Raw genomic sequence first — 288,358 nt, 5'->3', positions numbered from 1 at the left:
CAGAGTAACACATAGATGAATAGTGATACAAAACTCATATGAATCTCAATCATGTAAGGCAGCTCATGAGATCATTGTATTGAAGTACATAGGAGAGAGATTAACCACATAGATACCGGTACAACCCTTAGCCTCGATGGAGAACTACTCCCTCCTCATGGGAGACAACAGTGGTGATGAAGATGGCGGTGGTGTCGATGGAGAAGCCTTTCGGGGGCACTTCCCCGTCCCGGCGGCGTGCCGGAACAGAGACTCCTGTCCCCCGGATCTTGGTTTCGCGATGGCGGCGGCTCTGGAAGGTTTCTCGTACCGTGGCTTTTCCGTATCGAAGATTTAGGTCAGGGGGCTTCTTATAGGCGAAGAGGCGGAGTCGGAGGGGTTACGGGGGACCCACACAATAGGGGGGCGTGCCTGGCTCCTTGGCCGCACCGCCCACACGTGTGGGGCCACCAGGGCTCCCCTCTGGCGCCTCTCCGGTGTTCTGGAAGCTTCGTGGAATTATAAGATGCTGGGCGTTGATTTCGTCCAATTCTGAGAATATTTCCTTACTAGGATTTCTGAAACCAAAAACAGCAGAAAACAGGAACTGGCACTTCGGCATCTCGTCAATAGGTTAGTTCCGGAAAATGCATAAATATGACATAAAGTGTATATAAAACATGTGTGTATCATCATAAAAGTAGCATGGAACATAAGAAATTATAGATACGTTTGGGATGTATCAAGCATCCCCAAGCTTAGTTCATACTCGCCCTCGAGTAGGTAAACGATAACAATGATAATTTCTTAAGTGACATGCTACCAACATAGTCTTGATCAACATTATTGTAAAGCATATGAAGTGAATGAAGTGATAGTAAAGATAATGACTAAACAACTGAATCATATAGCAAAGACTTTTCATGAATAGTACTTTCAAGACAAGCATCAATAAGTCTTGCATAAGAGTTAACTCATAAAGCAATAGATTCTAAGTAGAAGGCATTGAAGCAACACAAAGGATGATTAAGTTTCAGCAATTGCTTTCAACTTGTAACATGTATATCTCATGGATAGTTGTCAACATAAAGCAATATAACAAGTGCAATAGGTAAACATGTAAGAATCAATGCACACAGTTGACACAAGTGTTTGCTTCTAAGATAGAAAGAAGTAGGTAAACTGACTCAACATAAAGTAAAAGAAAGGCCCTTCGCAGAGGGAAGCAGAGATTAAATCATGTGCTAGAGCTTTTTAAGTTTTGAAATCATATAGAGAGCATAAAAGTAAAGTTTTGAGAGGTATTTGTTGTTGTCAACGAATGGTAATGGGTACTCTAACTACCTTATCAACCAAACTTTCAAGAGCGGCTCCCATGAAGGACGTTATCTCTACCAGCAAGGTAGATCATCCCTCTTCTCTTTTGTTTACACATGTATTTTAGTTTCATTATTTATAGATGACACTCCTCCCAACCTTTTGCTTACACAAGCCATGGCTAACCGAATCCTCGGGTGCCTTCCAACATTCACATACCATGGAGGAGTGTCTTATTTGCAAAATTAAGTTGCTTACTGATAGATCAGGGCAAAGCATGTGAAGATAATTATTAATGCAAGTTAATTAATTGGGGCTGGGCACCCCATTGCCAGCTCTTTTTGCAAAATTATTGGATAAGCGGATATGCCACTAGTCCATTGGTGAAAGTCTATCAAAAGTAAATGACAAGATCGAAAGATAAAACACCACATACTTCCTCGTGAGTTATAAAACATTGACACAAATAAGAGATAATAGCTTTTGAATTGTTTAAAGGTAGCACATGAAGTATTTGCTTGGAATGGCGGAGAAATACCATGTAGTAGGTAGGTATGGTGGACACAAATGGCATAGTTTTTGGCTCAAGGATTTGGATGCACGAGAAGAATTCCCTCTCAATACAAGGCTAGGCTAGCAAGGTTGTTTGAAGCAAACTCAAGTATAAAACGGTGCAGCAAGACTCACATATGAACATATTGTAAGCATTATAAGACTTTACATCGTCTCCTTGTTGTTCAAAAACCTTAACCAGAAAATATCTAGACTCTAGAGACCAATCATGCAAACCAAATTTTAACAAGCTCTATGTAGTTCTTCATTAATAGGTGCAAAGTACATGATGCAAGAGCTTAAACATGATCTATATGAGCACAACAATTGCCAAGTATCAAATTATTCAAGACATTATACCAATTACCACATGCAGCATTTTCTGTTTCCAACCATATAACAATGAACGAAGCAGTTTCAACCTTCGCCATGAACATTAATAGTAAAGCTAAGAACACATGTGTTCATACGCAACAGCGGAGCGTGTCTCTCTCCCACACAAGCATGAATTTATTCAAACAAAACAAAAACAAACAGACGCTCCAAGTAAAGCACATAAGATGTGACCGAATAAATATATAGTTTCAAGAGAAGAAACCTGATAAATTGTCGATGAAAAAGGGGATGCCTTGGGCATCCCCAAGCTTAGACGCTTGAGTCTTCTTGAAATATGCAGGGATGAACCACGGGGGCATCCCCAAGCTTAGACTTTTCACTCTTCTTGATCATAGTATATCATCCTCCTCTCTTAACCCTTGAAAACTTCCTCCACACCAAACTTGAAACAAACTCATTAGAGGGTTAGTGCATAATCAAAAATTCACATGTTCAGAGGTAACACAATCATTCTTAACACTTCTGGACATTGCCCAAAGCTACTGGAAGTCAATGGAACAAAGAAATCCATCCAACACAGCAAAAGATGCAATGCGAAATAAAAGGCAGAATCTGTCAAAACGGAACAGTCCGTAAATACGAATTTTTATGGGGCACTTAACTTGCTCAGATGAAAAAGCTCAAATTTAATTAAAGTTGCGTACATATCTGAGGATCACGCACGTAAATTGGCATATTTTTCTGAGTTACCTACAGAGAACCCTGCCCAAATTCGTGACAGACAGAAATCTGTTTCTGCGCAGTAATCCAAATCTAGTATCAACCCTACTATCAAAGAGTTTACTTGGCACAACAATGCAATAAAATAAAGATAAGGAGAGGTTGCTACAGTAGTAACAACTTCCAAGACTCAAATATAAAACAAAAGTACTGTAGTAAAATAAACACATGGGTTATCTCCCAAGAAGTGCTTTCTTTATAGCCATTAAGATGGGCTCAGCAGTTTTAATGATGCACTCCCAAGAAATAAGAGTTGAAGCAAAAGAGAGCATCAAGAAGCAAATTCAAAAAAAATTTAAGCCCAACCCACTTCTGATGAAAAGGAATCTTGTACACAAATAAATTCATGAAGCATAATGTAACAAGCATAGAAAGATAAAACAAGTGTAACTTCAAGATTTTCAGCAAAAAGAGAGGTGTTTTAGTAACATGAAAATTTCTACAACCATATTTTCCTCTCTCATAATAACTTTTAGTAGCATCATGAACAAATTCAACAATATAACTATCACATGAAACATTCTTATCATGATCTATATACATAAAATTATTACTCTCCACATAAGCATAATCAATTTTACTAGTTGTAGTGGGAGCAAATTCAACAAAGTAGCTATCATTATTATTCTCATCAAGTGTAGGAGGCATAGTATAATCATAATAAAATTTACTCTCCATAGTAGGCGGCACCAAAAGACCACTATCATTATAATCATCATATATGGGAGGCATATCATAATCAACATAAACTTTCTCCTCAATACCCGAAGGGCTAAAGAGATCATTTTCATCAAAACCGACCTCCCCAAGCTTAGAATTTTCTATATCATTATCAACAGTGGTGTTCAAAGCGTTCATACTAATATTACTACTAGCATGCAAAAAAGGTTCCATAGGTTTTTTAATTTTCGCATTAAACCATTCATGTCTTGACTCAGGAAATAGTTTAAAAAGCTCACAGATGTTTTCCATTATGCCTTACTAGTGTTTAACAAGAAACAAAAAGATGCAATTGCAGGATCTAAAGGAAATATCTTCGAACACTCACACAATGGCGCCAGAAGAGTACTTAGTTACCTGGGACCGGAGTATGAGTGCTTTTTACCTTTCCTCCCCGGCAACGGCGCCAGAAAAGTACTTGCTGTCCACAACTGGCGCGTGGTTGACGTGGGAGGTTTGATGGCGGTTGACGGGCTTGATGGAGTGTCTTGATTCGTCCCCGGCAACGGCGCCAGAAAAGTGCTTGATGTCTACGCACGCTTCTATTCCTGTAGACAGTGTTGGGCCTCCAAGAGCAGAGGTTTGTAGAACAGCAGCAAGTTTCCCTTAAGTGGATCACCCAAGGTTTATCAAACTCAGGGAGGAAGAGGTCAAAGATATCCCTCTCAAGCAACCCTGCAATCACGATACAAGAAGTCTCTTGTGTCCCCAACACACCTAATACACTTGTCAGATGTATAGGTGCACTAGTAAGGCGAAGAGATAGTGAAATACAAGTAGTATGGATGTATATGAGTGGTAATAGCAATCTGAATAAAATATGGCAGCGAGTAAACATGCAACAAAACAGTAAATAAACGGAGATTCGATGTTTGGAAACAAGGCCTAGGGATCATACTTTCACTAGTGGACACTCTCAACATTGATCACATAATAAAACCACTCTACACTCTCTTGTTGGATGACAAACACCATTAATTGTGTAGGGCTACAAGAGCACCTCAATGCCGGAGTTAACAAGCTCCACAACATTCGATGTTCATATTTAAATAACCTTAGAGTGCATAATAGATCATTGCAATTATACCAAGTACTAACATAGCATGCACACTGTCACCATCACACTATGAAGGAGGAATAGATCACATCAATACTATCATAGTAATAGTTAACTCCATAATCTACAAGAGATTACAATCATAACCTACGCCAAGTACTACATGATGCACACACTGTCACCATTACATCATGAAGGAGGAATAGAGTACTTTAATAACATCACCAGAGTAACACATAGATGAATAGTGATACAAAACTCATATGAATCTCAATCATGTAAGGCAGCTCATGAGATCATTGTATTGAAGTACATAGGAGAGAGATTAACCACATAGCTACCGGTACAGCCCTTAGCCTCGATGGAGAACTACTCCCTCCTCATGGGAGACAGCAGCGGTGATGAAGATGGCGGTGGTGTCGATGGAGATGCCTTCCGGGGGCACTTCCCCATCCCGGCGGCGTGCCGGAACAGAGACTCCTGTCCCCCAGATCTTGGCTTCGCGATGGCGGCGGCTCTGGAAGGTTTCTCGTACCGTGGCTTTTCCGTATCGAAGATTTAGGTCAGGGAGCTTTAAATAGGCGAAGAGGCGGAGTCGGAAGGGTTACGGAGCTGCCACACAATAGGGGGGACGCACCCCCCCTTGGGCCGCGCCGCCCACACGTGTGGGCCCTCCAGGGCTCCCCTCTGGTGCCTCTCCGGTGTTCTAGAAGCTTCGTGGAATTATAAGATGCTGGGCGTTGATTTCGTCCAATTTCGAGGATATTTCCTTACTAGGATTTCTGAAACCAAAAACAGCAGAAAACAGGAACTGACACTTCGGCATCTTGTCAATAGGTTAGTTCCGGAAAACGCATCAAAACGATATAAAGTGTAAACAAAACATGTAGGTAATGTCATAAAACTAGCATGGAACATAAGAAATTATAGATACGTTTGAGACGTATCAAGCATCCCCAAGCTTAGTTCCTACTCGCCCTCGAATAGGTAAATGATAACAATGATAATTTCTTAAGTGACATGCTACCAACATAGTCTTGATCAACATTATTGTAAAGCATATGAAGTGAATGAAGTGATAGTAAAGATAATGACTAAACAACTGAATCATATAGCAAAGTCTTTTCATGAATAGTACTTTCAAGACAAGCATCGATAAGTCTTGCATAAGAGTTAACTCATAAAGCAATAGATTCAAAGTAGAAGGCATTGAAGCAACACAAAGGATAATTAAGTTTCAGCAATTGCTCTCAACTTGTAACATGTATATCTCATGGATAGTTGTCAACATAAAGCAATATAACAAGTGAAATAGGTAAACATGTAAGAATCAATGCACACAGTTGACACAAGTGTTTGCTTCTAAGATAGAAAGAAGTAGGTAAACTGACTCAACAATAAAGTAGAAGATAGGCCCTTCGCAGAGGGAAGCAGGGATTAAATCATGTGCTAGAGCTTTTTAAGTTTTGAAATCATATAGAGAGCATAAAAGTAAAGTTTTGAGAGGTGTTTGTTGTTGTCAACGAATGGTAATGGGTACTCTAACTACTTTATCAACCAGACTTTCAAGAGCGGTTCCATGAAGGACGTTATCTCTACCAGCAAGGTAGATCATCCCTCTTCTCTTTTGTTTACACATGTATTTTAGTTTCATTATTTATAGATGACACTCCTCCCAACCTTTTGCTTACACAAGCCCTGGCTAACCGAATCCTCGGGTGCCTTCCAACATTCACATACCATGGAGGAGTGTCTTATTTGCAAAATTAAGTTGCTTACTGATAGATCAGGGCAAAGCATGTGAAGAGAATTATTAATGCAAGTTAATTAATTGGGGCTGGGCACCCCATTGCCAGCTCTTTTTGCAAAATTATTGGATAAGCGGATGAAGCCACTAGTCCATTGTGAAAGTCTGTCAGAAGTAAATGACAAGATCGAAAGATAAAACACCACATACTTCCTCATGAGCTATAAAACATTGACACAAATAAGAGATAATAGATTTTGAATTGTTTAAAGGTAGCACATGAAGTATTTGCTTGGATTGGCAGAGAAATACCATGTAGTAGGTAGGTATGGTGGACACAAACGGCATATGTTTTGGCTCAAGGATTTGGATGCACGAGAAGTATTCGCTCTCAGTACAAGGCTAGGCTAGAAAGGTTGTTTGAAGCAAACTCAAGTATAAAACGGTGCAGCAAGACTCACATATGAACATATTGTAAGCATTATAAGACATTACATCGTCTCCTTGTTGTTCAAACACCTTAACCAGAAAATATCTAGACTTAGAGAGACCAATCATGCAAACCAAATTTTAACAAGCTCTATGTAGTTCTTCATTAATAGGTGCAAAGTACATGATGCAAGAGCTTAAACATGATCTATATGAGCACAACAATTGCCAAGTATCAAATTATTCAAGACCATATACCAATTACCACATGAAGCATTTTCGGTTTCCAACCATATATCAATGAACGAAGCAGTTTCAACCTTCGCCATGAACATTAAGAGTAAAGCTAAGAACACATGTGTTCATACGCAACAACGGAGCGTGTCTCTCTCCCACACAAGCATGAATTTATTCAAACAAAACAAAAACAAATAGACGCTCCAAGTAAAGCACATAAGATGTGACCGAATAAATATATAGTTTCAAGAGAAGAAACCTGATAAATTGTCGATGAAAAAGGGGAAGCCTTGGGCATCCCCAAGCTTAGACGCTTGAGTCTTCTTGAAATATGGAGGGATGAACCACGGGGGCATCCCCAAGCTTAGACTTTTCACTCTTCTTGATCATAGTATATCATCCTCCTCTCTTGACCCTTGAAAACTTCCTCCACACCAAACTCGAAACAAACTCATTAGAGGGTTAGTGCATAATCAAAAATTCACATGTTCAGAGGTAACACAATCATTCTTAACACTTCTGGACATTGCCCAAAGCTACTGGAAGTCAATGGAAACAAAGAAATCCATCAAACATAGCAAAACAGGCAATGCGAAATAAAAGGCAGAATCTGTCAAAACAGAATAGTCCGTAAAGACAAATTTTTATGGGGCACTTAACTTGCTCAGATGAAAATTCTCAAATTGAATGAAAGTTGCATACATATCTGGGGATCACGCACGTAAATTGGCAGATTTTTCTGAGTTACCTACAGAGAACCCTGCCCAAATTCGTGACAGACAGAAATTTTTTTCTACGCAGTAATCCAAATCTAGTATCAACCCTACTATCAAAGACTTTACTTGGCACAACAATGCAATAAAATAAAGATAAGGAGAGGTTGCTACAGTAGTAACAACTTCCAAGACTCAAATATAAAACAAAAGTACTGTAGTAAAATAAACACATGGGTTATCTCCCAAGAAGTGCTTTCTTTATAGCCATTAAGATGGGCTCAGCAGTTTTAATGATGCACTCCCAAGAAATAAGAGTTGAAGCAAAAGAGAGCATCAAGAAGCAAATTCAAAACAAATTTAAGCCTAACCCACTTCCTATGAAAAGGAATCTTGTACACAAATAAATTCATGAAGCATAATGCAACAAGCATAGAAAGATAAAACAAGTGTAACTTCAAGATTTTCAGCAAAAAGAGAGGTGTTTTAGTAACATGAAAATTTCTACAACCATATTTTCCTCTCTCATAATAACTTTCAGTAGCATCATGAACAAATTCAACAATATAACTATCACATGAAACATTCTTATCATGAGCTATATGCATAAAATTATTACTCTCCACATAAGCATAATCAATTCTACTAGTTGTAGTGGGAGCAAATTCAACAAAGTAGCTATCATTATTATTCTCATCAAGTGTAGGAGGCATAGTATAATCATAATAAAATTTACTCTCCATAGTAGGCGGCACCAAAAGACCACTATCATTATAATCATAATATATGGGAGGGATATCATAATCAACATAAACTTTCTCCTCAATACCCGGAGGGCTAAAGAGATTATTTTCATCAAAACCGACCTCCCCAAGCTTAGAATTTTCTATATCATTAGCAACAATGGTGTTCAAAGCGTTCATACTAATATCCTTGCTACTAGCATGCAAATAAGATTCCATAGGTTTTTTAATTTTCGCATTAAACCATTCATGTCTTGACTCAGGAAATAGTTTAAAAAGCTCACAGATGTTTTCCATTATGTCTTACTAGTGTTTAACACGAAACAAAAAGATGCAATTGCAGGATCTAAAGGAAATAGCTTCGAGCACTCACAACGGCACCAGAAAATAACTTAGTTACCTGGGACCGGAGTGTGAGTGCCTTTTACCTTTCCTCCCCGGCAATGGCGCCAGAAAAGTGCTTGATGTCTACGCACGCTTCTATTCCTGTAGACAGTGTTGGGCCTCCAAGAGCAGAGGTTTGTAGAACAGCAGCAAGTTTCCCTTAAGTGGATCACCCAAGGTTTATCGAACTCAGGGAGGAAGATGTCAAAGATATCCCTCTCAAGCAACCCTGCAATCACGATACAAGAAGTCTCTTGTGTCCCCAACACACCTAATACACTTGTCAGATGTATAGGTGCACTAGTTCGGCGAAGAGATAATGAAATACAAGTAGTATGGATGTATATGAGTGGTAATAGCAATCTGAATAAAATATGGCAGCGAGTAAACATGCAACAGAACAGTAAATAAATGGAGATTCGATGTTTGGAAACAAGGCCTAGGGATCATACTTTCACTAGTGGACACTCTCAACATTGATCACATAATAAAACCACTCTACACTCTCTTGTTGGATGACAAACACCATTAATTGTGTAGGGCTACAAGAGCACCTCAATGCCGGAGTTAACAAGCTCCACAACATTCGATGTTCATATTTAAATAACCTTAGAGTGCATAATAGATCATTGCAATTATACCAAGTACTAACATAGCATGCACACTGTCACCATCACACTATGAAGGAGGAATAGATCACATCAATACTATCATAGTAATAGTTAACTCCATAATCTACAAGAGATTACAATCATAACCTGCACCAAGAACTACATGATGCACACACTGTCACCATTACATCATGAAGGAGGAATAGAGTACTTTAATAACATCACCAGAGTAACACATAGATGAATAGTGATACAAAACTCATATGAATCTCAATCATGTAAGGCAGCTCATGAGATCATTGTATTGAAGTACATAGGAGAGAGATTAACCACATAGCTACCGGTACAGCCCTTAGCCTCGATGGAGAACTACTCCCTCCTCATGGGAGACAGCAGCGGTGATGAAGATGGCGGTGGTGTCGATGGAGATGCCTTCCGGGGGCACTTCCCCGTCCCGGCGGCGTGCCGGAACAGAGACTCCTGTCCCCCAGATCTTGGCTTCGCGATGGCGGCGGCTCTGGAAGGTTTCTCGTACCGTGGCTTTTCCGTATCGAAGATTTAGGTCAGGGAGCTTTAAATAGGTGAAGAGGCGGAGTCGGAAGGGTTACGGAGACGCCACACAATAGGGGGGCGCCCCCCCCCCTTGGGCCGCGCCGCCCACACGTGTGGGCCCTCCAGGGCTCCCCTCTGGTGCCTCTCCGGTGTTCTGGAAGCTTCGTGGAATTATAAGATGCTGGGCGTTGATTTCGTACAATTCCGAGAATATTTCCTTACTAGGATTTCTGAAACCAAAAACAGCAGAAAATAGGAACTGGCACTTCGGCATCTTGTCAATAGGTTAGTTCCGGAAAACGCATCAAAACGATATAAAGTGTGAACAAAACATGTAGGTAATGTCATAAAACTAGCATGGAACATAAGAAATTATAGATACGTTTGAGACGTATCAACGCCCAACGCGCAAAACATCGACCCGGCAGAGGCACAGGCGGAGCTGGAGGCGACGCGAAAGAAGCTGCTCTTCGGAGGCGCGGACATCATCAGGGCGCAGCGCAAGCTGAACCTAACCCTACGTGAGTATAACGCTGCCCATGGCTTTGCTTCTGTTAGCGCTTAGGCTGCTAGAGTGCCGGAAAACCGGCTTAGAGCTCGCAATCTAGATCAGGATTTGTGCTGGGAAGTTCTTGCCGGAAAAAGTACATCAGCATCCTTGAGCATCGTAGAGAATCCTAAGTACAGTAGCCCGGATAAAACAATAAAAGCTGCTAAGGCTGCAGTAGAAATGTGTGATTCGCTTACCGGTGATGCTCTAGCTAAGCAACAAGATCGAGTTAGAGAATTGCTAGAAATGATACAAGAGAAAAATGCTGAGCTTGCTAAGGCAAACCAAGCAGCTGCGGCATCGAAGTCAGTACGTTCGGCAAGAAATGCCGGAAGCAAGTCCCATGGGCAGGCATCGTCCCCCATCCGGACAGAAGAAGAGAAAAAGAGGCAAATGCGCAGTAGATGACTGTGTACGATCTGGTACTTGCCGGAAAACAACAGGCCGGGAAACACGATGCCGGTAGAAAAAGCCAAGGGGCAGGTCGTGGCTACGCCGGAAAAGGCTATGCCAGAAACAATTATGCCGGTAAAGGTGAATGAGGTGGTCGACGAAGCTAACCCGATATTCCATAGGGGGCGACGGGTAGCTCTCCTCGCTAGGGAAGCGCAGCGCGTCCTTCTTCTTCATCAGGCCGAGCTTCTTCATCAGATTGACGTCTTGATTTGAGATCTTGGATCTCTCCCACTCCGAAGCTCCCAGATCTTGATCCGCCATATTCGCTTCAGGAGTGATGTGCCTGGTGAGTCTTGACCGCGGTGGCATCAACAATGGAGCTAAAGGAAGTAGGGCAGTGCGTGAGCGCTGGAGTTTTTGTGGTTGCAGTGGAGATTTGGACAGAGAAGATATGAGCGCGACGCGGTGAAGGGGATTGAAGGAAGAAGAAGACGAGTACTTATAGCAAGCTAGCCGAAGCGCCGCACCGTTGGATAGTATGAGAATGGACTTGATGCTTTACACGTGGCTCAAGGGGTAAAAACGTATGTTCACTGCGAAGGAACTGGACAGGCGCTACAGCGCGCGTGCCAGAAAAAGCGGAGGACGTGTGTCCCCCACTTGCGTAACGTGTCAAAGTGCCACAGACTTTGGGTCCACAGGTCAGTGACAGGACAGGATTCGCGTTTCCCCGATACAGTGGTCGTGGCTATCGTCAGCACTGATGTCACTTTACAAAGGAAAAATCTCGGTTGCGGTGTTATGAAGATTGGCGACAACAAGGAAAAATGATAATCTCGAGAGCTTTTGACCAAATAAAAGTTTTTGTTCAAATGCTCGGGGGCTACTTTTTAAAGAGGTCCGTAAAAAAATATCGACAAGGAAACTTCGGGCAGCACAATAAAGAAAAAGATGAGAGCCTATGATCAAATACAAGCATTTGTTCATATGCTCGGGGGCTACTCTTATCAGAAGTATTGTTTATACTTCTGATAAGAGGTCAACGCGGACGATAAAATATAGAGTTCTTCATCAGTAATGCAAGTTGAGCCTACAGCCAAGTATAAATACTCGACTGTAGCCTCGGGGGCTACTCCCATCGGGAGCGCTGGTCGCGCACCCGATATAGATGGAAGAATTCGAGAAGGGGACAATATAGCGACAAAGATGTTAAAACGGTGAGCCTACAACCAAGTACAAGCACTTGGTTGTAGCCTCGGGGGCTACTCCCATCGGGGACGCTGTTTGCGTGCCCGATGAATTTAGAAAAGGTATGGTGAGCATATTCCGAGTTATACAAATAACTCTTCATATACTCCCATCGGGAGGACAAGATAAAAATATACAAGTCATCCAATGACTTGAATAAATGCGTTATTCCAGTAGCCGAAAAAGGCACTCGACAATATATTCTCAGAGTGCCTCAGTTGCAAATTAATCTCTGAATGCCGCAAAACTTTGCGAAGGTAAGTCCCCAGGATCCGTCCTGTGCGGCGTGTGGTACGTCCAAAACGTATCTATAATTTCTTATGTTCCATGCTACTTTTATGATGATACACACATGTTTTATACACACTTTATGTCATATTTATGCATTTTCCAGAACTAACCTATTGACGAGATGCCGAAGTGCCAGTTCCTGTTTTCTGCTGTTTTTGGTTTCAGACATCCTAGTAAGGAAATATTCTCAGAATTGGACGAAATCAACGCCCAACATCTTATAATTCCACGAAGCTTCCAGAACACCGGAGAGGCACCAGAGGGGAGCCCTGGTGGCCCCACACGTGTGGGCGGCGCGGCCAAGGAGCCAGGCGCGCCCCCCTATTGTGTGGGTCCCCCGTAACCCCTCCGACTCCGCCTCTTCGCCTATAAGAAGCCCCCTGACCTAAATCTTCGATACGGAAAAGCCACGGTATGAGAAACCTTCCAGAGCCGCCGCCATCGCGAAGCCAAGATCTGGGGGACAGGAGTCTCTGTTCCGGCACGCCGCCGGGACGGGGAAGTGCCCCCGGAAGGCTTCTCCATCGACACCACCACCATCTTCATCACCGCTGCTGTCTCCCATGAGGAGGGAGTAGTTCTCCATCGAGGCTAAGGGCTGTACCGGTAGCTATGTGGTTAATCTCTCTCCTATGTACTTCAATACAATGATCTCATGAGCTGCCTTACATGATTGAGATTCATATGAGTTTTGTATCACTATTCATCTATGTGTTACTCTGGTGATGTTATTAAAGTACTCTATTCCTCCTTCATGATGTAATGGTGACAGTGTGTGCATCATGTAGTTCTTGGCGTAGGTTATGATTGTAATCTCTTGTAGATTATGGAGTTAACTATTACTATGATAGTATTGATGCGATCTATTCCTCCTTCATAGTGTGATGGTGTCAGTGTGCATGCTATAGTACTTGGTATAATTGCAATGATCTATTATGCACTCTAAGGTTATTTAAATATGAACATCGAATGTTGTGGAGCTTGTTAACTCCGGCATTGAGGTGCTCTTGTAGCCCTACACAATTAATGGTGTTTGTCATCCAACAAGAGAGTGTAGAGTGGTTTTATTATGTGATCAATGTTGAGAGTGTCCACTAGTGAAAGTATGATCCCTAGGCCTTGTTTCCAAACATCGAATCTCCGTTTATTTACTGTTCTGTTGCATGTTTACTCGCTGCCATATTTTATTCAGATTGCTATTACCACTCATATACATCCATACTACTTGTATTTCACTATCTCTTCGCCGAACTAGTGCACCTATACATCTGACAAGTGTATTAGGTGTGTTGGGGACACAAGAGACTTCTTGTATCGTGATTGCAGGGTTGCTTGAGAGGGATATCTTTGACCTCTTCCTCCCTGAGTTCGATAAACCTTGGGTGATCCACTTAAGGGAAACTTGCTGCTGTTCTACAAACCTCTGCTCTTGGAGGCCCAACACTGTCTACAGGAATAGAAGCGTGCGTAGACATCAAGCACTTTTCTGGCGCCGTTGCCGGGGACGAATCAAGACACTCCATCAAGCCCGTCAACCGCCATCAAACCTCCCACGTCAACCACGCGCCAGTTGTGGACAGCAAGTACTTTTCTGGCGCCGTTGCCGGGGAGGAAATGTAAAAAGCACTCATACTCCGGCCCCAGGTAACTAAGTACTTTTCTGGCGCCATGTGTTCGAAGATATTTCCTTTAGATCCTGCAATTGCATCTTTTTGTTTCTTGTTAAACACTAGTAAGGCATAATGGAAAACATCTGTGAGCTTTTTAAACTATTTCCTGAGTTAAGACATGAATGGTTTAATGCGAAAATTAAAAAACCTATGGAACCTTATTTGCATGCTAGTAGTAATATTAGTATGAACGCTTTGAACACCATTGTTGATAATGATATAGAAAATTCTAAGCTTGGGGAGGTCGGTTTTGATGAAAATGATCTCTTTAGCCCTCCGGGTATTGAGGAGAAAGTTTATGTTGATTATGATATGCCTCCCATATATGATGATTATAATGATAGTGGTCTTTTGGTGCCGCCTACTATGGAGAGTAAATTTTATTATGATTATACTATGCCTCCTACACTTGATGAGAATAATAATGATAGCTACTTTGTTGAATTTGCTCCCACTACAACTAGTAAAATTGGTTATGCTTATGTGGAGAGTAATAATTTTATGCATATATGTCGTTGCCTAATCGATGGTACCTCGGAGGAGGGATCCTCACGAGGGGGAGAAGAAGTAGGGGCCATAGGGCGGAGTACACACGGGACGGTGGTACGCGATTTACCCAGCTTCGGAACACCTGCACGATGACAGGGCCTACTGCTGCTTGTCTGGAATTATCTGGGCGCTTTCGCGTTGTTACAATGAGTTGTGGTCGTGCCTCTAGGGCTCCCGGGATCCGGCTTATATAGGCGCACGGATCTAGGGTTTACATGGAGAGTCCTAGCCGGAATACAAGTTGCCTAACTACGGTACAATGTCTTGCCGTGTACGTCAAGGATCTGCCTTCCTTCTTGGCCGTGCTGGATCCGGATACTTTATGGGCCTCCACGGATCCGGCCTCCTTCGTAGGTCGGTTAGGATACGGCTCCTCGTTCCTGGGCTGGACTTCATCCTTCATGATCTACAGCAACTGGGCCGCCCGATGGGCCACATGCCTCACCACCAACTATGGGCCACCCGGGCTTGCCGGATCTAGGCCATGCCGTTGATATACCCATAAAGTATACCCACAACAGTAGCCCCCGAAGTTCTCCGAGATTCATCATTCCTCCGACTTCATTTAGCTCGGAAACGAAGAGAATCTTGAAGAGCTTCAAAACTTCTTACTTGATTCCGAGTTCATTCATTCGGAAATCCTTCGTCTTCAAATGAGGTATTGCAACGGAGATTCCATTTTTCCCGCGTACAACCTCCTTATTTCCCGCGCTAAATTTTCGCAGATGCAAATCTTTAGCCGGAACTTTCGGGAGTGCATGGTTAAGTTACCTCCACGTCGTTTTACCGCACTTGACCTAAGACACATGTCATCCATCCAACGGTGCGACCGTTCCGTTTCCACCATCGGATCCGAATCCCGAATCTCCGCGAGTGGCCTATAAATACCCCACGGCTCGGTAATTCTTCATTCTTTCACCGCTCCTCACCACTGCGTCTTCCTCCTCGCGCCGCGCCGCCCGACGGATCTAAACTCCGGCGAACCTTGCCATGGTGAACTCCGCGCGCCGCCAGTCCAAGCCTCTCCTCGCGCCAAGACCCCTTCGGTTGAACGGGAAATCCTTCCCGCCGCCGATTCGTGGTCACGCGAGGTGATTTCCTGCAAGTCCGGCGACCTCGACTTCACCGGAGCTCCGTGGAGCCACCACGCCATTAACGGTACGTGCGCCGGCCTTGTAGAAGACAAACGTAGTGTAGATCCGGGTACTCAAATAATTTGCATGGGTGCAGCCAGAAGCATGCCACTTGATTCATCGCACTGTACTGGTAGCTCTCCGAGTAGCCCGGATCCCAATCCATTAGAACCAATATGTCCGGATCCCATAGCATACCTGCCACCATATGTTTCCGACATTAGGTTAGCTCAACCGTTTTCCGCATCTTCCAGCGCCGCTCCAGGCCGGATCCCCTCCCTCAAAGAGCTTCAAGAAGAACTCGAGGGACAAGCTAGGATGGCAGCCAAAGTACAGGAGGCGGAAAACAAGAGGGCGTCCAAGGCCCGGATCCGTGAAGGAGAGCGGGGTCAGTGGTGGCCCTGCGCAACTACTGATGTGGAGCTTAGAGAGCTCCAGAACGAGGGTATGATCTCCACTCACTGGAGCTTCACACGCGATTCCGACGTCCCCAAACCCGAAGCCGGAGAAATCGTCATGACTAAGGCTTGGGTGGAATGCGGATTATCACTCCCTTGCTCGGAGTTTTTCCTCTCCATCCTCAACACATACGGGCTCCAGCCCCACAACATCTGCCCAAACTCATACCTCCTTCTCTCCAACTTTGTAACTCTTTGCGAAGGGCACCTTGGGATCCGACCAGATGTCAAATTATGGCAGTTCTTCTTCCGGGTGAAGAAGGAAACAAAAAACAAAGCAATGGTGAACTGTGGGAGTATGACGTTCATGCTCCGACCTAGCCGCATGTATCCTCCCCACGATTCGCACGAATCCGTCCGGTACTGGAACGCCGGATGGTTCTATGAAAAGAACGCCTCAGTTCCGGACATCCATGATGGCTTGCCCAAGTTCATCAACGAGCCTCCGGAAGAGCTCGCAAGCTGGAGCTTTGTTCCTTCGCTCGCCCAAACCCCTATTTTGGAGAAGGCAGCGCGGAGAATCTCCTGGCTAGTCCATGACGGACTGACCGGAGCCCAGCTCACCCTCAGCTGGTTTTCCCGGAGAATCCAGCCCCTGCGCTACAACGCACGCCTGATGTGCGCTTATACTGGGGCGGACGATCTCCTCCGAGTCACTCGCCACGATCTTCCGGCCGACTCCCTCAAGAGAAGGTTCAAGACGTTGGTGAAGATTCCTAGGGGCCAACAGGTCCCGGAACTGATCAAGGATATCTACACAAACGACCAGTGTCCTCCGGTAAGCTCTGTTCTTTTCGTTGCTTCAAACTTCACAAGTTTTTGGATGTTAACTTTGACTTTTATTCATATTCCTCCCAGATCAACACTTTGGCGGAGGAAACCTTCCGCACCATTCTTCGTGTCCCTGTCAGCGGCGACGCGGCGGAGGAGGTTCCGGAAGATGAAGAGGAGGAAGAGGAACAGGCACCCCGCAAGGCGGCCCCTCGACCTTCGAAGCGTCCCCGCGCCAAAGCTTCCGGCTCAGAAGCCGGAGCTAGCGGCGAGGGCTCCGCCAAGAAGTCCAAGACCGTAAGGCCACCTCCGCTAGACTCGAGGAAAGCGGAACATGCACGCCTGAAGATGCTTTCAACAGCTGGCAAACGCTCGCGCCCCATCATCCCCGGCGCCCCGTAAGTTTCCGAATATGGTGCACCTCTATTTTGGCGAAATTATTTCTTATTCGATCCCTTTCACTTATTTGCAGGAATCCGAGTACCACTGCCACGCGGACCATCAGCCAAGAGCCTATTACTAAATACATGAAAAAGTCTCCGGCAGTTGGTCCCACTACTCCAGCTCCGCCAAGTACCTCCCACCCTACTCCTCGGCCGTCTCCCCCTCAGGCTAATCAATCTCCCCCTCCTGCCGCAAACACTCCACCGGAAATAATTCCGGTTAGTAGCGAGAAAGTGGGCGGAGAAGATCCTAAGGACAAAGGCCCTGCCCAAGAAGACGCAGAAGAACAAGGCCAAGGAGAGGTTGAAGTCACTTCTTCTGAGAAGGCCGGAAACGGCGCTGGCGACGTCGTCGTTTTTCCGAAAAACTTTGGAGATCCGGCTGACATCACTTCCACCCCCAAGGCATATGCTACCAAGTTTTTCAACAAGTTAACCGAGGCGGAGAAATGGGAGCTTGAACAAGACTTGCTCAACACCATGCTGAACAACGCATGGGGGAAGCCTGACGTCGCGACATCGGAAATCCAGGACTTTAAGAAGGATGTCGGCCAGTTCTTCGACAAACTCATCTGCAAGCAAAAGGTACTCCCCAGTAGCCCCCAAGCATGTAGGCGGAAACTCAAATAATAGTTAGCGCTTAGATGCTTAGAGAAAGATTACTTCCGGGAAAGTTTTTAAATTGGATCAGTAGCCCCCAAGCATTATGGCGGAAAGGTTCCGGCAATAATGCTTTGGAGGAAACCACTGTTACAGGCCGAATTTTTACTCATGCCCTGTCTATGTTTTACAGGAACAGCAGGCGCTGCATTACGAGCTGCACAAGAACATTGCCCTTCAGCGCCGCGTTACTCTGAATCAGGCGGAAAATATCCGGACTCTGAAGGATGCGAATGCGGAACTGAACAAACAACTGGCGGACGCCCAAGGTTGGTTTCCGTCTTTTTCGTCATTAGTTCAAATTCCGACTTTGAACTTGCTTTTGACTTATGTTATTATAGGCGCATCATCTTCCCTTGCTACAGCCTCGTCGGAACTTGAGAACCTGCGCTCCTCGTACCAAGAATTGGAAACGAAACTAAAGGAGGCGGAACTAAAGAGGGAGCAGGCCGAGAAACAGCTGGCGGAGAAGAACTCAGAGCACATCAGGGAAAAGGGCGAATTTATATTGAAAAGGAATGCTGACAGCGAGACCATCAAGAGGCAGCAGAAAGAGCTCTATGGGTTCCAGAAATATATGGAGACCGCGGAACATCACTGGGACTTGCTCAACGAGAACATCTTGGGTACTATGCTAAAACCTTGTCCAGATGTTTGCTCCGACCTTTTTCTTTGTGCTCAAATTGCATGCTGATATCCTGATTATCTTATGCAGAGCCGCTTGGGTATCCGGAAAAGCATCGGAATTTGTTCCCACGAGACGACCTTCTTCAACTTGCAGGCGATGATTGCAAAGATCTCATCTCCGCCTCCCGCAAGATATGCTACAACTTATCCATCAAGAGGAGTCGCACTTGCAACGTTCGCAAACTTGTTAGAAAAGTGGACGTTCTTCCGGAGCTGGCGACGGATCTACAAGCATCATCAGCCCGAGACGCAGCTGCAATGACCTTAACTATGTGCTTATCACATAACCCGGAGCTTGATCTTGAGCAGGTAACCACGGGCGTTCCTCCGGATGCGGATGTTAACGCGCTCCTGGATGCAGTGAGCGGCTACGACACCCGTATCGCGCGCAGGATCCGGCATGATGAATTCTACGACAAGGTCGTTCTTCCTGCGGACGAGCCCTTGGAAGCCGAACTTCAAAAGGAGCGCGACGCGGAGGCGCGACCTGCGGAATCCGGAACCCAATTTACCTGGACCAGCTCCAAGGACGCTCCCCAAGAGGAACCCGAGACCAGCGCTGCAGCTTCTGAAGAAGAGGAAGAAAGTGATGAAGACGTGTCATCTCCGGCCGAAGACACCAAGGACAAAGATCCAGAGGGCAAGACTTCTCCGGCTAAGGGGGAGTGAAAACTTTTATTCCTGCGGGAGAAACAAAGCATCATTTTGGCCCCAGCGAGGGTTTGTAATATAACTTTAATTCTTAAGTATCTAGGGACGAAATAATTATGCGTGGGCGGAAAACTTATCCTGCTATCCGTTAGAATTATTTGCATGTTTCGTTTGTTAAAAGCAAGTGCTGGTTTGTTAATTTTCCGGCTTACTCGTTTGACCTTTCACGAGCCGGAAAACCTTTGGCCGGAAACGCTCGCCTGCGGTGACGAAGCCCAATGGCGTCCGTCCATAACCGCGGAAACAAGCCCCCAGCCTAGGTGCTGGAAGTCGCTACCAGGAATCCACGAGTTCGCAACGAAAAAATTTTCCACCAGAAAACTTAGGCTTACGTCCTAAGGGACGATTTTGAAAATCACAACTTTCATACACGCCTAGGCGGAAACATCCAGCTCTGCGGTTTTAGTCGGAAAAAACATACATGATTGAAAATGAACAAGTAAAGGAGGTAAAAGACTCAAAGAGTGAACCATAAGCTTTATTTCATTGATCATGTATAATTATTACAGAGTTTGTAACTCAGAAAAAATATGCTAAGTGTAGAAAGGACGTAGCTGTGCAATGTTCCAAGGGCGATCTGTCTCGTCGTAGATGTCATCCGGATCCTCACGCTTGCGTTTCCGGTGCCAATTAGCAGGTCTATCCTTCAGCTCACGGAAATCAACAAGGTAGTATGACCCGTTATGAAGCACTTTGCTAACGACGAAGGGTCCTTCCCAGGGAGATTGCAGCTTATGGTCTTTCACCTGTCGAAGGCGGAGGACCAGATCTCCTGCCATGAAGGAGCGATTCCGAACTCGACGACTGTGATAGCGTCGGAGCTTCTGCTGGTAGATGGCGGAGCGCTGGTCAGCTAAGTTCCGAGCTTCCTCGATCAGGTCCACAGATAGCTGTCTGGCCTCATCAGCTGTTTCTTCATTGTAGGCGGAAACTCGCGGTGAATCATGGATGATATCGGAGGGAAGCACGGCTTCGGATCCGTATACCAGGAAAAATGGGGTAAACCCTGTTGATCTGTTAGGGGTAGTTCGTAGACTCCACAAAACAGCTTCCAACTCGTCAGCCCAAGCTCCAGCTGCTCGACGCAGCGGTTCTTCAAGGCGCGGTTTAATTCCTGATAATATTAGGCCGTTAGCCCTTTCAACCTGACCATTTGACTGTGGATGAGCCACAGATGCAAGGTCTAGTCGAATCCCTACTGTCTCATAGTAATCCTTCAATTCCCCTTGAGCGAAGTTTGTGCCATTATCTGTGATTATGCTGTGTGGGATGCCGAATCTCATCACGAGGCTGCAGACAAATTTTCGTGCCGTAGCACCATCGGCTTTCCTTACTGGCTTTGCCTCGATCCACTTGCTGAATTTGTCAACAGCGACCAGAAGGTATTCAAAACCGCCAGGAGATGATCTTTTTAACTTACCAACCATATCGAGCCCCCAGACCGCAAATGGCCAGGTGATAGGTATGGTCTTCAGCTCTTGGGCTGGAGCGTTTGGTTGAGTAGCGTAGTACTGACAACCTCGGCAGGTCTTGACTATTTTGTCAGCATCTTCTTTAGCTGTGAGCCAGTAAAAACCTAGCCCAAAAGCTTTTGCAACGAGTGACCTGGAGGCGGCATGATGCCCGCAGTCCCCTGCGTGGATCTCTCTGAGGATTTCAATGCCATCTTGATTGGAGACGCATTTGAGAAATACCCCTGTTGCACTTCGTTTGTAGAGCTGTCCATCAACAATTGTGTAGGATCTTGCTCGTCTGACGATCTGTCGCGCGAGGACCTCGTCCTCTGGCAACTTCTGATCGATGAGGTAGTCCAGGAAAGGCTGTGTCCAAGCCGGAATGATAGCCATAACTTCCCTAGCCGGAGACACTGCCACTTCTGGGTTTTCCGGGTTAGCGCCCTTCACCGAGGGTATCCGGAGATGCTCCAGGAAAATGCCAGGTGGGATTTGCTTCCCGCCGGATCCGAGCTTGGATACCATGTCTGCCGCTGTGTTATCGTCTCTCCTGACGTACTTGACTTCGTATCCGAGGAAGCACTTGGCGATCTCGTAAACTTCGTCTCTGTAGGCCGCCATGACGGAGTTTCTGGCGTTCCAGGTTCCGGCTACTTGTTGTGCCACCAGGTCGGAATCTCGATAGCATATGATGTGCTTGATCCCAATTTCCTTAGCGATGCGCAGACCGTGTAGTAGAGCCTCGTATTCCGCCATGTTGTTTGTAGCTTCGAAGTGGATCTGCAGAACATACTGCAGCTCTTCTCCGGTAGGGGACTTCAGGGTGACTCCAGCTCCTGAGCCTTGATGCTGCTTGGATCCATCGAAGTGCATGACCCATGTTTCTGGTTCCGGCTCCAGACTTGCATCCGGAGCTTCTGTCCAATCTGCGACGAAATCTGCCAAGACTTGGGATTTAACCGCAGTCCTAGGCTTGTAAGCGATGTCGAAGGCGGATAATTCGATGCCCCATTTAGCCATACGCCCTGTTGCGTCAGCGTTGTTGAGAATTGTTGACAGCGGAGCCTTGCTCACAGCTGTTACTGGGTGCTCTTGGAAGTAATGTCTCAGCTTCCGGCTGCCTAGGAACACTCCATAAGATAGCTTCTGAAAGTGAGGGTATCTTTGCTTTGACTCCGTCAGTACCTCGCTAATGTAGTAGACAGGTCTTTGGACGTCATATTCATGACCTTCTTCCTTTCGCTCCACCACGATGACGATGCTGATGACTTTGTTGGTAGCTGCCAGATAAAGGAGCATCGGCTCTGACTCTGCTGGGGCTGCCAAGATAGGTGGGGAGGTGAGTATTTCCTTCAAACCCCGAAGAGCTGCGTCGGCTGCGTCGTCCCAGACGAATTTGTCTGTTTTCTTCAGCAGCTTGTACAAAGGTAGCGCCTTCTCGCCAAGACGGCTAACAAACCTACTGATTGCTGCGACGCAACCAGTTAGTTGTTGCACATCTTTGAGACAAGTTGGCCGTTTGATACACAGGATTGCCTTGATCTTCTCCGGGTTAACCTCAATGCCTCTGTGAGAGACTATGAAGCCAAGGAGTTTTCCGGCTGGCACGCCAAAGACGCACTTCAGCGGATTCAACATCATCTTGTACATGCGAAGGTTGTCGAAGGTTTCTGTGAGGTCGCTGATCAGGTCGGATCCTTTCCGGGTCATGACCGCGATGTCGTCGACGTAAGCGTGCACGTTCCGGCCGATTTGGTCCTTCAGGCACCGCTGCATCGTACGTTGGTAGGTGGCACCTGCGTTTTTCAAACCAAAAGGCATGGTAACATAGCAGTAAGTACCAAACGGGGTAATGAATGAAGTCGCCTTTTGGTCGGATTCCTTCATCCGGATCTGATCATACCCGGAATACGCATCAAGAAAACACAGAAGTTCCGCCCCCGCCGTCGAATCAATGACTTGGTCAATGCGCGGCAAGGGGAACGGATCCTTCGGGCAATGCTTGTTCAAGCCGGAGTAATCGATGCACATTCTTAGTATTTCAGTGTTCTTTTTGGGTACAAGGACGGGGTTTGCGACCCAATCGGTGTGGATAACTTCTATTACAAAACCTGCCTCTAGTAACTTAGCTAGTTCCATTCCTATGGCGCGGCGCTTCTTATCTCCAAACCGTCCCGTGTGTACTCCGCCCCACGGTGGGCGCCAACTGTCGTTGCCTAATCGACGGTACCTCAGAGGAGGGATCCTCACGAGGTGGAGAAGAAGTAGGGGCTATAGGGCGGAGTACACACGGGACGGTGGTACGCGATTTACCCAGCTTCGGAACACCTGCACGATGACAGGGCCTATTTCGCGTTGTTACAATGAGTTGTGGTCGTGCCTCTAGGGCTCCCGGGATCCGGCTTATATAGGCGCACGGATCTAGGGTTTACATGGAGAGTCCTAGCCGGAATAAAAGTTGCCTAACTACGGTACAATGTCTTGCCGTGTACGTCAAGGATCCGCCTTCCTTCTTGGCCGTGCTGGATCCGGATACTTTATGGGCCTCCATGGATCCGGCCTCCTTCGTAGGTCGGTTAGGATACGGCTCCTCGTTCCTGGGCTGGACTTCATCCTTCATGATCTACAGCAACTGGGCCGCCCGATGGGCCACATGCCTCACCACCAACTATGGGCCACCCGGGCTTGCCGGATCTAGGCCATGCCGTTGATATACCCATAAAGTATACCCACAACAATATAGCTCATGATAAGAATGTTTCATGTGATAGTTATATTGTTGAATTTGTTCATGATGCTACTGAAAGTTATTATGAGAGAGGAAAATATGGTTGTAGAAATTTTCATGTTACTAAAACACCTCTCTTTTTGCTGAAAATCTTGAAGTTACACTTGTTTTATCTTTCTATGCTTGTTGCATTATGCTTCATGAATTTATTTGTGTACAAGATTCCTTTTCATCAGAAGTGGGTTAGGCTTAAATTTGTTTTGAATTTGCTTCTTGATGCTCTCTTTTGCTTCAACTCTTATTTCTTGGGAGTGCATCATTAAAACTGCTGAGCCCATCTTAATGGCTATAAAGAAAGCACTTCTTGGGAGATAACCCATGTGTTTATTTTACTACAGTACTTTTGTTTTATATTTGAGTCTTGGAAGTTGTTACTACTGTAGCAACCTCTCCTTATCTTTATTTTATTGCATTGTTGTGCCAAGTAAAGTCTTTGATAGTAGGGTTGATACTAGATTTGGATTACTGCGCAGAAACAGATTTCTGTCTGTCACGAATTTGGGCAGGGTTCTCTGTAGGTAACTCAGAAAAATATGCCAATTTACGTGCGTGATCCTCAGATATGTACGCAACTTTAATTCAATTTGATCTTTTTCATCTGAGCAAGTTAAGTGCCCCATAAAAATTCGTATTTACGGACTGTTCTGTTTTGACAAATTCTGCCTTTTATTTCGCATTGCCTCTTTTGCTGTGTTGGATGGATTTCTTTGTTCCATTGACTTCCAGTAGCTTTGGGCAATGTCCAGAAGTGTTAAGAATGATTGTGTTACCTCTGAACATGTGAATTTCTGATTATGCACTAACCCTCTAATGAGTTTGTTTCGAGTTTGGTGTGGAGGAAGTTTTAAAGGGTTAAGAGAGGAGGATGATATACTATGATCAAGAAGAGTGAAAAGTCTAAGCTTGGGGATGCCCCCGTGGTTCATCCCTGCATATTTCAAGAAGTCTCAAGCGTCTAAGCTTGGGGATGCCCAAGGCATCCCCTTTTTCATCGACAATTTATCAGGTTTCTTCTCTTGAAACTATACTTTTATTCGGTCACATCTTATGTGCTTTACTTGGAGCGTCTATTTGTTTTTGTTTTGTTTGAATAAATTCATGCTTGTGTGGGAGAGAGACACGCTCCGCTGTTGCGTATGAACACATGTGTTCTTAGCTTTACTCTTAATGTTCATGGCGAAGGTTGAAACTGCTTCGTTCATTGTTATATGGTTGGAAACAGAAAATGCTGCATGTGGTAATTGGTATAATGTCTTGAATAATTTGATACTTGGCAATTGTTGTGCTCATATAGATCATGTTTAAGCTCTTGCATCATGTACTTTGCACCTATTAATGAAGAACTACATAGAGCTTGTTAAAATTTGGTTTGCATGATTGGTCTCTAGAGTCTAGATATTTTCTGGTTAAGGTGTTTGAACAACAAGGAGACGATGTAAAGTCTTATAATGCTTACAATATGTTCATATGTGAGTCTTGCTGCACCGTTTTATACTTGAGTTTGCTTCAAACAACCTTGCTAGCCTAGCCTTGTATTGAGAGGGAATTCTTCTCGTGCATCCAAATCCTTGAGCCAAAAACTATGCCATTTGTGTCCACCATACCTACCTACTACATGGTATTTCTCTGCCATTCCAAGCAAATACTTCATGTGCTACCTTTAAACAATTCAAAAGCTATTATCTCTTATTTGTGTCAATGTTTTATAGCTCATGAGGAAGTATGTGGTGTTTTATCTTTCGATCTTGTCATTTACTTTTGATAGACTTTCACCAATGGACTAGTGGCATATCCGCTTATCCAATAATTTTGCAAAAAGAGCTGGCAATGGGGTGCCCAGCCCCAATTAATTAACTTGCATTAATAATTCTCTTCACATGCTTTGCCCTGATCTATCAGTAAGCAACTTAATTTTGCAAATAAGACACTCCTCCATGGTATGTGAATGTTGGAAGGCACCCGAGGATTCGGTTAGCCATGGCTTATGTAAGCAAAAGGTTGGGAGGAGTGTCATCTATAAATAATGATGTCGAGGGTGCTCCTCGGCAATGCCCTCCGATAGGGGCTTAGGGTTGATGGAATCCTGCAAGCTGACACGAGACATCGGTACACAGACAAGCGGGGAGAGCGATTTACCCAGGTTCGGGGCCCTCGATGAGGTAAAACCCTTACGTCCTACCTGTCTGTTCTTTGATTATGATGAAAACATGTTACAATGGGGTGCCGAATACTTCGGCTGAGATCTAGTCGAGGTTGGTGTTGCTAGGGTTACCTAGCTCTAAGCTTTTCCTGGCTAAGGTTGCTAAGATTGTTCGTGTCCTTTGGCAGCCCCTCTCCTGGCCTTTATATAGGAGGCCAGGTCTCAAGAGGTCTAACCGAATACGACTAGATTTACAATAGCTCAGATCCAATCTTTCCTTGTTTGCTCGCTTCCTTGTCTTGCCTGTCAAGGAATCTTCTGATGCGCCGACCTAGTGGCCCATCTTGCCTTCAGGTATCTTCATGGGCCTCCAATTTGTCAATACCAGATAGGGCAATACTGGTTACCCGAAGGGTAATGCCCACGTCAGTAGCCCCCGAGTGTCTAGCCGAAGATAATTCGGGTAGAGACTAATGCATGTTTTCTCCTTCATTGCTTTTGTTCATCTTGATTATGCTTCATCTTCTTTTTATCGGGTGTGCGTCAGCGCTCCCGATGGGAGTAGCCCCCGAGTCTAGGTACGAATGCTTGCAATCCGTGCATAGACTCAAGTTGTACTACTCGAATACTTTCCTCTGCCGAGATCTTCATAAATCATCCGATATATTTTCTTTATGCAAATGATAATGAGTAACGTGCCCAACTGCTGTTTGGTTAACTGCCGATGGCAAAACATCGTTACCCTACACAAAATCAAGTCCCTGGGCATGATCCTGGAGTGCAAAAAACTTCTATCAGGTATGCATTACGAGCTCCCGATGGGAGTTGTAGCCCCCGAGTGTCTGGGTGCGAGCGCTTTGCAACCGAGTGCTGACTCTAACCTTCTTCCTTCGACTGCTCATTCTGTCGGGTCTTTATTTTATCGGGTGCGCGTCAGCGCTCCCGATGGGAGTAGCCCCCGAGTCTAGGTACGGATGTCTGCAGTCGGGCGTAGACTCAAATCCCTCATCCGATAACTCTTCTTTTTTCCTTCGAATGCTTCAAGTTTTTTTTTTTATATATGACGTCACTGTTGACGTGTAACTTCTGTTGCCTGATTGACAAGACTTGACCTGACGGGCCCACCCTAGCTCTGCGCAGGCAGTTTTTAGGGCTTGACCAATGCACGCGTGGCGATCGAGGTGCCTCCTCGATTTTTGCACGACGTGGGAATAATGGTCCGCCGGTTCCACTCCTTCTTCAACCGCCACATGTACAGTCAGATCTACTTCTCTCCCCACGATGCTTTGTGGAGTTATGGCCACGTCTGGACTCAAATTCTTACGGGATAAATAGGGAGCCTCTTTTTCTTTTTACCTTTTACCCCGTTCACTGCTCATCTTCTCCCTCAAGCCTCCTGTCCTTCTGCCTCTCCATCAGAAGCTTCGTCCACCATGGGCAAGAAGAAGAGTGGTAGCACATCGGAGGCGGCCAAGGTTAGCCGTGACTGGAACGCTTCTGCCATTACCAACCGCGACATCAACAAACTTTGCGCCCTCGGCTTCATCTTCGCATCTGAGGATGACGTTCGTCTCCCAGGTCAGGTTTCTCGCCCGAGTCCCCCAAAGGGCTTCACCGTCATGTTCGTTGCTTTCCTGTTCCGTGGCCTCTCTCTTCCGGCGCACGAGTTCCTTCGCTCCCTTCTTTTCTTCTATGGGATTCAGCTCTGGCAGCTCACCCCAAATTCCATCCTCCACCTTTCCATTTTTGTCACCGTTTGTGAAGCCTTCCTCGGCATTGAGCCTCACTGGGGCCTTTGGAGGAAGATCTTTTATGTGAAGCGTCACAATGACAGCAATGGCCCCCCTGTCGTCGGTGGCGTCGGCTTTGTCGTCAGGAAGGAGGTCGACTACTTCGACTATCCGATGAAGGAATCCGTCCAAGGCTGGCGCAACAAGTGGTTCTACCTGCGAGATCCCGCTGTTTCTGGGCGGCGTTCAAATCTCCCTCCTTTTGACGATGTCTTGGTGGCTCACAAGAAGAAGTCTTGGAACAACGCCCTTTCTCCCGAAGAAAAGGCGACAGCCGACGAGCTTTTCAAGCAAATTGTCACTTTGAAGAATTCAGGAGGCATGACGATGCGTGGTACTGAAGTAGTTTCAGTTTTCCTACAACGTCGAGTGCAGCTGCTGATGTCTCGCCCTCACCAGCTGTGGCTTTTTACTGGCAAAAATGACAAGTCGAGGGTCAACCCTGCCGACCTGTCGACAGAAGAACTCCAGAACGAAGTTCGTCGCCTGACATGCCTCAGCAGCAAGGACACCATTATCTTGACATCGGCGCGCCCTCCTTATGATTTCAAGCATCTTCCGTCTGAGGTAACCTTATCGTTCTTCGTTTACTGTCATTACTTCTTTTCTCTTGTTTGTGCCTTATGTGTTTTCCATCCTTCCGCAGGTCCCCGCTGTCGCCCAATGTTATCCTCCTTCACCCGAGAGCGGAGTGGTATTAGAGGACGACGATGACAATTCTGAGGGAACCAAAGATGCTCAGCACGCCCTTGAGGACAGCGATGTCCAAGAAGAGGAAACTGCTGAAGATGACGCCTTCCTCAAGAGCAAACATCGCAAGCAGGTACATGATGATCTTATCTCTTCGGCTGAATCAAGTCCTAAAAGAGGAGATAATGATGCCGACGAAGCTGCTTCGCCTCCTCCTGCTAAGAAGGGTTCAACCAGTTTCTTCGTGGACGAAGATGACCTGGACTTGTGAGCATTTATACTCTTGTTATTTTCATTTCTTGTCACCTTGTATGCTAACTGCTCGCTGCACTTAAACAGCTCTGCCGATGATGATGACGATGTTCCTCTCGCAAAGAGGGCTAAACTAGCTTCTGAGAAAGCAGCATCGGCTAAAGAATCAAACCCTTCTCCTGCCAAGTCGACACCTCCATCCCGAACGGGTGTAGAGAAGGTCCCAGTGTCGAGAGTTATTCTTTCCGATAATGCTCCCACCCCGTCGGTTGGCCGTGATCACGTAAGTATTTTAATCTGTCAAGCTTTGCTGAATTTCCAACACCTGACTTCTCTTGACTTTTCCTGGCTGCAGCCAATTTATGCTACAGTCGATGCTGTAGCAGACTTCGCGGAACAATTTACTCGCCTCGAAGCCGAAAACTCCCAACTTTGGAAGGTCGTCAAATCTTCGGCTGATCAAGTGGTCGAAGCCAACAGGCTTGCTGCCGATGCCAAAAGTGAGAATGCCTTGTTGAAGGAAGAAGTAAGTCGGCTGAAGCGTCAAATGAAGGATGACGAAGATGCCAGGCGTGCAGCGGCGGCTGCGATTGATAAGAAGGAGGGAGTCCTCCGTGAATCTATCAAGGATTTATTGGGTAAAAATCCTTAAGGTGCTCCGCCCCTTTCTTGATGTTTTCTCCATCGATTACTAATACTCTCTTTTTCAGAGGCCGCCAATTTAACTGTCAGCCGACGCCATCAACTTCGGGAGGATTCTACGGCCGATGCCTTGTCACTTGCTGCTGAGTCAAATGTCCAGATCCTCAGATTACTGCAGAAGTCCAAGGGAGCGCTGTCGAAGTTATACTCGATGATCTTCCCTAAGGCGAAGCTGGACAAGACTCTTGACGAGATGGCAGAAGCTTTCCTTGTCGATCCCTCCGAACCTGTCGAGGTACTGAAACGTCGCAGCCGCTTGATTGGTGCGGTTCTTACTTTCCAGTTGCTTATGGGCCACGGGATGGGGTCGGAATTGGAAGAGTTCTCTAAGGCGCTGCCTGTTGATGACGGAAATCATCTAGTCAACCTTGAGCCTTTCAAGAGATCGGCAATAACTTGCGCCAACCGGCTTCTGAAGTTGGTGGATGAAGCTCAAGCCGAGCCTGCTCCTGTGTCGTGGTATCGTCACGGCATATGCCATAGGGTGGCTAATCGAAGTGGTTCCTGAGGGATCTCACGGCGGTATCCGGATGCGGGTATGGGCACGAGCGACACGGCGACGTACCCTGGTTCGAGGCCCTCCGGTGGAGGTAAAACCTCTACTCCTGCTATGAGTGTATATGATGATCACACAGTACAGTGGTGCTCCTAGAGCTGTGTCCGGCTGGCCCTGAGAGGCTAAGGGAGACGATGGTCTCTCTCACAGGGCAGCTCTGTAGGTAGGTGAAAGCGATAAAATGATCGATCCCCCCTGCACTAGAGGGGTAGTGCGGTTTATATAGGCACCGGCACTTTACACATAAGACCCTATAGTCTACTGGCCGGCTTGGCCGGCTTCGGCTTCCGCTCCTTCCCGAGGCGGTGACGTCAGGAGTGGTTGGGCATCGTGGCCTGTCCCATCCGGCTGCCACGGTCAGCGGTATGGAGGAGGTGTCCCTGTCGCCGTCAGCCACTGTAGCCAGTACGGATCGTCGTAAGCCCTGACGGCCTGTCCGGCGCGTGGCACTATTGCTCCACAAAGGTGCCGCGCTTTACGGAAGATGGAGTCAGCGTGGACTTTGGGAACCCGGATCACCAACCCGGTTCCTTCCAGTGCAAGACTCGCCAGCCTCGAGTCGGTCTGAGGTACAAACCCCAGTCGGATATGGCTTGTAGAAGCCGGCCCAGCTACAGCATTGGTGGCCGTAGCCAAGCCGACTAGGACCTAGAGCCTGCCGGCTTCCGGACCAGCCGGCCACGGCGCCAGCCGGCTGCTCCTCAGCCGGCCTTGCCGCGAGCCGGCCAGTGGCCAGCCGGCAGCTCCGCGTCCATTGCCCTATCCGGGGTCTTCCCCCCGACATTAGCCCCCGAAGCTGGCAAGGTCCTGCGTTTAGAAGGACCTAGGCAGGTTTTCCTGGCTTCTCGAATATATTAGACGGCACTTGGAGGGGCCGACTGAGAATTTCCATTCAGCCGGCTGCGCCCTCATCCGGCTCGTTCCTGCCGGCTGCTTCCCAGCCGGCCGCTTTTTACACTTGTACAGTTTTTGCTTTCTCGCAAGATCTGATGGCGCCTCCGCCTTGCTGATGAATTTTGGCTCGAGTGGAACTTTTGGTCCGGCTCCGGCTTGCGGCGCGCCGGAGTCTCCGCCGCCTCGGGCCCTGCGCCCGACTTGACGGGTCTGACGCCTGGCCCGGCGGTCGGTTCGTCTGGTCAAATCACTGTCCCTCCGGATCCGGTGCGGTAGTGGGCGACGTGGTGTGGCCGTTTTCGGTAACCGTCGTGGACGTGGGAGGAGTTACGGCGCAGTTACGGCGCAGTAAATCCGGCGACGTGGGAGGAGTTACGGCCCACGACCGCCACTTGGAGGCCAACCGCCCGCGTCGGGTGGCTATAAATGCCGCGGGGGAGCGCCTCGAGGCGGCCACTTGCCATTTCTTCCTCCTCGCGCTCCTGCTTCCCTCCTCTGCGCGCTCGAGCTTGCTGTTGCTCCGGCAAACTCCTTCCGCTGGCGAACTCCGGCGGGCAAATCTTTACCGATCCACCGCCGCCACTCCGTCAATCCGGCGCCACGGGGCCGCGCATCTCGACGGAGCGTCCTCAGCCGCCGTTGTCGCCGCCGCGGTCGCAAGGTTCTTCCTCGCCGTTTAGTCTCTCCTGGTCATCTTCTTCCTCGTCCTCGTCAATGGCGTCCCCCAGCGGATCGTGGAGGGGCTCCTACATGCGGGAGGACGACATCGAACGCCTGGTGCGCCTCCGGCGGATCCCGCAGTCGGTCATCACGCGGGTGCCCGACGAGGAGACGGAGCCCGAGCCGAGGGACGGCGAGCGCGTCGTCTTCGGCGCGCACCTCGACCGCGGGCTGGGCCTGCCGGCTTCAACGTTCTTCCGGCGATTCCTCGACCACTTCGGCCTCCAGCCGCACCACCTGCCGGCCAACGCGTGCGTCCTCCTGAGCTGTTTCGTAGCGTTCATGGAGGCTTACGCCGGCTTGTGGCCCGACATCGATTTCTGGAGCCGGCTCTTCTTCTTGAAGGCGCAGACCAACGACGGCCGCCTGCGAGCCTGCGGCGCCGCCTCGATCTACACCCGGCCAGGTACGCCTTTCCCCAAGATCCCCACCGTCGACTCGGTGAAGAACTGGCAAATGTCATTCTTCTACGTGCGCAACGAGGGGGAGCTCGTCGACCGGATCAACCTGCCGGAGTTCAATCCGGCTCCTCCAGTCGGCCGGATCAACTGGAGCCACAACGCCCGCTCGACGGATCCGGACGCGGAGGTGAACCTTCTCTGGGACTTCCTGGCGACAGCCACCGACGGCGGGCTGACTGCCGAAGATCTCCTCTGCACCATCGCCGAGCGCCGGGTGCTGCCGCTCCAGATGCGCACCCACAAGATCGGGCACATGTCCGGCCGGTTCGATCCGAACCGGACGTCCAAGGTGCCGCTCACCAAGGCCCAGGTGGCCAGCCGGGTGAACCACATCACCAAGGCGAACCTGGCGGAGGACTGGAGCTACGGGCTGGTGCCCTGCGACAGGAACCATCCACCGGCGCGGGTAAGCTTCGTGTCTTTGCCATTTTCCGGCTTGCGGCTGCGAGGCCGACTTCCTTTTTCTTCTGCCGACTTCCGGCTTGTCATGTGCTCATGTTTTTTCTGTCTTTCTAGCTTTTTGAGCGCCAGAACGCCGAGGACGGCGACCTGGCGACGAGGAGGTGGACGCCGGATCACGTCGATCCGGCTGACCAAGCCGGCGACCATGCCGGCGACGACGACCTGCCGCAGGCGCCCGATCTAGGCGGCCAGGGGGAGCACAATCCGCCCCCTTCACCAGAGCACCAGGAGGAGGAAGAGCCGGCGACGTCCGGCACGGGGCCAATCCCCGCCGTGCCTCTGCGTTCGAGGCCGCCAAGCACCACGGCGACTTCGGCGCCCAAGCGCACGAAGCGAGCCGGCTCCACCGCCGCCGCGGAGGCAAAGGCGAAGAGACAGCGCCGGCAGCCGCCGAAGAAGGTCCAAGAGCAAGCCGGGTGAGTTCTCTCTCTCTTTTTCTTGTTTGATTCCTTTTCTTTCCTTACTTTTGTGCTTATTATCTTTCTGTTTATCCGGCTAGGGCCCCTATCAAGTTTGCCCAGGGCGGCGGCTCCCGGCAAGCTCCGCGCGTTGTGTCGCCGCTTCCGCGCCAGAGGAGGGAGCAGACGCCGCAGCCTTCCTCGCGCGCACCCACGCCGCCGCCGCCTGCGACAGGGGCTTCTTCCTCTGCCGTGCCGCTGGCCTCAGCGCCAGATCGCGGCACGCGAGTCGAGCCAACGCGGCAGCCGACGCTGGACGACATGTTCCCGCGCCGGACACCTCTTCTGGACCCAGCCGCTGGGGCCGGGCGGGGCATGCCGCCTTCAGCCGGGGCCGGAGCCTGCGGGGCTGCGCCTAGGACTGGCGCTGGCAGCCGCGCCGCCTGCGGCCGGAGCCGGCAGCAGGCCCACCGTGGTGGAGCTGGACGAGAGCCCGGAGGGGGCGCCCCAGGGGCCGGAGACAACTGGGCCGGCTGGGCCATCCGCTGCGCCCGGAGCGACGTCGCCGCCGCAGCCGATGACAGAGGAGCCGGCCAGGAAGGAGCCGGCGAGAGACGAGCCGGCGCGCATGGAGGGCGCCGACTCGCGCGCGCTGGTGAGGACGGGGACCCCATCGGCGTCACCGCAAGGCCTGCACGTGGCCAAGGGCGCACTTCTTCTTCAGGTGCCGTCCGCCTCCGACTCCAGCCTCGGCTCGGCTGCCACCATGGAGCAGGCGTGGCTCCGCGCCGACTCCTACGAGGTGACCAGCCGGGAGGGGAACCCCGGCCAGGCATCGGTGGAGATGTTCTTCTCCAGCCTGCAGGCCAATCTCAAGGCCAGGGTAGCCGAGGCCGCGGCTAACATTGCCAAGGTGGAGGAAGCCGGCAAGGTAAGCTTTATCTGTTTTTGATCTGATTGTTATCCTGGTAGCCCTCCGAGGCATGGGCCGGCTGCTTGGAGCCGGCACGGGTTTCGCCTGATTGACTAACTTTCTCTTTTCCTTAGGCTGTGATGGACCGGCGCACCGTTTTGTATAATCGCGCCGTCACCCATTACCACAAGGCCAAGCTGGACCGGGCCGACTTGGCCCGCGAGCTGGAAGCCGTCAAGGGTAAGCTCTATGCTTCTTTCGACTTGATGTCTTATTTTCTTTTTAATCTTGGTTGGCTGACATTTCTTTCCGGCCGCCTCGCAGCTGAAGCCGCCAAGGTCCCTCAGCTGGAGTCGGATCTCCGAGCCGCTCGCGCGCAGTGCGCCGAGAGCGAGGAGGCGGGCCGATCCGCCGCCGGCAAGCTCAAGCTGGCTGAGCAGGAGCTGACGCGGCTGCGCCTGCTGGAGAAGAACTATCTCGCCGAGCTCGACTCCCTCAGGACGGCGGAGAAGGAGAAGGTGGATGATCTGAGCCGGCGGCTAACGGAGGTGGAGAAGCAGCGGCTTGCGCTGCAGGAGGAGGTCACTGCCAAGTCCACGGAGCTGACGGCCACCGCCAAGCGTTGGACCGACGATTTTAGCGCGCTTGATCGCGGCTTGGCGGGTGAGTGCATCTTTATGTTCCTTCCCTTTGCCGGCTTTCGGCTGTCGACTGCCGGCTTTTTGTCGGCAGCCGGCAGCAGAAACTTCTGATTTCTTTGTTATCCTCATCTTTGGGCTGGTGGCAGTCGGTTCTTGCCGGCTGCCGCCAGGCTTTTCCTTTTGGCTTAGGACTTCGAAAGTTTGCATTTTTCAGCTTATTTCGGCTTTGATGGTTTCTGACTTGCTTCTTCCTCTTGCAGCGGCCTTCCCGGAGACGCAGGAGGCGGCTTTGGCAGCTGTTGGCGTCGCGCGCGACTCCAGGAGGCGGGAGACCGGCGAGGGCAGCTCGGAGTACTTCTCCATGGAGGACCACCTGGCGTCCATGGCTGCCCGCATCGAGCCCGTCACCAAGCTCGGCTGGGAGCTTCGGAAGGCGGCTGAAGAGCTGGTGCCCATGCTGTGGCCTGGGGAGGCGGTGTCGCAAGATATATCTGGCCTCATCTCCTCGATGGAGCAGGCGCCGGACCGCTTCCTCGACTGGAAGGAGTCGGCCACGCGCGCCGGTGCCGACATGGCGCTGTCCTTCGTCCTCTCCTGGTACAACGAGGTGGACCTGGGACAGCTTGAGTTCCGGCGAGCCGGCGTGGAGGACAAGCTCCCAGCCGACTTCAAGGCCGCCCGCCTTGCTCGAGCCAGCACCATCGCCGACTTCGTCGACAAGACGCTCTTCGTCGCGGACCCGAACCCTCCTCCATCCGATGGAGAATACATGGATGATGAGGAGGCGGAAGACGTGCCTGAGGACGACCCGACCGCCGGCTCCACTGATGCCCCTCCGGCTTAGATTTCCTGCTTTTCAGTTGTTCTTTTGCAAGACAATTTATTAAATCCCCGGGATGCCGGGTGCAGATGTAAGACAATATCATTATCCTTTTATTAAGTCACACTTTAGTGTGTTTGTTAATCATTTGTGTGCCGAGTTGCTTTCTTTCGACTCGTTCGCTTTTTCCCATCCGCCCCACTCTTTGGCTGTGCCCTTGCCGGTCGTACGTCCGACTTGCGATCCGTCGCCGGATCAAGAGCGGGCCGCTGGGTGAGGCCGACAGTATTTCAGTCGAACGAGCTGAATTCGGCAATCCGGCACTTATAGGAAAAGTTGCAAGTCAACTCGCTTTTACTCTTTCCCTTAGTCGTTTTTCGCGTGCCGGCTCCCTAGGCCTTACTCCCGCCAGCCGGACAGCCGGGTTGCGGTCTGTAGCTGGTCGGAAGCCGGCTGTCGGAAACCGGATCACGTTACTGAGCCGACCGCGTGAGAGGGTTCAAGCCAATTGGCGAAACAAGGTAAAGTATGCGAAAAACTTGTCGGAAACGGCGCTCTTGGCGCAAGCTTCTTCATAACTCACAAAAGGGATACAAGGGATACATACGTTCCTGCTCTCATGCGTAAAATGGGCGGAGTAACCTGACATTCCAGGGACGTTTAGTCTCCTCGTCAGCCTTGTCCAGCTTGTTTTTCTTAGCCTCTTGGGCATCTATGAGATAGTAGGAATCATTGCCTACTGCCTTGCTCACGATGAAGGGACCCTCCCATGGGGATGACAGTTTATGCTGTCCGGCTGTCCTCTGGATCAGCCGGAGCACTAGGTCCCCTTCTCGGAATGCTAAGGGCTGGACCTTCCGGCTGTGATAGCGTCGGAGGCTTTGCTGGTAGATGGTAGATCTAGACTCAGCCAGCAGCCGGGCCTCTTCGACCAGGTCGACTCCATCTTCGCGAGCTTCTTTGGCTTCGGCTTCTGTGTAGAGCTTGATCCTTGGCGCGTCATGCTCGATATCAGTCGGCAAGACGGCTTCGGCCCCGTATACGAGGAAAAATGGTGTGAAGCCGACTGAGCGATTTGTCGTTGTGCGCAGGCTCCACAGCACATTGGGCAATTCTTCAATCCAGCAGCCGGCTGCTCGCTCGAGCGGCTCCCCCAGCCGGGGCCGGATGCCGGCTAGGACTAAGCCGTTAGCCTTTTCCACTTGTCCGTTGGACTCTGGGTGTACCACAGAAGATAGGGCCATCCGGATCCCCATTTCCCCGCAATAGCGAGAGAAGATGCCTTGGGAGAAGTTGGTGCCGTTGTCGGTGATGATGGTGTGGGGGTAGCCGAATCTCACAATGATTTCCTTGAGGAATGTGACGGCTGTGGACCCGTCCAGTTTCTTGATTGGCTTGGCTTCGATCCACTTGGTGAATTTGTCAATCATCACCAAGAGATGTGTCATGCCGCCTCGCGCTGTTCTGAATGGGCCCACCATATCCAAGCCCCATACGGCAAATGGCCATGTGATGGGGATGGTTTTCAAGGCGGAAGCCGGCTGGTGTCTTTGCTTTGCAAAGCGCTGACAGCCGTTGCACTTCTTCACCAAATCTTCTGCGTCTCTGAGCGCAGTCGGCCAGTAAAAACCGTGCCGGAAGGCTTTGGCCACTATGGCTCTGGATGAGGCGTGATGTCCGCACTCTCCTTGATGGATTTCCCGTAGGAGTTCAATCCCTTCAGCCGGCTCGACGCACCGCTGGAACACCCCACTTACGCTGCGTTTGTACAGCTGGTGGTTGATGATGGTATAGGCCTTGGCCCTTCTCTCAATCTGCCTGGCCTGGACTCTATCATCAGGCAGCACACCGTCGGTGAGGTAGGAGAGGAATTCTTGTGCCCATGAAGGTACGCATCTTATCTCGAATACGCTGACCAACAGGGCCTCCTGCGTGGGAGCTTCCGGATTCGACTGCATGGTCGCCGGGTCCGGCTTGCTAGCCGGCGGGTTCGGCTTGCTAGCCCCCGAGTTTGGCGATGAAGCCCCCGGGTTGGACTGAGAAGTCCCCGGGTTCGGCATGCTAGCCGGCGGGTTCGGCTTGTTAGCCCCCGACTTGGGCGATGAAGCCCCCGGGTTCGGCTGAGCAGCCCCCGGGTCAGCCAGCACGAATATTGAATCCGAGTCCGGTGACGGTATGATGGACGGCTTCTTGAGAACCGCCAAGGCGACACCCGGCGGGATGGCTTGCCGGGTTGAGCCAATCTTGGATAAGGTATCAGCCGCTTCGTTGTTTGCTCGTGGCACATGGTGGAATTCGCAGCCGTCGAAGAAGCCGGATAGCTGCTGGACATGGAAGCGGTATGAGGCCATGTTGGCGTCCTTCGCGTCCCAGTCGCCAGATGCTTGCTGTATGACTAAGTCGGAGTCGCCGAAGCAGAGTATGCGACGCACGCCAATCTCCTTGGCCAGCTTCAGCCCATGAATGAGCGCTTCATACTCCGCCACATTGTTGGATGCGGCGAAGTGGATCTGCAGGACGTAGTCCAGCCGGTCTCCCTTGGGAGAGGTGATGACGATGCCGGCTCCCAAGCCATTGCGCATCTTCGAGCCGTCGAAGTGCATCTTCCAGTGTGTGGAATCCGGCACAGGCGGCAGGTACTGCATCTCAGCCCAGTCGACGAAGAAGTCCGCGAGGATCTGCGACTTGATGGCTGTGCGTGGCTCGTAGAGGATAGTGTGGGCGGCTAGCTCCAGGGCCCACTTGGCAACCCGGCCGTTGGCATCCTTGCTGCCTATGATTTCCGCCAAGGGCGCTGTGGCAACCACCCTGATGGGGTGCTCTTGGAAGTAGTGCTTGAGCTTCTTGGCCGCCATGTACACGCCGTAGGTGACCTTCTGGTAGTGGGGGTAGTTTTGCTTCGACTGGGAGAGCACTTCGCTGAGGTAATAGACTGGGCGCTGGACCAGCTTCTCTCTGTTTTCGGCTTCTTTGCGCTCCACCACCAGGACAACGCTAACCACTCGGTTGGTGGCTGCGATGTACAACAGCATCGGCTCCATTGAAGCCGGCGTTGCAAGGATTGGCGCGGTTGAGAGCACGCGCTTCAAGTCACGGAAGGCTTCATCCGCCTGCGGTGACCAGACGAATTTGTCCGCCTTCTTCATTAGTTGATACAGGGGCAGTGCCTTCTCCCCCAGCCGGCTGACGAAGCGGCTCAAGGAGGCCAGGCAGCCAGCAAACTTCTGGACGTCCTTGAGGCACTGCGGCAGTTCCATCTTCTCCAGGGCACTGATCTTGTCCGGGTTGGCTTCAATCCCTCGCTGAGAGACGAGGTAGCCGAGGAGCTGGCCAGACGGCACGCCGAATATGCACTTGGCCGGGTTGAGCTTCATCCGGAATCTTCTCAGATTGGTGAAGGTTTCTCTCAGGTCATCAAGGAGGGTAGGCGTCTCCTTGGTCTTTACAACGACATCATCCACATATGCGTGAACGTTTCTGCCGATTTGATCCTGCAAGCATTTTTGCATGCACCTTTGGTAGGTGGCGCCTGCATTTTTCAAGCCGAACGGCATAGTCGTGTAGCAGTAAGCCCCGTACGGGGTAATGAACGAAGTCTTTATTTGATCAGCCGGATTCAAAGGAATCTGGTGGTAGCCTGAGTAGGCATCTAGAAAAGACAACAATTCACAGCCGGCAGTCGAGTCTATAACTTGATCTATGCGCGGCAGGGGAAAGGGATCCTTCGGGCATGCCTTGTTCAGGCTGGTGTAGTCGATACACATGCGCCAGGAGCCGTTCTTCTTCAAAACCAGGACCGGGTTCGCCAACCAGTCCGGGTGCAGCACTTCCATGATGAAGCCGGCAGCTAGGAGCCGGGCGATTTCTTCACCGATGGCCTTCCTTCGTTCTTCGGCGAAGCGCCTGAGAGGCTGCTTCACCAGCTTGGCCTCAGGCCGGACGTGGAGGTGGTGCTCAGCCAACTCCCTCGGCACACCCGGCATGTCTCTTGGAGTCCATGCGAAGATGTCCCGATTCTCACGGAGGAAGCTGGTGAGCTCGCTTTCCTATTTCTTGTTCAAGCCGGCACCGATGGTGACGAACTTGTCCAGCTGCGCCGGGTCCAGCAGGATCTTCTTGGTGTGGTCGGCCGGCTGGAAGTGAGTCGTCCCAGCCGGGTTGCCTGCAGCCGGCATGTCTGTCTGCGCGGCTTTGGCGAGGGCAACGGCGTCGTGGATGAGCTGCTTCTCGGTGGCGATGACCAGCGTCTGGGCCATCTTGGAGCTCTGCGTGGCGCAGTCCATGGAGCGGCGATAGTCGCCGGCTACGGTGATGACCCCCTTGGGGCCAGGCAGCTTCATCTTCAGGTACCCATAGTGGGGCACCGCCATGAACTTGGTCAGGGTCGGCCTGCCCAGGAGCGCGTGGTAGGGACTCACGAGGTCCACCACCTCGAACTCGATTCTCTCTGTGCGGAAGTGGTCCGGCTGCCCGAACATCACCTCCAGCGTGATCCGGTCGATCGGCTGGCAGCAATGGCCTGGCACGATGCCATGGAAGACGGTGGGGGTGGGGCGCAACTCGGCCTCCTGGATGCCCAGCTTGCGGGCGGTGTCGCGGTAGAGGATGTTGATGCTGCTGCCGCCGTCGATGAGGACGCGCGAAAAACGCACGCTGCGCCGGGTTGTGCCGATGGTGGGGTCGAGGACCATGGCGTAGCTGCCCGGCTTCGGCAGGACAGCCGGTGTGTCGCGGCGATCAAAAGTGATGGCCTGCTCTGACCAGTTTAGGTACTGGGGGACCGGCGGTATGACCGCGTTGACCTCGAGGGAACGGCGCTCTTGGCTCGTCCTGTCCTCGGGCTCGGAGGTGAAGACGATGTAGGTGGCGTCTTCGGCCAGATATCGGCCGCCATGGTGCACTTGGTTAGCCTCGTGGTGCTCGAGGTTGGCGTTCTCTGCGCCGGCTTGGCCACCCGGCCCGCCGGCTGGTGGGGGCGGAGGGGGAGGCGGTAGAGGTTCACCGCTTGTCAGCCGCTTCATGAAGTGGCAGTCGCGGGTGGTGTGGTTGGAGGGGTTCTTGCCGCTGTGGTACTTGCACGGCGAGTCGAGCATCTGCTCGAAGGTGTACTTCGGCTTCCACTGCCGGTCTTGCTTCTGGCGGCGGCTGCCGCCTGCCGCGTTGTCTGCCACGGCGGCTACGTGGGCGGAGCCGCACCGCGGTCCGGCTGGTCGCTGTGACGCTTGCCGCGGTAGTTGTCCCGCCGGCTGCCATGCGAGCCGCCCTCGGCCGGCTTGTGCTCAGCCGGCCTGTTGTTGTCCCGCCTTGCTGGAGCCGGTGAAATATCAGCCGGCGCCTTGCCGGCTTCCTCTGCCAGCGCGTACTTGTCTGCGATGACCATCAAGGCGGCCATCGTCTTGGGCTCGCTGCGGCGTAGCTTGTGCCACAGCATGGTGTTGGGCCGGCAGCCGCCCATGAAGAAGCTGATGGCTTGCATCTCGTGCACGCCCTCGCAAGAGTTGCGCATCTCGCACCAGCGCGTCAGGTACGCGCGATCCGTCTCGTCGGGGCCCTGCTTGCACATCTCGAGCTGCTGGGGGCGACCCGGCCGCCGATAGGTGCCGGTGAAGTTGCTGATGAAGGCGGCTTCGAAGTCCAGCCAGCCGTTTATGCTGCCGGCTGGCAGGTTGTTGAGCCACGTGCGGGCGGAGCCGAGTAGCATCAGGGGGGAGTAGCGCACAGCCCAGCGCTTGTTGCCTTTGGCGATGCCGACTGCGGTGGAGTAGTCCTGCAGCCAGTCCTCCAGCTTGGCGGTGCCATCGTACTTGGGGGTGTCGCGCGGGAGCTGGAAGCCGTCGACCATGGGCTCGTTGAGGATCCGCGGCCCGAAGCACTTTGGGCCGGCTGGCCCCTCTTCTTCCGCGATGCGGGATTGAACCAGCCGGTCGAGGCGATCTCGGGCGTCGGCGGGCTCGATGCGCGGGCCCAGCCGGGAGTGTGCCGGCTGGCGCGCGCCGCTTGCTTCTGGAGCCGGCCGGTGATGACGGCGGGGCCCGGAGTCTTGCTCCTGGTTCCGGCTCGGAGGGGCCCGGCTGCGGCTACTGCCGCTCGGCTGGTGGCTTGGCCGGCCCGAGCTGTGCGTGGCCCGGGAGTCACGATGCCGGCTTGGTGTTGGGGAGGCGGACTCGGCTGTGTCCCTGGCGCCTTCCCTGTCGTTGCCTGCAGCTCCACGAGCGTGAGAAGCTCTGGGGGCATTGACATACCTGGGGTCGGCGATCTGCCTGTTGGCTGCGTTGAGCAGCTCAGTCACCCGCTTGGTCTGGCGGCGTAACTCTTCGCCTTCGAGGCGGTTCAGCTCTTCCGCGGCGGCTTCTGCCGCGCGCACGTTCTTGTCGGGGGTGTTGTAGACGGGGAGCTCCGCGGACGGAGCCGGCGAAGGAGCGCCGTCGCGGGCGATCTCAGCGCCAAGGTCGCGGCCCCTGCGGCGGATATGGCCGGCTCGGCTTGGCTCGTCGCCGCCTGGAGTGAGGCCGTGGGCGCGGTTGTATTCGCGCTGGGTGATCTCCATCTGGCGCTTAGCAGCAGCCAGTTCTTCGGTTTGCTTGAGGAGGAGCTGGCGGTGCGCCTCCAAGTCCGCCTCGATGGCGGTGGGGTCGGCACCAGGCGTGAGCGGGGTGCTCAGTTTTGCCCGGACTGCATCCAGCCGGGACGGTGGTGGTGGCGCTTTCGGGCCCGAGCCGGAGGCGTTGGGGTCGAAGTTGCGCTCCAGGTCGGGGCCGCGCATGCGCGGGTTCTTGGTGGGGAGCTCGTCGCCAGCCATCATGACTTGCACGACGGCGGGGCTGGCGGAAGCGCTGCTGCCGGCTCGCGGAGGAGGGCTAGCGCAGCGCAGCACCTGCCGCGGGTAGCGCGGCGGTGCGACGGTGGCGACGTAGACGTCGAAGCCGCCGAAGGAGATGACGCTGCCGCCGGCTGGGAAGGGGCGGTCAGCGAAGCAGCCAGCGTTGTCGCTGACGCAGTTGAGGGAGCCGAATCTCCAGATCAAGCCTGAAGCGACTCGCTCGCCGGTGGTGATGGTGAGGCCCGTCCGGATGAAGACACCGGCCGAGGATGCTGAAGGCCCCACGGTGGGCGCCAAATGTCGTGGTATCGTCACGGCATATGCCATAGGGTGGCTAATCGAAGTGGTTCCTGAGGCATCTCACGGCGGTATCCGGATGCGGGTATGGGCACGAGCGACACGGCGACGTACCCAGGTTCGAGGCCCTCCGGTGGAGGTAAAACCTCTACTCCTGCTATGAGTGTATATGATGATCACACAGTACAGTGGTGCTCCTAGAGCTGTGTCCGGCTGGCCCTGAGAGGCTAAGGGAGACGATGGTCTCTCTCACAGGGCAGCTCTGTAGGTAGGTGAAAGCGATAAAATGATCGATCCCCCCTGCACTAGAGGGGTAGTGCGGTTTATATAGGCACCGGCACTTTACACATAAGACCCTATAGTCTACTGGCCGGCTTGGCCGGCTTCGGCTTCCGCTCCTTCCCGAGGCGGTGACGTCAGGAGTGGTTGGGCATCGTGGCCTGTCCCATCCGGCTGCCACGGTCAGCGGTATGGAGGAGGTGTCCCTGTCGCCGTCAGCCACTGTAGCCAGTACGGATCGTCGTAAGCCCTGACGGCCTGTCCGGCGCGTGGCACTATTGCTCCACAGTGCCCCGCGCTTTACGGAAGATGGAGTCAGCGTGGACTTTGGGAACCCGGATCACCAACCCGGTTCCTTCCAGTGCAAGACTCGCCAGCCTCGAGTCGGTCCGAGGTACAAACCCCAGTCGGATATGGCTTGTAGAAGCCGGCCCAGCTACAGCATTGGTGGCCGTAGCCAAGCCGACTAGGACCTAGAGCCTGCCGGCTTCCGGACCAGCCGGCCACGGCGCCAGCCGGCTGCTCCTCAGCCGGCCTTGCCGCGAGCCGGCCAGTGGCCAGCCGGCAGCTCCGCGTCCATTGCCCTATCCGGGATCTTCCCCCCGACATCCTGAGTCAGCCCCCGGTTCAACGTCGGCTAATCCTTGAACCGTTATTTGATTTGTTGTACATAATATTTTCGTAACACTTTGAAATTCGGCTCTGTTTCCAAACATCCTTTTGCCTGTATGATGTGCACTCAATGCTCTCGATGGGAGTTTTTATATTAATGCTTGGTCTGAAGTGAGGACGTGCTGCAGATTCCTTCATCTTCTTCCCGTGGCGAGCTTTTTCCGAATTCTTCGGGTAACGATGAATCAGGCCTTGTTCGTCAGTTACGTGATCAGGTGTCTAGTCTAAATAAAGACATTACTTCCCTTCGTGCGACGGCTGCCTTGGTGAAGAAGAAGGGAGAAATAGCGACTGCCATTGAACAATACGCTCTTGACGGTCTTCACGTTGCTACCGAAAGTTTAAACTGTGAGTAATAGCCCGCCTTCCAGGTATAGCTTGAATGTTCTGACATTCGTTCCTTTTCCAGTCGTGGCTTCGGATGCAGTTGAAGAGGGCAGGAAGATTCGTGAAGAGGTTGAGGCGATGACTGACGTTGCGCACCCAACTCATGGGTTATGGCTGCACCGCCCGAAGACCGTAATCATGGCGAAGTTCAAGTACCGGGTGATGAAGGCACATTACTATTTTGACAAATACTATGCCCTTCTCACGATGGTTTGGCACACCTTGTTTCCTCTGGATCAGGCACCCGAAACTTTGTCTGGCTTGTTCACCCGATTCAAGTCTCCAGAAAGGATTCAGCTGCTGGTGCGGAAAGAGCTTCTAGCTGGTGCTGAACTTGCTTTTGCTTCCATATTGGCATGCCATCCATCTTTGGATTTAAGAGCCGTGGCGAATACTGAAAGGGATTTAGGCCAGTACTATGACGTTGCTAGAGGTCCTGCTCACACCATCGTTTCTCGGATGGAATCATGCCTCGAAAAGGAACTGAAGGCCCACTGGGACCGGGGATCCCGAGTATGAATGTAATAGCCTTTGTATTTCGTATAAGACTTGTTTGCTGCGTACGTTGTACGCTTATGGTAATGTAATTGATATTTTATTGTCGAGTGCGGCTGAGTGATCAGTTCAACCTGCTTACTCGACGACTTCGTTGTACTTTGTGCAATGTTATTGCGAAGTCGATATGTAATTTGTGCGGAAGTTCGGCTTCGTCACACGGTGCACCTGTTTGAGCCTTATCTTAATGTAACTATCGACTGCAGCGCTCGCGTATTTTTCGAGGCTTGGATTGGTTGTTTTTGTATGTCATTAATCTTAGCTCTCGCTAAGAGTATTTAATTAATGTCATCGTGTACACACGTTTTTTCTGGGCCAATGCTCCCGATGGGAGTTAGAGCCGATGGTTCCGAACGTTTCGTTCAGGTGCCAGAGCCTGAAGCAAGAAAAAAGGGTAACAGAAATCTGATTAGATCTTTATTCATAATGCAAAGCAACCTTGTAGGCCGTTGAATGAAAAACAACTGTATCCTATGTATAAAACTGTCGCAATTGCGCGATGTTCCATGGATTCTCGACATCTTTTCCTGAAGCTGGATTTTTGAGCCGATAGGCTCCTCCTGGTATCACTTCGGTGATGATGTATGGTCCTTCCCATGGGGATTCCAGCTTCAAGGGTCTTTTTTGCTTCAGCCGAAGTACCATATCTCCAACACTGAAATTTCGACTGCGTATTCGTCGACTGTGATAATTTCTCAGTGCTTGTTGGTAGACCGTTGTTCTTGCCAAGGCAATATCTCGTGCTTCATCAAGGAGGTCGACAGTGTCCTGTAGCACGATATTAGAGGAGGACGCTGTGTACGCTGTTACTCGAGGTGCTTCGAATCGAACGTCGGCTGGCAGGACTGCTTCAGCTCCGTACACCAAGAAGAATGGAGTGTATTGAGTCGACCTGTTGGGGGTGGTACGCAAACTCCATAGCACAGATGGTAATTCTTCAACCCAGGCTCCGGCTGCGCCTTTGAGGCGTTTCTTTAAACCATCCCCTATTAAACCATTGATCCTTTCCACCTGGCCGTTGGTCTGGGGATGAGAGACTGATGCGAATTTTAATTTGATCCATCCATCATCGCAAAATTTCCTGAACTCCTCAGAATCAAAGTTGGAGCCATTGTCTGTGACGATGCTGTGGGGCATACCGAATCGACAGGTTATTCCTTTAAAGAATTGGACCGCCGTTTCAGCCTTTTGGTTTCGCACTGGTACTGCCTCGATCCACTTAGTGAATTTGTCGACTGCAACCAGTAAGTACGTGTGTCCTCCGGGTGACGATCTTGGCAACGGTCCAACTTGATCGAGTCCCCATTGAGCGAACGGCCATGCTAAGGGTATTGTCATTAAATCCGTTGCAGGAGCGTGTGGTTTCGACGAGAAACGTTGGCACGCATCGCACTTCATGACTAGATCCCTAGCATCCGAAGCTGCCGTTGGCCAATAAAATCCTGCCCTAAAGGCTTTTGCCACAAGGGCTCTGCTCCCTGCATGATGCCCACAGGTTCCTTCGTGTATTTCACGTAACAGTGCTTTTCCATCGTCAATGGCGATGCACCTTTGGAAGATCCCTGAGATGCTGCGCTTGTAAAGCTCACCATTTATTACTGTGAAGGCCTTTGATCGTCTGACGATTCGTTTAGCTTCCACAGAGTCTTCTGGCAGCTCTTGTTTCGACAGGTATGCTAGGAATGGTTCGGTCCATAGAGGCTCGAGGAGGAGAACTTGTTCGGAAGAAAGGACTGGAGATTCTTCAGCCGAAGGTTTTTGCAGTGAACTTTTTTCCAATTCTTCACCCGATGATTTTGCAGATGGTTTTTCTTTAATTGATCTTTGAGCGACCACTTCGTAAAAAACTCCATCTGGGTTGGGGGAGCATGTGGATCCGATGTTTGCCAAAGCGTCGGCTTCCTCGTTACTGGCTCTGCCGATATGCTTAAGCTCGCATCCTTCGAATTTAGCCTCCATGTTCTGATACAGCTGCCGATAAGCAACCATGTTATCACTGACTGTATCGCACAGGTTCATTGACTGTTGGTCCACCAAGTTCGAATCTCCGTAGATCTCTAGGCGCGTAGCGCCACACGCCTTCGCCATTTTCATTCCGTGCAGCAGTGCTTCGTATTCTGCTTCGTTGTTTGTCGGCAAGGAGAAATTCATACGTAGTATATACTTCATTTTATCTCCCTGTGGTGATATCAGCACTACTCCTGCCCCTGCTCCTGTACTCCGTTTTGACCCATCAAAGTACATCACCCATGACCCTGACATGTCGGGTGTCGCTGGTGTCTGTGATTGGATCCAATCTGCCACAAAATCTGGGAGGATTTGGGATTTTACCCCCGTTCGGTTGACGTAAGTTATGTCGTGTGGTGCTAACTCGATAGCCCATTGAGACACTCGACCTGTGGCTTCCGGATTGGTCATTATGCTCTTCAGGGGTGCTTCGCTCACAACTTTGATCGGGTGCTCTGTGAAGTAGTGCCTCAGCTTACGAGCCGACCTCCATACTGCATATGCCAACTTCTGGTGATGAGGATACCTCTGTCTTGCGGGGGTGTGTACTTCGCTGAGGTAGTAAACGGGCCTCTGCACACCATGAACTCTCCCTGCTTCTTCTCGCTCGACAACCAAAACGCTACTGAAGACTTGAGTTGTAGCGGCTATGTACATCAGCAATGTCTCCTTTTCGCGCGGAGTTACGAGCACCGGGGAGGTCGATAGGATTTTCTTCAAGTTGTCGAAGGAGTCTTGTGCTTCCTTTGTCCACTCGAACTTCTCTGACTTTTTCATCAAATTGTAGAAGGGCAAAGCTTTCTCCCCTAGCTTTGCGATGAACCTGCTGAGCGCTGCTAATCGGCCTGCCAACTGCTGCACTTGGTGCAGATTCTTTGGCGGCTCCATGTCGAGAATAGCTTTGATCTTCAAGAGATTAGCCTCGATTCCTCTGGCTGATATGAAGTACCCGAGTACTTGCCCTCCTGGCACTCCGAAGAAACATTTCTTGGGGTTCAGCTTGATTTTGTATTTGTCCAGATTGTCAAAGGTTTCCCGCAAGTCATCGATGAGTGTGGCTGCGTGCTTTGTTTTCACCACGATATCGTCGATGTAGACTTCAATGTTCCTTCCGATCTGTTCCGTGAGGCAGGCTTGCATGCAGCGCTGATAAGTAGCTCCCGCATTTTTCAACCCAAAAGTCATGACGTTGTAACAAAAAAACGCCGTGTGGAGTGATGAACGCGGTTAATTCCTGATCCTCCTTCTTCAATTTGATCTGGTTGTATCCGGAGTACGCATCAAGGAAAGAGAGACGATCGCACCCGGCCGTGGAATCGACTATTTGATCTATTCTGGGCAATGGGAAATGATCTTTCGGGCAATGTTTATTAAGGTTAGTGTAATCGATGCACATGCGGAGGGCGGTGGTGTCCTTCTTCGGTACCATGACTGGATTAGCCACCCATTCAGATTCCTTAAGCTCTCGGATGAACCCCGCCTTGCGGAGTCGATTAACTTCTTCACCGATTGCTCTTCTTTTTGGTTCGGAGAATCGCCGCATTGACTGCTGTACTGGCTTGGCCGTCGGGTCAACATTTAGGGTGTGCTCAGCGAGTTCCCTGGGGATACCTGGCATGTCGGATGGCTCCCATGCAAATATCTCCCAGCGCTCACGGAGGAACTCGATGAGCGCGCTTTCCTATGCGACAGCTAGGTCAGCCGAGGTGTTGACCGTTTTCTTCGGATCAGTAGGGTGCACCTGCAGCTTCTTGGTTTCCTTTGCAGTATCGAACTCATCGGATCTTGTGTTTCGATTATCGGCTGGTGGCTGTGTGTGATCTGTAATGGCATCAATCGCGTTGAGTTCTTCTTTGGCTCCAAACTTCGAGGCGATCTTCTGAAATTCCCTGTCGCAGTTGTCTGACCGGGCGAAACTGCCATGAACGGTTATTGGGGTCCCGTTGTTGCCTGGCATCTTTAGTTTCAGGTATGCATAATGAGGCACGGCCATGAATTTGGCAAACGCCGGTCTGCCGAGGATGGCGTGGTACTGAGATTCCCAGTCGACTACCTCGAATTCGACCCTCTCTTTCCTGAAATTACCGGGCGTGCCGAAGACTACGTCCAACGATGTTTTGCCCAGCGAGTAGGCGGGTCGAGTCGGTATGATGCCGTGGAACCCTGTGTCGGATTCTTTTAGCATGTCGACTGTTAAACCCATTGCCCTCATCGTGCTGGCGAATAACAGGTTCAGGCCGCTTCCTCCATCCATAAATACTTTGCCCATATTGTATCCCCCAATCTGTGCTTCCAGGACAAGGGCTGCGTGACCGGGCCTTGGGACGGCCTTCGGGTGGTCCGCCCTGCTAAAGGTGATGCTCTGCTCTGACCAGTTGATAAAATCTGGCGTATCCACCATGGCCACTTCTGCGTATTTTACTTCTCGAGAGAACTTTTTGATTTCTCTTTTCGAAAAGCTGGTTTTGTGGATCATGTTGATTTGACCGCGCAGTGCTGGGAATGCCTCGACTGGTACATATTCATCTTTTTCCATTGGCTCGTATGGTTCTGGCACATATGGCTCTGGCTGATGACCATAGGACCTTGCTTTCTCTTCCATTATGCGGACTCTTGATGCAGCTTCGGTTCTGAGGTCGTCGCAGAACTGCCGAATCTCTAGGAAGTGTCGGCAGTTCCTTAATAGATGGCTGGACTTCTCCCGGCCATCCTTAGGATCGAAGTAAGAATGAAGATAGCATGGCTCCTCAAGTTGCTCTGTAGCTGAGAGGTGTGGAGAACGGGTGCGTCCTCTGATTGACGACATGTCATAGCATCGGGAGTGGAATACTGTTCTGCCCTCCTCTTCACGATGTGAGCTCCTCCGTCTTTTTCTTTGTCCAGCCGCGGTGCCGAGACTTTCACGGATGCTTTCTCGCATGCCTCTGGGCGAGGTTTCTAAGGTTGCTGCCGAAGGGATACCCTCCTGAGGCACGACCTTTGAGGGTGACGCACCGGCGGTGGGGAGGCGAAGAAAACCTCCGGAGTCGACGATGAAGTGGACGCCATTGAAAACAGCTTCCGCGCTGCGAGACGATGCCATAGGGTTCGGGTGAAGCTCTTCGCGGTACGGTACGAATTCAAAGGATCCGCAGCGGACCGGATCTCTTGGCTTTGCTGGCGTCGGCGACTCAAGTAGGAACGCCGCAGACGTAACTGGTGCTGCCGATGACCTGCCTTGTGCCGACAGGTTTCCCACAGACGGCGCCAATTGTCAAGGGTGCTCCTCGGCAATGCCCTCCGATAGGGGCTTAGGGTTGATGGAATCCTGCAAGCTGACACGAGACATCGGTACACAGACAAGCGGGGAGAGCGATTTACCCAGGTTCGGGGCCCTCGATGAGGTAAAACCCTTACGTCCTGCCTGTCTGTTCTTTGATTATGATGAAAACAGGCTACAATGGGGTGCCGAATACTTCAGCTGAGATCTAGTCGAGGTTGGTGTTGCTAGGGTTACCTAGCTCTAAGCTTTTCCTGGCTAAGGTTGCTAAGATTGTTCGTGTCCTTCGGCAGCCCCTCTCCTGGCCTTTATATAGGAGGCCAGGTCTCAAGAGGTCTAACCGAATACGACTAGATTTACAATAGCTCAGATCCAATCTTTCCTTGTTTGCTCGCTTCCTTGTCTTGCCTGTCAAGGAATCTTCTGATGCGCCGACCTAGTGGCCCATCTTGCCTTCAGGTATCTTCATGGGCCTCCAATTTGTCAATACCAGATAGGGCAATACTGGTTACCCGAAGGGTAATGCCCACGTCAAATGAATCTAAAATACATGTGTAAACAAAAGAGAAGAGGGATGATCTACCTTGCTGGTAGAGATAACGTCCTTCATGGGAGCCGCTCTTGAAAGTTTGGTTGATAAGGTAGTTAGAGTACCCATTACCATTCGTTGACAACAACAAATACCTCTCAAAACTTTACTTTTATGCTCTCTATATGATTTCAAAACTTAAAAAGCTCTAGCACATGATTTAATCCCTGCTTCCCTCTGCGAAGGGCCTTTCTTTTACTTTATGTTGAGTCAGTTTACCTACTTCTTTCTATCTTAGAAGCAAACACTTGTGTCAACTGTGTGCATTGATTCTTACATGTTTACCTATTGCACTTGTTATATTGCTTTATGTTGACAACTATCCATGAGATATACATGTTACAAGTTGAAAGCAATTGCTGAAACTTAATCATCCTTTGTGTTGCTTCAATGCCTTCTACTTAGAATCTATTGCTTTATGAGTTAACTCTTATGCAAGACTTATTGATGCTTGTCTTGAAAGTACTATTCATGAAAAGTCTTTGCTATATGATTCAGTTGTTTAGTCATTATCTTTACTATCACTTCATTCACTTCATATGCTTTACAATAATGTTGATCAAGACTATGTTGGTAGCATGTCACTTAAGAAATTATCATTGTTATCGTTTACCTACTCGAGGGCGAGTAGGAACTAAGCTTGGGGATGCTTGATACATCCCAAACGTATCTATAATTTCTTATGTTCCATGCTACTTTTATGATGATACACACATGTTTTATATACACTTTATGTCATATTTATGCATTTTCCGGAACTAACCTATTGACGAGATGCCGAAGTGTCAGTTCCTGTTTTCTGCTGTTTTTGGTTTCAGAAATCCTAGTAAGGAAATATTCTCGGAATTGGACGAAATCAACGCTCAGCATCTTATAATTCCACGAAGCTTCCAGAACACCGGAGAGGCACCAGAGGGGAGCCCTGGTGGCCCCACACGTGTGGGCGGCGCGGCCAAGGAGCTAGGCGCGCCCCCTATTGTGTGGGTCCCCCGTTGTTGGGGGGATAACCCCCGGTATGCCAAAGGCATGCCAAACCGGATGGTTTGAGCCATCGAGATACCGGTTTAGTGTTCTTACCGGAAGGTAAGGTAAGAGTTTGGACCAAGTGAAGCCAAGCCGGCATCCCCAAGGGGGTATGCCGGAACCCGGTAATGAAGATACCGGACTGAGGGACCTGTCGGCAGAATTGGTCAAAGATTCTCTTCAGAGCAAGAAGACGAGGATGAGCTAAGCAAAGTGGCTTTAATCGGAGCCCTGGCGCCAAAGAGAGGGATGACGTTAAAAGAAGCCGGAGGACATCAGCAGCCCTGATTAAAGAGGACTCCGGCGTCATCCGTGGTTAAAGTAACTTTGTAAAGTAGTTTGTCTGGTCAAAGATGCCATTAGGGTTTCTTGAACTGTAAGCCACCCTCTCCCCTATATAAGGAGAGGGGGCAGCCCTCCTTACGGGCAGGTATGTATGCACGAGCGGAACATGAGAGTAGCACAAACCTGTAACTTGTGAGAATCAATGAACATGGTGATCTAGAGCGAGTTCTTCCTTGTGTCTTTCTTCTTCAACCTCTGGCCCTGGCCAAGTTCTTGAGGAAACCATCCGGAAGTTCATCCTACCTGATCACAAACCCTCCCCCGAATCCTCTAGCGTCCATTCGGCCCCAATCTAAGCCATCCTATGGCATCTGCTCGTTCACCACGACGACACCCGTAACCCCTCCGACTCCGCCTCTTCGCCTATAAGAAGCCCCCTGACCTAAATCTTCGATACGGAAAAGCCACGGTACGAGAAACCTTCCAGAGCCGCCGCCATCGTGAAACCAAGATCCGGGGGACAGGAGTCTCTGTTCCGGCACGCCGCCGGGACGGGGAAGTGCCCCCGGAAGGCTTCTCCATCGACACCACCGCCATCTTCATCACCACTGTTGTCTCCCATGAGGAGGGAGTAGTTATCCATCGAGGCTAAGGGCTGTACCGGTAGCTATGTGGTTAATCTCTCTCCTATGTACTTCAATACAATGATCTCATGAGCTGCCTTACATGATTGAGATTCATATGAGTTTTGTATCACTATTCATCTATGTGCTACTCTGGTGATGTTATTAAAGTACTCTATTCCTCCTTCATGATGTAATGGTGACAGTGTGTGCATCATGTAGTACTTGCCGTAGGTTATGATTGTAATCTCTTGTAGATTATGGAGTTAACTATTACTATGATAGTATTGATGTGATCTATTCCTCCTTCATAGTGTGATGGTGACAGTGTGCATGCTATGTTAGTACTTGGTATAATTGCAATGATCTATTATGCACTCTAAGGTTATTTAAATATGAACATCGAATGTTGTGGAGCTTGTTAACTCCGGCATTGAGGTGCTCTTGTAGCCCTACACAATTAATGGTGTTTGTCATCCAGCAAGAGAGTGTAGAGTGGTTTTATTATGTGATCAATGTTGAGAGTGTCCACTAGTGAAAGTATGATCCCTAGGCCTTGTTTCCAAACATCGAATCTCCGTTTATTTACTGTTCTGTTGCATGTTTACTCGCTGCCATATTTTATTCAGATTGCTATTACCACTCATATACATCCATACAAGTTGTATTTCACTATCTCTTCGCCGAACTAGTGCACCTATACATCTGACAAGTGTATTAGGTGTGTTGGGGACACAAGAGACTTCTTGTATCGTGATTGCAGGGTTGCTTGAGAGGGATATCTTTGACCTCTTCCTCCCTGAGTTCGATAAACCTTGGGTGATCCACTTAAGGGAAACTTGCTGCTGTTCTACAAACCTCTGCTCTTGGAGGCCCAACACTGTCTACAGGAATAGAAGCGTGCGTAGACATCAGGCTTCGCCAGCACGCTCATGCCCGCTTGGAGAGGAGTCTCCGGTGGCGCTGCAGATGTTCCCGCAGCCACCTGGTCGCGCTCAGTCGGTGGTTTTGCCGTGCGCGTGGACTTGGTCTGTCTCGTGCCTTCCGCCGCTGCCTCCTTGCCGGCGTCAGCTGTGCCAACCACCAGTACCTCCACGCTACTGGCGGTGCAGCCGTTGCACAGCCCACGAGCTGATCTTGGCGGGTCCGGCGCTACCAGCACCGGCGAGAGGTACTGGCGCGTAGGGACGGTGCCGAGGTAGACGCGGTGGCTGCCGAACTCGATGATGCGGCCGTTCTTGGGGAACTTACCGCCGTTGGAGAAGCAGCCAGCGTTGTCGTTGATGAAATCCAGCGAGCCGAGGCAGTAGACGAGGCCACTAACCCCACGCTCGCCGGAGATGGTGAGGAGGCCCGCCCGAAAATGAACTCCAGCAAGCGCAACTGCTGACCCCACGGTGGGTGCCAACTGTCGTCGTGGTGAACAGACAGATGACATAGGATGGCTTGAGTTGGGGACGAATGTGCGCTAGAGGATTCGGGGGAGGGTTTTGTTTATATGTTGATGAACTCCGGATGGATTACCAGAAGTTCTCTTTATGAACTAGGACTTGGCCAGAGGTTGAAGAAGAAGAACACTAGAACTAGCTCAACTCTGGATCTCTCTATTCCATGATCAGATGAGATTACAGGCTATCAGGTACAAGGTTGGACGTACCGGTGATAGGGTGTGCTCCCTCTCCTTATATAGGGGAGAGGGTGGCTTACAGGGGAAGAAACCCTAGGAAACCCTAATGGCATCTTTGACTAGACAAACTACTTTACAAAGCCTCTTTGGCAGCCGGTGACGCCGGTATGTCTTTAATCAGGGGCGCTGATGTCCTCCGGTACCTTTTACGTCATCTTCTGCTTCGGCCTGAGAGCTTCGATTAAAGCTGAAGTGCTTCGCTCATCTTCGTCCTCTAGCTCTTGAGAGAATCTTTGACCAGCTTGCCGACGTGCTACAGCGTAGCCCTTGCCGGTACTTCCGGTATCTTCTTAGCCTATTCCGGTATACCCCTCTTGGGATACCGGTATAGTTTCACTTAGCCACACAACTGTCTTTGTCATCCGGAATAATCTCTAAACCGATACATGTCCAGGGACGTGATTTTGAAGTAGGTTTTTGCGGATTGCCACAAGAGCAGTTAACTAGTACCTGATCCGTCAGATGAACTAGCCCCAATTACCGTTATCCCTGTACATTATACGACTGTTTTACTAGAGTTATGTGTTAACTCGAAGAAGTTATATGGTAATTGTAAAGTTGGAGATTTTCCCTGATTCTCTGATTCAAGCAAAATCTCGGGGGCTACTAACATAGGCATCCCCGATGGGCCTGCCGAAGATGGTCCCTGGGGTTTACTGAAGGCCCACGAGTCGAAGAATACGAAGCTCGGAAGCCCAATTAGTTGCTGATAAGGAAAGATAGAATTGTATTAGGAATAAAGAGATTTGTAACTTTACGGGTTGAACTCAAAGAGTCTCCCGGAATCTGTAAACTTGTGTAATATGAAACCCTCGGCTCCGCCTCCTGTATAAGGTGGAGTCGAGGGACAAAGAGAGGATCGATTTCATTGTCAACACAACCCTAGTTTTCATAGCAGTCGAGTACTTTTCCGGCAGAACCTTCGATATCTACTTGCCCTTTACTTCCCTAAAAACCCTAGTCTACAATATGTAGGCATTGACTAGTTAATCCCTTGTCACCGACGCCTCTCCATCAACCATCCATGATTCCCCCATCCATGTGTGAGTAATTCCCCGCTGTAGGCTGTAGGGGGTGGTAGGGATTGGATGAGATTGGTCATGTAATAGCTATTAGATTGTTATGGGCATAGTGCCTAGTATCTGTTGTTAGTATTTTTGACATTGTTGCAGCTTGCTATGCTTAATGCTTGTCACTTTGGGCCCGAGTGCCACGATCTGAGATTTGAACATGTTATTGATTCATGATGATAATTATTGTTTTTGATCATATCTGCAAGTTGTATACACATATTGTTGTCCGGAACCCGAGGCCCCAAAGTGACATAAATTGGGATAACCGGAGGGGATGGCTATGATGTGAGGATCACTTGTGCTCACGGAGTGTTAATGGTTTTCTTTTTCCCGTTACTCTATGATACGTCCATTTTGCATCACTATTTTATATCATAATTTACTGTTATTCATTGATATATTTCATATTTGGAGATGATACTTATGTTATTTCATCTATTTTGCATGTTTCATGATTATTGGAGAATCGCGCACCGGAGTCAGGATTCTGCTGGAAAAAGCACCGTCAGAATGCAATATTTCGGGAGATCAGCAATTGACGGGAATTATACGGAAAATCCTATTTTTCCGGAAGACAGAGGTAGCCAAAAGGAGGAGCCGGGGAGGGCCGCCATGGGCCCCCTCATAGGCTGGCGTGGGCCCTGCCCTGGCCACGCCGCCATGTGGGGAGGGGGCCCACGACCCCCTGATACGTCTCCGACGTATCGATAATTTCTTATGTTCCATGCCACATTATTGATGTTATCTACATGTTTTATGCACACTTTATGTCATATTCGTGCATTTTCTGGAACTAACCTATTAACAAGATGCCGAAGTGCCGATTCTTTGTTTCTGCTGTTTTTGGTTTCAGAAATCCTAGTAAGGAAATATTCTCGGAATTGGACGAAATCAAAGCCCAGGGGCCTATTTTTCCACGAAGCTTCCAGAAGTCCGAAGGAGAGACGAAGAGGGGCCACGTGGGGGCCACACCCTAGGGCGGCGCGGCCCCCCCCTTGGCCACGCGGCCCTGTGGTGTGGGGCCCCCGTGCCGCCTCTTGACCTGCCCTTCCGCCTACAAATAGCCTCCGTGACGAAACCCCCAGTACCGAGAGCCACGATACGGAAAACCTTCCAGAGACGCCGCCAACGCCGATCCCATCTCGGGGGATCCAGGAGATCGCCTCCGGCACCCTGCCGGAGAGGGGAATCATCTCCCGGAGGACTCTACGCCGCCATGGTCGCCTCCGGTGTGATGTGTGAGTAGTCTACTGATACGTCTCCGACGTATCGATAATTTCTTATGTTCCATGCCACATTATTGATGTTATCTACATGTTTTATGCACACTTTATGTCATATTCGTGCATTTTCTGGAACTAACCTATTAACAAGATGCCGAAGTGCCGATTCTTTGTTTTCTGCTGTTTTTGGTTTCAGAAATCCTAGTAAGGAAATATTCTCGGAATTGGACGAAATCAAAGCCCAGGGGCCTATTTTCTCACGAAGCTTCCAGAAGTCCGAAGGAGAGACGAAGAGGGGCCACGGAGGGGCCACACCCTAGGGCGGCGCGGCCCCCCCCTTGGCCGCGCGGCCCTGTGGTGTGGGGCCCCCGTGCCGCCTCTTGACCTGCCCTTCCGCCTATAAAAAGCCTCCGTGACGAAACCCCCAGTACCGAGAGCCACGATACGGAAAACCTTCCAGAGACGCCGCCAACGCCGATCCCATCTCGGGGGATCCAGGAGATCGCCTCCGGCACCCTGCCGGAGAGGGGAATCATCTCCCGGAGGACTCTACGCCGCCATGGTCGCCTCCGGTGTGATGTGTGAGTAGTCTACCCCTGGACTATGGGTCCATAGCAGTAGCTAGATGGTTGTCTTCTCCCCATTGTGCTATCATTGTCGGATCTTGTGAGCTGCCTAACATGATCAAGATCATCTATCTGTAATTCTATATGTTGCGTTTGTTGGGATCCGATGAATAGAGAATACTTGTTATGTTGATTATCAAAGTTATGTCTATGTGTTGTTTTTGATCTTGCATGCTCTCCGTTATTAGTAGATGCTCTGGCCAAGTTGATGCTAGTAACTCCAAGAGGGAGTATTTATGCTCGATAGTGGGTTCATGTCTCCGTGAATCTGGAGGGGTGACAAGAACCTCTAAGGTTATGGATGTGCTGTTGCCACTAGGGATAAAACATTAGTGCTATGTTCAAGGATGTAGTCACTAGTTACATTACGCGCAATACTTAATGCAATTGTCTGTTGTTAGCAACTTAATACTTGAGGGGGTTCGGATGATAACCTGAAGGTGGACTTTTTAGGCATAGATGCAGCTGGATGGCGGTCTATGTACTTTGTCGTAATGCCCAATTAAATCTCACTATACTCATCATGATATGTATGTGCATGGTCATGCTCTCTTTATTTGTCAATTGCCCAACTGTAATTTGTTCACCCAACATGCTGTTCGTCTTATGGGAGAGACACCTCTAGTGAACTGTGGACCCCGGTCCAATTCTCTTTACTGAAATACAATCTACTGCAATACTTGTTCTACTGTTTCTGCAAACAATCATCTTCCACACAATACGGTTAACTCTTTGTTACAGCAAGCCGGTGAGATTGACAACCTCACTGTTTCGTTGGGGCAAAGTACTTTGGTTGTGTTGTGCAGGTTCCACGTTGGCGCCGGAATCCCTGGTGTTGCGCCGCACTACATCTCGCCGCCATCAACCTTCAACGTGCTTCTTGACTCCTATTGGTCCACTTAAACCTTGGTTTCTTACTGAGGGAAACTTGCCGCTGTGCGCATCACACCTTCCTCTTGGGGTTCCCAACGGACGCGTGTCGAACGAAAAGACAATACGTCAACCACGCGCATCAAGCAAATTTCTGGCGCCGTTGCCGGGGAGATCAAGACACGCTGCAAGGGGAGTCTCCACTTCTCAATCTCTTTACTTTGTTTTTGTCTTGCTTAGTTTTATTTACTACTTTGTTTGCTGCACTAAATCAAAATACAAAAAAAAATTAGTTGCTAGTTTTACTTTATTTGCTACCTTGTTTACTATATCAAAAACACAAAAAAATTAGTTTACTTGCATTTACTTTATCTAGTTTGCTTTATTTACTGTTGCTAAAATGGCCAACCCTGAAAATACTAAGTTGTGTGACTTCACAACCACAAATAATAATGATTTCTTATGCACACCTATTGCTCCACCTGCTACTACAGCAGAATTCTTTGAAATTAAACCTGCTTTACTGAATCTTGTTATGCGAGAGCAATTTTCTGGTGTTAGTTCTGATGATGCTGCTGGCCATCTTAATAATTTTGTTGAATTATGTGAAATGCAAAAATATAAAGATGTAGATGGTGATATTATTAAACTAAAATTGTTCCCTTTCTCATTAAGAGGAAGAGCTAAAGATTGGTTGCTATCTCTGCCTAAGAATAGTATTGATTCATGGACTAAATGCAAGGATGCTTTTATTGGTAGATATTATCCCCCTGCTAAAATTATATCATTGAGGAGTAGCATAATGAATTTTAAACAATTAGATACTGAACATGTTGCTCAAGCTTGGGAAAGAATGAAATCTTTGGTTAAAAATTGCCCAACCCATGGACTGACTACTTGGATGATCATCCAAACCTTCTATGCAGGACTAAATTTTTCTTCGCGGAATTTATTGGATTCAGCTGCTGGAGGTACCATTATGTCCATCACTCTTGGTGAAGCAACAAAGCTTCTTGATAATATGATGATCAACTACTCTGAATGGCACACGGAAAGAGCTCCACAAGGTAAGAAGGTAAATTCTGTCGAAGAAACCTCTTCCTTGAGTGATAAGATTGATGCTATTATGTCTATGCTTGTGAATGATAGGACTAATATTGATCCTAATAATGTTCCGTTAGCTTCATTGGTTGCACAAGAAGAACATGTTGATGTAAACTTCATTAAAAATAATAATTTCAACAACAATGCTTACCGGAACAATTCTAGTAACAACTATAGGCCATATCCTTATAATAATGGCAACGGTTATGGTAATTCTTATGGGAATTCTTACAACAATAATAGGAGTTCACCCCCTGGACTTGAAGCCATGCTTAAAGAATTTATTAGTACACAAACTGCTTTTAACAAATCTGTTGAAGAAAAGCTTGGGAAAATTGATATACTTGCTTCTAAAGTCGATAGTCTTGCTGCTGATGTTGATCTTTTGAAATCAAAAGTTTTGCCTAATGAGAATCATCATAATAAAATTACTACTACAGCAAATGCCATTCAAGTTAGAATTAATGAGAATATAAGATTAATGGCTGAACTGCGTGCTAGGTGGGATAGAGAAGAAAATGAAAAACTAGCTAAAGAGAAGAATATAGCTAAAGTTTGGACTATTACCACCACTAGTAATGCTAATGCTACACATGTTGCTACACCTCCTACTAATACTAATAAAAGAATTGGTGTTAGCAATGTTTCCACTTCTAATGCAAAGCGCGAAAAACTGCCTGAAACTGCTAAAGCTTTGAAACTCCACGTGATAACGATGCTGAAATTTTTTCCAACATTGGGGATGATGATTCCATTGCTTTAGATTATAATGGTTTGAATTTTGATGATTGCCACATCTCTGAAGTTATAAAGTTCTTGCAAAAACTTGCTAAAAGTCCTAATGCTAGTGCTAAAAATTTGGCTTTCACGCATCATATTACAAATGCTCTCATAAAAGCTAGAGAAGAGAAATTAGAGCGCGAAGCCTCTATTCCTAAAAAGCTAGAGGATGGTTGGGAGCCCATCATTAAGATGAAGGTTAAAGATTTTGATTGTAATGCTTTATGTGATCTTGGTGCAAGTATTTCTGTTATGCCTAAGAAAATCTATAATATGCTTGACTTGCCACCACTGAAAAATTGTTATTTGGATGTTAATCTTGCTGATCATTCTACAAAGAAACCTTTGGGTAAGGTTGATAATGTTCGCATTACCGTTAACAATAACCTTGTCCCCGTTGATTTTGTTGTCTTGGATATTGAATGCAATGCATCTTGTCCCATTATATTGGGAAGACCTTTTCTTCGAACTGTTGGTGCTATTATTGATATGAAGGAAGGTAATATAAAATATCAATTTCCTCTCAAGAAAGGTATGGAACACTTCCCTAGAAAGAGAATGAAGGTACCTTTTGATTCTATTATGAGAACAAATTATGATGTTGACACTTCATCTCTTGATAATACTTGATACACACTTTCTGCGCCTAGCTGAAAGGCGTTAAAGAAAGCGCTTATGGGAGACAACCCATGTTTTTACCTACAGTACTTTGTTTTTATTTTGTGTCTTGGAAGTTGTTTACTACTGTAGCAACCTCTCCTTATCTTAGTTTTGTGTTTTGTTGTGCCAAGTTAAGCCGTTGATAGAAAAGTAAGTACTAGATTTGGATTACTGCACAGTTCCAGATTTCTTTGCTGTCACGAATCTGGGTCCACCTCCCTGTAGGTAGCTCAGAAAATTAAGCCAATTTATGTGCATGATCCTCAGATATGTACGCAACTTTCATTAAATTTGAGCATTTTCATTTGAGCAAGTCTGGTGCCATTTTAAAATTCGTCAATACGAACTGTTCTGTTTTGACAGATTCTGCCTTTTATTTCGCATTGCCTCTTTTGCTATGTTGGATGAATTTCTTTGATCCACTAATGTCCAGTAGCATTATGCAATGTCCAGAAGTGTTAAGAATGATTGTGTCACCTCTGAATATGTTAATTTATATTGTGCACTAACCCTCTAATGAGTTGTTTGAGTTTGGTGTGGAGGAAGTTTTCAAGGATCAAGAGAGGAGTATGATGCAACATGATCAAGGAGAGTGAAAGCTCTAAGCTTGGGGATGCCCCGGTGGTTCACCCCTGCATATATCAAGAAGACTCAAGCGTCTAAGCTTGGGGATGCCCAAGGCATCCCCTTCTTCATCGACAACATTATCAGGTTCCTCCCCTGAAACTATATTTTTATTCCATCACATCTTATGTGCCTTTTCTTGGAGCGTCGGTTTGTTTTTGTTTTTTGTTTTGTTTGAATAAAATGGATCCTAGCATTCACTTTATGGGAGAGAGACATGCTCCGCTGTAGCATATGGACAAGTATGTCCTTGGTTTCTACTCATAGTATTCATGGCGAAGTTTCTTCTTCGTTAAATTGTTATATGGTTGGAATTGGAAAATGATACATGTAGTAATTGCTATAAATGTCTTGGGTAATGTGATACTTGGCAATTGTTGTGCTCATGATTAAGCTCTTGCATCATATGCTTTGCACCCATTAATGAAGAAATACATAGAGCATGCTAAAATTTGGTTTGCATATTTGGTTTCTCTAAGGTCTAGATAATTTCTAGTATTGAGTTTGAACAACAAGGAAGACGGTGTAGAGTCTTATAATGTTTTCAATATGTCTTTTATGTGAGTTTTGCTGCACCGGTTCATCCTTGTGTTTGTTTCAAATAAGCCTTGCTAGCCTAAACCTTGTATCGAGAGGGAATACTTCTCATGCATCCAAAATACTTGAGCCAACCACTATGCCATTTGTGTCCACCATACCTACCTATACTACATGGTATTTTCCGCCATTCCAAAGTAAATTGCTTGAGTGCTACCTTTAAAATTCCATCATTCACCTTTGCAATATATAGCTCATGGGACAAATAGCTTAAAAACTATTGTGGTATTGAATATGTAATTATGCACTTTATCTCTTATTAAGTTGCTTGTTGTGCGATAACCATGTTCACTGGGGACGCCATCAACTATTCATTGTTGAATTTCATGTGAGTTGCTATGCATGTCCGTCTTGTCTGAAGTAAGAGAGATCTACCACCTTATGGTTAAGCATGCATATGTTAGAGAAGAACATTGGGCCGCTAACTAAAGCCATGCTCCATGGTGGAAGTTTCAGTTTTGGACAACAATCCTCAAATCTCAAATGAGAAAATTATTAATTGTTGTTATATGCTTATGCATAAAAGAGGAGTCCATTATCTGTTGTCTATGTTGTCCCGGTATGGATGTCTAAGTTGAAGAATAATCAATAGCGAGAAATCCAATGCGAGCTTTCTCCTTAGACCTTTGTACAGGCGGCATAGAGGTACCCCTTTGTGACACTTGGTAAAAACAGTGCATTGTGATGATCCGATAGTCCAAGCTAATTAGGACAAGGTGCGGGCACTATTAGTACACTATGCATGAGGCTTGCAACTTATAAGATATAATTTACATGATGCATATGCTTTATTACTACCGTTGACAAAATTGTTTCATGTTTTCAAAATCAAAGCTCTAGCACAAATATAGCAATCGATGCTTTTCCTCTATGGAGGACCATTCTTTTACTTTCAATGTTGAGTCAGTTCACCTATTTCTCTCCACCTCAGGAAGCAGACACTTGTGTGAACTGCGCATTGATTCCTACATACTTGCTTATTGCACTTATTATATTACTCTATGTTGACAATATCCATGAGATATACATGTTACAAGTTGAAAGCAACCGCTGAAACTTAATCTTCTTTTGTGTTGCTTCAATGCCTTTACTTTGAATTATTGCTTTATGAGTTAACTCTTATGCAAGACTAATTGATTCTTGTCTTGAAGTGCTATTCATGAAAAGTCTTTGCTCTATGATTCACTTGTTTACTCATGTCATATACATTGTTTTGATCGCTGCATTCACTACATATGCTTTACAAATAGTATGATCAAGGTTATGATGGCATGTCACTCCAGAAATTATCTGTGTTATCATTTTACCTGCTCGGGACGACCAGAACTAAGCTTGGGGATGCTGATACGTCTCCGACGTATCGATAATTTCTTATGTTCCATGCCACATTATTGATGTTATCTACATGTTTTATGCACACTTTATGTCATATTGGTGCATTTTCTGGAACTAACCTATTAACAAGATGCCGAAGTGCCAGATTCTTGTTTTTCTGCTGTTTTTGGTTTCAGAAATCCTAGTAAGGAAATATTCTCGGAATTGGACGAAATCAAAGCCCAGGGGCCTATTTTCTCACGAAGCTTCCAGAAGTCCGAAGGAGAGACGAAGAGGGGCCACGGAGGGGCCACACCCTAGGGCGGCGCGGCCCCCCCCTTGGCCGCGCGGCCCTGTGGTGTGGGGCCCCCGTGCCGCCTCTTGACCTGCCCTTCCGCCTATAAAAAGCCTCCGTGACGAAACCCCCAGTACCGAGAGCCACGATACGGAAAACCTTCCAGAGACGCCGCCAACGCCGATCCCATCTCGGGGGATCCAGGAGATCGCCTCCGGCACCCTGCCGGAGAGGGGAATCATCTCGCGGAGGACTCTACGCCGCCATGGTCGCCTCCGGTGTGATGTGTGAGTAGTCTACCCCTGGACTATGGGTCCATAGCAGTAGCTAGATGGTTGTCTTCTCCCCATTGTGCTATCATTGTCGGATCTTGTGAGCTGCCTAACATGATCAAGATCATCTATCTGTAATTCTATATGTTGCGTTTGTTGGGATCCGATGAATAGAGAATACTTGTTATGTTGATTATCAAAGTTATGTCTATATGTTGTTTATGATCTTGCATGCTCTCCGTTATTAGTAGATGCTCTGGCCAAGTTGATGCTAGTAACTCCAAGAGGGAGTATTTATGCTCGATAGTGGGTTCATGTCTCCGTGAATCTGGAGGGGTGACAAGAACCTCTAAGGTTATGGATGTGCTGTTGCCACTAGGGATAAAACATTAGTGCTATGTTCAAGGATGTAGTCACTAGTTACATTACGCGCAATACTTAATGCAATTGTCTGTTGTTAGCAACTTAATACTGGAGGGGGTTCGGATGATAACCTGAAGGTGGACTTTTTAGGCATAGATGCAGCTGGATGGCGGTCTATGTACTTTGTCGTAATGCCCAATTAAATCTCACTATACTCATCATGATATGTATGTGCATGGTCATGCTCTCTTTATTTGTCAATTGCCCAACTGTAATTTGTTCACCCAACATGCTGTTCGTCTTATGGGAGAGACACCTCTAGTGAACTGTGGACCCCAGTCCAATTCTCTTTACTGAAATACAATCTACTGCAATACTTGTTCTACTGTTTTCTGCAAACAATCGTCTTCCACACAATACGGTTAACTCTTTGTTACAGCAAGCCGGTGAGATTGACAACCTCACTGTTTCGTTGGGGCAAAGTACTTTGGTTGTGTTGTGCAGGTTCCACGTTGGCGCCGGAATCCCTGGTGTTGCGCCGCACTACATCTCGCCGCCATCAACCTTCAACGTGCTTCTTGACTCCTACTGGTCCGATTAAACCTTGGTTTCTTACTGAGGGAAACTTGCCGCTGTGCGCATCACACCTTCCTCTTGGGGTTCCCAACGGACGCGTGTCGAACGAAAAGACAATACGTCAACCACGCGCATCATCTACCCCTGGACTATGGGTCCATAGCAGTAGCTAGATGGTTGTCTTCTCCCCATTGTGCTATCATTGTCGGATCTTGTGAGCTGCCTAACATGATCAAGATCATCTATCTGTAATTCTATATGTTGCGTTTGTTGGGATCCGATGAATAGAGAATACTTGTTATGTTGATTATCAAAGTTATACTTATGTGTTGTTTATGATCTTGCATGCTTTCCGTTAGTAGTAGATGCTCTGGCCAAGTAGATGCTTGTAACTCCAAGAGGGAGTACTTATGCTCGATAGTGGGTTCATGCCTGCATTGACACCTGGGACAGTGACAGAAAGTTCTAAGGTTGTGTTGTGCTGTTGCCACTAGGGATAAAACATTGATGCTATGTCTAAGGATGTAGTTGTTGATTACATTACGCACCATACTTAATGCAATTGTCTGTTGCTTTGCAACTTAATACTGGAGGGGGTTCGGATGATAACCTGAAGGTGGACTTTTTAGGCATAGATGCAGTTGGATGGCAGTCTATGTACTTTGTCGTAATGCCCAATTAAATCTCACTATACTCATCATGATATGTATGTGCATGGTCATGCTCTCTTTATTTGTCAATTGCCCAACTGTAATTTGTTCACCCAACATGCTGTTTGTCTTATGGGAGAGACACCTCTAGTGAACTGTGGACCCCGGTCCAATTCTATTTACTGAAATACAATCTACTGCAATACTTGTTCTACTGTTTTCTGCAAACAATCATCTTCCACACAATACGGTTAATCCTTTGTTACAGCAAGCCGGTGAGATTGACAACCTCACTGTTTCGTTGGGGCAAAGTACTTTGGTTGTGTTGTGCAGGTTCCACGTTGGCGCCGGAATCCCTGGTGTTGCGCCGCACTACATCCCGCCGCCATCAACCTTCAACGTGCTTCTTGGCTCCTCCTGGTTCGATAAACCTTGGTTTCTTTCTGAGGGAAAACTTGCTGCTGTGCGCATCATACCTTCCTCTTGGGGTTCCCAACGAACATGTGAGTTACACGCCATCAAGCATATTTTCTGGCGCCGTTGCCGGGGAGATCAAGACACGCTGCAAGGGGAGTCTCCACTTCTCAATCTCTTTACTTTGTTTTTGTCTTGCTTAGTTTTATTTACTACTTTGTTTGCTGCACTAAATCAAATTACAAAAAAAAATTAGTTGCTAGTTTTACTTTATTTGCTATCTTGTTTGCTATATCAAAAACACACAAAAATTAGTTTACTTGCATTTACTTTATCTAGTTTGCTTTATTGTCTTGCACTCTATATTAAAAATACAAAAAAAATTAGTTACTTTTGTTACCATGTCTAGCTCTGAACCTGTTACTTCATCGCCTGAAGAATTAGTCTTCACTTTTAAACAAGGGGATGAGGAGAGTTTTAAGGATGCTTGGTCTAGAATTTTTACTTCTTATCGTAAAACTGAACCTCAAATGACTCTAAGTTTGCTCCTTAGTAATTTTTATTTTGGTCTTATGGTTCGCTATAGATATGCTTTGGATACTTTAGTGGGAGGAGATTTCCTTCATTGCAATGGGGATCAAGCTTTTAATGCCATAAAGAAGTTGGTTGCATCACATGATTCAGCTAACAACTTTGATTCAGTCCTCACTAGCATATATAGTAGATTAAATAATCTCGAGATAAGTACATCTCGCTTGAATGATAACTATTGCCACGTTCGTAATCGTCTTGAACAAGTTTTAGTGAACTCTAAACTCTCATTGTGGGATCCTGCTGTTAAAATTGTTATCGGTGATCGAACTCTCCATGCCTATTGTGATATTATGTATGAATTTTGCCTTATGCCTGAAAGTATTTATAAATCTTTGAAACTTTGGGGAGTTGATGAAGGAGGAGAAGAAATAACTCTCATTGATAACTCTACTATAGTTCCTAAAGGAATAGCCGCAGGTGTGCATACAACCATTCTTGGAAGGACAATATCCATTGATTATCTTGTTATTGAAACAGGAAAACTCACACTCGGAAGATCCCTGCTGAAACTATTGGGAGCAGTCATTGATGTTGGAGAAGGCACTCTGAAATTCACCTCTATACCGGGGGGAAATCATATATTTCCTAAACCAAAGGGAAAGAAAAACAATAAGAAAGGTAAGGGTAAAGCCCAAGGTAAGGTTGACACGCCGTCTCTTGATAATACTTGATACACACTTTCTGCGCCTAGCTGAAAGGCGTTAAAGAAAAGCGCTTATGGGAGACAACCCATGTTTTTACCTACAGTACTTTGTTTTTATTTTGTGTCTTGGAAGTTGTTTACTACTGTAGCAACCTCTCCTTATCTTAGTTTTGTGTTTTGTTGTGCCAAGTTAAGCCGTTGATAGAAAAGTAAGTACTAGATTTGGATTACTGCACAGTTCCAGATTTCTTTGCTGTCACGAATCTGGGTCCACCTCCCTGTAGGTAGCTCAGAAAATTAAGCCAATTTACGTGCATGATCCTCAGATATGTACGCAACTTTCATTCAATTTGAGCATTTTCATCTGAGCAAGTCTGGTGCCATTTTAAAATTCGTCAATACGAACTGTTCTGTTTTGACAGATTCTGCCTTTTATTTCGCATTGCCTCTTTTGCTATGTTGGATGAATTTCTTTGATCCACTAATGTCCAGTAGCATTATGCAATGTCCAGAAGTGTTAAGAATGATTGTGTCACCTCTGAATATGTTAATTTATATTGTGCACTAACCCTCTAATGAGTTGTTTCGAGTTTGGTGTGGAGGAAGTTTTCAAGGATCAAGAGAGGAGTATGATGCAACATGATCAAGGAGAGTGAAAGCTCTAAACTTGGGGATGCCCCGGTGGTTCACCCCTGCATATTCTAAGAAGACTCAAGCGTCTAAGCTTGGGGATGCCCAAGGCATCCCCTTCTTCATCGACAACATTATCAGGTTCCTCCCCTGAAACTATATTTTTATTCCATCACATCTTATGTGCTTTTTCTTGGAGCGTCGGTTTGTTTTTGTTTTTTGTTTTGTTTGAATAAAATGGATCCTAGCATTCACTTTATGGGAGAGAGACACGCTCCGCTGTAGCATATGGACAAGTATGTCCTTGGTTTCTACTCATAGTATTCATGGCGAAGTTTCTCCTTCGTTAAATTGTTATATGGTTGGAATTGGAAAATGATACATGTAGTAATTGCTATTAATGTCTTGGGTAATGTGATACTTGGCAATTGTTGTGCTCATGTTTAAGCTCTTGCATCATATGCTTTGTACCCATTAATGAAGAAATACATAGAGCATGCTAAATTTGGTTTGCATATTTGGTTTCTCTAAGGTCTAGATAATTTCTAGTATTGAGTTTGAACAACAAGGAAGACGGTGTAGAGTCTTATAATGTTTTCAATATGTCTTTTATGTGAGTTTTGCTGCACCGGTTCATCCTTGTGTTTGTTTCAAATAAGCCTTGCTAGCCTAAACCTTGTATCGAGAGGGAATACTTCTCATGCATCCAAAATACTTGAGCCAACCACTATGCCATTTGTGTCCACCATACCTACCTATACTACATGGTATTTTCCGCCATTCCAAAGTAAATTGCTTGAGTGCTACCTTTAAAATTCCATCATTCACCTTTGCAATATATAGCTCATGGGACAAATAGCTTAAAAACTATTGTGGTATTGAATATGTAATTATGCACTTTATCTCTTATTAAGTTGCTTGTTGTGCGATAACCATGTTCACTGGGGACGCCATCAACTATTCATTGTTGAATTTCATGTGAGTTGCTATGCATGTCCGTCTTGTCTGAAGTAAGAGAGATCTACCACCTTATGGTTAAGCATGCATATGTTAGAGAAGAACATTGGGCCGCTAACTAAAGCCATGATCCATGGTGGAAGTTTCAGTTTTGGACATATATCCTCAATCTCAAATGAGAAAATTATTAATTGTTGTTATATGCTTATGCATAAAAGAGGAGTCCATTATCTGTTGTCTATGTTGTCCCGGTATGGATGTCTAAGTTGAAGAATAATCAATAGCGAGAAATCCAATGCGAGCTTTCTCCTTAGACCTTTGTACAGGCGGCATAGAGGTACCCCTTTGTGACACTTGGTTAAAACAATGCATTGTGATGATCCGGTAGTCCAAGCTAATTAGGACAAGGTGCAGGCACTATTAGTACACTATGCATGAGGCTTGCAACTTATAAGATATAATTTGCATGATGCATATGCTTTATTACTACCGTTGACAAAATTGTTTCATGTTTTCAAAATCAAAGCTCTAGCACAAATATAGCAATCGATGCTTTTCCTCTATGGAGGACCATTCTTTTACTTTCAATGTTGAGTCAGTTCACCTATTTCTCCCCACCTCAAGAAGCAAACACTTGTGTGAACTGTGCATTGATTCCTACATACTTGCTTATTGCACTTATTATATTACTCTATGTTGACAATATCCATGAGATATACATGTTACAAGTTGAAAGCAACCGCTGAAACTTAATCTTCTTTTGTGTTGCTTCAATGCTTTTACTATGAATTATTGCTTTATGAGTTAACTCTTATGCAAGACTTATTGATGCTTGTCTTGAAGTGCTATTCATGAAAAGTCTTTGCTTTATGATTCACTTGTTTACTCATGTCATATACATTGTTTTGATCGCTGCATTCACTACATATGCTTTACAAATAGTATGATCAAGGTTATGATGGCATGTCACTCCAGAAATTATCTGTGTTATCGTTTTACCTGCTCGGGACGAGCAGAACTAAGCTTGGGGATGCTGATACGTTTCCGACGTATCGATAATTTCTTATGTTCCATGCCACATTATTGATGTTATCTACATGTTTTATGCACACTTTATGTCATATTCGTGCATTTTCTGGAACTAACCTATTAACAAGATGCCAAAGTGCCGATTCTTTGTTTCTGCTGTTTTTGGTTTCAGAAATCCTAGTAAGGAAATATTCTCGGAATTGGACGAAATCAAAGCCCAGGGGACCTATTTTTCCACGAAGCTTCCCGAAGTCCGAAGGAGAGACGAAGAGGGGCCACGGAGGGGCCACACCCTAGGGCGGCGCGGCCCCCCCCTCGGCCGCGCGGCCCTGTGGAGCGGGGCCCCCGTCCCGCCTCGTGACCTGCCCTTCCGCCTACCAACAGCCTCCGTGACGAAACCCCCAGGACCGAGAGCCACGATACGGAATACCTACCAGAGACGCCGCCAACGCCGATCCCATCTCGGGGGATCCAGGAGATCGCCTCCGGCACTGCCGGGAGAGGGGAATCATCTCCCGGAGGACTCTACGCCGCCATGGTCGCCTCCGAGTGTGATGTGTGAGTAGTCTACCCCTGGACTATGGGTCCATAGCAGTAGCTAGATGGTTGTCTTCTCCCCATTGTGCTATCATTGTCGGATCTTGTGAGCTGCCTAACATGATCAAGATCATCTATCCGTAATTCTATATGTTGCGTTTGTTGGGATCCGATGAATAGAGAATACTTGTTATGTTGATTATCAAAGTTATACTTATGTGTTGTTTATGATCTTGCATGCTTTCCGTTACTAGTAGATGCTCTGGCCAAGTAGATGCTTGTAACTCCAAGAGGGAGTACTTATGCTCGATAGTGGGTTCATGCCTGCATTGACACCTGGGACAGTGACAGAAAGTTCTAAGGTTGTGTTGTGCTGTTGCCACTAGGGATAAAACATTGATGCTATGTCTAAGGATGTAGTTGTTGATTACATTACGCACCATACTTAATGCAATTGTCTGTTGCTTTGCAACTTAATACTGGAGGGGGTTCGGATGATAACCTGAAGGTGGACTTTTTAGGCATAGATGCAGTTGGATGGCGGTCTATGTACTTTGTCGTAATGCCCAATTAAATCTCACTATACTCATCATGATATGTATGTGCATGGTCATGCTCTCTTTATTTGTCAATTGCCCAACTGTAATTTGTTCACCCAACATGCTGTTTGTCTTATGGGAGAGACACCTCTAGTGAACTGTGGACCCCGGTCCAATTCTCTTTACTGAAATACAATCTACTGCAATACTTGTTCTACTGTTTTCTGCAAACAATCATCTTCCACACAATACGGTTAATCCTTTGTTACAGCAAGCCGGTGAGATTGACAACCTCACTGTTTCGTTGGGGCAAAGTACTTTGGTTGTGTTGTGCAGGTTCCACGTTGGCGCCGGAATCCCTGGTGTTGCGCCGCACTACATCCCGCCGCCATCAACCTTCAACGTGCTTCTTGGCTCCTCCTGGTTCGATAAACCTTGGTTTCTTTCTGAGAGAAAACTTGCTGCTGTGCGCATCATACCTTCCTCTTGGGGTTCCCAACGAACGTGTGAGTTACACGCCATCACCCCCTCTGGCCTCCTCTCCTTCGCGTACTTCTTCGCCTCGAAAACCTAAGCTCCAGGGGATAGTCGCGAATAGTCACAGCCGCCTCTGCGGGGCGGAAAACACCTGAGAGAAAAGAGCTCTCCGGCAGGCTGAAATCCGCCAGGGAAATTCCCTCCCGGAGGGGGAAATCGACGCCATCGTCACCGTCATCGAGCTGGACATCATTTCCATCATCATCACCATCATCTTCATCATCATCACTGCCATCTCCACCGATGCACCTCGTCACCGCTGTAACAATTAGGGTTGGATCTTGATTGTTTGATAGGGGAAACTCTCCTGGTATTGATTTCTACTTGTTATTGATGCTATTGAGTGAAACCATTGAACCAAGGTTTATGTTCAGATTGTTATTCATCATCATATCACCTCTGATCATGTTCCATATGATGTCTCGTGAGTAGTTCGTTTAGTTCTTAAGGACATGGGTGAAGTCTAAATGTTAGTAGTGAATTATGTTGGGTAATATTCAATGTTATGATATTTCAGTTGTGGTGTTATTCTTCTAGTGGTGTCATGTGAACGTCGACTACATGATACTTCACCTTTATGGGCCTAGGGGAATACATCTTGTATTCGTTTGCTAATTGCGGGGTTGCCGGAGTGACAGAATGTCGTGGTATTGTCACGGCATATGCCATAGGGTGGCTAATCGAAGTGGTTCCTGAGGGATCTCACGGCGGTATCCGGATGCGGGTATGGGCACGAGCGACACGGCGACGTACCCAGGTTCGAGGCCCTCCGATGGAGGTAAAACCTCTACTCCTGCTATGAGTGTATATGATGATCACACAATACAATGGTGCTCCTAGAGCTGTGTCCGCACTACAAGAAATGTGCCATAATATGACGTTTTTTTTATGACTGGAAATCAAAATGTCATAGGTTTATGACGTTCCTAGCTTTGACCGTCCTTGGCCACTCCGGGGGGGCAAAACCCTAGAAAATCGTGACGTTATTGGGCAAAAACGTCATTGGCAATTTAGGTCAAAACGTCATTAGCAAAATTAAGTGGCCTACGACGTTTTTCCAATGCCGATTGCGACAAATCAATAGCGTCATTGGCATTTGGCTCAATACAGTGGTATGTGTTTGGCTGCCATGTCATCCATTTTGCCTATGTGTCCCTTTTCGGGTCCCACGCGCCTCACACGTGTCACTGGAAGCAACTGGCTTGAACTAACTGACATGTAGGACCAACTGATACTTGTGGGACAAAGGCGTCTTGTTATTTTTTTTCTCTGTGCCGTCCACCATTTTAATGGGCTGCTGGTGATATCCTCCTCTTTTGGGCTGTCCTCTACTAGGCTGCTGGCTGCTGGCCTACCCCACGGCGGCCCATCCGGGGGTTGAATTGCTGGCCCGACGGCCCATCCGGGGGTTGAATTGCTGGCCCGACGGCCCATCCGGGGGTTGAATTGCTGGCCCGACGGCCCATCCGGGGTTGGAGTGGCTCCCGATGGAAATAACTGGCAAAAATTGCGCTTGCGGGGACTCGAACCCTCGACCTGGCGCTGCCGCACTACCACTCCCTACCGCTTTGCTACAATAGTGTTGTTGACACAAGTATGGTTATCCATGTATATAGACATGATAGACTAATCAGTTGTCTTAAAAATCCCTCCACCTCGACCAAAATCCCTCCGACCAGGTGCATCTAGCTAGGGTTCCTCCTCCGACCAAAATCCCTCCGACCAGGTGCATCTGTTGCATGGCGGCGCAGTTCCCAGCCTGCTCGGGCAGTTCTTCTAGGGCAGGAGCGTCGTCGCGTCGCCGCCGGCGGCCGGGCACGCCCATCCCGTATCGGCAGCGGCCATTCGATTATGAGCCCGCCGACGTATGTGACTGTGGCGAGAAGATGCCGCAATGGATTTCTTGGAGTGATCCGAATCCTGGGAGAAGATACCGGAACTGCAAAATTCGCTCGGTTAGTCTTCGAGCACGCCCCCCCGCCCCCATTCTGAATTTCGCCCGCCGTCTTCTGAAGTTTCTTTTCTACTATGGCTTACTTATCCTCTTTTGTTCTTCATCTGTCAGATTGCTGGTGGAATAGGGTGTAAAGTGTTTAAGTGGATTGATGATCCGCTGGATGCACGTCACAAAGAGTTAGTTCGTGATCTGCGTGATGCTGTTTGGGATCGAGATGAAGAAATTGAGAGGCTCCAGGTAGAAATTGAGAGGCTCCAGGAAGAAAAGTTTCTGCTTGCTGCAAGGAAACAGAGCAACCCTGAACCAAAGAAAATGGGAGGCTTCATGGTTTGGGTGCTATCTGTAGCTTTTGTCATCTGTTGTACCTGGGTGATGTGTAGGAACTGAAATTAGGGTGAATTCAGTGATCTGTTGGTCAGGAGGAGAAGAAGCTAGAGTATATGCTAGAGTTATTGTGTTGTAATTCCAACCATTTGTCTGTTCGTGCCACAATGTTTAGTTCCTGAATTTGAACCATGTCTATGTATGTGTGCAATTCTGTTCAGTTGAAAATGTGTTCTGTTGAAAATGAGTTCTGTTGAAAATGTGTAGCAGCTACTTTTGCACGGCGGCGCCGCCCATATATGGTCGCCGGCGTCAGCCATGCACGGCGGCGCCGCCCATATATGGTCGCCGGCGTCAGCCATGTATTGAAAAAATTGGGCATGGATTCCCCTAAAAATTGGGCATGGAGTCCCCAAAAAATTGGGCACAAATTCTGGGAACAAATAGCTGACATATTCAACATAAATTCTGGGAATATTGAACATAAAAATTGGGCACAAATTCTGGGAACAAATAGCTGACATATTCTGGGAACAAATAGCTGACATATTCAACATAAATTCTGGGAACAAATAGCTGACATATTCAACACAAATTCTGGGAACAAATAGCTGACAAATTCTGGGAACAAATAGCTGACATATTCAACACAAACTGCTACTCATCTTCTTCGAAAACTTGACGCTTCCTAGTCCTATTTCCTCCATCATCATCATCATCATCCTCATCGCTGCAATATTGGTACATTGTCTGATCAACCTCCTCGATTTCTTCGGGCACAACCTCTTTGCTATGTTTCTTCAGTTTGTCCACAATGACTTTTTCAAGTAGCACACGTTCCTGGTCACTTCTCGTCCTACTCCGTGCAGTGCCTTCTTTTTCTTGCACAGGAACTTGACTGGAATCTTCATCTTGATATGATAGTACAAAGCAACACCAGGTCCCCTGTTCATTTTCTTTTACACTCCATTGCTGTATATGGTTAAATTTCTGCACACCTTGCCATTTTCGTTTCAACTTGGTGTCTGGCACATAGAAGACCTTGGTTGCTTGTGATGTCAGTAGGAAAGGAGCAGTCTTGTACCAAAACTTTTTTCGGTTAACACTCTTGAAGTGTCCATCATCGTCGATCCCGGGTTTCCTACCACCAAGGTCAAACCAGTCACACCGGAAGAGGACAACTGACCGATGGACGCCACCGCTGGAGTTGTATTGCAATCTGATGATGGATTTGAGCTGACCAAAGAAGTCAATGCTGTTGCCATCATGATCTCCTCGTAAACGATTCCACTATTTTGTGTCTTCCTGTTCTTCTCGCGGTCAACGGTATGGTACCGAACACCGGTCAACAACACATGCCGAATATAGTCTCACTCTAAAATCTGGTTTGCACGCCAAAGCATAGAGATCAGGACAGACATCATTTCGCATTTTTCCAATCTGCATAAAATCAACCGGGGGTGAGTAACACACACAGCAAAATTATATCATGAACTTTTCCAATCTTCAGAAATAAACCAGCTAAAGATCTCACATGAGTATGAAACCATCTAGCAAAGTTCTTGGCAAGCCATCTATCAACATTGATCTGACCACCTTGTTGGTTCAACTCTTGTTTGCACAGGCTGGAATGGCAACAGAAAATAGATCCTAATTATTATTTGGAGAGGCTGCAATAACCTATCTATATAAGGGGATGAAGAGAAACGTACTCGATGTATGGATCAACCTCAGGGCAACTTCGGAGCACATACCACACCATGTTGTCATAGTCCTCACCAGCAAACACATATTGAGAGGCTCCAATAAATTTCACACCGTGTTTGAAAACAGACACATCACCAATATGTGAATCATCCCGCTCCGGATTTCTGCTTGGACGGTTGAATCTTGTTTCAACATCGTCGAAGTATCTCGAGCAAAATGTCGTGCACTCATCAACAATATATGCTTCGGCAATCGATCCCTCCGGCCTGGCATTGTTCCGGACATAACGCTTCAATGTTAGCAACCTTCTTTCGACTGGGTACATCCAACCGTAATGCACCTTTGGGCCTCTAAGCCTTGCCTCTTTTGGTAAATGGATGGCCAAATGCACCATCACGTCGAAGAAAGATGGGGAAGATCTTCTCAAGTTTGCAAAGAATAACTACGATTTCCTTTTCAAGTCTGTCCGAACGTCTCTCTTCGGTGTTTTGCAGACACGACTCTCTGAAGAAATTTCCAAGTTCAAGAACCGCTTCATATATGTCTTCATGGATTGTTCCTCGAAGGCCAGCCGGTAAGATCCTTTGAAGCAATATATGACAGTCATGGGTCTTCAGCCCTTGAAGCTTGCACTTATCAGCAGCAACACACTTGGATATGTTAGACGCGTACCCATCTGGAAACCTCACAGCTTTTATGAATTCACAAAAAGCAATTTTTTCTTGTTTACTCATTGTATACCACGCCTGTGGCATCTCAAAAGAGTCAGCTGAAACAAAGCTGCAAATGCAAGTCACCTCTTATGCCCATGTCTTCCAAATCAAGCCTTGAATTCACAGTGTCTTTGGTCTTGCCTTGTATGTTCATGAAAGTACCAAGCAAATTGTCACAGATGTTTTTCTCGATGTGCATTACATCGAGATTATGCCTCAGCTTCAGATCTTCCCAGTATGGCAAGTCCCACAAACATGATCTACGGCTCCAACACTGACCGTCCTCACGTTTCCTTTTCTTCTGAAGCTTGCACAGTATCACATCTCTAACCCTATCAAGCTGTTGCTTCAGCTCTCTTCTGAGTGAATTCCGCGGCTTCTCACGGCTTTCGAAGCACCATCGAATTCTTTGCTATTTCTCCAAGGATGGTGCCGAGGTAGCCAACGGCGGTGCCCAATAAAGCAGATTTTGTTCCTTAATTTCTTGGAGCAATTCTCTTTGTCACAACGCACACATGCCTGGTAACCAGCTGTGGCCCTCCACGACAATGTGTGCAGTGCTGGATAATCATGAATACACCATAAGATTGCAGCACGGAGATCAAACTTGTCTGGACTATTGGCATCATACGATTTTACACCTTTCCAGAGCTCCTGCAGCTCTTCCATCAAAGGCTCCATGAAGACATCAAAATCTTTTCCCGGAGAGGATGGACCAGGGATTAGCAATGCAAGCATGAAGTTGGACTGATCCATACATGCCCACGGCGGAAGGTTGTATGGCACCACGAATACGGGCCACATGTCGTAGGAGTTGCTCATATTCCGTAGGGATTAAAACCATCCGTGGCAAGTCCAAGCCTTATGTTCCTGGCATCAGCGGCAAAGTCTTTATGAATATTGTCAAAATCCTTCCATGCATCCCCGTCTGCTGGATGACTGAGATCATTCTCCACGTCTTGCCGCTTCAGTTTGTGCCACTGTACTTCCTTTGATTGCTCCTTTGAAAGAAACATTCTTTGCAGCCTTGGAATCAATGGGAAGTGCCTTAGCACCTTCTCTGGGATCTTTCTCCTACCATCGGCATCTTTCCATCCGGAGGCTTTGCACTTGGGGCAATTATTCTCCTTGGCATAATCCTTCCGGAACAATACCACGTTATTCGGGCACACATGGATACTCTCATAACCAAGTCCCAACCTGCCGACTATGCTAAGTGCCTCCTCGTATGACTTTGGTATTGAGCTATTAGGGTATTGCAAGGCCAAAATCAGGAGTATCGCGTTGAATGCAACGTTGCTAATCCGGTAGTACGACTTGGCCTGAAGTAACTTGACTGTGAGTGAAAACCTTGACATTGTACCCCCATCGCTGGCTGCGCGCTTGGCTTCCTCTATCAACTCAGCAAATATAGTGTCCTTTCCAGCACCTTGCGGTTCTGAGTTGTACAAATCAGCAAGCAGATCAGGAATTCTATCATCTTCGTAACCATCTTCCTCTTGCAAACCATAATAGTGTGCCTCTGCATCACCTCCACCAACATGGTGTGCCCCTGCATCACCTCCATGTCCAGCCTCGGAGTTCACCTCCATGTCCAGCCTCGGGTTCACCTCCATGTCCATGTCCGGCTTCAGTGCACCTCCTTGTCCTCCATGTCCAGCTTCAGTACGGGATGTAATGGTTCTCCATGGAAGACCCATCGGTCATAAGTGCTTGCCATCCCAAAAAGAAGCAAATGAGACTCTACTACATCTAGAGGTTTTGTGCACCGGTTGAGACAGCTACGACATGGGCACAGCACCTGATCAACATTGGCAGCATTCAAGCGAACAAACTGCATAAACTCTGCCACTCCCTTTGTGTGTTCAGGGGAAAGCCTTCTAATTCTTGTTGTAATCCAGCGTCTGTCCATCTGCGGAAGAACAAAATGATGCAATTAGCACACACCTAACTGCACAGCAGTTCCAATTTCAAGCAATGCACAGCAGTTCAATTCGATTTTGTGAGCGATGAAGAAGAACAGATCGAGAGGGGAGAGATGAGAGGGGTGCAGACCGGGAGATGCGGAGGGGCTCGTCCTGGAGAGGGCGAGGGGCTCGTCCTGGAGAGGGCGAGGGGCTCGTCGTCGGCGAGGCAGATGGACAGCAGATCCCTTGCTCGGACGCAGCGCCTCACCGCCGTCACCTCGGACTCGGTACTTTAGTCCTAGTAACAGCACATATTGGATCACAGAGATTCGATATTGTGAACTGACGAAGAAGAACAGATCGAGAGGGGAGAGGTGAGAGGGGTGCAGACCGGGAGTTGCTGAGGGTGTCGGGGTCGGTGAGGGCCGGGGCACGTCGTCGCTGAGGGACGGGGCTCGTCGTCGTCGTCGGAGAGGGACGGGGCCGCCACCGCCGCCACCGCCGCCGCCGCCGCCGCCGCTCGTCGTCGGAGATTCGAATTTCTGCTAGGTTATCGGAGGGAGTTGGATTCGGAAGGGATATTTGGGCTTCTCCTGGGCGCCAAAAAAAAAACAAAAAGAGTGAGGGCTGGGACTCGAACCCAGCACCTCTAGATGTGTCAACGTGCCAGTTAACCAGTGGAGCTATTGGAGAGATCTTGTCAGCTTACCATCCTTTATCCTTTACATAGTGGAACTAAGGCACCTTTTTTTATAGTTATGGATATGATCTTGTTACATAATCTATCGGAGGATACTGATTTAGGACAACAGTTAATTTGTACAGGAGCATTAGCTAAGCAACAGGCTAATATATGACTAATAATTAATTACGGCTAGCAAACTATATATATCTATATATACTCCAGCATATATAGACCACCAAAAGCACATTATATTACACATATATAGTGCCAGCCTTGAGCTCAATAACATAGTACCAAAAGGACACGTTAATTATAGATACTACCGAGGAGGTTCAACGCTCATTTACTTGAGCACATTACATAGACCAACAGGCCATTAGATAGTACCAGATCGATCGATAAGAGGTTCAACGCTCATATTAGTTGAGCTCATACTACACACATATATATAGTACTACTAGCTTAATTAGAGAGGTTCAGCCTGCTAGCTCATTTCTCGAGCTTCCTGACATACAACTTGAGACCGCCCGGCGCGAATGCGGAACCAAAACACAAAGATATCATTTGCCTTCATCTTGCTCTTCCGCACCACAGCACTCCAGGTTTGTTGTGATCAACACTGCACCGTCAAACTTCCCTTTGCCCTGGAAAATCCTCACTTTCACACCATGTCTCTCACTGTAAGAGACAAGAAAGTCATTATCTGGAAGCTGCATATTCTTCGAGATGTACTTCTTGGTAAACTTCCGGTTGAAGTACTGCAGATTATAAGATGCAAAACTTCGTTCAGATGAAGTAATTGTCAACATATAAAGATGCAAAAACATCCTTGATCGAGATGGAGTAATTATATTTACCATTCTGGAACAGCCTTCCACGGTACTTGCACTCTTTATAGTGCACACATAAAAAGGAATTGCGGGGCGCTTTTCGTCAACAAGATATCTCAGGGTATCAACTTGTGTAGGATTCATTTCCACTAGATTGGGATACATGCAAAAGTCATCCCATTCCTCACCTGCCTCTATCCTGGGACCTACATATATAAGGAAACCAGGGAATAAGGCCTAGTTTAAAGTTTTCCTAAAACTGAAGTATATCAAACCAACGATATTTATAGAAACTGAAGTATTCCTTGAATGCTACAAATTGACTAGCTATTATGCCAAACCGAGACTAATTAAGCATTTGACCTATATCCTGCATCTATAACTACTATATATATATTTTACCTCGACGAGTCGATGGACATCGAGCGGGAGGAGGAGGAGCAACTTCCTCATGCTCAGCTGCACAATCCATTGCTGCAGCATCATCAGCTTTCTCTTGCTTGACGTGAACCCTATCTAGAGCACCATCCTCACCTTCGGAGGATGAGCTGATGTCGATGGTCTCAACGGCCTTCTTGGATGGGACCAAAATGGCAACTTCATAGTCATAGGGGTCCATGGTGTCGACCTAATAACAAGCAGTGAACAATTTGAGAACTATGAAACTATTAATTACACATTAATTAAAACTAAGTTGGGATGTTTAGGTTCAGATTGACATTCGCACTAGCAGCACTAGCACATGTTTTGAATCAATCTAAACCAGGAAAATCTACTCTAGCACTAGAATCTACTTTGAATCGATCAAACCCTAGGAAAATCGCCGCTCGGACAAAAAAACCCCAATTAAAATCCCCCGAGATTAAGTACGGCAAACCCTAGAAAATCCCCCGCTCATCCCCCAAATTAACCTGAGCTTCGGCCGACGGAGGCAGTACGTGGAGCTTCGGCCGACGGAGCTTGACGGAGCTGCTTGACGGAGCTTCGGCCGACGGAGTTGGGAGAGGAAGAGGCGGCAGTGGCGGCTGGGTGAGAGAGAGTGAGACAGGGGAGAAAGGTGCTTTTGGGTTGGGCCATTTTGGGGTGGGTGGGGCAAAATGGCACCCACTGACGTGTGGGGCCATCTGACGGGTGGGTTGGGCCATTTCCGGTAATTTTATGTGGATTAGGGGCCAGCAGGTAAAATGGACCCCTCCTCCTCTGTTTTTACTAATTATAATAAATCAGAAATTCCCTCCTCCGCCTCTCCGCTTGACGGTTCCACTCCGCTTCTTGCCGGTTCCACTCCCACTAGACGGAAAAAACCCTCCTCCGCGCCAAGACGCTTCTGCCTCGCCGCTTCTGCCTCCTCCGCCGCTTCCTCCTCCGCCGCTTCTGCCTCCTCCGCGCCATGGATGCTGCTTCTTCTTCCTCTTCCTCTGTTCCGCAACCGCTTCTGCCTCCTCCGCCGTCAGCAATGCAGGCCATTACTCAGATCAGGACCTTCACCGTCCATGGCGGCAAGGAGATCGAAGTTGTCTACACAAACGAGGAGGAGACGATGAGCAAGTACCTGAAGATGTACGCGCAGTGGTATGCGGAAGAAGAAGAGAACAAGTTTGTAGGATTGGATCTCGAGTACACTCCGGAGGACCCCAACCACGAAGAAGACAACTACCTCGCCGTCGCTCAACTGTGCATGAGGAACCACGTCCTCGTCTGCCACTTTTCCTGGTTTGTAGACCTTAATCTTGCTCTGATTTACTTAATCTTGCTCTGATTTTGTTAATCTTGCTCAGATTTTAGTTAATCGCTAGTGCATGATGAACCAAGTCACCTCGAGTGCTCTGTTTTAGTTAATCTTGATCTGTTTTAGTTAATCTCGAGTGCAACAAATTAAACTACAAACCGTGCTAGCTGCAAAACTAGTTTTGTTTCTGTGTTTTGTGTAACAAAAGCCACAAAGCATGGTGTGCTGATCTTGCAGATTGAATCTATCCATATGCTCATCTAGCATGTACTGGATTTCATTATACCAAATTAATTATATGATGCAAAATGATATTTCAATGACTAAAAAATTTGCACTTACACTTGATCATTCTTTTAGTACCAAATGGATTATGACTAGATAATTTTCAGACTCTTGATCATGCACTTACTAAACTTATGTCAATTTTATTCAAGTTATGAGATTGCATAGACTAAACATTCGTATTCCCAAATTTTATTCAAGTGTTGATATATATAGTTCTTATTTTTTGCATCAAATTGAATCTATCCATATGCTCATCTAGCATGTACTGGATTTCATTATACCAAATTAATTATGACAAGCAAATTTCCGGAGTCTTGATCTTGCATTTAATAGAATTTTGTTAGTTTCAAAATTATATGATGCAAAATGAAATTTCAATGACTAAACAATTGCACTTACACATTTCATAAAAGTGTTGTTCATGCATTCTATTAGTACCAAATGAATTATGACTAGATAATTTTCAGATCGTTGATCATGAACTTACTAAACTTATGTAGTTTCAAATTTTATATTCAAGCTATGAGATTGCATATAGACTAGCTTCGTAGTCCCAAATTTTATTCAAGTGTTGATCTCGCAAGTACTAAATTTTTGCTTTCAGGACCAACGGGGAATGTCCGGCGCTGCGCTCATTCCTTCAAGATCAAGGAATTGTGTTCTGCAGCGTTGACAAGAGAGCAGATTTTATAAAGTTATATTACGAGAAGATTATAATTCCAAGGCAGAACTGGATCGATATCCAGGAAATTGTCATCGTCAAAGGTCTCAACGAGAGAGGAAACTTAATGAGGGATGGAATGGCTAGTCTTGCAACTAGCATCATCGACGAGTCGTACAGCCAGATGAAGAGCAAATTCCTCGAGAGAGGCACAATTATCGGGAAGAGCAGCCGTTGTCCGATTTAAACCTGGAGTATGCAGCTAAAGATGCTTACGTGAGCTACCAGCTCTACGTTAAGATATGGTTCTTCCTGCGTTACCTTGTGTTTTGCCCCGGTTGCAAGAAGGAAGACGAGCTGAGGGGACGTCTGTGTTGCAAATGCAGGGTAGCAGAGATCGAAGCTGAACAGGCACAGAGAAATGCTGCAGCTGAAATAGCAAGGTTAAATGGTGAACTTGCAAGCGCCTGGCTGAACTAGCAATCTTGAAGGCACCAGCTTCTGCGGCGACAACACCCAGCAGACAAGTCCCCCTCATGGCAAACGGACGAAGATGAATGATGAGCAGTGGCTGGAGCGTAGTGATGCGCCGAAGAGTAGTGATTATTGGCAGAACCTGAGGATGCAGTCGTGGACTGGTGCTGATCAGAAGAGTGATGATCCGTGGACGACGGAGATGAGTGATCAGCAGAGCCCGAAGAGTGATAATCCGTGGCGGACGAAGCCAGGCAATTACTGACGACTTCTCCAAGATCCATGCCTAGTTAATTATTTGTATTTGCTTGTCAAGAAACTTTGCTTCTATCGTCTCAGATTATCAGAGAAATCATACTTTTCCTGATGTGAATAGTACTGTCAGATCTGGTTGAATATTCACACCCAGATTTATCTTTTTTGTTTCTCTAAGTGTACAAAGTGTGTTTTCTGTGGGGAACAGGAGACCATTCAACACCTTTTTATTGAATGCCCTTTAGCTAAACTCTTATGGCGTACTGTGAATTTTACTTATGCTCTCCCACCTCCCACCAATATTACCAATATGTTTGGTAATTGGTTGAATGGAGTCGATAGACAATCAAAAGCTTTTATCCGGATTGGGGTTTCTGCTTTATGTTGGTCTATTTGGAAGAGTAGGAATGACATAATTTTTAATAAAAAACCTTCCTTTCATTTTTTCCAGGTTATTCATATGGTTTCCCATTGGGTCCAACTTTGGGCCCTACTCTCTCCGGAGGGGCAGCGGGATGCCATGGCTTCTGGATGCACACGGCTCCTGATGGTCGCTCAGGATATCTTGTGCCAGGCTGGTTGGCGTCATACTAGAAGACTATGTTGATGTGTAGTCTTACTATGTGTTTCTTTCGATGGTTGATTCTTGTATCAATCCTCGATGATGAGTGATTTGTAAACATTTATACTTTAAATTTTTTTTTAATAAAAGGATGTGTGCATCATCATGATGCAGAAGCCGGGGATGACCCCCATTTCGAAAAAAAAATGTCGAATTTGAATTTGAAGTTACATGTACATCTCCATAATATATGTGTATGCCTCAAGTTTCACGAGAAATCTAGGGGGGTAGACCCACGGGGCACACGTTCCGCTGTTTTGGGGGAAGGAGGGGGAGAACGACCGCCGGAGCACCGGAACCCCACCAAATCTTGCATGTGGACCTATGATATGTGTTAAAGTGTGGTGCAAGGTCTAATGGTGCAAAAGTAGCTCCCCTAAACCCTAAACCCTAAACTGGGAGGCTTGAGCCCTAATCCCCTCTAAATCCCTAAACCACGACGCCGGAGCTACGGAACCATGCATCATAAACCCTAACCCTAACCCTAAACCCTAATCCTATACCTAACCATAAATACTTACCTTTAAACTAAACCCTAGCCCTAGCCCCTAAACCCTAGCCCTAACCCCACACCTAACCCTAACCAGTAGATCAGGCACACCCTCGATCGTGTGATAATGGCTCTAGCTGCGGGTATATGTGCCAAAGGGTCCCAATCTTGGTTCTACATGTGTATATGTACTAAACAAACCTAAAAGAATGAAAAGTTACATTGGTGCACCCTCGCGCGGAGAAATCTAGGGGGAGACCCGCCGGGCACGCGTTCCGCTGTTTTGGGGGAGGAGGGGGATAACGACCGCCGGAGCACCGGAACCCCACCAAACCTTGCATGTGGACCTATGATATGTGTCAAAGTGTGGTGCAAGGTCTAATGGTGCAAAAGTAGCTCCCCTAAACCCTAAACCCTAAACTGGGGAGGCTTCGAGCACTAAAACCCCTCTAAAACCCTAAACCACGACACCGGAGCTGCAGAACCATGCATCATAAACCCTAACCCTAACCCTATACCCTAAACATATACCTAACCATAAATACTTACCTTTAACCTAAACCCTAGCCCTACCCCCTAAACCCTAGCCCTAACCCTACACCTAACCCTAACCAGTAGATCAGGCACACCCTCGATCGTGTGATAATGGCTCTAGCTGCGGGTATATGTGCCAAAGGGTCCCAATCTTGGTTCTACATGTGTATATGTACTAAACAAACCTAAAAGAATGAAAAGTTACATTGGTGCACCCTCGCGCGGAGAAATCTAGGGGGGTAGACCCGCCGGGGCACGCGTTCACTGCTTTGGGGGAGGAGGGGGATAACGACCGCCGAGCAATCGAACCCCACCAAACCTTGCATGTGGACCTATGATATGTGTCAAAGTGTGGTGCAAGGTCTAATGGTGCAAAAGTAGCTCCCCTAAACCCTAAACCCTAAACTGGGGAGGCTTTTTTTTGTGAAGCAGCTACATGGCGCGCATTTCAGTATCGCGCGGGACCTCCGCGCGGCGGTAGGATACCTCCTACGCACCACCTATCACATGCCGTATGCGCGCGGAAGCCATCTGGGAATCCCACCCGCTTCCTGCGGTGCCCCGCCGAATCCGCTGGAAACTGTCCGGATCTGAACTGGGGCGACACTTTCCTTCGCTCAATAAATGGAGGGAAAAATGTTTTTAGGTCTAGGACGCATCATTTTATGTGCTAAATGTTTTCCGTTTCGCGCGTTGGCGGACGGGTGCACGCGCGCGCCCGGTACGGCCATACCGCATGTCCCGGCGGCCCCGTTTTGCGCAGTTGGCAAAGCAAACGGAGCCAAAAAATCGAGCGGAGCCGCGTGGCGTCATTTTATGTGTCCTGGTAACCACTGCAAAAGACGGAACTGGGATACGGCAATTATCTTGGAGAACCCTTCACGAACAGGGCTATCTCGTCCGGAGTTCTATGGCTTTTAGGGGAAATGAGTAGGAAACGGCCCGTTTCACCACATAGTTTGTCGGAACGAGGCCATATTTGGCACGTGCGTGGCCCTTAGGATGGGAAGCAAGGCCCCGGTCGCGGATTTCCAATCCGAACCACGGGCGATGGTTTTTCCATTTTCGGGGTGCCGGAAGGGCTTTTTTTTGTGAAGCAGCTACATGGCGCGCATTTCAGTATCGCGCGGGACCTCCGCGTGGCGGTAGGATACCTCCTACGCACCACCTATCACATGCCGTATGCGCGCGGAAGCCATCTGGGAATCCCACCCGCTTCCTGCGGTGCCCCGCCGAATCCGCCGGCAACGGACCGGAAATGAACCGGGGCGACACTTTCCGTCGCTCAATACATGGAGTCAAAAATCTTTTTCGCTCTAGGACGCGTCATTTTATGTGCTAAATGTTTTCCGTTTCGCGCGTTGGCGGACGGTTGCACGCGCGCGCCGTGCGGCCATACCGCATGTCCCGCGGCCCCGTTTTGCGATTGGCAAAGCAAACGGAGCCAAAAATCGAGCGGAGCCGCGTGGCGTCATTTTATGTGTCCTGGTAACCACCGCAAAAGACGGAACTGGATACGGCAATTATCTTGGAGAACCCTTCACGAACAGGGCTATCTCGTCCGGAGTTCTATGGCTTTTAGGGGAAATGAGTAGGAAACGGCCCGTTTCACCACATAGTTTGTCGGAACGAGGCCATATTTGGCACGTGCGTGGGCCTTAGGATGGGAAGCAAGGCCCCGGTCGCGGATTTCCAATCCGAACCACGGGCGACGGTTTTTCCATTTTCGGGTTGCCGGAAGGGCTTTTTTTTGTGAAGCAGCTACATGGCGCGCATTTCAGTATCGCGCGGGACCTCCGCGCGGCGGTAGGATACCTCCTACGCACCACCTATCACATGCCGTATGCGCGCGGAAGCCATCTGGGAATCCCACCCGCTTCCTGCGGTGCCCCGCCGAATCCGCTCGGAAACCGTCCGGATTCGAATCGGGCGACACTTTCCTTCGCTCAATAAATGGAGGGAAAAATGTTTTTAGGTCTAGGACGCGTCATTTTATGTGCTAAATGTTTTCCGTTTCGCGCGTTGGCGGACGGGTGCACGCGCGCCCGGTACGGCCATACCGCATGTCCCGGCGGCCCCGTTTTGCGCAGTTGGCAAAGCAAACGGAGCCAAAAAAATCGACCGGAGCCGCGTGGCATCATTTTATGTGTCCTGGTAACCACCGCAAAAGACGGAATCGGGATACGGCAATTATCTTGGAGAACCCTTCACGAACAGGGCTATCTCGTCCGGAGTTCTATGGCTTTTAGGGAAATGAGTAGGAAACGGCCCGTTTCACCACATAGTTTGTCGGAACGAGGCCATATTTGCACGTGCGTGGGCCTTAGGATGGGAAGCAAGGCCCCGGTCGCGGATTTCTAATCCGAACCACGGCGACGGTTTTTCCATTTTCGGGGTGCCGGAAGGGCTTTTTTTGTGAAGCAGCTACATGGCGCGCATTTCAGCATCGCGCGGGACCTCCGCGCGGCGGTAGGATACCTCCTACACACCACCTATCACATGCCGTATGCGCGCGGAAGCCATCCGGGAATCCCACCCGCTTCTGCGGTGCCCGCCGAATCCGCCGGAAACCGTCCGGATCTGAACTGGGCGACACTTTCCTTCGCTCAATAAATGGAGGGAAAAATGTTTTTAGGTCTAGGACGCGTCATTTTATGTGCTAAATGTTTTCCGTTTCGCGCGTTGGCGGACGGGTGCACGCGCGCGCCCGGTACGGCCATACCGCATGTCCCGGCGGCCCCGTTTTGCACAGCTGGCAAAGCAATCGGAGCCAAAAAATCGAGCGGAGCCGCGTGGCGTCATTTTATGTGTCCTGGTTACCACGGCACTAGACGGAACTGGGATACGGCAATTATCTTGGAGAACCCTTCACGAACAGGGCTATCTCGTCCGGAGTTCTATGGCTTTTAGGGGAAATGAGTAGGAAACGGCCCGTTTCACCACATAGTTTGTCGGAACGAGGCCATATTTGGCACGTGCGTGGGCCTTAGGATGGGAAGCAAGGCCCATGTCGCGGATTTCCAATCCGAACCACGGGCGACGGTTTTTCCATTTTCGGGGTGCCGGAAGGGCTTTTTTTGTGAAGCAGCTACATGGCGCGCATTTCAGTATCGCGCGGGACCTCCGCGCGGCGGTAGGATACCTCCTACGCACCACCTATCACATGCCGTATGCGCGCGGAAGCCATCTGGGAATCCCACCCGCTTCCTGCGGTGCCCGCCGAATCCGTTGAAACCGTCCGATCTGAATCGGGGCGACACTTTCCTTCGCTCAATAAATGGAGGGAGAAATGTTTTTAGGTCTAGGACGCGTCATTTTATGTGCTAAATGTTTTCCGTTTCGCGCGTTGGCGGACGGGTGCACGCGCGCGCCCGGTACGGCCATACCGCATGTCCCGGCGGCCCCGTTTTGCGCAGTTGGCAAAGCAAACGGAGCCAAAAAATCGAGCGGAGCCGCGTGGCGTCATTTTATGTGTCCTGGTAACCACTGCAAAAGACGGAACTGGGATACGGCAATTATCTTGGAGAACCCTTCACGAACAGGGCTATCTCGTCCGGAGTTCTATGGCTTTTAGGGGAAATGAGTAGGAAACGCCCGTTTCACCACATAGTTTGTCGGAACGAGGCCATATTTGGCACGTGCGTGGGCCTTAGGATGGGAAGCAAGGCCCCGGTCGCGGATTTCCAATCCGAACCACGGGCGACGGTTTTTCCATTTTCGGGGTGCCGGAAGGGCTTTTTTTTGTGAAGCAGCTACATGGCGCGCATTTCAGTATCGCGCGGGACCTCCGCGCGGCGGTAGGATACCTCCTACGCACCACCTATCACATGCCGTATGCGCGCGGAAGCCATCTGGGAATCCCACCCGCTTCCTGCGGTGCCCCGCTTGAATCCGCCGGAAACCGTCCGGATCTGAACCGGCGACACTTTCCTTCGCTCAATAAATGGAGGGATAAATGTTTTTAGGTCTAGGACGCGTCATTTTATGTGCTAAATGTTTTCCGTTTCGCAGCGTTGGCGGACGGGTGCACGCGCGCGCCCGGTACGGCCATACCGCATGTCCCGGCGGCCCCGTTTTACGCAGTTGGCAAAGCAAACGGAGCCAAAAAATCGAGCGGAGCCGCGTGGCGTCATTTTATGTGTCCTGGTAACCACTGCAAAAGACGGAACTGGGATACGGCAATTATCTTGAAAAACCCTTCACGAACAGGGCTATCTCGTCTGGAGTTCTATGGCTTTTAGGGGAAATGAGTAGGAAACGGCCCGTTTCACCACATAGTTTGTCGGAACGAGGCCATATTTGGCACGTGCGTGGACCTTAGGATGGGAAGCAAGGCCCGTGTCGCGGATTTCCAATCCGAACCACGGGCGACGGTTTTCCCATTTTCGGGGTGCCGGAAGGGCTTTTTTTTGTGAAGGGCTACATGGCGCGCATTTGAGGATCGCGCGGGACCTCCGCGCGGCGGTATGATACCTCCTACGCACCACCTATCACATGCCGTATGCGCGCGGAAGACATCTGGGAATCCCACCCGCTTCCTGCGGTGCCCCGCCGAATCCGCTGCAAACTGTCCGGATTTGAACTGGGGCCACACTTTCCTTCGCTCAATAAATGGAGGGAAAAATGTTTTTAGGTCTAGGACGCGTCATTTTATGTGCTAAATGTTTTCCGTTTCGCGCGTTGGCGGACGGGTGCACGCGCGCTCCCGGTACGGCCATACCGCATGTCCCGACGGCCCCGTTTTGCGCGATTGGCAAAGCAAACGGAGCCAAAAAAATCGAGCGGAGCCGCGTGGCGTCATTTTATGTGTCCTGGTAACCACTGCAAAAGACGGAATTGGGATACGGCAATTATCTTGAAAAACCCTTCACGAATAGGGCTATCACGCCCGGAGTTCTATGGCTTTTAGGGGAAATGAGTAGGAAACGGCCCGTTTCACCACATAGTTTGTCGGAACGAGGCCATATTTGGCACGTGCGTGGACCTTAGGATGGGAAGCAAGGCCCGTGTCGCGGATTTCCAATCCGAACCACGGGCGACGGTTTTCCCATTTTCGGGGTGCCGGAAGGGCTTTTTTTTGTGAAGGGCTACATGGTGCGCATTTCAGTATTGCGCGAGACCTCCGCGCGGCGGTAGGATACCTCCTACGCACCACCTATCACATGCCGTATGCGCGCGGTAGCCATCTGGGAATCCCTCCCGCTTCCTGCGGTGTCCCGCCGAATCCGCTAGAAACTGACCGGGAGGATTTAAACTGGGGCCACACTTTCCTTGGCTCAATAAATGGAGGGAAACATGTTTTTAGGTCTAGGACGCGTCATTTTATGTGCTAAATGTTTTCCGTTTCGCGCGTTGGCGGACGGGTGCATGCGCGCGCCCGGTACGGCCATACCGCATGTCCCGGCGGCCCCGTTTTGCGCAGTTGGCAAATTAAACGGAGCCAAAAAATCGAGCGGAGACGACATTCTAGCTAGGAGAATCCTTCACGATCGAACTGCCACGTTCGGAATCTTGATGTATATAGAATGGGATAAAGCTTGCATATGCCTTATGATAAGCATATAATTAGTGTGTGCAAGAGACATATATTATTTGACCTAATTAACCAAACATTTTTTGATTTTTTTATATAATTTAATTATTAAGGATTCTAGGAGTTTCATATATCCCTATATTATTATCATTAAAGGAATGAAGGTGACACACGTTTAATTACATGATATTCTGTTTTTATAAATATTTTAACCTACACCAAATTATATGCATTATTGCGCATTTAATTATTATTGTTTTGCACAAAAAAGCCCCAAAAATTCCCTCCAAAACCCCAAAACCCCAAAACCCTCCAAAACCCCAAAAAAACCCCGCCCCCGTTTGCCCGCCAACAATAAAAAAAAAAAAAAAAAAAAGCTTCTCCCGCCAGCTCCAGCGAAATGTTTTGAATCCGCCCGCCACTAACCTAAGCTGGAAAGGAGGGCAAATGTCCGAAACGCCACTAACCTAAGCTGGAAAGGAGGGACATTTCAGTCAAATCCCGTACGAGCTCCCTCAATTCCCCAATTCCCCTCCCACTCCGGTGCGATGCGAACCCCAATTCCCCTCCCACTCCGCTCATCCCCACCCGCCGACGGCCACCGACGAGCGGCGCTCCGACGAGCGGACGAGCGGAGAGCTACCCGCCGACGACGGCCGCGCGTGCGTAGACGCTCGCCACAAGATCTTCAGGCGAGTTCCCTCCTCAACCCGACCCCTCGCCCCCACTTCTATGGCCTTTTCTTGGCCTGCTTAGGGTTTCGTCGGCCATGGCTAGGGTTACGGTTTGCTTGGCATGGCATGGTTAGGGTTAGGGATTTCGTGGCATGGCTTCTTTCCTTGGCTTGTCCAGGGTTAGGGTTGCTCGGCTTTGTCATGGTTCTTCTTTACCCAGCAGTCCATGGTTGCTTCGGATCTTGCTTGGCATGTTCTTGCAGCAACCAGTCGATGATTGCTGCGGATCTTGCCTCTCGGCTCGTGCTCTGTAGATTTTAGATTTGGTTTTCTGCAGTACCTATATGATTACCTGTTGCCGATCTTGCGTGCTATATGCAAGCAGACCATCTTTGCTTCGGATCTAGATTGGCATGTGTCTTGCTGCAACTTGATCGATGATTGCTGCGGATCTTGCTTGGCTCAGCTCTGTAGAATTTAGATGCAGTTTCTGCGGTCCCTATATGATTACCTGCTGCCGATCTTGCTTCTTTGTATCCAACCAATCAATTAGTGATGCGGATCTTGCCTCGCGTGGGTCTCGCTGCAACCAGTCCATGATTGTTGGGGATTTTACTTGGCTTGGGCTCTGTAGATTGTACATCTAGTTTACTGCAGTCCATATATGATTAGCTGCTATAGATCTTTCTTGCTGCAACTAGTACATAATATGATTACCTGCTGCGGATCTTGCTTGGTACAGATCTTTACCAAGGCATGCCCTTTTATATTTCGTCGATGAACATTTATATTGCCCTTTTATCCTGTGTTGATGAAACTTCTCCCAAACAAAGTTTGGGAGCCCTGTTTATCTGTACATGCCTACAGCTTTTTCTGTGTACATGTCTATTGTTGTATTAAGGGATATGTCTAATGATTATAACCTGTTATCTTCTTAGGTAATACTATCAAGGTCTGACCTACTTCAAGGAGCAAGGTGAACCAGGTGATTGTTGATCCACATGAACCTATGTTGCTTGGTTCTTTAATTGCATCCATATGTTGTATCTGCTGTCACTAATTGTTATTCTTTTCGTGCCAGCACATATCCAACCCATCAACATCAGGCATGGCAAAGACTGGGAAGAAGCAGCTGGCTGGTATGCTGCTTCATCCTAACATCATTGTTTCTAATTGATGCTTTTAATCGGGTCTTTGGGGTTTTTTGGCTCATCTGAATATTTCCGTACCCTAGGATTAAATGAAACTAAAAGTTGAAAATTGCTATGATTAAACAATTTACCTTAGTTGTTCGAGTTGGCTTGCTTCTATGCATTTCAACCATCAATCTAATGGTTACATATTTTTCTCATACATGTAAAGAAGCGCCCCTCACCGAGATAGAGAAGGACAGGGCTAGGACAATGATGCGGAACAACCGTGTCTTACAATCCCTGGGTCTCCCCGCTGTAGTGTCAATTTTTAGGAAGTCACATGGTGGTCGAGGTGGAGGTCGTTCCACACTTTCAAATGATGAGTCATCTGCCATAACACAAGGCGAGAGCTCAGATTATCATCCGAGCAATGACCAATTGGTTGACCAGGAGGATGGGGAGGTTGAAGGGAGTATAGGGGAACACATTGAGAAGGTGCATTCTGCTTATCATCTTTGGAGCGCTGGCATTATTTGTATCTGTTTTCTTATTTCTGTTTTGCTATAACCTGTGATGTAATGCCATTTTGTTTTGCTATTTTTGCGAGGCATTGAAGGATCCCAAGAGTAGAAAGAAAAAGGCTTCTGTTAGAAAGACAAGCCCAGGGAGGAGGAGTAAGAGGTTGCAAAAGGAACAAAGTTCAATGCCTCCTGTTAGAGTGTTTGCTGATGCTCCAGGGAGGGGGAAAGAGGCATCGGAACCTGTTGCTGAAGTTCCTTCCAAAAGAGTCACCAGGAGGACATCAAGTGAAGCGTACGCAACCAACAATGAAGATACTCCGCCCTGCAACAATCGCAAGCTCACCGCAGATTGATGAAAGGATCGATGAAGCAAGCACTGTTCGCAGGGACACAGGTCCTACTGCATCTGATGTCATGGTCCATCAGCACTTTGATTCTGATGGTTTTCTTGATCCTGAGGATGATGAAGGCAAGTTTTTGTTGGACAGCTGTCCACACTATCTACTGCCTTTTTTTTATCTTTATAAACTCTTTTGGTTGTGGGTGCTGCTTTCTGACATGATCTTTGTATGTATGCTATTCAGGTGGAACCACCGCCGCAGTGGCCGTAAAAGGAAGGGCACCGGGCTGGAGCGGATTTGCAAGGGGATGGGAGTCAAGCTTACCATTGAGATTCCTCCAGGGCTGAAACGTCCTGAGAAGCCTTTGCCTGCTGCCAAGTTTGCATCGGAGGGTGGAATGCTTGCAAGAGGCCAGATGCCACTCCTTCCGCATTTCAAGTTGTACAAGAGGGATGAGAATTTGTTGGCCGACTTCGTTGGAAAGATGGGGGTAATCTTCTTCATCACCAGTTCATTTGTTAGATGATAGGAGTGCTTGCTTGATTGTTCATAGTTCATGATAACTAACCTCGTCCTTGCCCTTGTTTGCTTTGTAGGCAAATTTCAACATGGACACGTAGTCGGAAGACATCCGAAGGCTTGCTATGACGTCTTTGCGGAAAGTGTCGAAGAACAGGCGCTACATCCCGAAAAGGGACTACTTCGACAAAGTACCAAAGAATGAAGTCAGCATCAAGTCCCCTGTTAAGGATGTCTCAGAATGAAGAATGGGAAGCTCTAACTGCTCTGTGGGTAACCCCAAGACACAGGGTATGTTCTTTGCTTCAGTTGCAGTCATTAGTGCTTGCATGGTAGACATGATGCTCATCGTTATAGTGTGCACATTGCTGAATATCATGATTGTGCCCTTCTGCAGAACACATGTACCAAGAACAAGGACAGTCGTGCTGCGGTCAAATTTGGCCAAAAGACTGGCTCTCGTAGCTATGCTGCTCATCTGTATGCAACTGTAAGAACACTCTTACAGAATTTCCTTTTGCATCTTTCTCTTGTCTCCACAAGCTTATGTTCTGATTCTTGGTGAACATCATTTCCAGAGGGAGGAGCGCAGAGGTGAAGAGCTAGATGCAGTCGACATCTTTAAGGCGACCCATCACAGCAAGAAGGATGGTTTCTCTGAGGAAGCTCTAGCTGCAATAGTAAGTGACTTGTTCATTTCACTTTTGTGAACCATTCTTGGACCTGCGCGTTTCCTGAATTGATGAATCTTTTGGAAATGGATCTCCAGGCTGATATGGAAGCTGAGATGGCTATTCCTGTGCCAGAAGGTGCACCGCCAAGGTCTGCAGTCGCTGTTGTTGCAAAGGTTCTTAGCAAGGAAGCCAAGCACAGCACTTTCCTGAAGAATGCTGGACTTCAGCCCAGTTCCACTGTCAAGCTCAACAAGCCCACCGCAGCTGCTGTATCGGCGCATGTTCATGACCTGGAAGCACAGCTGAAGAGGTCCCAGGAGGAAGCTGAACAGATGAAGCAGCAGTTTGCTGCCATCATGGAAGAAGCTGCTGCCCAGAAGGAGAAGCAAGCGGCAAATGAAGCCGCACAAGCTCAGCGTGACAAGGACTACATGGAGCTCCTCAAGCGGACTGAGGAAAGTGATAGGAGGCTTGCTCACATGATGTCCATCTTCGGAGCATCTGCGAATTAGCTCCTGCTGCTGGTCGTATCCCTTTTTTGTGTCCCGCCATGGAACTTGGTCATATCCTGGCAGCGTGACAATAACTTCTTACTGTGAATCTGTGAACTTCTTACTGTGAATCTGTGAACTTCTTACTGTGAATCTGTGAACTTTCTTGGCATGTTGGTGAATCTGTGAACCTGGTCATTTTGCTGCTGTCACTCTGCTGTGAAATTTGCAGATTTGAAATGTTGTCTTTTATATTTTGCTGTTGAATTTCCTAATTTAATATATGCACTGTTGGGCTATTGTGGGCTCTTAAAAGGCCAAGGCCCAAAGTAGCCTAGAAATATATGGGCTCTTAAAAGGCTAGAGCCCAACAAATAATTAATTGCATTTTCGAAAAATGGGAGTTGAAAAGGCCAAAAAAGGCCGAAGCCCAAAAAACTTGCAGGACCGTAAAAAGGCCAAAGCCCATAACTTTTATGGACCCAAAAAGGCCAAGGCCCAATATCTTTATGGACCCCAAAAAGGCTGTTGCCCAAAACCTCTGTGGACCCTATAAAGGCCTAGGCCCAAAATCTTAATGGACCCTAAAAGGCCAAGGCCCAAACCTGTAATGGGTCCTAAAAAGGCCACGGCCCAAAACTGTAATGGGTCCTAAAAAGGCCACGGCCCAAAACTGTAATGGGTCCTAAAAAGGCCACGGCCCAAAACTGTAATGGGTCCTAAAAAGGCCACGGCCCAATGGAAATTGGCCCAGGCCCAGTAAGTAAAGCAGCTAAAAAGGCCGTTGAAAAAAAAAAAGCTAAAAAGGCCGAGGTAATTGGGCTGACACGGCCAAGGCCCAACAAAGCCGAAAAAAATAATCAGAACTAATGGGCTCAGCCCATATAAGGAGCTGAATGGACCGGGCTGAATTCAAATAACGACGTTTCTAATTCGTCACAATTTTGCCACGTCGGATTGCCACGCTGGACTCGGGGGCAGGTGCCCATGACGTTTTGGGAACGTCATGCAGTCAGTGACATTTTAAAACGTCACAAAGCTCTACGACGTTTTCAAGTGGAACGTCTTAAGCACTCACTGCTGACTCCCAGCTTTCGACGTTTTGAAAGTTGTCACAATAACGTCACAAGTAGCCATTAGTGACGTTTTAGTGACACCTTTATTTCGTCAACTTATGGCAGATTTCTTGTAGTGCCGGCTGCTCCTGGGAGGCTTAGGGAGACGATGGTCTCTCTCACAGGGCAGCGCTAAGGGTGGAACGAAGTAAGAAATGATCGATCCCCTGCACGAGAGGGGGTAGTGCGGCTTATATAGGCGCCGGCACTTTACATATAAGACCCTATAGTTTACTGGCCGGCTCGGCCGGCTCCGGCTTCCGCTCCTTCCCGAGGCGGTGACGTCAGGAGCCGTTGAGGCGTCGTGGCCTGTCCCATCCGGCTGCCAAGGTCAGCGGTATGGAGAGGAGGTGTCTCTGTCGCCGTCAGCCACTGTAGCCAGTACGGATCGTCGTAAGCCATGATGGCCTGTCCGGCGCGTGGCACTATTGCTCCACAGTGCCCCGCGCTTTACGGAAGATGAAGTCAGCGTGGACTTTGGGAACCCGGATCACCAACCCGGTTCCTTCCAGTGTAAGACTCGCCAGCCTCGAGTCGGTCTGAGGTACAAACCCCCAGTCGGATATGGCTTGTAGAAGCCGGCCCAGCTACAGCATTGGTGGCCGTAGCCAGGCCTACTAGGACCTAGAGCCAGCCGGCTGCACCTCAGCCGGCCTTTGCCGCGAGCCGGCCAGTGGCCAGCCGGCTGCTCCGCGTCCATTGCCCTACCCGGGGTCTTCCCCCCGACATTAGCCCCCGAAGCTGGCAAGGTCCTGCGTTTAGAAGGACCTAGGCAGGTTTTCCTGGCTTCTCGAATATATTTGACGGCACTTGGAGGGGCCGACTGAGAATTTCCATTCAGCCGGCTGCGCCCTCATCCGGCTCGTTCCTGCCGGCTGCTTCTAGCCGGCTGCTTTTTACACTTATGCAGCTTTTGTTTTCTCGCAAGTTTCGGTGGTGTCTCCGCCTTGCTGATGAATTTTGGTCCGAGTTGAACTTATTATCCGGCTCCGGCTTGCGGCGCGCCGGAGTCTCCGCCGCCTCGGGTCCTGCACCCGACTTGACCGGTCTGACGCCTGGCGCTGCGGTCGGTTCGTCTGGTCACATCAATGTTCCTCCGGATCCGGTGCGGTAGTGGGGAGCGTGGTGTGGCCGTTTTCGGTAACCGTTGCGGTCGTGGGAGGAGTTACGGCGCAGTAAATCCCGATCGTGGCCCACGATTGCCACGTGGCCGCGCAACTGGCGCGTCAGGCGGCTATAAATGCCCCAGGTAGCGGTACCGAGGCGCCCTTCTTCTTCCTCGCGCTCTTCGTCCTCTCGCTCAAGCTCTCTTCTTTCTTCGCTCGAGCGCTCCGTCACACGCCAACACTTCTTCTCCAGTGACCTCCTGGCGAACTCCGGCGAGCAGCTGCCCCGATGTTCTCCCGCCGGGCCGCCGCCGCCACTCCACCAATCTGGCGCCACGGGGCCGCGCGTTTCCACGGAGCGTCCTCAGCCGCCGCCGTCGCCGCCGCCGTCGCAAGGCTCTTCGTCGCCCTTTCGCCTCTCGTGGTCAACTTCTTCCTCTTCCTCGACAATGGCCTCCCCCAGCGGATCGTGGAGGGGCTCATACATGCGGGAGGACGACATCGAACGGCTGGTGCGCCTCCGGCGGATCCCGCGGTCGGTGGTCACGCGGGTGCCCGGCGAGGAGACGGAGCCCGAGCCGAGGGACGGCGAGCGCGTCGTCTTCGGCGCGCACCTCGACCGCGGGCTGGGCCTGCCGGCTTCCACCTTCTTCCGGCAGTTCCTCGACAACTTCGGCCTGCAGCCGCACCACCTGCCGGCCAACGCGTGCGTCCTCCTCAGCTGCTTTGTGGCGTTCATGGAGGCCTACGCCGGCTTGTGGCCAGACATCGACTTCTGGAGCCGGCTGTTCTACCTGAAGGCGCAAACCACCGAGGGCCGCCTGCGGGCCTGCGGCGCCGCCTCGATCTACACTCGCCCCGGTACGCCTTTCCCCAAAATCCCCACCGTTGACTTGGTGAAGAACTGGCAGATGTCGTTCTTCTATGTGCGCAACGAGGGGCAGCTCGTCGACCGGATCAACTTGCCGGAGTTCAACCCGGCTCCTCCAGTCGGCCGGATCAACTGGAGCTACAACGCCCGCACGACGGATCTGGACGCTGAGGTGAATCAGCTCTGGGACTTCCTGGGGGCGGCCGTTGAGAACGGGCTGACCGCCGAGGACCTCCTCTGCACCATCGCCGAGAGCCGGGTGCTGCCGCTCCAAATGCGCACCCACAAAATCGGGCACATGTCCGGCCGGTTCGATCCGAACCGGACGTCCAAGGCACTGCTCTCCAAGGCCCAGGTGGCCAGCCGGGTGAATAACATCACCAAGGCAAATGTGCCGGACGACTGGAACTACGGGCTGGTGCCCCGCGACAGGGACCACCTACCCGAGCAGGTAAGCTTTGTGTTTTCACCGGCTTCCGGCTTGCGGCTGCGAGGCCGACTTCCTTTTGCTTTTGCCGACTTCCGGCTTGTTGTTTGCTCATGTTTTCTATCTTCTTAGCTCTTTGAGCGCCAGAACGTCGAGGACGGCGACCTGGCGACGAGGAGGTGGACGCCGGATCACGTCGATCCGGCTGACCAAGCCGGCGACCAGGCCAGCGACGACGACCTGCTGCAGGCGCCTGATCTAGGCGGCCAGGGGGAGCACAATCCGCCCCCTTCACTGGAGCAGCAGGAGGACGAGGAGCCGGCGACGTCCGCCACGGGGCCAATCCCCGCCGTGCCTCTGCGCACGAGGCCGCCAAGCACCACGGCGACTTCGGCGCCCAAGGGCACGAAGCGAGCCAGCGACCTCCGCTCTACTGCTGCCTTGGAGGCGAAGGCGAAGAAGCAGCGCCGGCTGCAGCCGAAGAAGGTTCCGGAGCAGGCCGGGTGAGTTCTCTTTCCTCTTTCTTGTTTGATTCCTTTTCTTTCCTTACTCTATATGCTTATCTTTTCTTTGTTTGTCCGGCTAGGGCCCCCATCAAGTTTGCCCAGGGCGGCGGCTCTCGGCAGACTCCGCGCATTGCGTCGCCGCCTCTGCGCTAGAGGAGGGAGCCGACGCCGCAGCCTTCCTCACGCGCACCTACGCCGCTGCCGCCTGCGGGCGCTCCGCCTCCCGCAGGGGCGCCTTCCTTTGCCGTGCCGCTAGCCTCAGCGCCTGACCGCGGCGCGCGGGCCGAGCCGACGCGGCAGCCGACGCCGGATGATATGTTCCCGCGCCGGACACGTCTTCTCGGACCCCGCCGCCGCTGGGGCCGGGCGGGGCATGCCGCCTTCAACCGGAGCCGGAGCCGGTAGAGCTGCACCGTCCGCGATCGGAGCCGGAGCCGGCAGGGCTGCGCCGCCACGACCGGAGCCGGCACCAGGCCAAGCGTGGTGGTGCTAGATGAGAGCCCGGAGGGGGCACCTCGAGCACCGGAGACGGCTGCGCCGGCTGGGCCATCTGCTGCGCCCGGAGCGACGCCACCGCCGGAGCCGACGACAGAGGAGCCGGCCAGGCGGGAGCCGGCAAGGGATGAGCCGGCGCGCACGGAGGGCGCCGACTCGCGCGCGCTGGTGAGGACGGAAGCCCCATCGGCGCCGCAGCAGGGCCTGCACGTGGCCAAGGGCGCCCTTCTTCTTCAGGTGCCGTCCGCCTCCGACTCCAGCCTTGGCTCGGCTGCCACCATGGAGCAGGCGTGGCTCCGCGCCGACTCCTACGAGGTGACCAGCCGGGAGGGGAATCCCGGCCAAGCGTCGGTGGAGATGTTCTTCTCCAGCCTGCAAGCCAACCTCAAGGCTAGGGCTGCCGAGACCGCGGCGAACCTCGCCAAGGTGGAGGAAGCCAGCAAGGTAAGCTTCATCTGTTTTTCGATTTGGTTGTCATCCTGGTAGCCCTCCGAGGCATGGGCCGGCTGCTTGGAGCCGGCACGGGTTTCGCCTATCTGACTGACTTTCTTTTTTCCTTAGGCTGTGATGGATCGGCGCACCACTCTGTACAACCGCGCCGTTACCCATTACCACAAGGCCAAGCTGGACCGGGCCGACTTGGCCCGCGAGCTGGAAACCGTCAAGGGTAAGATTTTGCTTCTTTCGACTCGATGTCTTCTTTCTTTTTAGTCTTGGTTGGCTGACGTTTCTTTCCGGCCGCCTCGCAGTTGAAGCCGCCAAGGTCCCGCGGCTGGAGTCGGATCTCCGGGCTACTCGCGCCCAGTGCGCCGAGAGCGAGGAGGCGGGCCGATCTGCCACCGCCAAGCTCAAGCTGGCTGAGCAGGAGCTGACGCGGCTGCGCCTGCTGGAGCAGAACCACCTCACTGAGCTCAACTCCCTTAGGACGGCGGAGAAGGAGAAGGTGGAGGATCTGAGCCGGCGGCTGACGGAGGTGGAGAAGCAGCGGCTTGCGCTGCAGGAGGAGGTCACCGCCAAGTCCACGGAGCTGACGGCTACCGCCAAGCGCTGGACGGACGAGTTTGGCGCGCTTGATCGTGGCTTGGCGGGTGAGTGCATCTCTATGTTCCTTTCCCTTTGCCGGCTTTCGGCTGTCGGCTGCCGGCTTTCGTTGGCAGCCGGCAGCAGAAACTTCTGATTTCTTCGCTATCCCCATCTTCGGGCTGGTGGCAGTCGGTTCTTGCCGGCTACCGCCAGGCTTTTCCTTTTGGCTTAGGACTTCGAAAATTTGCATTTTTCAGCTTATTTCGGCTTCGATGATTTCTGACTTGCTTCTTCTTGCAGCGGCCTTCCCGGAGACGCAGGACGTGGCTTTAGCAGCCGTTGGCGTTGCGCGCGAGTCCAGGAGGCGGGAGACCGGCGAGGGCAGCTCAGAGTACTTCTCCATGGAGGACTACATGGCGTCCATGGCTGCCCGTGTTGAGCCCATCACCAAGCTTGGCTGCGAGCTCCGGAAGGCGGTTGAAGAGCTGGCGCCGATGCTGTGGCCTGAGGAGGCGGTGCCGCAAGATATCTCCAGTCTCACCTCCCTGATGGAGCGGGCGCCAGATCGCTTCCTCGACTGGAAGGAATCGGCCACGCGCGCTGGTGCCGACATGGCGCTGTCCTTCGTCCTCTCTTGGTACAACGAGGTGGACCTGGGGCAGCTCGAGTTCCGGCGAGCCGGCGTGGAGGACAAGCTTCCAGCCGAACTCAAGGCCGCCCGTCTTGCCCGAGCCAGCGCCATCGCCGACTTCGTCGATAAGGGCGCCTTCGTCGCGGACCCGAACCCTCCTCCATCCGATGAGGACTACATGGAAGATGAGGAGGCGGAAGACGCGCCCGAAGACGAGCCGGCAGCCGGCTCCGCTGACGCCCCTCCGGCTTAGTTTACCTGCTTTTCAGTTGTTCTTTTGCCAAGACAGTTTATTAAATCCCCGGGATGCCGGGTGTAGATGTATGAATATTATCGCCCTTTAATTATGTCACACTTTAATGTGTTTGTTAATCATTTGTGTGCCGAGTTGCTTTCTTTCGACTCGTTCGCTTTTTCCCATCTGCCCCACTCTTTGGCTGTGCTCTTGCCGGTCGTACGTCCGACTTGCGATCCGTCGCCGGATCAAGAGCGGGCCGCTGGGTGAGGCCGACAGTATTTCGGTCGAACGAGCTGAATTCGGCAATCCGGCACTTATATGAAAAGTTGCAAGTCAACTCGCTTTTACTCTTTCCCTTAGTCGTTTTTCGCGTGCCAGCTCCCTAGGCCTTACTCCCGCCAGCCGGACAGCCGGGTTGCGGTCTGTAGCTGGATCGGAAGCCGGCTGTCGGAAACCGGATCACGTTACTGAGCCGACCGCGTGAGAGGGTTCAAGCCAATTGGCGAAACAAGTAGAGTACGCGAAAAACTTGTCGGAAACGGCGCTCTGGGCGCGTGCTTTTTCATAGCTTACAAGAGGGATACAAGGGATACATACATTCCTGCTCTCATGTGTAAAATGGGCGGAGTAAGTTGACATTCCACGGACGTTTAGTCTCCTCGTCAGCCTTGTCCGGCTTGTTTTTCTTAGCCTCTTGGGCATCTATGAGATAGTAGGAATCATTGCCTACTGCCTTGCTCACGATGAAGGGACCCTCCCATGGGGATGACAGTTTATGCTGTCCGGCTGTCCGCTGGATCAGCCGGAGCACTAGGTCTCCTTCTCGGAATGCTAAGGGCTGGACCTTCCGGCTGTGATAGCGTCGGAGGCTCTGCTGGTAGATAGTAGATCTAGACGCAGCCAGCAGCCGGGCCTCTTCGACCAGGTCAACTCCATCTTCGCGAGCTTCTTTGGCTTTGGCTTCTGTGTAGAGCTTGATCCTTGGCGCGTCGTGCTCGATATCAGTCGGCAGGACGGCTTCGGCCCCGTATAGGAGGAAAAATGGTGTGAAGCCAACTGAGCGGTTTGTCGTTGTGCGCAGGCTCCACAGCACATTGGGCAACTCTTCAATCCAGCAGCCGGCTGCTCGCTCAAGCGGCTCCACCAGCCGGGGCCGGATGCCGGCTAGGACTAAGCCGTTAGCCTTTTCCACTTGTCCGTTGGATTCTGGGTGTGCCACAGAAGATAGGGCCATCCGGATCCCCATTTCCCCGCAATAGCGAGAGAAGATGCCTTGGGAGAAATTGCTGCCGTTGTCAGTGATAATGCTGTGGGGGTAGCCGAATCTCACAATGATTTCCTTGAGGAATGTGACGGCTGTGGAGCCGTCCAGCTTCTTGATTGGCTTGGCTTCGATCCACTTGGTGAATTTGTCAATCATCACCAAGAGGTGTGTCATGCCGCCTCGCGCCGTTCTGAATGGGCCTACCATATCCAAGCCCCATACGGCAAATGGCCACGTGATGGGGATGGTTTTCAAGGCGGAAGCCGGCTGGTGTCTCTTCTTTGCGAAGCGCTGACAGCCATTGCACTTCTTCACCAACTCTTCTGCGTCTCTAAACGCAGTCGGCCAGTAAAAACCGTGTCGGAAGGCTTTGGCCACTATGGCCCTGGATGAGGCGTGATGTCCGCACTCTCCTTGATGGATTTCCCGTAGGAGTTCAATCCCTTCAGCCGGCTCGACGCACCGCTGGAACACCCCACTTACGCTGCGTTTGTACAGCTGGTGGTTGATGATTGTGTAGGCCTTGGCCCTTCTCTCAATCTGCCTGGCCTGGACTCTATCATCAGGCAGCACACCGTCGGTGAGGTAGGAGAGGAATTCTTGTGCCCATGAAGGTACGCATCTTATCTCGAATACGCTAACCAACAGGGCCTCCTGCGTGGGAGCTTCCGGATTCGACTGCTTGGTCGCCGGGTTCGGCTTGCTAGCCGGCGGGTTCGGCTTGCTAGCCCCCGAGTTTGGCGATGAAGCCTCCGGGTTGGACTGAGAAGTCCCCGGGTTCGGCATGGTAGCCGGCGGGTTTGGCTTGTTAGCCCCCGACTTGGGCGATGAAGCCCCCGGGTTCGGCTGAGCAGCCCCCGGGTCAGCCGGCACGAATATTGAATCCGAATCCGGTGACGGTATGATGGACGGCTTCTTGAGAACCGCCAACGCGATGCCCGGCGGAATGGCTTGTCGGGTTGAGCCAATCTTGGACAAGGCGTCAGCCGCCTCGTTGCTTGCTCGTGGCACATGGTGGAATTCGCAGCCGTCGAAGAAGCCGGATAGCTGCTGGACATGGAAGCGGTATGAAGCCATGTTGGCGTCCTTCGCGTCCCGCCGCGGATGCTTGCTGTATGACCAAGTCGGAGTCGCCGAAGCAGAGTATGCGACGCACGCCAATCTCCTTGGCCAGCTTCAGCCCATGAATGAGCGCTTCATACTCCGCCACATTGTTGGATGCGGCGAAGTGGATCTGCAGGACGTAGTCCAGCCGGTCTCCCTTGGGAGAGGTGATGACGATGCCGGCTCCCAAGCCGTTGCGCATCTTCGAGCCGTCGAAGTGCATCTTCCAGTGTGGAATCTGGCACAGTGCGGTGTACTGCATCTCAGCCCAGTCGACGAAGAAGTCCGCGAGGATCTACGACTTGATGGCTGTGCGTGGCTCGTAGAGGATGGTGTGGGCGGCTAGCTCCAGGGCCCACTTGGCAACCCGGCCGTTGGCATCCTTGCTGCCGATGATTTCCGCCAAGGGCGCTGTGGCCACCACCTTGATGGGGTGTTCTTGGAAGTAGTGCTTGAGCTTCTTGGCCGCCATGTAGACGCCGTAGGTGACCTTCTGGTAGTGGGGGTAGTTTTGCTTCGACTGGGAGAGCACTTCGCTAAGGTAATAGACTGGGCGCTGAACCAGCTACTCTCTGTCGGCTTCTTTGCGCTCCACCACCAGGACAACGCTAACCACTCGGTTGGTGGCTGCGATGTACAACAGCATCGGCTCCATTGAAGCCGGCGTTGCAAGGATTGGCGCAGTTGAGAGCACGCGCTTCAAGTCACGGAAGGCTTCATCCGCCTGCGGTGACCAGACGAACTTGTCCGCCTTCTTCATCAATTGATACAGGGGCAGTGCCTTCTCCCCCAGCCGGCTGACGAAGTGGCTCAAGGAAGCCAGGCAGCCAGCGAACTTCTGGACGTCCTTGAGGCACTGCGGCAGTTCCATCTTCTCCAGGGCACTGATCTTGTCCGGGTTGGCTTCGATCCCTTGCTGAGAGACGAGGTAGCCAAGGAGCTAGCCAGACGGCACGCCGAATGTGCACTTGGCCGGGTTGAGCTTCATCCGAAATCTTCTCAGATTGGTGAAGGTTTCTCTCAGGTCATCAAGGAGGGTAGTCGTCTCCTTGGTCTTTACAACGACATCATCCACATATGCGTGAACGTTTCTGCCGATTTGATCCTGCAAGCATTTCTGCATGCACCTTTGGTAGGTGGCGCCTGCATTTTTCAAGCCGAATGGCATAGTCGTGTAGCAGTAAGCCCCGTACGGGGTAATGAACGAAGTCTTTATTTGATCAGCTGGATTCAAAGGAATCTGGTGGTAGCCTGAATAGGCATCTAGGAAAGACAACAGTTCACAGCCGGCAGTCGAGTCTATAACTTGATTTATGCGCGGCAGGGGGAAGGGGTCCTTCGGGCACGCCTTGTTCAGGCTGGTGTAGTCGATACACATGCGCCAGGAGCCGTTCTTCTTCAAAACCAGGACCGGGTTTGCCAACCAGTCCGGGTGCAGCACTTCCATGATGAAGCCGGCAGCTAGGAGCCGGGCGATTTCTTCACCGATGGCCTTCCTTCGTTCTTCGGCGAAGCGCCTGAGAGGCTGCTTCACCGGCTTGGCTTCAGGCCGGACGTGGAGGTGGTGCTCAGCCAACTCCCTCGGCACACCCGGCATGTCTCTTGGAGTCCATGCGAAGATGTCCCGATTCTCACGGAGGAAGCTGGTGAGCTCGCTTTCCTATTTCTTGCTCAAGCCGGCACAGATGGTGACGTACTTGTCCGGCTGCGCCGGGTCCAGCAGGATCTTCTTGGTGTTGTCGGCCGGCTGGAAGTGAGTCGTCCCAGCCGGGTTGCCTGCAGCCGGCATGTCTGTCTGCGCGGCCTTGACGAGGGCGACGGCGTCGTGGATGAGCTGCTTCTCGGTGGCGATGACCAGCGTCTGGGCCATCTTGGAGCTCTGCGTGGCGCAGTCCATGGAGCGGCGATAGTCGCCGGCTATGGTGATGACCCCCTTGGGGCCAGGCAGCTTCATCTTCAGGTACCCGTAGTGGGGCACCGCCATGAACTTGGTCAGGGCCGGCCTGCCCAGGAGCGCGTGGTAGGGACTCACGAGGTCCACCACCTCGAACTCGATTCTCTCGGTGCGGAAGTGGTCCGGCTTCCCGAACATCACCTCCAGCGTGATCCGGCCAATCGGCTGGCAGCAGCGGCCTGGCACGATGCCATGGAAGACGGTGGGGGTGGGGCGCAACTCGGCCTCCTGGATGCCCAGCTTGCGGGCGGTGTCGCGGTAGAGGATGTTGATGCTGCTGCCGCCATCGATGAGGACGCGCGAAAAACGCACGCTGCGCCGGGTTGTGCCGATGGTGGGGTCGAGGACCATGGCGTAGCTGCCCGGCTTCGGCAGGACAGCCGGTGTGTCGCGGCGATCAAAAGTGATGGCCTGCTCTGACCAGTTTAGGTACTGGGGGACCGGCGGTATGACCGCGTTGACCTCGAGGGAACGGCTCTGCTGGCTCGTCTTGTCCTCGGGCTCGGAGGTGAATATGATGTAGGTAGCATCTTCGGCCAGATATCGGCCGCCATGGTGCACTTGGTTAGCCTCGTGGTGCTCGAGGTTGGCGTTCTCTGCGCCGGCTTGGCCACCCGGCCCGCCGGCTGGTGGAGGCGGGGGTGGAGGCGGGAGAGGTTCACCGCTTGTCAGCCGCTTCATGAAGTGGCAATCGCGGGTAGTGTGGTTGGAGGGGTTCTTGCCGCTGTGGTACTTGCACGGCGAGTCGAGCATCTGCTCGAAGGTGTACTTCGGCTTCCACTGCCGGTCTTGCTTCTGGCGGCGGCTGCCGCCTGCCGCGTTGTCTGCCACGGCGGCTACGTGGGCGGAGCCGTACCGGCGGTCCGGCTGGTCGCTGTGACGCTTGCCGCGGTAGTTGTCCCGCCGGCTGCCATGCGAGGCGCCCTCGGCTGGCTTGTTGTTGTCCCTTCTGGCGGGGGCTGGCGAAATTTCAGCCGGCGCCTTGCCGGCTTCCTCAGCCAGCGCATACTTGTCGGCGATGGCCATCAAGGCAGCCATCGACTTGGGGTCGCTGCGGCGCAGCTTGTGCCACAACATGGTGTTGGGCCGACAGCCTCCCATGAAGAAGCTGATGGCCTGGATCTCGTGCACGCCCTCGCAGGAGTTGCGCATCTCGCACCAGCGTGTCAGGTACGCGCGATCCGTCTCGTCGGGGCCCTGCTTGCACATTTCAAGCTGTTGGGGCCGACCCGGCCGGCGGTAAGTGCCGGTGAAGTTGCTGATGAAGGCCGCTTCGAAGTCCAGCCAGCCGTTTATGCTGCCGGCTGGCAGGTTGTTGAGTCATGTGCGGGCGGAGCCGACTAGCATCAGGGGGGAGTAGCGCACAGCCCAGCGCTTGTTGCCTTTGGCGATGCCGACTGCGGTGGAGTAGTCCTGCAGCCAGTCCTCCGGCTTGGCGATGCCGTCGTACTTGGGGGTGTCGCGGGGGAGCGTGAAGCCTTCGAGCGTGGGCTCGTTGGCGATGCGGGGCCCGAAGCACTTTGGGCCGGCTGGAGCTTCTTCTTCCGCAATGCGGGATTCGACCAGCCGGTCGAGGCGATCTCGGGCATCGGCGGGCTCAATGCGCGGGCCCAGCCGGGAGTGTGCCGGCTGGCGTGCGCCGCTTGCTTCTGGAGCCGGCCGGTGATGACGGCGGGGCTCGGAGTCTTGCTCCTGGTTCCGGCTTGGAGGAGGCCGGCTGCGGCTGCTGCCGCTCGGCTGGTGGCTTGGCCGGCCCGAGCTTGCGTGCGTGGCCCGGGAGTCATGGTGCCGGCTTGGTGCTGGGGAGGCGGACTCGGCCGTGTCCCTGGCGCCTTCCCTGTCGTTGCCTGCAGCTCCACGAGCGTGAGAAGCTCTGGGGCATTGACATACCCGGGGTCGGCCGCCTGCCCGGTGGCTGCGTTGAGCAGCCTCGCCACCACCCGCTTGGTCTGGCGGCGTAACTCTTCGCCTTCGAGGCGGTTCAGCTCTTCCGCGGCGGCTTGTGCTGCACGCATGTTCTTGTCGGGGGTGTTGTAGACGGGGAGCTCCGCGGACGGAGCCGGCGAAGGAGCGCCGTCACGGGCGATCTCGGCGCCAAGGTCGCGGCCCCTGCGGCGGATATGGCCGGCTCGGCTTGGCTCGTCGCCGCCTGGAGTGAGGCCGTGGGCGCGGTTGTACTCGCGCTGGGTGATCTCCATCTGGCGCTTAGCAGCAGCCAGTTCTTCGGTTTGCTTGAGGAGGAGCTGGCGGTGCGCCTCCAAGTCCGCCTCGATGGCGGTGGGGTCTCCGCCAGGCGTGAGCGGCGTGCTCAGCTTTGCCCGGACTTCGTCCAGCCGGGACGGTGGCGGTGGCGCCTTCGCGCCCGAGCCGGAGGCGTTGGGGTCGATGTTGCGCTCCAGGTTGGGGCCGCGCATGCGCGGGTTCTTGGTGGGGAGCTCGTCGCCAGCCATCATGACTTGCACGACGGCGGGGCTGGCGTGAGCGCTGCTGCCGGCTCGCGGAGGAGGGCTTGCGCAGCGCAGCACCTGCCGCGGGTAGCGCGGCGGTGCGACGGTAGCGACGTAGACGTCGTGGCCGCCGAAGGAGATGACGCTGCCGCCGGCTGGGAAGGCCCGGTCGGCGAAGCAGCCAGCGTTGTCGCTGACGCAGTCGAGGGAGCCGAATCTCCAGATCAAGCCTGAAGCGACTCGCTCGCCGGTGGTGTTGGTGAGGCCCGTCCGGATGAAGACACCGGCCGAGGATGCTGAAGGCCCCACGGTGGGCGCCAAATGTCGTGGTATTGTCACGGCATATGCCATAGGGTGGCTAATCGAAGTGGTTCCTGAGGGATCTCACGGCGGTATCCGGATGCGGGTATGGGCACGAGCGACACGGCGACGTACCCAGGTTCGAGGCCCTCCGATGGAGGTAAAACCTCTACTCCTGCTATGAGTGTATATGATGATCACACAATACAATGGTGCTCCTAGAGCTGTGTCCGGCTGCTCCTGGGAGGCTTAGGGAGACGATGGTCTCTCTCACAGGGCAGCGCTAAGGGTGGAACGAAGTAAGAAATGATCGATCCCCTGCACGAGAGGGGGTAGTGCGGCTTATATAGGCGCCGGCACTTTACATATAAGACCCTATAGTTTACTGGCCGGCTTGGCCGGCTCCGGCTTCCGCTCCTTCCCGAGGCGGTGACGTCAGGAGCCGTTGAGGCGTCGTGGCCTGTCCCATCCGGCTGCCAAGGTCAGCGGTATGGAGAGGAGGTGTCTCTGTCGCCGTCAGCCACTGTAGCCAGTACGGATCGTCGTAAGCCATGATGGCCTGTCCGGCGCGTGGCACTATTGCTCCACAGTGCCCCGCGCTTTACGGAAGATGAAGTCAGCGTGGACTTTGGGAACCCGGATCACCAACCCGGTTCCTTCCAGTGCAAGACTCGCTAGCCTCGAGTCGGTCTGAGGTACAAACCCCCAGTCGGATATGGCTTGTAGAAGCCGGCCCAGCTACAGCATTGGTGGCCGTAGCCAGGCCGACTAGGACCTAGAGCCAGCCGGCTTCCAGACCAGCCGGCCACGGCGCCAGCCGGCTGCACCTCAGCCGGCCTTTGCCGCGAGCCGGCCAGTGGCCAGCCGGCTGCTCCGCGTCCATTGCCCTACCCGGGGTCTTCCCCCCGACACAGAAACCTAAACCCCTGTTGGTATATCGATGCAGGAGGGATAGCAGGATCTCAGAGTTTAAGGCTGTGGTTAGATTTATCTTAATTACTTTCTTGTATTTGCGGATGCTTGCAAGGGGTATAATCACAAGTATGTATTAGTCCTAGGAAGGGCGGTGCATTAGCATAGGTTCACCCACACAACACTTATCAAAACAATGAAGATTAATCAGCTATATGAAGCGAAAGCACTAGACTAAATTCCCGTGTGTCCTTGATACGTCCCAAACGTATCTATAATTTCGTATGTTCCATGCTACTTTTATGATGATACTCACATGTTTTATACACATTATATGTCATTATTATGCATTTTCCGGCACTAACCTATTGACGAGATGCCGAAGAGCCAGTTGCTGTTTTCTGCTGTTTTTGGTTTTAGAAATCCTAGTAAGGAAATATTCTCGGAATTGGACGAAATCAACGCCCAGGGTCCTATTTTCACACGAAGCTTCCAGAAGACCGGAGGGGAGACGAAGTGGGGCCACGGGGCGCCGCCACACTAGGGCGGCGCGGCCTAGAGGGGGCTCGCGCGGCCCCAGTGTGTGGGGCCCCCGTGACTCTCCCGACTCTGCCCTTCCGCCTACTTAAAGCCTCCGTCGCGAAACCCCCAGTACGGAGAGCCACGATACGGAAAACCTTCCAGAGACGCAGCCGCCGCCAATCCCATCTCGGGGGATTCAGGAGATCGCCTCCGGCACCCTGCCAGAGAGGGGAATCATCTCCCGGAGGACTCTTCATCGCCATGATCGCCTCCGGATTGATGTGTGAGTAGTTCACTGTTACGTCTCCGACGTATCGATAATTTCTTATGTTCCATGCCACATTATTGATGATATCTACATGTTTTATGCATACTTTATGTCATTATTATGTGTTTTCCGGAACTAACCTATTGACGAGATGCCGAAGTGCCAGTTCCTGTTTTCTGCTGTTTTTGGATTCAGAAATCATAGTAAGGAAATATTCTCGGAATCGGACGAAATCAACGCCCAGGGTCCTATTTTCACACGAAGCTTCCAGAAGACCGGAGGAGATACGAAGTGGGGCCACGAGGTGGCGCCACACTAAGGCGGTGCGGCCAGGCTAGGGCCCGCGCCGCCCTGTTGTGTGGGTCCCTCGTGACTCCACCGACCTTGCCCTTCCGCCTACTTAAGGTCTCCGTCGCGAAAACCCTATGACGTTCGACGAAACCAGAGAAAACCTTCCAGAGCCGCCGCCATCGCGAAGCCAAGATCTGGGGGACAGGAGTCTCTGTTCCGGCACGCCGCCGGGACGGGGAAGTGCCCCCGGAAGGCTTCTCCATCGACACCACCGCCATCTTCATCAACGCTGCTGTCTCCCATGAGGAGGGAGTAGTTCTCCATCGAGGCTCGGGGCTGTACCGGTAGCTATGTGGTTCATCTCTCTCCTATGTACTTCAATACAATAATCTCATGAGCTGCCTTACATGATTGAGATTCATATGATGATGCTTGTAATCTAGATGTCATTATGCTAGTCAAGTGGATTTTACTTATGTGATCTCCGGAGACTCCTTGTCCCACGTGTGTAAAGGTGACAGTGTGTGCACCCTGTGGGTGTCTTAGGCTATATTTCACAGAATACTTATTCACTGTTATGAATGGCATAGTAAAGTTCTTATTTATATCTCTTTATGATTGCAATGTGTTTTGTATCACAATTTATCTGTGTGCTACTCTAGTGATGTTATTAAAGTAGTTTATTCCTCCTGCACGGCTGATACGTCCCCGACGTATCCATAATTTCTGTCGTTCCATGCTTGTTTTATGACAATACTTACATGTTTTGCTTGCACTTTATGATGATTTCATGCATTTTCCGGAACTAACCTATTAACAAGATGCCACAGTGCCAGTTCCTGTTTTCTGCTGTTTTTGGTTCCAGAAAGGCTGTTCGGGCAATATTCTCGGAATTGGACGAAATCAACGCCAAACCTCCTATTTTTCCCGGAAGGCTCCAGAACACCGAAGAAGAGTCGGAGGAGAGCCAGGGGGCCCCACACCATAGGGCTGCGCGGGCCAGACCCTGGCCGCGCCGGCCTAGGGTGAGGCCACCCTGTCGACCCTCCTGCGCCGCCTCTTCGCCTATATAACCCCTTTCGACCTAAAAACACAGTACCAATTGACGAAACTCCAGAAAGACTCCAGGGGCGCCGCCGCCATCGCGAAACTCCAATTCGGGGGACAGAACTCTCTGTTCCGGCACCCTGCCGGGACGGGGAAGTGCCCCCGGAAGCCATCTCCATCAACGCCACCGCCTCCATCATGCTCCGTGAGTAGTTCCCCCATGGACTACGGGTTCTAGCAGTAGCTATGTCGGTATACTCTCCCCCATGTACTTCAATACAATGGTCTCATGAGCTGCCTTACATGATTGAGATTCATCTGATGTAATCGGTGTTGTGTTTGTTGGGATCCGATGGATGATACATTATGATTAGTCTATCTATAAAGTTTGTGAAGTTATTGTTGCTGCAATCTTGTTATTCTTAATGCTTGTCACTAGGGCCCGAGTGGCATGATCTTAGATTTAAGCTCTATAATTATTGCTTAGATTGTATCTACAAGTTGTATGCACATGTCACTGTCCGGAACCAAAGGCCCCGAAGTGACAGAAATCGGGACAACCGGAGGGGTTGGCGGTGATGTGAGGATCACATGTTTTCACCAAGTGTTAATGCTTTGCTCCGGTGCTCTATTAAAAGGAGTGCCTTAATTTCCAGTAGATTCCCTAGAGGCCCGGCTGCCACCGGCTGGTAGGACAAAAGATGTTGTGCAAGTTTCTCATTGCGAGCACGTACGACTATATACGGAAAACATGCCTACATAATTAATAAGCCTGATGTTCTATCTTAATGCTTTGAATCCTATCAATTGCCCAACTGTAATTTGTTCACCCAACACTTGTCACTTATTGGAGAGTTACCACTAGTGTAGATCGCTGGGAACCCCGGTCCATCTCTCATCATAATATACTTGTTCTACATGTCATTGGAAGTAGTATCAACTATTTTCCGGTGCCATTGCTCCATATTGCTATTACTGCTGCTGTGTTACTGTTACTATTGCTCTCATATTACTGCTACTTTCACATCACCCCTGTTGCTAGTGCTTTTCCAGTGCAATGAATTGACAACTCAGTTGTTAAGGCTTATAAGTATTCTTTACCTCCCCTTGTGTCGAATCAATAAATTTGGGTTATACTACCCTCGAAGACTATCGCGATCCCCTATACTTGTGGGTCATCAAGACTGTTTTCTGGCGCCGTTGCCGGGGAGGCATAGCTCTACTCATAAGTTCACCTGGGGAGTACACTCTACCTCTCTCTCTGTTTTATTTTATTTTGTTTTGCTTAGTTTACTTTTGTCTAGTTTATTTGTGCTTAGTTCATTTCTGTCTAGTATTAGTTTGCGTAGTTTACTTTTGCTTAGTTATTTTTGTCTTGTTTTACTTTTCCTATATACCCAAAAATCCATAAAAATTTGAAAAACCGAAAAATTAAAAACTGCTGTTATGGGGGAACCAACAACCTACTTGGAGCTTATGGAATGTTATAATTGTTATAGAGAATCAAGAACTGGTAAAATAATGAGTGCTATGATAGAAAAATTGAATACAATTGCTAGAATCTTGCTTAGACGCCATGATATAAACTGTTGCTCTCAACAGGATACTAAACATCTTAAATTTCAATGTGGCTTTAGTGAGGAATTTTTTATTAAGAGCTATAATCGGAATTGCTATATTCATTATGGGTTCGAAGAGGTAGAACAATTTGTCTTATTTATGGGAGCCTCCGAGATAGAATCCTTCATGGTTGAGAATTATGAAACTTGTGCTATTTGTAAGGACCTTAAAGATTATGTCTCTACTATCCTTAATTCTTGCATAGAATGCTACAGTAGGAATCCTTATATCCTTGATTATAAAGAGAGACACATTAATGCACAAGAATGCACTCACAATTTGCAGGAACCGGTGGAAGAAGAAATTGATGAACCCGAAAGCTCATTGGATGAAAAAGAGGAGGAAATTGATGAACCTGAAAGCTCATTGGATGAAAAAGAAGAGGAGAGCGACGAACAAAAGGGGGAAGAATGGATTAGCTACCCATGCCAACCTTCTAATGAGAGTAACTCTTTATCTCTTACACTATTTGATTGTCCTCCATGCTTACCGAAAGAGGTTGAATGTTATGTTCCTGTGGATTCTCTTGAAATATTCCCTATGAGTAAAACTTGTGAGAATAATTATGCTACTGTTATTTATGATAATCCATGCTACTTTGATAAATCTTATGATAATGCTTTGTTTGTGCCTGATGTCGAAATGCATGGTACTAAAGAATTTTGCTTAGCAAATGTTTATGATAAAGCTCTAGATGATGGTCCTATGTTACTTGATACTATTAATTGTACTACTAATGAAAATGGGATTGGAGAGTCCTTGACTTATTCTATGAGTCCCATATCTCTTGAGATTGATCAACTACCTTGTTATATTATTAATAAAAGTAAGTTTGAAAGTTTTTATTCCACTATTCTTGAACTTGATAAAAATTATGTGTTTGGAAATCATGAGAAGCATGCTGCATGTGATAGTTATATTGTTGAGTTTGTTCATGAAGCTACTGAAAATTATTATGAGAGAGGAAAATATGGTAGTAGAAATTTTCATGGTACTAATACACCTCTCTATATGCTGAAATTGTTGAAGTTACACTTGTTCTATCTTCTTATGCTTGTCACTTTGTTCTTCATGAATTTATTTGTGTACAAGATTCCTTTGCATAGGAAGCATGTTAGACTTAAATGTGTTTTGGATTTGCCTCTTGATGCTCTCTTTTGCTTCAAATACTATTTCTTGCGAGTGCATCATTAAAACTGCTGAGCCCATCTTAATGGCTATAAAGAAAGCAAGTTCTTGGGAGATAACCCTTGTGTTATTTTGCTACAGTACTTTATTTTATATTTGTGTCTTGGAAGTTGTTTACTACTGTAGCAACCTCTCCTTATCTTAGTTTTGTGTTTTGTTGTGCCAAGTGAAGCCTCTAATCGAAGGTTGATACTAGATTTGGATTTCTGCGCAGAAACAGATTTTTATCTGTCACGAATCTGGGCTGTTTTCTCTGTAGGAAAATCATAAAAATATGCCAATTTACGTACGTGTTCCTCAGATATGTACGCAACTTTCATTAGTTTTGAGTTTTCTGATTTGAGCAACGGAAGTATTTTATTAAAATTCGTCTTTACTGGCTGTTCTGTTTTGGCAGATTCTGTCTCTGTTTTTTGCATTGTCTCTTGTGGACTTTAAGCGAGCTTTTCTAGACATAGAGAGCTGTAGCTAATATTTTATTGAGTTCTTGCAATGTGCCACTACAGGACCAAGGTGGATTCAAATTTTTTGAGTACTAACCCCTCTAATGAAGTTTATGAGAAGTTTGTTGTGAAGGAAGTTTTCAAGGGTCAAGAGAGAAGGATGATATATGATCAAGAAGAGTGAAAAGTCTAAGCTTGGGGATGCCCCCGTGGTTCATCCCTGCATATTTTAAGAAGATTCAAGCGTCTAAGCTTGGGAATGCCTTGGGCATCCCCTTCTTCATCAACTTATCAGGTTCCTCCCCTGAAACTATATTTTTATTCGGTCACATCATATGTGCTTTACTTGGAGCGTCTGTGTGCTTTTATTTTTGTTTGTGTTTGAATAAATTCGGATCCTAGCATTCCTTGTTTGGGAGAGAGACACGCTCCGCTTTTTCATATGAACACTTGTTCTTCGTTTTACTTTTAATGTTCAATGATAAAAGTTGGAAGCTATAGCACTTATTATTATTTGGTTGGAAACAGAAAATGCCTCATAATGTCTTGGATAATTTGACACTTGGCAATTGTTTTGAGCTCTCAAATAGATTAAGTTTTTTTCATGTGGTTTAAACCTATTAGTGGAGAACTACCGTAAAGCTTGTTGAAATTGGTTTGCATAATTGATCTCTCTTAAGGTCTAGATATTTTCTGGTAAAGTGTTTGAGCAACAAGGAAGACAGTGTAGAGTATTATAATGCTTGCGATATGTTCTTATGTAAGTTTTGCTGTACCGGTTCATACTTGTGTTTGCTTCAAACAACCTTGCTAGCCTAAGCCTTGTATCGAGAGGGAATACTTCTCATGCATCCAAAATCCTTGAGCCAACCACTATGCCAATTGTGTCCACCATACCTACCTACTATGTGGTATTTCCTGCCATTCCAAAGTAAATTGCTTGAGTGCTACCTTTAAACAATTCAAAATGCTTCTCAATTTGTGTTAATGTTTTATAGCTCATGAGGAAGTATGTGGTGTTTATCTTTCATTCTTGTTGGGCAACTTTCACCAATGGACTAGTGGCTTCATCCGCTTATCCAATAATTTTGCAAAAAGAGCTGGCAATGGGATTCCCAGTCCCAAATTAATTAAACTAAATAGACACTCCTCCATGGTATGTGATTGTTGGACGGCACCCGAAGGATTCGGTTAGCCATGGCTTGTGTAAGCAAAGGTTGGGAGGAGTGTCATCATAATAAAACTAAAATAAAAAGGCACTCCTTCATGGTATGAGATTGTTGGCAGGCACCCGAGGATTCGGTTAGCCATGGTTTGTGAAAGAAAGGTTGGAAGGAGTGCCACCCAAAAATAAAAATAAAATGGGAGCCGCTCTTTGAAGGTTTGTCTGGCAAGGGGGTTAGAGTGCCCACTACCATTCGTTGACAACAACAAACACCTCTCAAAACTTTACTTTTGTGCTCTCTTTATGTTTTCAAAACCAAAGCTCTAGCACAAATATAGCAATCAATGCTTCAATCTGCGAAGGGCCATTCTTTTACTTTATGTTGAGTCAGTATACCTACTTCCTTCCATCTTAGAAGCAAACACTTGTGTTAACTGTGCATTGATTCTTACATACTTGCATATTTGCATTCATCATACTACTTTGTGTTGACAATTATCCATGAGATATGCATGTTGAAAGTTGAAAGCAACCGCTGAAACTTATATCTTCCTTTGTGTTGCTTCGATGCCTTTACTTTGAATCTATTGCTTTATGAGTTAACTCTTGTGCAATCTTTTGATGCTTGTCTTGAAAGTACTATTCATGAAAAGTTTTGCTATATGTTATCTATTTGTTAGCAACTATAGATCATTGCCTTGAGTCACTTAATTCATTTCATATGCTTTGTAATAGTGTGATCAAGGTTATGTAAGTAGCATGTCACTACAGAAATTATTCTTTTTATTGTTTACCTGCTCGGGACGAGCAGGAACTAAGCTTGGGGATGCTGATACGTCCTCGACGTATCCATAATTTCTGTCGTTCCATGCTTGTTTTATGACAATACTTACATGTTTTGCTTGCACTTTATGATGATTTCATGCATTTTCCGGAACTAACCTATTAACAAGATGCCACAGTGCCAGTTCCTGTTTTCTGCTGTTTTTGGTTCCAGAAAGGCTGTTCGGGCAATATTCTCGGAATTGGACGAAATCAACGCCAAACCTCCTATTTTTCCCGGAAGGCTCCAGAACACCGAAGAAGAGTCGGAGGAGAGCCAGGGGGGCCCCACACCATAGGGCCGCGCGGGCCAGACCCTGGCCGCGCCGGCCTAGGGTGAGGCCACCCTGTCGACCCTCCTGCGCCGCCTCTTCGCCTATATAACCCGTTTCGACCTAAAAACACAGTACCAATTGATGAAACTCCAGAAAGACTCCAGGGGCGCCGCCGCCATCGCGAAACTCCAATTCGGGGGACAGAACTCTCTGTTCCGGCACCCTGCCGGGACGGGGAAGTGCCCCCGGAAGCCATCTCCATCAACGCCACCGCCTCCATCATGCTCCGTGAGTAGTTCCCCCATGGACTACGGGTTCTAGCAGTAGCTATGTCGGTATACTCTCCCCCATGTACTTCAATACAATGGTCTCATGAGCTGCCTTACATGATTGAGATTCATCTGATGTAATCGGTGTTGTGTTTGTTGGGATCCGATGGATGATACATTATGATTAGTCTATCTATAAAGTTTGTGAAGTTATTGTTGTTGCAATCTTGTTATTCTTAATGCTTGTCACTAGGGCCCGAGTGGCATGATCTTAGATTTAAGCTCTATAATTATTGCTTAGATTGTATCTACAAGTTGTATGCACATGTCACCGTCCGGAACCAAAGGCCCCGAAGTGACAGAAATCGAGACAACCGGAGGGGATGGCGGTGATGTGAGGATCACATGTTTTCACCAAGTGTTAATGCTTTGCTCCGGTGCTCTATTAAAAGGAGTGCCTTAATTTCCAGTAGATTCCCTAGAGGCCCGGCTGCCACCGGCTGGTAGGACAAAAGATGTTGTGCAAGTTTCTCATTGCGAGCACGTACGACTATATACGGAAAACATGCCTACATAATTAATAAGCCTGATGTTCTATCTTAATGCTTTGAATCCTATCAATTGCCCAACTGTAATTTGTTCACCCAACACTTGTCACTTATTGGAGAGTTACCACTAGTGTAGATCGCTGGGAACCCTGGTCCATCTCTCATCATAATATACTTGTTCTACATGTCATTGGAAGTAGTATCAACTATTTTCCGGTGCCATTGCTCCATATTGCTATTACTGCTGCTGTGTTACTGTTACTATTGCTCTCATATTACTGCTACTTTCACATCACCCCTGTTGCTAGTGCTTTTCCAGGTGCAGCTGAATTGACAACTCAGTTGTTAAGGCTTATAAGTATTCTTTACCTCCCCTTGTGTCGAATCAATAAATTTGGGTTATACTACCCTCGAATACTATCGCGATCCCCTATACTTGTGGGTCATCAACGGCGTAATGGTGACAGTGTGTGCATCGTGCAGTACTTGGCATAGGCTATGATTGTGATCTCTTGTAGATTATGAAGTTAACTATTGGTATGATGGTATTGATGTGATCTATGCCTCCTTTCGTAGTGTGAAGGTGACAGTGTGCATGCTATGTTAGTACTTGGTTTGGTTATGTTGATCTGTTATGCACTCTAAGGTTATTTAAATATGAACATTGAATATTGTGGAGCTTGTTAACTCCGGCATTGAGGGTTCGTGTAATCCTACACAGTTAGTGGTGTTCATCATCCAACAAGAGGGTGTAGAGTCTAGCATCTATCTATTTATTCTGTTATGTGATCAATGTTGAGAGTGTCCACTAGTGAAAGTATGATCCCTAGGCCTTGTTCCTAAATACTGCTATCGCTGCTTGTTTACTGTTTTACTGCATTTATACTGCCTGTAATATTACTACCATCAACTGCACGCCAGCAAGCACTTTTCTGGCGCCGTTACTACTGCTCATATTCATTCATACCACTTGTATTTCACTATCTCTTCGCCGAACTTGTGCACCTATTAGGTGTGTTGGGGACACAAGAGACTTCTTGCTTTGTGGTTGCAGAGTTGCATGAGAGGGATATCTTTGACCTCTTCCTCCCTGAGTTCGATAAACCTTGGGTGATCCACTTAAGGGAAACTTGCTGCTGTTCTACAAACCTCTGCTCTTGGAGGCCCAACACTGTCTACAAGAATAGAAGCACCCGTAGACATCAAGCTATTTTCTGGCGCCGTTGCCGGGGAGGAAAGGTAAAAGGCACTCATACTCCGGTCCCAGGTAAAGTACTTTTCTGTTACCGTTGTGTGTGTGCTCGAAGCTATTTCCTTTAGATCCTGCAATTGCATCTTTTTGTTTCTTGTTTACACTAGTTAGGCATAATGGACAACAATGAGCTTCTTATTCTATTTCCTGATTTGAGACATGGATGGTTTGATGCGAAAATTAAAAAACCTATGGAACATATTAGTATGAACGCTTTGAACACCATTGTTGCTAATGATATGGAAAATTCTAAGCTTGGGGAAGCTGGCTTTGATGAGCATGATATTTTTAGTCCCCCAAGCATTGAGGAGAAAATTTACTTTGATGATACTTTGCCTCCTATTTTTGTTGATTATAATGATATTGGTCTTTTAGTACCGCCTGTTATGGAGGATAAATTTGATTATGATTACAATATGCCTCCTATATTTGATGATGAGAATAATAATGATAGCTACTTTGTTGAATTTGCTCCCACTACAACTAATAAAATTGATTATGCCTATGTGGAGAGTAATAATTTTATGCATGAGACTCATGATAAGAATGCTTTATGTGATACTTATATTGTTGAGTTTGTTCATGATGCCTCTGAAAGTTATTATGAGAGAGGAAAATATGGTTGTAGAAATTTTCATGTTACTAAAACACCTCTCTATATGCTGAAATTTTTGAAGTTACACTGGTTTTATCTTCCTATGCTTGTTACTTTGCTCTTCATGAACTTGTTTATTTACAAGATTCCTTTTCATAGGAAGCATGTTAGACTTAAATTTGTTTTGAATTTGCCTCTTGATGCTCTCTTTTGCTTCAACTACTATTTCTTGTGAGTGCATCATTGAAATTACTGAGCCCATCTTAATGGCTATAAAGAAAGAACTTCTTGGAAGATAATCCATGTGTTTTTTTACTACAGTACTTTGTTTTATATTTGAGTCTTGGAAGTTATTACTACTGTAGCAACCTCTTCTTATCTTTATTTTATTGCATTGTTGTGCCAACTAAAGTCTTTGATAGCAAGGTTGATACTAGATTTGGATTACTGCGCAGAAACAGATTTCTGTCTGTCACGAATCTGGGCAGAATTCTCTGTAGGTAACTCAAAAATATTTGCCAATTTACGTGCGTGATCCTCAGATATGTACGCAACTTTCATTCAATTTGGGCATTTTCATCTGAGCAAGTCTGATGCCAGTTTAAAATTCGTCTTTACGGACTGTTCTGTTTTGACAGATTCTGCCTTTTATTTCGCATTGCCTCTTTTGCTGTGTTGGATGGATTTCTTTGTTCCATTGACTTTCAGTAGCTTTGGGCAATGTCCAGAAGTGTTAAGAATGATTGTGTCACCTCTGAACATGTGAATTTTTAATTATGCACTAACCCTCTAATGAGTTTGTTTCGAGTTTGGTGTGGAGGAAGTTTTCAAGGGTCAAGAGAGGAGGATGATATACTATGATCAAGAAGAGTGAAGAGTTTAAGCTTGGGGATGCCCCGGTGGTTCACCCCTGCATATTTTAAGAAGACTCAAGCATCTAAGCTTGGGGATGCCCAAGGCATCCCCTTCTTCATCGACAACTTATCAGGTTTCTTTTCTTGAAACTATATTTTTATTCCATCACATCTTATGTGCTTTGCTTGGAGCGTCGGTTTGTTTTTGTTTTTGTTGGAATAAAATGGATCCTAGCATTCATTGTGTGGGAGAGAGACACGCTCCGCTGTTGCATGTGGACAAATATGTCCTTAGGCTTTACTCATAGTATTCATGGCGAAGGTTGAATCTTCTTCGTTAAATTGTTATATGGTTGGAATCGTGAAATGCTACATGTAGTCTCTACTATATTAAATGGCTAGAGGTGGTGAGATAGTTGGTACGTCCGTCACCCTCCCGCACCACATCCTTTCACCACCGGAGCGATCCGCCAGAAAACGTACACCAGCGCAAAGAAAAAACACGTTCAGGGGTAAATAGCTCTAGGAACCGCTATGAGAATGAAAAGATCAGCGGTTTTGTTTCAACCCACGTATGCACGACTCTATCCACGCCCCGAGAATATTCTCCACGCCCGCAGATTTCCTTTCCATTTGCCAGGATCCAAATCATCTCCCCTGAGGCCTGGTGCCCCATGCTCTCATGGATAGCGATGGAGGAAATTTGGGCGCTGCCACATCAGTGATTCAGTGTGGCCACCAATCCACCATCGAAGATCGGGGCTGCCTTCTGATCTCTGCCCGCGCGCCGCCGGAAGCATTTCTGACGGGCGACATCCCGCGCGCGGCCATTCCGAGAGGGAGCCGTGGGGAGCGACTCGAGCGAGGAGGGTCTGCACTGCCATCTCCCTCCATCGCCAGGCGCCCCGCAGCTAATTCCTCCTTTCCTCTCCTTAACTCGCAGCTGATCCCCTCCGTGCTCTGTGTTGACGTCGATGCAGGCGAAACCCATGTTCAGGTATGAAGCCACGAAATTGTGATTCTGGTATTGAGTTTTTCTCTGCTCTAGATTGTACTTTTTCTGCAAGGAGAGATGAACTCTTCTTTTACTCAACCTTCTGGGCTAGAATGTAGAACGATGTTTGCTCGATAGTGATGCCTACTGCATAGTGCATACCTGTTACGTGAATGACATTATCTCTGGAAAAATTAGATGTGCAATTTTACTTGTGATATTGGGTTAGCTAATAACTATAACGATGAATAAGAATAAAAAACGTGGATGTTCGAATCTCAATAACAACCCCATTATCTACTTGAATCCAGCATCCGCCTCTCCACATTCAGCTGAATCTTTATCTTCTCCTTGCATTAGATAATCCAAAACTAGCAGATGCAATGGTAGACATCACCCTCCTCCTATGTGGTACAGGTATGTAGTGGATTGGAATCTCAATGATCATATCCATGTTGCAACATTGTATGCTACCGAGCAGAGCAGTCGGCTCCCTGAATCGGCCATGCGTGCCGAACCCAGCAGTAGCAGCAGCTTGCAGACGCATCGATGATGTCAGGAGCTGCAATGAAAAGAGATGATATCTACGATTCTGGGTACACCCGAGATCTCAAAACTTCTTTTCCTTTCTAGACAAATGCTACTGAATATCGATGGATCTAATTTGCTCTAACCGTCCATGCTATCTTCTACGGGAGGTAACTTAAGTTCCTCCATTTTGTTTGTTGGATTCCATTCACTCTGCATGGATCTTATTTACTAATTTAGTATCCTATATTTGGAAAAATTACTTTGCAAAACCGAACAGATTTCTTTTGACTGTATCTCGCAAATAGATATGTCCTGGATCTTGGAATATTTGCAAATTGTTTCTGTTTTACTGATTGGGTTCTTATGCACCAGTTTTTTCAGGTTAGCTATCTTCCACCTGTTAACCCAGCGTCACCAAGACATTTGTGTTCCATGAAATTGTACGAAGATTTGAATACTGCCTTGGTTACTTTTAGAAAGCTATGTTTATTGGTACCTAGCTCCAGGGTTGAAACTGTGTTTGTCACGATCACAGCCGAGAGAGTAGCTGTTTGATCTCTAACTTCAGTTTGTATCTTCATGCAAGATGTTCCTTAGTAATATTCTCCTACTCAATGGCCATTTTTTGGTCATCAACCTGTAAGCTACAAGATCCCTAAAAAAACCTGTGAGCTACAAGGCCACCTCCAAATCTCCAATACTCTTTCATTTAGTTGATAGGGAATTTAACCCTTTACAGCCATTCTGGATCCGTTAACTAATACTCCATTTTGTATTCCAGGAATACAATACCCTTCAACAGGACTGTAAGTTTCTTATCTGTATACTCTTCAATGTGATTTTCTTTAGTTTTAGTCCTGTACCAAAACATGTTCTTTTCTAAAAATGCAGATGGCTGGCGTGTTGGACAGATCATTGAACCACACAAACACAATATGTAGTAAGTCTTGATATTTTTCTTTCTTTGATTGGTGTTAAGATATTTGGATTGGGTCTTTAGCTAATTATACGCTGGTCCAGATTCACTTTTGTGTTGGGTAAGGATTATTGAGGTGTTGGATGACACACAGGACAAGATGTAGTGTATTTTAAATAACAGCATGAATTTTAGCTGCAATATGATGTTTTCTTCAAAATCTGCAGGGCTACTGTTTACAAGTATTGTATTTTGATATCGGTGACTGATGACATCTCTTCATTTACATCACTATATTATGATGTATAAAAAGGTAACTGTTAGAGTTGTATATGGCATTGTATAGATATATGTGTGTGTTCCGGTATGATCTACCGTGTGTATACTTGTTGTACAAGTCTTTACCCATATATAATGATGCCAGCCGGTTTGGGGCAAACCACGGCAAACAATTGTTTCTGTTTTGGTATCAGAGCGACCGATCCACCTAGGGTTTTCTCGGTCCTCCTTCGAGACGCTGCCGCCGCGCCTTCGTAGCGCCGCCGCCGCCTCTCCTCCGTGCAGGCTTTCGCCGCACCGTGCTGCTGTCCTCGCGCGAGATGTCGTCCGCGCTGCAGCTCTCCACCTCCGCCGGCGCGTTGGCTTCCGCTTCCGCTCCATCTATCCCCGCCGGCGCCATCATCTCTGCCCCAACCGGTTCCACCCTCAACACCATCACGGTCCGCCTCGACCGCTCGAACTTCCTGCTTTGGAAGATGCAAGTCGTCCCCAACATCGCCGGCCAAGGATGGTACGGCTTCCTGGACGGCTCGGCTACAATGCCGTCGGCTACGGTCACCGAAGGATCAGGTGCCGATGCCGTGACCAAGCCCAACCCGGAGTACGCAAACTGGTTCTACACCGATCAGCGGGTTCTTAGCATCCTCGTCGGCTCTATGACGGAGGAGATTCTCGGCCACCTTGTCGGCCGCAGCACATCGGCGTCCGTGTGGGGATGCCTTATGACCATGTTCTCGGCTCAGAACAGGGCCGGAGCGCGCCAGATGCGGCGCCAACTGACATCGGAGAAGAAGAATGATCTCACCGCCGACGCCTACTTTCACAAGATGAAGGGATATGCCGATGCCATGGCCATGGCCGGCCACCCTATAACCGACGACGAGCTGGTGGACTACATCATCGTCGGTCTCGGGCCGCAGTACGCGTCCCTTCAGCACTCGCTCACGGTGCTTGCTGCCGCCGGCGCCGATAACCTCAGTTTGTCGGCGTTCTACTCCATGCTGCTCAACTGCGAGAAGATCAACGAGCAAAACTTCGCAGCCCCCGAGTTCTCCACCTCCGCCAATGCTGTGTCTAGGCAAGGCGATGCAAACCGTGGGGGAGGGCGTCCGTTCGTTGACAACAATGGGGGTCGCTTCGGCAGCCGCCCAACCGGCCAGCCTTCCGGGGGTGGTCAGCAGCAGCAGCCACAGGGTCAGCACGGCACCCGTCCCAATCAAGGGGGCGGTGGTGGTGGCGGCAATGGTGGTGGCGGGAACAGCGGTGGTGGCAAGGGCGGCCGCCGTCGCAATAGGCCACAATGCCAAATTTGCACGTACTGGGGACACGACGCGCTCCAATGCAAACAGCGTTTCAACCAGGCGTTCCAGTACGAGGACAACCGTGCTGGTAATTCTGCCGCCTACCAGGCAGGCACCGGTCAGTCTTGGCTCTTCGACACCGGCGCTACTGATCACCTCACCAACGACATGGGCCGGATGACTGTCCAGGAACGTTACACCGGCACGGACCAAGTGCAAGTCGCAAACGGTTCAGGTTTGTCTATTACGCATGTTGGTCACTCTCGTTTACCTGGTTCATCATCACCTATTGAACTCAAAAATATTCTTCATGTCCCTGGACTTAGCACTAATCTGCTTTCTGTCTATCGCCTTGTGTCTGACAATGATATCTTTGTTGAGTTTCATAAATATTTTTTCTTTGTCAAGGACAAGGTCACGAAGAGAATACTTCTTCGCGGTAGGAGTCGTGGCGGTCTCTACCCTCTTCCTTTCAATCGTGTCTCGGCCTCTGGACGTCAAGCATCTTCTGGCATTCGGCTGTCTTCCGAGCAGTGGCATCGGCGTCTTGGTCATCCTTCAAATAAAGTAGTTCATCAAATTGTTAGCTCCAATAATTTACCTTGTTCCTCAAACATTGAGTCTTCCGTGTGTGATGCTTGTCAGCGTGCTAAGAGTCATCAATTACCTTATAATTACTCTACTCGTGTGTCTACATCTCCACTTGAGCTTATTCATTCTGATGTTTGGGGTCCTGCTTTGCCTTCTTCTGGGGGTTTTAAGTATTATGTGAGCTTCATCGATGATTATAGTCGCTACTGCTGGATTTATTTGATCAAACATAAATCTGATGTTGAGAGTATTTTCTATACCTTTCAGAATCACGTTGAGCGCCTCCTTAATGCCAAGATCCGCTCAGTTCAGTCGGACTGGGGCGGTGAGTATCATCGTCTCCACGCTTATTTTGAGCGCACCGGCATTGCTCATCGTGTGTCATGTCCTCATACTTCTCAACAGAACGGTATCGCCGAACGCAAGCATCGTCATCTTGTCGAGACGGGCCTCGCTCTTCTCGCCCACTCTTCCCTACCCCTTCGGTTTTGGGATGAGGCGTTTCTTACTGCTTGTTTTCTTATCAATCGGATGCCTACACCGGTGATCAATAATGCCACACCTATTTTTCGCCTTCTGAACATGCTTCCCGAGTACTCGTTTCTTCGCACCTTTGGTTGTGCGTGTTGGCCTAGTCTGCGTAAATATAATTCTCGCAAACTGGAGTTTCGGTCTCGGATGTGCGTGTTTCTTGGATATAGTCCCATGCATAAAGGCTACAAGTGTCTAGATCGGTCCACTGGTCGTGTCTATATTTCTCGCGACGTTGTGTTCGACGAGACAGTTTTTCCCTATGCTACTCCCGGTGCCACAGTTGATGTATCTAAACTGCTTCCAGTGTCGTTTCCTCCTGATGAACCAGTTACACAGAGTACTGACACGCGCAATTATGACATCACCTTGTTACCGGCTAATGCACCTGGTTGTGTTGTTAGTTCTCCTGTGCAGGTTTCAGCGCCTTCGGTCTCACCAGTTGACGCCTCTGCCTTGGATCATGCGCCGGTTTCCTCGGCGCCTCCACCTGCAGCTTCGTCGGCGGCCTCTCCTGTTGCCTCGCCACAGCCGATCGACGTCCCACTGTTGCACCTGCATGCCTCGGCTGGCGTGCCCGGGCCCGGCTCCCATGCAGCCTCGTCGCCTCGATCGACGTCCCGCTCGGCGCCTGACTGTGTCTTGCCAGACACGTCTTCGTCGCCGCCTCCAGCGCCGTCCCCGCCTCGCGCTGCCTCGCCTCCATCGAGCTCCTCCCCGCCGGCCTCCCCAGCTCCCTCGACCTCGGCGCCACCACCTCCTGCTCGAGTTATTGTCACTCGACAGCGTAATGCCATCTATCGTCCCAAGGAGTATAAGGATGGCACGGTTCGGTATAATCCATACCGACGTCGCGCTTTTTTGGTGGAGCCAGCGTCTCATCGTGCCGCTCTTTCTGAGCCAGCGTGGCGTACTGCTATGGAAGCTGAGTTCGCTGCTCTTCAGGCAAATCAGACATGGACGTTGGTTCCGCGTCCTCCTGGTACTAATATTGTCGGCAGCAAGTGGATTTTCAAAACCAAGTTCCGTCCTGATGGTTCTGTTGACAAATATAAGGCGCGCTTGGTGGCCCGTGGCTTCACACAACAGTACGGTATTGACTATCATGATACCTTCAGTCCGGTGGTTAAACCAGTCACTGTTCGCCTGGTTCTTTCTCTTGCTGTCTCTCGAGGATGGTGTCTTCGTCAGATTGATGTGAGTAATGCCTTTCTCCATGGTTTTCTCAATGAGGAGGTCTACATGCAGCAGCCCCCTGGCTTTGAAGATTCGCAGCACCCTCAGTATGTTTGCAAATTGCAGCGTGCCCTTTATGGCCTCAAGCAGTCGCCTCGCGCCTGGTACGCCCGGTTAAGTGACCGGCTTCATCAGCTTGGTTTCATTGCTAGCAAGGCAGATACCTCTTTGTTTATCTTTGCTCATCAGGGAGTTGTGATCTATATGCTTGTTTATGTCGATGACATTGTTTTGGCTGGATCCTCTTCCTCGGCTATTGAGCGGCTTGTTGCTACATTGTCTCGGTCTTTTCCCATTAAAGACCTTGGGCGCCTGGAGTACTTTCTTGGTATTGAGGCTACTTATTCCTCTGAGGGACTGATATTGTCACAGCATAAGTATGCGCTTGATCTCTTGCATCGCGCCAACATGGAACAATGTCGGCCGGTTACTACCCCCATGTCGGTGTCTGCTAAGTTGACCAAAGATCAAGGGGATTTGCTCAGTTCGGAGGATGCTTTCAAGTACAGGAGTCTTGTTGGGGGTTTGCAGTACCTTACCCTGACGCGTCCTGACTTGTCCTTTGCTGTCAACAAGGTGTGTCAATACCTTTCGCAGCCCACTACTACTCATTACGATGCAGTCAAACGCATTCTCCGGTATATCAGAGGCACTGTTTCTACTGGTTTACGTTTTCGGCGTTCTTCCTCCACTGGTCTGAGTATTTTTACTGATGCTGATTGGGCGGGGTGTTCTGATGATCGTCGTTCTACAGGTGGTTTTGCGGTTTTTCTTGGCTCTAACCTTGTGTCTTGGAGCTCTCGCAAACAACCTACGGTATCTCGCTCTAGTACTGAAGCAGAGTATAAGGCCTTGGCGGATGGTACTGCTGAAACTATGTGGATTCAGTCTGTGTTAAAGGAGCTGGGTGTGTTTCTATCCAGTCCTCCTGTTTTGTGGTGTGACAATCTTGGTGCCACCTATTTGACTGCCAATCCGGTGTTCCATGCCCGCACGAAGCATAACGAGATCGATTTTCACTTCGTGCGTGAGAAGGTTGCTTTGGGTGCGTTGGATGTTCGTTTCATCTCCACTGGCGACCAACTGGCTGATGTCTTCACCAAGCCAGCCACTCAGCTCACACTTCGCCGTTTTAGTTCCAATCTCAACCTTGTTCACGACGGTTTAGATTGAGGGGGGGTGTTAGAGTTGTATATGGCATTGTATAGATATATGTGTGTGTTCCGGTATGATCTACCGTGTGTATACTTGTTGTACAAGTCTTTACCCATATATAATGATGCCAGCCGGTTTGGGGCAAACCACGGCAAACAATTGTTTCTGTTTGTAACTACCATCTGATTCCTCTTATATGCACATTGTCCTCTATTATGTGTAATGTAGATTTCTAATTGTTAAAATACAATTGAGCTGATCTTAAAAAATATACAATTGAGCAATGCACTCCCTCCCTTCCATACTTTCTGCCACAGATTCGGATGTATATATTCACAAAATATGTCTAGATACATCCTAATTTGTGACATGAATTATGAAACGGAGGGAGTATCTAATATTAAGTGAAATCACGACATGAGATTTTTTTGGACCAGTTATCTGGGAGAAAGGCCTTTTCATCATTCTATGGTACGGAAGTACTGGCCTCTTTCTTTTTGCTCTATGTTTTCCATTTTGTGTGCCAACAATTAGACCATGGATACCTCCTACATGCCAACATGCAACCGGCGAAGCTCATTCTCTCGCTATGTCTCTCTCATTAGTTTTGACTAATTTGTTTGAAGGATTGCATCAAGTTTTCTATATTTGTTGTGCAAGAACTTCAAACATTCTCATATCTGAAACTCAATGTTATACTTCATTGAAATTTTTACAAGTGTTTTTCATGTAGACAATGACGTTGTTTTTGTTGTGTCAATTGTGTATACTCTTTGGACTGGTTGTATTCGGTATTGACACTCCACCATTTACCTTAACACTTATTCAACCCTCTAGATCAACTTCCTTTTGATACTATAAATTAATTGCAGCAATTTCGTATGGTCAGAACTAGAGAGTCCTAGAGTTCATATATAACACGTGTTATATATCACTTCATTGATCTCAGTATGTTCAAGTGCAACAGATCCTGATATTCGACCCAGGTTTAACAGTGTCATATCCTAATTAACATATTCACAAAGTGCATCCAACATGCGATTATTGACCAACCCCAACATTCGAAGACTAAGTCCTGAGAATTCGGAACATTGGTCCAAAATTGCTAACTTTGTACTTTCAGTTTTTTGTAATATTCATGCTATTTAGATGATCCAGTTGACCGATCTGTCACACTAGGTGAACCTATTGCGTAAAATAACTTATGATTTGTATGGTTTATACATTCCTATTTGTAGGAACATCCTTTATTCTCGGTACGATTTGCCCTTTAAATTCAGCTGATGCAAGTGTTGATAATATGGCTCAGTTCATCTTATGTTATGTGCACCTCTTTCACGAATTATCCATCAGTTCTTCCTTCTTTGTTTCCTCTAATTCAACAAAATTTAGGTCAATGCTTTCAGACAATGACCATGTGGGAGTATGGAGCTGTTCGGGGAATGAATGAAAATGATATATGTGTATCTCTTCCAGTTTATCAGGTGGACCCTTATATAGAAGCTGAGAAGAAAATATAGAAGTATTCACCCGTTAGCTACTTGAATAATGTGGCAAGTCACATATAGTATATTCTGATTCGTGATGGTACCGAGCCTTAGTTCATCTGAGTTTTAAATGCAGTGAAGCATTTGTGTCTTGATTTCAACTTTCAGGAGAGGAATATATGTGGAACTCCTCATGAATTGGGTTATGAACCAATTATTTTGTTGGAGAAAGATGTTGCATTTGTAGCTAGGAAAGCTGCAGTGTTTGTCCATCCTTGTTGGAGTATTGAGGTCTATCCAAAGATCAATAATGTGTTGCATATCTGCAGATGGCTTAGTGGTAATATGTTAGGCAAAATTTGACCAAGAATCTTCTGAAGTAATCATACCATATCCATATACAATATTTGATAGTCTGATGATCTCTTCACGAAGGACCTATATCCTGGAAAAATCGTCTAGGATTTAGTGTTCATTACCGCACACATACCCCATTTGCTGGATCGAACAAATCATTTCTGGCTGTTTAAAAAAAATGTTAGTATATATTTTTCTACTCAAAAAACATGATGGGAGCTACTAACCAAATATATATGTTTAGTTTTCCTATGTAGTTGTAATCATTTGATTCATTTCTACTGATTAGTGTCTGTGAAACTTCTTAGGAAGGGCTGCTTCGCTTAAGGAAGCATTTACCTTTTCTTAGAAATAGTCACAAAGGGAAACCGAAGTAAAAAAATATCTTTGGCATTGGTTTGTCACCAACTGAGAATGCCAATCATAGCTATTTTCTTTAGCATTCTATGTTCATGTAATCTAATTTCTCCATGCACACATGTTGGTTTAGACCCACACAATTTAGCTAATTATGTATACCATATTTTCTTGATGTAGATTCGTTGCAGAAAAAACAGAAAAGATTGTATTTTGCTATTCTTGGACTATGTTGTTAAATTCTCCTGGTTCAAGCAAGCCTTAAATTGTAAGTCATGTATTACCCATCTGAAACATGTAAAGAAACACTACATGAAGGAAAAATAGGTCAGGAATATGTCTATCCATCTTCCCTATTGTTTTCATTGTGTATTTCTACCTTTTTTTGACAAATGTATTTCCACTTATTTGAGATATCATATGACCGGTATTATTTAAAAGTAAAGACCGATGCAGGGGTGCTTCTAAATCTCAATCTCAAGTTTCCACTTGAATATTATCATGTCGGGGTGATGGATTTCTGGAAAAAAAAAAAAGAGAAGCTCGATATATCTTTGCTTCCTCATCCACCATAGCGGTGGATGCACCGTACCCTCCACCGTGGCAGCGCCCCTGGTTCCTCCCACGCCCACAGCCTGCTCGTGCTCGCCGTCTTAGGGAGGCTACTCTTCACGGCAGGCTGCCTGCAGGAGGATCCGCCGCTACCGAATTGCGGAGAAGCAGCCAGGATTGAAGGCAGAGGGGCACGGCCCGTGATGTAAATGGTGGAACACACCTGCGTTCTCTGCTTCGCTAGGGGATTCTAGAGAAGCTGCTCTCGAATCTGGTCTACAGTTTGTCCTTAGATACTCTTCCTCTTATCCATTATAATGCTTCTCGTAAATTTTGTCGGGTCATGTTTTTTTGCTTGATTCAGCATTCACTTCTGATTGGATGCACGTGGTGCCTTGAATTAAATTAATTGGTGCCTTTTGTCCAGGAATCCATTGTCTCTATTTCCCTAATTCCTATATCTGTAAATTTGTATATAGAAGAAAATGGTTTAATTCTGTTTTACCATTCCTTACTCTAAGCAAGAGAAGTCTTGGAAATTTCTGTGTTTAGCTCACTTAAATAGGGTCATCATATCTGGTGTTCCTCTCATGGTACATGTCACTGCGTACTACTAAGGGTTCATCAAATTGTGACACCTTGCTGAGGTAAATTTACTAAGAAAGTTGGTTGAGAATAAACAGGACACCATCAATCATATGATGAAGTTATACGGAAAGTATATCTTCTCAGCACAACAAAAGTAAATATTTACTTTTCTACAGATTTTTTAAGTTTATAATTAAATAACTGCATATACTAACTCGGTATTCAGATTATGTGTGAGTCGACATCGGGAGATTTGAAAGTGCCGAATTAGATGATATAGAGTTTGCAGAAAAATATAGAATTGTTTTCTAGCAAACTAAATAAAGTATGATGTTAACAACTTCTGACATATATACCGTTTCTTTTCAAGCATGTGCTCACGTTGTTTAGTATCTGGTGAAATGTAGTGTCTCCCGAGACATGTACTTATCTTGATTTTTCAGAGTACAGCCAAGGTCATCATCTAGCCATTTTGACATGAAAGGGTGGTGCTAAAAATCCTTTATTCTGCTATTCAAATTCCTGCTCAGGCACACAAATATCGTTTTGCATGTTTCTATATGCAAAATCATTCATCACTTCGATGTTTAACAATTTGAAGAGATCAGCTCTGAATTTTACTTGTAAATTGCAGGTACTTTGTTAAAGGAGATACATGAGGTTCATTACAACGCATGTAGCTTGTAACACTGATAATTTACATGTAACTTTGTATTAACTAGACATGCTGGATGACAATTATAAAGGTTGATTGTTTGTATGCAGCTTGAGATTCATGTAATCCTGAACATGGCAGGCACCACAAGAGATGTCCTGGAACATGCCTGCCGCCACCAGGTGCCCCGGATCAGCTGATATGCTCTTCCTGCACGAGTGGTCCTCGGGATCAACACGCCGGTGCTCTATGTGCGCATGTTGTTCAGTTGGTCGCTTGGCGCATGTCAAAGATTACGATGTTCATAGCCTTAGTTACATGCACTTCGGGGCTGCAAAGAACTTGTACAGGGTGCCATGCGACACCAGACACAGGTTTGGTGGGAAGGTGATCCCCTTAGTTGAGGCGGCATTTTCTTTTCTGTTCAAGTTGTGTGTCTTTTATTGTTTTGATTTCTAAGTGATTTATTGGAATTAGGGTGCATAAACTTGGGGAGTGGCCTACGCTATAGTGTAGAAACTCTTGAAGCCTTGAGGTGCTTAACAGTGAATATGGCATTTGATAGGAATGGTAATATTTGAAACTAAGAAAGTTCATTGTCAGCATGTATTTTATGGAAAGAAAACCCAAAAGCAATATGTATGTGTGATTGTGTATATGTTATTGATGAACGATGTATGCCTTTGCTCAGCGCGCAAATTATGAGGCCGGAGCAACGCACGGGCACCTTACTAGTAATTCTAAAATGTCTTGAATAATTTGATACTTGGCAATTGTTGTGCTCATGTTTAAGCTCTTGCATCATATACTTTGCACCCATTAATGAAGAAATACATAGAGCTTGCTAAATTTTGGTTTGCATATTTGGTCTCTCTAAAGTCTAGATAATTTCTAGTATTGAGTTTTGAACAACAAGGAAGATGGTGTAGAGTCTTATAATGTTTACAATATGTCTTTTATGTGAGTTTTGCTGCACCGGTTCATCCTTGTGTTTGTTTCAAATAACCTTGCTAGCCTAAACCTTGTATCGAGAGGGAATACTTCTCATGCATCCAAAATCCTTGAGCCAACCACTATGCCATTTGTGTCCACCATACCTACCTACTACATGGTATTTCTCCGCCATTCCAAAGTAAATTGCTTGAGTGCTACCTTTAAATTTCCATCATTCGCCTTTGCAATATATAGCTCATGGGACAAAATAGCCTTAAAAACTATTGTGGTATTGAATATGTACTTATGCACTTTATCTCTTATTAAGTTGCTTGTTGTGCGGTAACCATGTTTTCTGGGGACGCCATCAACTTTTTACCTTTGTTGAATATCATGTGACTTGCTATGCATGTTCGTCTTGTCTGAAGTAAGGGCGGTTTTCACAATCAAATGGTTTGAGTATGCATACTGTTAGAGAAGAACATTGGGCCGCTAACTAAAGCCATGAATCATGGTGGAAGTTTCAGTTTGGACATAAAACCTCAATCTCTTATGAGAATATTATCTGTTGTTGAATGCTTAAGCATTAAAAGAGGAGTCCATTATCTGCTGTCTATGTTGTCCCGGTATGGGTGTCTAAGTTGAAGAATGATCAAAAGCGAGAAATCCAATGCGAACTTTCTCCTTAGACCCTTGTACAGGCGGCATAGAGGTATCCTTTTGTGACACTTGGTTGAAACATATGTTATGCAATGATAATCCGTGTTAACCCAAGCTAATTAGGACAAGGTGCGGGCACTATTAGTACACTATGCATGAGGTTGCAACTTGTAAGATATAATTTACATGATACATATGCTTTACTACTACCGTTGACAAAATTGTTCCATGTTTTCAAAACAAAAGCTCTAGCACAAATATAGCAATCGATGCTTTCCTCTTTGAAGGACCTTTCTTTTACTTTTATGTTGAGTCAGTTCACCTATTTCTCTCCATCTCAAGAAGCAAACACTTGTGTGAACTGTGCATTGATTCCTACATACTTGCATATTGCACTTGTTATATTACTTTACATTGACACTATCCATGAGATATACATGTTATAAGTTGAAAGCAACCGCTGAAACTTAATCTTCCTTTGTGTTGCTTCAATACCTTTACTTTGATTTATTGCTTTATGAGTTAACTCTTATGCAAGACTTATTGATGCTTGTCTTGAAGTACTATTCATGAAAAGTCTTTGCTTTATGATTCAGTTGTTTACTCATGTCATTACCATTGTTTTGATCGCTGCATTCATTACATATGCTTACAATAGTATGATCAAGGTTATGATGGCATGTCACCCCAGAAATTATCTTTGTTATCGTTTACCTGCTCGGGACGAGCAGGAACTAAGCTTGGGGATGCTGATACGTCTCCGACGTATCGATAATTTCTTATGTTCCATGCCACATTATTGATGATATCTACATGTTTTATGCATACTTTATGTCATTATTATGCGTTTTCCGGAACTAACCTATTGACGAGATGCCGAAGTGCCAGTTCCTGTTTTCTGCTGTTTTTGGTTTCAGAAATCCTAGTAAGGAAATATTCTCGGAATCGGACGAAATCAACGCCCAGGGTCCTATTTTCACACGAAGCTTCCAGAAGACCGGAGGAGATACGAAGTGGGGCCACGAGGTGGCGCCACACTAAGGCGGCGCGGCCAGGCTAGGGCTCGCGCCGCCCTGTTGTGTGGGTCCCTCGTGACTCCACCGACCTTGCCCTTCCGCCTACTTAAGGTCTCCGTCGCGAAAACCCTATGACGTTCGACGAAACCAGAGAAAACCTTCCAGAGCCGCCGCCATCGCGAAGCCAAGATCTGGGGGACAGGAGTCTCTGTTCCGGCACGCCGCCGGGACGGGGAAGTGCCCCCGGAAGGCTTCTCCATCGACACCACCACCATCTTCATCAACGCTGCTGTCTCCCATGAGGAGGGAGTAGTTCTCCATCGAGGCTCGGGGCTGTACCGGTAGCTATGTGGTTCATCTCTCTCCTATGTACTTCAATACAATAATCTCATGAGCTGCCTTACATGATTGAGATTCATATGATGATGCTTGTAATCTAGATGTCATTATGCTAGTCAAGTGGATTTTACTTATGTGATCTCCGGAGACTCCTTGTCCCACGTGTGTAAAGGTGACAGTGTGTGCACCGTGTGGGTCTCTTAGGCTATATTTCACAGAATACTTATTCACTGTTATGAATGGCATAGTGAAGTGCTTATTTATATCTCTTTATGATTGCAATGTGTTTTGTATCACAATTTATCTGTGTGCTACTCTAGTGATGTTACTAAAGTAGTTTATTCCTCCTGCACGGCGTAATGGTGACAGTGTGTGCATCGTGCAGTACTTGGCGTAGGCTATGATTGTGATCTCTTGTAGATTATGAAGTTAACTATTGCTATGATGGTATTGATGTGATCTATGCCTCCTTTCGTAGTGTGAAGGTGACAGTGTGCATGCTATGTTAGTACTTGGTTTGGTTATGTTGATCTGTTATGCACTCTAAGGTTATTTAAATATGAACATTGAATATTGTGGAGCTTGTTAACTCCGGCATTGAGGGTTCGTGTAATCCTACACAGTTAGTGGTGTTCTTTTTCCAACAAGAGGGTGTAGAGTCTAGCATCTATCTATTTATTCTGTTATGTGATCAATGTTGAGAGTGTCCACTAGTGAAAGTATGATCCCTAGGCCTTGTTCCTAAATACTGCTATCGCTGCTTGTTTACTGTTTTACTGCATTTATACTGCCTGCAATATTACTACCATCAATCGCACGCCTTGACAAGCACTTTTCTGGCGCCGTTACTACTGCTCATATTCATTCATACCACTTGTATTTCACTATCTCTTCGCCGAACTAGTGCACCTATTAGGTGTGTTGGGGACACAAGAGACTTCTTGCTTTGTGGTTGCAGGGTTGCATGAGAGGGATATCTTTGACCTCTTCCTCCCTGAGTTCGATAAACCTTGGGTGATCCACTTAAGGGAAACTTGCTGCTGTTCTACAAACCTCTGCTCTTGGAGGCCCAACACTGTCTACAAGAATAGAAGCACCCGTAGACATCATTCACCCCTGGACCATGGGTCCATAGCAGTAGCTAGATGGTCATCTTCTCCTAATTGTGCTATCATGCTCGATCTTGTGAGCTGCCTATCATGATCAAGATCGTTTCTTTGTAATCCTACATGTTGTGTTTGTTGGGATCCGATGGATATTGAATACTATGTCAAGTTGATTATCGATCTATCATATATGTTGTTTATGTTCTTGCATGCTCTCCGTTGCTAGTAGAGGCTCTGGCCAAGTTGATACTTGTGACTCCAAGAGGGAGTATTTATGCTCGATAGTGGGTTCATGCCTCCATTAAATCTGGGACAGTGACAGAAAGTTCTAAGGTTGTGGATGTGCTGTTGCCACTAGGGATAAAACATCGATGCTTTGTCTAAGGATATTTGTGTTGATTACATTACGCACCATACTTAATGCAATTGTCTGTTGCTTGCAACTTAATACCGGAAGGGGTTCGGATGATAACCTGAAAGTGGACTTTTTAGGCATAGATGCATGCTGGATGGCGGTCTATGTACTTTGTCGTAATGCCCTGATTAAATCTCATAGTACTCATCATGATATATGTATGTGCATTGTTATGCCTTCTTTATTTGTCAATTGCCCAACTGTAATTTGTTCACCCAACATGCTATTTATCTTATGGGAGAGACACCGCTAGTGAACTGTGGACCCCGGTCTATTCTTTACATCTGAAATACAATCTACTGCAATACTTGTTCTTTACTGTTCTTCGCAAACAATCATCTTCCACACAATACGGTTAATCCTTTGTTCACAGCAAGCCGGTGAGATTGACAACCTCACTGTTACGTTGGGGCAAAGTACTTTGGTTGTGTTGTGCAGGTTCCACGTTGGCGCCGGAATCCCTGGTGTTGCGCCGCACTACACTTCGCCGCCATCAACCTTCAACGTGCTTCTTGGCTCCTCCTGGTTTGATAAACCTTGGTTTCTTTCTGAGGGAAAACTTGCTACTGTCTGCATCACACCTTCCTCTTGGGGTTCCCAACGGACGTGTGTTAATTGCACGCATCAAGCTCTTTTTCTGGCGCCGTTGCCGGGGAGATCAAGACACGCTGCAAGGGGAGTCTCCACTTCCAATCTCTTTACTTTGTTTTTGTCTTGCTTTATTTTATTTACTACTTTGTTTGCTGCACTTAAACAAAACACACAAAAAATTAGTTGTTAGCTTTATTTTATTTGCTGTCTTGTTCTCTATATCAAAAACACAAAAAAATTAGTTACTTGCATTTACTTTATCTAGTTTTATTTATTTACTATTGCTAAAATGAATACTCCTGAAAACACTAAGTTGTGTGACTTCACTAGCACAAATAATAATGATTTCTTATGCACACCTATTGCTCCACCTGCTACTGCAGCAGAATTCTTTGAAATTAAACCTGCTTTACTGAATCTTGTTATGAGAGAGCAATTTTCTGGTGTTAGTTCTGATGATGCTGCTGCCCATCTTAATAATTTTGTTGAACTATGTGAAATGCAAAAGTATAAGGATGTAGATGGTGATATTATAAAATTGAAATTGTTTCCTTTCTCATTAAGAGGAAGAGCTAAAGATTGGTTGCTATCTTTGCCTAAGAATAGTATTGATTCATGGACTAAATGTGAAGATGCTTTTATTGGTAGATATTATCCTCCTGCTAAAATTATATCTTTGAGAAGTAGCATAATGAATTTTAAGCAATTAGATAATGAACATGTTGCTCAAGCATGGGAGAGAATGAAATCTTTGGTAAAGAATTTCCCAACCCATGGACTGACTACTTGGATGATCATCCAAACTTTCTATGCAGGACTGAATTTTTCTTCGCGGAACCTATTGGATTCAGATGCTAGAGGTACCTTTATGTACATCGCTTTGGGGGCGGCCACAAAGCTTCTTGATGATATGATGATAAATTACTCTGAATGGCACGCGGAAAGAGCTCCACAAGGTAAGAAGGTAAACTCTGTCGAAGAAACCTCCTCCTTGAGTGATAAGATTGATATGATTATGTCTATGCTTGTGAATGGTAGATCTAATGTTGATCCAAATAATGTTCCTTTAGCTTCATTGGTTGCCCAAGAAGAACAAGTTGATGTGAATTTCATTAAAAATAATAATTTCAATAACAATGCTTATAGGAATAATTCTGGTAACAACTATAGGCCATATCCTTCTGCTAATGGTAATGGTTATGGTAATTCTTATGGTAATTCTTACAACAATAATAGGAGTGTACCCCCTAGTCTTGAAGCTATGCTTAAAGAATTTATTAGTACACAAACTGCTTTTAACAAATCTGTTGAGAAAAAGCTTGATAAAATTGATATTCTTGCTTCTAAGGTTGATAGACTTGCCTCTGATGTTGATCTTTTAAAATTGAAAGTTATGCCTAATAAGGATTTTGATAATAAGATTGTTACTACAGCAAATGCCATCCAAGTTAGAATTAATGAGAATATAAGATTAATGGCTGAATTGCGAGCTAGGTGGGATAGAGAAGAAAATGAAAAACTAGCTAAAGAGAATAATGTAGCTAAAGTTTGGACTATTACCACCACTAGTAATGATAATTATTCACATGTTGCTACACCTTCTACTATCAATGGTAAAATAATTGGTGTTGGCAATGTTTGTACTCCTAGTGGAAAGCGTGCAAAATTACCTGAAACTGCTAAAATTGCTTGTGATAAAACTGCTGAAATTTTTTCCAACATTGGGGACAATTATCCCATTGCTGTAGCTCATAATGTTTTAGATTTTGATGATTTTAACATCTCTGAAGTTATAAAGTTCTTACAAAAACTTGCTAGAAGTCCTAATGCTAGTGCTATAAATTTGGCCTTTACAAAACATATTACAAATGCTCTCATAAAAGCTAGAGAAGATAAACTAAAACTTGAAACTTCTATTCCTAGGAAGTTAGAAGATGGTTGGGAGCCCATCATTAAGATGAGGGTCAATGATTTTGATTGTAATGCTTTATGTGATCTTGGTGCAAGTATTTCTGTTATGCCTAGGAAAATTTATGATATGCTTGACTTGCCACCATTGAAAAATTGTTATTTGGATGTTAATCTTGCTGATAATGCTAAAAAGAAACCTTTGGGGAGGATTGATAATGTTCGCATTATGGTTAACAATAACCTTGTCCCCATTGATTTTGTTGTCTTGGACATTGAATGCAATGCATCCTGTCCCATTATATTGGGAAGACCTTTTCTTCGAACTGTTGGTACCACCATTGATATGAAGGAAGGTAATATTAAATATCAATTTCCTCTCACGAAAGGTATGGAACACTTCCCTAGAAAGAGAATGAAGTTACCTTATGATTCTATTATTAGAACAAGTTATGTTGTTGATGCTTCGTCTCTTGATGTTACTTGATACACACTTTCTGCGCCTAGCTGAAAGGCGTTAAAGAAAAGCGCTTATGGGAGACAACCCATGATTTTACTACAGTACTTTGTTTTATATTTGAATCTTGGAAGTTGTTACTACTGTAGCAACCTCTCCTTATCTTTATTTTATTGCATTGTTGTGCCAAGTAAAGTCTTTGATAGTAAAGTCAATACTAGATTTGGATTACTGCGCAGGAACAGATTTCTTGCTGTCACGAATCTGGGCAGAATTCTCTGTAGGAAACTCAGAAAAATCTGCAAATTTACGTGCGTGATCCCCAGATATGTACGCAACTTTCATTCAATTTGGGAATTTTCATCTGAGCAAGTGTGGTGCCATTTTAAAATTCGCCTTTACGGACTGTTCTGTTTTGACAGATTCTGCCTTTTATTTCGCATTGCCTGTTTTGCTATGTTTGATGGATTTCTTTGTTCCATTAACTTTCAGTAGCTTTGTGCAATGTCCAGAAGTATTAAGAATGATTATGTCACCTCTGAATATATGAATTACGCACTGACCCTCTAATGAGTTTGTTTCGAGTTTGGTGTGGAGGAAGTTTTCAAGGGTCAAGAGAGGAGGATGATACAATATGATCAAGAAGAGTGAAAAGTCTAAGCTTGGGGATGCCCCCGTGGTTCATCCCTGCATATTTTAAGAAGACCCAAGCGTCTAAGCTTGGGGATGCCCAAGGCATCTCCTTCTTCATCGACAACATTATCAGGTTCCTCTAGTGAAACTATATTTTTATTCCGTCACATCTTATGTGCTTTACTTGGAGCGTCTGTTTGTTTTTATTTTTGTTTTGTTTGAATAAAATCGGATCCTAGCATTCTTTATATTGGATATATTACGCTCCGCTGTTTCGTATGAACACATGTGTTCTTAGCTTTATCTTTAATGTTCATTGCGAAAGTTGAACTACCTCATTCATTGATATATGGTTGGAAACGGAAAATGCCGCATGTGGTAAATGGTATAATGTCTTGAATAATGTGATACTTGGCAATTGTTGTGCTCATATAGATTTTGTTTATGCTCTTGCATCATGTACTTTGTACCCATTAATGAATAACTACATAGAGCATGTTAAAATTTGGTTTGCATGATTGTTCTCTCTAAGTCTAGATATTTTCTGGTTAAGGTGTTTGAACAACAAGGAGACGATGTAAAGTCTTATAATGCTTACAATATGTTTATATGTGAGTCTTGCTGCACCATTTCATACTTGAGTTTGCTTCAAACAACCTTGCTATCCTAGCCTTGTATTGAGAGGAATTCTTCTCGTGCATCCAAATCCTTGAGCCAAAACCATGCCATTTGTGTCCACCATACCTACCTACCACATGGTATTTCTCCGCCATTCCAAAGTACATTACTTGAGTGCTACCTTTAAAATTCCATTCTTTGCCTTTACAATATATAGCTCATGGGACAAAATAGCTTAAAAACTATCGTGGTGAAGAATATGTACTTATGTGTCTTATTTCTTAATAAGTTGATTGTTGTGCGGTAACCATGTTTTCTGGGGACGCCATCAACTCTTTTACCTTTGTTGAATATCATGTGAGTTGCTATGCATGCTCGTCTTGTCTGAAGTAAGGGCGGTTTTCACAATCAAATGGTTTGAGTATGCATACTGTTAGAGAAGAACATTGGGCCGCTAACTAAAGCCATGATTCATGGTGGAAGTTTCAGTGTGGACATAAAACCTCAATCTCTTATGAGAATATTAACTATTGTTGAATGCTTAAGCATTAAAAGAGGAGTCCATTATCTGTTGTCTATGTTGTCCCGGTATGGGTGTCTAAGTTGAGAATGATCAAAAGCGAGAAATCCAATGCGAACCTTCTCCTTAGACCCTTGTACAGGCGGCATAGAGGTACCCCTTTGTGACACTTGGTTGAAACATATGTTATGCAATGATAATCCGTGTTAACCCAAGCTAATTAGGACAAGGTGCGAGCACTATTAGTATACTATACATGAGGCTTGCAACTTATAAGATGTCTTATACATAACTCATATGCTTTATTACTACCGTTGACAAAATTGTTTCTTGTTTTCAAAATGAAAAGCTCTAGCACAAAAATAGTAATCCATGCTTCCCTCTGCGAAGGGCCTTTCTTCTACTTTATTGTTGAGTCAGTTTACCTATTCTTTCTATCTTAGAAGCAAACACTTGTGTAAACTGTGTGCATTGATTCTTACATGTTTACCTATTGCACTTGTTATATCACTTTATGTTGACAATTATCCATGAGATATACATGTTGAAGTTGAAAGCAACCGCTGAAACTTATATCTTCCTTTGTGTTGTTTCAAAGCTTTCTACTAAGAATTTATTGCTTATGAGTTAACTGTTATGCAAGTCTTATTGATGCTTGTCTTGAAAGTATTATTCATGAAAAGTCTTTGCTATATGATTCACTTGTTTACTCATTATCTTCATCATTGCTTCGAATCGCTGCATTCATCTCATGTGCTTTACAATAGTATGATCAAGATTATGATAGCATGTCACTTCAGAAATTATCTTTGTTATCGTTTACCTACTCGAGGGAGAGTAGGAACTAAGCTTGGGGATGCTTGATACGTCCCAAACGTATCTATAATTTCTTATGTTCCATGCTACTTTTATGATGATACTCACATGTTTTATACACATTATATGTCATTACTAGCACTATGCCCGCGCGTTGCTGCGGAAGAACAAAAATTGTTTAAACCACATCAGAAATATGATTGCATGGCTACCTGGACGCTTCAACACATCATCTAGAGCACAATGAGTTGTAATTGAGCCGGGGTTTCGGTCGAGGAACTCGAGTCATTTTTATATGTTAATTTGGTTTGTCTACTCTTTTTAATATTAGGTAGATAGTTACGATGATTCATTCATATCAAAGCCTGGCCCGTGCCTACTTGATAGACATGTGAACTGTTCCTTTTCAATTTCCCTATGTATTTCCTTGAATGAAATAAGCAGATAGGTGTAATGCTATTTTGAAGAAAAAAGTTTCTGAAAACATCCATATATAGTTCTTGCATTGCTACAGGGCCACACTAAATAAATTGGACAACATTACCAAAATTAATCAAATGAACCACATTTTGTATGTTTAAATTTTTAAGTCAATTGAATTGAACCGCCATGGATAGTGAAAATCACAGTAATAGTGAAATTTAGATGAGGCTCGTGTAGTGGTGAAAATCACATGACATCAAGTTCCTAATAGAATCATACTGATTTAAAAAAAAAAGTCACATGAAACAATATCATGGCTTTCCTAAAAGGTGAAGCAGTGTGACTACCCTAGTTCGCCAGTCTAAATTTCTGCTACACTTTCTTATATATCCTCGTAGAACCTCTCTTGTAATTCTTTTTGTGCTTTGCTCTCTTTTCTTCTTTGTTCCACTTGATGCCTGAGCCACTGAATCGACACGGGGAAGCAAACTTTGGCTCAAATAGAATAAGATAGCCTGAACAACATCACATGTGAATCCCTTTTGCGGCTGGATTTGGGAGAATCAACAATTTTGAAGAAGTTATCTGCTGGCCGATGCTACGGTGCTGCCTCAGGGGATGCTGATCTCCTGTAGCCCAACGAGCCAGTGTTGTTGTGCGGAGTAGAGCACATGAGGAGGAGGAGGCGTCCTCACTCCACGTCGCGCGGGCTAGGAAGATGACGACCCAGACGCAAGGTTTCGTATTTTGGCTGGAAAAATCGAATTTCGGGTGAAAATCGTTAATTTCCTTCGGAGCTAGTAAATATGCGTGCCGGCCAAATTCTTTCGGGTCTATTTGAATTTTTGGGCCGACCCAGCCAACAGTCCAACCTGGATTGCCCTTTCCCTCAAAAAAAAAAACCTGGGTTGCCCTTCCTGCGACATAAATGACCCGAACAGAGAAAAGAAACCCTAAAAACTGTCAAATTCCCCAATCTCTTTTCTTTGAGCGGCGGCGCCTTCCTTGCGCCCGATCTGCTCGCGCCCCCACTGCTCCTAACCGTCGCCCTTTCGCTGAGTGCGGCAGTGCGGCGTAGCAAGTAGCGCAAGGCGGCCAAGATCGATGGCGTCCATGCTCGCGCAGCAAGTAGCGCCAAGGCGGCCAAGATCGATGGCGTCCGTGCTCGGGAGTGGAAGGGCTTCGTCACGGCCGGAACGGGACCAAGCTAGCTGTTGTGCGTGCCTGGGCAGCGCGATTGATGAACATGAGATTTACGCGACAGTCCAAGCAATGTGCAGACAATTAAGTAACTCATGCAAAAATTCTTGCCTTTCTAAAATCAAGTCGGTAAGAGGCGGACTGAGCTTGCCTTTTATGAACCGAACCAGTTCGCAGAGAATTGCGACTTGGCCATCTCCATAGGGATTCCCGGCAGATGTTGGGCCTGAAAAATAATAGTTTGGCCCGTTTGTGACACCAGCCAGTCACCTATTGCAATTTAATAGTAAAGATTATGCATTTTCCGGCACTAACCTATTGACGAGATGCCGAAGAGCCAGTTGCTGTTTTCTGCTGTTTTTGGTTCCAGAAATCCTAGTAAGGAAATATTCTCGGAATTGGACGAAATCAACGCCCAGGGTCCTATTTTCACACGAAGCTTCCAGAAGACCGGAGGGGAGACGAAGTGGGGCCACGGGGCGCCGCCACACTAGGGCGGTGCGGCCTAGAGGGGGCCCGCGCGGCCCTAGCGTGTGGGGCCCCCGTGACTCTCCCGACTCCGTCCTTCCGCCTACTTAAAGCCTCCGTCGCGAAACCCCCAGTACGGAGAGCCACGATTCGGAAAACCTTCCAGAGACGCAGCCGCCGCCAATCCCATCTCGGGGGATTCAGGAGATCGCCTCCGGCACCCTGCCGGAGAGGGGAATCATCTCCCGGAGGACTCTTCATCGCCATGATCGCCTCCGGATTGATGTGTGAGTAGTTCACCCCTGGACCATGGGTCCATAGCAGTAGCTAGATGGTCGTCTTCTCCTAATTGTGCTATCATGCTCGATCTTGTGAGCTGCCTATCATGATCAAGATCGTTTCTTTGTAATCCTACATGTTGTGTTTGTTGGGATCCGATGGATATTGAATACTATGTCAAGTTGATTATCGATCTATCATATATGTTGTTTATGTTCTTGCATGCTCTCCGTTGCTAGTAGAGGCTCTGGCCAAGTTGATACTTGTGACTCCAAGAGGGAGTATTTATGCTCGATAGTGGGTTCATGCCTCCATTAAATCTGGGACAGTGACAGAAAGTTCTAAGGTTGTGGATGTGCTGTTGCCACTAGGGATAAAACATCGATGCTTTGTCTAAGCATATTTGTGTTGATTACATTACGCACCATACTTAATGCAATTGTCTATTGCTTGCAACTTAATACCGGAAGGGGTTCGGATGATAACCTGAAAGTGGACTTTTTAGGCATAGATGCATGCTGGATGGCGGTCTATGTACTTTGTCGTAATGCCCTGATTAAATCTCATAGTACTCATCATGATATATGTATGTGCATTGTTATGCCTTCTTTATTTGTCAATTGCCCAACTGTAATTTGTTCACCCAACATGCTATTTATCTTATGGGAAGAGACACCGCTAGTGAACTGTGGACCCCGGTCTATTCTTTACATCTGAAATACAATCTACTGCAATACTTGTTCTTTACTGTTCTTCGCAAACAATCATCTTCCACACAATACGGTTAATCCTTTGTTCACAGCAAGCCGGTGAGATTGACAACCTCACTGTTACGTTGGGGCAAAGTACTTTGGTTGTTTGTGCAGGTTCCACGTTGGCGCCGGAATCCCTGGTGTTGCGCCGCACTACACTTCGCCGCCATCAACCTTCAACGTGTTTCATGGCTCCTCCTGGTTCGATAAACCTTGGTTTCTTTCTGAGGGAAAACTTGCTACTGTCTGCATCACACCTTCCTCTTGGGGTTCCCAACGGACGTGTGTTAATTGCACGCATCAGTCCTCAAGAACGTTTGGTCATTATAAGTAAACAAACTGGCTTGTCCTTTGTGCTAAAAAGGATTGGGCCACTCGCTGCAATTATTTCTCTCGTATTTTACTTACTCGTACTTTATTTATCTGCAATATCAAAACCCCCTGAATACTTGTCTGTGAGCATTTACAGTGAATCCTTCATCGAAACTGCTTGTCAACACCTTCTGCTCCTCGTTGGGTTCGACACTTTTATTTATCTTAAGTACTACGATACACCCCCTATACTTGTGGGTCATCAAGACTATTTTCTGGCGCCGTTGCCGGGGAGTGAGGCGCTATTGGTAAGTGGAATTGGTAAAGAAAACCTTTACTGTACGTGTTGATTTTATTTCTGCCTGCTGCTATAATTCATTATGGAGAGATCTTCTCTTTAATTCTTATTTGGAAAATCTACTACCACTGCAAAGGTAGTGGATGAGGCGCCAGGTGAGAAAGAGGTTCCATATAAAATACATATGAAAATTATTGAACGTGTTGTGGATAACCGCTATGAGGGGGATGGAACTGTTCATCCTGGTGATCATTTACTGTTTTTACATGAATTATGCGGGTTATTCAAATGTGCAGGTATTGCTATGGATGAAGTTAGAAAGAAACTATTCTCTATATCGCTGTCTGGTAAAGCGACGCATTGGTATAAATTGCTGAAGAATGGTGATTCTCTTGATTGGAAGGATATTGTGCCTCTATTTTATTCTAAATTCTATCCTCCAAGTGAAATTCACAAAGATCGGAACCGCATATATAATTTCTGGCCTCATGATGGAGAGAGTATTGCCCAAGCATGGGGGAGATTGAAGTCTTTAATGCTCAAATGCCCCATTCATGAGCTTCCTGGTAATATTATTATTGATAATTTCTATGCAAGATTGTCTTTTCAAGATAAGACTTTGCTGGATACTTCTTGTTCTGGATCATTTACACGCAACAAAGAAGAGTTTAAAAGGGACCTTCTTGATCGAATCCAGGAGAATACTGAAGGATGGGAGAACGACAAAGATAGAGAGTCAGGTATAAACTATGAATATAAATGCATTGAAGTTTTTATGGAGACTGATAAATTTCGTAATATGAGTGCTACTTATGGTCTTGATTCTCAAGTCGTTGCAAACTTTTATAAAGCTTTTGCCTCTCACTTTGAATTGCCTAGGAAGAATTTTGATAAGTATCATGAACCATACAAAGATAAAACTGATTCATCTATAAATAAATGTGCTATAATTGAAACTGTTGATCATATTCTTCCTGAAGCATATATTGAAAAAACTCCTTTTCCTGCTAAAATGAAGGAGTATTCTGTTATAACTAGTGCGGTTAATAAAAGTGCAAAGAAACCTATAGAACCTGAAGAACAAATAAAGGTTGAACCTGCTATTGCAATAGTTAAAGATCTTGTGACTGAAAATGTAGAAGATGGTCATATTATTTTCTGTGAAGATGCTTCTAATATTGTTTCGCATCCTAATAAGTCTAGGAAAGCTAGTGTTCCTATGCTCTCTGTTAGAATTGGTGATCATTGTTATTATGGTTTATGCGACATTGGTGCAAGTATTAGTGCCATTCCTTATGAGCTTTATACGGAGATCATGCATGAAATTGGTTCTTGTGAACTTGAAGATATTGATGTGGTTATTCGGCTAGCTAATAGAGAAACTATCTCTCCTATTGGTATTGTTCAAGATGTGGAAGTTCTATGTGGTAAGACTAAATATCCTGCTGACTTTTTGGTACTTGGTTCTGCTGCTAGTAAGTCTTGTCCTATTATTTTTGGTAGACCTTTTCTAAATAATTGTGGAGCTGTTATAGATTGCAAGAACGAAAAAATTGTGACTAAATTTGCTGGTGAATCTTATGAGTTTAATTTCTCTAAATTTGCCAAAACTCCTTATAAAGCTGAATTGCCTAATAATGATTTTAGAGTTGAACAATGTGCGTCTATTGCTCTTGCTCCTAATAATCCTTCTTGATGAAATCTTTAGGGAAGTGAGAGTGAAGTCTTTAGGGAAGAAAGGAATGAGCTTGATGAAATTTTCCTTCGTCAACCTATTCTTAAACATGACTTGCCGGTTGAAGATTTAGGTACGACACCACCACCAAAGGAAGATCCTGTTTTCGATTTGAAACCATTGCCTGATAATCTTAAGTATGCTCATATTGATGATAAGAAAATATATCCTGTTATTATTAGTTCTAAGCTTTCAGAATTTGAAGAAGAAAGGTTATTGGAAATACTGAAGAAACACCGAGGAGCTATTGGCTATACTCTTGATGATTTAAAGGGGATTTCTCCCTCTATTTGCCAACATGCTATCAATATGGAAGATGATGCAAAGCCTGTTGTTGAACATCAGCGTCATCTAATTCCGAAGATGAAGGATGTGGTAAGGAATGAGGTATTAAAACTTCTTGAAGCTGGTATTATATATCCTATTACTGATAGTAGATGGGTTAGTCATGTGCATTGTGTTCCTAAGAAAGGAGGAATGACTGTTGTGCCTAATGATAATGATGAGCTCATCCCTCAAATAGTAGTTGTGGGGTATAGAATGTGCATTGATTATCGAAAAGTTAATAAGGTTACTAAGAAAGATCATTACCCTTTACCATTTATTGATCAAATGTTAGAAAGGTTGTCTAAAAATACTCATTTTTTGCTTTCTTGATGGTTATTCTAGGTTTTCACAAATTGCTGTTAAAACTAAAGATCAAGAGAAAACCACTTTCACTTGTCCCTATGGAACATATGCTTATAGACGTATGCCTTTTGGTTTATGTAATGCTCCTGCTACTTTTCAAAGATGCATGTCTGCTATTTTTCATGGCTTTTGTGAGAATATTGTAGAGGTATTCATGGATGATTTTTCTGTCTATGGGAATTCTTTTGATAATTGCTTGCGGAACCTTGATAAAGTTTTGCAGAGATGTGAAGAAACTAACCTTGTTCTTAATTGGGAGAAATGCCACTTTATGGTTAATGAAGGAATTGTATTGGGACATAAAATTTCCGAGAGAGGTATTGAAGTTGATAGAGCTAAAGTTGAAGAAATTGAGAAGATGCCCTATCCTAGGGATGTTAAAGGTATTCGTAGTGTTCTTGGTCATGCTGGGTTTTATAGGAGATTTATTAAAGATTTCTCCAAGATTTCAAAGCCTCTTACTAATCTTCTTCAAAAGTATGTACCTTTTGTTTTTGATGATGATTATAAGGAAGCTTTTGAAACTCTAAAGAAAGCCTTAACAACTGCTCCTGTAGTTGAACCTCCTGATTGGAATTTACCTTTTGAAATTATGTGTGATGCTAGTGATTTTGCTGTAGGCGCTGTTCTTGGACATCGAGTAGATAAAAAATTAAATGTTATTCATTATGCTAGCAAAACTCTTGATGCTGCTCAAAGAAATTATGCTACAACTGAAGAAGAATTATTAGCTGTAGTCTTTGCTTGTGACAAGTTTAGATCTTACATCGTTGATTCAAAAGTTACAATTCATAATGATCATGCTGCAATTAGATACCTTATGACGAAGAAAGATGCTAAGCCAAGGCTTATTAGATGGGTGCTTCTTTTGCAAGAATTTGATTTACATATTATAGATAGGAAAGGTGCTGATAATCTTGTTGCTGATAATTTATCTAGATTGGAAAATATTGCTTATGATCCTGTTCCTGTTAATGATAGTTTTCCAAATGAACAATTGGCTGTAATAAAGGTGAACTCGCGAGATAGTCCTTGGTATGCTTATTATGCTAACTTTATTGTATCCAACTACTTGCCACCAACCTTTTCAGCTCAGCAAAGGAGGAAATTCTTTTATGACTTGAGGCATTATTTTTGGGATGTCCCACACTTATATAAAGAAGGAGTGGATGGTATTATGCGAAGATGTGTTCCCGAATATGAACAACAAGAGATATTGAGTAAGTGTCATGGTAGTGTTTATGGAGGACATCACGCCGGAGATAGAACCGCGCAAAAGGTTCTACAATCAGGTTTTTATTGGCCAACTCTCTTCAAAGATGCAAGAAAGTTTATTTTATCTTGTGATGAATGTCAAAGGGTTGGTAATATCTCCAAACGCAATGAAATGCCTATGAATTATACTCTTGTTATTGAACCATTCGATTGTTGGGGATTTGACTTCATGGGTCCTTTCCCTTCTTCAGAAGGTAACACTCATATTCTTGTCGCTGTTGATTATATATGTTACTAAATGGGTGGAAGCTATACCCACAAAAAGTGCTGATGGTGAGACTTCTTTGAAAATGCTTTTAGATATTATTTTTCCTAGATTTGGAGTACCTAGATATATTATGACTGATGGAGGTTCTCATTTTATTCATGGTGGTTTTAGAAAAACTATTGCTAAATATGGTATTAATCATAGGATTGCTTCCGCTTATCATCCTCAAACTACAGGGCAAGTAGAATTATCAAATAGAGAGATTAAATCTATCTTGGAAAAGACTGTTAATAAATCTAGAAAGAACTGGGCTATTAAATTGAAGGAAGCACTATGGGCTTATAGAACTGCTTATAAAAATCCAATGGGTATGTCACCGTATAAAATGGTTTATGGGAAAGCTTGTCATTTACCTTTAGAACTTGAGCACAAAGCTTATTGGGCTGTAAGAGAACTAAATAAAGATCCTAAACTTGCCGGTAAGAAGAGATTGCTACAATTGAGTTCTTTAGATGAATGGAGAAATGAAGCATATGAAAATGCTAAACTCTTTAAAGAGAAAGTTAAGAAATGGCATGATAGAAGAATTATCAAAAGAGAATTTAATGTTGGAGATAAAGTCCTATTGTATCGGTCTCGTCTCAGATTTTTTGCAGGGAAATTGCTCTCAAAATGGGAAGGACCATATGTCATTGTGGAGGTGTATCGTTCAGGGGCAATTAAAATTAGTTCTCTGCAAGGTGGTGCCACACAAGTAGTGAATGGACAAAGGCTCAAGCATTATATCTCTGGAGATTCTTATAATGAAGATGTTGATGTTATCCAAGTGATGACTCCGGAATCTTTCATCAAAGGTCAAATTGACAGTTCTGCAGAGTTCGACTTTGAATAGGTAACAGTACTGGTAATAAAAAGTCCGCGTTTAACTTTACGAACAATGTTTTTGCTATTTTCGGAAAATATGAAAAATTACGAGATCGAAACGGAGTGGAGGAGACGCACGAGGGCGTGCCCCCATAGGCCGGCGCGGGCCCCAGCCTGGCCGCGCCGCCCTATGAGGACATCGCCTCGTTGTCCCTCTCCGACTCTGGTTCGACCTGGTACTTTCCTTCTGTCGTGAAAATTTTTGCTATATAATCTCCCGGACCCCTGTAGGTCCGTATATCATTTTCTCGTCGTGTTTTGTTTAGAGCTGTTTTCTGCCAGGATTTGTTTTTGATCTAGAAGCATCATGGTCTCCAACAACAAGGACAAGGAGCCTTTGGAGGAAGATATTCAGGATCCCGATTTGAAGGAAGGAGTCGAGAGCAAGGATGAAGAAGAAGTTGAGGAAGCTTCGCGAGTATACTCGCGTGCCACCGTCGCAAGCATAGGAGTGGTGACAAATCCGTCCAATAGCAAGAAGAGCGCACGGATTAGCACCGGAGGAGGAGTTCCACGTCACTACCTAGCTCCAAGGACATCTGCTCCAGATCGTTCTAACACTGCAGGAAAGATGAAGCCTGAAGCTGAAGAGTGGGGAAACAACTCTAAGAGTTGGGACTCGCCGTCAGATATACTTCTTAACCGCGTCGAGCACAATTCAGAGATGATCCGCAACCTCATGTACAAGATTGATGAGCTAAAGGAGCTTGTTGAGAAGCTTATCAAGGATTCACCATCACTACCGAAGGAGTAATTCATCATCGGTATTGGCATCCCCTTGGTTTGTTCCAAGCTTGGGGGAGTGCCGTGGTATCACATCATCACTACCTTTTACCTTTTTATTATCAAGTAGTGTCATATCATGAGTAGGGAAGTTATCATATAAGATGTGTTGCGGTATGGAAGTATCTCTCTTTAGTTGGTTATCTATGTATCCCTTGGTGTGAGTTATCGTTATGGAATATTAATGAGAAGTCTTATCATTTACATATTGCACATCTTATTTTAGTTTGCAATCTCTATTATGTGATTGATCTTGTTGTTAGTATTGGTATCACTTTGGGAGCATTGATTAAATCTATTTGGTTTTGGCAAACTTAGCATTGGTCAATAGCAACAACACTTTGAGTTTAAGTAGAGAACAAATACATGTAGATATGTTGTTTCATTATCTTTCTTTCTTATTAGCTATGAGCTTAGTATTCTGAAGTTAAAATTGTTTGTGCTTACAAGAAAGATGCATGATTGTTTCTATCACATGTATATTTGTTTGTTTCCCTCAACTCTTATGCTTGCTAATCAACCTTGCTAGCCAAAGACCTGCACTGAGAGGGAATGCTTCTCGTGCATCCAAACCCTTAGACCAAACCTATGCCACCAGCGTCCACCATAACTACCTATTATGTGGTATTTTGCGCCATTTCAAGTAAATACTTCATGTGCTACCTTTAAACAATTCAAAAGTTATCATCCCTTATTTGTGTCATTGTTTTATAGCTCATGAGGAAGTATGTGGTGTTTTATCTTTCAATCTTGTTGGGCAGCTTTCACTAATGGACTAGTGGCTTCATCCACTTATCCTATAATTTTGCAAAAAGAGCTGGCAACGGGGTTCCCAGCCCCAATTAATTAACTCTCATTAATAGTCCTCTTCACATGTTTTGCCCTGATTCATCAGTAAGCAACTTAATTTTGCAATAGACACTCCTCCATGGTATGTGAAATGTTGAAAGGTACCCGAGGATTCGGTTAGCCATGGCTTGAGAAAGCAAAGGTTGGGAGGAGTGTCATCCTTAAATAAACTAAAGTACATGTGTAAACAAAAGGGAAGAGGGATGATCTACCTTGCTGGTAGAGATAACGTCCTTCATGGGAGCCGCTCTTTGGAAGTCTATTTGGCAAGGGGGTTAGAGTGCCCACTACCATTCGTTGACAACAACAAACACCTCTCAAAACTTTACTTTTATGCTCTCTATATGATTTCAAAACTTGAAAATCTCTAGCACATGATTTAATCCATGCTTCCCTCTGCGAAGGGCCTATCTTTTATTTTCATATTGAGTCAGTAAACCTATTTCCCTCCATCTTAAGCAAGCAATTGAGTTGTTGTGATCCAACCATCTATATTGTGATTTATTTAATCATGCCTTTTATTTCTTCCTTGTTTAGTACAAGTTTTATCTGAATGAATATAGCTTTGAAGATTATCGATGATTATGAGGAGATTATTATGATTGAATATGCAAGTTTTGCTATAAGCTTTAATATAAGAGCGATGCTCGATAAATTAGTACAATCTGTTAAATGTTCTCTGACCAAGAACGAAGTTTGCCATCACCAATTATGATTTCCTATGCGCCTTTACTGGTGATTTCCTTCTACTTGTTTCAAGTTGAATTATATGCGAAAGTTGTCTACTAGAATGTCTTGTGTAAATTAATATGATGCTTCTTGTCCGTATTTTATTTATCGACTCTTCACTCCATAAACATGTGGTCTTGTTTACTGAGTTCAGTTTCGCTTGGGGACAAGCGAAGTCTAAGCTTGGGGGGAGTTGATACGTCCATTTTGCATCACTATTTTATATCATAATTTACTGTTATTCATTGATATATTTCATATTTGGAGATGATACTTATGTTATTTCATCTATTTTGCATGTTTCATGATTATTGGAGAATCGCGCACCGGAGTCAGGATTCTGCTGGAAAAAGCACCGTCAGAATGCAATATTTCGGGAGATCAGCAATTGACGGGAATTATACGGAAAATCCTATTTTTCCAGAAGACGGAGGTAGCCAAAAGGAGGAGCCGAGGAGGGCCGCCATGGGCCCCCCTCATAGGCCGGCGCGGGCCCTGCCCTGGCCACGCCGCCATGTGGGGAGGGGGCCCACGACCCCCTCTGGCCTCCTCTCCTTCGCGTACTTCTTCGCCCCGAAAACCTAAGCTCTAGGGGATAGTCGCAAATAGTCACAGCCGCCTCTGCGGGGCGGAAAACACCAGAGAGAAAAGAGCTCTCCGGCAGGCTGAAATCCGCCGGGGAAATTCCCTCCCGGAGGGGGAAATCGACGCCATCGTCACCGTCATCGAGCTGGACATCATCTCCATCATCATCACCATCATCTTCATCATCATCACCGCCATCTCCACCGCTGCACCTCGTCACCGCTGTAACAATTAGGGTTGGATCTTGATTGTTTGATAGGGGAAACTCTCCTGGTATTGATTTCTACTTGTTATTGATGCTATTGAGTGAAACCATTGAACCAAGGTTTATGTTCAGATTGTTATTCATCATCATATCACCTCTGATCATGTTCCATATGATGTCTCGTGATTAGTTCGTTTAGTTCTTGAGGACATGGGTGAAGTCTAAATGTTAGTAGTGAATTATGTTGGGTAATATTCAATGTTATGATATTTAAGTTGTGGTGTTATTCTTCTAGTGGTGTCATGTGAACGTCGACTACATGATACTTCACCTTTATGGGACTAGGGGAATACATCTTGTATTCGTTTGCTAATTGCGGGGTTGCCGGAGTGACAGAAACCTAAACCCCCGTTGGTATATCGATGCAGGAGGGATAGCAGGATCTCAGAGTTTAAGGCTGTGGTTAGATTTATCTTAATTACTTTCTTGTATTTGCGGATGCTTGCAAGGGGTATAATCACAAGTATGTATTAGTCCTAGGAAGGGTGGTGCATTAGCATAGGTTCACCCGCACAACACTTATCAAAACAATGAAGATTAATCAGCTATATGAAGCGAAAGCACTAGACTAAATTCCCGTGTGTCCTCAAGAATGTTTGGTCATTATAACTAAACAAACCGGCTTGTCCTTTGTGCTAAAAAGGATTGGGCCACTCGCTGCAATTATTTCTCTCGCATTTTACTTACTCGTACTTTATTTATCTGCAATATCAAAACCCCCTGAATACTTGTCTGTGAGCATTTACAGTGAATCCTTCATCGAAACTTCTTGTCAACACCTTCTGCTCCTCGTTGGGTTCGACACTCTTATTTATCGAAAGTACTACGATACACCCCCTATACTTGTGGGTCATCACTCTATTAAAAAGAGTACCTTAATTACCAGTAGTTTCCCTTGAGGCCCCGCTACAATGGGTTAGTAGGACAAAAGATATCGTGCAAGTTTCTCATTGCGAGCACGCACGAGTAAATAGGAACACACGCCTATGGTTATATTATACTAGAAAGATTATATCATTATTACTTGCAATGCCTATGTCTTGCTATTATATGGACTCTCTCATTCATGCAATGCCCGTTCATCCATCCATGTGCCTACAATATTTTAATCTTGCTATCTACTACAATCATCGTTACTGTTGTTTTTATTTTGCTAGTGTTGTTACTTCACTACTACCACTGCTATAAAATTGTTACTACTAATAAACTATCGTGAGCAAGACCATTTTCAGGTGCAGGTGAATTGACAACTCATCTGTTAAAGTTTATAAATATTCGTTGGCTCTCCTTGTGTCGAATCAATAAATTTGGGTTTTACTTCCCTCGAAGACTGTTGCGATCTCCTATACTTGTGGGTCATCAAGACTATTTTCTGGCGCCGTTCACTACAAGAAAAGTTCTGAAAGACAACGTCACAAAATCGTCCGCTAAGGGGTATTTTTCGTCGCCTATGGGCCTAACCCGACGATATGGGTTCTGTTGTGGAAACTGCGTCAGGCAAAGTCCTACGACGATTTTTTCGGTCCGTCGCGCTTGGGCGCCCTTCCGCCACGGAAAATCGGACCGTTGCCCATGTGTTTCCGGGAGCCCGTTGGATCGCCGACGTCATGCAAGCGACACGTGGCGACGCCAGTTAATCGCGATTAACGGCGTTAACCCAAACCCCGTGGTAGATGGTAGGCCCACACGAGGCCTGCCACGTCTTAAGCGGGCCGGCCCATTAAGTTTGCGGGCCGGGCCAGCTGACTTAGTTTGACCGGTCAACTATATAGCTGGGCTGGTCCATTAGTTACGTGGGCCGGGCCTAACCTCTAAGGTTGACTGGTCAAAACATTAATGGGCCGGCCCACTAAGCACGTGGGCCGGGCCGAATGCACTCGTTTGACCGGTCAACAGGCAAAAGGGCCGGCCCAAAGACTTGTGGGACCCACTTTCCTGTTATCGGGCCGGCCCATTTAACTAGTGGGGTCCACCTTAAAGCAACTGGGCCGGCCCAAGAAGTTATTGGGCTGGCCCAATTAGCATGCGGGTCCCACTTTCCTGCTATCGGGCCGGCCCATTTAGTACGTGGGGTCCACATTAGATCAACTGGGCTGGCCCAACAAGCCAGTGGGCTGGGCCAAAAGCACAGGTGGGTCCCACTTTCCTGTTAAAGGGCCAACCCATTTAGTATGTGGGGTCCACCATATAGCAAGTGGGCCGGCCCAACAAGATAGTGGGCCGGGCCAAAACACAGGTGGGTCCCACTTTCCAGTTAAAGGGCTGGCCCATTTAGTATGTGGGGTCCACCATATAGCAAGTGGGCCGGCCCAACAAGATAGTGGGCCGGGCCAAAAACACAGGTGGGTCCCACTTTCCTGTTAAAGGGCCGGTCCATTTAGTATGTGGGGTCCACCATAAAGCAAGTGGGCCGGCCCAACACGCTAGTGGGCCGGGCCAAAAGCACAGGTGGGTCCCACTTTCCTATTAAAGGGCCGGCCCGTTTAGTATGTGGGGTCCACCATATAGCAAGTGGGCCGGCCCAACAAGATAGTGGGCCGGGCCAAAAACACTGGTGGGTCCCACTTTCGTCTTAAAGGGCCGGCCCATTTAGTATGTGGGGTCCACCACAAAAGCAATTGGGCTGGCCCAACTAGTTAGTGGGCCGGCCAAGTAGTGGGTGGGGTCCACCTTAAAGCAAGTGGGCCAGCCCAATTAGAGTGTGGGGTCCACCGTAAATCAAGTGGGCTAGCCCAATAAGTAAGTGGGCCAGCCCGTTTAGTTGCTGTTTATATGCCGGCGTAATAGGCGCTTTAGGATTTTGCGAGCCGGCACAGATGTGATTTCGCTTAATTGGGCCGTTTAAGGGATGGGAATTCGTGATTTAGATACTGAGAATATCTACGCAGCATTGATTTCTGTCGGATAGCCTCACTTACCACAAGCACCAAAGAAAAAATGCGCGAAAGAACTATAAAAACTAACTAAATATTACATCAGCTGCAAGGCTTTGAAAAAATATTACAGAACCCAGAGAAATTGAATGGTAATTAAACCTAGCAATACAATGAAGCGATCCGGCAATCTTTTAAGTTGTCCATGCAGCACCTATATCTGAAACAAAGACATTACAAGTTAAGACAGCAACAATGGAAACGCAAAGACACTGCAATATTGTTTGCCAAAGAATTTGGAACTCATCATTTCGTCGTTATAACAAGATCATTGTAATGCGCACAATAAGCAAACAAAGAGTGCATGCCGCATACCAACAGCCAATATAACAGAGCATGTTAGAATGAAACAGCAGACTTACTACTGTCGAGTCCCATGCAAACCAACATGTTCAGGGAGTACAAAATTGACATGAACAACATAGTAGCAGGCTATAAATTTTGTAACAACGACTGAGCAAGATGAAGTTATGATGGCTACATCTACAGAGCAGGGAATGTAAACCAAAAATAGAAGTTACGATGGCAAAAGCTAAAGAGGAGGGAATGTGAACCAACATGTGCCAAGTGCAATTACTTCAAATTGGCCGTGAACTAAATAATACTCCTGAACTTATAGTGAAGGGAATGCAAATCAAGATGTTTCGGGATATAAACTTGTAATGAGCAACACATAGAGGATAGTTAATGCTGGAGCTTAGGATGGACCAGATACAGAATATAGTGGGATCACCTGTGAACTTGTATAAGAGGGAATGCAAACCAATATGTTCAGCATTCCATATGTGAGCGTCATGCCAAGTCAGAGAAACAAGTCAATGATGCAGCTTTTGAAGAACAAGATGGCACACAAAATTATTGTCTAGTAGTATGACAAGTTTATTTGTACTACAGGCTAGATAGCAGAGTGATAGCATGCCAAACTAAATACTTACGGTCATAGCTAGATAGCAGAGTGATAGCAGCTTTTGAAGAACAATATTGGCATGAACAAAATAGTAGCAGCCTATAATTTTTGTAACAACGACTGAGCAAGATAGAAGTTATGATGGCTACATCTACAGAGCAGGGAATGCAAACCAAAATGTTAAATCGCTTAAAGTTAGCAATGAACTAGAAAATAGCAAGGTGTTACGGTCATAGCTAGGAATGAACTAACAGAGCTTCAGACAAACAAGCTTCTGAACCAAGAACATGGCGCTAAAACAAGGGACTTACATTAGGAGAAGCACTCTGTGGGAGTCACAGCAGATCTTCCTGGGGTTGATAGATCCGGTGATGAAGTACACTACATGTGCTACTTGGGGTTGGAGAGACGGCCATTACACTTCATGGTTACTCATCTCATCTGCAAAGACGTAACGGCGCGTCGTTAGCACAAACAGGTTCCCCCAAGATTAAAAAGAACTTGCAGGCAAGCAATAGAAAAGCGACAGTAGAAGAGTTTAGATCATGCAAGGCACCGGTGAAGCAGATCCGGTTCATGCACAGCGGTGTCGGTGAGCAAGATCCGATGCGGTGGACGACGGATCCGGCGAAGCGGCTCCGGCGGGGTGGACGATACCGCAGCTGAAGCGACTGCGGTAGACTGCTGGATGAGCACATAGTTTCGAGGTTCGGCGGGGATGATCCGGTCCGATTGATGACAGCGTCGATGAAGCGGCTCCGGCAGGCAGACGGATGTCGAGGATCGCGAGGCCTCGGGTAGGCCAGGGAAGTCCGGCGGGGATGTTCCGGTGCGGTGGTCGTGGAGGTGGTAGAGAGAGGGACTTGAGAAGTTCCGGTGGGTGATCTCAAAGGAGAGACTGAAGGAAATGTATTTTTTTGGGAGGGTTTCCGGGCTAGGGAGGTGGTGATCGAAAAAATGACGGGCAAACCCCTCACCAACCGACTTTGCTGTCATCTCTACAGGGGTAGAATGGGAATTTGGAAGCGTGTGAAATATTTGTATTTTGTGGGCGGGAAGTTTTGCCGCTATGACATTTTGAATTTGGCTACTGTCCAAGTATAATGATAAAAAATTGTGACACCGTACTAGTACCTCTGTTCAAGGCTGAGTGCAAAATCAAATCATCATCACGTTGAATATAGGTCACCGTACAGGGGTAGAATGGGAATTTGGAAGCGTGTGAAATATTTGTATTTTGTGGGCGGGAAGTTTTGCCGCTATGACATTTTGAATTTGGCTACTGTCCAAGTATAATGATAAAAAATTGTGACACCGTACTAGTACCTCTGTTCAAGGCCGAGTGCAAAATCAAATCATCATCACGTTGAATATAGGTCACTACCATGATCATGATCTATCTTCTTAATCCCATTCAAAAATGCGTTTGAAATATTTCAGGATTGGTGGGAGATTTTGCCGCCCGACAGAGATTAAATTAAACCACACGTTCGACAATTCAAACTTGAGACCTTGGCTATGATACCATTTAAGTTCGAACTGATTCAAAAAAGGCTAGGCAATTAATTTATATAACATCCACAGGAACAACTACCAAGTTGATCCCAACCGCAGATAAATGCATCCACCAACAAAAGTCTGAACGGTGCCTTAATCTAAGGAAACATTTCACAAGACCAATGTACTCACTATGTTAGTGTTCATCTCCAGTTATCTATGGCATTTTCTTAGTCTTTGGGAGATTATAACGAACTTGATTGGCCTCGTGCAGTAGGGCATCACATGCTTCTAATCTCGATCTCAACATGTCAACTTTTGTTCTTAGCATAGCTGTTGCAACTCGTTCTACTTGGAGTTGTTCCTCCAAAACTTGAGCAGAGAAAGACTTGGACTTGAGCTTCAAAACCCAGCATTTCGCAGGAAAGAGTTTTTGGTGAAATCTTTATCTTTCCCGGGTTTTGCCATCTCAAATTTCATATTAGCCAGACAAGTTTTGAGTTGTGTAAAAAGAAAAGTTATTACAGAGAAAAATGCAGATGGTAGATTTAATGTGTACGAACTACTTTTAATCATACAAGTTGACATGCCTGACTATAATAAGGACCATCTATCTTGCTAGCAGGCATAATTATTAATGGGCTACCATGTACGGGAACCGTATCCTCTAACGTGAAGGAGCTAAGTCAGGAAAAATAAAGAAGCAAAGTCAGGCTTCTGTAGCATAAGTACAAGGATATGCACTGTCTTTAACTAATAAAGGTGATTACTGTAGATGTTTAAAAACTAAACTAAATTTTATTACACCATAATTTTCTCTGCATGTAATTACTTCAAATGCAAGACACAAGTTTGTATTGTGCAAATTAATTTAAATTATTTGGATTTTAGACATATGGTTTGGAGGAAGGAAAGTTAGAGTACTGTAGCTTCTCTAACTTTTCACCTTCAAGTTAGTGGATCCCGTTCCCCATGTACGTAGTCCTTCGAAGAAACAACCTTTATTGCATTACGAGCAGAAAACAGTTCACACATGCGCTCAGATTCAAATTTTTAGCATGCAGCCGATTTATGGTTTAATTGAAGTACACATCAGGATATTATTTCACACAAAATACAGCAGCCACATGGAACATATCTAATTTTAGTACAACAACAAAATTTGCAATTATTACAGACCACGAAATTTTGAACGAAATTTTGAGCAGTAATTAGTTACAGCATTGGCATCAGCAGTCCACTTGACTGAACAACAGAATCAAAGTTTATTTAGACACCTTCAATTCCCAGACACATCACAACTGGCTTACCATGACAAGTGCATAGGAGATTCTTTAGAACATTTTCTGTCAAAGTTTGCCTATTTTTCAATTCATGTATCTCTTGGCGTGTCTTGGCAATTAATTCATCAGCATCTTTGTTTTCCCGCCCAAATATATCAACTGCCTCTTGGAGTGCATCCCCCAAATCTCTTTGTGCCGGATTAAGTTGACCAATAGATACCATGGGCCTATGCGAGCAATATGCACTCTCACTGCTGCTTTGTGAAACATCAATACTTGAGGCATTGGCCCTTGCTTCTGGCATTGTAGCTTTATTTGAAGCCTGAAATTTAGATAAAACAAGTTACAACATCATATGATGCAATAAAAGACCTCCAATTTCAAGAACATCATTGAGCTGATATAACACAACAAGCAATCCAAAATAGGGCCTCGTACATCTATTTCTTCTGGAATGGTTGGTGTACTGGACTCAGTGGACCAATGAGAGCACGTGCCACTGTCACTGTTGCTCTGTGAAATGACCGCAACACTTGATAAATGGGTTGTCCCTACTGACATTACAGCTTTGTTTGCACGCTGAAACTAAGACAAAACAAGTTAAAATGCAATACAATACAAGGCAAACAAACAGCATTGTTGACATAATTTTGAAAGAACCATTGGCAGATACAACAAAGAAACCAGTTAAGCCACATGCCTCTTAGCACAAACCAAACTAGATCATGGCGATGATGTATACAATGAACCAAGCAACTAGACATCATGTGCCCAATAACGAAGCCAGGTCACTGCACAGAAGAAATCTAGCAAATAGCCAAATACAGTCAAAAGATGTGCATGTTGGATTTGATACAATTAGGAAAATAATGTATGATTGATTTAAGCATGACTCAGATAGTGCCTTCGACATCGCAGAAGGTCAATGCAACAATTAATTGTATGGCTTGTATGAAGTGCCATAACATTTAAATTAAGCATAACGAGGCATTGCTTAATCTGAGAACTGAGTGCTAGCTCAGTGGCAAGGCTTGCGAGTGCGCAGCCAGCCCACCGGGGTTCGAGTCCCAACAGGACCGAATTAAACGGGGTGTTATCTAGCGCGTATAAATTCGCTGCTAGAGAGGTCTCATCATCTATCTCACAACGTATAGACAAGGGAGGGAATCTTCCTACGTTGGTCAACGTTTAGGCAATGCTTAATCTTGAATTCATGATCAAACTCAAACAAAAAATGGCATATAACAAGTAGCACCATGTGCATCATGTATAATAGATTACTAGAAACTGAATGAAGCAATTGAACATGGAGCGTATTATATAAACAGCCAGATCATTTGAATATGGATATACCACATCATGTCAATGGGACTCAGAAAAACAAAGCTAGACATTTAAACAAGTAATATAACTATTTTTTCACCATGTTTCAAGTAGAATAGGAAGCTAGGTTAGGAATAAAGCAATCATGTTTCAAGTAGAATAGGAAGCTAGGTTAGGAATAAAGCAATAAAAAAACACGAAGTGCATCATTTCAGCTAGGATCATTTCTATCAAACTTCATGCACTAGCCATGGAACAACAGGCAAACTCAATGAAGCAACAGGCAAAAAATTAACATAATAGAATTTCAGGACTTGTATTAACATAGCCAAATCATGTAACTTATACCCAGGCATGCCGGATGCCAGATGGGTCAAAGGCAGTGTGCAATGTTCCATATGGTCATTGTTTATATTTTATTAGATTCCATTAGGCAACTTAGGTAGTGCAACATACAGAAAATGATGCAATTGAACTATGCACAAGAGGTAAATTAACATTCCAAAAAAAACAGGGAACTTACGTGAGCTTTTTTTTGAGTCACATGGACCTCATCGGGTACTTGGACAGAAGAACCTGGTGCCTCACTGTTTCTCCTCTGCATGAAGTAGAGGCCAATTGTAAACAGAAACAGGTCCAAGATATAGAAGTTTGCATTAAGCAATATACAAAAAACAGCAGGTACTTACATGATTATAGGCGAGCTTTACTCTACGTTTATGAGTGTAAGATGTGCCTGCTGCATGTGTAATAACAACAAACGATTCTACGAGTCACGGCTTTGCTATAATTAAATTGACACCAAATAGTAGTAGAAGCATTATGACGTGCATAAACATGTAATACAGGATCGCAGAAAGATATCAAACATGATGTAACTAGAGCAGTAGCCTACGGCCAAATAGTGAGAAATTGTAATCGTCTCAATTGTGGACTTGTATAGCCTACCCCAACTTGTTTGGGAATAAAGGCTTTGTTGTTGTTGTTGTTGTTGTTGTCAATCGTGGACATGTAGAGCATTCAACGGCTCATGATTGGTGGCTCATATTTTGTAGAGTTTCAGCGAATGGGTGGGTTAGGTTACTCAGACCACCACACTGTGTATTTATATCATCTGAGTTAGGGTTACAATACTACTGGACATGGGCCTCTATGGGCCTCACACTGGATACAATATTACTACAGCGCTACTACTAAACTCACTCATGGTCCAACACACCCCCTCAAGATGATCATGGGTAAACAACCATGGCCATCTTGCAACAACAACATGACACATATGACAACTACCAGTAATGAACATTCAGCATAACTCCTAGGATACATGACAGCATTGCACTTTCCATCATCTTGTCATCTCGATTCATCTCTTCATCAGCAGCGAAGATATCCAGCTTCAACCATCTGGGATACGCACAACTCCTAACCATACACGTCCTCAACAACCCCGGCTGCCTCACCACACAAGTTCCATGAGAACCATCCACACTCGCCTCAATGTCCTCAGCCTCTCTTCTCCACTCTGCCCGGCCACTGACCTCTTCCGTCTCTCCCACAAACCCCCAGCCAACTCCTGCCTCAACCATCCACTCCTCAAGCACCCATGCCTATCCCCCGGTCAGGCCTCAACCAGTCTCACCTCAGGCACGCATGCCTTTCCCCTGGACATATCCACAACCATCACCATCACCACTAAACCGCAGCCTCATCAACTCCATCACGACTCAACCGCAGCCTCATCAACTCCATCACCACATATCCTCACAGCCTCACATCTCCATTTTCTCCTCACTTCCACTCGGATGGCGCCTCGTCTGCGCGCCCTGGACAACACAGCGGACCGCACACAGCCACATCGACCGGCTCGCGCTGGTCAACGTCCAGCACCAACCTCCGGCTCCGCCCTGCGCTCAAAGGCTCGCCCCACTCCGCACGCCTCCAACTTCTGCCCCTCACACGGATCCAGATCTCTCTGCCACGGATTCACTTCCTCTTCTCTCCTTTCTAAACCAAAACGATCTTCACCCTCTTCTTTCTCCCCGCGCGAGCAGCCGCCGATCTCACACAGCTCACTTCGCTGTGTGTGATAGCCGCAACCCACGCAGAGCACCTGATGCGGCCTCCCGCCGCCTAGATTTCTACATCTCAACGGTGGGTTTTGTGATCAAAGGAAGAACTTATTTGGTACTGTTTGTGGCGGCTAGCAGGAAGGAAACCTAGGCTCTGATACCATGTAGAGTTTCAGCGAATGGGTGGGTTTGGTCACGGAAAAACATACTTATGCGTCGTGTTTAAACCTAAAGGATAAGGTGGTTATCAACGAAAGCACTTGTAAGTTAGAAATATAGCACGAATTCAGAAATACAGTCAGCTGCAATACTCCTAACAGAACAAAACGCGCAGGGATGTCTGGTTACCTATTTCTGGGCGGCGTTTAGACATGTTCCGCGTTCTTACGGGTGACGTGGAGGTCGGCGAGGGGACTGCTGTTGCGGTGGGTGCCGGGGAAGCAGATCTTGGGGGGTTGGAGAAGGACATGCTGGGCGGTCGATGAAGTGTTCAGCGCGCCGGCCGAACTAGAAGGTCGGTGAAGCAGATGATGTGCAGTGCACGGGGGCGTCGGTGTCGGCGAAGCTGGTCAGGTGCGGTGGTCGATAGAGTCGGCGAACGAGATACGGTGCGGTGGACGCCGGAGTAGGTGCGGATCAAGCGGATAGGGCAGCCTCGGGGTTTGAAGCCGTGGCAGCTTGAACGGCGAAGTGCGGCGGTGATTTTCCGGTGCGGCGGCCGGGAAGGTCTGGAGGTAGGTAAGAGGGGCGGTTTCTCTGAGGGCGTGCGGGCGAAACTAGGGCGAAGCTGGGCGATAGAGGAGTAGAAGGGAATTTCGCAGTCCTTCTTTTGAGGAAAAAAATATTCGCAGATCTGAAACTTTGCGGCGCGAGATATTTGGGCGTTGGCGGGGAATTTTACCGCTCGATGATATTAAATTTTGGCTGCAGTAGGTAATAATAATAATAAATAGTAGGCCCTACTAGTACTGTACGTCATTCGGGAATCCAAGGGGGTAGAGGTAGAGGTATAGATATATAGACAATATAGAGATATAAGAAATGGCGGGGGCTAGCGGAAATGCACTTTGGCTCATAGGAGCATATGCTCCCATTATGTGAATCCATATTTCAAAGTGTCAAAAAATTCTAAACTAAAATTTTACATGTATATCTAGACATTTTATGTTGGTACACAAGTTTTCTCACAAAAAAATTATGTGGCTCCTGTAAAAAAGACAAATTTTGATGTTGTAACACGACTACGTACAGTACATTTTTTGCCTTTTTTGTACACGCCACACAAAATGTCGTTTTTCCACGAAAACTTGTGAACGAACATATGATGTCACAATGTATACCAAAAAAAATTAACATTTATATATTTTTTTATAATCATTTTCTTTAATGGGTGCATATGCACGCGTGTGCCAAAACGCCACCTCCGGGGGCTAGGAGTTTCTAAACTTCTTATGGCACATCAAATAAAATGTTGTTCAATCAATAATAATAATGTGCTTATGATTGTTACTCCCTTCCACCATGAATAAAGTCCACATCGGTTTCGTGTCAAACTTTGACTCGAGATTTAGGTACCCACATGATAGTGCTAGTATCATAGCTAGTATCATATACATTGGTCCCACAAAAATGTTGATGTGGCAGCTAATTAAGTAGGAGAGAGGAGATTAGTGTAACATAGGTAGATACTGTATCATAGCGCAAACAACGAGAAAACTTAATGCTAAACAAATCTTGTACACAAATTTGCATTGAGATTCTAAAAAATAATAAATGTAGCATTACTATGATACTACTCCATGATACTACCCACTATAGAAATAGTATGACCAGCCTAATTTTATGACATCCGCAAAATATACCATTGGAAAGTTCATCGAAACAAGCATCCGATGATATAGTTCTGAATGACATGCAACTCATAATTGGCGGGCCCAAGTATTAGTCTAAGTTTGCATCTGAAAACAAATTGGCATTGTACTCTAGGACAAAGGGAAACTACTCACAATGGCAATATCATAAGTAGTATCATGCACTACATGCATGCAAAATGTTGATGCGTCATATCAGTTAATGATGAAAGAGACGATAGTGGTATCATAGGTAGATATCGTATCATAGCATGTAGAACTAGAAAAATTACTGCCAAACAAATCTTGTACACACTTTTGTATTGAGATTCTACAAATCACTAAATACATGTAACATATTATACTACTACATGATGATACTATGGATTGTGAAAATAATATCGTACATTAGTATCATATGCATGATACTATTATATGATACTCCCCATTGTGACTAGTCTAATAATAACAATAGTACTCAAATTTGTCTTGTCCCTCGGGTGTTTAGAAGTATATGTTCGGTCCCTCAAGTATTTAAGAATTATGTTTGGCCCCTCAACTCTAATGTGGTCAAAATTGAGCACTTGAACACTTAGTTAGGTCTAGCAATGATTAAAACTTGATTGGTCTGTTTATTATTTGTTCTGTGGCACGGCGGCAAAGCATTTTGCCAAATCTCAAGCACACATAGTTGGGGTCCATTAGAGGGACTAATTAAATCAAAGTACAATGGATTATAAAAGCAGGTTTTATCATTGATTAGCTTTGCAACGGCCTATCAACTCTAAGTGTTGCATGTGTTCTAAAGAACTATGTTCATCGTCACAGATCAAGAGGAGTACGCAGTGGAGGACGCACAAAACAACCGTAGGCCAGGTGGGCACACCTTACTAATTTTCTTTTTTGCACTTTATATGTGATAATTTTTTACATAAATAACTAACTAAAACATTTTAAAATAGGGTGGGCCATTCAACCCAAACACCATGTTGCGTACGTCGCTGAGGGTAAGGGGTTTCATCTTCGTTCTATGGTATGAGTATGTAATGCGCGTGATACTCATCAAAGACAATATATATAGCAGACATCACATCAGATGAGCCTATGGATAAAAATGGGCAAATCATATCTACTAGTGCACAAATGAAGTTAAAAATAGGTCAACCTTCATTAAACCGATACTACTTAAAAGACCATTGTTTGACCTAAGTAAGCGTATATATGAGGTCAGTAATACTAGTCACAATTCATAGTATCATATATAAAAGTATGGTGTGTATGATACAATTAATACTACATGTTACTATGTCAACGATGCATGGTATCATGTACTAGTATCATAATCTTCTTATATTAATTGATTTGTAGAATCTCAATGCAGATCTATGTACAAGATTATTTAACATTAAATTTTCTAGTACTACGTGCTATGATACGACATCTACCTATGATATTATAATCCTCTCTCTCATCTTTAATTGCAATGCCACATCAGCTTTTTTGCAAGCATGAGATGCATGATAGTGTACTACCTATGATACTCCCATTGTGGGTAGTCTAAGGGGGCAATGTTAGACCTAATTAAGTGTTTGAGGTTAGTTATGGACCGCTGTTATACCTAATTGTGTTTGCGGTCAGTTAGGGACCTTATTATACAAAATTAAGTGTTAGAGGTGAGTTCAAATAATAATATATAGTTGGGGTCTAAAGTTCACCAACGTATGCAACACACGAGATGCCAAATGTGTACTTAATTAACCCTATTAGGGAAACACAAGATTATCTCATTCAACAAAATATTAGGAAAGTGTATCACAATTGTATTTATCCCTTATCTCTCTCATGTTAACCGAGACAAGAGTTCGTTCTAGGTCAGCTCTACGACAATTAGCATCGCATGGGTGGTAACATAGGTGTGCAGTTGCGAAAGTTTTTTCCCAAGTTGTCGACTTCCTCAATCCACACTTAATATTTGTGCATGTGGGCCTAAGTATATGGTACTACTTAGTTCTATTCCTAGTTTATATGTTGGGTGACTTAGAAAAATCATACTTCGTACATGATTCCTTCGAAAATCCTTTAGGGCTTCTTTGATTCATATTAGGTTGGTATAAGATAATAGGATTTAGATCTTATAGGAATATTTCCGACACTAGTAGTTTGATTCATATGAACATATCCAATAGGAAATAATCTTATAGGAATCATCAAGTAGTGCAAATCCTAGTATAGGATTAAATATTTGGTCCTACCTCATGGAAAAATTCATTTGGCGCAATCAAACGCAACTCATCTTACTATAGGATTTAACTACACATGTCATCCCAAATCCCAATCCTACATTCCTACTCCTATGATTTCCCTATCCTGTGAATGAAAGGAGCCCTTAAAATCAAACTATCCCGCACCTCGTCGATTCGTATAAAACCGACTCTAGCCAACAACTCTTCGCCCGACCTTTCTTCTTCACCATCAGGCCACCACACACTGTCATTTTCCATTGCAACGCATTTAGCGTGTGTTCGGTTCCAGAACCAAGTGGAATGGAATGGAACCGTTCTGCACCTAGAGCCCATTCTTGTGTTCGGTTGTGGAATGGAACGGAACCGAGTGGTTCCTCGAAAGGGAATATTCTCCCCATATGCGGAATGCACCCATTCCACCGGTGGAATGTGGTGGAACGGCTAGCCGCTATTAATTACAAAGCACTTCACTAATCCAACCAAAAAATTATTAGTTGTTGTTAATTATGATTTTGAGATTAAAAATGCCATTTGCCACTATTAATTACGATTTTTAGACAAAAGATTAAACTTTAACTTCATTCCGTTCTACTCTCCGAATTCCCCGACCATACAAAAAATAACATTAATTACGATTTTAAGATTAAAAAGGCCATTAGGCGTTGTTAATTACGATTTTAAGATTTAAAAGGCTATTTGCCATTGTTAATTACGATTCTTAGACAAAAGTTTAGTTTAACCACATTCCGTTCTGCTCTCCAATTCCTCCAACCGAACAAAAAACAGTACTGTACCATTCTGTACCTCCTTTTTGTCCAAACCGAACGCGGGGATGGAACCATTCCATTCCTCTGGAAAGGAACCATTCCTTACTAAAATCTTCTTGTGCCACCTCCCAGTTTAAAGGCCTACTCGCATAACCCTACATCATCAATGCCCCGCGTACTTATCCGCACCGCCTACAGCTCTGCACTCCTATGACCTATCCATGGCTGGGCAGTCAAAAAAAGCTGCGTCACCTGGGAAATCAACAAGCCACGCAAGCAAGTCGCAAGCATCATAAATTCCGAATCAATGCCTAGCTACAGTCTACCTGGCCTCCTCCCAACTCATTGTCCTGGAGGCCTTAACAAAGCCTTCTAAAAGGGTTTTATCAAAATATTCCATATGGATTAGTAAAAAAAACGCACCTGCTAAAGATTCATATATGCCCCTAGGTTAAAAATATGCATCTCAAATTTGTATGGATACATATGTATCTCTGACTAAAATGCATGTATCAAGACATAAGTGAGACACCTATATATTTTCAAACGGGGATGTAGTAGTAGATTTTTTGGGTCATGTGTTGGCAATAAAAAATGGATTCCCCATTTCATCTGTGCACAAGGAGGGCAAAGCAGTGGTCTTTTGTGAAGTGTCTCTACCAATCTACAACCACTTCAATTTTCACATGTACGCTAGACCCTGAAAGATGTCCAAATCAAGTTGCAGTGTTTTATCTCGATCCACATCTACATATGGTTTTATAATTGAGCTTTATCCTAATGAATTCAAAATTAAACTGTATGAGTTTGCTTGTTTTTGTACCCACTTGGGAAGGGTTCATGCAGGATCTGTAGCGAACTTTCTTGTGAAGACATATTTTGGCACATACTGTATGTGAATCTTCTCACGGCCATCAACTTTGAATACTCAAGTTTTTTACTCCTATATATGCAAAATGATATCAGTGTACCATTTTACTTATTCACAATGTTGGCAAAAAATGTATTTTTATGCCCATTTATTTCCATTTTTTGATTTATTTTTTGAATTTTCATGCCCATTTGTAGATTTGACCAAGATTTAAACAAGTTTAACACATGAAAAATGAAAAGGTAAGCATGGATCCTTCTTAGACACTCTAAAATGAAGCTTTTGGGAGGTTCTTGAAATTTCCAAGTTTGAAACCCAAAACCACTTCTTCTCTTCATGTTTGACTACATAAGATAGAGTTTAGGGTTAGGGGTAGATACATGATTTTTCTTGTTTGAATATGTCTAGACCTTGTTTATCAACTTTAATGCTTACTATATGACATAAGAAGACTATGTGCTTTGGTTTTTCATTTTTCTGTTTTTTTATATTTTATGCCCATTTGAATCTTGGTCAAATCCTAGGTTTGACCAGGATTTAAACAAGTTTAAAACATGAAAACGACTTCTCTTCGTGCTTGACTTCTTATTCACTCCAAAATGAAGCTTTTGGAAGGGTTTTTGAAATTTCCATGTTTGAAATCCAAAACGACATCTCTTCGTGCTTGACTTCATAAGATAGAGTTTAGGGTTAGGGGGTAGATACATGAATTTTCTGGTTTGAATATGTCTAGACCTTGTTTATCAACTTGAATGCTTGCTATATGACATCAGAAGACTATGTGTTTGGTTTTTATTTTTTCGAATTTGTTATGCCCATTTGAATCCTGGTCAAATCCTAGGTTTGACCAAGATTTAAACAAGTATAAAACATGAAAATGAAAAGTAAGCCTGGATCCTTCTTATTCACTCCAAAATGAAGCTTTTGGGAGGGTTTTTGAAATTTCCATGTTTGAAACCCAAAACGACTTCTCTTCGTGATTGACTTCATAAGACAGAGTTTAGGGTTAGGAGTAGATACCGGATTTTTATGGTTTGAATATGTCTAGACCTTGTTTATCAACTTGAATGCTTGCTATATGACATCAGAAGACTATGTGTTTGGTTTTTGTTTTTTGAATTTGTTATGCCCATTTGAATCTTAGTCAAATCCTAGGTTTGAATATATATGTCTAGACCTTGTATGTCAACTTGAATGCTTACTATACATATGACATAAGAATGCTATGTGCTTTGGTTTTTCATTCTTTTGATTTATTTCTGAATTTTTAGGGCCATTTGAATCTTGGTCAAATCCTTGGTTTGACCAAGATTTAAACAAGTTTAAAACATGAAAATGAAAAGGGAAGTCTGTATCCTTCTTAGTCACTCTAAAATGAAGCTTTTGGGATGTTCTTGAAATTTCAATGTTTGAAACCCAAAACGACTTCCCTTCATGCTAGACTTCATAAGATCGACAGGGGGTAGATACATGATTTGTCTGGTTTGGATATATCTAGACCTTGTTTATCAACTTGATTGCTTACGATATGACATAAGAAGACTATGTGATTTGGTTTTTCATTTTTCTGATTTTTTTGAATTTTGTGCCTACCCATTTGTATCTTCGTCAAATCCTAGGTTTGACCAAGATAATTTAAACAAGTTTAAAACATGAAAATGTAAAGGGAAGCATGTATCCTTCTTAGTCACTCTAAAATGAAGCTTTTGGGAGGTTTTTGAAATTTCCATGTTTGAAACCCTAAACCACTTCTCTTCACATGCTTGACTTCATAAGACAGAGTTTAGTTGAATATGTCTAGACCTTGTTTATCAACTTGAATGCTTACTATATGACATAAGAAGACTATGTGATTTGGTTTTTCATTTTTCTGTTTTTTATTTATTTTTCTGCCCATTTGAATCTTGGTCAAATCCTAGGTTTGAACAAGATTTAGACAAGTTTAACACGTCAAATTAAACGAGTAAGTAAGCCTTGATCCTTCTTAGTCACTCCAAAATGTACCAATTGATAGTGTTAACTTTGCTTCATGGAAAAAATAATGTCATGTAAATGAGTTAACTTGGATTTCCTACCCTTGAATCCATAGGAAACTTTGTTCTAATGCACTATAATAATCAACCAAGTTTTTACACCAACAGGTCTGTCACTTACATGTGGTGCCCACGCGTGTGGCCCCACACTTCAGTGAGCACAAGTCACGTGCAATAGGTACGGCAACTCCCAGCCATCTTGTTTGTCAAGAGAAGACGCATCAGGATGCGTATTGGAAGTTCGTGGGTCCTTCTGGATCCTTCGGTTGTCCCTCTCACAAAAAAAAAACAAATCTCTCTCATTCTCGGCCTCGCTCGACTCGCTCGCTCGCTCGCTCGCACGTCCTGCGCACTGACAAACCCTGCACAACAGTCAACATCACCAGAAAAAGAATATACACCATCAATAAGAGGGGCCCCGTGACTGCTCTCCCTTCTTCTCCTTCCGAGTGATTCCTCTTCCTCCGAGTTTCACTCGACGGGCAAACACACATATGCTGCATAGTAATAATAAAAAAGTAAAAGAATCGACTACGAATCTAATATTAAATAGGTTAAACTAGGGTTTTCCCCAGTACTACAGATCAAGTTGGAAAAAAAAATCCAACTACGGGGTTTGATTTTGGCCTACAAATAAAAAATTAAATAAGTTGAACTAGTATTCCTCTAAAAAATCATTTTTGTTTGCATTGTTTGATAATTTTCATAGCTAGAGTGCATCACAATTTTTTGATTTCATGCTTTGCTTTGCCAATTTTGATTTTTTCTAACCACCTTCTCTTTGATTTCAAATTTAGGTCAAACTATCGGTGCCTACTATGTGTTCTACTTGAATTGGATGCAGCATGCGCACATGATATGTTTTGCCATTGTTTTGGGCTTCCACACATCTTGGGGCATCCAAGTATTTAAGTTACCTTGTTTTTTAATTGTAATTCATGTACCCTTCCTCCCAATTAAATTTTGGTTTTACATTTTTAAAAATTTTAAATTTTTATGCCCATTCTGATGTCATATAGTTAGCATTTAAGTTGATAAACAAGGTCTAGACATATTCAAACCGGAAAAATCATGTATCTACCCCTAACCCAAAACTCTGTCTTATGAAGTCAAGCACGAAGAGAAGTCGTTTTGGGTTTCAAACATGGAATTTTCAAAAACCCTCCAAAAAGCTTCATTTTGGAGTGACTAAGAAGGATGGAGGCTTACCTTTTTCATTTTCATGTTTTAAACATGTTTAAATATTGGTCAAACCTATTATTTGACAAAGAATCAAATGGGCTTAAAATTTCAAAAAAATAAAAAAATGAAAAACCAAAGCATGCAGTCTTCTTATGTCATATATATATTACGCATTCAAGTTGATAAACAAGGTCTGGACATATTCAAACCAAAAAATCATGTATCTACCCCCTAACGCTAAACTCTGTCATATGAAGTCAAGCATATGAAGAGAAGTGGTTTTGGGTTTCAAACATGGAAATTTCAGAAACCCTCACAAAATTAGCTTCATTTTGGAGTGAATAAGAAGGATCAAGGCTTACTTTTTCATTTTCATGTTTTAAACTTGTTAAAATCTTGGTTAAACCTAGGATTTGACCAAGATTCAATTGGGCATAAAAATTCAAAAAAGAAATAAAAAAAATGAAAAACCAAAGCACATAAGCTTCTTAGGTCATATAGCTAGTAAGCATTCAAGTTGATCAACGAAGTCCATACATATTTAAACAAGAAAAATCATGTATATATATACCCCTAACCCTAAACTCTGTCTTATGAAGTCATCAAGCACGAAAAGAAGTGGTTTTGGGTTTCATTTTTTGATTTCTTTTTTGAATTTTTATGCCCATTTGAATCTTGGTCAAATCCTATATTTGTTTTGACCAGGATATTTAAACCAGTTTAAAACATGAAAATGAAAAACTAAGCATGGATGATCCTTCTCTTATTCACTCCAAATGAAGCTTTTGGGAGGGTTTTTGAAATTTGCATGTGTTTGAAACCCAAAACCCCTTCGATCTCTTCGTGCTTGACTTCATAAGATATATATATAGAGTTTAGGGTTAGGGGTAGATACATGCTTTTTCTGGTTTGAATATGTCTAGACCTTGGTTTATCAACTTGAATGCTTTTACTATATGACATAAGAAGACCATGTGCTTTGGTTTTTTTTTGGATTTCTCTTTTGAAATTTTATGCCCTTTTGAATCTTGGTCAAAACCTATGTCGTGGATGTGACCACGGCAGATGCTACGGGGGGTAGCACTTCATTGATGCGAGGGGAAGGGAACATCGCCATCTACGGGTCGAGGTGCAAGAGACGCAAGGGTTTTACCCAGGTTCAGCCCCTCCGGAGAGTAAAAGGCCTACGTCCTGCTAGATCTTTATTGCTCAGTGGAGAATTACAATGGGGGGGCTCAGTCGGCGGCTACACCGAGAGCTTACAAGGGGAGATTAGATCTCGAGTCAAGTCTCCTCTAGGGTTTAAGCTCGGGGGTTTATATAGGCACCCCCGATCTAGGGTTACATAGAGATAACTCCGAATCATATCAGTTGCTACTAATCCGGGATCCGCTAACCCTCTTGCAAGTAATCTCCCTTATCTAGTCGCGTAGATCACCCCCTTGGGGTTACGGCCCAGTCGCCGTAGAGCCCAGTCGCTTGGGCGACTGGCGGTCCTCCTGGGCCTTTGTCTTCATGGCGAGTGGGACTGGCGACCCACCCCCTTTGGGCATATCCCCATCAGTAGTCCCCGAGCGCGGTGGTGATGAAGCGCGGATCTAGAGCAAGTCTTGGAAAGGCACAGTGATGGATCAAGATGAATTGCCGCCGGGCTCCCGAAGATAAAGTTGCGAGCTGGGCGCCAGTCTCCAATCGCCAATGCTTGGTCAGTCAGTCGGCGTAGGCCAGTCGTCGTTTGCCAGTCGGCGTATGACAGTCGGCGTCAGCCAGTCGTCATTTGCCAGTCGGCGCGCGTTTGCCATAGAGACACGTGGAAGAGCCAACGGCTAGATTTCACGTTGACCGAGGCACAAACCGTTTGCATGCTGTTGACTGTTGGGCCCGACGTGACTGCTAACGGCTAGCTTAACGGCTATTCAGCCGGAGCCGGCGCAGATCTTGACCGTTGATTGCGGGGCGGCGATTCCGGGACGAATTAACGAACGGATTTCATTCTTAATCTGGGCGAGTGCGGGCGGTATAAAGGGTCGCCCCTGGGATTAGGGTTCACCACTCCCCCGCATTCTTCTCTTATCTTCTCCTCATCTCATCCTCACTCCAAGCTCCACACGCATCCATGGCGGTGAAAGGCTGGGGCAAGTCGAAGGTCACGCGGGAGTCTCTCCTCCCGTACGTCACTTCCGGGGTCATCCCGGAGTTCAAGCAAGAGCGGTGGCGAGTTCCGCCGGCGAACGAGGTGGAACCCCTCCCACGGCCCAGGGAGTTCGTGATCTTCTTGAGCTTCCTCGACCGCGGGTTCGCTCTCCCCACCTCCGATTTCCTCCGGTAGTTGCTAGCTTTTTACAGCATCAAGGTCTCCGACCTCGGGCCGCACAGTGTCCAACAGATTTCACTGTTCGTGGCGCTGTGCGAATGCTACTTGGGCTGTCCACCCTACTTCCCACTGTGGGTGTCAATCTTCCATGGGCGGGCGACTCGGGCCAGCAAGAACAACGAGGCGCTCATCCCGAACGGTGGGATCACCTTCCAGGTGAAGTCCGGGGAAAGCTTCATCGACATGGCGCTCCCCAAGAAGGCGCAATCGCTGTGGCGCCGCTTCTGGTTCTACGCCAAGGAGTACACTCCCCCCGGCGAGGTCTGCATTCCTCAGTACAGCCCCGAGCCCAGCATCCCGCGGCGCCTCAACGTCCGGTCGCTGCCGCGCGAGCAGGAGGAGGTGGTGAAGGAGATGCGCCAAGCGATCCAGGCGCTGAAGGATAGCGGCCTGACGGCGGTCAATATGTACAACTGCTGGCTCGGCCGGCGGCTGATCCCCCTGCGGTGCCGAGCTCACCCCATGTGGGAATACCGAGGGCAGAACGACCGCACCCGGTCGACAGCGACCGAGTGGGACGAGAGCGAGTACCGGAAGGCGCTCGCCAAGATCACCACGGCCACCTTTACCTCCTTCGAGGACGGCCTGCAGCCCTACTCCGAAGATACCCCGGCGCCTCAGGTAATGCTTTGTATGGCGACTCCGCACGGCTTGGCCGCGTTTCTTCCTTTCTGACTTGTTCCTTTGATTCGACTATAGCGCTGGCAAAAGATCGCTGACCACCTTCCCCCCCTCGCCGGGAAGGAGCCTCCGGAAATGACCGAAGGCGAGGAGGAAGAGGTCGACGACGAGGAGGAGCGCACCGAGTCGGACTCCGAGGCGCGGGACTTCATCAGACTCCCGCGCGGGTCGAAGAGGGGTACCGAGTCCTCGTCCCAGGGCGCAGCTGAAGAGGAGGCGACCTCTCGCCCGGAGGGCGAGGCGGAGCCTTCCAAGGAAGGGGCCGAGCCGCTGTCGAAGTGACTGCGCCCCACTCTCCTGGAAGGTTCCATGAGGCTTCAACGCCCTTTGAAGGACGCGATCGACGCGGGAGCTCGGGCCGGTCCAGGCGTAAAAGCGATCCCCACAGTGAGGTAGGTGCTCCTTGTCGAACTTGTTCTCCTTGCGGCTGGATTGGGTGTCGATTCACTTCGTCTCCCTGTAGGTCCAAGAAGAAGACCTTGGCGAAGCCGCCCGCGGCTGGGGTGGCGGCCACGAGGGCGGCTGAGGCGAAGAAGAAGGCCGCGGAGAAGAAGGCCACGCCATCCGACCTTGGGGGCGCGGGGTCGGCTCCGGAAGAACCCGTCACCGCGAGCCAAGCTGAGAAGGTGAGCACCAGCCGCGCCGAGCCCACCGCCGAAGTCTTTCCTCTACCCAGCATGGTTCGCGGGGGCATGGCTAGCGCGGCGATGGGACCGGACGTCGTTCCACCCGTGGTGGAGGAGGGGTCGACGGACGTCGGGTCGACCGAGGGGCAAAAGGCACCCGAGGTCGAAGAGAACATTGTCGAGGAGGGCGGCCTCTCGGAGCCGCTGAAGGAGCGCCGGTCCAAGGCCGCTAGGGACCGAGCCCCGCCCAGTGACGCCGACACGCGGGCGGGCGAGGTGCCATCGACTGAGGCGGTGATGCAAGCGGAAGAGGCGACCAAGTCGCGCCATCCGCCGCCTTCTACCTTGACCTTCTCCGAGCTCCACACGGCGCTTGGTGAAGCACACGTGGTGAGTGTCTCTGAACTCGTGGTCTAGTCACCCCCAGTCCCCGAGGGTCGACTTGGTCTGAAAGGGCGAGTCGAGTCTCCTTTTTGTCTGTCTGTTTTTCTTTTGTTGACCTTGGCATTGTTGTTGGATTTTCGCAGGCGGAGGTTAAGCGATTGACCGCGCTCGTGGAGGAGGCGGCGCAGAAGAACCGGAAGCTGATTGCTCTGGGCAGTAAGTCATGCCCGCTCGCCTTCCTCTCTCGGTATCACTGGCCCTGACTTTCGTTCTCACCGTCTTCTTTTTTTGTAGCAGAGGCGCAGGCAAAGGCTCTTGCCGAGGCTCGGGAAGGATTCGTCAAGGAATCTTTCTACCGTGAAGCCGAATTCCGGGCGCAGCAGGCCGAAGAGGCCCGGAAAAGGGCAAAAGCGGAGGTGGCGGAATTGACGAAGGTCCTGGAGCAGAAGGGCCGGGAACTGGAAGACGTCATCGCTGAGTACAAGGTAAAGCTGGAGGCCGCGACTGATGCGCGGGACTCCGCGCGTGGGGCTGCCGCGTCTCTGCGGGAGGAGGTTGCGGCCTTGAAGCAGCAGCACGCCAAGGAGCTGGCTGCGGAAAAGGAGGCGTCTGAAGGCATCGTCCTGGCGGTGCAGGCCGAGAAGACCAACTTCGAGGCTTTCGTCAGAGAGATGTCGCGGCAGATTCTTGGTAAGTTCCTGTCTTCGCGCTTGCTGTTTACTTGCCGGGGGTTCGAATCTCCGAGCGTGGCGAGTTGGCTTCGGGGGCCAGTCCCCGAGCGTGGCGAGTCGGCTTCGGGGGCCAGTCCCCGAGCGTGGCGAGTCGGCTTCGGGGGCCAGTCCCCGAGCGTGGCGAGTCGGCTTCGGGGGCCAGTCCCCGAGCATGGCGAGTCGGCTTCGGGGGCCAGTCCCCGAGCGTGGCGAGTCGGCTTCGGGGGCCAGTCCCCGAGCGTGGTGAGTCGGCTTCGGGGGCCAGTCCCCGAGCATGGCGAGTCGGCTTCGGGGGCCAGTCCCCGAGCATGGCGAGTCGGCTTCGGGGGCCAGTCCCCGAGCATGGCGAGTCGGCTTCGGGGGCCAGTCCCCGAGCGTGGCGAGTCGATGTTGAAGGGGAGTTCTCATTTTTTCTCTTCCTTGTGTTGTTGGTTGCAGGTACGTGCGACTTCGTGGAGACGGCGACTCCGCGGGAATGCCTGTCGACCGCGACCGCACGTATCATCGCCTGTGCGGGGGAGATACTGGCCGCGCTCCAGTACCTGAGTCCGTGGGAGGTGATTCCGCGGGACACGCCGTCCGTCTTCAGGGCCGTGTCCAACATTCCGGCCGTTGTTGACTGGCTTCGCCGCTCCTCCTGCCGTGTTGGCATTACCATGGCTCTGAGCATGGTGCTGGCGCACTACTCCGAGGGATTCGACGTGGAGGAGGTCACCGCTGGCTTCCCCTCGGAGACTGGCGAGTTCGATGTTGCCGAAGTGCTGCGACTGATGGATGCGGTGCGCCCCTTTGCCGACCGAGTACTGGCGACTGCGGACTTGGAGACTCACATCCCCAGCCAAGCGGCGCCTGGGGACGCGGAGAAGGAGCCAGGCCCGGTGGACTACCCCGCGGAGCGCCTCTTCCATGCCGCGGCCGCCGGCTCGTTGTCTACGTATCCGGTCGTGCTGTACACGCCGAAGTTTCGTCACGGCGATGATGGCGTCGAGCCTGTCGTAGAGGGGGCTCCGGGGCCGTCCTCGTAGTTTTCTGAGTCCCTGCGTAAGAAGTAGCTTGGATTCCCGCGAGCGGGTGTCAGTTGTAAATAAAGTGATAACTTTTGCTTCAATATAATTCGGTGGTTGCTTTTGAATTCGCGTTATTTGTGGCGGCGATGCGTTGGAGTTTGTTCCATCTATCCATGGCCTTCAGGCCAGTCGCCTTGCGACCCCGATGAAGGCTATCGACTTGACTGTTTTCCTTTTCGAGCTGGGCGTCCCCAGTCGCAGTACGTAGTCGTTATAGTACGAATAGCAGCCTCATGGGTGGAGTAGCGGTGAGTTGTAGTTTGCGCTGTTCATATGTAGCGCGCCACTCGTCGTGGCTCGGTGAGCCAGTCGCTAGGCGACTCCAAAGGGGGTCATTGCGGGCGTATTTTCCTTGGCGAGCCGCGGGTCCGTTTTGCGGGGTCCCTAGTCGAAGTACTTAGCCACGCAATTCGCCAGCCTAAGGTAGAGGAGGGCATTGGTGTGCTGTATAGCGTAGCACAAGACGGTCGCCGTGGCCCGTGGGGCTGGCCGGGCATGCGGCCCTGCTGTGGGTTCCAGTCACCGTTTTCACCCGACGGCGTAAGGGGTGGTGGGTGGCCGGACCTGGTGTTGCGTCCGGTCACGCCGCCATGCCCTTGTTAGCTCGGCTACTTGGCCGATCGTGGACTTCGCTCTTCCAGTAGCGGCGACCGGAGGTCTCTCAGTACCGAGTCGCTTATCGCGGCGACTGGGCCGGTATGTACCGGGATGAGAGATGGGGATATCTGGCGGGTGAAGGAGAGGCAGTCGAAGCTGGAGATCGATATGGTCGGCGATTTTTATTAACCTCTGAATTTGCGGGCTACATTTTTGTCCTTAGGTGTAAAACCGTCGGAGGAGGTTGACGTTCCAGGGGCGCTCCACCTCCTTGGTGAGCGGCTCGCCTTTGTCGTCCTTGCGGACGTCGATGAGGTAGTAGGAGTCGTTGCCGAGTACGCGGCTGACGGCGAACGGTCCTTCCCAGGGCGGGAACAGCTTGTGCATGCCTTTCTTGTCCTGGATTAGCCGGAGTACTAGGTCGCCGACTTGGAAGGAGCGACTCCGAACACGGCGACTGTGGTAGCGACGGAGGTCCTGCTGGTAGATGTGTTGGGGGGATAACCCCCGGTATGCCAAAGGCATGCCAAACCGGATGGTTTGAGCCATCAAGATACCGGTTTAATGTTCTTACCGGAAGCCTAGTAGGAATCCGGGAGAGCAAGGCTAAGCCGGTATCCCCAAAGGGGTATGCCGGAACCCAGTATAGAAGATACCGGAAAGGAGAAGCCTGTCGGCAGGAATGGTCAAAGATTCTCTTCAGAGCAAGAAGACAAGGATGAGCTAAGCAAAGTAACTTTATTCAGAGCCCTGGCGCCAAAGAGAGAGGTCACGGAGAAAGAAGCCGGAGGACGTCAGCTTCTGTGATAAAAGGAGGCCCCGGTGTCATCTATGATTAAAGTAGCTTTGTACAGTAACTCTGTAAAGTAGTTTGTCCAGTCAAAGATGCCATTAGGGTTTCTTGCTCTGTAAGCCACCCTCTCCCCTATATAAGGAGAGGGGGCAGCCCTCCTTGCGGGCACGATACGATAGGTTACGTTAGAAGAGACGCGTGTATGCATGTAGGCAGAGCCTGTAACTTGTGTGAATCTATGAACATGGTGATCTAGAGGGAGTTCTTCCTTGTGCCTTTCTTCTTCAACCTCTGGCCTTGGCCAAGTTCTTGAGGAAACCATCCGGAATCTCTTCCCGCCTGATCGCAAACCCTCCCCCGAATCCTCTTGCGTCCATTCGGCCCCAATCTAAGCCATCCTATGGCATCTATCTGTTCACCACGACGACAGTTGGCGCCCACCGTGGGGCATGAAGTGGCGCTTGATGGAGTTCACATTCGGGCGGGCGTCCTCGAGATCTCCGGCGAGCGTACGGTGTCCGCGTTGGTGCAGCGCATCTACGCCATGGACTTCATCAACGACAACGCGGGCTGCTTCGCCAACGGCGGCGTCTTCCCCAAGAACGGCCGCATCATCGAGTTCGGCAGCCACCGCGTCTACTTCGGCACCGTCCCCGTGCGCCAGCGCCTCTCGCCGGTGCTAGTGGCACCGGACCCGCCAAGATGGCTTTGTGCTGGCCGCGCCGCCGGCAGCGTCGAGGTAATGATGACCGGTGTGGCTGGGGCAGGAAAGGAGGTTGCGGCTGAAGGTGCCGGTCGCGCGGTTTCGACCCGTGCGGCTAAGCCACCGCTGGAGCGCGGCGCAGGCGCAGCGGGAGCATCATCCGCGCCACCGGAGACACCGCTCCAGGCAGCGATGAACGTCCTCGCCACCCCCATCGCGCAGAACATCGACCCGGCAGCGGCTCAGGCGGAGCTGGAGGCGCAGCGCCAGAAGATGCTGGAGAGCGGCAAGGACATCGTCAGGGCGCAGCGCGAGCTGAACCTAACCGTACGTGAGTATAACGCTGCCCATGGCTTTGCTTCTGTTAGCGCGCATGCTGCTAGGATGCCGGAAAACCGGCTAAAAGCTCGCAACTTAGATCAAGATTTGCGCAAAGAGATTCTTACCGGCAAGAGCGCCTCTGCATCTATTAGCATCGTGGAAAAGCCTAAGTATAGCAGCCCGGATAAAACTATAAAGGCTGCTAAAGCTGCAGTAGAGCTGTGCGAGTCGCTTTCCGGAGAGGCTTTGTTAAAGCAGCAAGAGCGTGTTAGAGAGCTGCTGGAAACCATAGAGCAGCAAAATGCTGAGCAGCTGGCTAAGTTGAACAAGGCCGCGGCCTCAAAATCCGCGCGTTCAACAAAGAATGCCGGTAGCAAGTCCCATGGGCAGGCTTCATCCCCCCATCCGGATAGAAAAAGAGAAAAAGATGTGAATGCGCAGCAGATGACTGTGTACGATCCGGTTCTTGCCGGTAAGCAACAAGCCGGGCAACATGATGCCGGAAGAAAAAGCCAAGGGGCAGAGCGAGGCTACGCCAGAGGCTATGCCGGAAACAATCATGCCGGTAGATATGAGACCGGGCAAAACTATCGAGCTGCAAGGGCAGCGTACGATGAGGAGGAAATAGATCCCCCTAGGTACCGGCAGGCAAGGGCCGCGGTACCGGAATGTTACGATGAAGCCGATTCCACCAGACCGGCAGCATACCGGAACCCATTGGGAGAACGCCTGGGAGAGAGATACTTACCGGAACGGGATGCGAGGCACCATCTGGATAGAGTGTACTTGTCAGAAATGATCGAGGAGGAAGGTCCTCCAGGTCCAAAGTGCTTTGGCCCAAGGATCATGAAAGAAAAACCACCAGTCCGCAACTTTATGTTGCCCCGTGACACAAAGACATACGATGGCACCACGAAGCCGGAAGACTGGCTCGCGGATTACGTGACCGCGGTATACGTTGCAGGCGGTGGAGGAACCGTAGCAGGAGGAGGAAACCGGCGTTGGGCCGTGAGGATCATACCATCGTTTTTGGTTGGACCGGCAAGAATCTGGCTAAACAACTTGCCGGCAGGAAGCATAAATGGCTGGCTGGATTTTGAGGAGGCCTTTGTGAGCAATTTCAGCAGCACCTATCAGAGGCCAAACAGGCCGCAGCAACTTGCTCTGTGCGTGCAGCGTCCGAACAAAACAGACCGGGATTATCTGGCCCGGTGGAACACCACAAGGAACTCCTGTGAAGGGGTAATCGAGGCACAAGCCATTGCTTGGTTTAGCAGTGGATGCAGAAGAGGTTCACCGTTGTGGCAAAAGTTGCAGCGCAACATGCCGACAACGTTGGCAGAGATGATACGTGTGGCGGATAGCTATGCGTTGGGAGACCCAACGCAGCCGGCAGTGCAACCGGAGCCGGAACAGCTGCGCCACGAACAACACCGGGACAACCGGAATAACAAAAGAAGAGAAGATTTTCCGGATCGAAGGTACGGTCCGCAGCAAGTTGCTGCATGCAGAAAACTTTGAGGCCAGCGACAGCCAGAGGCAAAAAACCGGATCGCAGCCATGGGCGGGTCCAAAGAAACAATGGGTGGAAAAGAAACCCTGGGTCCAGAAAAGAAACTGGCAAGAACCCGCAAAATACACCATGGAAGCTGCCATGGACCAGCCTTGCCGGTGGCACACGCCGAATCCGGCACACCCGTCAAACCATCTGACAAAGGATTGCACCTGGACCAAGTACTTGATGCAAAAAGGAACAGTGAAAGATGCGCGGCCACCACAAGACATGCCGCAGCAGCAACAACAGCTACCGCCACCACCACCACTTACCGAGGCAAACGCCTTACCGGTGCAGCCAAACCGGCAGCAGTACCAGCAAGTTAACCGGGTGGAGCAAAATGACAACCAACCACCCCCACCGGCACCTTTGGGTCAGAACGTTTACGAAGATCCGCATCTGTGCTGTGTTGTCTTTGTCACTGAGCCAACAGACCGGCAAAGTGTACACCGGCGCTCCATGGAGGTCAATGCTGTGATGCCGGCAGTTCCCAAGTACATGATGCGGTCCAATCAGGAAATTACCTGGTCATCCAAGGATCACCCTAAGATCATGCCGAATCTGGGTGGATATGCTCTTGTTGTGGACCCAATCATGAAAGGGCCGCAAACTCGAGTGAAGTTCAGCAAGGTGCTGCTAGACAATGGCAGTAGCATCAACATCATGTACAAGCACACCATGCACACGCTGGGCATAACAGAAAACATGCTTCAGCCAACGCGCACAACGTTCCACGGGATTGTTCCTGGCTTGTCCTGTGCCCCGATAGGAAAAGTTCGGGTGGACGTGGCATTTGGAGGACGTGACAATTGCCGGGTGGAAAATCTGGAGTTTGAGGTGGTGGATCTAGACAGCCCCTACCATGCATTGCTGGGGAGACCGGCATTGGCAGCCTTCATGGCCACGACTCATACGGCTTACCTCAAGATGAAGATGCCGGCACCTCGTGGACCACTGACTGTGGTGGGAAACTATAAGATCTCACTGGAAACTGCATCTGCCGGATCGAACCTAGCGGAATCACTGGTGATTGCGGAGGAAAAGAAAAGAATGCAAACAGCTGTTGCGCTGGCTCAATCCTCACAAATGAGCTTAGCGGCAATGAGTGAAAACATGGGCTCACCGGCATTCAAGCCAACGAATGAAACAAAGGACATCGTGCTGGATCCGGCTTACCCAGAGCGCACCGTTCGTATCGGTGCCGGCCTTGATCAAGCATAGGAAAGCGCGCTCGTTAGCTTCCTCCGTGAGAATCGGAATATCTTTGCCTGGTCAACTGATGATTTGGTGGGTGTTCCGAGGGAGCTGGCTGAGCACTCTCTAAACGTCCGGAAAGATGCCAAGCCGGTACGGCAACCACTGCGCCGGTTCGCTGAAGACAGAAGAAAGATCATAGGAGAAGAGGTAACCAAACTGCTTGTTGCCGGATTCATTGTGGAGGTCACGCACACAGAGTGGCTGGCCAATCCGGTAATGGTTGAAAAGAAGAAAGATGAGAACCTAGAGGCCAAAGCTCCGAAGGTGTGGCGCATGTGCATCGACTACACCAACCTGAACAAGGCTTACCCAAGAGATCCTTTTCCTTTGCCACGAATCGATCAAGTGATTGATTCAACTGCTGGGTGTGAGTTGTTGTCCTTTCTGGATGCCTATTCCGGTTTCCACCAAATTCCCTTGAAAAAGGAAGATCAAATAAAAACTGCGTTCATTACCCCGCACGGGGCTTATTGCTATGTCACTATGCCTTTTGGTTTGCGCAACGCTGGTGCAACGTACCAGCGCTGTATGCAAAAATGCTTATTTGATCAAATTGGAAAAAACGTGCAAGTCTATGTGGATGACATCGTGATAAAAACTAAGGTAAAGAACACCTTAATCGATGACATCCGGCAAACGTTCGATAACCTAAGACGGTTCCGGATGAAACTCAATCCGGCAAAATGCACCTTTGGTGTCCCTGCCGGCAAGCTGCTTGGTTTCCTGGTATCAAGCCGGGGCATAGAGGTTAATCCGGTAAAGATCCGGGCAATAGAAAGAATGGCTATCCCTCGAGAGTTAAAAGATGTGCAGAAGTTTACCGGAAGCTTGGCATCGCTGAGCCGGTTCGTGAGCAGGTTGGGAGAAAAAGCTCTGCCACTCTATGCTCTGATGAAAAAATCTGACACGTTCGTCTGGACCCCTCGTGCGTACGCTGCGTTTAAAGAGCTAAAAACAATGCTAGCCACAACACCTATACTGGCGTCACCTCTAGAAAGAGAGCCTATGCTGTTATACATAGCAGCAACAAACCGGGTTGTGAGTGTAGTGGTTGTGGTTGAAAGAGAAGAGGAAGAAAAAACCGTCCAGAGGCCGGTATACTACCTGAGCGAGGTGCTCTCCCTCTCAAAACAGAACTACCCTCACTTCCAGAAAATGACTTATGGCGTGTACATGGCCGCCACCAAGCTCAAGCACTACTTTGAGGAGCACCCCATGAAGGTGGTGAGTGAAGCACCAATTTCCGACATCATGTGCAACAAAGATGCCAGCGGCCGGATTGCAAAATGGGCAATCCAGATATCACCATACGTGCCGATGTATGAAAGAAGAGATGCCATAAAATCACAGGCTTTGGCTGATTTCCTTGTTGATTGGGCGGAGATGCAATACAAACCGCCAGATCAGAGGATAGAGTACTGGAAGATGCACTTTGATGGGTCCAAGCTCAAGGAAGGTCTAGGTGCCGGTGTGGTGCTCACTTCCCCAAAAGGAGACCACCTCCGGTATGTTTTGCAAGTGCATTTCAGGGCATCAAACAATGTCGCTGAATATGAAGCTTTGATCCATGGGCTTAAGGTCGCAAAAGAAATCGGTGCACACCTGATCATTTGCTATGGCGATTCAGATCTTGTGGTACAGCAGTGTTCAGGAGATTGGGATGCAAAAGATGCCAACATGGCCTTGTACCGGTTTCACGTGCAAAAGATTGCCGGATTCTTCGAAGGGTGTGAGTTCCACCATGTGCCACGCGCAGAAAATGAAGCCGCAGATGCTTTGTCCAAGCTGGGCTCATCTAGGCAAGAAATTCCTCCCGGAATAGCTTTGGCTCACCTAAGAGTGCCATCGATCAAACCGAGCCCGGAGTCAGAATCAATTTTTGTACCGGAGTCACACGTAGTACCCATGGATATCGATGAAGGGAACCCGGGGACTGCTCCGGCAAGCTCGGGGACTGCTCCGGTAAGCTCGGGGACTGCTGTACCCATACCGGAAGAAATGATGCTGGTGGATAGCATGGAGATAGATGCACCGGTGTTTTTGGTTCGAGAGATACCGTCATGGGTTAAACCTATTAAGGAATTCCTGGTCAACGGCACCTTGCCGGCTGACGAAAACGAATCAAGGAGGATACAAAGAAGGTCCAAAGCTTACACATTCATCAATGGTGAGGTGTACAAGAGAAGCGTTACCGGTGTCCTTCAAAGATGTGTGGAACCGGAGGAAGGGAAAGAAATGCTTGAGGAAATTCACCAAGGAGAATGTGGGCATCATGCTTCGTCAAGGGCGCTAGTAGCAAAAGTATTCCGGCATGGGTTCTATTGGCCCACTGCTTTGGAGGACGCTGAGGATTTAGTAAGAAAATGCAACGGCTGCCAGAGGTACGCCAAGCAAAATCATACCCCAGCATCCGGTTTAAAGACAATACCGCTAACATGGCCATTCACCGTTTGGTGCCTTGACATGGTTGGACCATTCAAAACTGCAAGAAGCAGCATGACTCACATCTTGGTGATGGTGGATAAGTTCACCAAGTGGCTAGAAGTAAAACCTATCGCAAAGTGTGATGGGCATACAGCGGTGAAATTCCTAAAAGATGTCATTTTGCGGTATGGATACCCGCACAGCATCATCACTGATAATGGAACCAACTTTGCTCAAGGTGAGTTCAAAAGGTTCTGTGAAGAAAAGAACATCCGGTTGGATTTGTGCTCAGTGGCACACCCACAAGGCAATGGCCAAGTGGAAAGAATGAATGCCTTGGTGCTTTCCGGTATCAAGCCTAGACTCATTGATGCGGTGGAAAAGTCACCGGGATGTTGGCTCGATGAGCTGCCATCAGTACTGTGGAGTATAAGAACAACCCCAAACCGGTCTACCGGATACACTCCCTTCTTCATGGTTTATGGAGCAGAAGCGGTGATACCAACCGATATCATTCATGATTCACCAAGGGTACAGCTCTATACTGAGCAAGAGGTCAAAGAGGCCAGAGAAAACGATGTGGACTTGCTAGAAGAAGCAAGAGAGCTGGCTTTGGCAAGAACAGCCATTTACCAGCAAAACCTAAGACGCTATCATAACCGGAAGGTTAACCCAAGAGTTTTCCGGGAAGGAGATCTTGTACTTCGCCTGGTGCAGCGCACTGAAGGCCGGCATAAGCTCTTGCCACCATGGGAAGGTCCCTTCATTGTAAGCAAGGTGCTTCACAATGATGCATACTACTTGATCGATGCACAGGAGTGGAAGAAAGGAAAGGCGGACAGGTCCGGAGAGGAGAGCAAACGTCCATGGAACGTAGCTCTGTTGCGTCCCTTCTACTCTTGAAGTGGTGGTGTAAGAAGTTCCTTTTTGTACCTTATAAGCTATGAATAAAAGTTGCCGGAATCTTGAATGAATCTCGGGGACTACCCCAACTAAAGTTGCATGTAACTTGTCTATTTTTTCAGTTTACCGGTTGCTTATTGAATGTTTTTTCTTTCCGGTTTAGTAGTGTGCTAAATCCTACCGGAGTCTTCGACTCTGCTGCTGTCCGCAAACCGGCTTCATGGCAAGCAAGATAAACCGGTAGGAGATAAGCACATGAACTGCGAAGAGGGAGAGCAGGAAAGAACAATCCGGAAAATCTAACTAACCCCGGTTAAACCGGTTTTTTGCAAAATTTCAAAGTTATTTCTAAGTTCAAGAAGATGCTTGTTTGGTGAAAGAACCTTGTGCTTATACGCCAAAGAACGCCCAGAGAAGGCAGGCAGAGCCAAGGCAAAAGAACCAAGTATGCATCAAATTGGATGCGGAAACAATTGAGAAATCTTTGCAGTGCAGGATAAAATCAAAACCAAAAGCAGGTAAACTTATAAATACTTAGCTACCGGTATAACTTACCGGCAGGAAATGTTGTAGCACAACCACAGGCAAACTTAAAGTCTTACATCATAGACCCCAGCATTCCGGGGCAGAATTTAACGAACATTGTTTCAAAGATAAGCAGGACCAACACATATAGCAGGCAAACACTTCAAAGAGAGTAATCACGCAGCAGGGGCTTCCGGAGGAGCAGCACCGGCATCAGCATCGTCCAGGACCTCTTCTTCGGCTTCACCCTCCTCCTCGTCGAGATAGTCCGTGACGCCAGGAGGGGGAGGGATGAAGGTGCGCATATCGGCATACTCCGCGATGCGGTACGCGCGATCCTGCCGCTTAGCGGCGAGGATCGGGTCCAGATCCGTTTCTGCGTCTTCACGCACGCCGATAAGGGCGTCTAGATCGAGCTCCGGGTACCAGGAGCAGGCGACGCGGAGGGCGGAGTCCGCTCCAGCGCGGGCAGCAGAGCACTGCCACTCGCGGATCCTCTTGCCGGCACCCTTGAGGCGATCGCTGATGAGGGAGAAGGTGTCCGGCACCTCCTCGCCAGGCCATAAAGTCTTGTATAGCTGGGTAGCTACATCAGGGATGTCCGAAAGATTGCGGTCTATGCAGCGCATATGGGACACCCGCGCGTTAAGCGCGACCAGATGGTCCTTGGGCGTCCATGGCACGGTAAGATCCGCTTGGCCTTTGTCCTTGCGTTGCGCGTCGACCTTCTTGACGGCGTACCTCTGCGAGTCCGGAAAGAGGCCTATGCAAAGAAAGAAAAAGTTTAAGGAAAAGAGTCCGGAAGAAAAAGAGACCGGAAGGAAAAGAGTCCGGAAGAAAGCGAGACCGGAGAGAAAAGAATCCGGAAGAAGAGAGACCGGACGGAAAGATAGCGGAAAGAAAATGGGGTCGAAGGAAGAAAGGCTCGTATGCAGTAGTCAAAGTGTAAAAGAAAAGAACTTACGGAGGGCGAGTGTGTCGGTCTGCAGGATCAGCTGATCGCACTCCTTATGCTCCTCCTCCAGCCGCGCGGCCTTCTCCTCGGCACCCTTCCGGGCCTTGGCCATCTCCTCCAGCTCTGCCCGCAACACCACAGTGGCATTGCAAGCATTCTCCAGAGCCTCGTCCAACTTGGCCGCTGCGGTCACTTCAGCGGCTTTGAGGGCCTTGGCGTGGTCAAGCCCCAGCTGAATCAGCTGAGACTTGGGCTCCTGGTAGCTGGTCTTGAGGGCGTTCAGCTCCTCCTGGTGCTGCCGGTTGAGCTGGTCCTTCTCCCCTGTAACCGGAAAAAAGAGTGTTAACAAGGTTACACTAGTAAAAATGAAAAGAAACCAAGTTCCAAGGAGAAAGGAAAAAATAGTACGTTGGGCCGCGGCGAGCTGCTCCTTCAGAGCATCGATGGAAGCTTCCGGGATCACTGTTGAACAGAAATTGTAAATATCACAAGGAAAAAAGGTTTCCGGTAGCAAAGATGCCGGTGGAACAAAAACTTACCTTGGCACTTGTCATGTGCCTCAGCGAGCTCCCGGTGCTCCCACAAAAGCTCCTCGAAGAGGGCCTTCCGAGCGTCAGTGGTGACCTGTTCAAGAAAAAGAAGAAATGAGTTAAGTTTTGCGCTAAGAACAAAGTTCTTAACCCGAAACTCGGGGACTGGCAGTGCCGGTTTTGTGCGTTTTTAAGATAAGTTTTGCGCTAAGAACAAAGTTCTTAACCCGAAACTCGGGGACTGGCAGTGCCGGTTTTGCGCGTTTCTAAGGTAAATTATGTGTTAAGGAGAAGATGTTTAACCCGAAACTCGGGGACTGGCAGTGCCGGTTTCACGCTAAAATCTTAAGTTAAGTTTTGCGCTAAGAGCTGCGCTCTCACCACAAAACTCGGGGACTGGGAAGATAGACAAGAGAGAAACCGGCATGAAACTAAAGAAAAGATAAAACAGAGCCGGAAACGAAGAAACCGGCAAAGATTGAAAGTTAGTAGAACATACCGTCAGATTGTTCGTGGAATCGTACCACGCGCTGTCAAGCTCTTTTACGGCAGCCCGGAGCCGCATGAAGTGCTCCTCAGAACACCGATCCCCGACAGGATCAGGTGCCGGCAGCCGGTCCTTGCCCATTCCGCGGGTCGCCGGAGTGATGTCCGCGGCGTTCCACTTTTGAGCATAGGGCAGGAGGTGCCCCAGGTCCCGGCCTTGGCGCTGGAACTCCGTGATGCGGCCGAGGAGGCCGGTGGCCTTCATGCTGGCACCTTTGGCAGCCTTGGAGACGTGCAGCACCAAGGGCTGCTGGCCGCCCGAAGGGGCGCTGGAGGCCGTCGCCTTCCCCTTAATGAGCTTGGAAGGCTTGGGCGGCGGCGCGGTAGAGGAGGCCCCGGAGATCTTGGCCGGCGGCGCGCTAGGAGCGGCCTTGGAGGGCTGGGCGCGAGGAGCCTCTGGCGGAGGCATGAGGATGGTGCGTGGAGAAGGGGGAGCGCTAGGAGCGTCACCCGTGTTGGAGCCTTCCGGCGCGGAAGGTTCCGGCGCGAAAGTTTTCTTTTCAAGGATGGGAGGAGCAGAAGGCTCCGCCCGCCCGGCAGCTTCTTCTTCTCCGGCGCCGATGTTGCTGGCGCCGGTGTCTTGGTGTTCCGGGAGGAAGGAAAGATCCTCCTCCGTGCGGTGATCTGACAGTGAAGGGGCCGCACGCCCCGAATTTGTTGTGCCCCCCGAAAGGGAGGCAGAGGAGTTGCCGGCACCAGATGGTGCCGGGCTTGAGCGAGGAGGAGGGGTTGAGGTCCTTGCGGATCCCTCAGAGCCCGATGGCCTTGGGCCAAGCTTGAGAGCGGGGCTGAGAAAAAGAGAAAAGACCAATGGTTGAGAAAAAGCAACCGGAAAAAGAACTTAGCAAAAAAGAGGCAAGCCGGAAAAGAAAATTACCCGGAAGTGGTTGGCATCGCTTTGCGCCCGTAGCGGCGCACGCCCACTTCTTTCTCCCCCACGGGCTCCGTCCGGAAGCGCTTGGAGGGAGGAGCATGGCTGGAGCCGGCAGTAGATGCCGGCTGCTTGTTCTTTTGGCCCTGGGCCATGAGTTTGTCCACAAACTCAGAGCCGGCTTCGGCGCGCAGGGGCGGCACGCGCTCGTGGATCTGTGAGTTGGATATGGCTAAGAAGCAATTCGCAAGAAAGCGATAGTGGCAAAGTATAAGAAGCCGGAAAAGAAAGTACCTCGAGCACAACCAGGTCGTCGGGGTTTCCGGTGGGCTCCGGCGGGTCCCGGCCAAGGCGCGCAGCCGGAGTCTTCCCCATCTTCAGATCCTTCCAAAAAATGTAGGGATCCGGGTCGAAGGAGTCAAAGGCGCGCTTCCGGAGAGTTCTTCGCGGCTCTGCCCGGATGAGAGGGAAGCGGTCCCTGGCCTGAAACAAGATAAAAAGGAAGGTTAACAAAAGCAGAAGTTACCGGCAGAAGACAACCCTAAATTGCGCAATCTCTTACTTCTTGAGTCGGAGGGTTAGAGGAACTGAGGGGAAGGAGGCCCCATTCCCACGCAAAAGGCATAGCAGTTTGACAAATCTGCTTAGCCTTGCGAACAACGTCTTTCTTCTTTGAGAGCACGGCCTGTGATCTTGGTAGGATCGCCTGGGCCATACATCTCGCTCATCCTATGTGCGCGGCGCTTAAGAGGAAGCACCCGGCGCGATATGAAAGTCCGGATGATATCATCAGAACAGATGTTGGTCTCCTTCTTCAAAGAGGCCAAGAAGCGCACTACCCGGTTGGTTTCGGCGTGTTCCGTCCTCGGGTTGTAGCTCCAGTTGGTTCTGCTGGGGGGCCCCTCTTGGTATGGAGGAAGATTGATGAGATCGGCGCGGCCGGTGTTCTTCACATAGAAGAAAGTTCCTTGCCAGGCGCGGCAAGACTCGAGGCCGGAAAACTTAAGAAAAGTGCTCCCCTGGCGGGAGCCGACGATGCAAGAGCTGCACTGCACGGGCGGCTTAGGCTTAGGGATTTCCTTGCCCTGGACGGAGTTGATCCGCAAGTTGAAGAAGCGGGCAAATGTCTCACGAGTGGGACGAATGCCGATGTAAGCCTCCATGAAGGTGGCATAGCAAGAAAGATAGAAAATGGCGTTGCCAGGAAGGTGGTGAGGTTGGAGTTCGTAGAAATCTAGGAACTCCCGGAAAAAAGTAGAGGCAGGAAGGCCGAAGCCACGCTCAAAGTGAGCGAGAAAAACAACATACTCGTCGTCTTCCGGATCCGGTTCGATCTCGTCATCCGGAATCCGGCAGGTAACTCCTTCCGGAATCCTCCGAGACCGGTACAACCAATCGATCTCAAACTCAGTAATGTTGGAGCCCATCCAGGCTCCGCGGGTGGTTGGGGAAGGCTCCTCGCCGGAAGATTGGCTGGAGCTGCTAGAGGCTTGGCCAGAGCTACTGGCCTCTTGACTACCGGAAGCTTGGCTAAAGCTACCGGATTCTAGGTGGCCGCCGGACTCTTGGAGGCTACCGGATTCCTGCTGATTGCCGGAATCGGTCTCCATCGGATCTGAGGCCGTAGATTCACCGGGAGAGGGTCTACGGCGCTTGAGAGAAAGGGAAGAAGAAGATGCGGAGGAAGATTCCTCGTGAGACATTGCGAGGGTAGGCGGAGAAACAGAAATCCCAAACTTGAACCCCGCGTGAAGATCTACGAGTAAGAATAAAACCAAAGAAAAAGAGCAAATAAGAACACCAAAGGCTCAAGATCTGGAAAGCAAGCGAACGGCGAGTAAAGTGAAATTGGTACCAACCTTGAGCGGCGCGGTCGCTGAGGGAAGCGTTCGCTGGCGGTGAAGCGGGTCTGCGGTCGCCGGCGAGCTCCGTCGACGGCGAGGCGGAGAAGCTCGCGAAGAAGCACAAATGCGGCGGACGCGAGGAAGTTGCTGCCGAAGAACTCCGCACAGCGAAGTCCGGCGGAGGCGCGGCGTGAGTTCGCCGGGCGCCGGAGCTTGAACGAGCGACGGCGGACGGAGAACGGCGGTGGCGCAAAGGCGTGGAGCTCTGTGCGCGAAGGAGGAGAATGCGAAGAAGATGAAGAGGAACGGGCAGTTGTGTTTATAAAGGAGAGAGAAGGTGGGGATGGAACCGCTGGGCCGCGGCGGTTCGCCTCGCGGCCCGCGACGGTTCGCACCTTGGGCCGCCACGTGGCGAACGGATACACGTGAGAAGAGGGAGGCCACACGGAGGCGCACACAGGATCCCGAAGAAGTAGTGGGATCCGCAGAGATGCATTAACTGCGCGCGCGGGAGTCGAAGCGATGTGACAACGGACACTGGCGCGTCAGTTACAGTGCGCATGTCTCTGACAGGCGCGGGGCCCGAGATATTCTCGACTTCGCCGAGGAAGTAGTAAAGACACGTGGTGCCGGAAAAAAGAGACGCCGGAACGAGCCTTGCAAAGAGAAGAAAAGGAACAAGGGTAAAGGTGCCGGAACTAAGCTCAAGACATGAGCGATTAAACCGGTATCTTAAAAAGATGAAAACCTGGCATGGTCTGTAGGATAGAATCCTCCAGGCTATACCAGCTTCGGGGACTAATGTTGGGGGGATAACCCCCGGTATGCCAAAGGCATGCCAAACCGGATGGTTTGAGCCATCAAGATACCGGTTTAATGTTCTTACCGGAAGCCTAGTAGGAATCCGGGAGAGCAAGGCTAAGCCGGTATCCCCAAAGGGGTATGCCGGAACCCGGTATAGAAGATACCGGAAAGGAGAAGCCTGTCGGCAGGAATGGTCAAAGATTCTCTTCAGAGCAAGAAGACAAGGATGAGCTAAGAAAAGTAACTTTATTCAGAGCCCTGGCGCCAAAGAGAGAGGTGACGGAGAAAGAAGCCGGAGGACGTCAGCTTCTGTGATAAAAGGAGGCCCCGGTGTCATCTATGATTAAAGTAGCTTTGTACAGTAACTCTGTAAAGTAGTTTGTCCAGTCAAAGATGCCATTAGGGTTTCTTGCTCTGTAAGCCACCCTCTCCCCTATATAAGGAGAGGGGGCAGCCCTCCTTGCGGGCACGATACGATAGGTTACGTTAGAAGAGACGCGTGTATGCATGTAGGCAGAGCCTGTAACTTGTGTGAATCTATGAACATGGTGATCTAGAGGGAGTTCTTCCTTGTGCCTTTCTTCTTCAACCTCTGGCCTTGGCCAAGTTCTTGAGGAAACCATCCGGAATCTCTTCCCGCCTGATCGCAAACCCTCCCCCGAATCCTCTTGCGTCCATTCGGCCCCAATCTAAGCCATCCTATGGCATCTGTCTGTTCACCACGACGACAAGATGTCAGTTCTAGAGAGTGCGAGGTCTCTGGCCTCGTCGAGGAGGTCGACGTCATCTTGGCGAGCTCGCTCGTTGTCTTCTTCGGCGTAGTTGGTGACCCGAGGCGAGTCGTAGGCGATGTCCGTAGGCATAACGGCTTCGGCGCCATACACCAGGAAGAAAGGCGTGAAGCCGGTTGACCTGTTTGGCGTTGTGCGGATGCCCCATAGTACTGAAGAGAGCTCTTCTGCCCAGCAACCGGCTGCGCGCTCCAGGGGCACGACCAGGCGCGGTTTGAGTCCGTGAAGGATGCTCTGGTTTGCTCTTTCTGCTTGGCCGTTTGACTCGGGGTGGGCGACTGAGGCGAGGTCGAGTCGGATGCCCTTCTCTTCACAGAAGTCAGCCATCTCCCCTTTGGCGAAGTTGGTGCCATTGTCGGTTATGATGCTGTGAGGGTAGCCATATCGATAGATAAGCTCGCGTAAGAACTTTGTGGCTGTCTTCCCGTCGCACTTCTTTATGGGCTTTGCTTCTACCCATTTGGTGAACTTGTCCACCGCAACCAGCAGGTGAGTATATCCGCCGGGGGCCGTTTTGAATTTCCCCACCATGTCCATGCCCCAGACGGCGAAGGGCCAGGTGAGGGGAATGGTCTTTAATGCCGACCCAGGCATGTGCGACTGGCTTGCGTACTTTTGGCACCCGGCGCACGAACGGACGAGAGCGACTGCATCTTCGTGGGCTGTTGGCCAGTAGAAGCCGTGGCGAAAGGCCTTGGCGACGATTGAACGCGTGCCTGCGTGGTGGCCGCAGTCCCCTGCGTGGATGTCGCGCAAAATGTTGCACCCTTCTGCGGTAGCGACGCATCATTGGAACACTCCCGAGACACTGCGCTTGTATAGTTCATTGTTGATGATGGTGAAGGACTTGCATCTGCGCACGATGGCCCGTGCTTTGGCTTCATCCATTGGCAGTGTCTGGCGCTCGAGGTAGCTCATGTATGGCTCGGTCCAATCGATGCTGTCGGCGGTGAGTGCGACCAAGGTGGAGTCGGGAGCAGGTGGCTCGGCAATGTCCAGCTCGCGGGGTGCACGTACCGAGGGGTGGCTGAGGATATCCAGGACGACGCCCGGAGGAGGTTGGAGTCGTTTGGACCCGATTCTGGCTAGTGCATCGGCTTCTTCGTTCTTGCGCCTGTCGACCCATTCGACGACGTGGCCGGCGAAGCCAGCGCCGACTTGGTCGACGGCGCGCTTGTATGCGATCATGTTGGCGTCGGTGGCGTCGCAGGTGCCGGAGGTCTGGCTGGCGACTAGGTCGGAATCGCCGAGGCAGCGCAGCCGTGTTGCGCCCATCTCTTTTGCGACTCGCATACCGTGTAGAAGCGCTTCGTATTCGGCCATGTTGTTGGTGCAGGGCTCGAATCTGAGTTGTAGGACGTACTTCACTGTGTCGCCCTTTGGTGATGTGAGGACGACTCCCGCGCCCGCCCCTTCGAGGTTTTTAGAACCGTCGAAGTGCAGTGTCCAGTGTTTAAGGTCCGCAGGGGAGCTTGGCTGCTGGGCCTCTTCCCAGTCGGCGAGGAAGTCGGCGAGTGCCTGAGATTTGATGGCATGGCGCGACTCGTAGGTGATGTTGTGGACGCCGAGCTCGACTGCCCACTTGGCGATCCGGCCAGTTGCGTCGCGGTTCCGGATGATGTCGGCGAGTGGTGTTGAGGCGACTACCTTGATGGGGTGCTCGTGGAAGTAAGGGGCCAGTCGCCTCTGGGCCCTGAGGATTGCGTACACCAGCTTTTGGTAGTGCGGATACCGCTGCTTGGATTCGATTAAAGCTTCGCTGATGTAGTAGACCGGGCGTTGTACCAGTTGCTCCCTTCCCTCTTCCTTCCGTTCGACGACCATGACCGCGCTTATAGCGCGGTTCGACGCGGCGACGTATAGGAGCATAGTCTCTTTTGGCAGCGGGGCCGCGAGGATAGGGGCATTCGAGAGAGCGTGCTGGAGTTCTTCCAGGGCCTGCTGTGCCTCATCTGTCCACCTGAATGATTCCGACTTCTTGAGCAAGCGGTAGAGTGGCATGGCCTTGTCTCCGAGCCGGGGTATGAAGCGACTGAGGGCGGCGACTCGGCCGGCGAGTTTCTGCGCGTCGACTAGGCAGGTCGGCTGCTTGGTGCGCATGACCGCCAGTGTCTTCTCCGGGTTGGGCTCGATGCCTCGTTTGGAGATGACGTAGCCTAGCAGTTGTCCGGACGGAACCCCGAAGGTGCACTTCAGAGGGTTGAGCTTGATCTTGTACCGCCGTAAGTTGGCGAACGTTTCGGCGAGGTCATTGATGAGGTCGGTCTGGTGAGTCGATTTGACCACCACGTCGTCGATGTAGACATGCACATTGCGGCCGATCTAGCTTTCCAGGCAGCTGTTCATGCACCGCTGGTACGTTGCTCCGGCGTTCTTGAGGCCGAAGGTCATGGACGTGTAGCAGTAGGCGCCTAGGGGCGTGATGAATGCTGTCTTCTCTTGGTCTTCCTTGGCCATCTTAATTTGATTGTACCCGGAGTACGCATCAAGGAAGCATAGCGACTCGGACCCGGCGACCGCGTCGATAATCTGGTCGATTCGCGGTAGGACGAATGGGTCCTTGGGGCACGCGCTGTTGAGGCTTGTGTAGTCGATACACATTCGCCACGTCTTGTTTTTCTTTAGCACCAGGACTGGGTTTGCCAGCCATTTTGGGTGTTTGATTTCGATGATGAAGCCGGCAGCGAGTAGCCGGTTTACTTCTTCGGCGATTGCGCGTCGCCGTTCTTCTCCCACAGGGCGCATTGCCTGCCTAACGGGTCGCGCGGTGGGATCGACGTGTAATTTGTGCTCAGCAAGTTCTCTCGGGACACCTGGCATGTCAGACGGTTTCCATGCGAAGATATCTCGATTCTCACGGAGGAACTTGATGAGCGTGCTTTCCTATTGGGCGGACAGGCCCGTCCCAATGGTAACTTGCCTACTTGGATCGTTTTCTACAAGATCTACTTGGCGAGTGCCTGTTGCGGCCTTGAAGGTTGCTGCGGACGAGTCGAGCTCGGTTGGCTTCTCCAGGATGGCGGGGTCGTTGCGGTCTACTGGGTACTTGGCGAGCTCGGCGGAGTTGTCTTGTTCGTCGGCGATGACGGCGTCGGTGAGCTTGGCGCTGTCGTCCTCGCATTCCAACGCCATCTCCGGATCGCCGTGGACGGTGATGACGCCTCGCGGCCCTGGCATCTTCATCATGTTGTATGCATAGTGTGGGGTCGCCATGAAGCGGGCGAACGCCTGTCGGCCGAGTACGCAGTGGTAGGAGCTGCGGAAGTTCACCACCTCGAACGTTATCTGCTCGGTGCGGTAGTTCACGGGCGTGCCGAAGGTGACTGGCAACGTCACCTTGCCGATTGGGAACGCCTTCCGCCCAGGGACGATGCCGTGGAACGTAACCTTGGTATTCTCGAGGCGTGAGTCTGGTAGACCAAGCCGCTGGAAGGTTTCGTAGTACATAATGTTGATGGAGCTTCCCCCGTCCATCAGGGTTTTTGGTAGCCAGTAGTCGGCGACCTTGGGCCTGACGACTAGCGCCACTCGCCCAGGGTACTCGATGCGGGGGGCGTGATCTTCGCGGCTCCAGGTGATGCTTTGCTCGGACCAGTTAAGCCACCGGGGCACGTCAGAAAGTATGACTGCGTGTACCGCCACTGCCCTTGCGAGGACCTTCCTGTCCCGCCGGTCGCCGACCCCAGTGAAGGTGTGGAGCGAGCCGGCGCTGCGACCGAAGCCTTCTCCCTTGTGCTGGTCTTGGTCTTTGGCGCGGTCTTTGTGCTGGTTACCGCCGTCGTTTTCCTTGGCGCGGCGGGCTCTTTCTATCTGCTTCAGGGAGTAGCAATTTCCCGTCGTGTGATTGGCGGGCTTGCCCTCCTTGCTGTGATAGATGCATGGTGCATCTAGGAGGCTGCGGGCGTCGAAGCGCTTGGGCTGAGGCCGATCCTCCCGTGGTGCGCGAGTGTCGCGCCGGAACGATTTTGGCTCGCGCTGCTCGTAATCGGTGGTGGCGACCAGCTCGTTGTGTCCTCCCTCCCCGCGGCGCTTGCCGTTGTTAGGCCGGCCGGCGAATCGGTAGTTTGCCACGGCGAGGTTCCGTGTGCGCAGGGCGGCGATTGCGTCGCTGACCGTACTCGTCGTCCTAGTCGACTGTAGGGTCTTCGTCGGCGTAGCGGTTGGCGATGTCGAAGAGCTCGGAGATTGAGATATTATCCCTACTGACGCGACGAAGCTTGGCGCTTAGTGGTTCGTACCGGCAGCAGCGTCAGAAGCAATAGATTGCCGTGTCCGTGCTGATGCCGCTGGAGGTCGTCCACATGTCCTGCCAGCGCTGTACCCACCGGCGGGTCGACTCGCGCGGGCCTTGGACGCAGCGGTCCAGGTCTTCTATGGTTGTGGCGCGGGTGTATGCGCTGGCGAAGTGCTGGATGAATGCGGTGCGGGCTTCTTCCCAGGAATCGATGCTATTGACGGTGAGGGTGTTGAACCAGTGACGATTAACGCCGTCCATCATGAGAGGCAGGTAGCGTGCTGCGAGTAGCTCGGAGTGGCCCTGGATCCCCATCGCCATGGCGTACGAGTCGATCCAGACGGTAGGGTCAATGTGTGTGTCGTACTTCTCGATGTCGCGGGGTCCTTTGAACCCCACAGGGTACGGCTCGCCTCTGACCATTGGCCCGAAGCAAGCGGGGCCGATTCGGGTGAACGCGCTCTGGCGCGGGGCTTCATCGGCGTGGCGGTCGTTCGACCGATTACGCGCCCGCCATTCTTGGTCATTGATGATGTGTGTTCGGGCGTCGACTGGCTGTCCGTTGGCGGCGACCATCACCCGCGCGGGGCGCGGCTCGATTCGGTTGTTAGACGAGTGGGCCGCGCGCGGTGCTGGCGGCGGGCCGTTGTTGGCGTTGACGATTGCGCGGTTTGCCGCGTCCGACGACGCCGCGCGACTGGCGGATGTGCGCGAATAGAGTCGCCCTTGCGAGTCGGCTGCGGCGTGCTGCTGCTCCAATGCCTTTGCTACCAAAGCCTTGGCGTGCTGGACAAGGATTGCACCGTCTCCCGTTTCGGGGATTCTTGCGAGGATGGCCTGTGCAGCTGCAACGTTGTCGGCTGGAGACGAGTGCAATGGTAGGCCATTGGCGTCGACTTCTGCCCGCGGAACTTCGGGTGGTGGCGGTGGGGGTGGCGGAGGTGCTCCGCGCGCCGCTCTATCTGCAGCAGCCCGACTTCCTTCTGGGATGTCAGGGTTCTGGATTCGGGCGACCCGGATTTCTCCGTCTGGGTCGTCGAAGTTAAGGCGCGTGCTGGGGAAGTCGTTTGCGCGGGCGCGCTCCATGCGCCGGCGGTTTCGCTGCTGACGATAGTGGGATACGGCTCTCACTTCGTCTTGCTCGAGACGAAATTTCTGCCTTTCGGCGAGCTCCTTTTTCCTCTGCTCTTCAAGGGCCGCCCGGTGCGCCTCGATCTCGGTCGCGGTGGCGGTTGCAGGGAGGGGGGTGGTAAAGGCATCGACTGGGAGCTCTTCTTCACCCCCTGCCATGAAGACTGCGGTCGGGTAGCGGTAGCGCGGGGCCTCGACGGAGTCCGAGTCGGAGTCGCTGCCGAAGAGGGAGAGGATGGAGTCGTCTTCGAAGCCACCTTCGAAGTCGCTTGGGTGGGAGACCAAGGAGATAGAGTCCTTGGTTGACGCCGTGGCAACAGAGCGGGCAGTCGGGGACGCAGCGGTGGACCCGGCAACCGACGCTATAGCGATGATGTCGGTGAAGTCGGCGTCGATCGCGGCGATGACGGAGTCGATGGCTGGGACGGTGTCGGCGGAGTCGGCGGCTGGGACGGCGTCGGCGGAATCGGCGGCTGCCGAGGCGACGGTGGAGTTGGCGGTTGGGACCACGGCCGCCGACTCGGCGTCGTCTTCCAGGGCCGCCTCAGCCTCTGCGTATACCTCGCCGGTGATCGGGCGAGTAGCAGTGAGGAGCTGCCCCGGCGCAAAGGGGTCGTGCGACCGACCGGGGCGAGGCTCATCGGGGTCGCTGTCGCCGGCGAGCCCAACGAAGAGGTTGATGGAGCCGATCGGCACCATCCAGGCGTGCTTGAGAGGCGACGGGGCGGGCCGGTAGGTGCTCGGTTGGATGTGGAAGAAATTGCCGGTGGCGATCATCCTGCCGGAAGCAACCGGCCGCCGCGCTGGCGAGTAGGGCCTCGCCGTAGCTCGAAGGCTTGATGTCCCATGCCCCACGGTGGGCGCCACTGTCGTGGATGTGACCACGGCAGATGCTACGGGGGGTAGCACTTCATTGATGCGAGGGGAAGGGAACATCGCCATCTACGGGTCGAGGTGCAAGAGACGCAAGGGTTTTACCCAGGTTCAGCCCCTCCGGAGAGTAAAAGGCCTACGTCCTGCTAGATCTTTATTGCTCAGTGGAGAATTACAATGGGGGGGCTCAGTCGGCGGCTACACCGAGAGCTTACAAGGGGAGATTAGATCTCGAGTCAAGTCTCCTCTAGGGTTTAAGCTCGGGGGTTTATATAGGCACCCCCGATCTAGGGTTACATAGAGATAACTCCGAATCATATCAGTTGCTACTAATCCGGGATCCGCTAACCCTCTTGCAAGTAATCTCCCTTATCTAGTCGCGTAGATCACCCCCTTGGGGTTACGGCCCAGTCGCCGTAGAGCCCAGTCGCTTGGGCGACTGGCGGTCCTCCTGGGCCTTCGTCTTCATGGCGAGTGGGACTGGCGACCCACCCCCTTTGGGCATATCCCCATCAACCTAGGTTTGACAAAGATTTAAACAAGATTAAAACATGAAAATGAAAAAGGAAGCCTTGATCCTTCTTATTAACCCACTGTTTCACCTTCAAAAAAAATCCTTCTTATTAACTCCAAAATGAAGGTTTTTGGGAGGGCTTTTGAAATATCCATGTTTGAAACCCAAAAACACTTCTCTTCGTGCAGAGTTTAGGGTTAGGGGGTAGCTAGACACATGAATTTTCTGGTTTGAATATGTCTAGACCTTGTTTATCAACTTGAATGCTTACTATTTATATGACATAATTAAGGGGAGTACATGCTTTTGGTTTTTCATTTTTTTCATTTTCTATTTTTATTCCCGTTCTTATGTCATAAAGTAAGCATTCAATTAAGTTGATAAACAAGGTCTAGACATATTCAAACCAGAATATTATACTGCATTAGTACAAAAAGTTTCCTATGGATTCATCAAGGGTAGTAAAGCCAAGTTAACTCATTGTCATGACTAAGAAGGATCCATGCTTACTTTTTCATTTTCATGTTTTAAACTTGTTTAAATCTTGGTCAAACCTAGGATTTGACCAAGATTCAAATGGTCATAAAAAATCAAACAAAATCAAGAAAATCAAAAACCAAACCACATAGTCTTCTTATGTAATATAGTAAGCATTCAAGTTGATCAATGAAGTCTAGACATATTCAAACCAGAAAAATCATGTATCTACCCCCTAACCCTAAACGCTGTCTTATGAAGTCAAGCATGAAGAGAAGAAGTGGTTTTGGGTTTCAAACATGGAAATTTCAAAAACCCACCCAAAAGCTTCATTTTGGAGTGACTAAGAAGGATCCAAGCTTACTTTTTCATTTTCATGTTTCAAACTTGTTTAAATCTTTGTCAAACCTAGGATTTGACCAAGATTCAAATGGGCATAAAAATTCAAAAAAGAAATCAAAAAATGAAACACCAAAGCACATAAACTTCTTATGTCATATAGTAATTAAGCATTCATGTTGATCAACAAAGTCTATATATATTTAAACAATAAAAATCATGTATATATATACCCCCAAACCCAAAACCACTTCTCTTCACATGCTTGACTTCATAAGACAGAGTTTAGGGGTTAGGGGTATAGATACATGATTTGTCTGGTTTGAATATGTCTAGACCTTGTTTATCAACTTGAATGCTTACTATATGACATAAGAAGACTATGTGATTTGGTTTTTCATTTTTCTGTTTTTTAATTATTTTTCTGCCCATTTGAATCTTGGTCAAATCCTAGGTTTGAACAAGATTTAGACAAGTTTAACACGTGAAAATGAAAAAGTAAGCATGGATCCTTCTTAGTCATGACAATGAAAAACTAAGCATGGATGATTGATACGTCTCCGACGTATCGATAATTTCTTGTGTTCCATGCCACATTATTGATGATATCTACATGTTTTATGCACACTTTATGTCATATTCGTGCATTTTCTGGAACTAACCTATTAACAAGATGCCGAAGTGCCAGTTGCTGTTTTCTGCTGTTTTTGGTTTCAGAAATCCTAGTAACGAAATATTCTCGGAATTGGACGAAATCAACGCCCAGGGTCCTATTTTTCCACGAAGCTTCCAGAAGACCGAAGAGAAGACGAAGTGGGGCCACGAGGTGGCGACACCATAGGGCGGCGCGGCCCAAGCCCTGGCCGCGCCGACCTAGGGTATGGGCCCCTCGTGCCGCCTCCTGACCTGCCCTTCCGCCTACTTAAAGCCTCCGTCGCGAAACCCCCAGTACCGAGAGCCACGATACAGAAAACCTTACTGAGATGCCGCCGCCGCCAATCCCATCTCGGGGGATTCAGGAGATCGCCTCCGGCACCCTGCCGAAGAGGGGAATCATCTCCCGGAGGACTCTACGCCGCCATGGTCGCCTCCGGAGTGATGTGTGAGTAGTCTACCCCTGGACTATGGGTCCATAGCAGTAGCTAGATGGTTGTCTTCTCCCCATTGTGCTTAATTGTTGGATCTTGTGAGCTGCCTAACATGATCAAGATCATCTATCTGTAATTCTATATGTTGCGTTTGTTGGGATCCGATGAATAGAGAATACTTGTTATGTTGATTATCAAAGTTATGTCTATGTGTTGTTTATGATCTTGCATGCTCTCCGTTACTAGTAGATGCTCTGGCCAAGTAGATGCTTGTAACTCCAAGAGGGAGTATTTATGCTCGATAGTGGGTTCATGTCTCCGTGAATCTGGGGAAGTGACAGAAATCTCTAAGATTATGGATGTGCTGTTGCCACTAGGGATAAAACATTGGTGCTATGTTCAAGGACGTAGTTACTGATTACATTACGCGCAATACTTAATGCAATTGTCTGTTGTTAGCAACTTAATACTGGAGGGGGTTCGGATGATAACCTGAAGGTGGACTTTTTAGGCATAGATGCATGCTGGATAGCGGTCTATGTACTTTGTCGTAATGCCCAATTAAATCTCACAATACTCATCATAATATGTATGTGCATGGTCATGCCCTCTTTATTTGTCAATTGCCCAACTGTAATTTGTTCACCCAACATGCTGTTTATCTTATGGGAGAGACACCTCTAGTGAACTGTGGACCCCGATCCAATTCTCTATACTAAAATACAATCTACTGCAATACTGTTCTACTATTTTCTGCAAACAATCATCATCCACACTATACATCTAATCCTTTGTTACAGCAAGCCGGTGAGATTGACAACCTCGCTGTTTCGTTGGGGCAAAGTACTTTGGTTGTGTTGTGCAGGTTCCACGTTGGCGCCGGAATCTCTGGTGTTGCGCCGCACTACATCCCGCCGCCATCAACCTTCAACGTGCTTCTTGGCTCCTACTGGTTTGATAAACCTTGGTTTCATACTGAGGGAAAACTTGCCGCTGTACGCATCACACCTTCCTCTTGGGGTTCCCAACGGACGCGTGCTGTACGCGTATCAAGCTCTTTTTCTGGCGCCGTTGCCGGGGAGATCAAGACACGCTGCAAGGGGAGTCTCCACTTCCCAATCTCTTTACTTTGTTTTTGTCTTGCTTAGTTTTATTTACTACTTTGTTTGCTGCACTAAATCAAAACACAAAAAAATTAGTTGCTAGTTTTACTTTATTTGCTATCTTGTTTGCTATATCAAAAACACAAAAAAATTAGTTACTTGCATTTGCTTTACTTATTTCACCATGTTTCCTCCTAAGTTTGTTCTTAAAGATGTACCGGTAGGCCGAGGGTCTATCCTTGGGAAAGATAATATAGAAGATTTTTTCACTCATATTAGTACGGTTGAAGATTTTGAAGATAGACACTTGGTAGAACTTGCTCCTACTTATGAAATTGCTGTTGCTTCTTTAGTACACGCGTTAGAAGCTAGATTTGTTAATCTTAATCCTGTGATTCAACATATGTTTCTTACACTCAGTGATATGGAAGAAGGAGAAAAGAAAGATTTTGTATTAGAAACCCTTCTTAAAGAATTTGGGGGAATAGCGAGAGAAGCTAGAAAAGTCTTCACTAAATATAATATGCTAGGCTCTTATACCAACTTTGCCAGTACCCTTGAGAAGATGGAAAAGGATAGACAAAAGTACACTAATGAAGTTAATTATGAGGGGGATATTAAAACATCAATACCTTGCAAGCTCTTGGGAATGTGTGAGGCACTAGAAAAGAATTTTGATTGGATTGTTCCTGAAGATTTGTTTGATGAGAGTAGCAAGCCCAAGACTAATGAAAAGGGAGCCTCTGAAACTCACATAGAAAAGATAAAATGCATAGTTGAGAAAACTCCACACCCCGCTGAAGATGCACCACCCTCCGATAATACTTGATACACACTTTCTGCGCCTAGCTGAAAGGCGTTAAAGAAAAGCGCTTATGGGAGACAACCCATGGTTTTTACTACAGTACTTTTTTTTATTTTGTGTCTTGGAAGTTGTTTACTACTGTAGCAACCTCTCCTTATCTTAGTTTAGTGTTTTATTGTGCCAAGTAAAGTCGTTGATAGTAAAGTTCATACTAGATTTGGATTACTGCGCAGAAATAGATTTCTTTGCTGTCACGAATCTGGGCGGTTTTCTCTGTAGGTAACTCAGAAAATTATGCCAATTTACGTGAGTGATCCTCAGATATGTACGCAACTTTCATTCAATTTGAGCATTTTCATTTGAGCAAGTCTGGTGCCTCCATAAATTTCGTCAATACGAACTGTTCTGTTTTGACAGATTCTGCCTTTTATTTCGCATTGCCTCTTTTGCTATGTTGGATGAATTTCTTTGATCCATTAATGTCCAGTAGCTTTATGCAATGTCCAGAAGTGTTAAGAATGATTGTGTCACCTCTGAACATGTTAATTTTTATTGTCCACTAACCCTCTAATGAGTTGTTCTAAGTTTGGTGTGGAGGAAGTTTTCAAGGATCAAGAGAGGAGTATGATGCAATATGATCAAGGAGAGTGAAAGCTCTAAGCTTGGGGATGCCCCGGTGGTTCACCCCTGCATATTCTAAGAAGACTCAAGCGTCTAAGCTTGGGGATGCCCAAGGCATCCCCTTCTTCATCGACAACATTATCAGGTTCCTCCCCTGAAACTATATTTTTATTCCATCACATCTTATGTGCTTTTCTTGGAGCGTCGGTTTGTTTTTGTTTTTGTTTTGTTTGAATAAAATGGATCCTAGCATTCATTGTATGGGAGAGAGACACGCTCCGCTGTAGCATATGGACAAGTATGTCCTTAGGCTTTACTCATAGTATTCATGGCGAAGTTTCTTCTTCGTTAAATTGTTATATGGTTGGAATTGGAAAATGATACATGTAGTAAATTGCTATAATGTCTTGGATAATGTGATACTTGGCAATTGTTGTGCTCATGTTTAAGCTCTTGCATCATATGCTTTGCACCCATTAATGAAGAAATACATAGAGCATGCTAAAATTTGGTTTGCATATTTGGTCTCTCTAAGGTCTAGATAATTTCTATTATTGAGTTTGAACAACAAGGAAGACGGTGTAGAGTCTTATAATGTTTACAATGTGTCTTTTATGTGAGTTTTGCTGCACCGGTTCATCCTTGTGTTTGTTTCAAAATAACCTTGCTAGCCTAAACCTTGTATCGAGAGGGAATACTTCTCATGCATCCAAAATCCTTGAGCCAACCACTATGCCATTTGTGTCCACCATACCTACCTACTACATGGTATTTCTCCGCCATTCCAAAGTAAATTTCTTGAGTGCTACCTTTAAAATTCCATCATTCACCTTTGCAATATATAGCTCATGGGACAAATAGCTTAAAAACTATTGTGGTATTGAATATGTACTTATGCACTTTATCTCTTATTAAGTTGCTTGTTGTGCGATAACCATGTTCACTGGGGACGCCATCAACTACTCTTTGTTGAATTTCATGTGAGTTGCTATGCATGTTCGTCTTGTCTGAAGTAAGAGAGATCTTCCACCTTATGGTTAAGCATGCATATTGTTAGAGAAGAACATTGGGCCGCTAACTAAAGCCATGATCCATGGTGGAAGTTTCAGTTTTGGACATATCTCCTCAATCTCATATGAGAAAATTATTAATTGTTGTTACATGCTTATGCATAAAAGAGGAGTCCATTATCTGTTGTCTATGTTGTCCCGGTATGGATGTCTAAGTTGAGAATAATCAATAGCGAGAAATCCAATGCGAGCTTTCTCCTCAGACCTTTGTACAGGCGGCATAGAGGTACCCCTTTGTGACACTTGGTCAAAACATGTGCATTGCGATGATCCGGTAGTCCAAGCTAATTAGGACAAGGTGCGGGCACTATTAGTATACTATGCATGAGGCTTGCAACTTGTAAGATATAATTTACATGATACATATGCTTTATTACTACCGTTGACAAAATTGTTTCATGTTTTCAAAATCAAAGCTCTAGCACAAATATAGCAATTGATGCTTTTCCTCTATGGAGGACCATTCTTTTACTTTTATTGTTGAGTCAGTTCACCTATTTCTCTCCACCTCAAGAGGCAAACACTTGTGTGAACTGTGCATTGATTCCTACATACTTGCATATTGCACTTATTATATTACTCTATGTTGACAATATCCATGAGATATACATGTTATAAGTTGAAAGCAACCGCTGAAACTTAATCTTCCTTTGTGTTGCTTCAATACCTTTACTTTGAATTATTGCTTTATGAGTTAACTCTTATGCAAGACTTATTGATGCTTGTCTTGAAGTACTATTCATGAAAAGTCTTTGCTTTATGATTCACTTGTTTACTCATGTCATATACATTGTTTTGATCGCTGCATTCACTACATATGCTTTACAAATAGTATGATCAAGGTTATGATGGCATGTCACTCCAGAAATTATCTTTGTTATCGTTTTACCTGCTCGGGACGAGCAGAACTAAGCTTGGGGATGCTGATACGTCTCCGACGTATCGATAATTTCTTGTGTTCCATGCCACATTATTGATGATATCTACATGTTTTATGCACACTTTATGTCATATTCGTGCATTTTCTGGAACTAACCTATTAACAAGATGCCGAAGTGCCAGTTGCTGTTTTCTGCTGTTTTTGGTTTCAGAAATCCTAGTAATGAAATATTCTCGGAATTGGACGAAATCAACGCCCAGGGTCCTATTTTGCCACGAAGCTTCCAGAAGACCGAAGAGAAGACGAAGTGGGGCCACGAGGTGGCGACACCATAGGGCGGCGCGGCCCAAGCCCTGGCCGCGCCAACCTAGGGTGTGGGCCCCTCGTGCCGCCTCCTGACCTGCCCTTCTGCCTACTTAAAGCCTCCGTCGCGAAACCCCCAGTACCGAGAGCCACGATACGGAAAACCTTACTGAGACGCCGCCGCCGCCAATCCCATCTCGGGGGATTCAGGAGATCGCCTCCGGCACCCTGCCGGAGAGGGGAATCATCTCCCGGAGGACTCTACGCCGCCATGGTCGCCTCCGGAGTGATGTGTGAGTAGTCTACCCCTGGACTATGGGTCCATAGCAGTAGCTAGATGGTTGTCTTCTCCCCATTGTGCTTAATTGTTGGATCTTGTGAGCTGCCTAACATGATCAAGATCATCTATCTGTAATTCTATATGTTGCGTTTGTTGGGATCCGATGAATAGAGAATACTTGTTATGTTGATTATCAAAGTTATGTCTATGTGTTGTTTATGATCTTGCATGCTCTCCGTTACTAGTAGATGCTCTGGCCAAGTAGATGCTTGTAACTCCAAGAGGGAGTATTTATGCTCGATAGTGGGTTCATGTCTCCGTGAATCTGGGAAGTGACAGAAATCTCTAAGATGATGGATGTGCTGTTGCCACTAGGGATAAAACATTGGTGCTATGTTCAAGGACGTAGTTACTGATTACATTACGCGCAATACTTAATGCAATTGTCTGTTGTTAGCAACTTAATACTGGAGGGGGTTCGGATGATAACCTGAAGGTGGACTTTTTAGGCATAGATGCATGCTGGATAGCGGTCTATGTACTTTGTCGTAATGCCCAATTAAATCTCACAATACTCATCATAATATGTATGTGCATGGTCATGCCCTCTTTATTTGTCAATTGCCCAACTGTAATTTGTTCACCCAACATGCTGTTTATCTTATGGGAGAGACACCTCTAGTGAACTGTGGACCCCGGTCCAATTCTCTATACTGAAATACAATCTACTGCAATACTGTTCTACTGTTTTCTGCAAACAATCATCATCCACACTATACATCTAATCCTTTGTTACAGCAAGCCGGTGAGATTGAAAACCTCGCTGTTTCGTTGGGGCAAAGTACTTTGGTTGTGTTGTGCATGTTCGACGGTGGCGCCGGAATCTCTGGTGTTGCGCCGCACTACATCCCGCCGCCATCAACCTTCAACGTACTTCTTGGCTCCTACTGGTTCGATAAACCTTGGTTTCATACTGAGGGAAAACTTGCCGCTGTACGCATCACACCTTCCTCTTGGGGTTCCCAACGGACGCGTGCTGTACGCGTATCAAAGATCCTTCTCTTATTCACTCCAAATGAAGCTTTTGGGAGGGTTTTTGAAATTTGCATGTGTTTGAAACCCAAAACCCCTTCGATCTCTTCGTGCTTGACTTCATAAGATATATATATAGAGTTTAGGGTTAGGGGTAGATACATGCTTTTTCTAGTTTGAATATGTCTAGACCTTGGTTTATCAACTTGAATGCTTTTACTATATGACATAAGAAGACCATGTGCTTTGGTTTTTTTTTTGGATTTCTCTTTTGAAATTTTATGCCCTTTTGAATCTTGGTCAAAACCTAGGTTTGACAAAGATTTAAACAAGATTAAAACATGAAAATGAAAAAGTAAGCCTTGATCCTTCTTATTAACTCCAAAATGAAGGTTTTTGGGAGGGCTTTTGAAATATCCATGTTTGAAACCCAAAACCACTTCTCTTCGTGCAGAGTTTAGGGTTAGGGGGTAGCTAGACACATGAATTTTCTGGTTTGAATATGTCTAGACCTTGTTTATCAACTTGAATGCTTACTATTTATATGACATAATTAAGGAGAGTACATGCTTTTGGATTTTCATTTTTTTCATTTTCTATTTTTATTCCCGTTCTTATGTCATAAAGTAAGCATTCAATTAAGTTGATAAACAAGGTCTAGACATATTCAAACCAGAATATTATACTGCATTAGTACAAAAAGTTTCCTATGGATTCATCAAGGGTAGTAAAGCCAAGTTAACTCATTGTCATGACTAAGAAGGATCCATGCTTACTTTTTCATTTTCATGTTTTAAACTTGTTTAAATCTTGGTCAAACCTAGGATTTGACCAAGATTCAAATGGTCATAAAAAATCAAACAAAATCAAGAAAATCAAAAACCAAACCACATAGTCTTCTTATGTAATATAGTAAGCATTCAAGTTGATCAACGAAGTCTAGACATATTCAAACCAGAAAAATCATGTATCTACCCCCTAACCCTAAACGCTGTCTTATGAAGTCAAGCATGAAGAGAAGAAGTGGTTTTGGGTTTCAAACATGGAAATTTCAAAAACCCACCCAAAAGCTTCATTTTGGAGTGACTAAGAAGGATCCAAGCTTACTTTTTCATTTTCAAGTTTCAAACTTGTTTAAATCTTTGTCAAACCTAGGATTTGACCAAGATTCAAATGGGCATAAAAATTCAAAAAAGAAATCAAAAAAATGAAACACCAAAGCACATAAACTTCTTATGTCATATAGTAATTAAGCATTCATGTTGATCAACAAAGTCTATATATATTTAAACAATAAAAATCATGTATATATATACCCCCAAACCCAAAACCACTTCTCTTCACATGCTTGACTTCATAAGACAAAGTTTAGGGGTTAGGGGTATAGATACATGATTTGTCTGGTTTGAATATGTCTAGACCTTGTTTATCAACTTGAATGCTTACTATATGACATAAGAAGACTATGTGATTTGGTTTTTCATTTTTCTATTTTTTAATTATTTTTCTGCCCATTTGAATCTTGGTCAAATCCTAGGTTTGAACAAGATTTAGACAAGTTTAACACGCGAAAATGAAAAAGTAAGCATGGATCCTTCTTAGTCATGACAATGAAAAACTAAGCATGGATGATCCTTCTCTTATTCACTCCAAATGAAGCTTTTGGGAGGGTTTTTGAAATTTGCATGTGTTTGAAACCCAAAACCCCTTCGATCTCTTCGTGCTTGACTTCATAAGATATATATATAGAGTTTAGGGTTAGGGGTAGATACATGCTTTTTCTGGTTTGAATATGTCTAGACCTTGGTTTATCAACTTGAATGCTTTTACTATATGACATAAGAAGACCATGTGCTTTGGTTTTTTTTTTGGATTTCTCTTTTGAAATTTTATGCCCTTTTGAATCTTGGTCAAAACCTAGGTTTGACAAAGATTTAAACAAGATTAAAACATGAAAATGAAAAAGTAAGCCTTGATCCTTCTTATTAACTCCAAAATGAAGGTTTTTGGGAGGGCTTTTGAAATATCCATGTTTGAAACCCAAAACCACTTCTCTTCGTGCAGAGTTTAGGGTTAGGGGGTAGCTAGACACATGAATTTTCTGGTTTGAATATGTCTAGACCTTGTTTATCAACTTGAATGCTTACTATTTATATGACATAATTAAGGAGAGTACATGCTTTTGGATTTTCATTTTTTTCATTTTCTATTTTTATTCCCGTTCTTATGTCATAAAGTAAGCATTCAATTAAGTTGATAAACAAGGTCTAGACATATTCAAACCAGAATATTATACTGCATTAGTACAAAAAGTTTCCTATGGATTCATCAAGGGTAGTAAAGCCAAGTTAACTCATTGTCATGACTAAGAAGGATCCATGCTTACTTTTTCATTTTCATGTTTTAAACTTGTTTAAATCTTGGTCAAACCTAGGATTTGACCAAGATTCAAATGGTCATAAAAAATCAAACAAAATCAAGAAAATCAAAAACCAAACCACATAGTCTTCTTATGTAATATAGTAAGCATTCAAGTTGATCAACGAAGTCTAGACATATTCAAACCAGAAAAATCATGTATCTACCCCCTAACCCTAAACGCTGTCTTATGAAGTCAAGCATGAAGAGAAGAAGTGGTTTTGGGTTTCAAACATGGAAATTTCAAAAACCCACCCAAAAGCTTCATTTTGGAGTGACTAAGAAGGATCCAAGCTTACTTTTTCATTTTCATGTTTCAAACTTGTTTAAATCTTTGTCAAACCTAGGATTTGACCAAGATTCAAATGGGCATAAAAATTCAAAAAAGAAATCAAAAAAATGAAACACCAAAGCACATAAACTTCTTATGTCATATAGTAATTAAGCATTCGTGTTGATCAACAAAGTCTATATATATTTAAACAATAAAAATCATGTATATATATACCCCCAAACCCAAAACCACTTCTCTTCACATGCTTGACTTCATAAGACAAAGTTTAGGGGTTAGGGGTATAGATACATGATTTGTCTGGTTTGAATATGTCTAGACCTTGTTTATCAACTTGAATGCTTACTATATGACATAAGAAGACTATGTGATTTGGTTTTTCATTTTTCTGTTTTTTTAATTATTTTTCTGCCCATTTGAATCTTGGTCAAATCCTAGGTTTGAACAAGATTTAGACAAGTTTAACACGCGAAAATGAAAAAGTAAGCATGGATCCTTCTTAGTCATGACAATGAAAAACTAAGCATGGATGATCCTTCTCTTATTCACTCCAAATGAAGCTTTTGGGAGGGTTTTTGAAATTTGCATGTGTTTGAAACCCAAAACCCCTTCGATCTCTTCGTGCTTGACTTCATAAGATATATATATAGAGTTTAGGGTTAGGGGTAGATACATGCTTTTTCTGGTTTGAATATGTCTAGACCTTGGTTTATCAACTTGAATGCTTTTACTATATGACATAAGAAGACCATGTGCTTTGGTTTTTTTTTTTTGGATTTCTCTTTTGAAATTTTATGCCCTTTTGAATCTTGGTCAAAACCTAGGTTTGACAAAGATTTAAACAAGATTAAAACATGAAAATGAAAAAGTAAGCCTTGATCCTTCTTATTAACTCCAAAATGAAGGTTTTTGGGAGGGCTTTTGAAATATCCATGTTTGAAACCCAAAACCACTTCTCTTCGTGCAGAGTTTAGGGTTAGGGGGTAGCTAGACACATGAATTTTCTGGTTTGAATATGTCTAGACCTTGTTTATCAACTTGAATGCTTACTATTTATATGACATAATTAAGGAGAGTACATGCTTTTGGATTTTCATTTTTTTCATTTTCTATTTTTATTCCCGTTCTTATGTCATAAAGTAAGCATTCAATTAAGTTGATAAACAAGGTCTAGACATATTCAAACCAGAATATTATACCGCATTAGTACAAAAAGTTTCCTATGGATTCATCAAGGGTAGTAAAGCCAAGTTAACTCATTGTCATGACTAAGAAGGATCCATGCTTACTTTTTCATTTTCATGTTTTAAACTTGTTTAAATCTTGGTCAAACCTAGGATTTGACCAAGATTCAAATGGTCATAAAAAATCAAACAAAATCAAGAAAATCAAAAACCAAACCACATAGTCTTCTTATGTAATATAGTAAGCATTCAAGTTGATCAACGAAGTCTAGACATATTCAAACCAGAAAAATCATGTATCTACCCCCTAACCCTAAACGCTGTCTTATGAAGTCAAGCATGAAGAGAAGAAGTGGTTTTGGGTTTCAAACATGGAAATTTCAAAAACCAAACCACAAGCTACATGTTGGAGTGTCTAAGAAGGATCCAAGCTTACTTTTCATTTTCATGTTTCAAACTTGTTTAAATCTTTGTCAAACCTAGGATTTGACCAAGATTCAAATGGGCATAAAAATTCAAAAAAGAAATCAAAAAAATGAAACACCAAAGCACATAAACTTCTTATGTCATATAGTAATTAAGCATTCGTGTTGATCAACAAAGTCTATATATATTTAAACAATAAAAATCATGTATACATCAACCCCCAACCCCAAAACCACTTCTCTTCACATGCTTGACTTCATAAGACAAAGTTTAGGGGTTAGGGGTATAGATACATGATTTGTCTGGTTTGAATATGTCTAGACCTTGTTTATCAACTTGAATGCTTACTATATGACATAAGAAGACTATGTGATTTGGTTTTTCATTTTTCTGTTTTTTAATTATTTTTCTGCCCATTTGAATCTTGGTCAAATCCTAGGTTTGAACAAGATTTAGACAAGTTTAACACGCGAAAATGAAAAAGTAAGCATGGATCCTTCTTAGTCATGACAATGAAAAACTAAGCATGGATGATCCTTCTCTTATTCACTCCAAATGAAGCTTTTGGGAGGGTTTTTGAAATTTGCATGTGTTTGAAACCCAAAACCCCTTCGATCTCTTCGTGCTTGACTTCATAAGATATATATATAGAGTTTAGGGTTAGGGGTAGATACATGCTTTTTCTGGTTTGAATATGTCTAGACCTTGGTTTATCAACTTGAATGCTTTTACTATATGACATAAGAAGACCATGTGCTTTGGTTTTTTTTTTTTGGATTTCTCTTTTGAAATTTTATGCCCTTTTGAATCTTGGTCAAAACCTAGGTTTGACAAAGATTTAAACAAGATTAAAACATGAAAATGAAAAAGTAAGCCTTGATCCTTCTTATTAACTCCAAAATGAAGGTTTTTGGGAGGGCTTTTGAAATATCCATGTTTGAAACCCAAAACCACTTCTCTTCGTGCAGAGTTTAGGGTTAGGGGGTAGCTAGACACATGAATTTTCTGGTTTGAATATGTCTAGACCTTGTTTATCAACTTGAATGCTTACTATTTATATGACATAATTAAGGAGAGTACATGCTTTTGGATTTTCATTTTTTTCATTTTCTATTTTTATTCCCGTTCTTATGTCATAAAGTAAGCATTCAATTAAGTTGATAAACAAGGTCTAGACATATTCAAACCAGAATATTATACTGCATTAGTACAAAAAGTTTCCTATGGATTCATCAAGGGTAGTAAAGCCAAGTTAACTCATTGTCATGACTAAGAAGGATCCATGCTTACTTTTTCATTTTCATGTTTTAAACTTGTTTAAATCTTGGTCAAACCTAGGATTTGACCAAGATTCAAATGGTCATAAAAAATCAAACAAAATCAAGAAAATCAAAAACCAAACCACATAGTCTTCTTATGTAATATAGTAAGCATTCAAGTTGATCAACGAAGTCTAGACATATTCAAACCAGAAAAATCATGTATCTACCCCCTAACCCTAAACGCTGTCTTATGAAGTCAAGCATGAAGAGAAGAAGTGGTTTTGGGTTTCAAACATGGAAATTTCAAAAACCCACCCAAAAGCTTCATTTTGGAGTGACTAAGAAGGATCCAAGCTTACTTTTTCATTTTCATGTTTCAAACTTGTTTAAATCTTTGTCAAACCTAGGATTTGACCAAGATTCAAATGGGCATAAAAATTCAAAAAAGAAATCAAAAAAATGAAACACCAAAGCACATAAAATTCTTATGGCATATAGTAATTAAGCATTCATGTTGATCAACAAAGTCTATATATATTTAAACAATAAAAATCATGTATATATATACCCCCAAACCATAAACTCTGTCTAATGAAGTCAAGCACGAAGAGAAGTGTGGTTTTCGGTTTCATTTTTTATTTATTTTTTGAATTTTTATGCCCATTTGAATCCTGGTCAAATCCTAGCAGGTTTGACCAAGATTTAAGCAAGTATAGAACATGAAAATGAAAAGTAAGCCTTGATCCTTCTTATTCACTCCAAAATGAAGCTTTTGGGAGGGTTTTTGAAATTTCCATGTTTGAAACCTAAAACGACTTCTCTTCGTGCTTGACTTCATAAGATAGAGTTTAGGGTTAGGGGGTGTAGATACATGATTTTTCTGGTTTGAATATGTCTAGACCTTTTTTTATCAACTTGAATGCTTGCTATATGACATCAGAAGACTATGTGTTTGGTTCTTATTTTTTTGAATTTGTTATGCCCATTTGAATCTTGGTCAAATCCTAGGTTTGACAAAGATTTAAACCATTTTAAAACATGAAAATGAAAAAGTAAGCCTGAATCCTTCTTAGTCACTCCAAAATGAAGCTTTTGGGAAGTTTTTGAAATTTCCATGTTTGAAACCCAAAACCACTTCTCTTCATGCTTGACTTCATAAGACATAGTTTAGGGTTAGGGGGTATATACATGATTTTTCTGGCTTGAATATGTCTAGACTTCATTGATCAACTTGAATGCTTACTATATGACATAAGAAGCTTATGTGCTTTGGTTATTGATTTTTTGATTTCTTTTTTGAATTTTTATGCCCATTTGAATCCTGGTCAAATCCTTTGTTTGACCAGCATTTAAACAAGTTTAAAAACATGAAATGAAAAAGTAAGCATGGATCCTTCTTAGTCATGAAAATGAGTTAACTTGGCTTTCCTACCCTTCAATCCGTAGGAAACTTTGTACTAATGCAGTGTAATAATCACCCGAGTTTTTACACCAACAGGTCTGTCACTTACGTGTGGTGCCCATGCGTGAGGTCCCACATTTCAGTGAGCATAATTCACGTGCGGTAGGTACGCAAACTCCCAGCCATCTTCTTTGTCAAGAGAAGACGCATCAGCATGCGTATCGGAAAGTCTCTGGGTCCTTCAGGATCCTTCGGTTGTCCCTCTCACACACAAAAAAAATCTCTCTCATCTCCTCGCTCGACTTGCTCGCTCGCTCGCTCGCCCCTCCTGCGCACGGACCAACCCCGCACAACAACAACGTCACTCGTAAAAAGAATATACACCATCAATAAGAGGGGCCCCGTGACTGCTCTCCCTTCTTCTCCTTCCGTGTGATTCCTCTTCCTCCGAGTTTCACTCGACGGGCAAACACACATGTGCTGCATAGTAATAATAAAAAAGTAAAATTAAGAATCGACTACGAATCTATTATTAAATAGGTTAAACTAGGGTTTTCCCCAGTACTACAGATCAAGTTGCAAAAAAAATCCAACTACGGTATCCGATTTTGGCCTACAAATAAAAAATTTAAAAACATATAAAACTAATTTTTGGCCTTCTTGTTAGAAGGCCCTGCCTCGTCGTCCTCATTCCTGCGCCTCTTGCTTATCACCTCCTCCTCGGAAGAGGAACTGGAGGACGACGCGTCCGTGGAGGAGTTGGAGTCGGAGTCACTGTCGTCGTTGAACGGACGACGACGACGACGATGCCGCGCCGCCCGCGCCAGCGACCTTGGCTCCTGCGCCTCCAGCAGGGAGAACCTGGCGTCGGAGTCCTCCTCCTGCCCCTCCTCCTCCTCGTCCTCGGCGTCGCTTCCAGCGGCGCCTCCGTCCACCTCCTGGCCGTCGCTGGCATTGCCGGCTCCGTCCTCCTCCTCCTCCTGCCCGTCCTCCTCCTCGTCCTCGGCGTCGCTTCCAGCGGCGCCTCCGTCCACCTCCTGGCCGTCGCTGGCATTGCCGGCTCCGTCCTCCTCCTCCTCACTCGGCGTGGAGGTTGGGTCACTTGGCGTGGAGCCCCGGTCGCTTGGCGTCGCTTCAGTTTCCCACCAATGCTTCCATCCCGGCGGCTTGCCCTCGCTATCGGAGTCGGACGGTAGGGTGTAGTCGCTCATGGCTCGCCGGTGTTGGAGAAGAGGAAGAAGCGTAAGAAGGACGCGGTTGGACGTGAATTACAATGGACACAGGGTTACATTCTACGGAAATTAATGTCCGGAAGAGACCGGCGGTTGCATTTTAGGCGGTTCGGCGCTCCACGCCGGCGGTTGCCACTCCGGCGGGTGCCATTCGCGCGCTTCCTGTGGTCTAACTCGACGCCAATAGGACCAGGGTCGCTGCCTGGCGGGCCCGTGGGGAAGCGAGCGGACGCTTGGCGTGACTGCGCAGCGTCCGCGGAGACGCAAACGTGCCGCATATTTGCGTCGGTGCGTCGCTGGAGCAGGGTGCAGATGCATTTCCGGTCGCGCGGACGCAAACGGTCGCTCAGCGTCCGTTTGCGTCGCGCCGCTGGAGATGCCCTTACAAACAGGTTAGGGTCTGGGTTCGATCCAGATTGATACGTATGGGATGCCAATTTCGAGGATCTAAGTTCAGGATCCAATTTATCTAGCACCTACAAATTCAATGTTTGATCAGGGCATTTTCCATCAATATAAGACGTATGGGGTAGCGTGGCGGCATCATTGGGCAGAGGTAAACGAGTTTGTTCTATGCATGCAATTTGTTGGCGTGCGCTTGGGGCCATACATACAGTGCCATGCCCCATTAGTGGCATGTATGGAGAACAAATCTAAGGAAGATCGGAGCTTTTGCAGGTAGTTAGAAAAAACTCGTGCAAAGTTCAACCGGTATATCCAAGTGCACATACATGGCATCAATTTACACTTCTACTAGTATATATATGTGACTGCAAGTTCAAACTAAAATGGAGTATTTCTTGCTAATGTTGTTCTCTTGGAGTCATCATTTTTTTTCTGAACTCGCCAATGTTTCATTAAGACATAATCATCTCAAATTTGATTCTCTGTAATGTTATTTTTGAGTAGAAATTGGTGGAGTATTCGTGAAGTAATGATTTATTTTTAATGCTAACCTTGACTTCCTATAGCGGGAGACATCATAATTAAGATAAGTGTGGCGGGATATATCTTATGGCAAAAGTTCACACTATAGGTGATGCCCTAAGGTCATCCACACTATATATGTTGTCCACTAGACCTATCCACCACAAAGGAAAACATAGTAGGTAGGTTATATATATATTGTACATTAGTGGAGGTTGCTAGGAAAAATTCTTATTGGGTGACTTACAAGCAGCTTGTGTGGGTTGTCGATAAGCAATAGAAAATAAATTCTCTCTCCTTCCTCTCTCAAGCATGAGGGTACACCAATATCATTTGTGGGTCCCATCTTAGTGCTAAGGTTCAGTTCCCTATACACCCATTTTTAATATAAATACAATATAATATAGTAGTTTTTAACTGTGCATTAGAGCATCAATCCTACCTTATGGGTTCCAGAATCTCGAACGACTAACTTTAAAGGGACTCGCCAGGGCTCTGCATGATCGCAATTGTCTAGGTGCCTCTAAACGTCTAGAACACCATCGCTTGCCTTTTTCTAGGAAAAAATGCCCGTCGAATGCACATGTGGGCCATGTTGCAGATATGGTGTTTTTCAATCATCAATCTTGGGATTTGCCTATCTATATGTCCAACAATTGATACTCAAAGTTATTTGTACAATATTTAGTGGTACGGATTAGCATCATTAGAAAGTGTTTTTCAAAACGAATCCAAAGATACTAATTACCTACAATACAATGAAGATTTTGTTGCGCTTTTTCTTGGTCAAACTTCATCTTGGAATACACGTGTGTGCATTATTCATCGAAATGGAGGTAGTAGCACAACCTCCACCCCAAAGCTTAAGGGCTTATTTGATTCATATATAGGATTTGTATAGGAATTATGTAGGATTTAGATCACATGTGAATTTTTCCCGCACTAGTTGTTTGATTCATAGGAACATATCCTATAGGAATCTTGCAGTGCAAATCCTATAAGAATAAAACATTAGGTCATACCTCATGGGAAATTTCCTTTGGCACAATCAAACACAACTCATCTTCCTATATGATTCAACTAGCCATTAAATCTCAATCCTATGTTTTTCATATTTCTATGGTTTTCCCATCATATCCTATGAATCAAAGGAGCCTTAGGGCTTATATTTATTTTTAGAAAGGCAAACTATGTTAAGATTGACCAAGTTTTACGAAAAACCTTTAACATGCAAAATACAAAGTTGAGTCATGTCTTTTTTTTGAACCAAACTGCCCCCTTCACGAAGCTTTTATTTTGGGATAGAGCTTCACCGACTTGATACTTCCAAGTCTCACAGTGACTTGGTGCCACCATCCACCATCCATCTCAGATCCAACGTATGCGATCGACTCAAAATTTAAACTAAATAATTATAATTGCTCAAACATATTTGAAGAACTTCGAGTAAATCATGAATATTTAGATTTATATTTTGGTGAAGTTTCATTCGATTTGAATCAAAGGTTTGTGAGCAAATATATATTTAGTTTAAACTAGTGCTCGTATACGTAAAAAGCTCTTTAATCACAAGCTAGTCGTCCGAGTGGGATGAAATATTCACAGATTTTAGAACAAGTGATATACATTTTACTGGAATTTTTTCAAAATTTTCTAAATAGTTTTTGTTTTTAGGTTCGAAATAAGAGATAGTTGGAACGTTCGATCTCAAATGAATGGTAGATGGTGGCACCAAGTCCCAACGAGACTTGGAGGCTTCAAGTCACTGCAGCTCTGTCCTTTTATTTTGACAAACTACAGAGCCGCTGACGTTGCCGGTTCCCCCCCCCCCCCCCACCCCAAAAAGGTAGACGCCAACGCCGATTCTTAGCAAGCAAGTTCTTCCTATAAGTAGTATTCATACTCCACTCCAAGGCATGTAGATAAAAAGAAGAACCCATCCCGTTCTCGTGTTCCCGATCACTCTTCTCTGAAGATGGAGGAGGCCCTCTTCTTGTGCCCCCTCTGCATGCTGCCCTTCAAACCTCCCATATCCAAGGTCGCTCCCTTCCGATTTCATTCTTAGGTTCACTTGTGAGAAATGTCAATGACAACTGATGCCACTTACGTTGTTCCGTGCAGTGCAAGGGCGGTCATATGGGCTGTCGGTGCTGCGTTGGCGAGCTTGCGCCGAACCCGTGCAAGAAGTGCGAGCAGCCGGCGAGGTTGCCGCCGTCGAATCGATCTGGGGCAATGGTCAAGTGCGTCGGCTGCCAGAGCTTGGTCGCCTCCAGGGAGTCCTACAACCACTGTATCGCGTGCCCGCATGGTCCGTCCGGCTGCACAGAGGCCATCATTACCGGCTGCAGCTTCACCGGCCCGCCGCGGGACCTCCTGGTACACCTCCAAGCATCCCACTGCATCCCAGTGTTTACGTTCCAGTATGGCATACCCGCCTGGTGCATAGTTCGTGTTCCGGTACAACCGCAGGGACACCTGTTCATCGGCAGCGGGGAAGAAGACGGTACCGTGTTCGCCATCACCGTTGGCACGCTCGGCCCGACCACCATTGTGTCCTGTGTGTGCATCAGGTCGGCCGCGTGCTTGTTTTCGATGTACAAGGCGCAGCTGCTGGTGATTGGTCCGCCGGCACCGGCGCCGGCTGGGACCAGTGACCTCTCGACGGACACCTTGATGGCGGTAATCGAGCCGACGAGCTCCCCGACGCCTAGCTCGATCATGTTGCAGCAGCTCACTTCTTTCCTGGCGGTGCCGCCCCGTTACGCGAAGCAGAATGGAGGGCAGCGTGTGTTGCCTATCTGCGGTTGCATCAACAAGAAGGTTGTACAATAATCTTCGTTTAGTCATACTGCAATGTAGTTACTCGAAGATCGGAGGGAGTAGTTTAGTTCGAAATAGGGTTCGTTCGGATGTATTTTGGACTTGTATAGTAGTACTACTACTCCAGAACTATTAGCTAGCTAGTTGGAGTGCTAGAATGCAGCTCGGAGTATTAGTATTTTGGCAGTACTATTAGTAGTCTACTAGTATATATATATGTGACTGCAAGTTCAAACTAAAATGGAGTATTTCTTGCTAATGTTGTTCTCTTGGAGTCATCATTTTTTTCTGAACGTGTTAACTATGCTATTGTCTAAGGCTTCGTTTAGATTTCTTAGGTTGAATTCATATTTCGTCTCTTCCTAATTTGGCAAAACTGCACTGTCATGGGCATTCTTACAAGGTCGCTGAAGTTTCGAAGTTTCTTAATGTATATTGCGTAGGGTGTACCCCCTTAACATGGATCTGTTGCATTTTTTGGTTGTATTTTTTGGCAATTTTCAGGACCATAAAATAGCACGCCTTCAGTTGAAATTTGAATTACTTTTCGAAAGTGCCCGATACTAGCATGGAGTAGTAATTTTTTTGGTACTCCCTCGGTCCCACCAATAGTGTCTCAACTTTGTTAAAATGTTGATGGATAGATGTATCCATCTATTTTTTTTTTGACAAAGTTGAGATAAATTTGGTGGGACGGAGCCACGGAGTCCTAGTTGATGGCGAGAAGGTTGATGCCTTGCTAGGTTGGTGTACGTTGCAAAAAGAACAAGGTTGGTGTATTTGATTAGACAACACAAGCCTGGGACGTTTCACTTATTTATTGTAGGAAGCACGATTAATGGACTGTAATGATGGGGCTACTCCTATAGTCCGTCTGCTCGGCTCCTACTCGGGTGTCGGGTCACAGTCACACTCTCCTCTTTTTTTGAACACATTCACACTCTCCTCTTTTTTTGAACACATTCACACTCTCCTCGAAACTGCAGTAGGCAGTATATGCATAAGAGGAGGAGCGTCTCGGTTCACCTCCGTCGTCTATCCCCACTCCGCCCAGCTTCCATAGCACGCGTCTGCGTCTCCGCCATGGCGCTTTCGCATCCTATCCAGCAGTGCCCAGTTTGAGAGCCTCTGTTCTCCAACTCAAACCCCCACCTGCCGCCATTGATCGCCATCTCTCTCCCAAAGTTCGAATCAGTAAATCTCCCAAGAAAATACCAACCCCATTGTACCACCTGCCTCATTGCGATGGCGAAATCGAGCAGGGTCTGTGGATCTGGGCTGTTTCACAAGGTGTTTACGGAAGGCCCCCTTGAAGTGCTCATCAGCCAGTGCGACGCCATCACCGCCGCGTCCCTAGTCGGTTCCTCCAAAGGTATTCTTCAGTCAGCCAAATACAGTGCCACTCTGCCTGCTTCTCAGCCTTTTGGCCTTCCGTGTGTTCTCTGTTGTGACCCGGCGGATAAACCATGGGTGTTCAAGGAGGATTTGCCGGTGCACAGCAAGTGCAAACTAGTGACGCTGGACAGGTTCTCCTATGATGGCCTAGTGCCACACGGTAAGGATGAGGAGCGGGCAGGTGCCAATGGAGATTGGATCGCCATGGTTGGCCCCGAATGCAAGTGGAACCTCCTCAATGTCTACACTCATCGCAAGATCAAACTTCCATCTTTGAGGAAGAAGTTTGAAACCACAGGCAATCCACTTATATTCGGGTATAAGGGTTATGTTATTCAACTGCAGAAGATAGCTATTTGCCAAGTTCCTACAGCTGCTCGGCGGTATGAAGATTTCTCCCTTGTCGCAATCTTCGACTTTGCAATTGCCTACCTCCATGCCGAATATCCTGGTACATGGATAATTCTTGAAAACCAGTTTGAGAATGGCTCCAGATACTGCGATGCAATTATACATAACGGACTTGTGTTCGCCGTTACTGAGCTTGGAAATGTTTATGCATGGGATCCTCATCAATTTGGTAACATTTCCTCCCTATCTTTTTTATACGTAACTTATATAGCATTTCACCTCTTATTTGCTGAACTGTCTTGGCATCTTTTGGCTTAAAGGAATTCCGTAGGCGCACACCATAACCCTCTTGTGGTATGGACATATATACTTATAGAATTTAACATCTATAGGAATTTTATTATGGTCTAATGTGCATGTTGTTCCGTAGGAAAAAGGCCCCCTAGTAATTAAGTTTCTTTATTATTACTCCCTGGAAAATTTAAGGTAGAGTAGAAATAGAATCAATAAAGGTGCCATGCAATATTGATAAAGACTTTCATTTGTGTATATTCCCCCGGTTCTAGAGAATAAGGAGTACTATAGTCAAACCATCTAAAATTTGGACCAATATTTTGGGGAACATGTTTTAAATCCATATGAATTTTACCAAGATGTTCGAAATATATTTCAAATCATCTTATGTTCGACCATGATTTTATAAAGTACTAGTATTGGCATCTACAATATCAAATCAATATCACTAGTAGATAAATCATGAAATATATTTTCATGTGACGTGCTCTTTCCTTTTTCAAGGTCCTATAGTGCTCCCTGCTCCATTCATTCCGTGGACGGCTGGATTTGATGGCTATGATGATTTTGACTCTAATAGTCGTACGTGGTGGCTGGCAAGATCTCAAGATCATTCTAGACTTCTCCTGGTCTATGCACGTGGCGTAATGGATTTTGACGCTGACGGTGCTCCAACTTATTATTATGATAGTACCCCTTCTGTCCATTGCGGTCGCGCTGTTCACAGCTATTCGGGGTATACCTGCATTGTATTCTCGAATGACACTAGTCGGTTACTTCCAGCCAACCCGTGGGAAAGGGTTACTAATCTTGGAGACTATTCTATGTTCCTTGGGTTGAACTATCCGATTTTCATGCGAGTGGGTGGTGCAACATTTCCCCCAGGATATTTGACAAGAAGAAACTGCATCTACACCACGCCCCAGGCCATTGGCCTTCAGTTTAACACAACACGTCATGAAATTTTCCGCTTCAGTCTGAATGGCGAAGACCACCAAAGCATCTCTTTCTCAAGCAGCGGTCCAGGGGCCGACTTGCAGACGGTGTTTTGGTTCATCCCAAGCTACACCAACGCGCTGGACTGGAACAAAGACAAGCAGAGTTAGGGATATTTATGTAATAGTAGGATCATAATACTAGCTAGCTCAGTTGGTCTTGACTCCTATTTAACTATTTATAGCTAATGTACTTAGGTGATAAATTGATGCTATTTGCATGAACCCAGGTGCTTCTTGTAATTTGATCAAATACGGTCTATACACATGCATGGTTGTTTGGTCGTTTTCAGTGTCCCTAGAGGCATACATATATATACTGTTATTTAGCAATCTTTATCACAGTACAAAGGTCTTAACCTCATGGTTCACAGAAAGTATAAACGTAGATCAGCCATCTAAACATTGAAGACATTCTGGTGTATGATTCTTACATATACAAATCAACATGCTATCAGAAAATCTTAAATTGAATTGTACTGGCTGTACAAACCCGTGCATCATTCTCTAGCCGGTTGCACCCAAAAACCATATCGTGGTACTTCATACTACTAGTTGACTGTCTGTAGGACAACACACGGATCCAATGTGAAGCCATGGGTATCACCTGCATGAAAGAACCAGATTTCACATGGTTGGAGCTTGGAGGTACTCCATATGGCATTTAAAATCATTCCTTGTCCTTCATATGGCCCTTAAAATCGTACAGTTGGATTTGTGGGTTTTAATTTTTTATTAACACAGCTCAACTAATTGCCCAAAAAATGTTTAATAATATTATGAAGGGGTGTGATGTTGAAAGCCATAAGAACAATGTGCCAAACAATCTTTGCTAGCAGACAGTAAATGTATACCCATCAGAAATATTAGTACTACTAGTAGTACTATCAAAATAATCAGCAGACGTGAATGTTTCTTTGGTCAACATAACTACTGCACCATCTTAAAAGTAAATGGCATGACCATTTATTTGATTTGATAGCGCGCATTTAGATGGCGTACATTACTATCTCTACTTCCTTGGGTCGCCCTAATCTGGAGTACTAAAACCAAATCCTGGTGATTCATTTGACAAGACAACACAGATGCGTCCAAATTTCTCCGTCCATATTATTATAGTAATATACGAAATCTGGAGTGCGTTGCCTCGTTGCCTTCCAAGAGAAGCTGCATTCCTTGCTAAAAAAGAGAGAGAGAGAGAGGCTGTATTTATAACTACCTCACCGGCCGCCACTAGTACAAACCATCACTCCCTCTCCACCTCCACCTCCACCTCTTCCCTAGTAGCTCCACCTCCATATCGGCGACGGACCACAATCGCGCGGCTTCGACTTCCTCTTCGACGGCGGCGGCGACAGAGGCGTGAGGCACCTTCTCCGCGGCGCATCACTCATCCTCGTCCCGCGGCAACAATGGCTGTATGTGAAATCACCATACCCTTGTGTATGGTAGAGTCGTAGAGATGATGATGCAGATAAAATTTTATTGGCGGTTGCTCATCCTTGTTTGAATATTTGGTGTAGATTCACATCTAGGGCAGGGTGTCAAGCGGGGTGGGTAGCGGGCTAGTTGTTTCAGTGCGAGTGCTTTAAATCTGCTCTAATCTCAACCACTATTTGCTCTAATTTTCTACTTTGCGGGACGATCCGCGGACGCCGCTTGCAACCCTAATCTAGGGTATTGATCCTAGTTTAGTAGACTACTAGGATTTACATGCCAATTAGTTTTCATACTAGATCCGGATATTTGTCAATACTACTACGTACTTCCTCCGTTCGTATTTAATTGAATCTAGTTGAAAGCATCGACAGTTCATTTTCTTCTCTCCCTCGTGTCGACTAATTAAAACCGAACAGAGGGAGTATTAGGAATCCATGTGCATCCGTAATACCAGTAAGGTATTGCGTTGTTGCAGAGGCTCAGTCTAATCAATATCTTTCGATATTAATATACTCACTTCATCAGAAAATAAATTAGGAATCCATGTTCAAACTTGCTAGTTTGATCGATGTTTGATGATGATTTGTGAGGCCATGTATGGGCCTAGTTTGTTTCCTTTGCTTGGTGGTCAGTAGGCTGATGATTTTTTTTTGCTTGGTCGATCTGTGGTCGTTCCATGGCCACTGCTGATTAATCATTACTAGAATCAACAATTTTTTGCTTGTCTGGTGATTGGAATTGTATGCGCTCTTCTGAAGAGCACCATCGCACGATGATTAGTCTTAATGGAGATGCAGATGTCGATCAAGAGGGAGAAACATATCTTGATCATGCATTTCTCACGAGATTACTTGGTGATTGGAAGTAGAATCCACAATTTGTTGTGCAAACTTCTCAACATATGCATATATTCGTTGAATTGGCTTTATGTGATCAATATTACTTCTTATTGCAGATGGATGGAGGGGAAAGAGCGAAAAAACCGATACTTAGTGAAATGACTTATCATTCTGTGACTTCTGATATCCTAGATGACAAGGTAAATATATAGAACGATGATTCGTAGGTGATGAAAGCAGAATCCACAATTTGTCGTGCAAACTTCTCAACATATGCTTTTATTTGATTAATTAGTTTTATGTGATCAATAGTATTACTTATTCTAGATGGACGTAGGGGAAGGAACGAAAAAGCGGATGCTATGTGAAATGACTTCTAAATCTGTGTGTTCTGATATCCCAGATGACAAGGTAAACATATGGACCGACGCTTGTTTTGCTGCTGCCCCCGTTAGATGGCTAGATGCTCTGGTCTAATTTCTGTTCATGTGCTTATTATTGCAGAAACATAGAGTTGAAGAAAACTCTATATTGTCTGATGACAAAGGTGAAATGGCATGCCAGTCTTTTAAACCTCCGACGCCACCTTGTTTACCGTCTATGGAGACCGATGCAGCTGGACCTGGTGCGATGAGCCTATACGTGGCATCATCGTGCCACATGAAGAAGGTTGTGGATTGGGTTTACCCCTGCTGTCAGAAATTGGTGGTGCAGCTGGAGCTGCTAGTGTAGAGCCTCTAGTGAACGGTGTCGTGCCACGGGAATTCTCTCTCGAACTAGAGCAAGACGGTTTACCTATTGTCAAGCCCGACGTAACTGGGGCTGATGGCCGGAGTTGCTACCGATGATCCTGCACCCGAAGGAGGTTTTGTATTTGTAGAAGCCGTCCTGACTATGCCCACAGTACTGACTGGTGGTGGACCTGGAGCTGGTAGGGTAGAGCCTCTAGCGAAAGGTGTCGTGCCACGAGAATCCTCTGAAGTGGATATTGGTGGTTTACCCTCTGTAGATACTGGTGGTCTACCTGGAGCTGGTATTGTAGAGATTTCAGCAAACAAAGGCTGTCCCACCCAACTCCTATGAACTGGAGCATGTACCTGATGTGCCTTCTCGTAGAACCCGATGCACCTGTAAGTAGTGGTGATGATTCCGCTGAATCGATCAAGAAGGATCTGCATCTCGAGGACAAGATGTCACTGTCATTCACCTGAACCCGAGCTGAAGTCAAGCAACGGTAGCTTATATGGCACGGACTGTCCTTCAAGCTCTAAAGATCCGGTTGGGTGGTTCACGGGACCAGCTACTCCAAGCCATTGTCACTACAAAAGACCAGCCAAAGCATGCTTCGTTATCTCATGCATAATGTTTGACATGTCAAGCACCGCAATCGGCGCATTGTTCAATCCCATCAGCATGGAGAGAGGAGCTATGTTTATGTCAAGATGATTCATGCTGATTTGGTAAGGTTCCATGATAAGATGTATGGGTGGGGTGAGGCAAGAGCCACATTTTGCAGCATTCACACAGTCTTCGCTCTTGAGCCAGACCCCATGGATGCTTACCCAGTGGTGCAGCTGTCCTGACTTGATATATGTTTTATGATCAGTATGCTGCTGTCGTGGAACTGTGATGTGGAGCTACCTTTCTTATGGTTTCTAGGCTTTTGGTTTCAACATGTATTATGGAGCTTACCTTAGGACTTTCGCATGCGTTTGGCTGTTGACCTGTAATGTTTGTGGTTGGTTGTCTAATCTACTTGGCACAATCACATTGCAAAGGCAAATGTTCCTTTTCTCTTTAATTGTTATTATGACTTATGTGTTATAACCAGGCAAGAATATGCAATCTTGGTTCTCTGACCGATATATATGTACATACAACTTTTGTTCACATAATAACACTTACACGGGAAAAGAGTAGCTTTCTCTGTTGGACAAACACCAAACCACAAAAGGGTAACAACACAATATCCAAACTAGGTACGACACCTGTTGAGCATACATGACTTTTGGCGTAAAATCACGTTAACCAACACTAGCAGCATCTTGTTCTTTGCAAGGTGCTATGCTTATCAGTCTAATCCCAATACACAACCTACTTCAGGTGGCACGATGATGTCAGGTGCAGGTTCACCAGTACCAACTCTCTTGCATCAGTCTCCATTGAAGGTACGCCACTGCTGCAGTAGACACCATTAGCAATGCAACCTGAAGGTGTTCTTATCCTCATATCAGGATCACATAATACAGGTGTCAAGCTTCATGCACTAGCCAACACAATCAAAAGTCCGAACTAGGATCGCTAGGAAAAAAAACATGAAGATCCTTTTTTTGAATCCCACGCTGAACATCTTTTTCACTAATTAGGTAAGCTCCTGCTGACAAACATATTACAGCAACTCCAGCAGTGGCTCTATATTTTGGCGCTGTGGGCTGATGCTGCGCATGGAGCCGGCAATAGCTTCACCGGAAGCTGCAAACTGTGGCGGCCAAATGCAGGGCTGAAACAGCGTATTTTCAGAGGCGCTATAATGCAGCGCCAAAAACAGAATATAATGAAAAATAGAGTGCAGTAAAACAGAAGATCAAATAAAGACTAGAAATAGACATAAAATAGGAGAAAATTAGCTTGATAGATACTCCGTAGTTCATATTTTTACAAAGTAGTGCGATAAAACTAAACTAAAACTCGACATCTGACGAGTCAAGTGTCGTGCCCGACACCGGATCCGACGAGAAGAGGTCAATCCAACGGGGGTCGTCCTCACCAATGGTGGTCGGCCCGGCGAGCTGCGCTTCGATGAAGGCCCGCTTCGTCGCCTTCTCCGCCCTCCGTCGTGCGCGGTCCTCCTTCTTCGCAGCCCGCCTCGTAGCCTTCTCCGCCCTCCGTCTGCGGAAGTGCTCGTTCTCGGCGGCTACGTCCTCGGGGAAGCGGGCCGCCCACTCGCGCGCCGCGCGCTCGTCCCGCTCGGCAATGCGCAAACGGCGCTCCGTCTCGCGGCGGCGGCACTGTTCCTCCTGTCTAACGATGTACGGCGGCGGCGCGAGATCCTCGGCCTGCTGGCGCGTCCACACGTCATGGAAATTCATCGACGATCGCGGGTGCCCGAGCCGCCACGCCACGGCGTCCTACGCGCGCGCGGCCTCGTGTGCGGTCTCGTAGCTGCCGAGGCCGATGCGCTCGCCGCCGTCACGTATCTCCGCGTAATACGTACCTTTGGGGCGCGCGCGGACGCCGCGGTACCCCGTGCCCGAGATGCGGCAGTACCGCGAGCTCGACGCGAGACGAGGCATGGCGGCGGCGGCGGAAGCGGAGCCGCGGCGGCGATATTAGGCGCAGATGGGCAAATTTCAGCAACCCGTGTCCATCTTTTTTTTTGGCAGGATTACGCCATGTACCACCTTCCAATTAGAAAATAGTACTGTTCAGCCTTCCCCTGTTGGGCCCAATATTTCACTTTGGGTTGCCAACGGCCATCTACATGGTAATTTCTATCGGCCTACTTGCTCCGACTGTCGAAGCCCAATAACTACAAATGGGCCTTTCTGCTCATGCAATTTCGGCCCTTTTCTAATGAAACACAGATCCTATGAATGGCAAAAAAAAAACGTGGAGATTCTACATAAAAGTTGTTTTTATTTATTTTGAATTATTGGGTTCCAATTTTTGAAACTGCTCATGCCCAATATGAAAATCCTTGATCGCTCCATACCCACATGGATAACGGTATTTTTAATAATTCATCAAGTGGATTTGAAATTTAAAACATATCCTAATAATTCCATGATTTAGTCTATCAACTTGCAAGATCTTGGAGCCAAAGAGCTTGTATTAGTCTACATAATCCTCAACGTTTCAAAGGCGGCAGTGGATCAAAAGAAAAAAGGAAGTAGCTAGAAATTAGGGGTAAAAAATAACTCCAAGAAATGAAACTTTTATTGTTCGTAGAGGATGACATGCGGGACCCATGAGCCAGCAGCTTACTCAACGTTTCAAAGGCGGCATGAGATCGAAAGAAAAAGGCAAGTGACCAAATATCAGGAGCCAAAAATAATCCAAGAAATGAAACTTATTGTACATAGAGGATGACATGCGGGTCCCATTTTGCAGCAGCGGTTTCAGCGTTTCAAATGTGGTTTGAGATCAAAAGAAAAAGAAAGTAGCCAGAAATTAGGGGGTAAAAAACTCCAAAAAAAGAAATTTTATTGTACATAGAGGATGACATGCGGGTCCCATGAGTCAGCAGCTTACTCAACGTTTCCAAGGCAGCAGGGGATCAAAAGAAAAAGGAAATAGCCAAAAATCAGAGGGTGAAAAAAAATCCAAGAAAAGAAATTTTATAGTACATAGAGGATGACATGCGGGTCCCATGAGCCAGCAGGTTCCTCAACGTTTTCAAAGGCCGCTGGGGATCAAAAGAAAAAGGCAAATAGCCAGAAATTAGGGGTAAAAAATAAATCCAACAAAGGAAAGGTTTATTGTTCATAGATGCTGACATGTGGGACCCATGAGCCAGCAGCGTCAAGGCAAGTGACCAAAAATCAGGGGTAAAAAAAATCCAAGAAAAGAAACTTTATTGTACATAGAGGATGACATGCGGGTCCCATGAGCCAGCACCTTACTCAACGTTTCAGAGGCGGCTTGAGATCGAAAGAAAAAGGAAAGTGACCAAATATCAGGAGCTACAAATAATCCAAGAAAGGAAACTTTTATTGTACATAGAGGTTGACATATGGGTTCCACTAATACAAGCTCTTTTGCTCCAAGATCTTGCAAGTTGATTGTACATAGAGGATGACATGCGGGGCCCATGTGTTAGCAGCTTACTCAATGTTTCCAAGGCGGCAGTGGATCAAAAGAAAAAGGAAATAGCCAAAATCAGAGGGTGAAAAATAAATCCAACAAAGGAAAGGTTTATTGTTCATGGAGGCTGACATCTGGGACCCACGAGCCAGCAGCGTCCTCTACGTTTCGAAGGCGACTGGGGATCGAAAGAAAAAAGGCAAATAGCCAGAAATTACGGGTACAAAATAAATCCAAGAAAGGAAATGTTTATTGTTCATAGAAGCTGACATGTGGGACCCATGAGCCAGCAAAGTCTTCAACGTTTCAAAGGCGGCAGGGGATCAAAGGAAAAAGGAAGTAGCCAGAAATTAGTGGTAAAAAATAACACCAAGAAAGGAAACTTTTATTGTTCATAGAGGATGACATGCGGGACCCATGCTCCAGCAGCTTCCTCAACGTTTCAAAGGCGGCATGAGATCGAAAGAAAAAGGCAAGTGACCAAATATTAGGACCCGAAAATAATCGAAGAAAGAAATTTTATTGTACATAGAGGATGACATGCGGGACCCATTTAGCAGCAGCGGTCTCAACGTTTCCAAGGCGGCACGGGATCAAAAGAAAAAGGAAGTAGCCAGAAATTAGGGTTCAAAAATAACTCCAAGAAAGGAAACTTTTATTGTTCGTAGAGGATGACATGCGGGACCCATGAGCCAGCAGCTTACTCAACGTTTCAAAGGCGGCATGAGATCGAAAGAAAAAGGCAAGTGACAAAATATCAGGAGACAAAGATAATCCAAGAAAAGAAAACTTTATTGTACATAGAGGATGACATGCGGGTCCCATTTAGCAGCAGTGGTCTCAACGTTTCAAATGCGGCTTGAGATCAAAAGAAAAAGAAAGTAGCCAGAAATTAGGGGGTAAAAAAACTCCAAGAAAGGAAAGTTTTATCGATGAGCCAGCAGAGTCCTCAACGTTTCAAAGGCGGCAGGGGATCAAAAGAAAAAGGAAATAGCCGAAATTCAGAGGGTGAAAAAAAAAAACAAGAAAATGAACTTTTATAGTACATAGAGGATGACATGCGGGTCCCATGAGCCAGCAGATTTTTCAACGTTTCAAACGTGGCATGAGATCGAAAGAAAAAGGCAAGTGACCAAATATCAGGATCCAAAAATAATTCAAGAAAAGAAACTTGATTGTACATAGAGTATGACATGCGGGTCCCATTTAGCAGCAATGTATCACCGTTTGAGAGGCGGCAGGGGATCGAAAGAAAAAGGCAAGTGACCAAATATGAGGTGCCAAAAAAAATCGAAGAAAAGAAAGTTTTATTGTACATAGAGGATGACATGCGGGTCCCATGAGCCAGCAGGTTTTTCAACGTTTCAAACGTGGCATGAGATCGAAAGAAAAAGGCAAGTGACCAAATATCAGGAGCCAAAAATAATTCAAGAAAAGAAACTTGATTGTACATAGAGGATGACATGCTGGTCCCATTTAGCAGCAGCGGTATTACCGTTTGAGAGGCTACACGGGATCGAAAGAAAAAGGCAAGTGACCAAATATCAGGAGCCAAAAATAATCTAAGAAAAGAAATTTTACTGTACATAGAGGATGACATGCTGGTCCCATTTTGCAGCAGCGGTCTCAACGTTTCCAAGGCGGCACAGGACCAAAAGAAAAATGAAGTAGCCAGAAATCAGGGGGTGAAAAAAATCCAAAAAAAGAACGATTTCAATTGGGCTGCATGTGGACATCTGGGCATTCGAACTATCCTGCTGGGCCTTTTGACTCGTACAATTTCAGCCCACTCCAAAACAGGATAGTTCGGATTTTTCTAAAAAAAACAGGAAAGTCCTATGCTTCGCAAAAACAAAAAACAAGGAGATTCAGCATATAAATTTGTTTATGTAAAAATAAAGATTTAATTTATCCGTTGAAATAGCTCAGAGCGCAATACACTGTTTATTGTCTGCAAAATAATCAAGATATCATATGTTTCTTGTACGGGGAGGCTGACATCGGGGACCCATGAGCCAAGAAAGGCTGCTTTAAAGGCGGCAGGGGATGGAAAGAAAAAATAAACCAAAAATCTGTTGGTAAAAAATCCAAGAAAAGAAACATTTTCGTTCTGAGAGGATGACATGCGGGACCCATGAGGCAGCAGCATCCTCAGCGTTTATTGTTCATAGAGGCTGACATGTGGGACCCGTGAGCCAGCAGCGTCCTCAACGTTTTAAAGGCGGCAGGATATCGAAAGAAAAAATAAGCCAAAAATCATTTGGTAAACAATATCCAAGAAAAGAAACATTTACCGTTCTGAGAGGATGACATGCGGGACCCATGAGGCAGCAGCATCCTCAACGATTCCAAGGCGGCAGGGGATCAAAGAAAAAAAAGGAAATATCCAGAAATTAATTAGGGGTTCAAAAAAATCCATCAAAGGAAACTTTTATTGTTCATAGAGGATGACTTGTGGGACCGACCTGCCAACAGCGTCCTCATCATTTCAAAGGGGGCAGGAGATCAAAAGAAAAAGGCAAATAGCCAGAAATTAGGGGTCAAAAATAACTCCAAGAATGGAAACTTTTATTGTTCGTAGAGGATGACATGCGGGACCCATGAGCCAGCAGCTTACTCAACGTTTCAAAGGCGGCATGAGATCGAAAGAAAAAGGCAAGTGACAAAATATCAGGAGCAAAAGATAATCCAAGAAAAGAAACTTTATTGTACATAGAGGATGACATGTGGGTCCCATTTTGCAGCAGCGGTCTCAATGTTTGTAATGCGGCTTGAGATCAAAAGAAAAAGAAAGTAGCTAGTAATTAGGGGGTGAAAAAATCCAAGAAAAGAAATTTGATGGACATAGAGGATGACATGCAGGTCCCTTGAGCCAACAGCTTACTCAACGTTTCAAAGGGGGCAGGGGATCAAAAGAAAAATGCAAGCCAAAAATCAGAGGGTGAAAAAAAATCCAACAAAGGAAACTTTTATAGCACATAGAGGATGACATGCGGGTCCCATGAGCCAGCAGGTTCCTCAACGTTTCAAACGTGGCATGAGATCGAAAGAAAAAGGCAAGTGACCAAATATGAGGTGCCAAAAAAAACTCCAAGAAAAGAAAGTTGATTGCTCATAGAGGATGACATGCGGGTCCCATTTAGCTGCAGCGGTCTCACTGTTTGAGAGGCGGCAGGGGATCGAAAGAAAAAGTCAAGTGACCAAATATCAGGAGCCAAAAATAATTCAAGAAAAGAAAGTTTTATAGTCCATAGAGGATGGCATGCGGGTCCCATTTAGCAGCATCGGTATCACCGTTTGAGAGGCGGCAGGGGATCGAAAGAAAAAGGCAAGTGACCAAATATGAGGTGCCAAAAAAAATCCAAGAAAAGAAAGTTTTATAGTACATAGAGGATGACATGCGGGTCCCATTTAGCAGCAGCAGTATCACCGTTTGAGAGGCGGCAGGGGATCGAAAGAAAAAGGCAAGTGACCAAATATGAGGTGCCAAAAAAAACTCCAAGAAAAGAAAGTTGATTGCTCATAGAGGATGACATGCGGGTCCCATTTAGCTGGAGCGGTCTCAACGTTTCCAAGGCGGCAAGGGATCAAAAGAAAAAGGAAGTAGCCAGAAATCAGGGGGTCAAAAAAAATCCAAGAAAAGAAAGAAATTTGGTTCATAGAGGATGACAAGCGGGACCCATGATCCTGCATCATAAACGGCTCGATCGGAGAGCGTTGAACGAGATGGCGCGATCGAGAAAAAAAACAATGCTAGAGAGGCTGCCATCTGGGCCCCACATCCCTGGGCGGTGCGGATTTGCGTTGACTCGGCCGGCGAACCCGAGAATTCACGATGCACCACGTCCCGGGCCACCATACGCGACGTTTTGGCCGCTTTCGTCGGGCTAGGTGGCCTCAAAAACGAGAAAAAAAAAGTTTTGACATGCACCACGGAGGGACCAAAAATCGTCGGCCATGGTGCACCAGCAACCACGGCGCGACTTCAACTTCGTCGGCCATGGCAACTTTTCTTGTAGTGGTTGGCGGGGAGCATAGCTTTATTTACAAGTCCACTTGAAGGTGATATTGTTCGCTGCAATTTATTCATTATGGGGAAAGCTCATGAATCGAAGTTCCCTATATTGCTGTCGGGGGGATGACCCCCGGTATGCCAAAGGCTTGGCAAACTAGCCTTGTCTAGGCAGTTAATGTACCGGTTTAGAGATTATTCTGGATGACAAAGACAGTTGTGTGGCTAAGTGAAACTATACCGGTATCCCAGGAGGGGTATACCGGAATAAGCTAAGAAGATACCGGAAGTACCGGCTAGGGCTACGTTGTAGCACGTCGGCAAGCTGGTCAAAGATTCCCTCAAGAGCTAGAGGACAAAGATGAGCGAAGCACTTCAGCTTTAATCGAAGCTCTGAGGACAAAGCAGAAGATGACGTAAAAGGTACCGGAGGACGTCAGCGCCCCTGATTAAAGACATACTAGCGTCACCGGCTGCCAAAGAGGCTTTGTAAAGTAGTTTGTCTAGTCAAAGATGCCATTAGGGTTTCCTAGGGTTTCTTCCCCTGTAAGCAACCCTCTCCCCTATATAAGGAGAGGGAGCACACCCTATCGCGGGTACGTCCAACCTTGTACCTGATAGCCTGTAATCTCATCTGATCATGGAATAGAGAGATCCAGAGTTGAGCTAGTTCTAGTGTTCTTCTTCTTCAACCTCTGGCCAAGTCCTAGTTCATAAAGAGAGCTTCCGGTAATCCATCCGGAGTTCATCACCATATAATTAACCAAAACCCTCCCCCGAATCCTCTAGCGCACATTCGGCCCCAACTCAAGCCATCCTATGGCATATGTCTGTTCACCACGACGACAATTGCCATCCACTACAAGAAGAGGTACAACTTTGAACACCTATGTCGCTCTTGATTCGTCATCTGTTATGAGTAAGCTTCTTACTCCACCACATGTTGCTACTTCTGCTGAATCTGATAATGCTCTTGATGCTTTTGATGATGCTTCTAATGTGCTTGATGATAGTGGTTCGTTAGGTCCTTTCCTAGATACTACAATTGCTAGAGCTAAACAAATTGAAAATGCTGAAAATACTGGTACACATGTTAGTTCACCTCAAGCTAGGGGGAATCCTAGTGATGATCTTGATGAAACTTATATTGAACTTGATGATGACTCCATTGAAGAATGTCATGCTACTAGAGATGCAAGTGCTATGAAAAGTCTTCTTGCAAGACGAGCTGTTAGATATAAATTGTCTCATGTTTCTAAGTTTACCACATATCCAATAAATATTAGAGATAAGTATTATGATTTCTCTCTGGATTTATCTTACATATCTATTGTTGAGAAAGAAACTTTCCGTGGTACTTAAAATTAAAGTGCTATGAAACATATGAATGAACTCTCTACTTTGAGCAATTTATTTTCTGATGATATTAAGATACGCACTTACTTTGTCACTAAAATTTTCCCTTTCTCTCTGAAAGGAGCAGCTAAAATTTGGTATGATAATTTGTCTCCTGGATCTATTGATAGTCCTATTGGTTTGGTTAATACTTTCGTTCAGAAATATTTTCCTTCTAGTGCTCAACATGTTGTTTTGCAGATTTTTTTTGACTTTGTCCAGGTAGAAGGAGAGAATTTGCCTGAATCCTGGGCAAGATTTTGTTCTTTAATTAGAGCACTACCTAAACATCCATTAGCTAAAAATGAGCTCCTTGATATATTCTATAGTGGACTAACCGTTGAATCTAGGACATACCTGGATAGTTGTGCTGGTTGTGTTTTCAGGAAAAGAACTCCGGCTGAAGCTGGGGAATTGTTGGCCAAAATAGGCAAGAATTATTATGATTGGACTACACCGGAGTCAAAACCAACACCAAAGAAAGGGGGAATGATTGAATTAAATGATGAAGTAATGAGGGAAGCCAAGAAATCTCTTAAGGAGAGGGGAATTAAATCTGAAGATGTGAAGAATCTACCACCTATAGAAGAATTATGTAAGCCATTCCTCCGTTCTTCCACTATTGAGGTACACTCTCTCCAACACTTTGATAGTAGAGATATTCCCTACTCCAAACCTCCTGATCAATGCTTAGATGAATTTGATAATTATATTGTTAAGCAAGATAATTTTAATAAGAGAGTGGAACATCACCTAATGGAAAATTCTAGAGCTATCAATAATTTGCATGATATTGTGGAAAGAACTTCTAACGATGTTAAAATGCTTGTTAAACATTTCCATATGGTTCAAACTCAAATTGATCAGGTCACTAAGGTGCAAAAAGATTTGCTAGTTAATGCTTCTAGGGAAAAACATGCTTATGAAATAAGAACTAGAAGTGGTGTTTCCACTCAGGATCCTCTATATCCTGAAGGACATCCAAAAAGAATTGAACAAGATTCTCAACGAGTTGATGATACTAGGACTAATTTTTTTTTAAAAAAAGAAACATAAAATTGTTGTATAATCCTCTGGACGTGCTAAGGATCCTAATAGTATATTTCTGATGCCGAAACTGAAAGTGGTAATGACAAGAATGATGCTTCTGATAAAGAAGAAATTGAAGAGGAACCTGAAAAGCATACTAAGAGTACAAAATACACTAAGGACGATTTCATTGCTACTAAACATGGTAGTGAGAGAGAACCTTGGATGCAAAAACCAATGCATTTTCTTGATAAGAAACATAAATCAAAGGAGGAAGAACAGTATAAGAAGTTCTGTGAATGGATGAAACCTTTATTTTTGCAAATTCCTTTGACCGATGCTATTAAATTGCCTCCTTATTCAAAGTATATGGAATATATTGTCTCTAATAAAAGGAAGAATCCAAATGAGGAAATCTCCACTATGCTTGCTAATTACTCTTTTAACGGTAAGGTTCCAAAGAAGCTTGGTGATCCAGGTATACCCACTATTCGATGCTCCATCAAAAATAATTATGTTAGAATTGCTTTATGTGATTTGGGAGCAGGAGTTAGTGTTATGCCTTTTTCTCTCTATAGAAGACTTGATCTAGAAAAATTAATACCAACTGATATATCCTTGCAAATGGCTGATAAGTCTACTACTATTCCTGTTGGTATATGTGAGGATGTTCCTATTCAAGTTGCTCATCATTGTATGATATTAACTGACTTTGTTATGTTGAAAATGCATGAAGATGATAATATGTCTATTATTCTTGGGAGACCTTTTTTAACACTGCAGGGGCTGTTATTGATTGCAATCAAGGAAAAGTAACTTTCAATGTTGATGACAAAGAGCACATGGTTTATTTTCCCAAGAAGATTGATGGGAACTATGGTCTAAACTCAATTATTAATGTTGATACCATCCAAATTGGGAAATTTCATTTACCTTTGCCGAAGCCAAAGAAAGAGAATGATATTGTCATGATTGGGACTATGCCCATCAAGATTGAGGTAACATATTCATATTGTGAAATACAATGTTTTGATTCATATAAAATTGTTTTGATAACAAGACTTGATCAACCTTGTTAACAAAATAATTTTAAATGAATGAAACTATGTTTTCACCTATGTACTATTGATTGACTTTTATTAGAATGTCTTAGAGTTGTTGTAGACTTGGTTTTGAATTTATTTTTCATAATTCATAATTGTTTTCCTGTGTTAGAATTGTTATTCAAATTCTAAAAATTTCCCAAAAATAAAGTTTCTCGAAAAATTCCAGAAAACCTTCGCAAAATTTTTATGCATGATAAGGGGAGGGAGGCACCTGGGGCAACCCAGGGGAACCCACCAGCCGACCACACCATGTGGTGGTGCGGGGGACACCCTGGCCGCACCAAGGCCAGGTGTGGGGCCCCTAGCCCTCCACTTGCTCTATCCTCTGCCATTTGACTCTCTCTCCCAAAAAAACACATCACCATTGCTCAAACTCGTGTTATTGCTCCTATAAAATTCCATCAAATTGTTACCGCTGACTCCTGTGCATGATGTCTAGTATATAGAATGATATTTACTGATGGAGATGAAGGGAGATTCCCTTGCCACAATCTGGTTTGTTTAGTGTTCACAGGTTGCTGTGGTCGCACTCAAAGGAGGAGTTGGAAGAGCAGCTGCGACTGCTATGTTTCCATGGGCAGCACCAGGAGGAGGCGGCGGCCACTGATGACTACACCACACACTACGCCGGGCGTCCTCGAGTTCATATCAGGATGAGGGTGCTTCTTCGTCGTATTATGGAGGCAACACTTCTTGGCCAGCCTGGGATCGATCTCCACTTAGGACAAAATCCTAAGCTTGGGGGGGAGGTATACCGACATCTCGCTCATCTACATATCATATTCCGTCAGAACTTTGTATATCCATGTTTCTTTTTCAATTTGTTTTCGTTAGTTTATTTCTGTAATTTCTCTTTTATTGAATCTTGGAAGTTGTTACTATTGTAATAACCTATTCTTAGCCCATTTATTTCGTTTTTATACCAAGGATAGCCTCTAATAGGAAGGAGGTAAGAATTTGAGAAGTTGCTGTTTAAAAACAGATTCTGTGCTGTCACCATAAAAATTCTTATAAATATCCAGATTGGAATTTGGAGCTGCCAATTTTTGAGCATTTGCCAAGGTTGTTATCTAACTTTCGCTAGTTGAGAACTTTTCGAACTGAGCTACATAACATTTTCAGAAAAATCGATCTTTGCTTGCTGTTCTGGGTTGGCATATTTCTGCCACTAGTTGCATTTGCGTCTTTATGTTAGTTTTCTTTCTTTTTGTTGTTCTTGCTTTTTTTTCTACTTTCCAAAACACAAAAAGATCAAAAATATTTCTATTGTTTCTCTTCATTTGCTTCTTGAGTTTGCTTCATTTCCCTTCATGGTTTGCTATTCAAAAATTCAAAAAGATTTTTCTTTGTGTGTTGATTAAAAATCGAAAACCTAAAAATATTTGATGTTCTTCTTTGGTTTTGTAAAGTTGCTGCAGGGTTCAATGGTCTTCTGTGACTTCATTGAAGCTTGGTTATCATTTCATATCATTCAAGTAACACAAGTGAAGAGCAATAATGATGGTCACGACAATTCGAGTTGTGGCGAGAGGCTGGTATGAACTCTATTTGTTTACATTTTTATACATACGCTCATTTATGTGGACATGCTTAGTTTGTTTATGTAAGGTGTATGCTAATTAATTATGCTCAGTAGTTTATGTTGTCTCATGATTAGTTCCAATTTACTAATAGTAGGTAACATGTCATATGGATGTTTGCTTGCATTGCTCTATTCATATAACGGTATGACATTGTGGTATCATCCTCTGAATGCTTCATTTGAATCGACTTGGCACATGCTCAAGCATGCATAAGAATAAACAAAAATCATTTAAGTCTCGATGATTTACCTTTCCTCGGAGTTCTTGTATTACTTTTATGCTTCTGTTAATTTTATCTGTCGCAAGCATGATTATGACAGCTACTGTTTTCTTGATTGTCGCTTCTCAGTCTATTGCTAGCCTTCACTTGTACTGAGTATGAGCTCTACTCGTGCATCCAACCACTAAAAACCAAAGTGCCAATTGTGTCCACCATACGAATCTATATGTGGTATTTCGCTGCCACTTCAAAGTGAATTGCTTGTGTGCTACCTTTAAACCTTCAAAATTACCACATGCTTTGTGTTTTATTTTAGCTCATCAGGAAGTATTAAGTGTTTTATTGTTCTTTCATGACTTCATACCGCGACTAGCATGCATAATGTGCTGGTCCTTAATATTGCAAAAAGAGCAAGACGTTGGGTGCCCATCCCAAACAAAATATAAAATATAAAAATAAACAAACACTGCTCTGCACATTATGTATTGGAGAGATCCTAAATAATGATGTGCATTGGAGAACAATATGGGAGCCGCTCTTGAGGTCACTATATGAAGGGAAGAGAAATCATTTAATGACAGTCGTTAACATAGACATGCATACCTCTTGAAATATATTTTTTCAACACTCCTATTGCATTTGAAATGAAAATCTCTAGCACATAAGCAATCTTACTTCCCTCTGTGCAGAGCCAATCTCTTACTTTTATGTTGAGTCGCCATCCATTCTTCGAGCACCTTCTTGAAAGCATACCTGTCATTCTTAGTTTAATGTGCTTGTCCTGGAATAAGAGTAATTGTGGTATAACTGTGATGATTGAATCTTTCGATATTTTTTACTTCTAGTCTTCTCTTGAACTTCAGAGGTGTCCCGTCATTTATGTTTTGTTCCACAAATAGGGTAAGCGAGATACCACTTTATCATATCATATTATGAACATTGCAATCCTGCAGATACTTATGTTTCATGTTGCTTATTATTGTGTTGGTATCTTTTCATGACTTGCATAACTATTGAGTAGCCTTAATTAGTTGCATGCTTCTTATTATGAATTGCATAAGCGTTTGATCATATAATGAGAATATATATATACATCATATGAAGCAAATAGGTTCGTGAAAGTTTCTTTTATCGCACTCAGTTGTCACTGAATTACTTGAGGACAAGTAATAAGCTAAGCTTGGGGGGAGATGATACGTCCAAAATGTATCTACTTTCCCGAACACTTTTGATGTTGTTTGCCCTCTATCTTGTGTGTTTTGAATACAACTAACGCGGACTGACGCTGTTTTCAGCAGAATTGCTCTGGTGTCTCATTTTTTTTGCAGAAATTCAACTTTCAGGAAAATTCCCGGAAAATATCGCAAAATCCATATTTCACCCGAAGACTCACGAAGCCAGAAGAGGAACCGGAGGAGGGACATGAGGGGCCCACACATGCCCTTGGCGCGGGCCAGGCTTGGCGACGCCTAGGGGTGGTATGGCCGCCTTGGCCACCCTCTCGACCTCTCCTTCGCACTATAAGAAGCCTCTGACCTAAAAAATACCGGGTGGTTTGACGTTTTTCCAGAAAGAGTTCCACCGCTCCGCCGCCACCAGAAACCCCAATCCGGGACCAGAAACTCTGTTTTGGTACCCTGCCGGGACAGGGATTTGGAGGAGATCATCGCTATCGCCATCACCGACGCCTCTCCATCAACCATCCATGATTCCCCCATCCATGTGTGAGTAATTCCCTGCTGTAGGCTGTAGGGATGGTAGGAATTGGATGATATTGGTCATGTAATAGCTATAAGATTGTTATGGGCAAAGTGCCAAGTATCCGTTGTTTGTATTTTTGACATTGTTGCAACTTGCTATGCTTAATGCTTGTCACTTTGGGCCCGAGTGCCATGATCTCAGATCTGAACATGTTATTGATCCATGATGATCATTATTGTTTTTGATCATATCTGCAAGTTGTATACACATATTGTTGTCCGGAACCCGAGGCCCCAAAGTGACAGAAATTGGGATAACCGGAGGGGATGGCTATAATGTGAGGATCACGTGTGTTCACGGAGTGTTAATGCTTTGCTCCGCTACTCTATTAAAAGGAGTACCTTAATTACCAGTAGTTTCCCTTGAGGCCTCGCTGCAACGGGTTGGTAAAACAAAAGATGTCGTGCAAGTTTCTCATTGCGAGCACGCACGACTAAATAGGAACACATGCCTATGGTTATACTATACTAGGACGCTTATATCATTATTACTTGCAATGCCTATGTCTTGCTATTATATGGACTCGCTCATTCATGCAACGCCCGTTCATCCATCCCTGTGCCTACAATATTTTAATCCCGATGTCTACTGCTATTGCTACTGCTATTACTTCACTATTACCACTGCTATAAAGCTGGTACTAGTGATGAACTATTGCGGGCAAGTCTATTTTTAGATGCAGGAGAATTGACAACTCAGTTGTTAAAGTTTATAAATATTATTAGGCTCCCCTTGTGTCGAATGATAAATTTGGGTTTTACTTCCCTCGAAGACTGTTGCGATCCCCTATACTTGTGGGCCATGAATCATCGTCGTTTTCCTCTCCCAACTTGAACTGCATAATTAAAACTCAAATTTGCCAGAAAACTTTACTACATACAGTACTATTTTTACCCTACCTAAACACCTCAGAATGATCTCATATTTTTTGGGTGCGTAGGTTATGAAAAGTTGCAGTAGTGGTTAAAATTTCAGCTCAATCGGAGTTACAGAAAAAATGAAAAATGAAACAGCGGTAGATTTCATCAATTCCAGCACCCGGTCCGTTTCCACCCCTACTTGTATCCCAGATTATTCAGACATCTGCAGATAGTCTCTGGCTTCCTTAGATCATGGAATTAGGGTCGTGAAATTCTTACAGAACATCCGTAAATTATTGACCCAAATCATCATGACTGGCTCACACGAACCCCGTCACATCCATGCAAGAAACCATATGCCTTCAAACCTTAGAAACACATAATTGGCAGCTATCGAGGGTGCTCCTCGGCAATGCCCTCCGATAGGGGCTTGGGGTTGATGGAATCCTGTAAGCTGAGACGAGACATCAGTTCACAGACAAGCGAGGAGAGCGATTTACCCAGGTTCAGGGCCCTCGATGAGGTAAAACCCTTACGTCCTGCCTATCTGATCTTGATTATGAGAATATTGGATTACAATGGGGTGCCGAAGGGTTCGGCTGAGATCTCGTCGAGAGGCTAAGTGTTGCGGCGGCCTAGCTCTAGACTTCTGGTGGCTAAGATTGTACGTGTCCCCCGGCAGCCCCTCTCCTGGCCTTTATATAGGAGGCCAGGTCTCAAGAGGTCTAACCGAGTACGACTAGATTTTACAATATATCTATCTCTAAACTTTCCTTCGTTGTCTTGCTCGCCAAGGAATCTTCTGCCGTGCCATCCAAGTGGCCCGTCTTTGTCATTGAATACCTTCATGGGCCTCCAGCTAGATCGTATAGGGTAGGGCAATGTCGGTTACCCGAAGGGTTATGCCCACGTCAGTAGCCCCCGAGTGTCTAGCCGAAGATAGTTCGGGTAGAGACTAAAGCATGCCTCCACCTAATGTTCTTCTCCTGGATTGTTTCTGTCCATCTTGTATCAGCATCATCTTCTTTATATCGGGTGTGCGTCGAGCGCTCCCGATGGGAGTAGCCCCCGAGTCTAGGTACGGATGCTTGCAATCCGTGCATAGACTCAAGTTGTACTACTCGAACATTTTCTTCTGCCGAAGTTTTGCTGCAAGTCTAAATGGATCATTCGATACATTTGTACCAAGGCTTGTTTTACCCGATAAATTTTCAATGCGTAAGGGATAATAAGTAACGTGCCCAACTTTTGCTGGTTAACTGCCGATGGCAAAACAACGTCACCCTACACAGAATCAAGTCCCCGGGCATGATCCTGGAGTGCAAAAAAAGTTCTATCGGATGCGCGTCCAGCGCTCTCGATGGGAGTAGCCCCCGAGTCTGGACACGGATGCTTGAAACCGGGTGCAGACTCGAGCTGAACATTCCATCCTTCTCTCCAAATATTTCTTCACAGGAATATCTTCGAGTCCTCATTCTGTCGGGTGCGCGTTCAGCGCTCCCGATGGGAGTAGCCCCCAAGTCTAGGTACGGATGCTTGCAATCCATGCGTAGACTCAAGTTCACCATCCGATACCCTTTATATTCCTTCTAATGCTTCGAGCATCCCTCACGACGTCATTGATGATGTTTGCTGACACCTTGATTTTGGCTGACAGGACGCGACCCACTGGGCCCATTCTTTCTCTGTCTAGCCCCGTTTTAAAGCAATATCCGTCCTTCTCGCACAGTTACCAAGGCGCCTCCTTGATTTTCGCAATCATCAATGGAAAAAGGTCCACTTAATAAACTGGCAGCAATGACACGTGCCCACACAGTCCTCAAGTTCTCCCTCTCTTACAATCTCCAAAGGACGAAAATCTCTAATCTTCTCCCATATTTGCCGTAGCATCTTCTTGCCCTTCTTCTTCTTCCTTTCTTCACAACCGCTGCGCCGCCAGCACCGCTTTTTCCGATCCTCCCCAGATCTCGCAATGGTGAAGAAGAAGAACCTCACTGCCGCCGCCAGTTCCACGAGCGGTGGCGCTGCTGCCAAATCCTCCTCGAATCTTCCGAAGAGGAGTGCTCCAGATGCTCCTCCTCCAGCTCCGGTGCCTCCTGCGCCACCAGGCTTGATAGCCAAACCTGGGGATTGGCTAGCGTCATCCATCACCAAACGTGATGAGAAGAGGTCCCGAAGCCTCGGGTTAATCTCCTCCGACGAGGGGAATGTGATTCTTCCAGGTGCGATTTCTCGGCCCAATCCCCCTGCTGGCTTTACCGTGGTGTTCCTGTCATTCTTGTATCGGGGTCTCTCGCTTCCCACTCATGGATTCCTTCTTCATCTTCTGCGGACTTACGAAATCCAACTGTGGCAACTCACTCCTAATTCAATCCTTCACGTCGCTGTGTTCATCACCCTCTGCGAGGCGTTTTTGGGCATTAAGCCTCATTTTGGGTTGTGGAAAAAGATCTTTTATGTAAAGAGGTACAACATTAGTAATGGATCTTTTGTCATCGGAGGAGTGGGGTTTGTGGCTCGTTCGGAGGTTAATTATTTCAGTTTCCCAATGAGAGAATCTGTGCAAGGATGGAGACTGAAATGGTTTTATGTCAAGGATTCCTTGTCAACCGAGTCCCAGCTTCCTTGCTTTGCCGACGTCCTCGTAGCCAAGCCTAAGGATTCTTGGAAGAACATTCTCTCTCCCGACGAAAGGGCAGCAGCTCACGAATTATTTGCCAAATTTCTTCGAATCAAAGAGGCCGATGGCCAAACTATGATTGGCACAGAGGTGGCAGCGGTGTTCCTGAAACGTCGAGTCCAACCAGTCATGGCCAGAGTTTGTCCGATGTGGTTGTATTCGGGTTCGAAGGATGAAACCAGGATTAATATTGCCGAACTGTCGGAAAAGGAGCTCCTTGATGAAGTCCGTCGCCTTACTTTCTTTAGTCAGGAAGACTCGATCCCATTGATATCTTCTTATACTCCCCTTGATGCCGATCATCCACCGCTAGAGGTAACTTCCCTTTTCATACTCTTATTATGCTGCTTCCACTTAGTCGACATAATTACTATTGTTCTTATTTGTTCTTTTCTTCGACAGATCCCCACAGTTTCTGAAAACTTGCATGATTCGCCGAATGATACCTCTGAAGGAAGAGGCTCCTCAGTCCCTATTGATTTTTATACTGTCGAACACACAAGCCCAGAGAACGACCACGATGATCCGATAGATTCTGAAGCTGGCCACACCGATCTTCCTTCCTCAGCCGATGATGCTTGCGACACAGAGGGTTCAGTGTGTGATGATGACGCTGATCGTGATGCCTTTGTTAATGCAACTGTGGAGGAGACCAGGGCTTCACCCATGAAGAGATCAACTGGCGGCTTCACTGATGAAGACGATCTCTTCGATATGTAAGCGCCATCTTCCCTGAATTCATATTTCGTCTTTTATTTCTCGTATTTCTTTCATAACTTTGGTCAGTCACTTCCTTTCGCAGTGACGAAGGTTTCATTGAACCTCCGCCTAAGAAAGCCAAATCTGGCGCTGCTCCTCTGGACGTCGCGGCTTCAGAAGCTTCGTCGCTGTTCCTCTGGACGATCTCTTCGCCCAGGTATCGACTGCTTCCTCCCTTTCCAAGGGGAAAGATGATCCTTCAAGTGCTGCCGCCACGACTCCTCCTTCTGTAAGTCCTTTTTGATGACAACGCGAATTTCTTGGAGTGTGCCTTGTCTAATGATTCTTTGTCAAACATCCTTCTTCCTCAAGGACCTGTGGGGTGTTATATCCTCTTTGGAGGCCTTCGACTCCCAATTCACTTCTCTGGAGGCAGACAAGGTTCGGCTGCAAAAGGAAGTTAAATCTTTTTCCTCGAAGTTGAACGGCGCAGTCAAGATAGCTGCCGAAGCTCGCCAAGAAGTCGACTCCCTGAAGGAGGAACTGGGTAGGCTAAAGAAAAAGCTGAAAGAAGAGGAGGCGTCTAGGCTGGCTGCCGAGGCTTGGGCAACTGAGAAAGATGAACTCCTTCGCCAGTCTTCCTTGGCTTTGCTTGGTAATCTCTTTTATACTACTCTGTCGATTATTGTACTTACGAATTCGATCTTTTGTCAGTGATCTTTTTCATTCTATTCTTTTGCAGAAGCCGCCAACATCCCTGCCAATGCCTTGGACAAAATTCCAAATAACTCTCCTTCAAACGGTGTATCGATGACTCTCGCCTCCCACCAGCTTACGCGGGAGCTTCTTGAAAAGGGAAAAGGTGCCATGGCGCGGATGCACTCGATGATCTTCCCCATGATCAATCAAGACAAAACTCTGGGGCAGTTGATCGACGCCTTCGCAGTTGACACCAAGGAGGTTGTCGAGGTATTCAATTGCACTTCGCGTACCTATGGTGCCCTCCTTGCCTTCCAACTTATGATGGGTCACGGCTTTAAGGCCGACATCGAAGAAATGTCTAAGGAGCTGCCGAAAGAGCAAGATGGGCGGTTCATTGATTTAAGCGTCTTCAAAACGTCAGCCCTTAAGTGCGCTCGCCAGCTCCTTGAACTGGTTTCATCAAGGAAGACATCGGCTGGCCCCAGTTTATCGACTCAGACCCAAGCCCTTTGATTTTTGTAACAAACTTTTCTTTGAGCTGATGGGGAACAATGTTCTGTCGCAAAACTTATGTTTGTAATAAACTCCGTGCTAGCAATGTTGCTAGTACACCTTTGTTATGATATTTTCACTTGCACTTCTCCCGATGGGAGTTACTTCGGATGTTTGAATTGATGCGATCCGTCATCGCTTTTAACGCTGTTTCTTGCAGGTTTTCCCAGTGCCCGCATTTGTCGACGACTCTTCGAGTGCTCTTCCTGACGGTGACCGAATCCAACGTATGAAGGATCGAATCTCTCGGATGGAGAAGGATCTGCGCATCACTTATGCCTTAGCTGCTATTGTTAATAAGAAGAGCGAGATTGCAGCCGAAGTAGAGCGGTACGCTCTTACTGAACTGCATAAAGCCACCGAAAGTTTGAACCGTAAGTTCCTTGGTCCTTGCACTCTTTTGTCAACAATGCATTGTCTGATCCTCTATTGATTCCTTTGGCAGTCATAGCTCTGAACCGTGCTGAAGAGAACAAGCGGATTCACGAACGTGTGAACGCATTAACCCAACTATCATCAGCCGATGAAATTTTCTGGAGGGAGCATTCGAAAGCTTTGGCTGTTGCACAGTTCCAAGATCGAGTCCAACAAGTCCACCACTTCTTCGACAAGTGTTACAAGGGACTGAGAGTAATATGGAAAACAATGTTTCCGTTGAACGCAGTTCCTCCCAAGTTGTTGACTTTAATGTCGGAGTTCAGCAATGCCAAGAAGGTCAAGAGCCTGGTACGTGCTCAAGTGTTTGCGGGAGCTAGGTTTACGCTTGCCCTCATCCTTGCGCGGTATCCTTCAGCAGAGTTGCTATCCATTGCCAATGCAACAAGTGATTTGGAGCTTTTGTATTCGAAGGTCGTATTGCCGTCTAATATAATTGTCGATAGGCTAGAAAGAGACTCAAAGGTACCTGAAGAAAAAGATACTTTGCAAGGGTGATTCAAGGTCACTTTTTTTTATTGTAAACAGATAGTTTAGCTACTTCATCCGCGTTTGTATTGCGTAGTTGACACTTATTTTTCGGTAGATACGTGTGTATGTATTTGTACCGTGTCGATGCCGTTGGCAAATTTTGTAGGGGCAAATCTTAATTGTCCATTTAGACGTTTTCGTATTCGTTGGTCAGCAAATTGTTTGAGTGATCAGCTCATGTTGCAGGTCTTGCTAAACCCGTTGTATGTGCAACTTTGCTTTCACCGATGTTTGTTTTGACAGCGGCTCCCGAATATATCGGATGCAATAACTTCTGCCAATGAGCCCGTTGTTCTTTTATATTTCCATAAGTAAAATATCGAACATGGGTTGTATTATGTGTATTTCCAAACTCTTGCTATTTTCGGCACTCGTAGAGGCATCTATAGCAGAGGGAAAGGTTTGCACCCTTGTTTATTTTGCATCCTTTAGCTCTCGTAGAGGCTTTTCTTTTGGAGCACGATCTTCTGCCGCGTACTACGTTGCACCGTCGTTTCCAGGGGGCGTAGGCAAGGTTCACGGTGATGCGGCTTAGATGCTTTGAATTACTGCAATGCTTAACAAGGGATCGAAACTTAAGTTCTCATTAATAAGGTAAGCACGGGACTAAAGGGCGAAAAAAGGAAGGCCCTGTTTAAGGTAAAGGGAAAAAAATTAAACGCTAGTAAATTGCTTAAGCAAGGAAGGGGTTCTTCTCATCTTCTGGCTTGTTCACCACGTTAGTGGTTGCCGAAGCGTTGTTGATTTCGCCAGGGGCCTGGACAATGGTTGCCAGTGTCTTGCTGTCTCCTATGTCTTCTGTGCCATTAACTGCCGAAACTTTTGTTGCCGAAACTTCTAGAGCAAGGTCGGCTGGCTTCTTCTTGGTTTCCCTGACATGTTTTTCCTCCTTAATTTCACGTATTGATAACTTGGGCAGAGGGTCGACAATTTCTTGTTGTAACCCAAACTTCGCAGCAATCCTCTGAAAGTCGCGATCGCAATTGTCCGAGCGTGAAAAACTTCCACAGACTGTGATGTTTGTCCCGTTGTTCTCAGGCATTTTCAGCTTGAGGTATGCGTAGTGCGGTACAGCCATGAACTTGGCATAAGCTGGTCTCCCGAGTATAGCGTGATACTATGATTCCCAGTTCACTACTTCAAACTCGATCTTTTCCTTCCTGAAGTTGTCGGTTTTGCCAAAGACGACGTTCAGGTAAACTTTTGCCAAGAGAGTACGCCGGTGAAGTTGGGAGAATCCCATGGAAGCAAGTATCTGTTTCTTCTAGCATCCTCATGGTGATCCCCATACTTTTGATTGTGTCGACGAATATCAGGTTTAGCCCGCTTCCACCATCCATGAAGACTTTGCTCATCTTGAACCCCCCCGATTTGTGCCTCGACTACTAAGGCAGCGTGTCCTGGTTTTGGTATGGTCATCGGGTGATCTGCTCGACTGAACGTAATGTTCTGAGAGGACGACTCGACATACTCGGGGATGTTCGCCATGATACTTTCTGCCAGGTTAATCTCTTGGGTGAGCTTCTTCATTTCTCTTCTCGAGACACCGTCCTATGGATCATGCTCATCTGCCCACGTCGTGGTGGAAACGCCTCATTGGGTTGATGAGGCTGAGCCTGCTGGACCTGGCGCTGCGGTGGTGGTGGTGGTGGAGGTGGTGGTTGCTGTTGCTTCTGTCGGATGAGAGTTTCTCCATGTCAAGAAACTGCCTACAATCTCTGAGCAGGTGGCTTGACTTTGTTTTGTTGTCCTTGAAGTCAATGTAAGAGTGCAAGTAGCAAGGAGCGTTGATCTGCTCGGCGAAGGGTAGGTCGGGAGTCCTCTTTGGTCGCGGTTTGTAGTTGCCGCGGTTTCCAGAATTATTCCGGTTACCATCCTGCCGATCGTCTCGTCTGTCGTCATCTCGATCGTCCTGCCGATCAGAATATCCTGCGGCTACCAGGTTACTATCGTCGTAGCTGCGGTTTTTCCTTTTCTTGTGACGATCCCTTCGTCCACCCGAATCATGCTTCGGCTGGTCGTCATCTTCGTCATCACTGCGCTATCGTGGCCTTCGCACGTTGTCCTCGCCATCAGCCCAGCTGTTGGCGATTTCCATTAACTGGGTTATTGTTTTTGGTTTTTTACGCCCGAGTTCCTCTATGTAGCTTTCACGTCGGATGCCGTCGCTGAAGGCATCGATTGCTCTGTTGACGGAAACGTCTTCGGCAGCGTTTAGGAGTTTGGTGAATCTCCCGATGTATGCACGCATCGATTCCTTCTGCTTTTGCTGGCAATGCCGTAATTCCTCAATCCCGACGTGCCTCTTGTATGTTGCTTGGAAATTGGCAACAAAAGCGTCTACTAGGTCATCCCACGATTTGATGGAACCCTTCGGCAGACCTCTTAACCAGGCTCGTGCTGAGTCTTTCAGGTAGAGCTGCAAGCATTGCATTGCTGCTATTTGATTTCCTTTGTGCAGGATCACAGTCTGCAGATAGTCGTCTATCCAGGACCTCGGCTCCTGTTGTCCATCGTATTTGGCGGCGTCAGTAGGAGTAGGTTTGAACTTTCTGGGGGGCATCGCCTCACGTATTTTGTGGCTTAAGCAATCGGCTCCCCTTAGCTCGCCATCGTTCTCCCGGCTTTCGTCCGAAGAATCACGGTCATATTCCTCCCTAGCGGCGCGTCATCGCCTTGCTTTGTCGATTCTGCTCTGAGTGATTTCATCTCGAGCGTCTCTCGCATGATGCTTTGAACCACTGGCCTGTAGCGTGGTCTTTTCCTTTCGCGGGACCAAGTTCTCCCCCAGTATCGCGAGACTTTCTAGGGCACCTCGATGGGCATGGGCCATAGAACCTTCAGGGCGCTGATTGATAAGGTATGCCGCGAGATTGGCAGTTTCTCCTGCGACAGTTTTTGGCCGTGGCATGCCCGCGGTGTCCGTGGTCATAAAAGACTTGGTCAGGTTCGATGTTATTTCCCTGGCGTCATCTTCCGAGAGTCTGGACAATCTTGATCGATGCTTGCCTGCTCTTGAGTGCTTCGAGAGGTGCTTCCTCGTGAACCTCTCCTAGATTGTTCTGCAGCAGTTAAGCGTCTCTCGAGGGCAGCTTGCTCTTTCGATAGATGCTCCCGGTTTTTCTCTAGTATAGAGCGATAAGCGTTGAGGGTTCCAACCGAGGTTCCTGCGGGGAGCGGCGTGTTGTTAAGTACGGCTGCCTTGGCTGCTGCCCACTCCTCGTCCGCGATGGTGTAATCGTTGTTGTTGTTGTTGCTGGCGCTGTTTTCGAAACTTGCTCGTCTACTAGACCGAGGGGTGTGATCTCCGTCTCCCATGTGCCTTGTGTTTCCCGTGTTATTGGTGACATAAACCTGGTGGTGTGCCGTTCTCCGGGTGGTTCCTTGGACGATGCTGTCGACACTGTCCTCTCCCGATGAGTACTGGGCATTGCAGATGAACGGTGTGTCGCTTGAGCCCAGCCCGTGCCTAGCGTCGCAGTGCAAACAGTAGTATGAGGTCATCTCCGAAGATGCGGGATTGTCAGATCCAACCAACATGGAAGACGTTGAACGAGAAGTCGATGACGCAGACGAGTCCGTTGATTCCGTCAGACCAGCCGAAAGGTCGATTGATGACGACGCGCTTGGATCTGTTGATCCGGAGGCGAGTGGCTCCAGCAGTCGAAGAATTCCTTCCGCGTTGACGTTGTAGTGGATGCTGCCGAAGGTCATCTCCATGTTTCCTTGTAGATCTGAGAAGGTTGAGCGAGAGGAATCACTGTGCGGGTTGAATTCATAGGAGCCGAATCGAATCGGGCTTCCCAGGTTTGGCGATGACGGTGTCGATGAAGTTGCCGATGACATGACCGGATCTGCCGATGACCGATCTTGTGCCGACAGGCTTCTCACAGATGGCGCCAATTGTCAAGGGTGCTCCTCGGCAATGCCCTCCGATAGGGGCTTGGGGTTGATGGAATCCTGTAAGCTGACACGAGACATCAGTTCACAGACAAGCGGGGAGAGCGATTTACCCAGGTTCGGGGCCCTCGATGAGGTAAAACCCTTACGTCCTGCCTGTCTGATCTTGATTATGAGAATATTGGATTACAATGGGGTGCCGAAGGGTTCGGCTGAGATCTCGTCGAGAGGCTAAGTGTTGCGGCGGCCTAGCTCTAGACTTCTGGTGGCTAAGATTGTACGTGTCCCCCAGCAGCCCCTCTCCTAGCCTTTATATAGGAGGCCAGGTCTCAAGAGGTCTAACCGAGTATGACTAGATTTTACAATAGATCTATCTCTAAACTTTCCTTCGTTGTCTTGCTCGCCAAGGAATCTTCTGCCACGCCATCCAAGTGGCCCGTCTTTGTCATTGAATACCTTCATGGGCCTCCAGCTAGATCGTATAGGGTAGGGCAATGTCGGTTACCCGAAGGGTTATGCCCACGTCAGCAGCGCTGACTCGATGGCTTCAACTTTCTCCACCACTTTATTTGGCCATATTATATGAATACTGCATATATTATTTGATAATAATATTAATAAATGAATAAAAACAAAATTATTTCATATTCAAATTCCTCACATTTTTCTAATAGTTATGCATATACTCCCTCCGTTCCATTTTATAGTGCCTATAGTTTTTTGGCATGGAAATTAGCGCAAGAGAATTTTTTATACAAGACCCCCTAGCTAAACGGTTTGAGATCGGAGTAAAATTAGGGAATCGATAACTTCCTAACTTACTGTAACAAATTCCACAAATCTCTTTGGTTGACTCTCCATATATGTGCAGCCATGTTTAATTAAGGAAAGAAAAACATTGCTTCCTAAATCTAAGCAATCATTGGGTCATGCATTAGGAATCTCAATTAAGTGTTTCCTATTTTGTATGGAATATTTTTCATGCATGTCGTGTGGGAGTTGACCGGCGGAGGAGGTAATTGAAAAAAAGCCAAGTTATAGCCTTATATTCTGAAACATATGCGAAAAATCTATAGGCACTATAGAAAGGAACGGAGGGAGTATTATTTGTCCACTTGTGGTTTAAAGATTTAAAGATATTAATTATTTGGCCATATTATATGAATAATGCATATATTATTTGATAATAATATTAATAAATGAATAAAAATAAAAGTATTTTATATTCAAATTCCTCACATTTTTCTAATAGTTGTGCATATATTATTAGTCCATTTGCGGTTTAAAGATTTGAAGATATTAATTATTTGGCCATATTATATGAATAATGCATATATTATTTGATAATAATATTAATAAATGAAGAAAAACAAAATTACTTCATATTCAAATTCCTCACATTTTTCTAATAGTTATGCATATATTATTTGTCCACTTGCGGTTTAAAGATATAAAGATATTAATAATTTGGTAATATTATATGAATAATGCATATATTATTTGATAATAATGTTAATAAATAAAAAAAATTATTTCATATTCAAGTTCCTCATATTTTTCTAATAGTTAAGTATATATTATTTGTCCACTTTCGGTTTAAAGATTTAAATATATTAATTATTTGGCCATATTATATGAATAATGCATATATTATTTGATAATAATATTAATAAATGAATAATTTTTTATTTCATATTCAAATTCCTCACATTTTTCTAATAGTTATGCATATATTATTTATCCACTTGCGGTTTAAAGATGTAAAGATATTCAAATTCCTGACATTGGAGTGTTATAATATAATCTTATGGTAGTATTTGCAACAAGGTACAACCACATTCGCAGGAGCATGATGTCTACGCATTCTTCTATTCTTGTAGACAGTGTTGGGCCTCCAAGTGCAGAGGTTTGTAGAACAGCAACAAATTTCCCTTAAGTGGATCACCCTAGATTTATCGAACGCAGGGAGGTAGAGGTCAAAGATATCCCTCTCAAGCAACCCTGCAATTACGATACAAGAAGTCTCTTGTGTCCCGAACACACCCAATACACTTGTCAGGTGTATAGGTTCACTAGTTTGGCGAAAAGATAGTGAAATACAAGTAATATGGATGATTGTAAGTGGTAATTGCAATCTGAAATAAAAATGGTAGCAAGCAAACATGTAGCAGAACTGGTTATAAACGGTGTTTCAATGCTTGGAAACAAGGCCTAGGGATCATACTTTCACTAGTGGACACTCTCAATAATGATGTCATAATTGAATACATAGATATTATCACTTCACTATGCTAGTCCGAACCACTCTCTGGTTTGATAATAAACACAAATTCATTGCGTAGTTCTGCATAAGCATTCCTTAAAGTTCGCACTCGCAATCTACGGACACCCCACGCTGTCATTTTGAGCATACAAAGATGGTACTAACTAGTCACCACAATTCATAAGTATTTCTATAAATTAAGCATAAGAAACAAACAAGGTGTGCACACTGTCACCTTCACACCGTTGGACAAGGTGTCCCCGAAAATCACGTAATAAAACCACTTGAGTAACACAATAGTTGAAGAATAACATCTACTTATTCAACTAGATTACAAAGCTCATGATCACATAAAGATCATACATGGAGAGATAGATAGACCACATAGCTATCGGTAAAGCCCTCAGCCTCGGGGGAGAACTACTCACTCCTCATCATGGGAGTCAGCAAATGACGATGAAGATGGCGGTTGAGTCGATGGAGCTGGATCCGGGGCAATTCCCCATCCCGACTGGGTGCCGGAATAGAGACTTATGTCCCCCGAATCTTGTCTGCGACGGTAGCGGAGCTGATGAGGACATCCCTACTACACCACTGCCTCCGTCATTGATAAATAAAGATGAACCTACTGTGAAGCTCAAGTCCAATGAAGTTCGGATTGGACCAATTACAAGGGCTCGTGCGAAGCTACTTAAACAACAGGTGAACTTGTTTCTAAACGGTACTTTGATTGATGAGAACTTTATACTGCCTAAGTCCTATTACTTATGTATCATCAGGTATCAAGAGAAGATGAGCGTCGCACGAGGAGTAGAGGAGCAGCTGGACATGAAGACGGACGTCAAGATGGACGTGAAGCTGGACATGGAGCTGGACATGAAGATATCTCATGGTCACGCGAGGGAGGAGCGGGAGGCATGCGCGAGAGGAGAAGACGACGTCCAGGCCGGTCCAGCACCCGGTTAGACCGGCCTCCAGACCGGCCAGCCCGGTCCCTGGCCCGGTTGACCGGGCGCCAACCGGATGGGATGCATCATACCGGGCAAAAACCGGAAAGTTGCGAAGTTTCCAGTTGCCGCCCGGTTGACCGGACGCCAGACCGGCCGATCCGGTCCCTGGCCAGGTTGACCGGATTCCAGACCGGATTCGTCCGAGTCTGTCTCGACTAGATCTATTCTGGGTCGGTTATTCTTGTATCTTTTCGACCAGAAGTCGTCCCGGACGCCTATATAAGTGCCCAGGACGCCCCTGTAACATCCCAAGTTTCAACAAAATGAACAAGAGAGAATTCAAGAATCCAAAATTTGGGGCCAACAAAAACTTTTTCTCATCATATAGGTTTATGCATATAGATCACCTTATTAATTATTTTGAGTGTGCAATTGCCATGATGTTTGCTTATGTGTTCTCCCTCACTCTAAAACCCTAACAATGATCACTTGATCACCCTTAGCCAATTAAAATTGAAATATAAAAGAAATCCCAAAAATCCATTTCACTCTCACATAAGGCCTATGCCATTTTTGCAAATACTTAATCTAGGCCAATTTGGTTTACACCATTACTTGTAAATGGTTACTAAACACTTATTAACACCTTTGGAATCAAGCCAACTCTTTTCAAACCAAAATCAAACTCAAATTCCAAGTCACATGCAATATGGTCACTTGTGCCATTTTTAGTCTGATGGCCACTTTGAGCCCCTGGTTCTCTTCTTTCCACTTCTAAACTTTGTCAAACCTTTTCACCTCATCCAAGACAAACTCAAGCACTACAACTTTGCCCAAAACCACCACCCCAAATTCTTCACCAATTTCAAATGGGAAGCAAGCAAAGTTGGAACTTTCTCACATAATCAAGATCTTATGCAAAATGTGATTTTGCATCCCAACTCCATTTTGACCACCACCACCACCAAAATGCTCCCTCTAATATATGTTTTCAACCCACCAAAAAGAATTTTAAAATTCAAAAATATATTTCTTTCGGGCATTTCCACAAACACTTGGCAGGCAGGGTATCAATTTGAGCCCATACCTCATTCTTTACCATGGACTTGGTCCAACCTTGCCTCTCTCGCACTCGAGTCTCCCTCTCACCTCACCACACCATCACCACCACTTGCACTGGTCAAAGAGAGATCACATGAAGCAAACATTGCCATGCCGTGGCATGGCATGGCCAATTCATGCCATCTCCTCATCTGGTCAAATCCAGCCTGCATCACCTTGTCATTCACCTCCCTCTCACTCACCTGAGCAAGACCCAACACTGCCTCGACGAAATTTTTTACCGCAATGGGTAGAAAACGTCGCGCCCAGACGCGCCCAGGCACGCCCATGCCGCGCCAGAGCGCGCATGGCGCCAGCCCTGGACGCGCCAGAGCGTCAGCCGCCCCGCGCCCTCGTCACCTCCGCCTCACGCTCACCGCCGCAGACGCACCACGGCGCCCTGCATCGCCTGGACACGCGCACGAGGCCGCGGGAACGCCGTGGACGACGACCGCGTCCACGACCATCCGCCACTGTACCCCACGGACGCGTGACGCACTCCACTGTGCTTGACCACCGAACGCTGTTCGGAGCTCGCCGTGACGTTCCTTGAGCCTGCCTAGACACGACCATGCCCTCGCCCACGCCGTTGATCGCCTGCAGCCCTGCCTCGCCACCGTCACCATGACCCTCCGCCCTGGCTCGGAGCCGCTATAAAAGGAGCACTCCGCGCCCCAAATTGAGCACGCCACTCACCTTCCCTCACCTCACAGCCTCTCCTCGACCTCACGCCATGCTCGATTAGCCATTACCTCGCCCCAATTGCTAGCTCGCCGCCGCTTACCGTAGCCGAAGCTCGCCGGAGAAGGAGGCCGCCCCAGGACGCGCCGCTGCTTCCAGGCGCCTCCCCATCATCGACAACGTCGCGGCGCACCACTCCGACGACCGCCGGAGCTCCGATGACCCCTCCGACCCCCTGCTGCCGCCGCGCTCGCCACTGCCTCTCGCCGTCGACGACGACAACCTCCAGCCGTTGGATCATCGCCTGATCCAACGCTCCTCACTTCCCCGTACCGGTTCGGTGAGTAAACCTCACTGACGCGTGGGTCCCGCCGTCAGACGGCCTGCTCGCGCTGGACGCGAAGTGGGCCGGCCCATTTTCCTTTTTCTCTGCAGCCCAGCTCTTTCCCGCGCAAGCCCACCGTTTGATTTCCAACTTTGGAAATTAGACAAATTATCTTAATCTGATGCAAACTTTGAAATTCAATTGTGACAAATCTACTCAGCCAAATTTTGCAAACTTTATATGTTTGGAAACCTTATGAAATTATCTACACAATGCCACTGGATAGAACCCTAGATCTTTTGTAGAATTAAAGTGACAAAATAAACAAAGCAGGGACTTTTCTGCCTTGTAATAATTCTTAAAAATCAACCATAAATGCTTTTCAGTTAATTCCACCTCCAATAATTCACATTCCACTTATACTAATTGTTTCTACAAAAATATGCCATGCTTACTTTGAATGATCATGGTTGAGTTGATTTAAATGCCCTTATGGCTATTTTCTAGTCAAAGATATTGTCCAAAACTATTAATAAATCTTATGTGGGAGTTCCCCTCATTTAAATCTTGTCACCACCAATTCCAAGTGAAGTGGAGACTCTGGTTATTTAGGTCCCATAGGAATTGTTGGTGATATTAAATCTTTGTTATGCTAAAATTAAATGGTATGAGGGCTCACCTCATTTAAATCTTTTTCTCCAAATGATAAGTGTGAAGAGGTTGACTTGGGTCAACCTAGGTCACATATTATGCATGAGAGAAATTAAATCTTAATAAGATAATGAGAGGGAATTATTTCTCTGAATAATTCAAAGTAACATTTAAGTTTAGTATGAGAGGAAATTATTGTTCCTAAATAATAAGAAAAACACATCCACCAACTTAGTAGTCAAATGTGATGCTAGTTTAAGTGTGTGAACCATGTTTGTGCATAGTTTAGTAGATTAGTTTGGTGTGATGATTGTGTACCCCGTATTCGTATTTTAGACGCTAGTACCGAGGAGTACCAGGAGGAGGAGGAGGTCTACTTCCAGGAAGAAGAAGACCACTTTGACCAGTTTCCCAACCAAGGCAAGATAATACTCTTGCAAAGTGCAAAGCTCACCATGAGCAAGGCATTACCCCATTTACTTTATGCCTATGATCCTATTTCCCAGTTTTTACTTTACAAGCTTTATTTACCTTTGTTTTATCAAAGTACTTGTTGATTTATGATTTACTAGATTAGTATGGAGTTAGTACAAGAGTATCAAACTTAGCCTAGAAGCAAAGCAAATACTTAGCACCCCTCACACATAGTGGCTAGTGCTAAATTTAAGATGACTACTCTAGCTGGGAACATGTGTTGATGAAATGATGATGGTGAAAACCTTGGAATGACTAGTCATTTCCATTGAAAGATTTTGAAGGTGAATATGACACTGAAGTTGACTTGGTGATTTTGGCGAAAAACTGATGATTGATTTGGATGCGATACCATTCCAATATTGAGTACCCCCACAATACCTGATTATGGGTAGGGCTTAGCTGGAAATTTATGTGTCTTAGTATGGGTTCCCTCTGAACACACATCATAGGGGTTATGCTTGAGGCTGCCTCCGTTGTTGAGAAATGATGTGAATTGAAGGTGAATTGTACGGCCAAGCCTGTGCGATTCCGGGTTAACAGGTGGTTTTCACCGGGAGGCCAAGCTCATGGGGAGAGGTGCCTATACTAGGGTGTGTAAGTGAAAGGTTAACGGTTGATGATCCGCGTACCGAGTTACGATTATTCAGGGTTTTACCCCTGACGGATGAAATCAAATGTTGTGGCACAAGTGTGCGACCTCTGCAGAGTGTAGAACTATTCGAATAGCCGCGTCCGCGGATATGGACAATTGGAAAGGCCATTCTGTTTCCGTCATCAGAATTTATATCTTTGTGACTGGTGTTTTTGAACTTGAACTTGAAAGGTGACTTTGACTTTGAATCACAACTGAGTTGTGGGAATGACACTAATGTTCCCACTTGAGTTAGTTAGCACTTGAGGAGTTGTTTACAAAAGTGTTTATGAAATAAAATTGGCTTTCTGCAAATGAAACTTAGAGCTTAGAACACTTTCAATAGTAATGTTAGTACTTACATTAGTATTAGATTGCGAGTACTTAAAGTACTCACGGCTTTGTCCCTGGCTATTCAAATGGCCAGACTATGAAGCCGAGCAGCAGTACGAGGAGGACGATCAGCAGGACGTCTACCACAACTAGGAGCTTCTAACGTCAAGCGTTGGCCTGTGGACTAGAGAGTCCTTGTATCTTACGCTTCCGCTATGAACTTGTGTTTGTTCGTTGATCATTAGATCAACTATTTGTGTAATATGGATCATGTGATTCCAATTTGTAAGACATTATGGTTTGTAATGAATGATGACTGTGATACTTAACTATTATGCCTCGCAACAACAATTTCCTGGGATTGCGATGTATGACATAATAGGCATCCGGACTTTAAAAATCCGGGTGTTGACAAGTTGGTATCAGAGCCATTGTTTGACCTTAGGAGACCCTAGTTAGAAATGGACGTTCTGAAAAATTGAGTTTCAAAAAGGAATGAAGTATTTCTGAAAATTTTAATCTTTGACTTCTCCTTGAGCTCTTTGGAAAAAAAAAAACAAGAAGTCATGCTCTTCCTTAGAAATATAACTAAAATTTTGCCACACTTGTTCACCTCTCTAACTTAATCCTTTACTTCACTTTCAGATGGAGCCCGTGAACACGAAGTTTTACCAGCTTGGGAATGGGGGAAGCTTGATCTTCGAGCACGACCTCAACGCCCTGTCCGACCACCTTGGTCGCCCGCACCCGGAGTTCCACGGATCGCAGATCGCGAACCAGCCAGGAGGCGAGCTGCAGTGGATCATCACCGCTGACTTGAGGGGCAAGATGGAGCCTCCCACTTCTGAGAGGATCCTCTTCTCCTTCATGGAGAGCAACTGGCTGGACGGACTCGCTCGCGGACTTCAGGAGGGGCTCGCACGCCTGTGCGGGATGAGCGGGGAGGCACTCAAGCACCCTCGCTTTTCGCACCTTGCGAGGCGTAACTCTGCTGGAGAGCCCATGGACATGACCTCTCACCCGGAGCTGAAGCACCATGTGGAGCATCTCGACTTCATGCTGTACCACACTCAGCAGGATCTCGACCACTCCCGTGAGTACGCCAACCAGACTCACGCCCGCATCATCGAGCAAGGCGACTGCATCAAGATGCTCGCCAAGGACCGCAGGACTCTCCGCCAGCAGCGTGCAAAGAAGGATGCCACTATCACCCGCCTCCGCGCGAAGATAGCCGCACTCGAGGCCACTGTCAAGGCCCAGGAGGAGCAGATGAAGAAGATGGAGGAAGATGGAGAAGACATTCAGGGAGGAAGCAACTACCTGAGTGACGACAACGACTTCGAGGAGGATGAGAACACCGAGGGGGAAGACTACGACTTCCTGGACGACGAGGATGATGACCACACCCCCATCGATGTTGATGAGGAGGAGGAGTAGTTCACCTGTGCACTATCGTAGGTGTGAGTTGTATCCCGCCCCATGTATCGTAGCTTGGAGAAGAAGGGTTCTTAAAACCCTTAGTGTGCTAGCTTGTAATATGTGTTGTTTGCTATGAATGAATGTATGTTGTGTCATCATGAAAAGACTTCAAGTTTTAAGCTTTGAACTTAAACACAAAACAAGCCATAGAAATTTCCCTCTTATCTCATGATCAATCTCGATACTCAGATGGCCCCTCCAACTCGCAACACAAATCAAGACGCTATGATGCAAATGTTGCAAGTTATGCTGGAAGATAGAGAAGCAGAAAGAGCTGAAAGGCAAGCCAACATTGCAGCACTCCAACAGCTTGTCAACAACAATCAAGGCCACCATGATCATCCAGGATCCAAGCTCAAGAACTTCCAGAATACCAACCCGCCAGTTTTCAGCAAGACTGAGGAACCACTTGATGCAGATGATTGGCTCCAAACTATGGAGAACAATCTAGAAGTAGCTGGAGTGGAAGAGAATGAGAAAGTGCTGTTTGCAACGCACTACTTAGCAGGACCCGCAAGAGCTTGGTGGACAAGCACCCGTGCCATGAACGCGGGACAGTTCATGACTTGGACTGATTTCAAGCTCAAGTTCAGCAAGTACCATGTGCCCCCGGGTCTGATAAAGAAGATGAGAGATGAATTCCGTGAACTGAAGCAAGGCCGGATGTCCGTGGTGGAATACCGCGACAAGTTTCTCACACTGTCAAGGTACGCCCCGGATGAGACCGACACTACTGAGAAGAGGAAGGAAAGGTTCCTGAACGGACTGCATGATGAGATGCAGACTGTATTGATCAACATCCCCTTTGCCGACCTTGAAGCCCTCGTTGACTCCGCCATCCAGATGGAAGGCAAACTGCACCAAGCCAGCGAGAACCGCAAGCGCCGCATGATGAATCAGAGTGGGCCTAGCAATGCCCCCAGGTATCGCCCCAACTCAGGAGGAGGTTTCAGAACCAACAAGCCCAATGCACAGATGTCATGTCCGGTTTATCAGAACCGGAGTGGAGGAAACCCCAGGCCAGGAGGCCACCACAACAACAGCAACTACAACACCAATAACAACTTCAACCGCGCTCCGCCAAGAGCCCCCAACAACAACAACAGCAACAACAACTCCAACACCGCACCAAGGACCGGGAGCAATGCAATCCCCGTCGCAAACAAGCAGGACAAGACCACCATCACTTGCTATGAGTGTGGTGTAGTGGGGCACTACTCCAATGAGTGTCCCAAGAGGCTCGCCAAGCTCGCAGGCAACCCCGCACCACCTGCTCAGCAGCAACGCCGTGTCTCCACCGGCAAGAAGTTCGCCCCCAACAACCCGAACAACCGCGGAGGTCGCCTCTACCACATGAATGCTGAGGAAGCCCAGGAAGCACCTGACGTGGTGCTGGGTATGTTCTCTGTTAACTCAATACCAGCAAGAGTGTTGTTTGATTCTGGAGCATCGCATTCGTTCGTTACAGAAGATTTTGTGTGCACTAGTAAGATTCAACCAATCAGCTTGAAACATGTCATGGTAGTTCAAATACCTGGATCAACAACTAAAGCTAGAAAATTTTGCAAAGATGTACCCATCAGAATCCATGAAATAGACTTTTATGCAAACTTGATTGTTCTGGGAACAAAAGGATTGGAAGTAGTCCTGGGTATGGACTGGATGGCGAAACATCATGGATTGATAGACTGCGCCAAGAAGGCCATCACCATGACAAGTAGCACTGGAATAATAATAGAACACCTATCTGAAAAACTACCAAGAAATTTCACCTGCAATCAAAGTGTAGCAAAGCCAACTCTGGACCAAATCAGGGTCGTTTGTCGATACCCTGATGTGTTTCCGGATGATCTACCCGGTATGCCCCCGGATCGGGATATCGAGTTTATCATCGAGTTAATCCCTGGAACAGGACCTATAGCCCAGAGAGCCTATAGCATGAACCCCGCAGAACTGATGGAACTGAAGAAGCAACTGGATGATATGCTGTACAAAGGTCTGATTCGACCAAGTGCGTCGCCTTGGAGATCACCAGTTTTGTTTGTGGATAAAAAGGACGGTGCCACTCGTTTGGTTACGGATTATCGTAAGCTTAACGATGTCACCATCAAGAACAAATATCCCTTGCCAAAGATAGAAGACCTGTTTGACCAGCTGACCGGTGCCCAAGTTTTCTCAAAGATTGATCTGAGGACAGGTTACCATCAACTGAAGATTCGAGCAACAGATATTCCAAAGACTGCCTTTACCACCAGATATGGACTGTATGAGTACAATGTCATGTCCTTTGGACTGACCAATGCCCCCGCTTACTTCATGAATCTCATGAACAAGATCTTTATGGAATTCCTGGATAAGTTTGTCGTTGTCTTCATCGACGACATCCTTATCTACTCCAAATCAGAAGAAGAACATGAGCAACATTTGGAAGTGGTTCTAGAAACCCTTAGACAGCATCAGTTGTACGCCAAGTTTAGCAAATGTGAGTTTTGGTTAAGAGAAGTGGGATTCCTGGGACACATCTTGTCTGCAGGAGGAATTGCTGTAGACCCCGCAAAAATCAAAACAGTTGAGGAATGGAAGGCCCCAACCACCCAGACTGAAGTCAGAGCATTTCTAGGATTGGCGGGATATTACCGCCGATTCGTTGAAGGATTTTCAAGCATCGCAAGACCAATGACTCAACTGCTGAAGAAGGACCGGAAATTTGATTGGAATGACAAATGTGAAGAAAGTTTTCAGCTACTCAAGCTCAGATTAACCACAGCCCCAATATTGATCATGCCCGATGTCACCAAGCCATTTGATGTCTATTGTGATGCATCCAAGACTGGACTTGGATGTGTGTTGATGCAAGAAGGCAAAGTGATATCTTACCTATCAAGGCAACTGAAGCAACATGAACAGAACTATCCAACCCACGACTTGGAGTTAGCAGCCGTAGTGTTAGCCCTGAAGGTTTGGCGTCATTACCTCATGGGTAATCGATGCGAGATATATTCCGATCACAAGAGCCTGAAGTACATTTTCACCCAGAAAGAGCTGAACATGAGACAGCGCAGAGATGGATAGAGTTAATCAAGGATTACGACATGGAAATTCACTACCACCCCGGCAAGGCCAATGTGGTAGCGGATGCCTTGAGCAGACTGCCGTGTCGGTTAAACTCCATGATCGCAATAGAGCAACCAAGCCGTACCAAGAGTTTGAACAATTCAGACTAGAGCTAGTGAGCGAAGGATTCCTCGCCAAAGATTGAACTCCAACCCACTTTGATGAGCCAGATAAAAGAAGCCCAGAAGGGAAATGCCAGCATTGACGGAATAAAGAGTCAGATAGCTGCAGGAAAGGCACCAGGATTCACCGTAGACGAAGCCGGAGTTCTTTGGTACAAAGAACGTCTCTGCGTACCATCGGACTCTGACTTGAAACAAGTCATTCTGCAAGAAGCCCATGACACCCTTTATTCAATCCACCCCGGAGGTACCAAGATGTACCAAGACCTGAAGGAACAATTCTGGTGGCACGGAATGAAGCGAGAGATAGGAAGCTACATCGCCAAGTGTGATATCTCGCCGAGTCAAAGCGTAACATCAACGACCCGCAGGATTGTTGCAACCTTTGCTGCATTCCCCGAGTGGAAGTGGGATTCTGTCGGTATGGACTTTATCACAGGATTGCCCAAATCTAGCAGAGGAAATGACTCCATTTGGGTAGTCATCGATAGGTTAACCAAGGTTGCACATTTCATCCCTGTCAAGACCACATACCAAGGCCCAAAGCTAGCTGAGTTATACATATCCAGAATAGTCAGCCTGCACGGAACACCGAAGTCAATTGTGTCAGATAGAGGATCACAATTCACCTCAAGATTCTGGCAGAAAGTGCATGAAGGACTAGGAACCCGTCTGAATTTCAGCACAGCCTACCACCCACAGACTGACGGACAGACTGAGAGAGTCAACCAGATCCTAGAAGATATGTTGAGAGCCTGTGTGCTAGAGTACGGATCCAAATGGGAAGACTGCCTACCCTATGCAGAATTCTCCTACAACAATAGCTATCAAGCCAGCTTACAGATGGCCCCCTTTGAAGCCCTGTACGGAAGGAAATGCCGTACCCCTCTGAACTGGTCGGAAGTCGGAGATAGTCAAGTCTTCGGCCCCGATGTTCTCCGCGAAGCCGAAGAAAAGGTGCACAAGATCCGTGAGTACCTCAAGACCGCCCAGTCAAGACAGAAGAGCTACGCCGACAAGAGACGCCGAGAGATGACGTTTGAGATCGGAGACTTTGTGTATCTCAAAGTCTCACCCCTCAAAGGAATGCAGAGATTCCAACTCAAAGGAAAGCTCGCCCCCAGATATGTCGGACCATTCAAGATTCTAGATCGCCGAGGAGAAGTCTCATATCAGTTGGAACTACCGGAAGAGATGTCCGCTGTACACAATGTGTTTCACATCTCACTACTTCGGAAGTGCCTAGAAGTGCCTGAGAAGACCGAAGTATTCAAGAACATCGACCACAGAGCCATTGATATCAACAAGGACCTAACCTACCGCGAAGTGCCTATTCGCATCCTGGAAGAAGCATTCAGGACCACCCGCACCAGAAGTATCAAGTTCCTGAAGATACAATGGAGTAACCACACTGAAGAAGAAGCAACTTGGGAACGCGAGGAAGATATGAAGAAGGAATACCCAGATCTCTTTAGTACCTAGTTTTCTCTAGATCTCGGGACGAGATCTTTTGTAAGGGGGAAGGGTTTGTAACATCCCAAGTTTCAACAAAATGAACAAGAGAGAATTCAAGAATCCAAAATTTGGGGCCAACAAAAACTTTTTCTCATCATATAGGTTTATGCATATAGATCACCTTATTAATTATTTTGAGTGTGCAATTGCCATGATGTTTGCTTATGTGTTCTCCCTCACTCTAAAACCCTAACAATGATCACTTGATCACCCTTAGCCAATTAAAATTGAAATATAAAAGAAATCCCAAAAATCCATTTCACTCTCACATAAGGCCTATGCCATTTTTGCAAATACTTAATCTAGGCCAATTTGGTTTACACCATTACTTGTAAATGGTTACTAAACACTTATTAACACCTTTGGAATCAAGCCAACTCTTTTCAAACCAAAATCAAACTCAAATTCCAAGTCACATGCAATATGGTCACTTGTGCCATTTTTAGTCTGATGGCCACTTTGAGCCCCTGGTTCTCTTCTTTCCACTTCTAAACTTTGTCAAACCTTTTCACCTCATCCAAGACAAACTCAAGCACTACAACTTTGCCCAAAACCACCACCCCAAATTCTTCACCAATTTCAAATGGGAAGCAAGCAAAGTTGGAACTTTCTCACATAATCAAGATCTTATGCAAAATGTGATTTTGCATCCCAACTCCATTTTGACCACCACCACCACCAAAATGCTCCCTCTAATATATGTTTTCAACCCACCAAAAAGAATTTTAAAATTCAAAAATATATTTCTTTCGGGCATTTCCACAAACACTTGGCAGGCAGGGTATCAATTTGAGCCCATACCTCATTCTTTACCATGGACTTGGTCCAACCTTGCCTCTCTGCACCCTGGAGTCTCCCTCTCACCTCACCACACCATCACCACCACTTGCACTGGTCAAAGAGAGATCACATGAAGCAAACATTGCCATGCCGTGGCATGGCATGGCCAATTCATGCCATCTCCTCATCTGGTCAAATCCAGCCTGCATCACCTTGTCATTCACCTCCCTCTCACTCACCTGAGCAAGACCCAACACTGCCTCGACGAAAAATTTTACCGCAACGGGTAGAAAACGTCGCGCCCAGACGCGCCCAGGCACGCCCATGCCGCGCCAGAGCGCGCATGGCGCCAGCCCTGGACGCGCCAGAGCGTCAGCCGCCCCGCGCCCCTGCGTCACCTCCGCCCTCACGCTCACCGCCAGTAGACGCACCACGGCGCCCTGCATCGCCTGGACACGCGCACGAGGCCGCGGGAACGCCGTGGACGACGACCGCGTCCACGACCATCCGCCACTGTACCCCACGGACGCGTGACGCACTCCACTGTGCTTGACCACCGAACGCTGTTCGGAGCTCGCCGTGACGTTCCTTGAGCCTGCCTAGACACGACCATGCCCTCGCCCACGCCGTTGATCGCCTGCAGCCCTGCCTCGCCACCGTCACCATGACCCTCCGCCCTGGCTCGGAGCCGCTATAAAAGGAGCACTCCGCGCCCCAAATTGAGCACGCCACTCACCTTCCCTCACCTCACAGCCTCTCCTCGACCTCACGCCATGCTCGATTAGCCATTACCTCGCCCCAATTGCTAGCTCGCCGCCGCTTACCGTAGCCGAAGCTCGCCGGAGAAGGAGGCCGCCCCAGGACGCGCCGCTGCTTCCAGGTGCCTCCCCATCATCGACAACGTCGCGGCGCACCACTCCGACGACCGCCGGAGCTCCGACGACCCCTCCGACCCCCTGCTGCCGCCGCGCTCGCCACTGCCTCTCGCCGTCGACGACGACAACCTCCAGCCGTTGGATCATCGCCTGATCCAACGCTCCTCACTTCCCCGTACCGGTTCGGTGAGTAAACCTCACTGACGCGTGGGTCCCGCCGTCAGACGGCCTGCTCGTGCTGGACGCGAAGTGGGCCGGCCCATTTTCCTTTTTCTCTGCAGCCCAGCTCTTTCCCGCGCAAGCCCACCGTTTGATTTCCAACTTTGGAAATTAGACAAATTATCTTAATCTGATGCAAACTTTGAAATTCAATTGTGACAAATCTACTCAGCCAAATTTTGCAAACTTTATATGTTTGGAAACCTTATGAAATTATCTACACAATGCCACTGGATAGAACCCTAGATCTTTTGTAGAATTAAAGTGACAAAATAAACAAAGCAGGGACTTTTCTGCCTTGTAATAATTCTTAAAAATCAACCATAAATGCTTTTCAGTTAATTCCACCTCCAATAATTCACATTCCACTTATACTAATTGTTTCTACGAAAATATGCCATGCTTACTTTGAATGATCATGGTTGAGTTGATTTAAATGCCCTTATGGCTATTTTCTAGTCAAAGATATTGTCCAAAACTATTAATAAATCTTATGTGGGAGTTCCCCTCATTTAAATCTTGTCACCACCAATTCCAAGTGAAGTGGAGACTCTGGTTATTTAGGTCCCATAGGAATTGTTGGTGATATTAAATCTTTGTTATGCTAAAATTAAATGGTATGAGGGCTCACCTCATTTAAATCTTTTTCTCCAAATGATAAGTGTGAAGAGGTTGACTTGGGTCAACCTAGGTCACATATTATGCATGAGAGAAATTAAATCTTAATAAGATAATGAGAGGGAATTATTTCTCTGAATAATTCAAAGTAACATTTAAGTTTAGTATGAGAGGAAATTATTGTTCCTAAATAATAAGAAAAACACATCCACCAACTTAGTAGTCAAATGTGATGCTAGTTTAAGTGTGTGAACCATGTTTGTGCATAGTTTAGTAGATTAGTTTGGTGTGATGATTGTGTACCCCGTATTCGTATTTTAGACGCTAGTACCGAGGAGTACCAGGAGGAGGAGGAGGTCTACTTCCAGGAAGAAGAAGACCACTTTGACCAGTTTCCCAACCAAGGCAAGATAATACTCTTGCAAAGTGCAAAGCTCACCATGAGCAAGGCATTACCCCATTTACTTTATGCCTATGATCCTATTTCCCAGTTTTTACTTTACAAGCTTTATTTACCTTTGTTTTATCAAAGTACTTGTTGATTTATGATTTACTAGATTAGTATGGAGTTAGTACAAGAGTATCAAACTTAGCCTAGAAGCAAAGCAAATACTTAGCACCCCTCACACATAGTGGCTAGTGCTAAATTTAAGATGACTACTCTAGCTGGGAACATGTGTTGATGAAATGATGATGGTGAAAACCTTGGAATGACTAGTCATTTCCATTGAAAGATTTTGAAGGTGAATATGACACTGAAGTTGACTTGGTGATTTTGGCGAAAAACTGATGATTGATTTGGATGCGATACCATTCCAATATTGAGTACCCCCACAATACCTGATTATGGGTAGGGCTTAGCTGGAAATTTATGTGTCTTAGTATGGGTTCCCTCTGAACACACATCATAGGGGTTATGCTTGAGGCTGCCTCCGTTGTTGAGAAATGATGTGAATTGAAGGTGAATTGTACGGCCAAGCCCTGTGCAGTTCCCGGGTTAACAGTTGGTTTTCACCGGGAGGCCAAGCTCATGGGGAGAGGTGCCTATACTAGGGTGTGTAAGTGAAAGGTTAACGGTTGATGATCCGCGTACCGAGTTACGATTATTCAGGGTTTTACCCCTGACGGATGAAATCAAATGTTGTGGCACAAGTGTGCGACCTCTGCAGAGTGTAGAACTATTCGAATAGCCGCGTCCGCGGATATGGACAATTGGAAAGGCCATTCTGTTTCCGTCATCAGAATTTATATCTTTGTGACTGGTGTTTTTGAACTTGAACTTGAAAGGTGACTTTGACTTTGAATCACAACTGAGTTGTGGGAATGACACTAATGTTCCCACTTGAGTTAGTTAGCACTTGAGGAGTTGTTTACAAAAGTGTTTATGAAATAAAATTGGCTTTCTGCAAATGAAACTTAGAGCTTAGAACACTTTCAATAGTAATGTTAGTACTTACATTAGTATTAGATTGCGAGTACTTAAAGTACTCACGGCTTTGTCCCTGGCTATTCAAATGGCCAGACTATGAAGCCGAGCAGCAGTACGAGGAGGACGATCAGCAGGACGTCTACCACAACTAGGAGCTTCTAACGTCAAGCGTTGGCCTGTGGACTAGAGAGTCCTTGTATCTTACGCTTCCGCTATGAACTTGTGTTTGTTCGTTGATCATTAGATCAACTATTTGTGTAATATGGATCATGTGATTCCAATTTGTAAGACATTATGGTTTGTAATGAATGATGACTGTGATACTTAACTATTATGCCTCGCAACAACAATTTCCTGGGATTGCGATGTATGACATAATAGGCATCCGGACTTTAAAAATCCGGGTGTTGACAGCCCCCTAGCTGCTTTAGACCACGTTTAAGATAAACCCTAGTTCTTAGTTGTTTGCTCTAGCAAAACTATTGAATCCCTACACCATATTGCTTGATATTGTGTAGATCCTGAAAAAGTCTTGTGTGATCTGCTGTTCCATTGGGAATTAGACGGTTGCAACTTACCGTTTCGTGGTCGGCGGCTACGTGCGCAAGTGTGTGGAGTTGCGAATAACTTGCAGAGTTGAGAGCTGTTGCATTGGCGACAGGGACCAATCGAGAGATCTCGTTGCGTCATACAAGTTATCATCCACTTCATCATCGTGTTTCTAAGCTGTCATCACCCCGTGATCATCATCACCGCTGTTGCTTACTGAGAAGATCGGGCCACCCCATATCATCTTGGTATCAGATTTCCAGTTTTCCTCGGTAAGCCATCCACAATCCACCCCATAGTTGAGTTGTGAGTGTTTTCCTATCCAGAAAAAGCCATAAAAAGTTAGGGTTAGGGTTTGCCATAGCCTTAGATTGTACTAATTTTGAGTTTTAGTTGCTTTTCGTAGTTGTTTTTGCGTATCTTTTCTTTCTATCTAGTATTTTAGGATTTGAGTTTACTCTATCATCTTGTGTTACTTTATCTAGTGGTGTCAGTTTTGTTACTCAAGTCCACATAGCGTACAGTGTGCTTGTTCCCAACCATAGACACAGCCTATCGATATAAACTGACTAGGAACTTCCCCGGAAGAGACTAGTTTTATCGCTCGACAGGCTGCTCGTTAGGTTATCGGTGCTTTGCATATTTATGTTGGCCGTGTTATCGAGGAGTTGTGTCATATATCAAAAAAAAAGAGAAAATTGAAAAGAAGCAAAAAGAGCTACATAGCTGCATGTGTTCTACAAAAGAAAAATCCAAAAAAAAATTGAAGTGCTAGTTGAATCAAGTGAAGGCCTAAGTTTACTTTACTGCACCCGTAGTTGAGCAATCTTGTGCCTGTCTCGTTGAGCTTTGCTAGCGTCTCTCTTGTGCATTGCAACTTTTCCCACATATAGTTGCATTGCCCCTTTATATCGCTTTGTGTGAGTATCATTGGTTGTCTACGGTCAGGGCTAGAGCTTGTTATTGGTGCAAATAGGTAGCCTACCTGTAGCCCCACATATACCCTGCTTTGTCGTGTGATTTGTTCTTATACCCTTGATATTCGCTTCGCTACATCCATGCACTAGTTGTTACTACAAGTGGTAAGCAACACTAATTAACTTTGGAACGGTAAGATTTACTTTTCTTATCAGTTTTGAGTGAGTTGTGAGAGTACCACCATATATTTTTGATTTAGTGCACAAATCTACTAACGATGTCTGCTAGTGATCATAAACTTGTTAACCAGGAAAACAAGAGTGCTGCCGATATCATCACATGGAGGGAGTATGAGGCTCTTCGTAATGAGATGCGACGTGAATTCCACGCTCAGGACGATGTACTTAATGGGAAGGTTGAAGAGATCTCCCAAAAGCTGGATGCTACTCATGTGACCGTCACTACAATGCAAGATCAAATGACGGATGTTCAACGCAGTCTTGCTGATTTGCGTTTGGCTGTTGAGAATTTGACCGCGCAACAACAACAAGAAGATGACGAAGATCCTGAGCTTCAAGATGACGCACACAATGCTCGTGGTGCGCCACGTGGTAATCGTCCTCGCGGTTGGGCTCCACTTGGCCACAATGGTCGTGGACAAGAGGAGGAAGATGGGTTGGGTAAGCCCAAGTTTTCTATACCCAAGTTTGAAGGAGGAGCTGATGTGGAAGAATACCTTACTTGGGAGCTCAAGATTGAGAAGTTTTGGAGCTTACATCCACATTATACTGAAGATCGGAAGATTAAACTTGCTTCTTCCGAATTTGATGGCTACGCTTTGCGTTGGTGGGATCCTTTTGTTTGTAACCGAGACGAGGATGGTGAGCAACCTATACGCACATGGAGTGCCATGAAGGAGGCGATGACTTCTCGCTTTGTGCCTACAAATTACTTGCGGAATATATATGATAAGCTGACTCTATTGAGACAAGGTGTGAAGACTGTGGATGAATACTACATGGAGATGGAGATGCTTATGCAGCGTGGCCGTGTCCGTGAGTCTCTCGAGATGACAATGCAGCGTTTTCTGAACGGTTCGAAGTATGATATCAAAGGCATTGTTCGTCACTACAACTACACCAATATGAATCAATTGTTACATCATGCAAGAGAAGCTGAATCACAGTTGGCTGATGAAGCAAAGATCAAAGGTCGAGCTACAGGAGCTGGGCGTTTCACACCCCGCGCGGCACCATCTTCGGCGCCGGCGCCTTCGACGCGCTCCGCACCTTACTCTACTCCGCCTAGTAAGCTGGTCTCCAATGTGTCTAACACAAAGAAGTCCGAATCTGCTACAAGTACGAGTGGCTCTAATGTGTCTACTGCGCGTAACCGTGATATGGTTTGTCATACATGTGATGGCAAGGGCCACTTCAAGAGAGATTGTCCTAACCGCAAAGTCATGATTATCAATGAGGACAATGAATACGAGACTGGAGATGATGTTGATCCTAATGCTCCAGAAGATGATGACTATGACACTGATGGTGAAGATGCATATCCATCTGATGCTCGCACCATTGTTGTGTCGCAGCGTGCTCTTAATGTGTTACCTAGTGCATCTACTCAGCGCTGCAATTTGTTCCAAACAAAGGCTTTAGTTGGTCCTGACAAGGCTTGCAAGGTCATTATTGATGGTGGGAGTTGCCGCAATTTAGCAAGCAAGGAGTTATGTACCAAGCTGAAGTTGAAGTATCTACCGCACCCGCATCCATACTATATTCAGTGGTTGAGCGACAATGGTGAGATGAAGGTAAATCACATGGTGCGTGTTGAGTTTGCTATTGGACCATATAAGGATTGCATTGATTTTGATGTCGTTCCTATGACGGTGTGTCACCTACTATTGGGACGGCCTTGGCTCTATGACCGTTCTGTGCAACACAATGGCCGTGCTAATACATATCACTTGGAGTTCAAGGGCAAGAAAATTAATTTACAGCCTATGACACCACATCAAATTGTCAATGAGTCTCGTTAGAAAGTTGAAGTCAACTTGGAGGATGCTTCATTAGATAGGCGAGAGAATTGTAATGTTGTGAGTGATATAACGAAAAGTGAGAGAGTGAATTCCTTAGTCTCATTAGCCACCAAAGAAGACATGAGAGAATTTAGTGAGGATCCTACAGCCATGCCTCTTGTGCTCTTGTACAGGGGTACGGTTTTGGTTTCTAATGACATGACCCCTCTTCCTCTTGGTGTTTCTAATGTTTTGCAGGAATTTGGCGACGTGTTTCCGGACGAGGTACCCGCAGCCACCATTGCGAGGTATTGAGCATCAAATCGATTTGATTCCCGGAGCTTCGCTACCCAATCGGGCACCATATAGAACGAATCCCGAAGAGACGAAGGAGATACAGAAGCAAGTACAAGCGCTACTCGACAAAGGTTATATCCGCATAAGCCTTAGTCCTTGTGTTGTTCCTGTTATTCTTGTTCCTAAGAAAGATGGTACATGGCGTATGTGCGTAAATTGTAGAGCGATAAACAACATTACTATTCGATATCGTCATCCTATTCCCCATTTAGAGGATACGCTAGATGAATTGAGTGGTGCTGCTGTTTTCACTAAAATTGATTTGCGTAGTGGTTATCATCAAATTAGGATGAAAGAAGGGGATGAGTGGAAAACCGCCTTTAAAACAAAATTTGGTTTATATGAGTGGTTAGTAATGCCTTTTGGTTTACCTAATGCACCTAGCACTTTCATGAGACTGATGAACCATGTTTTGCGTGATTTTATTGGCAAGTTTGTGGTTGTGTATTTCGATGACATATTAATCTACAGCCGCAATGAATCTGATCATATTATACATATTCGACATATTTTGCAAGTGTTGCGTGATAGTAAACTCTATGGTAATCTTGAGAAGTGCACATTTTGCAAGGATAAGGTCATATTTCTGGGTTATGTTGTCTCTAAGCATGGAGTAGAAGTAGATGTGTCTAAAATTGAAGCTATTCAAAATTGGCCTACTCCTATGAATGTGAGTCAAGTTAGAAGTTTTCATGGTCTAGCTGGCTTTTATCGCCGTTTTGTGCCCAATTTTTCTACTATTGCTGCACCTTTGAATGAATTGACTAAAAAGGGTGTTTTCTTTGAGTGGGGCGTTGCCCAAGATCATGCTTTTGATGAACTGAAACGATTGTTAACTTCTGCACCGTTGCTTGCACTTCCTGATTTCAATAAACAATTTGAGATTGAATGTGATGCTAGTGGTATTGGAATTGGTGGTGTGTTGATGCAAGAGGGTCGCCCAATTGCATATTTTTCTGAGAAACTTTCTGGTGCTAAGTTGAACTATCCAATCTATGATAAAGAATTGTATGCTTTAATTAGAGTTCTTGAGGTTTGGCAACATTATTTGTGGCCAAAAGAATTTATCATACATTCTGATCATGAAGCTTTGAAATATCTGAAAGCCCAATCTACTTTGCATAGGCGTCTTGCTAAGTGGGTTGAGTTCATTGAGTCTTTTCCATACATTATTAAGCATAAGAAAGGAAAAGATAATATTGTTGTTGATGCTCTATCTAGGAAGAATATGCTATTAACTCAACTTGATGTTAAAATTCCTGGATTAGAGGTGCTATGTGATTTGTATGCTACGGATCATGATTTTGCTGAACCATATCGCTTATGTGCTCTTGGTAAAGCATGGGATAAATATCACATACATGATGGGTTCTTGTTTCGAGCTAACAAACTATGTGTTCCAGAATCGTCTGTGCATTTGCTCTTATTGCAGGAATCACATGCTGGAGGTTTGATGGGTCATTTTGGGCGTGAGAAGACGCTACTCATGCTCGCTGATCATTTTTATTGGCCAAAGATGAGGCGGGATGTGGACAGGTATGTGAAGAGGTGCATTACTTGCAACAAGTCCAAGTCCAAGCTGAAGCCTCACGGTTTGTATACTCCATTACCGGCACCTACTACACCTTGGGAAGATATTAGTATGGATTTTGTGTTGGGTTTGCCGCGTACTAAAAGAGGCCATGATTCTATATTTGTGGTAGTGGACAGATTTTCTAAAATGTCACACTTTATTGCCTGCCACAAAAGCGACGATGCGTCGCATATTGCTAATCTGTTTTTCAGGGAGATTGTTCGACTACATGGAGTCCCGAAGACTATTGTTGCTGATCGTGATGTGAAGTTCATGAGCTACTTCTGGAAGACACTTTGGGGAAAGCTGGGGACAAAGCTATTGTTCAGTACTACTTGTCATCCCCAAACTGATGGTCAAACTGAGGTGGTGAATCGAACCTTGTCACAACTGCTGAGATCCATGATCAAGAAGAACCTGAAGGAGTGGGAAGAGTGTTTGCCGCATGTAGAGTTTGCTTACAACAGGGCGGTACATTCTACCACGGAGCTATGTCCTTTTGAGATGGTGTATGGTTTCAAACCCATTACTCCACTTGACTTGTTGCCTTTGCCCATACATGAGAGAGTTAATATGGAGGCATCCAAGAGGGCAGATTTTGTGCGTAAGATCCATGTGAAGACTAAAGAGTTGATAGAGAAGAAAGGCAAGAGCAATGCTGCAAGGATGAACAAGAAGCGCAAAGAGATGTTGTTCAAGCCTGGTGATATGGTCTGGGTACATTTTCGCAAGGATAGGTTCCCGAAGCTGCGGAAGTCTAAGTTGAAGCCTCGTGGTGCTGGTCCTTACAAAGTGCTTGCCAAGATCAATGATAATGCATACTCGATAGATCTTCCAGTTGATGAGTTTGGTGTCAGTAATTCTTTCAATGTTGCTGATTTGACACCATATGACGGAGAAGACCTTGGAGCGTCGAGGTCGACGCCTTTTGAAGGGGGGGAGATGATGAGGACATCCCTACTACACCACTACCTCCATCATTGATAAATGAAGATGAACCTGCTGTGAAGCTCAAGTCCAATGAAGTTCGGATCGGACCAATTACAAGGGCTCGTGCGAAGCTACTTAAACAACAGGTGAACTTGTTTCTAAACTATACTTTGATTGATGAGAACTTTATACTGCCTAAGTCCTATTACTTATGTATCATCAGGTATCAAGAGAAGACGAGCGTCGCACTAGGAGTAGAGGAGCAGCTGGACATGAAGACGGACGTCAAGATGGACGTGAAGCTGGACATGGAGCTGGACATGAAGATATCTCATGGTCGCGCGAGGGAGGAGCGGGAGGCATGCGCGAGAGGAGAAGACGACGTCCAGGCCGGTCCAGCACCCGGTTAGACCGGCCTCCAGACCGGCCAGCCCGGTCCCTGGCCCGGTTGACCGGGCGCCAACCGGATGGGATGCATCGTACCGGGCAAAAACCGGAAAGTTGCGAAGTTTCCGGTTGCCGCCCGGTTGACCGGACGCTAGACCGGCCGATCCGGTCCCTGGCCCGGTTGACCGGATTCCAGACCGGATTCGTCCGAGTCTGTCTCGACCAGATCTATTCTGGGTCGGTTATTCTTGTATCTTTTTGACCAGAAGTCGTCCCGGACGCCTATATAAGTGCCCAGGACGCCCCCTAACTGCTTTAGACCATGTTTAAGATAAACCCTAGTTCTTAGTTGTTTGCTCTAGCAAAACTATTGAATCCCTACACCATATTGCTTGATATTGTGTAGATCCTAAAAAAGTCTTGTGTGATCTGTTGTTCCATTGGGAATTAGACGGTTGCAACTTACCGCTTCGTGGTCGGCGGCTACGTGCGCAAGTGTGTGGAGTTGCAAATATCTTGCAGGGTTGAGAGATGTTGCATTGGCGACAGGGACCAATCGAGAGATCTCGTTGCGTCATACAAGTTATCATCCACTTCATCATCGTGTTTCTCCGCTGTCATCACCCCGTGATCATCATCACCGCTGTTGCTTACTGAGAAGATCGGGCCACCCCATATCAGGAGCTACGGAACTTTTTGTGGGCGGAGGCTTATTCCTTTAGTGTTCACGCGTCGGGAGGCTTTTTATAGGCAAAAGGGAGAGGTCGGTTAAGGCCAGGGTGGCCCACACTACCCCTAGGCACACGCCAGGCTAGGCCACGCCTAGGCATGGTCTGGTCGCCCTGTGGCCCTCCTCCGTCTCTGCTCTGGGCTCTGTCTTTGCTCGAGGAAAAATAGGAATTTTGGCTTTTGTTTTGTCCAATTCCGAGAATATTTCGTGTACAACTTTTCTGAAATACAAAACAACAGAAAACGGGGAGCTGACACTTTGGCATCTTGTCAATAGGTTAGTTCCGGAAAATGCATAAAATTTCCACGAGGTGTAAACAAAACATATAGCAATTGGTGTAAAACAAGCATGGAGCATCAAAAATTATAGATACGTTTAAGACGTATCAAGCATCCCCAAGCTTAACTCCTGCTCATCCTCGAGTAGGTAAGTGATAACAAAATATTTTTTGATGTGACATGAAGCCAACACAGTCTTGATCAAGTTATTGTAAAACGTTGTAAGCTGGGATCAAAGTACTCTAAACATAGGCATGATCGATATAACTCTAACAATAGAACTTATCAACTATGTTATAACATGAAGATTAACTCAAACAAAGGATCAGGAATAATTATGCATTGAAAGCAAGTGTTTATTTATGAGCATAGAGAAAACATAGCAAAGTGGTACTCAGCATGTCCTTTATGAAGTAGCAAAACATAAATGCTAGGACACCTTTAAAGTTCAAAGGGTGACTAAATACAAGTAATTTAAGAACAATCAATAGCATAATCATAAATCAATCAATAATAATTTTGTGACTATGCTCATTGCACTAAGAATGACAATTATGCTCTCTTAATTGGTGCATGAAGAAGAAGATGAAGACTCAACATAAAAGTAAAAGAAAGACACTTTGCAGAGTAAGCAAGGTTAACAAGTTTTATAAAGCTTCAAAAAAGTATGGTACTCATTAGTTTTGAGCTCTCATTTCCCCTATCATAAGCATCTTGAATGGTTAAAGTTAATGTGATGCAAATATGAGCTATATGCTTGACAAATCACAAGTTGAAAATCTCATGCCCCTTGAATATGAGTACCTAAACCTCATGCTACTCAACTTAGGTCCCAAATAAGTTATTATCATTGTAAGTACACATGTATCATCGAGAACCGCCAACGGGGTACCTCCTGCCCCATGATATAGGAGCATTCCCATACGAAAATGACAAGACAAACATACAATGAGCATCTCAGCAATCTTTTAATTTACTATAGGTATAGCTTTTTATTGAAAATGCTTCATAGAATGCTCACTTTGGTTCGCTGTAAATTTCCACCACGAATGATGCATGACTTAGATTAGGGTCCCATGTGTTTCTCTAACACATATACAAACTCCATGGACTTACAAGTTTCCATTTTATTTCGCACCGCTAGGCATCCATAAGAAAAAGAACATGATATCAACTAAATATGAATAAGTTCAATGTTGAAAGCGTTCCCCATGAAAGCATGGTTGTGCTAACTCCCAACTCGCAAATTTCAAACATATAAACTTCATAAGATAGTCACAATGATCAAGTTTATTAAGTGCAAGAAAGTAAATGTGCCAACTAGTTCGTGAGAGCTTTACTGACTAATTTTCTCATGCCAAAATTTAATTTGGAAGATAAATAAAAACATGATGAATATACTTGGAATAACAATAATGCTAGTAGGTAGATATGGTGGACACAATTGGAAAACTTTAGTTTTTGATGGTTGGATGCACGAGTAGAGCTCATACTCAGTACAGGTGGAGGCTAGCAAAAGACTGGGAGCGACCAGCTAAGAGAGCAGTAATGGCCATAATCATGCATAGCGATAAAATATTATCAATCAAAGCATAAAGTGATATTACCATTAAAAAACTAAATGATAATAGTGGCTTTAGTTGACTGGTTATAGTCATAACATGGTATAAGCATGTGCCAAGTCAACCCAATAAAGCATCAAAGGAGAATACCATAATATTATGTTTTGTATGATGGAAACAACACATGATCGTTTCAATAGCACATTATGCACTCTAAGCTATTTTGAGACAAGTCATGCTACAACAATTAATACTAAGCATATGACAATAATAACATCCAACATGACATGCCAAAGTCTATGCCACAGTCTAGACAATCTTCCTTTTGCATCACTATAGTCATGAAACATTTTACTCGTCTCCAACACCAATCAACTTATTTGAAATAGCTCTGATAGGTGAAAGCCAATATGGACCAGAGAGCTAATCGTACATAAATAAATAATACTAACGAGCTCTGAACAAAATTTAAGTGAAAGAACAAGACCTTAACGCGGTTCTTGAAAACTAGAGCACTCGCATAACAATAAGAGCGAAAACTAGAGCGTTCTATGCAATTAAAACGAAGCGTGTCTCTCTCCAAAAAAAATATGCCAGTATCCAACCATATGCTACAGCAAAAAAAAACTAAAAACAAAAATAAAGACGCTCCAAGAACAACACATAACATATGAAGCAATAAAAATATAGCGCATAGAAAGATGACATGATGCTTTGTTGATGAAGAGGGGATGCCTTGGGCATTCCCAAGCTTTGACACTTGTACCTCTTAAATATTTATTGGGGTGACATGGGCATCCCCAAGCTTGAGATTTTGTCCATTCTTCATCTCATTACATCATTCTTCTCTCCCTACACTTGAAAACTTCCTTCATACAAAACTTCACACAATTCTTTATTAGCAGTATTAGTACATAAAAATAATAAATCCACTTGGATTCAGTTATAACATATATAAAACACCTATAAAAGCATTAGCTACTGTATCAACCTCTTCAAAAAGCTCTTTGATCAAAAGAACTTAAAAAGAAAGAGATTAAGAGGCAAATGCAAATAGTGGCAGAAATCTATCAAAACAGAACAGCAGGTAAAGATTGATTTTTTGAAAATATTATGTTGCTCAGTGATACGTCTCCGACGTATCGATAATTTCTTGTGTTCCATGCTACATTATTAATGATATCTACATGTTTTATGCACACTTTATGTCATATTAGTGCATTTTCTGGAACTAACCTATTAACAAGATGCCGAAGAGCCAGTTGCTGTTTTCTGTTGTTTTTGGTTTCAGAAATCCTAGTAACGAAATATTCTCGGAATTGGACGAAATCAACGCCCAGGGTCCTATTTTGCCACGAAGCTTCCAGAAGACTGAAGGAGAGTCGAAGTGGGGCCACGAGGTGGCGACACACCAGGGCGGCGCGGCCCAGGCCCTGGCCGCGCCGACCTATGGTGTGGGCCCCTCGTGCCGCCTCTTTACCTGCCCTTCCGCCTACAAATAGCCTCCATCGCGAAACCCCCAGTACCGAGAGCCACGATACGGAAAACCTTACTGAGACGCCGCCGCCGCCAATCCCATCTCGGGGGATTCTGGAGATCTCCTCCGGCACCCTGCCGGAGAGGGGATTCATCTCCCGGAGGACTCTTCACCGCCATGGTCGCCTCCGGAGTGATGAGTGAGTAGTTCACCCCTGGACTATGGGTCCATAGCAGTAGCTAGATGGTTGTCTTCTCCTCATTGTGCTTCATTGTTGGATCTTGTGAGCTGCCTAACATGATCAAGATCATCTATCTGTAATACTATATGTTGTGTTTGTCGGGATCCGATGGATAGAGAATACTATGTTATGTTAATTATCAAGTTATTACCTATGTGTTGTTTATGATCTTGCATGCTCTCCGTTATTAGTAGAGGCTCTGGCCAAGTTTTTGCTCTTAACTCCAAGAGGGAGTATTTATGCTCGATAGTGGGTTCATGCCTCCATTGAATGCAGGACGGTGTGAGAAAGTTCTAAGGTTGTGGATGTGCTGTTGCCACTAGGGATAAAACATTGATGCTATGTCTAAGGATGTAGTTATTGATTACATTACGCACCATACTTAATGCAATTGTCTGTTGTTTTGCAACTTAATACTGGAAGGGGTTCGGATGATAACCTGAAGGTGGACTTTTTAGGCATAGATGCATGCTGGATAGGGGTCTATGTACTTTGTCGTAATGCCCAATTAAATCTCACTATATTTATCATGACATGTATGTGCATTGTTATGCCTGATACGTCTCCGACGTATCGATAATTTCTTATGTTCCATGCCACATTATTGATGTTATCTACATGTTTTATGCACACTTTATGTCATATTCGTGCATTTTCTGGAACTAACCTATTAACAAGATGCCGAAGTGCCGATTCTTTGTTTCTGCTGTTTTTGGTTTCAGAAATCCTAGTAAGGAAATATTCTCGGAATTGGACGAAATCAAAGCCCAGGGGCCTATTTTTCCACGAAGCTTCCAGAAGTCCGAAGGAGAGACGAAGAGGGGCCACGAGGGGGCCACACCCTAGGGCGGCGCGGCCCCCCCCTTGGCCGCGCGGCCCTGTGGTGTGGGGCCCCCGTGCCGCCTCTTGACCTGCCCTTCCGCCTACAAATAGCCTCCGTGACGAAACCCCCCGTACCGAGAGCCACGATACGGAAAACCTTACTGAGACGCCGCCAACGCCGATCCCATCTCGGGGGATCCAGGAGATCGCCTCCGGCACCCTGCCGGAGAGGGGAATCATCTCCCGGAGGACTCTACGCCGCCATGGTCACCTCCGGTGTGATGTGTGAGTAGTCTACCCCTGGACTATGGGTCCATAGCAGTAGCTAGATGGTTGTCTTCTCCCCATTGTGCTATCATTGTCGGATCTTGTGAGCTGCCTAACATGATCAAGATCATCTATCTGTAATTCTATATGTTGCGTTTGTTGGGATCCGATGAATAGAGAATACTTGTTATGTTGATTATCAAAGTTATACTTATGTGTTGTTTATGATCTTGCATGCTTTCCGTTACTAGTAGATGCTCTGGCCAAGTAGATGCTTGTAACTCCAAGAGGGAGTACTTATGCTCGATAGTGGGTTCATGCCTGCATTGACACCTGGGACAGTGACAGAAAGTTCTAAGGTTGTGTTGTGCTGTTGCCACTAGGGATAAAACATTGATGCTATGTCTAAGGATGTAGTTGTTGATTACATTACGCACCATACTTAATGCAATTGTCTGTTGCTTTGCAACTTAATACTGGAGGGTGTTCGGAGGATAACCCGAAGGTGGACTTTTTAGGCATAGATGCAGTTGGATGGCGGTCTATGTACTTTGTCGTAATGCCCAATTAAATCTCACTATACTCATCATGATATGTATGTGCATTGTCATGCTCTCTTTATTTGTCAATTGCCCAACTGTAATTTGTTCACCCAACATGCTGTTTGTCTTATGGGAGAGACACCTCTAGTGAACTGTGGACCCCGGTCCAATTCTCTTTACTGAAATACAATCTACTGCAATACTTGTTCTACTGTTTTCTGCAAACAATCATCTTCCACACAATACGGTTAATCCTTTGTTACAGCAAGCCGGTGAGATTGACAACCTCACTGTTTCGTTGGGGCAAAGTACTTTGGTTGTGTTGTGCAGGTTCCACGTTGGCGCCGGAATCCCTGGTGTTGCGCCGCACTACATCCCGCCGCCATCAACCTTCAACGTGCTTCTTGGCTCCTCCTGGTTCGATAAACCTTGGTTTCTTTCTGAGGGAAAACTTGCTGCTGTGCGCATCATACCTTCCTCTTGGGGTTCCCAACGAACGTGTGAGTTACACGCCATCAAGCATATTTTCTGGCGCCGTTGCCGGGGAGATCAAGACACGCTGCAAGGGGAGTCTCCACTTCTCAATCTCTTTACTTTGTTTTTGTCTTGCTTAGTTTTATTTACTACTTTGTTTGCTGCACTAAATCAAAATACAAAAAAATTAGTTGCTAGTTTTACTTTATTTGCTATCTTGTTTGCTATATCAAAAACACAAAAAAATTAGTTACTTGCATTTACTTTATCTAGTTTGCTTTATTTACTGTTGCTAAAATGGCCAACGCTGAAAATACTAAGTTGTGTGACTTCACAACCACAAATAATAATGATTTCTTATGCACACCTATTGCTCCACCTGCTACTACAGCAGAATTCTTTGAAATTAAACCTGCTTTCGAATCTTGTTATGCGAGAGCAATTTTCTGGTGTTAGTTCTGATGATGCTGCTGCCCATCTTAATAATTTTGTTGAATTATGTGAAATGCAAAAATATAAAGATGTAGATGGTGATATTATTAAACTAAAATTGTTCCCTTTCTCATTAAGAGGAAGAGCTAAAGATTGGTTGCTATCTCTGCCTAAGAATAGTATTGATTCATGGACTAAATGCAAGGATGCTTTTATTGATAGATATTATCCCCCTGCTAAAATTATATCTTTGAGGAGTAGCATAATGAATTTTAAACAATTAGATACTGAACATGTTGCTCAAGCTTGGGAAAGAATGAAATCTCTGGTTAAAAATTGCCCAACCCATGGACTGACTACTTGGATGATCATCCAAACCTTCTATGCAGGACTAAATTTTTCTTCACGGAATTTATTGGATTCAGCTGCTGGAGGTACCTTTATGTCCATCACTCTTGGTGAAGCAACAAAGCTTCTTGATAATATGATGGTCAATTACTCTGAATGGCACACGGAAAGAGCTCCACAAGGTAAGAAGGTAAATTCTGTCAAAGAAACCTCTTCCTTGAGTGATAAGATTGATGCTATTATGTCTATGCTTGTGAATGATAGGACTAATATTGATCCTAATAATGTTCCATTAGCTTCATTGGTTGCACAAGAAGAACATGTTGATGTAAACTTCATTAAAAATAGTAATTTCAACAACAATGCTTACCGGAACAATTCTAGTAACAACTATAGGCCATATCCTTATAATAATGGCAACGGCTATGGTAATTCTTATGGGAATTTTTACAACAATAATAGGAGTTCACCCCCTGGACTTGAAGCCATGCTTAAAGAATTTATTAGTACGCAAACTGCTTTTAACAAATCTGTTGAAGAAAAGCTTGGGAAAATTGATATACTTGCTTCTAAAGTCGATAGTCTTGCTGCTGATGTTGATCTTTTGAAATCAAAAGTTTTGCCTAATGAAAATCATCATAATAAAATTACTACTACAGCAAATGCCATTCAAGTTAGAATTAATGAGAATATAAGATTAATGGCTGAACTGCGTGCTAGGTGGGATAGAGAAGAAAATGAAAAACTAGCTAAAGAGAAGAATGTAGCTAAAGTTTGGACTATTACCACCACTAGTAATGCTAATGCTACACATGTTGCTGCACCTCCTACTAATACTAATAAAAGAATTGGTGTTAGCAATGTTTCCACTTCTAATGCAAAGCGCGAAAAACTGCCTGAAACTGCTAAAACTGCTGAAACTGCCTGTGATAAAGCTGCTGAAATTTTTTCCAACATTGGGGATGATGATCCCATTGCTTTAGATTATAATGGTTTGAATTTTGATGATTGCCACATCTCTGAAGTTATAAAGTTCTTGCAAAAACTTGCTAAAAGTCCTAATGCTAGTGCTATAAATTTGGCTTTCACGCATCATATTACAAATGCTCTCATAAAAGCTAGAGAAGAGAAACTAGAGCGCGAAGCCTCTATTCCTAAAAAGCTAGAGGATGGTTGGGAGCCCATCATTAAGATGAAGGTTAAAGATTTTGATTGTAATGCTTTATGTGATCTTGGTGCAAGTATTTCTGTTATGCCTAAGAAAATTTATAATATGCTTGACTTGCCACCACTGAAAGATTGTTATTTGGATGTTAATCTTGCTGATCATTCTACAAAGAAACCTTTGGGGAAAGTTGATAATGTTCGCATTACCGTTAACAATAACCTTGTCCCCGTTGATTTTGTTGTCTTGGATATTGAATGCAATGCATCTTGTCCCATTATATTGGGAAGACCTTTTCTTCGAACTGTTGGTGCTATCATTGATATGAAGGAAGGTAATATAAAATATCAATTTCCTCTCAAGAAAGGTATGGAACACTTCCCTAGAAAGAGAATGAAGTACCCTTTTGATTCTATTATGAGAACAAATTATGATGTTGACAGTTCGTCTCTTGATAATACTTGATACACACTTTCTGCGTCTAGCTGAAAGGCGTTAAAGAAAAGCGCTTATGGGAGACAACCCATGTTTTTACCTACAGTACTTTGTTTTTATTTTGTGTCTTGGAAGTTGTTTACTACTGTAGCAACCTCTCCTTATCTTAGTTTTTTGTTTTGTTGTGCCAAGTAAAGCCGTTGATAGAAAAGTAAGTACTAGATTTAGATTACTGCACAGTTCCAGATTTCTTTGCTGTCACAAATCTGGGTCCACCTCCCTGTAGGTAGCTCAGAAAATTAAGCCAATTTACGTGCATGATCCTCAGATATGTACGCAACTTTCATTCAATTTGAGCATTTTCATCTGAGCAAGTCTGGTGCCATTTTAAAATTCGTCAATACGAACTGTTCTGTTTTGACAGATTCTGCCTTTTATTTCGCGTTGCCCCTTTTCCTATGTTGGATGAATTTCTTTGATCCACTAATATCCAGTAGCATTATGCAATGTCCAGAAGTGTTAAGAATGATTGTGTCACCCCTGAATATGTCAATTTATATTGTGCACTAATCCTCTAATGAGTTGTTTCGAGTTTGGTGTGGAGGAAGTTTTCAAGGATCAAGAGAGGAGTATGATGCAACATGATCAAGGAGAGTGAAAGCTCTAAGCTTGGGGATGCCCCGGTGGTTCACCCCTGCATATATTAAGAAGACTCAAGCGTCTAAGCTTGGGGATGCCCAAGGCATCCCCTTCTTCATCGACAACATTATCAGGTTCCTCCCCTGAAACTATATTTTTATTCCGTCACATCTTATGTGCTTTTTCTTGGAGCGTCGGTTTGTTTTTGTTTTTTGTTTTGTTTGAATAAAATGGATCCTAGCATTCACTTTATGGGAGAGAGACACGCTCCGCTGTAGCATATGGACAAGTATGTCCTTGGTTTCTACTCATAGTATTCATGGCGAAGTTTCTCCTTCGTTAAATTGTTATATGGTTGGAATTGGAAAATGATACATGTAGTAATTGCTATTAATGTCTTGGGTAATGTGATACTTGGCAATTGTTGTGCTCATGTTTAAGCTCTTGCATCATATGCTTTGCACCCATTAATGAAGAAATACGTAGAGCATGCTAAAATTTAGTTTGCATATTTGGTTTCTCTAAGGTCTAGATAATTTCTAGTATTGAGTTTGAACAACAAGGAAGACGGTGTAGAGTCTTATAATGTTTTCAATATGTCTTTTATGTGAGTTTTGCTGCACCGGTTCATCCTTGTGTTTATTTCAAATAAGCCTTGCTAACCTAAACCTTGTATCGAGAGGGAATACTTCTCATGCATCCAAAATACTTGAGCCAACCACTATGCCATTTGTGTCCACCATACCTACCTACTACATGGTATTTTCCGCCATTCCAAAGTAAATTGCTTGAGTGCTACCTTTAAAATTCCATCATTCACCTTTGCAATATATAGCTCATGGGACAAATAGCTTAAAAACTATTGTGGTATTGAATATGTAATTATGCACTTTATCTCTTATTAAGTTGCTTGTTGTGCGATAACCATGTTCACTGGGGACGCCATCAACTATTCATTGTTGAATTTCATGTGAGTTGCTATGCATGTCCGTCTTGTCTGAAGTAAGAGAGATCTACCACCTTATGGTTAAGGATGCATATGTTAGAGAAGAACATTGGGCCGCTAACTAAAGCCATGATCCATGGTGGAAGTTTCAGTTTTGGACAACAATCCTCAAATCTCAAATGAGAAAATTATTAATTGTTGTTATATGCTTATGCATAAAAGTGGAGTCCATTATCTGTTGTCTATGTTGTCCCGGTATGGATGTCTAAGTTGAAGAATAATCAATAGCGAGAAATCCAATGCGAGCTTTCTCCTTAGACCTTTGTACAAAGTGCATAGAGGTACCTTTGTGACACTTGGTAAAAACAGTGCATTGTGATGATCCGGTAGTCCAAGCTAATTAGGACAAGGTGCGGGCACTATTAGTACACTATGCATGAGGCTTGCAACTTATAAGATATAATTTACATGATGCATATGCTTTATTACTACCGTTGACAAAATTGTTTCATGTTTTCAAAATCAAAGCTCTAGCACAAATATAGCAATCGATGCTTTTCCTCTATGGAGGACCATTCTTTTACTTTCAATGTTGAGTCAGTTCACCTATTTCTCTCCACCTCAAGAAGCAAACACTTGTGTGAACTGTGCATTGATTCCTACATACTTGCTTATTGCACTTATTATATTACTCTATGTTGACAATATCCATGAGATATACATGTTACAAGTTGAAAGCAACCGCTGAAACTTAATCTTCTTTTGTGTTGCTTCAATGCCTTTACTTTGAATTATTGCTTTATGAGTTAACTCTTATGCAAGACTTAATTGATGCTTGTCTTGAAGTGCTATTCATGAAAAGTCTTTGCTTTATGATTCACTTGTTTACTCATGTCATATATATTGTTTTGATCGCTGCATTCACTACATATGCTTTACAAATAGTATGATCAAGATTATGATGGCATGTCACTCCGAGAAATTATACGTGTTATCGTTTTACCTGCTCGGGACGAAGCAGAACTAAGCTTGGGGATGCTGATACGTCTCCGACGTATCGATAATTTCTTATGTTCCATGCCACATTATTGATGTTATCTACATGTTTTATGCACACTTTATGTCATATTCGTGCATTTTCTGGAACTAACCTATTAACAAGATGCCGAAGTGCCGATTCTTTGTTTTCTGCTGTTTTTGGTTTCAAAAATCCTAGTAAGGAAATATTCTCGGAATTGGACGAAATCAAAGCCCAGGGCCTATTTTTCCACGAAGCTTCCAGAAGTCCGAAGGAGAGACGAAGAGGGGCCACGAGGGGGCCACACCCTAGGCGGCGCGGCCCCCCTTGGCCGCGCGGCCCTGTGGTGTGGGGCCCCGTGCCGCCTCTTGACCTGCCCTTCCGCCTACAAATAGCCTCCGTGACGAAACCCCCAGTGCCGAGAGCCACGATACGGAAAACCTTCCAGAGACGCCGCCAACGCCGATCCCATCTCGGGGGATCCAGGAGATCGCCTCCGGCACCCTGCCGGAGAGGGGAATCATCTCCCGGAGGACTCTACGCCGCCATGGTCACCTCCGGTGTGATGTGTGAGTAGTCTACCCCTGGACTATGGGTCCATAGCAGTAGCTAGATGGTTGTCTTCTCCCCATTGTGCTATCATTGTCGGATCTTGTGAGCTGCCTAACATGATCAAGATCATCTATCTGTAATTCTATATGTTGCGTTTGTTGGGATCCGATGAATAGAGAATACTTGTTATGTTGATTATCAAAGTTATACTTATGTGTTGTTTATGATCTTGCATGCTTTCCGTTACTAGTAGATGCTCTGGCCAAGTAGATGCTTGTAACTCCAAGAGGGAGTACTTATGCTCGATAGTGGGTTCATGCCTGCATTGACACAGGACAAAGGTGTGAGAAAGTTCTAAGGTTGTGTTGTGCTGTTGCCACTAGGGATAAAACATTGATGCTATGTCTAAGGATGTAGTTGTTGATTACATTACGCACCATACTTAATGCAATTGTCTGTTGCTTTGCAACTTAATACTGGAGGGGGTTCGGATGATAACCTGAAGGTGGACTTTTTAGGCATAGATGCAGTTGGATGGCGGTCTATGTACTTTGTCGTAATGCCCAATTAAATCTCACTATACTCATCATGATATGTATGTGCATTGTCATGCTCTCTTTATTTGTCAATTGCCCAACTGTAATTTGTTCACCCAACATGCTGTTTGTCTTATGGGAGAGACACCTCTAGTGAACTGTGGACCCCGGTCCAATTCTCTTTACTGAAATACAATCTCTTTGCAATACTTGTTCTACTGTTTTCTGCAAACAATCATCTTCCACACAATACGGTTAATCCTTTGTTACAGCAAGCCGGTGAGATTGACAACCTCACTGTTTCGTTGGGGCAAAGTACTTTGGTTGTGTTGTGCAGGTTCCACGTTGGCGCCGGAA

This window comes from Lolium perenne, chromosome 1 (genome assembly GCF_019359855.2).
Source record: "Lolium perenne isolate Kyuss_39 chromosome 1, Kyuss_2.0, whole genome shotgun sequence".
NCBI classification, from domain to species: Eukaryota; Viridiplantae; Streptophyta; class Magnoliopsida; order Poales; family Poaceae; genus Lolium; species Lolium perenne.
The sequence above is the reverse complement of the archived record's forward strand: the minus strand, read 5'-3'. Positions refer to the sequence as shown.